The 204,996-nt window shown below is 47.3% G+C and overlaps 2 protein-coding genes and 1 non-coding gene across 4 annotated transcripts; 2 read left to right on the top strand and 1 right to left on the bottom strand.

The window, feature by feature from the left end:
• Positions 1 to 14,688: 14,688 nt before the first annotated feature.
• On the top strand, positions 14,689 to 179,516 carry HTT (huntingtin). 2 transcript variants are annotated; one of them, XM_073012553.1, is made up of 67 exons: positions 14,689 to 15,075; positions 28,696 to 28,779; positions 39,614 to 39,734; positions 43,683 to 43,742; positions 45,224 to 45,303; positions 47,546 to 47,684; positions 55,659 to 55,800; positions 56,445 to 56,623; positions 61,513 to 61,717; positions 63,183 to 63,230; positions 65,856 to 65,936; positions 67,622 to 67,962; positions 70,273 to 70,396; positions 70,655 to 70,773; positions 71,637 to 71,748; positions 71,988 to 72,125; positions 72,914 to 73,072; positions 73,165 to 73,262; positions 74,748 to 74,887; positions 76,275 to 76,338; positions 76,597 to 76,697; positions 80,849 to 80,995; positions 83,112 to 83,232; positions 84,097 to 84,173; positions 85,743 to 85,894; positions 86,968 to 87,170; positions 91,144 to 91,270; positions 93,918 to 94,045; positions 97,120 to 97,230; positions 106,253 to 106,330; positions 106,841 to 107,064; positions 108,334 to 108,412; positions 108,561 to 108,722; positions 111,828 to 111,883; positions 112,773 to 112,921; positions 115,768 to 115,904; positions 117,603 to 117,719; positions 121,910 to 122,032; positions 122,945 to 123,180; positions 124,249 to 124,391; positions 134,690 to 134,897; positions 138,907 to 139,048; positions 141,361 to 141,540; positions 141,672 to 141,848; positions 142,141 to 142,217; positions 143,583 to 143,721; positions 144,651 to 144,773; positions 147,155 to 147,368; positions 147,790 to 147,935; positions 149,185 to 149,362; positions 150,336 to 150,437; positions 152,930 to 153,117; positions 155,340 to 155,466; positions 157,874 to 157,974; positions 158,933 to 159,087; positions 159,830 to 159,969; positions 161,469 to 161,551; positions 163,772 to 163,902; positions 164,037 to 164,166; positions 165,358 to 165,513; positions 168,695 to 168,885; positions 170,813 to 170,927; positions 171,094 to 171,307; positions 171,708 to 171,813; positions 173,945 to 174,107; positions 174,319 to 174,479; positions 175,418 to 179,516. In XM_073012553.1, the coding sequence occupies exons 1-67, from the start codon at positions 14,843 to 14,845 to the stop codon at positions 175,629 to 175,631; spliced, it is 9,399 nt and encodes a 3,132-aa protein (XP_072868654.1). In that variant the 5' UTR covers positions 14,689 to 14,842; the 3' UTR covers positions 175,632 to 179,516. The 2 variants fall into 2 exon arrangements, with proteins under 2 accessions (XP_072868654.1, XP_072868655.1); XM_073012554.1 differs by lacking the exon at positions 14,689 to 15,075 and having other exon boundaries at positions 39,614 to 40,011.
• Positions 18,457 to 18,518, bottom strand: LOC119623527 (U7 small nuclear RNA). Its single transcript, XR_005239721.1, has one exon. It is a non-coding gene; the product is annotated as a U7 small nuclear RNA (small nuclear RNA).
• Positions 179,517 to 179,980: 464 nt separating the features above from the next.
• On the top strand, positions 179,981 to 196,462 carry MSANTD1 (Myb/SANT DNA binding domain containing 1). The gene is made up of 5 exons (XM_073012555.1): positions 179,981 to 180,230; positions 182,119 to 182,199; positions 184,779 to 185,043; positions 188,686 to 188,961; positions 191,222 to 196,462. Exons 3-5 carry the CDS (start codon positions 184,790 to 184,792, stop codon positions 191,460 to 191,462), a joined length of 771 nt encoding a protein of 256 aa, XP_072868656.1. The 5' UTR covers positions 179,981 to 180,230; positions 182,119 to 182,199; positions 184,779 to 184,789; the 3' UTR covers positions 191,463 to 196,462.
• Positions 196,463 to 204,996: the final 8,534 nt, after the last annotated feature.

Here is a 204,996-nt window from a genome sequence, read left to right as displayed (position 1 = left end):
ATTAGACACTGCCTCCTCAAGCCTGTCTGTAAAATCCTGTCCACTCTGCCTCCGCTGGCTGGAAGACCCACTGGGGCACCCCTCCCTCTCTGTAGGAGAGAGCTAGTCACTTTTCTCTTTCTTTCGCCTATTAAAGCGCCACTCTTTTTTTTTTTTTTTTTTTTTTTTTTTGAGACGGAGTCTCACTCTGGCCAGGCTGGAGTGCAGTGGTGCAATCTCGGCTCACTGCAAGCTCCGCCTCCTGGGTTCACGCCATTCTCCTGCCTCAGCCTCCCGGGTAGCTGGGACTACAGGTGCCCGCCACCACACCTGGCGAATTTTTGGTATTTTTTTAGTAGAGATGCGGTTTCACCGTGTTAGCCAGGATGGTCTCGACTTCCTGACCTTGTGATCTGCCCGCCTTGCTCTCCCAAAGTGCTGGGATTACAGGCGTGAGCCACCACACCCAGCCTAAAGTGCCAGTCTTTTTTTTTTTTTTTAATTTATTTTTTATTATTATACTTTAAGTTCTAGGGTACATGTGCATAACGTGCAGGTTTGTTACATATGTATACTTGTGCCATGTTGCTGTGCTGCACCCATCAACTCGTCAGCACCCATCAACTTGTCATTTACATCAGGTATAACTCCCAATGCAATCCCTCCCCCCTCCCCCCTAAAGTGCCAGTCTTAACCTCGCTCCATGTGTATCTGTGTTCTTGATTTCCTTGGCATGAGGTGGCAATGAACCTTGGGTATTACCCCAGAACCTTGGGTATAATGCCGCTTCAGTGACACAGCCTCAGGAAATCCTGATGACATGTTCCCAAGATGGTTGGGGCACAGCTTGGTTTTATACATTTTCGGGAGACATGAGACATCAATTCGTATATGTAAGAAGTACGTTGGTTCTGTCCAGAAAGGTGGGGACAACTTGAAGCACGGAGGGGGCTTCCAGGTCAGGCAGACAAATGGTTGCATTCTTTTGAATCTCCGATAAGCCTTTCCAAAGGAGGCAACCAGAATATGCAGCTATCGACTGGGTGCGGTGGCTCATGCCTGTAATCCCAGCACTTTGGGAGGCTGAGATAGGTGGATCACCTGAGGTCAGGAGTTCAAGAGCAGCCTGGCCAACATGGTGAAACACTGTCTCTACTACAAATACAAAAAATTAGCTGGGCGTGGTGGCGGGTGCCTGTAATCCTAGCTACTCAGGAGGCTGAGGCAGGAGAACTGCTTGAACCCGGGAGGAAGAGGTTGCAGTGAGCTGAGATGGTGCTACTGCACTCCAGCCTGGGCAACAAGAGTGAAATGCCATCTCAGAAAAAAAAAAAAAAGGCCAGGCACGGTGGCTCACGCCTGTAATCCCAGCACTCTGGGAGGCCCAGGCAGGCGGATCACGAAGCCAGGAGATCAAGACCATCCTGGCTAACAGGGTGAAACCCTGTCTCTACTAAAAAATACAAAAAATTAGCCAGACGTGGTGGCAGGCGCCTGTAGTCCCAGCTACTCGGGAGGCTGAGGCAGGAGAATGGTGTGAACCTGGGAGGCGGAGCTTGCAGTGAGCCGAGATCACGCCACTGCACTCCAGCCTGGGTGACAGAGCAAGACTCTGTCAAAAAAAAAAAAAAAAAAAGAGAGAGAGAGAGACTATGCATCTATCTCAGTGAGCAGAGGGATGACTTTGAATGGAATGGGAGGCAGATTTGCCCTGAGCAGTTCCCAGCTTGAATTTTCCCCTTAGCGTCAGTGATTTGGGGAGCTCAAGGTATTTTCCTTTCACAAACCTCAGCCTCCCAAGTAGCTGGGACCACAAGTGTGTGCCACCACACATGGCTAATGTTTAATTTTTTATTTTTTTGTAGGAATAGGGTCTGACTATGTTGTCCACCTGGTCTAAAACTCCCGAGCTCAAATGGTCCTCCCACGTCAGCCTCCCGAAATGCTGGGATTACAGGCATGAGCCAGCATGCCCAGCCTAGTCTTCTACTTTTATAAATTGCCAATTCAAGGTTCCCTCTCCAAAACCTCATGGTTTTGCCTGTTCTCATCCCCTGCGCCCTCCCTTCCCCTGGAGTACTCACCTGGCCTTGGAGGCCTGGTGTGAACTTGGACTTCGATTCTAGGCACAGCGTGTGATGAGCACCCCCAGGTCAAACACCTCCCCTCTGCAGCCTGTGCTTCCCCATCAGGGAAGGGAGACAGTGAGAAAGGTCTCCCTTCGGCTCATTCTTTGAAGTCTCAAACTTCATTTCTCCGATGCGCTGATTCTGAATCCAGCCCCCGTCCAATGTCCTGGCCCCTTTCTCTTCTGCTTGGCGTGTTGTTCATCATCACTGTGCCCTGCTGAGGATAAGCGCGGTTCTCTGGGCCTCTGCTTTATCATTAGAACAGACTCTTGAGGTTTCCCACGATGTTCCTTTCAGTTCTCACTTGGAAGATGAGCCGTGAGGAAATCCTGTATTGTGCGATATGTGGGCTGTGCTTCTGCTTGACTTGAGGGCCAAGCAGCATTGCAAGCCCTGATTTTAAATAAGAAAGAACATGTCTAACCTTCCTCTTCCAGTAAGGAAACAAGTGGGCTTTAGAGTTCTTGCTCAGGAAAGAACAGAGCTCTCCCACTGGGAGGAATGTCCCAGTCCAACCACACCTTTTACTAAGAGGTCTTCCTGACTCTCCGACCCAGGCCAGGGGAGGGCTCCTCCTTGGGGTTGGAGCCTTTAGTAGGGGATCCGAGACACGGCGTAGCCTTCGTGACATTCATAGTCTCATTATACAATCCCTGTAAGGGTCAGTTGAAGTAAGTGCTACAAAGGAAGGGAGGTGCTCAGTGGGAGGACTCTCTTTTATGTATTATATTTCTTTCAGGGGGAGAGGTATAGATCAGGGATCAGCAGAGGTGTTTCTGTCCTAAGGGAAAGAAAGTCAGCATGGCTTGGGAGTTGGGAGCAGCAAGACTGTGGCTCGAGATATCTTAAGACTAGTGGAGTACACCTTGCATGTTAAAACCCTTGCTCAGGGCTGCCTGGTTCTTGTAGGATGACAGAGATGGCCTAGCTCTGCATACTGCACCCCTAGGGGCTCAGAACAGTGCAAATGTCAGTCTATCTGTCAGTGGCAGAGCCAGCTTTGGAGCAGGGGTACAGGGAGATCTCTGCACTGGCCAGGCATGCAGAACATTCTGTTCGGTCCCACCGGACAGAGGCCCCATCTAGATGAGACCAGGCTGGTGGGGCAGGACAAGGACTCCTGGGAGCTGAAATGCTCTGGCAGATGCTTAGTGAGAGAGGGCTTCTTGAGACAGCACCATTTCTGGGGAGAGAGTCACCTGGGAGGGGTGAGGCCATGCTCTGGCTTGGAGGTGAAGGGAGGGGCCACTGCAAGAAAGAATTAGAGACATGCCAGGCCTTACTGTGTTGCCCAGGCTGGTCATGAACTCTTGGCCTCAAGCGATCCTCCCACCTCAGCCTCCCAAAGCTCTGGGATTATAGACATAAGCCCCCATGACGGCCAATAAAAGATGATTTTATGGAGGGGATGGTGGTGAAGGTAGGGTGGGTGGTATGAAATAATAAGAAATATATATTGGTGTGCACCCAGTTCCTGCCACAGAGCTCCTAAAATCCTGAGAATTTTCTGGGTGAGCATCTTTTGTTCTAATGAGGTGACTCTTGGTGGCTCCTGGATAGGAGCAAATCGCCAGAAAGATCAAGCCAGAATTAGAAGCAGAAAGTGCTGGCTATAACACAGGAAAACTGTAACACAAATAATAAAGATGTTTGTTCTTTTTTTTTTTTTTTTTTTTTTGAGATGGAGTCTTACTCTGTTGCTCAGACTGGAGTACAGTGATGCAATCTCAGCTCACTGCAACCTCCGCCTCCCAGGTTCAAGCGATTCTCCTGCCTCAGCCTCCCAAGTAGCTGGAACAACAGGTGCACGCCATGACATCTGGCTAATTTTTGTATTTTTAGCAGAGACGGGGTTTCACCATATTAGCCAGGCTGGCCTCGAACTCCTGACCTTGTGATCTGCCTGCCTCAAACTCCCAGAGTTCTGGGATTCAGGCATGAGCCACCACACCTGGCCAAAAGACATTGTTCTTAGCAGAATCAACTAACTAACCAAATAAATAAAAATCTAACCTAATTAAGAAAATAAAAATACACAAAAATTAATTTCAAGGGGAGAAAAATCATGTAAAGAGAGAAAGATAATGAATACTTTGCAGAAATTTATGAAAATAAACATAAAACTTGGATGAAATGCATTTCTAGGAAATGCATTTCTAGGAAAACATAATTTATCAAAACTAACCACAAGTAAAATAGAAGCCTAAATAGGCTATTTTCAAGAGAAGAAGTAAAGTTGTCAAAGTGCTACCCTTCCAAAAAACACCAGGCTCAAATGATTTTACATGGGAGTGTTAGCACACCTTAAAGAGCAAATAAAAGTTTGAATGAGCTTGAAATATTCCAGACTCTAGAAAAACAAAACTTCCCAATTCTTTTTATAAAGCAAGTATAAATTGATACCAAAATCTTAAAAAAGACCTTATACGAAACTTCATACCAATCTCTTTTATGAATATTAATTCATTAAAAAGCCTTAATAAAATATTACCAAACAGAACCCAACAACACATCAAAAATATCACATCGTAACATAGTGGGGTTTATTTCAGTAATGCATGGATGGTTCAATACAAGGAAATTCAGTAACACAATATAATAGGTCATGTGAATAGACCCAAAGAAAAAGTAGACCATTTTCATAGATGCTGTAAAGGCATTTGACCAAATTCAACACCCACTTTTTATGCAGTCAATAAAATAAATTAGTACTCCTTCTTTAGCATGATAAAATATATTTGTCAGCCCAGAAGGCATCATTTTACCTGATAAGGGCACACACTGGAGGGAATAATGTTAAAATTAGGAATAAGAGGATAACCTCTTTCTCTCCTTCCTTCCTTCCTTCCTTCCCTCCCCCCCTCCCTCCCTCCCTCCCTCCTTCCTTCCTTCTTTCCTTCCTTCCTTCTGAATTTCTTTTTTGAGACAGAGTCTTGCTCTGTTGCCAGGCTGGAGTGCAGTGGCACAATGTCAGCTCACTGCACCCTCTTCCTCCCAGGTTCAAGCGACTCTCCTGCCTCAGCCTCCTGAGTAGCTGGGACTACAGGCACACACCACCATGCCCAGCTAATTGTTTTGTATTTTGGTAGAGATGAGGTTTCACCATGTTGGTCAGGCTGGTCTCGAACTCCCAACCTCAGGTGATCTGCCTGCCTCAGACTCCCAAAGTGCTGGGATTACAGGCGTGAGCCACCATGCTGGCCCAGCTACTTTCAACATTATCCTTAGTAATGATGCTTCTTGACTTACTATGGGGTTACCTCTGGATAAATCCACAGTAAGTTGAAAATATAAGTAAAAAATGCATTTAATACACCTAACCGACCAAACATCACAGCTGAGCCTAGCCTACCTTAGCTATGCTCAGACACTGATGTCAGCCTACAATTGGCAAAATCATACAGCAGCACAGTCTACTGCAGAGCATCTGTTGTTTGCCCTTGTGACTGCGTGGCTGCCTGGGAGCTTCCCAGCTTCACAAGACAGTATTGTACAGCACGTCACTCGCCTGGGAAAAGATCAAAGTTGAAAATGTGAAGTATGGTTTCCATTGAATGTGTATTGCTTTTGCACCATCATCAAGTCAAAAAATTTTAGTCGAACCATCCTAAGTTGGGGACCATCTTTAGTTTTAGGAGGAACTTCTATGTACATTGATGAGGGACTATAGAATCTGTTTCTACCGTCCTGATGAACATAATGAATAAAGCCAGACAAACATAAACATTAACAGAGTAAGCAGCTTTTGGGGCTGAAAGCCAGAAGAGGGTGCGAACCCAGAGAGAGGGGCCAAACACCAGGGCTGCTTCTGCTTTGGGGGTATTTGCTGATCTGGACAAGATACCTGGAAGGCTGAGCTAAGCCTTCTCTTTTTTTGAGATGGTGTCTCACTCTGTTGCCAGGCTGGAGTGCAGTGGTGCGATCTTGGCTCACTGCAACCTCTGCTTCCTTGGTTCAAGCGATTCTCCTGCCTCAGCCTCCCAAGTAGCTGGGATTACAGGCTCCCACCACTATACCCGGCTAATTTTTGTATTTTTAGTAGGGACGGGGTTTCACCATATTGCCCAGGATGGTCTCCATCTCTTGATGTCATGATCCATCTGCCTCGGCATCCCAAAATGCTAGGATTATAGGCATGAGTCACCATGCCCTATCTGAGCTAAGCCTCCAGAGCATAGGGGATTAAAAATGAAATCTAGTGCATGGCAAGTTTGGGGTCACAGGCAATTCACTTTCCACTTTGGGGTCCACTTTGGGGTCCACCCCACCCAAGAAGAAGGATGACTTGAAAGTAAACTAGCTCTGAAATATGGCTGGTCCTCTGGGACCATACCAATCCCTTCATATCAACCACATCCAGTTCCTTGAAACTGGAGCTTGGATTAAGATGGCCTAGGACTTCTAGTGTCCCCAGGAGCCCGGCATTGCAAACACAAATCCTCTCTGGAAGAAGATAATACCTTAAGCTTCATATTACTCGCTAATAAATTTCAAGTACAATGTCCAGTACACAAGCACAAATTACCAGGAACGTGATATGAGGCCCAATGGATGGGAATTAGCAGAAACTTCAGGCATGAGAAGCAAACCCTCAGAGGCCTAGAATCTATCTAGTGTCTAGATAATGGAGATATGAGATACAGACACTTAAACAACTATGCTTCCCATGTTCAAAGAGGAAATCTGCAAAACTTGAAAGTGTTGGCAGGAAACCAGAAACTATAAAATGTGACAACAGCATACTTAAGAGTCAGTATAAATTACGGTCCTGAAAACTGCAGAATTCCAGAACTTAATGGTAAAGCAGCGGTTTAACAGCAGAATAGAAACAGCCAGAGAGAACTAGGAAGTAAGTCAGATGACACTATCCAGAATAAAGTATTGAGAGGCAAAAGAATGGAAAATTCAGAAGAAAGGATATGGTAAGAGGATCTAATATATATTTATTTGGAGTACTAGGGAGAGAGAGAAGGAGAACAGAAGCCATGTTTCAAGGACAGTGACTGACAGGCTTCGAAACTGATGAAAGCCATCAGGGCACAAATTCAAAGCCCAATGAATTCCAAGGAGACAAAAAGAAATCCATACTGTTAAAGCAAGTCCAGATAATGACAAACACCATCAACAATACACAGGACTGGCATAAGATGCATTCACTGGGGACACTCAGAGGCAGAGGGTTTTCAGAAGGAGGCACCTCTCTCCCAAGTTCTCATCATTCCCAGGGCCAGGGACAGCCGGTCACACCATAGGGAGTTCACTAGGAGAGGGATCTGGCTTCTTGTCATTCTGGGTATTTGTGGGGAAATTGGAAGGAAACCGGGAGCGCCTAGCCAATCGCGTAGCAGTGGGAGATTTCAGGCTGTGGGGAATGTCTTTGCTGGTGAAAAGAACATTCTGACCTTAGAAATCTTTCACCAAGGGGGATCTGTGTTCCAGAACTTCAGGAACTGGTATTGGTAAGGCTTTGAGCTTTCCTACTGAGCCAGCCTGTTGCTAGGTTACCAAAGGGGACCTCCAGGGCCATCCGGCCAGCAAGCAGATTTGTCTCTCCTTACACCCCCGGACATATCACTGCAAAACTACAGAAAACCAAAGACAGAGAAAATCTTAAAAGCAGCCAGATGAAAAAACAAGGCACATTAGTTTCAAAGCAGCAGCCATGAAATTGACAGCTGATATCTCAACAACAAGAATGAAAACTGGAAGACAGGCCTGGTGCGGTGGCTCACACCTGTAATCCCAGCACTTTGGGAGGCCAAGACGGGCGGATCACAAGGTCAGGAGATTGAGACCATTCTGGCTAACATGGTGAAACCCCATCTCTACTAAAAATCAAAAAATTAGCCGGGTGTGGCGGCGGGCATCTATAGTCCCAGCTACTCGGGAGGCTGAGGAGGGAGAATGGCGTGAACCCAGGAGCAGGAGGTTGCAGTGAGCCCAGATCGCACCACTGCACTCCAGGCTGGGCGACAGAGCGAGACTCTGTCTCAGGAAAAAAAAAAAAAAAAGAGTGGTAGACAGTGATGAAGTTTCAATCTCTTGAAAGAAAGCAACTGCTGCCTTTGATTTGATACCCACCAAAATCCATGAAGAAGGAAGGCAAAATAAAAATGCTTCCTGATTGAATTGGAAAGATTTCTGCAATAGAAGACCCACTATCAGAGGAATTCTAAAGGATGCTTTCCAGGCAGAAGATAATGACCCCAGAGTAAGGTCAGAGATTCAGGAAAGAAATGGAGAGTGATAAAAATGGAAAATACGGGGGCCAATTTAAATAAAAGCTGACTTCTCTACAACTGTTGTGTCTATATCTTTTGCGACATGTATGTGTGTGTGGGTTTTTTAGTTTTATATTTTTTTCCAGATGGACTCTCACTCTGTCGCCCAGACTAGAGTGAAGTGGCACAATCTCGGTTCACTGCAACCTCTGCCCCTTGGGATCAAACAATTCTCCTGCCTCAGCCTTCTGAGTAGTTGAGATTACAGGTGCCTGCCACAATGCCTGGTTAATTTTTGTATTTTTAGTAGAGATGGGATTTCTCCATGTTGGCCAGGCTGGTCTTGAACACCTGACCTCAGGTGATCCACCTGCCTGAGCCTCCCAAAGTGCTAGGATTACAGGCGTGAGCCACTGCGTCTGGCCTGTGTGTGTCTTTATATGGAATTAAAACACACGGCAATAATACCCTCCAAATTGGGAGAAACCAAAAATAGCATTTAAATGTTGTAAGCTCTCTGCATGATCAAGGAGAGAATAGATTTATATTAGATTTTGATACCTGGAGGATGAACGTTGTAATTTCTAGGGTGACCATGAAAAGAAGAGACAACAATGTATGACTTTTTATTTTTTTTGAGATGGAGTCTTACTCTGTCACCTAGGCTGGAGTGTTGTGGTGTGATCTTGGCTCACTGCAGCCTCCGCCTCCTGGGTTCAGGCCATCCTCCCACCTAGGCCTCCAGAGTAGGTGGGATCACAGGAACCTGCCACCACACCTGGCTAAATTTTTTTTTAATGTTTAGTAGACATGCGGTTTCAACGTGTTGGCCAGGCTGGTCTTGAACACCTGACCTCAGGTGATCTGCCTGCCTCTGCCTCTCAAAGTGCTGGGATTACAGGTGTGAGCCATCGCGCCTGGTCAACAGTGATCACTTTCAAACTAACAGAGGTTCAAAAATAAAATCAAACTTAAATCAACCAAAACCCAGGTAACGGAGTTGGTAGGATATACAGAAAGACTGACCTCATGTATATCAATGATTACAGTTAATATTAATGAAGAAAATGCTTCAGTGAAAAAACAAGGGTTGTCAGACAAAGACCCCACATAAGAAGCTCCTTACCAGCGGTGCACCTAGAACCTAAGGAAACAGGAAAGATGAAGGAGGACGCGCCCCCTCCGCTGTCCTGCGCTTCAGCCATCGTATGAGACCTGAAAGGTTTCTGTCTGCAGCTGGGCCGGTGCTCTTTACTAGCTCCTGGCTTCCTTCTCTGGAAGGTTCTTGCCTGCTTTGCCCTCACACCCGCTCCTCTCTCAGCCCTCTCAGGGGTGGGGCTGGGGGCCACCGAGGAGCCCCCTCTGCTCTCCAGTTGCCCGGCTGCTCCTCATTTACCCCCGGGGTCTGCGTCAGGGTTTCCTTCTTTTCCAGTCCCACCCCGCGTGCATCCCACCTGGTCTTGGGTTGGGGCTGTCCCCGCTTGCTGCCCCCTGTCCAGGCTGGCTGCTTTCAGTGCCTTCTCTCCTTGGCAGGACAGGCGCAGACATGTTACCAGGTGTTACCGGGTGTTATGCTTAGCTCCGCGCCCAGTGAGATTCTCTGTCACCCAGGCTAGAGTGCAGTGGCCCGATCTCAGCTCACTGCAAGCTCCGCCTCTTGGGTTCACGCCACTCTCCTGCCTCAGCCTCCTGAGTAGCTGGGACTACAGGCGCCTGCCACCACGCCCAGTTAATTTTTTTTTTTTTTTTTTGGTACTTTTAGTAGAGACGGGGTTTCACCATGTTAGCTGGGATGGTCTCGATCTCCTGACCTCATGATCCGCCCGCCTCGGCCTCCCAAAGTGCTGGGATTACAGGCTTGAGTCACCGCGCCCAGCCCTGAGATTCTTTTATTTCACAATCTTCCCCCTGAGTAGTTTGTGTTCATTGCTGAAAATTTGAAAAATATGGAAAAGCACAAAGATTAAGATATAAACTGCCCTCAATTCCCCTGCCCAGAGACAGTCACTGCTATGACTTGGTGAGTAGGAACCTTATTTCTCTCTCTCTCTCTTTTTTTTTTTTTTTTAAAGATAGAGTTTCTCGCTCTGTCACCAGGCTGGAGTGCAGTGGCTCAATCTCGGCTCACTGCAACCTCCACCTCCCGGGTTCAAGTGATTCTCCTGCCTCAGCCTCCTGAGTAGCTGGGATTACAGGCACCTGCCACCATGCCTGGCTAATTTTTGTATTTTTAGTAGAGACAGGGTTTCACCTTGTTGGTCAGGCGGACTCGAACTCCTGACCTCAGGTGATCAGCCCACCTCGGCCTCCCAAAGTGCTTGGATTACAGGCGTGAGCCACTGCGCCTGGCCTTCATCTCTTTTCTATGTATGTGTATGCTGTTTTTTCTTTAGAAAGGGGGAGGTTATCAGGCTGTACATGGTGTGTAATCGGCTAACATGTTGTAAGCCTTTCCCTGTGTCACAAGTGCTCATCTGGAACAGGATTCTAATGACTGCCTGTGGCTATGTCGGGATTCATTTAACTCAGCTCCTTCTGCCCAGCATCTATCTTTTTTCCATCTTTTGTCCTAAGTGTTGCTATAATAAATCATTGATCACATACGCCTGTTTGCATAGGATAAATTACGGGAAACGTTTTCACTGTTCAGGCACTGTGCCCATTTTTAGGCTTTGGAGACACCATGCCAGACTGCCCAGTATTGATCTTTAATCACTCTTTTTAGATGATGCCAAACTTTTCTGTGAACTTGAAAAACCTGTGTCTTGACCGTCCCTTTCTGTAAGTCTTTCACATTAGATTTCCTGTCAGGATGATAGTCAGTTCTAGGCAGGTGATGATTTTTCAGCCATGGCTGAAGGAGTTGTGATTTGTTGTGGTCATGTAAAGTCCTGATGGCCCATCACCTCCCTGGACGGGTTGAAATAATTTGGTTTAGGAGCATCACAGAATGACCTGGAGTCACAGCAGCTCAGACAGAACAGAAGTGTATTTCTCTCAGATGAAAGAATTCCCGGCCAGGTTGGAATGACAGCTGCACACAGTCATCTGGGCCCCCTCCTTCCAGCTCCCATCACCCCAGGATGTGGCTTTTATGCTCATGATCCAAATTGGCTGCTCATGTCCCAGCCAACACATCCCATTCCAGGGAGCAGGAAAAAGTTGGGTGCATCCCTTCATTTTATGTACTTCCTTTCTAGAAATACTACTCATGACTTCTGCTTGCATCTCCTTGGCTAGCACTTTAGTTATATGGCCATAGCTAGCTGAAGGAAAGACAGGGACTGTCGTACACTAGCTCAGAGGCAAACTGCTCAGATAAAAAGGTCTTTAGAGAAGGCCAGAGCAACTGTTAGGGTGCAACTCTATTACCTATTGTTACGGGATGAACTGTGTCCCTCATTCGAGTTGAAGTCCTAACCCCCACAACCTCAGAATGGGACTATATTTGGAGATAGTTTCTTTAAGGAGGTAAGGAGGCTAAAATGAGATCATTAGGGTGGGCCATAATCCAATCTGACTAATGTCTTACAAGAAGAGATTAGGACACGGACATGCATGGAGGGACGGCCACGTGAGGACACCGGGAGAAGGCAGCCGTCTGCAAGTCAAGGACAGGGCTCAGGAGAGCTCAGGAGAAACCGACCTTGCCGACACCTTCATCTTGGACTTCTAGCCTCCAGGACCATGAGAAGATACATTTCTGTTGTTTAAGCTGCCTGGTCCGTGGTACTTTGTTATGGTAGCCCAAGCAAATGAATACACTCATCTGCTGCTAGGACAAATTGCCCCAGCACGGTGGCTTGGCAGCACACATGTCTAGTCATATAGTATATGTAGTTACATGTAGAGCCATATGTATAGTCACAAAGTTCTGTGGGTCAGGAATCTTAACCAGCTCTGCTTCTCGCCAGGGTTCAGTCAAATACCAGCTGCTTCCCATGAGAGTTCAGCCAGGGAAGGGTCCACTTCCAATCTCACGTGGCATTGGCAGGATCAAGTTCCTCGTGGCCTGCTGCACTGAGAGCCTCAGTTCTCACTGCCTGTTGGCCAGAAGCCGCCTTTATGTCCTTGCCATGTGGGCCTCTCCAACATGGCAGCTGACTTCATCAGAGCGTCCATGCCAAGAAGGCAACAGATAGCACCAGGGAGACTGAAGTCATACCCTTTTGTGATCTAGTCATGGAGTGACATTTCATCACCTTTGCCCTGTTACATTGGTTAGAAGCAGGCCACTCGGTATAGCCCGCACTCACGGGGAGGGGTCATACAAGGGTGTCAATACCACGAGGCGAGCCCACTGAGGTAACTAACAGCCTTGAGGCCCCGTATAGTGGACAAAGGCCCTTATTAACAGCAGAGAACTGGGAACTTTATTTATTTATTTATTTATTTATTTAATTTATTTTTGAGACAGAGTCTCACACTTGTCACCCAGGCTGGAGTGCAATGGCATGATCTCTGCTCACTGCAACCTCCACCTCCTAGGTTCAAGTAATTCCCCTGCCTCAGCCTCCGGAATAGCTGGGACTACAGGCACGCACCACTATGCCGGGCTAATTTTTGTATTTTTAGTAGATACAAGGTTTCGCCATGTTGGCCAGGCTGGTCTCGAACTCCTTACCTCTGGTGATCTGCCTGCCTTGGCCTCCTAAAGTGCTGGGATTACAGGCGTGAGCCACCACACCCAGCTGGAACTTAATTTTTTTAAAGACAGTGTTGCTCTATCGCCCAAGCTGGAGTGCAGTGGTGCAACCATAGCTCACTTGCAGCCACAAATTCCTGGCTTCAGGTGATCCTCCTACATCAGCCTCCCAAGAACTGGGAACTAACGGCTGTTTCTCTGCTGTCCTTCTCAAGAGAAGGGAGGGAGACAATGCTGGGTTTCCCTTTGGGACAGGCTCTGAGACAAGGTGGAGGTGCTGCTTGTGGCCACAGAGCAGGGGACTCTGGGTTGCAGGTGTGGCCTGGCTTGAGTAGGCTTTAGTGGGCTTCTCTCTGCCTGCACCACCCCCGGGGCTGGGCGGTTGTCTCTGAGGCCAACCCTACTCCCTAATGGGCAGGCTGGACAGCTGCCCTCTCTGTTCGCCCCTCTACCACCCAAAAGGCGGGAGGCTCTGGAGACCACGACCCTGCCTGCACCGGCCTGTGCCCCAGGCGTGAGGGGGTGCCCCACAGACCTCTGCTGAGCTGCCGCTGAATGGCACCCCTTGGGGGTCCTGCCAGAAGGTCAGAGCAGGGTGCTTTCCCATACAGAAACGCCCCCAGGTCGGGACTCATTCCTGTGGGAGGCGTCTTGTGGCCATAGCTGCTTCTCGCTGCACTAATCACAGTGCCTCTGTGGGCAGCAGGCGCTGACCACCCGGGCCTGCCTCAGACCCTCTCCTCCCTTCCGGGGCGCTGCGCTGGGACCGATGGGGGGCCCCAGGCCTGTGGGCACCGCCCTGCAGGGGCCGCTCCAGCTCACGGGGGGGTGGGGAGGGTCACAGTTGGGGTCTTCAGGTCGCGCCGACCACGCGCAATCTCTGCGCTCTGCGCAGGGGCTCGCCCACCCTCTCCCCGTGCAGGGAGTCCCCAGCAGGCTCCCCGCAGGGCTGTCCAGGTGAGCCTGGCTCTGGCCGCGGGCCAGTGTGACTGGCGGGCAAGCCCCGAGGCCACCTCGGCTCAGAGCCCACGGCCGGCTCTCGCCCAGCTCCAGACTTCTGCGGGGGTTCCATTCCGCTTGGGCCGGCGCCCCGCACGCCGCGCCCTGGCCCCGCCCCTCCCTCACCCCGCCCCCTCTGCACCCCACCCCTCCCTGGCCCCGCCCTCCGCGCCCCACCTCTCACCTTCCCGCCCCGCCCCCCATCCACGCCCCTCACGGTCAGCCCCCTCCCCTATCCGCCCCGCCTCTCATCGTCTCGCCTCGCTCCGCCCCTCAGCCGTCCCGCCCCTCAGCCGCCCTGCCTAACGTCCCCGCCCCCAGCCTCGCCCCGCTCCGCCCCAGCCTCGCCTCGCCCCGCCCCGCCTCTCAGGCGCCCTGCTTGCTGTGCCCCGCCCCCGCCTCGCTACGCCCCTCGTTACCATGTAGCCCCGCCCCGTCCCCTCCGCTTCCCGCCTCGCCCTGCCCCTTCACAGCTTCGCCCCACCCCATTACAGTCTCGCCACGCCCCGTCCCCTCTCCGTTGAGCCCCGCTCCTTCGCCCAGGTGGGGCGCTGCGCTGTCAGAGGCCTTGGTGGCTCTGTGAGGGAGAACATGCGGGCGCGGGGACTGGCTGGCTCCCTGGCCAGTCATTGGCAGAGTCCGCAGGCTAGGGCTGTCAATCATGCTGGCCGGCGTGGCCCCGCCTCCGCCGGCGCAGCGTCTTGAGACGCAAGGCGCCGCGGGGGCTGCCGGGACGGGTCCAAGATGGACGGCCACCTCGGTTCCGCTTTTACCCGCGGCCCAGAGCCCCATTCATTGCCCCGGTGCTGAGCGGGGCTGCGAGTCGGCCCGAGGCCTCCGGGGACTGCCCAGCCGGGCGGGCGACCGCCATGGCGACCCTGGAAAAGCTGATGAAGGCCTTCGAGTCTCTCAAGTCCTTCCAGCAGCAGCAGCAGCAGCAGCAGCAACAGCCGCCGCCGCCGCCGCCGCCGCCGCCGCCGCCGCCTCCTCAGCTTCCTCAGCCGCCACAGGCACAGCCGATGCTGCCTCAGCCGCAGCCGCCCCCGCCGCCGCCCCCGCCGCCACCTGGCCCGGCTGTGGCTGAGGAGCCGCTGCACCGACCGTGAGTTTGGGCCCGCTGCAGCTCCCTGTCCCGGCGGGTCCCAGCCTACGGCGGGGATGGCGGAACCCTGCAGCCTGCGGGCCGGCGACACTAACCCCCGGCCCCGCAGCGACAGAGTGACCCAGCAACCCAGAGCCCATGAGGGACACCCGCCCCCTCCTGCGGCGAGACCTTCCCCCACTTCAGCCCCGGTCCCGCATTTGGGTCTTGTCCTCCCGCGAGGGGAGGCAGAGCCTCGTTGGGACCTGTCCTGAATTCACCGAGGGGAGTCACGGCCTCAGCCCTCTCGCCCTTCCCGGGATGCGAAGAGTTGGGGCGAAAACTTGTTTCTTTTTATTTGCGAGAAACTGGGGTGGGGGTTTAACTGTGTTGTGAAGAGAACTTGGAAGAGCCGAGATTTGCTCAGGGCCACTTCCCTCATCTAGTCTGAGAGGGAAGAGGGCTGGGGGCGCGGGACACCTCGAGAGGAGGCGGGGTTTGGAGCTGGAGAGATGTGGGGGCAGTGGATGACATAATGCTTTTGGGACGCCTCGGCGGGAGTGGCTGGGGTGGGGGGCGGGGAGTGAGGGCGCGTCCAATGGGAGATTTATTTTCCAAGTGGCACTTAAAACAGCCTGAGATTTGAGGCTCTTCCTACATTCTCAGGGCATTTCATTTAGTTCCTGATCGCGGTGGTAGTAACACGATTTTAAGCACCACCTAAGAGACCTGCTCATCTAAGCGCAAGTTGGTGTGCAGGCATTTGAATGAGTTGTGGTTGCCAAATAAGTGGTGAACTTACGTGGTATTAATAAAATTATCTTAAATATTAGGAAGAGTCGATTGAAGTTTATTGCCTATTTGTGTTGGGAATAAAACTAACACGTTGCTGAGGGGGAGGTTAATTGCCGAGGGATGAATGAGGTATATACATTTTACCAGTATTGCAGTCAGGCTTGCCAGAATATGGGAGGTCTGCAGACTCCGTGGACATCTCAGATGTGCCAGTGAAAGGGTTTCTGTTTGCCTCATTGCTGACAGCTTGTTACTTTTTGGAAGCTAGAGGTCTCTGTTGCTTGTTCTTGGGGAGAATTTTTGAAACAGAAAAAGAGACCATTAAACCATCTAGCGGAACCCCAGGACGTGGGAGTGTGTGCTGAGTGTTTAGCAGGAATTAGGAAGTACTCCGCTGCAGTTCAGGCCTTTCTCTTACCTCTCAGTGTTCCGTTTCCGATCTGGATGTGTATCAGATGGCATTTGATAAGAATATCTCTATTAAGACTGATTGATTTTTAGTAATATTTCTTGTTCTTTGTTTCTGTTATGATCCTATTAGAAGAGGAGGATTTGGAGAGCGGTGTTAGCTTATTTGTTAGAATAAAATTTAGGAATAAATTCTTCTAAAGGATGGAAAAACTTTTTGGATATTTAGAGAAATTTTTAAACAATTTGGCTTATCTCTTCAGTCAGTAATTTCTCATCTTTCCAGAAATTTACTGTAGTGCCTTTCTAGGAGGTAGGTGTCATAGAAGGTCACACATTGCATGTATCTTGTGTAAACACTAAACTGGGCTCCTGATGGAAAGGAAGACCTTTCTGCTGGGCTGCTTCAGACACTTGATCATTCTGAAAATATGCCATCTCTTTCCTATGCTGATTTGATAGAACCTGCGTTTGCTTATCTTCAAAATATGGGTATCAAGAAATTTCCTTTGCTGTCTTTACAAAGGAGATAGATTTAGTTTCATTACTTTATTTTAAGGTAATATATGATTACCTTATTTTAAAAATTTAATCAGGCCTGGCAAGGTGGGTCATGCCTTTAATCCGAGCACTTTGGGAGGCTTAGGCAGATGAATCATCTGAGGTCAGGAGTTTGAGACCAGTCTGGCTAACATGGTGAAACCCCATCTCTACTAAAAATGCAAAAATTAGTTGGTCATGGTGGCACATGCCTGTAATGCCAGCTGCCTGGGAGGCTGAGGCAGGAAAATCGCTGGAACCCGGGAGGCAGAGGCTGCAGTGAGCTGAGACTGCGCCACTGCACTCCAGCCTGGGTGACAGAGCGAGACTCTGTCTCAAAAAAAAAAAAAAAAAAAAAAAAAAAAATTATTATTTTTTATTTTTGCATAAGTAATACATTGACATGACACAAATCCCGTAATTACAAAAGGGCAATAATTAAAATATCTTCCTTCCACCCCTTTCATCTGAGTACCTAACTTTGTCCCCAAGAATAAGCACTATTACAGTTCCTCATGTATCCTGCCGGATATAATCTATGCATATTGTAAAATAGATTTAAAATACTGTAAAAACAAAAGTAGTTTACAGTAGTAATTTTTTTTCTTTATTTTTTTTGAGATGTAGTCTCACATTGTCACCCAGGCTGGAGTGCAGTGGTATGATCTTGGCTCACTGCAACCTCCACCTCCCAGGTTCAAACGATTCTCCTGCCTCAGCCTCCAGAGTAGCTGGGATTACAGGTGCCCACCACCATGTCCAGCTAATTTTTGTATTTTTAGTAGAGATGGGGTTTCACCATGTTGGCCAGGCTAGTCTTGAACTCCTGACCTTGTAATCCATCCACCTCGGCCTCCCAAAGTGCTGGGATTACAGGTGTGAGCCACTGCCCCTGGCTAGAATAATAACTTTTAAAGGTTCTTAGCATTCTCCGAAATCAACTGCATTAGGTTTATTTATACTTATTTTAAATAACATGCATATTTGTCATATTTGTATGTATTTTGCTGTTGAGAAAGGAGGTATTCACTAATTTTGAGTAACAAACACTGCTCACAAAGTTTGGATTTTGGCATTTCTGTTCATGTGCTTCAGCCAAAAAATCCTCTTCTCAAAGTAAGATTGACTAAAGCAATTTAGAAAGTATCTGTTCTGTTTTTATGGCTCTTGCTCCTTTGTGTGGAACTGTGGTGTTGCGCCGTGCATGGGCTTCAGTCTAAGTATGAGTGTGTGTGCTCTGCTCAGCATACAGGATGTGGGAGTTCCGTGTGGGGCTGGCCACAGTCTCAGCAAATCTAGCATGCGTGGGAGGGTCCTCACAGTAATTAGGAGGCAATTGATACTTGCTTCTGGCACTTTCTTGTTCTCCTTCAGATTCCTATCTGGTGTTTCCCTGACTTGATTCATTCATCAGTAAATATTTACTAAACATGTACTATGTACCTGGCACTGTTCTAGATGCAGGGCTCAGCAGTGAGCAGACAAAGCTGTGCCCTCATGAAGCTTTCATTCTAATGAAGGACATAGACAATAAGCAAGATAGATAAGTAAAATATACAGTATGTTAATAAGTGGAGGAACGTCAAAGCAGGGAAGGGGATAGGGAAATGTCAGGGTTAATCAAGTGTTAACTTATTTTTATTAAAAAAAAATTTTTTTAAGGGCTTTCCAGCAAAACCCAGAAAGCCTGCTGGACAACTTGCAAAAAAGCTGTAGCACTAAGTGTTGACATTTTTATTTTATTTTATTTTGTTTTGTTTTGTTTTGTTTTTTGAGGCAGTCTTGCTTTGTCAGCCAGGCTGCAGTGCACTGGTGTGATCTTGGCTCACTGCAACCTCTGCCTCTTGGGTTCAAGCGATTCTTATGCCTCAGCCTCCTGATTAGCTGGGATTATAGACATGCACCCTCATGCCTGGGTAATTTTTTTTTTTTCCCCCTGAGACAGAGTCTTGCTCTGTCACCCAGGCTAGAGTGCAGTGGCACAATCTTGGCTCACTGCAAGCTCCGCCTCCCAGGTTCATGCCATTCTCCTGCCTCAGCCTCCCAAGTAGCTGGGACTACAGGCGCCTGCCACCACGCCCAGCTAATTTTTTGTATTTTTAGTAGAGATGGGGTTTCACTGTGTCAACCAGGATGGTCTTGATCTCCTGACCTCGTGATCCGCCCACCTCGGCCTCCCAAAGTGCTGGGATTACAGGCGTGAGCTACCGCGCCTGGCCTGTAATTTTTTTTTTTTTTTTGAGACGGAGTCTTGCTTTGTTGCTAGGCTGGACTGCAGTGGTGCGATCTCGGCACACTGCAACCTCCGCCTCCCGGGTTCAAGCGATTCTTCTGCCTCAGCTTCCCAAGTAGCTGGGACTACAGGCACGTGCCACCACGCTTGGCTAATTTTTGTATATTTAGTGGAAACGGGGTTTCACCATGTTGGCCAAGATGGTCTTGATCTCTTGACCTCGTGATCCGCCTGCCTCGGCCTCCCAAAGTGCTGGGATTACAGGTGTGAGCCACTGCGCCTGGCCACGCCTGGGTAATTTTTGTATTTTTAGTAGAGACGGGATTTCACCATGATGGCCAGACTGGTCTCGAACTCCCAGCCTCATGTGATCTGCCTGCTTAGGCCTCCCAAAGTGCTAGGATTACAGGCATGAGCCACCATGCCTGGCCAGTATTGATATTTTATTTTATTTTATTTTATTTTATTTTTTGAGACAGAGTCTGGCTCTGTCGCCCAGGCTGGAGTGCAGTGGCCTGATCTCAGCTCACTGCAAGCTCCGCCTCCCGGGTTTATGCCATTCTTCTGCCTCAGCCTCCCAAGTAGCTGGGACTACAGGCGCCCGCCACCTCGCCCGGCTAGTTTTTTTGTATTTTTTAGTAGAGACGGGGTTTCACCGTGTTAGCCAGGATGGTCTCGATCTCCTGACCTCGTGATCCGCCCGTCTCGGCCTCCCAAAGTGCTGGGATTACAGGCTTGAGCCACCGAGCCCGGCCAATATTGATATTTTAAATAGGGTGTTCAGGGAAGGTCCACTGAGGTGACAGCTGTTTTTTTGGGGGGAGTGGTGGGACAGGGTCTTACTGTTTAACCCAGGCTGGAATGCAGCATCACAATCGTAGCTTACTGCAGCCTTGAACTCCTGGGCTCAAGTGATCCTCCCACCTTGACCTCACAACGTGTTGGGACTGTAGGTGTGAGTCACCATGCCTGGCCAGATGATGGCTTTGAGTAAAGACCTCAGGCGAGTTAAGAGTCTAGCGTAAAGGTGTATGGAGTAGGGGTATTCCAGATAGGGGGAACAGGTCCAAAGTCTTCCTGTTTGAGGAATAGCAAGGGTGCCATTTTAGTTGGGTGAATTGAGTGAGGGGGACATTTGTAGTAAGAGGTGAAGTCCAAGAGGTCAAGGGAGTGCCATATCAGACCAATACTACTTGCCTTGTAGATGGAATAAAGATATTGGCATTTTTGAGATGGGATGTCACTGGAGGATTAGAGCAGAGGAGTAGCATGATCTGAATTTCATTCTTAAGTGAACTCTAGCTGACAACAGAGTGAAGGAGAACATGGACAAAAGCAGAAACCAGTTAGGAAGCCACTGCAGTGCTCAGATAAGCGTGGTGGGTTCTGTCAGGGTACTGGCTGTGGGCAGTGTGAGGAATGACTGGATTTTGAATGCAGAAGCAACTGTACTTGTTGAACTCTGCTAAGAATAACAATTTAGCAGTAGCTGGCGTTATCAGTTAGGTTTGTATTCAGCTGCAAGTAACAGAAAATCCTGCTGCAATAGCTTAAACTGGTAACAAGCAAGAGCTTATCAGAAGACAAAAATAAGTCTGTTTGGGGAAATTCAACGATAAGTTGAGGAACCCAGGCTCTTTCTTTTTTTTTTGAAATGGAGTTTTGCTCTTGTCACCTGGGCCAGAGTGCAATGATGCGATCGATCTTGGCTCACTACAACCTCCGCCTCCTGGGTTCAAGTGATTCTTCTGCCTCAGCCTTCCAGGTATCTGGGATTACAGGCGCACACCACCATGCCCAGCTAATTTTTGTATTTTTGTAGGGACGGGGTTTCATCATGTTGGCTAGGCTGGTCTCGAACTCCTGACCTTAGGTGATCAACCCGCCTCAGCCTGCCAAAGTGCTGGGATTACAGGTGTGAGCCACTGCACCCGGTCAGAACCCAGGCTCTTTCTTACACTTAGCTTGCAAACCCTTGTTCTCATTCTTTTCCCTTTGTATTTTTATTTTCCAATTGTAACAGTTCTTTGTATATTCTGGATACTGGATTCTTATCAGATAGATGATTTGTGAAAACATTCTCCCTTCCTTTGGATTGTCTTTTTACTTTCTTGATCGTGTCTTTTGAAGTGTGAAAGTTTTTAATTTTGATGAAGTCGAGTTTATCTAGTTTGTCTTTGGTTGCTGTGCTTTAAGTGTCATATCTAAGAAATCATTGTCTAATCCAAAGTCAAAAAGGTTTACCCCTATGTTTTCTTCTAAGAATTTTTAGAGTTTTACATTTAGGTCTGATCCATTTTTAGTTCATTTTTATATATGGTTCAGGTAGAAGTCCAACTTCATTCTTTTGCATGTGGTTATTCAGTTGTCCCAGCACTGTTTGTTGAAGAGACTGTTCTTTCCCCATGGAATTGTCTTAGCATCCTTGTTGAAAATTCATTGTCCTTGATTGTATAGATTTATTTCTTGACTCTCAGTTCTACCTATTGGTCTTTATGTTGATCCTGTGCCAGTACCATACAGTCTTGATTACTGAAGTTTGTGTCACAATTTAAATTCATGAAATGTGAGTTCGCCAACTTTGTTCTTTCTCAAGATTGATTTGGCCATGCTGGGTCCCTTGCATTTCCATACGGATTGTAGGATCAGCTTGTCAGTTTCTACAAAGAAGCCAAGGAGGATTCTGAGAGGGATTGTGTTGAATCTGTAGATCAACTTGGGGAGTATTACCATCTTAACAGTATTGTCTTCCATCTATGAACATGGGCAAACTTTGTGTAAATGGTCAGATTTAGGTATTTCAGGCTGTGTGGGCACAATGTCTCTGTCACAGCTACTCAACTCTGCCATTGTAGCGTGAAATAGCCATAAGCAATATGTATGAGTGTCTGTGTTCCAATATAATTTTATTAATGACAAGGAAATTTGAATTTCGTGTACTTTTCACCTGTCATGAAATATTATTTGATTTTTTTGGTCAATCATTTAAAAATGTAAAAACTTTTCTTAGCTTTTGAACTGGCCAAACATATGCAGGTTATAATTTTTCCACTCCTAGGTTAAAATATGATAGGACCACCTTTGAAAAGCATTTTTTTTTTTTTTGAGATGGAGTTTCGCTCTTGTTGCCCAGGCTGGAGTGCAGTGGCGCGATCTCGGGTCACCACAACCTCTGCCTCCCAGGTTCAAGCGATTCTCCTGCCTCAGCCTCCCTTGTAGCTGGGATTACAGGCATGTGCCACCATGCCCGGCTAATTTTGTATTTTTAGTAGAGACGGGGTTTCTCCAGGTTGGTCAGGCTGGTCTCGAACTCCTGACCTCAGGTGATCTGCCCGCCTCGGCCTCCCAAAGTGCTGGGATTACAGGCGTGAGCCACTCTGCCCAGCCAGAAAGCATTTCTTTTTTGGCTGTTTTTTTGTTGTTTTTTTTAATTAACTAGTTTTGAAAATTATAGAAGTTACACATATACGTTATAAAAACATCTCCAAGCAGCACAGAAGATGAAAAACAAAGCCCTTCTTGCAAGTCTGTCATCTTTGTCTAACTTCCTAAGAACAAAAGTATTTCTTGTGTCTTCTTCCCAGATTTTAATATGCATATACAAGCATTTAAATATGTCATTTTTTGTTTGCTTGACTGAGATCACATTACATATGTATTTTTTTACTTAACAATGTATTATGGACATTGTTCCATAGCAGTATCTGTAATTCTTATTAATTGCTATGTAATATTGTAGAATTTCTTTTTAAAAGAGGACTTTTGGAGATGTAAAGGCAAAGGTCTCCCATTATTCTGGCTGTACAACGTTCGGGTGACATATTCTCTCTACCCTGAGAGGTCCCCATACCCATCACCTCTATTTCCTGTAAATAAGTCAGCCACTTGGTAAACTACCTTTGAATGGATCCACACTCAAAACATTTAGTCTTATTCAGACAACAAGGAGGAAAAATAAAATACCTTATAAAGCACTGTTTCATATGTATTAAATTGGATCAATTTGCGTGCTAGAATGTATGTTAGAGACATGATATGCCCATAGGTCCTTGCTATCACGGTGAGGTCTCAGGGACAGCAGTTTGGTATCATTTGGGATCTCATAAGCAGACTCTCTCTGCCTGACTTAACAAATCAGAGTCTGCGTTTTAACAGGTTCAGTGAGTGACTTACATGCACATTGGAGTTTGGGAAGCTCCACTGTAGGTGCTTAGACCTTACCTTTGTTGTTGCTAATAACAATGCAAGCATTTGGGAGGAAGACCTGTGTTGCTCGTATGTGTCCAGGTGTAGCTGAGGTGGCCTTGCTTGTCTGCTGTAGGGCCATTGAGCATTTGTGTAGCTGTGATGAATGAGCTGAGGTGAGCCTGCAGAGAGCTCCCAGCCATCGGTAGTGGGACTCGCTTAGATGAACTAGAAGGACCTGAGCATCCACTTTGGGGAAAAACAACCGAATGAAGGGAGAGGCAACATGCAGTTTTATTTAGGGTACGAAGGAGAGCTGTAGTTAGAAGGTGACATTTGAGTGGAAAGGGGGCAAGCCATGTGTGGAGCGGGAGAAGAGAGGTCCAGGCAGAGTTAACAGAAGGCAGAAATGCTTTCCATGTTTGAGGACTAGGAAGGATGCCAGTGGCTGAAGTAAGATGAAGGACAGAAATAGGGGATGAGGCTGCGAGAGATGAGAGGTTAGAGACGAGGGTCTTGTGCACCAAGATAAGTTTGTGTGGTCAAAACAAGTAGTTTAGTTTTTGTTTTTAAAAGATCAGTGCGGCTGGGTGCAATGGTTCATGCCTGTAATACCAGTACTTTGAGAGGCTGTGGTGGGAGGATTGCCTGAAGCCAGGGGACCAGCGTAGCCAACATAGCAGCACCTATAAGGTCTCTACAACAAACTTTTAAAAATTAGCTGGGTGTAGTGGTGTGTGCCTGTAGTCCCAGCTACCCAGGAGGCTGAGGAGGCTGGAGGATTGCTTGAGTCCAGCAGTTTGAGGCTGCAGCGAGCCATGATTGTGCCACTACACTACAGCCTGGACATGAGAGTGAGACCCTGTCTCTAAATATGTGTGTATATATAAAAGAAAAGATCACTTTGACAATACCACATGCTGGTGAGGATTTAGAAAAACTAGGTCACTTATTGCTGGTGGGAATATAATATAGTACGGCCACTCTGGAAAACAGTTTGGCAGTTTCTCATAAAACTGAACGTACAATTAGTATACAACCCAGCAACTCCTGCAATCCTGGGCATTAATCCTAGAGAAATGAAGCCTTCATGTTCACATAAAAACCTATACTCAAGTGTGCATAGCAGCTTTACCCATAATATCTAAGAACTGGAATCAGCTCAGATGTCCTTCTACAGGTGAATGGTTAAACTACTCAGTAATAAAAAGGAATGATCTACTGATAGCATGCAACAGTGTAGGTGAAGTTATGCTAATGAAAAAAGCCAATCCCAAAAGGTTACATATTGTATGATTCTATGTATATAATGTTTTTGCAATGACACAGTTTTAGGGATGGAGAATAGATTAGTGGTTGCCTGGGGTTAGAGATGGGGTTGTAGAGTAGGTTAGGGGTGGCAGAGGAGAGAAAAGAGAGAGAAGTGAGTGTGGTTATAAAAGGACAACTCAGGGGGGTATTTGTAACAGAAATGCTTTGTCTTTTTTTTTTTTTTTTTTTTTTGCAGACAGAGTCTTGCTCTGTTGCCCAGGCTGGAGTGCAGTGGCGTGATCTTGGCTCACTGCACTCTCTGCCTCCTGGGTTCAAGCTATTCTCCCATCTCAGCCTTCTGAGTAGCTGGGACTACAGGTGCACACCACCATGCTTGGCTAATTTTATTTTATTTTATTTTATTTTTTTTTGAGACAGAGTCTCACTCTGTATCCCAGACTGGAGTACAGTGGCGTGATCTTGGCTCACTGCAGCCTCTGCCTCTGGGGTTCAAGCGATTCTCCTGCCTCAGCCTCCTGAGTAGCTGGGATTACAGGTGCACGCCACCATGCCCGGCTAATTTTTGTATTTTTAGTAGAGACGGGGTTTCACCATGTTGGCCAGGGTGGTCTTGATCTCCTCACCTCATGATCCGCCCACCTCGGCCTCCCAGAGTGCTGGGATTACAGGCTTGAGCCACCGCGCCCGGCCTATTTTATTTTTTTTGAGACAGAGTCTCACTCTGTATCCCAGACTGGAGTACAGTGGTGCGATCTTGGCTCACTGCAGCCTCTGCCTCTGGGGTTCAAGCGATTCTCCTGCCTCAGCCTCCTGAGTAGCTGGGATTACAGGTGCACGCCACCATGCCCGGCTAATTTTTGTATTTTTAGTAGAGACGGGGTTTCACCATGTTGGCCAGGGTGGTCTTGATCTCCTCACCTCATGATCCGCCCACCTCGGCCTCCCAGAGTGCTGGGATTACAGGGATTTTTGTGTTTTTCGTAGAGACGGGGTTTCATTATGATGGCCAGGTTGTTTTTGAACTCCTGACCTCCTGTGATCTGCTGGCCTCAGCCTCCCAAAGTGTTGGGATTATAGACGTTGAGCCACTGCACTTGGCCAAGGAAAGAGATGCTTTGTCTTGACTGTGGTGGTGTATAGAAATTGTATAGAACTAAGGCTGGGCACGGTGGCTCACTCCTGTAATCCCAGCACTTTGGGAGGACGAGGCGGGCAGATCGTGAGTTCAGGAGATTGAGACCATCCTGGCTAACATGGTGAAACCCTGTCTCTGCTAAAAATACAAAAAATTGGCCGGGCGTGGTGGCTCACGCCTATAATCCCAGCACTTTGGGAGGCTGAGGCGGGCGGATCACGAGGTCGGGAGATCGAGACCATCCTGGCTAACACGGTGAAACCCTGTCTCTACTAAAAATACAAAAGCAAAATTAGCCGGGCGTGGTGGCGGGCGCCTGTAGTCCCAGCTACTTGGGAGGCTGAGGCAGGAGAATGGCATGAACCTGGGAGGCAGAGGTTGCAGTGAGCTGAGATCGCACTACTGCACTCCAGCCTGGGCAACAGTTTTTGAGACTCTGTCTCAAAAAAAAAAAAAAAAGAAATTGTATAGAACTAAATACACAAATGAACAACAATAAAACTTGAAAATCTAAGTAAGATCACTGGATTGTATCAGTGTCAATATTCTGGTTGTGATAATGTAGTATATTAAATAGTTTTGCAAAGTGTTACCATTGGGGAAAACTGGATAAAGGGCACACTGGATCTCTGTTATTTCTTACAACTGCACGTGAACCAATAATTATCTTTAAAAAACTTCAATTCAAAAAAGTCTGCCCTGATCCAGTTGGGAGGCTACTGAAGTAATCAAAGCTAGACATGCTGGTGTCTTGTGATTGGTAGCAGTGGTGATGGTAAGTGGTCAGATTCTGGATCTCTTGGAGAAAGATCTGACAAGATTTGTAGATTCTTTAAAAAAAATGAGATTAGGCTGGGCACGGTGGCTCACGCTTGGGAGGCTGAGGAGGGCGGATCACGAGGTCAGGAGTTCAAGACCAGCCTGACCAACACGGTGAAATGCCATCTCTACTAAAACTACAAAAATTAGCCAGCATGGTGGTGCGCACCTGTAATCCCAGCTACTCGGGAGGCTGAGGCAGGAGAATCGCTTGAACCCGGGAGGCGGAGGTTGCGCCACTGCACTTCAACCTGGGCGACAGAGCAAGACTCCATCTCAAAAAAAAAAAAAAGAATTATAATTCACATACCATAAAATTAACCATTTTTAGAATTAGTTCTTTGATAATTTATAAAATGTGATTATAGAATGCTGTAGTGTCCTTGAGTTTACATGCCCCTCCTTACACTTGTGTGCCTGTGCAGATGCCTTGATTACACAATTAGAGGAGGCTGACTGAGATTTGTTTTAATTTTTTTTTTTTTTGAGGCAGAGTCTTGTTCTGTCCCCCAGGCTAGAGTGCAGTGGCACAGTCTTGGTGCACTGCAACCTCCGCCTCCTGGGTTCAAGCAATTCTTCTGCCTCAGCCTCCCGAGTTTCTGGGATAACAGGCACCAGCTCCCATGCCCAGCTATTTTTTGTATTTTTAGTAGAGACGGGATTTCACTATGTTGACTGGGCTGGTCTCAAACTCCTGACCTCAAATATCTGCCACCCCAGCCTCCCAAAGTGCTGGGATTACAGGCGTGAGCCACACCTGGCCATTTGTTTTAATTTTTAAGGTGAAGTTAAAGTGACTGCATTTACCAAAAGTGGTTGAGAAGCCAGGACTGTTCTTATCCTGTTTTTCCAGTTCTTGCTCAGAGCAAGGTGGTTTATTTTTCACTTAATTACCATACTTACTTTTCATGTAGAACAAGTCAGTTTGAGTTATCAGTTCATCATCTAACTAAATTCCATGGGGGAAGGAATTAGTTTTAGTTTCTTAAACTTCCAAGGTTGCTTATTGGACAAAATGAGATAGCAAGGCAGTGTTTTTAAGTTAGATTTTTTATTTCTTTGGTAATATAATTTTCTCAAAAACTTAGTAGTCTTTTAGTTTAGTTGTTTTTAGTTGCTCCTATGTTTTGCATCACCCCTCTCCACTTTATTTTGATAGTGCCAATTGCAAAGACATCTGAAGCCATAGGTTTGGGTGGGAAGGAGGCACCTTTAGCCTGATCATCTTTGCCAGGCTGTTTATCTCCTTTTGCTTTGCTGAGAAGTCTTAATAGGAGGCTTATTCCCAGCTACTTGGGGACATAGAAGCGGTTAGCCATTGTTTATGTTTTACTGAGGTCTGTGTGGTATGTTGACTGCAGTCAGTTACTGATTTTGAGACTTGAAGGCAGCCTGGTATATAGAGTAGGTATTATATTGTGTTTCTTTGAATTGAATTTCCCATCTCTTGTAATCTTTGCCATCATCTTCTGTGAAAGAAAAAAAGTTTCTATCAAACTATACCATTGGTTGTAAGATGCAGTTCGGCTTTAGTGATGCTAGCACATGATCCAAACGCGAAATTGAGTATTGGTGAAATACGGAGGAGATTTAAATCCAGAAGACCTGGGTTTAAATGCTGGCTCTATGACTTCAAATCTGTGTGTTCTTGGGCACGTCATGGTTGGCACTTCAATTTCTTCTCTCTGTAATGGGGGAAATGAGGCCAGTCATGGTGGCTCATACCTATGATCCCAGCACTTTGGGGGCCAAGATGGGAAGATCGCTTGAGGCCAGGAGGTTGAGCAATTGGGCAACATAGTGAGGCCCCGTCTCTACAAAACATTTAAAAAAAATTAGCCAGGCCCAGTGGTACATGCCTGTGGTCCCCACCACTCAGGAGGCTGAAATGGGAGGATCCTTTCAGCCCAGGAGTTTAAGGCTAAAGTGAGCCATGATTGTGCTACTGTACTCTAGCCTGGGCAGTAGAGCAAGATCCTGACTCTAAAAAAAGTAAAATGAAATAAAATGGGGGAAATGAACTGCTTTAGTAACATCATCTGTTTTTTCTGTAAGCAGTGGAGCTTGAAAGCCATTGGTGAACTCATGTACTGTGCTTCCCTGTCTAGATCCCCATTCTGCCCCCAGCATGGAGTATAACAGTTTATTAGTAGTAGTCGAGAAACCCTCATTGAATGAATGAATGAGGTGTAGAAGTAAGTGGAGTGGGTAATTGAACACATATTCATTTCCTTTTCTTTTTTCTTATTTTTAGAAAGAAAGAACTTTCAGCTACCAAGAAAGACCGTGTGAATCATTGTCTGACAATATGTGAAAACATAGTGGCACAGTCTGTCAGGTAATTGCACTTTGAACTGTCTAGAGAAAATAAGAACTTTGTATATTTTCAGTCTTAATGGGCCAGAATATTCTGTGTCCCAGTTATTTTAAATGGATTAAAAAATCCATGAAGAAGGACCCTTTTCCCATATTTCTGGCTATATACAAGGATATCCAGACACTAAAATGAATAATGTTCCCTTTTTGTAATCTTTTATGCAAAAATTAAAACCATTATGGTAATTGAACAACATGTTTATGTTTAGTTAACACCCTTAGCAACTATAGTTATTTTAAAATCCTGTGTGGTTTGATATTTTTGCGTTTGTTGTAACAGTGGGAACAGCACAAGGCTATCTTTCTGACCATTGTTCCTAGCAGTTATAGATGGTAAATATGTTTAGGCCTGTTTCCAATGGCTGGGTAGGAGACATATGCACCTATGATATCTGAATTCTGTTACCCAGATGGGCATGTGTGAAATAGTTACCTTGCTTTACTTTCCCTTGGAATAAATAATTCATGTTATTCTCCTGGTAGAAGCTAGAAAAAGCTCTTTATAGTCAGTCAGAAAAAAATTTTTAGACAAATAATCTTGATTTTAGTACTGACAAAAATGTGTGGTGATTCTTTTTTTTAGTTTTTTTTGAGACGGAGTTTCACTCTTGTTGCCCAGGCTGGAGTGCAATGGTGCGATCTCGGCTCACTGCAACCTCCGCCTCCTGGGTTCAAGTGATTCTCCTGCCTTAGTCTCCTGAGTAGCTGGGGTTACAGGCATGTGCCACCACGCCCAGCTAATTTTGTATTTTTAGTAGAGACAGGGTTTCTCCATGTTGGTCAGGCTGATCTCAAACTCCCAACCTCAGGTGATCCGCTCGCCTCAGCCTCCCAAAGTGCTGGGATTACAGGCATGAGCCATGGCACCTGGTGATTCATTTGTTTTTTTAAAAAATTTCCTCTTGGACATTGCTTTTCACTATTTTCTTTTTATTGTGGTAAAACACATATAACATTTACTATCTTAACCATTTTTAGGTGCACAGTTCGGTATATATATTTGTAATGTTGTACAGCCGTCACTGCCATCTACTTCATAAGTTTTTCATCTCTCAAAACGGAACATCTGTCTTCATTAAACTCCCGATCATCCATCCTTTCCTGTAGCCCCTTTCTACTCTCTGTCTGTATAAGTGTAACTACTCTGGAGACCTCATATAAGTGGAATCCTACAGAATTTGTCTTTTTTTTTGGTGATCTGCTTATTTTTAATGCCTCTGTGCATTTATATTATATACTTTCAAAGTGATTTCAGAAAACCTTTTCATTTTAGGTTAACTCATTTCTATTGTTTGTGAAATACTGTGTATGATTCTGTTCTGTTTCTGTCTAATTTGTAGAAATATTGTGGGAAGAAAATGAAATAACAAATGAGCATGTGTCCTGAAAATAAAAATATAAAAATTCTAAGTTAGCATGCTATTGTAGAATACAACACTATGATAAAAGTAGGAAAAAAAAAGTTTGAATTCTATGTCTGCTGCCTGTGTAAGCTGGGTGACTTTAGATAAGCTTTAACGTGTTTGAGCCTTACTGGCTCATGTTTGAAGTGTAATCCCTCGTTACACAGTTCTTGTGGGATCAGACGATGCATTTGAAACACTGTGAAGAAGTAACTGCGATAGATGTGTTCATTAGCCACCTGAACGGGAAGCACATCCCATTGCGATACCCATCATCCAAAGCTATATGTTATCTTTACTTTTTTTGTTTTTTTGAGACAGAGTCTCACTCGTCGCCCAGGCTGGAGTGCAGTGGCGCCATCTCGGCTCACTGCAATTTCTGCCTCCTAGGTTCACGCCTTTCTCCTGCCTCATCCTCCCAAGTAGCTGGGACTACAGGTGCCTGCCACCACACCTGGCCAAATTTTTGTATTTTTAGTAGAGACAGGGTTTCACTGTGTTAGCCAGGATGGTCTTGGTCTCCTGACCTCGTGATCCGCCCACCTCAGTCTCCCAAAGTGCTGGGATTATAGGCGTGAGACACTGTGCCTGGCCATCTTCACTTTTTTTGTGAAATGATGACTCTAAATGCTTGGCAAACATTTGGTAATTGTTCATCTGATTTCCACTATCCAGGTCTCAGAGAATATAATTTCCCTCTGAAAGCTTATTGACCTGTGAAACAAGATCTCTTCCAATCTGAGTGCATCCGGCTTTATTCTTGTCATTTTGTCTTTTGAGAATTTTCAAATGGAATTCATGGAATGTTGGCTCATATTCACATATTAGTAAAGTACGTTGAGACATCTTAAGATTGATTTGTGGTTCTATTTGCCATATTAAATCAAAATAATAACTGTTAATGGTTTTCACATTAGTTTGTCTCTTGTTTTTATGGAGTAATGCTGAGAGTTCATTATGCTTCTTGTTCTACAGAAGAGCATGTTAAAAGGATTTTTTGGGATCAGAGAGGTTATCCATGGTTTCATAGGATACACTCTATACTTTGCAGGGATTTCAGGGTATATAGCCAAAGGTGATATTTTATATAAATATGTTTTATGGAAACTTACTGATCATCACTATTTCCTGTTAACTCCCCTAAAATATAATTAAACCTTTGGAACTTTTTTATAGCTTTTGTGCTAGACTGATTTTTGTCTCCAATGAGGTTATATAAATGGCAGCTTCTGAGGTTTTCAATGTAGGAAGTCATTTAAAACCCCATGTAGGCCGGGCGCAGTGGCTCACGCCTGTAATCCCAGCACTTTGGGAGGCCGAGGCGGGTGGATCACGAGGTTAGGAGATCGAGACCATCCTGGCTAACATGGTGAAACCCCGTCTCTACTAAAAATGCAAAAAATTAGCCAGGCGAGGTGGCAGGCACCTGTAGTCCCAGCTACTCGGAAGGCTGAGGCAGGAGAATAGCGTGAACTCGGGAGGCAGAGCTTGCAGTGAGCCGAGATCGCGCCACTGCACTCCAGCCTGGGCGACAGAGTGAGACTCCTTCTCAAAAACAAAAACAAAAACAAAACCTTAGGTATATTGTGAAAATGTAGTCTGCTTTAAGTTCTCTAAAGAGGTCTAAGTTACTGGTTCCTAAGTATGGATGAGCATCAAAATCATCTGGAAAATTTGTTAAAAATACAGTAATGAAGGTACCTCACTGTCCTTTTTCCCAAACACACTTCTGCATTCTGTTTGAGTAGGTAGGGCCTACACATTTTTCGCAAGTATTCTTTTGGGAATACCCGGGAATGCTCACTTGAGCAACCTCTTACTAATACCATATACCTTGATAAAGTGGCTAGGTAAAAATAAATATACAAAATCCATCGATCTCCCATATATTAGCATAAATCAGCTAGAAAACAGTAACGTTTAAAGATCTAGTTCACAGTAGCACTGAAGTATTGAATTCCAAGGAATTGATAAGAAATATGCAGAAACTTTATAAAAACTTCTGTTAATGTTCCTGAAAGATATATAGGTGACCACTTTCTAGACAGGAAGATTTTATATCATTAAGTTGACTTTTCTCTAAATTAACACAGAAATTTAAAATAATCTTGATCAAAATTCTAGTAGAGGTATTTTTGAACTTGTTCATTGTAAGAATAAATACATAACTGCAAAGAATATCTTAAAATCATCACTAGGCCCGGTGTGGTGGCCCACGCCTGTAATCCCAGCACTTTTGGAGGCCAAGGCAGGTGGATCATCTGAGGTCAGGAGTTTGAGCCCAGCCTGACCAATGTGGTGAAACCCTGTTTCTACTAAAAATACAAAAATTAGCTGAGTGTGGTGGCGCATGCCTGTAGTCCCAGCTACTTGGGAGGCTGAGGCAGGAGAATCGCTTGAACCCAGGAGGTGGAGGTTGTGGCAAGCCTAGATGGCACCACTGCACTCCAGCCTGGGTGACAAGAGCAAAATTCTGTCTCCAAAAAAAAAAAAAAAAAAAGAAAAAGAAAAAGAAATCAACGCTAATATGGTGAGACTTGATATATGTGACATTAAAATAGTGATTGGACATTAGAACAGGTATAGAACAGAAAGAAGAGTGTGTGTATGTGTGTGGATTTATGATGGGTGTAACATATTTGTATTAGTAGGGAAATGAGGGAAATGATGTATTTCTCTGACTTTGGGACAACATTATATCTCTACCTCATATTGCAAACAAGCATAAAATTCTGATTAATTACCTAAATGTGAAAAAGTGAAATACTTTCTTCAAAAAGTGTAATCTTAGTTTGAGGAAGGCTAACATTATGAAGGAAAAAACTGTTTTGACTAGAATATAGTTAAATATGTCAAAATCCACCTTCAACAAAATTGAAAGTAAATTGAACTTGGGGAAAGTATTGACAGCATGTAGATCAAAGGTTACTAGCCTGTGTAAAGAGCAATTATATTTGGGAGGCCGAGACGGGCGGATCACAAGGTCAGGAGATCGAGACCATCCTGGCTATCACGGTGAAACCCCGTCTCTACTAAAAATACAAAAAATTAGCCGGGCGCGGTGGTGGGCGCCTGTAGTCCCAGCTACTCGGGAGGCTGAGGCAGGAGAATGGCGTGAACCCGGGAGGCGGAGCTTGCAGTGAGCTGAGATCCGGCCACTGCACTCCAGCCTGGGCGGCAGAGCGAGACTCCTTCTCACAAAAAAAAAAAAAAAAAAAAAAAAAAAAAGAGCAATTATAAATCATTAAGAAAAGACTATCAACCCGTCGGCACCTTGTTCTCCGACTCCCAGCCTCCAGAACTGTGACGAGTAAGTGCCTGTTGTTTAAAACACCTAGTCTATATGTAGTATTTTGTTATAGCAACTCAAGCTGATTAGGACCCTAGTAATCAGCAGACTGAGACTAAAACAAAAATAAGAACCTTTTTTACCTGTCAAGTTGGCAAACATTAAGAATATGCAGATTTTTGTCAGAGGTGATACAACCTTCTAAGAAGGCAATTTGGGAAAGCATAAAGCTTTAGATTATTATGTGTCTGACCTAGGGCGCTTACCCTAGGAAAGTGTGTAATGATATTGGTGCAGTGCTGTTCATCCCATTAGAAAATTAAAAATAACCTTAATAGCTTACCACTAAAAGGGGGATTGAAAAATTAAGATACATTTATTTATTTATTTATTGAGACAGTCTTGCACTGTTGCCGGGGCCGGAGTGCGATGGTGCGATCTCAGCTCACTGCAACCTCCGCCTCCTGGGTTCACATGATTCTCCTGCCTCAGCCTCCCGAATAGCTGGGAATACAGGCTAACACCTCCACACCCAGCTAATTTTTTGTATTTTTAGTAGAGATAGGGTTTCACTGTGTTGACCAGATTGGTCTCGAACTCCTAACCTTGTGATCGATCCCCCTCGGCCTCCCAAAGTGTCAGGATTAGAGGCGTGAGCCACTGCACCTGGCCAGATACATTTATACAAGAGAGTGTTAGTTAACATTCATAGATTTTTTTTTCTTGTTTACTTTTTATTAAAAAAAATTTTTTTTTAGAGACAGGGTCTTACTCTGTCACCCAGGCTGAATGCAGTTGCACAGTCATAGCCCACTGCAGCCTGAACTCCTGGGCACAAGTGATCCTTCTGCCTCAGCCTTTTGAGTACCTGGGGGACTTTAGGCATTTTGCTATACCTGGCTAAGTTTTAAATGTTTTATAGATGGGATCTTGCTGTGTTGCCCAGGCTGGTCTAGAATTCCTGGGCCCAAGCGATCATCCCACCTTGGCCTCCCAAAGCACTGAGATTACAGGCATGAGCCACCACTTCTGATCAATAGATATTTATATTTGTGACTGGAAAATATATTAACAATGTGTTAAAAAATTCAGTTAAAAAATAAAGATTTTTGCTTCTAGCTAAGATAGAATAACAAGGACAGCATTTATCTTCTTGCCTTGAAATAGCTGAAAATGGATACAATATATGTAACAGTGGTTTTCAAGTTATTGGGCATTAGGCAAAGAAGAGTACTTATCACAGGAAAATTAATGTGGAGAGCCCTACAATTTCCTTACATTGCTGCCTGGCCATGGCAAGAGGAAAAACTGAAAGGAAACGGAGGCTGAGCCAGTGGTTTGCTGGGTTGAGGAGGCAGAGCTGGGAGTCCAGAGATGCAAGGTGGCTAGAGCCCGTACGGAAAAATACCAGGGAAGAGAGCTGCAGAGGGAGCTCCGGATAACTGCACAGTACCCTCTCATGTTACGTGTAGCTGAGTATTGATGAGCACATGCTCGTGAGGAAATGACCCAGGGCTGCAGGTAGGACCACTTAAAAGGATTAGAAGCAACAATTGCTGAAACTCACACAGGGCCAGGAAGAATTTCTAATCACACAAGTCGGAGTGGAAAACCTCGGCTCTCATAGAGCAGCAGGTAGAGTACTCAGAAGGGTTTGCCTGCCTAGCCCCAGACTGAGTTTCATTACTCTGACCCCGCCTAATATTAAAAAGAGATTAAATTAATTGTTTGCAACAAAAGTAATATATTTCAGTGTTTATAACATGTAGAAGTGAATTGTATGACAATAGCATAAAGGCTGGAAGAGCAGAAATTGACATGTATTTGTGCTGGACAGAATAATGTTTCCGTCTTTTCCCAAAAGATATCGAGTCCTAATCCCTGGAACCTGTAAATGTTACTTTATAAGGAAAATGGTTTCATGGTGTGATTAAATTCAGGATCTTGAGATGAGGGGCTGTCTTGCATGATTTGGGTAGGTACTAAATGCAATCATGTGTGTGCAAAGGAGGCAGAGGGAGATTTTACATACACAGAGAAGGCCATGTGAAGATAGGACAGACAGATTTGAAGGTGCTGGCCTTGAAAATTGGAGTGATGAAGCTATAAGCCAAGGAATGCAGTAGCCACCAAAGCTGGAAGAGGTAGGAGCAATTCTCCTTTAGAGCCTATTCCAGAGGGAATGTGGTGCTGCCAGTTCCTTAATTTCAGCTCAGTGATACTAATTTTGGACTCTGGTCTCTGAAACTGTGAAAGAATAAAATTTTTTTTGTTTGTTTTAAGCCACACAGTTTGTGGTAATTTGTTACAGCAGCTGCAGGAAACTAATTTATGCTGCATGTGAAATGGCATAATATCATTAAGATAGATTGTGATAAAGGTACATAGTATAAACAATTAAGCAACAACTAAAAGCACAACAAGGAGTTATAGCTAATGAACCAAAAAAGGAGATTAGAATCATAAAAATAGTGAATCCCAAAGAAGCCAGAAATAGGGGAAGAGGCAAATAAAGGAAAGAAAGAGCTTGATGGTAGATTTAAACCTAGTTATGTCAAAAAGGACATTAAATGTAAAAGATATTTTTCGGATTGAGTGGAAAAGTAAGACCCAGTATATGCTGCTGCCTGCAAGAAACATATTCTAAATGTAAAGGCAAAAATAGCCTACAAGTAACAGAACAGAAAGAAGTTCACTGTGCTTACAAGAATTAGATGCAAGCTAGACTGGTTCTGTTAATATCAGACAAAGTGGATTTCAGAGCAAAGGCTATTGCCTAGGATGAGATGGTTGTTTCGTAATAAGGAAGGGGATTCGTTCATCAGCCCTGCATATAACAAGCTGAAATGTTTATGCACCTGACTACGGAGCTAAAATACACGAAGCAAAGCCTAACAACTACGAGTAGACACAGACAAATCCACAGTGATAGAGATTTCAGTAGCTTCTCTCAATGATTTGTAGAACATGTAGCCATGATATCTGGATCTAGAACACTTGAACAACACCGTCCCTATGCAACCTGATTGGCATTTACAGGACACTCCCCCCGGCACCAGCAGAAGAGACACTCTCTCAAGTGCTCACAGAATGTCTGCCAAGATAGAGCAGATGCTGGGCCATAAAACAAGTCTCTAAATTAAATGCATTCAAATTATTCGAGTATGTTTTCCGACCTCAGTATCATTAAGTTGGAATATATTATAGGAAGATAACCTGGAAAAGCCTCAGATATGTGGAAAAACTCATTTCTAAGTGGCCCATGGGTCAGAAGTGAAGTCAAAAGGGAAAGCTGAAAGTCTTTTGGATTGACTGATATGAAAACAATAGATTTCTATACTTGTGGGGTGCTGTTATAGTATAGTAAAGGGAAATTTCTAGCGTTAAATGCCTGTTTTAGTAAAGAAAGATTTCAAATCAATGACCTCAGCTTCTGCCTTGGGAAACTTGAAAATGACAAGCAAATGGAATCCAGAGTTACCAGAAGGGCCAGGTACAGTGGCTCATGCCTGCAATTCTGCCACTTTGGGAGGCCAAGGCAGGCGGATTGTTTGAGACTGGCAGTTCAAGACCAGCCTGGGCAGCATAGGGAGACTCCATATCTACAAAAAACACAGAAAATTAGCCAGGTGTGGTGGCATGTGCCTGTAGTCCCAGCTAACCAGGAGTCTAAGGTGGGAGGATTGCTTGAGCCTGGGAGGTTGAGGCTGCAGTGAACTGTGATTGTGCCACTGCGCTCCACCCTGGGCAACAGAATGAGACCCTGTCTCAAAAACAAAAACAGTTACTAGAAGAATGGACATCATAGAGATAAGAGCAGAAGTCAGTAAAATAGGAAACAAAAATACATAGAAAATCAATAAAACCAAAAGCTAGTTCATCAAGAACATCAATAAATTGGTGAGACTAATAGGAAAAAAAGTGAAGTCACAAATTATCAATATCAGGAATGAGGGAGATGACAGTAGTATAGATTATATAGATATTAAAAGGACTATATGAGGCAGGTGCGGTGGCTCACGCCTGTAATCCCAGCACTTTGGGAGGCCGAGGTGGACAGATCACCTGAGGTCAGAAGTTTAAGACCAGCCTGCCCAATATGGTAAAACTCTGTCTCTACTAAGAATACAAAAATTAGCTGGTCGTGGTGCCGTGCGCCTGTAGTCCCAGCTACTCGGGAGGCTGAGGCAGGAGAATTGCTTGAACCTGAGAGGCAGAGGTTGCAGTGAGCTGAGATGGCACCATTGCGCTCCAGCCTGGGTGACAGAGTGAGACTCCGTCTCAAAAAATAATAATAATTAAAAGGACTATATGGGAATATTATGAACAACTTTATGCCAATAAATTTGATAACTTATAGATGAAATGGATAAGTTCCTTGAAAGACACACAAACTATTAAAGCTCTCTCAAGAAGAAATAGATAAACTGATTGGCCCTATATCTATTTTATTAAATTTAAATGTAAAAATCAATGTTTAGTTACTGGAAAACTTTTAAGTGTGGTTGGGAATAGTATATGAACTTTTTCTACTGAATTTTATGAAGGCTAATCACAGGTAAAGGTTTTCTGATGAAAATTTAGTGTCTGAATTGAGATGTGCTGTAAAAAATGTTGTTATGTATCTTAATCATTTCTTCACATTAATTACATGTTGAAATAATACTTTGGGTGTATTGGGTTAAACGAAATATTTTGAAAATCTTGCCTATTTTCTTTTTACTTTTGATATGTCAGCTGGGAAATGTAAAAGTGTGGCTTACATTCTGTTTCTGTTGACAGTACTGCTTTGGAGCTCAGTGTTGGAATGATCTATCATTTCAAAGACCTTTCCTCCGTTCATCATTCAAGGCTGTATTCCACATAGATATCTAAGTCTGAAATACTGCTAAATGGCACGTTTTGTTTTGTGCTTTTTTTTTTTTTTTTTTTTTTTTTTGAGACGGGCGGATCACGAGGTCAGGAGATCGAGACCATCCTGGCTAACACAGTGAAACCCCGTCTCTACTAAAAAATACAAAAAACTAGCCGGGTGAGGTGGCGGGCGCCTGTAGTCCCAGCTACTCGGGAGGCTGAGGCAGGAGAATGTTTTGTGCTTTTGTAAGTTTGTTGATTGTTACTGATGTGGACCTTTGTTGCCTCTTAGGCTCATGGCTATCTTCCAACCATTGTTTGCAATTTTTACCTAAAGAGAAAAAGAGATTTGGTTTCAGAGTAAGTTAGATTGAGATCATGAAAGAGCAATCTCATTTTGATGCTTCAAAAATAGCACATCCCCTGTATTACTGGGATTTGCTATTCTTGGACTTACTTCAAGTACATCCTTGTGTTACTGGTTTGGATGCTTCCGAATGCTGTGAAGTCAGTTTCATGGACGTGGCTCATCAGTTTAGCTCTCTTGGCTTTGTTTAGACAGTTGGAGCATGATGGCCTGAACAGCTTCTCTCAATTAAACATTTACAAATCGTTTACGAATAGTAAACAAACTCCAGGTTTTGTGACTCTTTGATAGTTCATCCAGCACAACAAAAACACAATGTGACCATGATCATCTGGCAACTTAGGGTGAAATACGGTTACACTTTGGCCCAGACCGAAAGCAAAATTAAAAAGGGGCAAGAGAGATATACTGCTGAACTGATTTTTCAAGGTTCCAAGAATATCGCAGGTTAAGAGTAAAAGTAAACTTTTGACAGAGAGCAGCGGGTTTTCTGGGATTGAAGTATCTGAAGTTTTCAAACGAAAATTTAAAAAGAAAAAACGAGAATTGCCTTACAAGTACAATATCTTCTTTTTTAAAAAGTAAACTTTACTTTGGAATAGTTTTAGATTTATAGAAAAAAATTAGGGTAGAGAGTTTTCATATACCCTACATCCAGTTACCCTAGTTATTATCTTAATTTAGTATGAGACATTTTCATGTTTAATGAATCAGTATCGATATGCTGTTAACTAAAGTGCAGACTTTATTCAGATTTTCTTAATTTCTATGTAATGTCCCTTTTCTGTTCCAGAATTCCGTGCAGGACACTGGATACCTCATTACATTTCATTGTCATGTCACCTTAGGCTCCTCTTGACGGTTTCTCTTCTTTTTCGCTTAGAAATTCTCCAGAATTTCAGAAACTTCTGGGCATCGCTATGGAACTTTTTCTGCTGTGCAGTGATGACGCAGAGTCGGATGTCAGAATGGTGGCTGATGAATGCCTCAACAAAGTTATCAAAGTAAGAACCGCGTGGATGGTGTTCCCAGAAATATCATTGTTGTAGGCTAAGAGAAGAAGCCATCGTTGAGTGTTCTTCTGTTTTGAGCCCCTGAGGATGTCTGCACTTTTTTCCTTTCTGGTGTGTGGTTTGGAGGTGCTCTGGTATCTGCCTGCATTGCTTGCCACACCTGCCTGGTCAGAAGGAACTGTGTTGACCCTTGTGCCTGCATGGTGCCTAGGTCAATGAAGGGAACCGATGGTGGCCACTGGATGCTCCTGGGAAAATGTCACTACAGGTACCAGAGAAGCCAGAGCTATGTCCACATTTCTATGAGTCTCAGTTTTCTTAACTATAAAATGGGATCAAAGTTTTTGTGGCATGTGTATGAGTGTGTGTCTGTGTGAGGATTAAATGCACTAATTGCCACTACCGGATCCTCAAAGTGGTAAGAAGTATTCTTATTAATCATGACATCCTTACACTCTTATGCAGCAAGATTGATGGGTGTGGCACTGCTTCTCTTTTTCCATTACATGGATTCCATGCTATCCTTTTGCTCAGGGAATCTTTCCTTTGTGGCTAGCACTTTGTTGTTTGGCTAATCACGCTTTCTGTGGTCAGGACGCTGGCTTCTCTGGAGTCTTGGGATTCTAGCTCCCTCTCTTGTCCCTAGAGTGGTCACTGTCTTCTCTCTCTGCTTGCAATTCCTGCTTTTCTTGCATCTCACTCATGCGGTGACCCGTATCAGTTTCACCTTGTTCTCCGTGCCTGCTGGTCGTTGGCACCACTTGCCTGTGGATGGCATCCCATAGCATATTTAGGGCCTGCTTCCAGTTAAGCTTGCTTTTCCACAGGCCTAAATATCCTTGCTTGCTTCTGTTACTCCCACTGGCAGGACCAGGGCGGTCTTTTTTGGATGAGACAGGGTCTTGCTCAGTCACCCAGGCTGGAGTGCAGTGGCTGATCATGGCTCACTGCAGCCTTGAGCTACTGGGCTCAAGCTATCATCCTGGCCTGGCTTCTTGAGTAGCTGGGACTACAGGCGTGCACCACCATGCCCAGCTAATTTTAAAAATTATTTGTAGACATGGGATCTCGCCAGGTTGCCCAGGCTGGTCTTGAACACCTGGGCTCAAGTAATCCTCCCTCCTTGGTTTCACAAAGTGCTGGGATCACAGGTGTGAGCCACTGTGCCTGGCCCTTGATGTTTCAGTTCTTGATATTTGATCCTCAGAGTCAGAAAATCTAAAAAGAGGACTATCCCAGGTTGCCTTGGTTCACGGCAAATGGGACGTTAAGAGGGCAGAGAAAACAATATGACCAGAAACTCTTCTAATATTGGTCATTTAACGTGTAAGTATTGTTCTTTTTTAAACCTCCTTCATCTTTTTCTAGGGATTGCTGGACACAGTGGCTTGGTGTATCTGTGGGCTGTAGGCCACGGCCCTGGGTTGTGGTTTTAGGTCGCAGGTGCTCTTCCCGGCTGTCTCCTTGCTTCTTTCCCATTTCCTCTTCTTTGTTTCCAGCCATTTCTCCCTTTTGCTTAAGTTTGGTGCAGCAGGGTTTGGCTACTCTCAGATTCCTGCTTCCTCAGATGATGCAGTTGCCAGGCCCAGTGGGCTGACAGTGGGATCAGGATCTGGCTAGGTTTACTCTCACTGTGGCAGAGGAGGGGCAGGTGTGGGAGAGCATGTGTGACCCCAGGCCAGGTGTAGGGAGCCCAGGCACAGTCACTTAGCCTTCAGGTCCTAGACTTTGTCTTCTCATGAGTGTGGCTGTGTGTGTATGGTGAGAACCAGGTTCTTCGTAGCCCAAGAAAATGTAGAGAAATGCACTGGGTATCTGACATAGCCTGGCAGCACGCCTCCCTCAAGTAGGTTAGTCTCAGGCGGTGAAGCATGTATGTCCAGCAAGAACTTCATATGTAGCATAAAGTCTCCGTTCTGTGAGGCACTGACAAATCACCACCGTCAGGAGGCTGAAGTAATTTCTGTCTAGGGAGGCAGGGAAGGCTTCCTGGAGACAGTAGCCAATAGGTGAAAGGGTAGATTGGAGACCTTCTTAATCATCACCGCCTCTTGGTTCGAGGGGTGCCAGGAAGCTGTGGAGGCTGAGAGGAGGGGGAACGCATCTTATGCTGCCAGAGAGTGGGACACCCTGAGGGTCAGGTCAAGGAGTTGTACCTTGTTGGGTGGAGAATTAGGGGCTCTTGAAGACTTTTGATGTGGTCAGGGGAGTGTATCATTTAGGAAGAGTGACCTAGTAAGGACGTGGGATAGAGGAGGACAGAGGTGGGAGGGAGTCCAGGTGGGAGTGAGTAGGCCCAGCAGGAGTGCGGGGCCTCGAGCCAGGATGGTGGCAGGGCTGTGAGGAGAGGCAGCCACCTGTGTGTCTGTAGAAGCAGGGGCAAGAGGGAAGAGGCCAGCGGCACGCTGCCATCACCCAGCGACTGGTGTAGATTGTGAGAGCCCATTCCCTGCTCTTAGGAGGGGCCGAGTTTTAGTTTTCTCTTATAAAATAAACTTGGTATTTGTTTACAAAACATTTGTAAAGCTAAATCAAGGTTTGATAAGGCTTCTAGTTTTATTTAAGAAGTAATGTTTAAATAAATGTCCAACTCGCTTTGCTCATTTAAGGACTTTCAGTACAAACTTCAACAACAGGATCAGGATTTAAACATTTCTGAGATGTTATTACCCCTCAGAATTTCCCAGAACGTGATCTGGTTTTGATTTTCAAGCTTGCTGACCTAGTAGGTTAACCCACAAGTTTTACTAAGGTACACCTCAGTCCATTTATATCGACTGCCCATGCCACGGTCAAAGAGATCATCGGCTGATGTTTGGCACAACTTCCTCCCTCTTGGGTGGGCAAGCATTTGGAAGAGAAGGCTCCCGTGGGTGAGAGTGGGGCACCAAAGTCTTCCCTGTCCTGTCCCCTAGCTTGAGAAACGCTTCTCTAATGTGGACTTTGTGCCCTTAGCATCGTTACTGGCTTGAAGTTGACCATGTGGACATAATTTCTGGTTTAGCCTCACAAGTGAGCAGGGAGGGTTGAGAGATGTGCTGTGAGGAACATGTGGCCCCGGCTGGCCGTGGGCTCTGGGTCAGGGGGGCAGGGGACCATGGGCATACCTGACAGTGAGGAGGGGCCACACCTGCAGAAAGCATGCGGGACTCGGCCTCGAGAGTGTTCTGGGCCAGAGTGCGGCTCTGGGGTTTTCTAAGTACACCCACAGTGCCTGGGACCCTGCAGATTCCAGGGCACCGTCTGAGCCTGTGCCATCCAACGGAATGTTCTGCTAGTGAAGATTGAAGATTTACTCCAGGGACTTTAGGATTTATATACAAAAATAAAAATTATATACATATAATTTTTTTTTTTTGAGATGGAGTTTTGCTCTTGTTGCCCAGGCTGGAGTGCAATGGTGTGATCTTGGCTCACCGCAACCTCCGCCTCCCGGGTTCAAGCAGTTCTCCTGTCTCAGCCTCTTGAGTAGCTGGGATTACAGGCACCCACCACCATGCCCGATTTTTGTATTTTTTAGTAGAGACGGCGTTTTTCCATGTTGGTCAGGCTGGTCTCAAACTCCTAACCTCAGGTGATCTTCCCGCCTCAGCCTTCCAAAGTGCTGGGATTACAGGCATGAGCCACCCCACCAGCCAGGATTTATTATATTTGAACCATCTCCCATTTTAATTTTGATGTTATGTAGCATTTGATGATAGTGAAAGTTAAATTGTTTTTCTTTCCATTTTTCTGTTTAAGTGAATGACCTGTATCTAGTTTATTCAGTAACTTCCTGCATATATATGCTTCTTTCTTTTGTAATGAATATGTTCTTAATTTAGTTGCTGTTATGTTTTGCTTTGCCCCAAAATTGAAATCTTAGTTTCCTTTTAGCTCGTTTTAGAATTGATGATGGGATGTGTCTTCCATAAATAAATCTCTTGTGTTTTGTTGTAGGCTTTGATGGATTCTAATCTTCCAAGGTTACAGCTCGAGCTCTATAAAGAAATTAAAAAGGTGGGCCCCGCTTTTCTTTTTTAAAAATGTCTTAAATTTTAAATTTTTATAGGTACACATATTTTGTAGGTACATGTGAGTGTGTATATTTATGAGGTATATGAGATATTTTGATACAGGTATATGATATATAATCACATCATGGAAAGTTGGCTATCCATCCCCTCAAGCATTTATCCTTTGTGTTACAAACAATCCAGTTGCACTCTTTTACTTATTTTATTTTATTTTATTTTATTTTATTTTATTTTAATTTTGAGACAGAGTCTTGTGTTTTCATCCAGGCTGGAGTGCAGTGGCACGATCTTGGCTTACTGCAGCCTCCGCCTTCCAGGTTCAAGCAAACTTTGGGCTGGTCTCAAACTCCTGACCTCAGGTGATCCGCCCGCCTCGGCCTCTCAAAGTGCTGGCATTACAGGTGTGAGCCACCGCACTGGGTCTGATTGTACATTTTAAAATAACTAAAATAGTCAGGGCCCGGTGGCTCATGCCTGTAATCCCAGCATTTTGGGAGGCTGAGGCTGGCGATCACCTGAGATAAGGAGCTCGAGACCAGCCTGGCCAACATGGAGAAACCCTATCTCTACTAAAAATACAAAGATTAGCCGGTCGTGGTGGCGGGCGCCTGTAATCCCAGCTACTCGGGAGGCTGAGGTGGGAGAATCACTTGAACCTGGGCGGTGGAGGTTGCATTGAGCCGTGATCACACCACTGCACTCCAGCCTGGGCAACAAAGTGAGACTTCGTCTCAAAAAATAAAAATAAAAATGAAATAAAATCAGTCCGGGTGTGGTGGCTCGTACCTGTAGTCCCAGCACTTCAGGAAGCTGAGGCAGGTGGATTGCTTGAGACCAGGAGTTTGAGACCAGCATGGGCACCATGGCAAAACGCTGTCTGTACAGAAATGAGCTAGGTGCGGTGGTGCACAACTATAGTCCCAGTTACTTGGGAGGTGGAGGTGGGAGGATAAATGGAGCCTGGAAGGTTGAATCTGCAGTGAGCTGAGATTGTGCCACTGCCCTTCAGCCTGGGCGAGCAAGTGAGACCCTGTCTCAAAAAAAAAAAAAATTATTGACTATATCTTATTGTCTATAATCCCTCCTCTGTGCTATCGAATACCAGGTTTTGGGCCCTTACTTCCATCACTGAACAAACTTTATTGAGCAGCATGTGTGGAATTTCATCTTTATTCAATAATTAACAGCTAGGAGGAAACGCTGTTTGCTAGACTATTGCTTTACTTTTCTTCAAAAGGTTACTCTTTATTAGATGAGATGGGAATTAAAAATGGTAACTTACTTTATGTCTTTATAATTGAAGCCCGCTAGATCTTAAAGTAGTTACCAGCTGTTTTATGCATTTAAATGGCTTTTTCTCTAAAAATAGAAAGTAACAATGAAAGAAAATGCTTCGTTTCTATGCAACCCTCTTGGTGACTAGTGTGTGTGACTCTTAATACGACACTCATTGCACCCCCTCAGAATGGTGCCCCTCGGAGTTTGCGTGCTGCCCTGTGGAGGTTTGCTGAGCTGGCTCACCTGGTTCGGCCTCAGAAATGCAGGTAAGTTGTACATTCTGGATGTTGATTTTTGTTGGGGGCCAGCTGCTACTGATCCTTTATGTCTCAGCTCAGATGTCATTTCAGAAATCTCTCTGCCCCCTCCAAATTGCGATTGACCTTGCCCTGTTTGTTTCCGTCATAGCACTAATCCATGTCAGAAAGTGTCACGTACAGTCTGTGTGCTTGTTCATTTTCTATCCCACCCTCCCCCAAGAGACTTACGGGATGTGTGCCCCAGGACAGCAGGGGTCTTACTGTCTTACGCTCTGTTGCAGCCTAAACATCAGTAACAGTGTCTGCACATAGTATTTGCTTAAATGATTCTTGCCAAATTGTTGAAGGTTGAGGTACCAGTTTCATTATTGCTGACTGTAGGAGTTATAGCAAAATATCCATTTGTCTATTACATGAGTTAAAAATATGGTTGTTTCACTATGAATAGTTTTGTCTAGTCAAAACAGTTGTGTCTTAACGGTTTGAGAAACAAAAGCAGGACCACTTTTCATCAGCTCCTTCCTCCTTAACCTGCAATATATGTTGATGCTGATGTCCCATAGACCCTCAGCTCCATCCTGAGTCACTGGGAACGTGGTCTAAACCCTCACTATTAGTATGAACTGAGTTTCAATAAGAATCTTATATGGATCGGGTGTAGTGGCTCATACCTGTAACCCCAGCACTTCAGGAGGCCAAGGCAGGTGAATGGCTTGATCCAGACTAGGCAATATGGTGAAACCCCGCCTCTACAAAAAATACAAAAATTAGCCGGGCATGGTGGTGCGTGCCTGTAGTCACAGCTACTGGAGAGGCTGAAGTGGGAGGATCACTTGAGCCTGGGAGGTGGAGGTCGTGTTGAGCCAAGATCGCATCACTGCACTCCAGCTTGGGCAACAGAGTGAGACCTGTCTCAAAAAAACAAACAAACAAACAAACAAAAAAGCTTATATGGGTGCAGAGGTATAATCACTAAGGAAATTTCTTTTTGTGTAGTCTTTTTTCTTTTACTGTCATTTCAAAAAATGTCTTATATTTCTGAAGTAACACATCCAGGTTCTCCACATAGCAGCCAAAGTGACCTTAAAGAACATAATTGGGTCTTGTCATTCCCTTATTTAAACTCTTGTGCCCGTTTCCCAGTGCTGTTTAGATTGATTCCAGACTGGTAACTGACTCTGTCACCTCAGACACTCTGCATTGACTCATTAGCCTGATCAGTTCTTCAGACAAGTCAGGTTTTTCTTCCTCCTGATGGTTTGTTTGTTTTGTTTATTCCCCTCAGTTCTCAGCAAAACAGTCATTTCCTTAGGGAGGTTTCCCTAGCCTCCCTGTCTTTCCCTGTCCCAGGAGCCTGGTGGTGTGGTCACTGCCCTCTGAGGCCCTGCTTGTTGCCAGGCTCTGCCACTAGAGGGCAGGGCTGCACCACTCCTGGCACCTCACACCTGGCCTGCCCTGTCACTGTGTGTGTTGGGTGAATTCCTGTGATCTGTGACTCACTGCTCTGTGTTCTACACATTCTGCTTTTCTTCTCCCCTCACAATACCATTTATAATTCTCCCTTTTCAGGAAAGCTTTATTTCCATTAAAAATTTTTTGTTTTTAAAATGGTATTTTCTTACACTATTATTTTCTAATTAAAAATGAGTATTTTGGCAGGGCACGGTGGCTCACGCCTGTAATCCCAGCACTTTGGGAGGCCGAGACAGGCGGATCACGAGGTCAGGAGATAGAGACCATCCTGGCTAACATGGTGAAACCCCGTCTCTACCAAAAAGACAAAAAAAAATTAGGCAAGTGTGGTGGCGGGCGCCTGTAGTCCCAGCTACACGGGAGGCTGAAGCAGGAGAATGGTGTGAACCCGGGAGGCGGAGCTTGCAGTGAGCCGAGATCGCGCCACTGCACTCCAGCCTGGGTGACAGAGCGAGACTCCGTCTCAAAAAATAAATAAATAAATAAATAAAAAGTAAAAAAAGAAGAGTATTTTAAGAAGTATTACGATTTACTGCAAATAATTTTTAAACCCAGCCTTTTAGATCCTCTGTGATCATAAGAGAAATGAAGGATGTCTCCCGACACTTGAGCTTCATCCACATTTCATTCTCCCGTTCTTTCAGCTGAGCTTTGCCCATCCCCATTAGGGACCGTTTGGCATATGAAACTGGCTTTTCCCTAACAGGGAATGAATTGCTTCTATTTCTTCTGAAGGAGAGCTGGAGGAATGACTTGCGTTCTTTTGCATACACAGGCCTTACCTGGTGAACCTTCTACCGTGCCTAAGTCGAACAAGCAAGAGACCCGAGGAATCAGTCCAGGAGACCTTGGCTGCAGCTGTTCCCAAAATTATGGCTTCTTTCGGCAATTTTGCAAATGACAATGAAATTAAGGTACGATTATTGCCTCAGATCACAAACATGTGAGTGACGCGGTGAGTGAGTCTGTGGAGGGTTACAGCTTCTGAGCAGGGAGTCGTGTGGGAGTGCTTCTTAGAGTATGTTGTATGTCGTAATTTAGACTACCGTCATTTGTGTTATTTTTGAGGCACCTAAAGACTTCTTTCCACTTCTGATTTCTTACTGTGGGGTGAAGAGTTGAATTGGGAGATGGTTTATAGATGCAAATTCAGAAGGCATATTTCCAGAGCCAGATTGGTTTTCAGTGTACTAGAGTGACTGTTTAACCTAGCTGTGGAAAGATGGCTGTGCCAGGACTGCAGGTAGGAGAAAGCTCACCGATGAGGCCTTGTGGGTCTGAACATCCTGCAGCTCTCAGGGCCTGTTGGCTCCCTGTTGTGTATTCCAACAAACCACCTTCAAACCCACTTTAGTGTTTGTTTATAATGTCCAGAAATAGTGACCCTGTCACATGCTCTACAGATTACAGGATTCCTAGCCTCTTCCTTTGTGGTGGGGCAGTCCTGGGTTTGAGCCCAAGTGGCCCTCTTGAAAGGTGATGATACACAGTGGGTAGAGTGGAATCAGATGGACTCGGATTAGAATTCTGTCCACTTTACTGGTTCTTTTCCTCTAGGCAAACTATGCAACAGCTCTAAGCTATTTCCTTCGTATTCTGAAAAATAAGCCTTAATGGGACCCATATTGGGCAATTCTGAGAGTGAAATAAATGAATATGTGTTAGAGTGTAGCATAGTCGCCCACAGGAAGGGCTTAGATGTTAGCTGCTACTGCTCTTATTAGCTGAATGACTTGGAATAAACTGTTAGCCTCTGTCATGTTTTTTTCTCTGAACTTTGAAGTTTTCTTGTTAATACTAAGGAGATATTCAAACTAGTCATGGGGTTTTGGAATGACGAAGGGAGATCATAAATCTAAAGAATTTACTGTGGTAATTCATCATGCTCAGTAAATGGTAGCTGCTGCTTGCCGTTATTTTTATTACCATCTCTTTGGAGTGGGAGTAGGTCTCCTTTGTGGTCAGAGGCTGTGAGAGCTCCGCAGCGCCAGTCTGCCCGTCCGTACACTGGGCTCTGATGAAGGCAGTTCCCTCTGTGATATCTCTGGCTGTCAGAGCTCAGATGATAGATGGTGTTTTTGTACTCTCAGTTCTCATCATTTTCGTGATTTCGATCACCATTTGAGTATGATGATGCTAACACTTTGTTGAACATAGAGTCCATTAATTACTTCCTTCCTGAACCTTAGGTATTTAAAAAAATCTATTCTGCTACCTCTCTGCTCATTTATGATTATTCAGATTTATTATCAAGAGCCTGGTACAGTGGCTTGTGCCTATAATTGTAGCTACATGGGAAGCTGAGGTAGGAGGATTGCTGGAGGCCAGGAGTTTGAGACCAGCCTGGGTAACATGGTGAGACCCTATCGCTAAAAAATGAAAAAAGTTAGCTGGGCATGATGGCACGTGCCTGTGGTCCTAGCTACTCAGGAGACTGAGGCAGGAGGATTGCTTGAGCCCAGGAGTTGGAGTTCGAGGCTATACTGAGCTGTGATTGTGCCACCACACTCTGGGATGGGTGGCAAAAGAAGATGCCATTTCTTAAAAACAAAACAAAACAAAAAAAGGTATTATCAGTGAAATTCAATAGTACCAACAGGATTATAAACAAAGATAGTTCCCTTCCTACTTTTTCTCTTAATCCTTGTGTCTCAGAGGCAAACATAACTCTTAGTGTTTCTTCCAATATTTACTTCCACATTTCTTTCTTTCTCTTTCTCTCTCTCTCTCTCTCTTTCTTTCTTTCTTTCTTTCTTTCTTTCTTTCTTCCTTTCTTCCTTTCTTCCTTTCTTCCTTTCTCCCCTTTCTCCCCTTTCTCCCCTTTCTCCCCTTTCTCCCCTTTCTCCCCTTTCCTTCCCTTTCCTTCCCTTCCTTCCCTTCCTTCCCTTCCTTCCCTTCCTTCCCTTCTTTCCTTCTTTCCTTTCAATGGAGTTTTGCTCTTCTTGCCCAGGCTGGAGTGCAATGACGTGATCTTGGCTCACCACAACCTCCGCCTCCCGGGTTCAAGCGATTCTCCTGCCTCAACCTCCTGAGTAGCTGGGATTACAGACACGCACCACCACGCTCGGCTAATTTTGTATTTTTAGTAGAGACGGGGTTTCTCCAGATTGGTGAGGCTGGTCTCGAACTCCTGACCTCAGGTTATCCACCCACGTCAGCCTCCCAAAGTGCTGGGATTACAGGCATAAGCCACTGCACCCAGCAACTTCCACATTTCTAAGTAACATGCTTCTACTGCCTTTTTTTTTTTTTTTTCAATTTTAGACATTTTTTACTTTCACACTATAATTCTATCAGAATTCAGTGTGTACATTATTATACCTAAGTAAATAGTCATGGTTGGTTGTGTATTATATTTCTTTGTATTTCTTATTTGATGACAGCTGTGTTTTTTTGCTCTGGGTTGAAACTGTGGAGAGAGGACATGGGGAGGGGAAGGAAGACAGACGAAGTTGGTGACTGTACCTTCCTGGCCATAGCTGGATTCTCAGCACCCTGGGATCTGCTGATCACCTGCTCATAGGCCAAGCCCCTAGTGAAGTTCTAGGTGACCCAGTGCTGGGGATTGGGGGGGTCACCTGCAAGGTCTAGTCATGGAGGTGGGGGCTACAGTGTTGGCTTGTGCTGGGGCCAGCATCCTTAGGAATGCATCTTGGAGGAGGAGGAGACAGCCACCCACTTCTTGACTGGGGCCTTCAGCAGTGCCACCTTCTTGGGCAGACTGGTGCTGGCTTTCATCACCACATTGTGTTCAATCTTCTTCCAGATCCTGACTTCTAGGTTCACCTTTCCTTAGACCCTGGTTCCTTTCAGAGGCTGTCGCTGCTGCCTTGCCCTTTGCTGGCTTGTGCCTTGATTATATGTCTTTTTGTTTTCCTGGAGTTAATCCTCACATCTGTTTTCCTGGAGTGAATCGTTACCTTTGTATCACTTGCTTATTATTCTTTGACCTTTTTGTCTTCTCACACCTTCCAACTTCTTTGTAAAATATGTTTAGTACAATTTTTCATGACAGATAATTTACCAAATCAGTTTTTCCCCAGTACAGTCATCCATCTTGAGTTATCCAGCTCTCTGCCCCAGTCTGGTCAGATTGCTCTTCAGGTCTGTTGTACACTTGTATCCTAGGACTTCTCTTTGCCATCAGCCTGGAATTTCCTTTGCAGTTCTCCTGTTGGATGCCCAGTTCCTAGATGCCATATGTTTATCTTTCTATCCTCTAGTAGCTTTCTGAGAGAAGATGAATGGGAGGTAAATTGTATGAAGTTTTGCATTCATAAAAATGCCATTTTTTCTCACGTACACTTGGCTGGGTATAGTGTTCTGGGGTAGAAATCATTTTCCCTCAGAAATGTGAAGTCTTTGCCCCGTTGTCTTAAAGTCTCCAACATAACCCAATTCCTTAACCCATGAATGTGCTTTTCTCTGGAAGCTTTCCATTTTTGGGGAGGTGAAGTGCTAGGTACTTAGTAGGCCTTTTATTTTTTATTTTTATTTTTTTTTTGAGACGGAGTCTCACTTTGTCACCCAGGCTGGAGTGCAGTGGCGCGATCTCGGCTCACTACAAGCTCTGCCTCCCAGGTTCACGCCATTCTCCTGCCTCAGCCTCCGAGTAGCTGGGACTACAGGCGCACACCACCATGCCCGGCTAATTTTTTTTTTTGTATTTTTAGTAGAGACGGGGTTTCACCGTGTTAGCCAGGATGGTCTCGATCTCCTGACCTTGTAATCCGCCCGCCTCGGCCTCCCAAAGTGCTGGGATTACAGGCGTGAGCCACCGCGCCCGACCAGTAGGCCTTTTAATTTGGAAACTTATATCACTTCAGTTCTGGGAAAATTTTCTTACATTTCTCTGATAAATTCTTGCCTTTTATTTTCTGTGTTCTCTCCTTCTGAAATTAGTTAGTTGGATGTTGGTCCTCCTGGGTTGACTCACATCTTACCTTTTTCTTTTTCTGGTACTTTTTAGATATCCATCTCAAACTCTTCTATTCAGTGTTATGTTTTTAACTTCTTTCTTTTCTTTGTCTCTTGATGGGGTCTTGCTTTGTTGCCCAGGTTGAGGTGCAGTGGTGCAATCATAGCTCACTGCAGCCTCCAACTCCTGGACTCAAGCAGCCGTTCTGCCTCAGCCTCCCAAGTAGTTGGGACTACAGGTATGCACCACCACGTCCAGCTATTTTCTTTACTTTCTTTCTTTTTTTTTTTTTTTTGAGATGGAGTGCCGCTCTGTTGCCCAGGCTGGAGTGCAGTGATACGATTTTGGCTCACTTAAGCCTCTGCCTCCCAGGTTCAAGCAATTCTCCTGCCTCAGCCTCCCAAGTAGCTGGGATTACAGGTGTGCACCACCACGCCCGGCTAATTTTTGTATTTTTAGTAGAGACGGGGTTTCGCCATGTTGGCCAGGCTGTTCTCAAACACCTGACCTCAGGCGATCCACCTGCCTCAGCCTCCCACAGTTCTGGGATTACAGGCGTGAGCCCATCATTAGATCTTTAAATACCAGTATCTGTAAGTCTTTTCCTCTTGAGTCAGCCAGTATCCCTGGAAGGAAATTCCTCATTTTCCTGCTTGGAGACTATAAGCTTGGCTGTGTTTATCCTGCAACCGGGGACTGGAAGGGGACTGACACTGTTGCTGGTCAGGGCGCCCTCTTTTTGTTTTCTGTATGCATCTCACATCTGTCCTCAGTTATGTAAACACCTCTTGAGATTATCCCTCTCAGTCTTTGCTGGAGGTGGGGAAGGGGCTGCTTCCTGGGCTGCCTTGGATTGGAGGGGAGACCTCAGGCGAGTGGGTGGGAATTTGCCCAAGGAGCCATGAGACAAGCCACTGTTTCACCCTGTCCGTCCCTCCACTTTCAGATGTATGTAGTGCCTCCAAAGCCTGAGCGCTTCTTGGAGTTCTGTGGCTTGAATAAGCTTGCTTTTCACTGGTATCCCTCATACCTTCTCCCCCATCCCCAGCAAAGCTTGCATTTGAACTTCTTCCCATGGGCTAACAAATCAGTCAGTTATGTAGCCCTTGTTACTTTTTAGCTTCCGAAGTTTTGTTGACACCCGTAGTCTGCTAGTGTCCCTGTTCTGTTCTTTCTGTCCGTGTACATTTATGCTTTATACAACTTCTTTACATGATTTTTGTGGGGTTTCTGGGTAGCAGAGCTTCACATGTTCAATCCAGCATGTTGGATTAGAAGTCTCCCACCCTCTGGTGTATTCTCATTCTCAGAATTACCTGCCAAACACCGATACTCCCTTGTTTTTCCTTTTCTTGACAGGAAATGTACATACCAGACAGGACAGAAATCATTAGTGTATCCCTTGGTGAATAACCACAAAGTGAACTTACCCTCGTAACCACCACCCAGGTCAAGACAGAGTATTACCAGCGCTCAGAAGCCTCACCCCCATCCCCCTATCACTGCTTCTTCCTTCCTCCCCCAAGGTCATGACTGTCCTGGCTTCTAATGCCAGAGTCTGTTTTTAAATTCTGTGTACATAGACCATATGGTATGTATTCTTTTTGTCTGGTTTCTTTTGCTCGACAGTAATTTCTTAAGAGTCTTCTATATTATCGTGTGTATTAGTAGTTCCTGTAGTTTTAGGAGCTTCATAGCATTCCATTGTAGGTGTATACCGCAGTTTATTCATTGTATTATCACTGGGTTGTTTCTAGTTCTTGGCTATTGCGAGCAATGCTGCTGTGACCACTCTTAGGTGTTTTTTTTGGAGCACATGTGCAGGTTTCCATCATGCACAGCTAGAGGTGGAGTTGTTGGGTGATAGGGTGTGTGCACGTCAGCTGCAGCAGAAACTGCCAAATAACTTTCCTGAGTGCTTGTACCAGCTCACCCGTTGGTTGCTGTGTGTGGGGACTCCAGGAGCTCTGGTCCTCGCTAGCACTTGGAATTGCTGATGCTTTTACTTTTAGCCTTCCTGATGGGTATTTTCTGGAATCACATTATGATTTTAATTTCCGTTCCTTAAAGTACTCTTGGCTCTGAAGTTTAATGATTAATGCATCTCTTCCTTTTTGAAGTACTCTGAAAGGTATGTTGTGCATGTGTTGAAAACTGGAGCTATCTAGTCTAAAATACAGTGTACCTCCTCCCTGTTTGAAGAGTTGTAGCATGGCCTCGGGGCCTCCTGTTAGGTGCCTTGGAGAAGGGATTCTTGGGATTGTAGAGATTAGACCTGAGGAGGCCCCTTGGAGCTCTCAGACTAAATTTTATTCTGTATTATTCCAAACTATTTAAGCTCACCGTGTGCTGACTCATCATAATAATGAGTAGCTCTCATTGTGCTTGTATATTTGGACCAATAGAATGAATTTTTTTTTTTTTTTTGAGACACAGTCTTGCTCTGTCACCTAGGCTGGAGTGCAATGGCACAATCTTGGCTCACTGCAGCCTCTGCCTCCCAGGTTCAAGCGATTCTTGTGCCTCAGCTTCTTGAGTAGCTGGGACTGCAGGTGTGTACCACCATGCCTGGCTAATGTTTGTATTTTTAGTAGAAACGGAGTTTCACCATGTTGGCCAGGTTGGTCTCAAACTCCTGACCTCAAGTGATCTACCCGCTTAAGCCTCCCAAAGTGCTGGGATTACAGGCGTGAGCCGCTGCCCCTGGCCAAAGTAGTTTTTTAAGATGTGAATATCTTTTCTTGAAGCTAAAAAAGTTTGTCAGAGATAATTCTACTTTATTCTCCAGGTGGTTTTTCAGGGAGAAATTGGAGGCAGTAAGCCACGGGGGGAGTCCTGTGGCTTGGTGGGTGGGTGGGGGAGGTGTGGCTGGGGTGGGGAGAAATCCTGTGGTTTGGTGAGTTTGGGGGGAGCTGTGGCTGGGGTGGGGAGAAGTCCTGTGGTTTGGTGGGTTGGGGGGGAGCTGTGGCTGGGGTGGGGAGAAGTCCTATGGCTGGGGTGAGGGGAAGTCCTGTGGCTGGGGTGGGGGGCAGTCCTGTGGCTGGTGTCTCATCATGTGCCTAACAGTGTCCAGAGGTCTCGTGTAAATTCCCTTGGAGTCGATAAGCCTCTGAGAAACAGATGATGCTAACCATGCTGTGGAAGAGAAACTTGTTTATAAATCAGATGTCCGTTACTAGTTTACTGCTTGTTTGCCCAGGCATAGCTCCGACAGAGTCCCTGACTCATAGTGATTGCTCAGTGCGTGCTGAACAATGATTGGAATCAAGTCATGGCTCAGAGCATAGTTTTGAATAATGGGAAATGGATGTTCTTAAGTAACATAGTCACCAAGATAATGTGACTAGATGGGTCACCCCTTTTCAATTTTAGGATATTTTTATCAAGATTTAAATGGTCATCATTAGAATTATAGCAGTTTCTCCTTTGGATTGTTCTAGAGGCCCAGTGAGAAAATATTCCCTAATTGCTCACGAGAACAGTTGTGGGTAGTGTGCTGTCACGTCCAGTTACATTGCAGATGTTTCCAGTTGAAGATGTTCCAGTCCTGAGAACTTTGTGACATTAGCAGGATTTTTACAAGCCATCTCTTAGGGTGGGGCATTACTGTAGTTGGCTGGTACTTTTTTCTCCTTAACTTTGTCATTTGTTGATTTTTTTTTTTTAACTGTCCCCAAATACTGTGGGCAGAGTGTATCTAGAATTGAGGCCTCCACCCCTGCAGAGAGGACATGGATGCTGAGCAGTCCCCTGAGTGAAGATTATAAAGAAGCAAATAGAGTACACGTGTCTGTGAACTGCTCTTGAGTGTCCCAAATTTGGGGTACTTCTGTTCAGCTATAGGAAAAGCCTCAAACTGTTTATACTTTGCAAGAATTGGAAACTTCTAATTCAAGTTAAGTTTTATGGAATGCATGGTAAGCTTCATAGGAGCTTCATCTTTTATCTGCTTGGACTTTTGCTTCTATAGGTTTTGTTAAAGGCCTTCATAGCGAACCTGAAGTCAAGCTCCCCCACCATTCGGCGGACAGCTGCTGGATCAGCAGTGAGCATCTGCCAGCACTCAAGAAGGACACAGTATTTCTATAGCTGGCTACTAAATGTGCTCTTAGGTAAGGTACAGGCGTACAGGTGGAAGGGTCTCCAGCATGTACTCATGATAGACCTTTGAAATAATTAAAATCAGATGATCCCTCAGCTTCCAGACCAGGCTGTTTGGCACTGGTTGACTGAATGTGAACGCGTTGGGGCTACTGTGAGCACACATGGGTCTCTGTGACCCTGCAGATGCAGCCATGCCCAGGGACACCTAGCTGGGCAGTGGGTGTGGGCTGGTGTGAGCCCTGCCTGCCACCCAGGGCCTGGTCCTCCATCTGTGCCGGCCCTGACTACGGTGAGTCTGTGAGGCTTGAGACTGTGCCTCAGGTCCCTGTGGGTTCTCTGTGGGTCAGTTGACAGTTTCTCCTGTTGTTTGGGTAACTGTGGAAATGAACACTGGCAGGTGCTGAAGTGAGCACTGGATGTGTGATATGAAATAACGACCTGACTTTCAAAGGCAGTGAGGCTCACTGGAAAGGACCCTGCCAAGCCAGGGATATGGGTGTGTAGCCACTCCCAGTGGGCCTCATGGTGTACTCGTTCACGGTCATGTTTGTGCCATATTGATCTCTCAGGATCTCTTCTTTTTTAACAAATTAAGCGGGGAATCTCCAAACAGTGAGTTGGATGTTAAGATATCTTGCTGCCGCCCCCACAGGCTTACTGGTACCTGTCGAGGAGGAACACTCCACCCTGCTGATTCTTGGCGTGCTGCTCACCCTGAGGTATTTGGTGCCTTTGCTGCAGCAGCAGGTCAAGGATACAAGCCTGAAAGGCAGCTTCGGAGTGACACGGAAAGAAATGGAGGTCTCTCCTTCTGCAGAGCAGCTTGTCCAGGTAGGAGCACAGGGTTTACTCTAGGCCTGGCATGTGAACAGCTGACTTTCGAAGAACTGATTACTTTGGAAGAGAAGCGGCAGAACCGAGGGTTAGAGGTGTGGACCCTGGAGCTGTGCTGCTCGGTTCCAACCCTAGGTGCTGACCTCTAGCTGCCTTCCCTCTGTATGTCATTGTCACCGTGAGTCAGATGCAGGTGATGCCTCTTCAGGTGCCACTCTGTTTCTAAAACCAGAGGTCACGATATGCGTTCATCCACCCAGTAAATACTGATTGAGCACCCACTGTGTGCTCGGCTCTGGGGTAGGTGCTGGGGGTCCCGTGGTGAGTATTTCCGCTGCAGCCTCTGCCCCGTGGAGCCTGTGGCCTGGTGCACTGGTCGAGGCAGGGTGGTATGCCCCCTCAGGGAGCTGGGGATGTGGTCCTTTGGGGTGTCAGAACAAAATGTTGGAACTTCTCTTTCCAATGCAGAGAAACCCTGCAGTAATTCTGATGTACTGTGATTGGCAGTTGACTTCAGTTCTTTGTAGCATGCTTACTCAGGTTATTTTCACTAACTGTGTAACAATGCAGCCTCATTTTAAGCAATTGGATTTTTTGAACTTTACTTAAAATGTTAGGTTTTTATGGTGCTTAATATGTGCCATTTAGCTAAATTTTGTAGGATACAAAATTGTAAGTGACTTAAAACGATTCTTGCATAGAATCATGAATTGAAGATAATGCTAATAATTTAAGCACTGAGTTAGGTAGTGTTTGTGAAGTGCTTAGAATGCTTCCTGGCACATGTGAAGGCCGTGTAAGTGCTGCTTATTGATAAACAGCTGAGCAAGAGTGAACTCTAAGAAAGTGTTGGGGCTGAGAGTTCTATTCCAACCAGCTGCCCTTTGGTTATTTTACAGAATAAAAGCAGTGTCTCATGGGAGATGACATTTAATTATATTTCCTTCACAAAAACCACTGCTGAATATTTTGTTGAGTAAAAAGGGTGTAGCCATGGTAATAATACATTTAAAATATAGTTTATTTCATCTTTACCTTACCGGGTTTTTTTTTTTTTTTTTTTTTTTTTTTAGCTAGCTTTATATTGAGAATTCCATACATGCAAAAGTATCAAGTCATGACCAGTTATATTTCATTTATGATCCTACTTCTCCCTTTTTTTTTTATTATTTGGAAGCAAACCGCAATCATCCTCTTACTTAATCTGTAAGTATTTCAGTATCTCTATAGATGAGGACTCTTTTTTATTTTAAAACTTAATGATGGTCAGGCCCAGTGGCTCATGCCTGTAGTCCCAGAACTTTGGGAGGCCAAGGCGGGCAGATCGCTTGAGCTTAGGAGTTTGAGACCAGCCTGGGAAACATGGTGAAACCCCATGTCTTTAAAAAAAAAAAATCAGCCAAGTGTGGTGATGCATGCCTGTAGTCCCAGCTACTTGGGAGGCTGAGATGGGAGGATCACATGAGCCTGGAAGGTCGAGGCTGCAGTAAACCATGATTGTACCACTGCACTCCAGCCTGGTTGATGGAGCAAGATTCTGTCTCAAAAAAACAAAACGAAACTCCAAAACAATGTCACGAAACAGTGCCATTGTTAGACCTGAAAATATTAAACATTTCCTACATCAAATACCCATTAACTCATTGTCAATTTTTCTCTCTACTCTTTTGGAATCAGCATATAAATAAAATTGGTTGATAAGGATTGTAAATCTCTTTGATCAACTGGTTCCCCTCCATCCGAATTTTTTTTTCCCCTTAGAGTTCATTTATTGAGAAACCAGATTATTTGTCTTCTAAGTTTTCCTGTGGTCTGATACACTGCTTACATCTCCATTGTGTAAATTAACACCTTTTTCTGTTCTCTGTATTTCCTGTACATCAATAATTGGAGGAAAAACCTTGTCAGATTTAGTGTATATTTTATATCTGAGTTCAGTATTTCTTATATAATATTTTAAGGTGAGTGTACTCTTTTAAAAAGTGTTGAGACTATATGCTCAATTTTTTTTAACAGATGCTTTTGAAAAGGCTGCTTGATCATAAAAGTTTAGAGACCATTGGTCTGTTGGGAGAAGCAAATAATTACAAAACAGTTTAGCAAGGTTAAGGTGCACATGGTAGGGCCTGGAGAGGTTCAGTTATGAGCCGTCACTTATGGGCACGTGGAATCTGACCCGGCACAGAGAGCTGGGAGAAGACAGGAGCTTTATAGCCAGAAAATGTGGTCTTTGCCAAGTCCCGGGAGTGAAAGAGTGAGAGAATGCTCACAGCACATGAGTGTGGGTGCGTAGACAGAGCAACGGTGGGTCCTGAAAAGGCCTCCAGGCTTTCTCATAGATTAGCAAGAGTGTTGGTTATGGAGGTTAGAAGGAGGTCGAAACTGTGTTAAATTGGGATTGCAGTAATCCTGGAAGGACAGGGATAGAGGGTGAAGGGGTAAAAAGGGTATGGATGTGAGACTTAATTGCTGATTTTCTTAATACCTTTCTCCAAAGTAAATAAATGATATGGCACATTTTTGAACTAGCAAACTCTAGATATGATTATCTGTGTAACATATCCTACTCCATCTTCTTTTAACTAATAACTGTTCTTAATTAAATTACCGTGAGATGTTCAATTCAGCAAATGTAGTTTGGCTAACCATATTTAATTAGAATTTAACATAATCCTAGGCCTGGCCAAACTATTAAGCAAGTGTGGGCAAAATATTGATAATTTTAGATATGCAGGAGCTCAGTTTGCTTTCCATGTGTGCTTTTTGAAAAAGAAATAAATTGAAAAATAGAGGAAGCCCTTAAATCCAAGAAACAAAGTCTCTCACGTAGGCATGCAATAAAAGCAATTCTAGGATGATTGTTGTTTGGCGTGTAGTTCGTTAGAAACCATTCTTCTTGAATAAATAGTGTGCTTAAGCAAGTGGGCAGAGGGAAGGCATATGCATATATTATTAACAAGGAGGGAGAAAAAGGCAATTAGTAACCATCCATAGGAGAGCCAGCAAGATTATAGAGGAAATTCGTGATCCAAATATGAAGCAAAATAAGATGCATAATAAATTTTAAGCAAGTAATAGATTACAGTAAGAGAACCCATTTGACCATTAATCTTGGGGCATTCTCTTTCAAATGACACGGAGTAGTAATGAAATATTTCTTTCTTTCTGAGTCTAGGTTATTGTGACTGGACTCAGAAAGAAAGATTTCATTATTGCAGTGAATAACATTTTTGAACATTATTCATAAATTATGCAGTGAATAACATTTGTGAACACATGATACATAAGATACATACTGTTTATTTTTAATTAAGTTTTTCAACTCAACTTCTAGGCAGGGAACATTAAATGTAAATAGTGTTACCTAGTAGCATGTAAATGGAAATCTCCATAGTATGAAAGCAGTGCTGTTGCTAACAGAATTTAGGAGGCGACAGATGAGGTGAAGGAAATGTGGCTGCTGATTTCCTTATTACATTGAGAGGAGCCAGGAGATTCTTTGTTCAAAATAGATGGCTTAAGAAGTCAAGGTATAAGCTGATTACCTAGAGCAGATACCCACAAATGTTTTGTGTAAGGGGCCAGATAGTAAATATTTTCAGTCTTGCAGGCCGTTCCAAGTCTGTGGCAACTAGGCCCCACTACCTTCGTAGCACGAAAGCAGCCACAGGCAGCCCATAAACGTGGCTGTGTTCCAGTGAAACTTTATGTACAAAAGCAGGTGCGGGCCAGACCTGACCTGTGCACCGTGGTTTGATGACCTGGGATTCAGGGGTATAGGAGTTACCATCAGAGGAGCTGAAAGTGAGACTTTTTACTTTATACTCTTCTACACTGTCTGATTTTTTAAAAAATAAACATATGTATTTTATAATATTGAAGATGGGGTTGGCAAATAGCAAATAAAAATACAGGATGCCAGTGAAATTTGAACTTCAGATAAATTATGAGTAATTTTATGATGTAAGTATATTCCAAATCCTGTGGGACATACACTACAAAATTATTTGTTGTTTCTTTACAATTTAAATTTAACTGGGTGCCCTTGTATTTTATCTGGCAATTCTAATTAAAGGGAAAAAGAATAAATTCATTATGTTCATATAGTGTGATACAGCAGGGGTCCCCAGCCCCCACGCTGCAGAGCAGTACTGGTCCATGGCCTGTTAGGAACTAGGCTGCCCAGCAGGAGGTGAGCAGCAGGTGAGCTGGCATTCCCACCTGAGCTCCGCCTCCTGTCAGATCAGTGGCAGCATTTGATTCTCATAGTGCAAACCCTATTGTGAACAGCACATATAAGGGATCTAGACTGTGTGCTCCTTATGAGAGTCTACTGCCTGATGATCTGAGGTAGAACAGTCTCATCTTGAAACCATCCCCTGGCCCCGTGGAAAAACTGTCTCCCATGAAACCAGTCTCTGGTGCCAGAAAGGTTGGGGAGCACTGTGATATAGTATTGAAAGTGCTGATAAATGTGGCTACTGCCTTTAAAATGTCTGGTAGCTCTTTCTCAGTGGCACTCGTAATAGTGTTTTTTGATTTTTAAATGTGTGTCAAGCTAACTCTCCCCTCAGTGTATGCTGGACTTTATTTTCCCTTTCCTAGTCACCAGTTTTGGGAAATAGAGATCTTCATTCTCATGCTGCTTCTCTAGTGGAAGTGCTCCATTTATTTTTAAGGAATGAATATAACAATGAAAAAATCATAGGAATTTAGAAAACAACATGGAAGGTAACGATCACATTGGTAGAAGTGATAGGGAAATATTTAGGGGGAGAAATTAAGGTGTAAACTTTGCCAACAAAGTCCTGTTAAAAAAAAAAAAGTGAAGCTTAGGATGCATTTTATAAACTCTGACCAGAACACCTGTGTTTCTCTGTTTCTAGGTTTATGAACTGACGTTACATCATACACAGCACCAAGACCACAATGTTGTGACCGGAGCCCTGGAGCTGTTGCAGCAGCTCTTCAGAACGCCTCCCCCCGAGCTTCTGCAAGCCCTGACCACAGTGGGGGGCATTGGGCAGCTCACCGCCGCTAAGGAGGAGTCTGGTGGCCGAAGCCGTAGTGGGAGTATTGTGGAACTTATAGGCAAGTTATTAGTAAGGTCTACTCTTACAGTTAACTTTTCAGTGATACTAGTTACCCTCTATTGATGATGGGCCTGCCCTGTGCTAAGCAGTCTGCATTGCATCTTCCTTGCCAAAACTTATAATACAGATTTCATCTTTATTTTATAAATAGGGGAGTTGGGCTGGGTATGGTGGCTCAGGCCTGAAATTTCAGCACTTTGGAAGGATCACTTCAGCCCAGGAGTTTGAGACAGCCTGGCCAAGTGAGACCGCGTCTCTCCAAAAAAAAAAAAAAAAAACTGGGCATGGCGGCACGTGCCTGTAGTCCCAGCTGCTTTGGAGGCTGAGGTGGTAGGATTGCTTAAGCCCAAAAGGTTGAGGCTGCAGTGAGTTGTGATGGCAGCTGCACTGCAGCCTGGTGACCGAGCAAGATGCTGTCTCAACAAAATTTAAAAATCAAATAAGAGAATTAAAGTTTAGAAGGTTAGGTGGCAAAATGAGGCCACACATTTAAAGCCCCTCCTCCTGATTCTTTCTCTACCTTGACTGCCTCCTGTGGTGTTTCAGTTGCTGAGAAATGAAAACAGTAGGGAAAATAGTTCTAGGATCCTTGTGTTAGTTTGCCAGAAATGGCAACTGTAAGTCGTCAGAGGGATGTGAGAGTTCCTTCCTGGCCTGACTTTAGAAAATCCCTCTGTCCCCAGCTCTGCGTCTGCCTCCACTGCCCAGTCTGCACCTCTCCATGCGCTTGGGGCTGGGCCCTATCCCACCATGCAGTGCTGCCCTGGAGCAGTGAGCTTAGTGGCTCCTTTCTGGCATGAGAGCTGCCTTTGGGAGCTGGAGTGGGTGGGAATCTCTGAATCCCAGCCTCTACCGCTGGGTCTGGTGCCTGGCAGGCTATGGATAAGCTTTTGCTGACTCTGGCCTCTCCTAGGCCACTGCAGCGTGGTCGGTGTAGTGCACTGCGTGTGCAGTGTGGCCTTTACTCACAGCCTCCACATTAGAGAGAATCTGACTGAAGTCTCGTTGCTGCCTCGTGTGAGCATAAATGTTTGCCGGAACCATGAGCAGGAAATATTAATCTGCCTTGTTTCCTGTCCTTTACACTGAAGAATCCTTTTCTGTATGGATTGTATGCCTTACAAATAATGAGTGGAAATACTCATCGCTAATGAAAAGTTATACTTGATTGTTAGTCTACCAAATAATCTGAGATTTCTAATACTTTTAATTTGGCTTTTAAAATGCAATTTATCTTAGCTTTTTTGACTTCTTAGGTTGTATCTTTAGAACTATATATTTGAATGTTAATGTAATTTTCATATTGAAATTAAAATGTTAAACTGTGATGTTAAGTGATTCCTGTGGAAATATGTTCACATTTTCTCTAGTTTTAAAGTTGAATCAAGCTGTTTGAAGATTTTCACATTTCTTCTAGATTTTGTCAGCTTGTTACTTTATCTGTCACTTTCTGTGATTTACAGCTGGAGGGGGTTCCTCATGCAGCCCTGTCCTTTCAAGAAAACAAAAAGGTGATTATTTCAGAAATCAGAGTCTTGTGTTGAATCTTACTGATTTCCTTGTATTTCTGTAATGTAATGTATCTTGTATTTCTTGTAATACTGTATTGGACTCTGTGTATGTATGTATCTTCTCAGTGGAGTGATTGTATGTGTGAATGTTGCTGGAATCTGATAACAAGGCCTGAATAGTTTTATAGGGTGGCTTTTAACAATTACTTTCATATCAGAATTGCTTTGTCATACATTTTGAATGCATCATAAATTTCTAATGTTCGGGGTCAGCAGACTTTTTCTGTAAAGGGACAGAGTGTAAACATCTTAGCTTTATGGGCCAAATGGTCTCTTTTGCAACCATTCAGCTCTGCCCTGTGGCAGGAATGCAGTTGTAGACAATACACGAGCTACTGGCCAGCTATGTTCCAGTAGAACTTTACTTACAGGAACAGGCAGGCTGTAGTTTGCCCATACCTGCCTTAGGGAATGTGTTGTTATATTTTATGAAGTTAACTTACCTTCCCAGTGAATTTTGTTTAGCATTAGTCAGGAATATTATTAAGTAGCTTCTTTTCCAACCTGGGCAATGTCATGAGACCCGGTCTCTACCGAAACAAGACCAAACAAAAAAACAGCCAGGCATGGTGGCATGTGCCTGTAGCCTCAGCTGCTGTTCTGGAGGCTGAGGCAAGAGGATTGTTTGAGCCCAGGAGTTTGAGGTCACAGTGAGCTGTGATCATGCCACTGCACTCCAGCCTGGGCAACAGAATGAGACCTCGTGTTGTTAAAAAAAACAACAAAAAAAGTTTCCTTTGTTGGACTATTTTAATTTGGACCTGGTTATCATTTTTCAGCCATATCTAACTTTGTACATATCGGAATGTTCTGATAAAGCTTAACTTTTATTAAAGTGTTTCTGATAGTTTTGGTACACATTATCTTTTGCAATGCCAGTTATTTTCTTTTCCAGTGGGGATTTGCATAGGAAAAAAATTGCTGTCACTTTCTATTTTGAAATCTTAAAAGACTGATCCTTTTTTGTGTCATGATTTGAATGTTTAATTGACAGCCTAATGCCTAATATTATTTGCAGTATTGAATGGGATCTTAACAGGAATAACATTCTAGCCTTCATTGAATTAAGTAAACATTTCTTGAAAGAACTTGGAATCTATAATATTTGGGTCATCACAGTATGAGATGCTTAATAAAATTTGAGATTTTAGTGAAACATTGTTGAAAAGCCAAAAAGATTCTAGGAAAAATTCATCTCTATATTCTTGAATTAGGAGAGATTTTCGGACCTGTGACTAAGTTACTCTGACACTTGTTTGTTTCTTAGTCACTCTTTCCAGTGGCAGTGAAAAAGAAGATGACTGGTTCACATTGTTGAGATTAGTTTATCCTCTTCTGGCTAGGACATGGGATATATCTTGTCTCTTTTAAGCCCTTTTGGTACTTTTTTCCCCATTTAGAGCTGTGTCTTCAAACTGTTTTGTTATAGCTGGAAAATCCTTTTTTTAAGTGAAATCTGCCCAAATTATAAGACAGATGAAAGTAGAGTTGTGTTGGATATAGGATTAGGGTGCAAGTGGCGGTGGTGTCCTGGAGCCTCTCTTCTGAGGGCAGCCCAGCGCTTGTGCCTTTGAGGAAATTACCCTGGGGATGGCTCTATGGAACATATTTGCAAACCACTGATTTGAAAGATAGAGATGACTTTTGTTAAGATCTGAATTCACTTTTTTGGCATTTTATTTGATTTCTCAAGGGAAAGAACTTATTTTGTAATAAAGTTTCCTATTATTTAGTAGATAGGCCAAGTTGCTGTGTTAATTTAACCTAGATTTTGGGTTTCCTTTGCTAATTTTTTTCACCTTTAATGTCACATCATTGTAAATTTGTGGAAGTTATACTTCTGACTTATTCTTTGAAGAGCAGAAATTAGAAATTTCCAATAATTATTTTGATGGTGTCATTTAATGACATTAATATGTAATGTAGCCACAAAGATTTAATGAGTTCAGTTAAGTCATATTAAGACTGTTGGTTTCATTTGTTCTCATTAATGTAATTCTGAAGATGAACAATAAAATGTATTTTTAGAACTTTCAAGTGAAATATTATTTCATCCTTCCAGATCATATAATGCTTGAGTTCTGATTGTTAATCATAAAGTCAAGAAAATTAAAAGATAATAAAATGAAAGTGACTTTTAGGTATTAGAGTTTTATGTACAAATTCTGGTGTGTCATTGGAGCTATGACATGAATATTTCAAAGGCCAATAGCATTGGGTCTTTACAGTTAAAACTTACTATTTTTAAGTTTAAGTAGTACTATAGATTATTTAATAATTGAAATCAATAAATATTAATTATTAAAATGTTTTGTGGTATACTTTGAGAATCATTGCTTTTAACTTTTTCCATATAGGTTTATTAGCTTTAATAGCATTCTAAACATAACATCTCTACATTCTTTGTGTTTAATACTGTAGAGGTATAAAAATACTTACATATGATGATAAACCATATTGGAGTAAATTAAATATTCTTATGAGTTTCATTTTAGAGTGCATTTACTTAATTTTGAAATCCTTATTTTTAGCAAACTAAAGGAATGTTGGTACATTATTTACTAGGCAAAGTGCTCGTAGGAGAAGAAGAAGCCTTGGAGGATGACTCTGAATCGAGATCGGATGTCAGCAGCTCTGCCTTTGCAGGTACTTCTCACTAGTTAGCCACTGGTGTGGACCTTCACTCTCTGCCGTCCACCCCATGCCCTTCCTGCCCGTCCCCCTGCACCTGGTGAACAGCACAACTGGGGGCAGCAGTGGACCCAGGTTGCTTAAATGGGGGATATTCGGGCTTCTTTCATAATGCTTACTCTGAAGCTTGTGTGTCTGTGGTGTTTGCATCATATATTTGCTGTTTTCTGTGGTTTAGACTGTTTTAAAATTAGGTTTATGCTCCTTGAGCATAGGGCTTTGTGAGTAGGGGATGGCAAGTCGAAATGTCTCATGAGTTGGATGGGTTATGCTGGGGGTTGGAAATGGGATGAAAAATTGTGGGATGAAAAATTGCCTATGGATAGTTTAACTTGAAAGAATCTGCCTTTGTTTACAGATAGTTATCTTTTTTTTTTTTTTTTTTTTGAGATAAAGAGTCTCACTCTGTCACCCAGTGCAGATACCCAATGTCACTGGCGTGGAGTGGTGTGCTCTTGGCGCACTGCAGCCTCCGCCTTCTGGGTTCCAGCCGTTCTCCTACCTCAGCCTCCCAAGTAGCTGGGACTACAGGTGCCCGTCACCACGCCTAGCTAATTTTTGTATTTTTTGTAGAGACGAGGTTTTACCATGTTGACCAGGCTGGTCTTGAACTCCTGACTTCAAGTGATCCGCCTGCCTCAGCCTCCCACAGTGCTGGGATTACAGGCGTGAGCCACTTTGCCTGGCCAGTTACAGATAGTTATCTAATGAAATTCTCTGTGTACTTTATAAAAGATGAGGATTAACTTACGGTACTAATAACTGGATTATATGAGGGTGGTTTTGGTTGTATAATCCTATCTAAAAGAATATTTTAGCTGTAACTGAAAGTAAGAAATATTTAGGGAGGAAAATCTGAATAATTCTAGTAGTAATTATTTATTTACAAAATAAAAATAGATTTTATTTTTGATTACACAAATTAAACAACAATAAAACATCACAGCGATCTAGACTAGTATAAAGCTCACACGCTTACCAACCCAACTGCCCCAGGAGTGACCACTGCCAACAGCTTCGTGTTGACCTTTTTGCCATGATTTCTATATAGTCTTTTTTGTTTTTAAATGGTAATTTAAAAAGTCAACTAGGAAAATGTGTTAGAAGTTTATCTTCCAGGAGAATAATAGGACTGGAGTCGAGATCTTGAACGTGGCTTGGAAGAAGGCAAGCCTGCCCCAGAGAGATGAGTTTACAGTTGTTTCTGACCACTGCTTGCTTAGAGGACCTGCATGTCTGGGACCGCCTAGCTTTGTGCCCCTGACTAGGCTGCCCCTTAATTACGAACGTCTTTATAAATTGCCCTAGCCGGGGCTTGGAGTAGTTGGTTAAGAACTTGAACTTCAGTTTTTGCAGTGAAACACCGTTTGAGAATATTACCTTCTGATAAGCCTTATTTTATTAAGATGGGTACTGTAGCGAGAGGCAGTGTGAGTGGTACTTGAAGGATGCACTGCTGTCCTGCATTTCACTGTCTTCAGGATGCTATGCAGTGATGACGTTTGGAAACATTTCATCAAACATTCCATCAAATGGAAACAGTTGATGACAGTGGATCTTTTTGTTATTTTGCAAGCCTTTGATTCCATATTGAATGTTTTCTCTCGCCATTTGACAAATGAGTGTTTCTCTGTCTTCAGCCTCAGTGAAGGATGATATCAGTGGAGAGCTGGCTACTTCTTCAGGGGTTTCCACTCCAGGGTCAGCAGGTCACGACATCATCACAGAGCAGCCACGGTCACAGCACACGCTGCAGGCAGACTCAGTGGATCTGGCCAGCTGTGACTTGACAAGCTCTGCCACTGATGGGGATGAGGAGGATATCTTGAGCCACAGCTCCAGCCAGGTCAGCGCCGTCCCATCTGACCCTGCCATGGACCTGAATGATGGGACCCAGGCCTCCTCGCCCATCAGCGACAGCTCCCAGACCACCACTGAAGGGCCTGATTCAGCTGTCACCCCTTCAGACAGTTCTGAAATTGTAAGTGTGCAGAGGGGCCTGACATCTTTTATTTTTTATTTGAGACAGAGTCTCACTCTATAGTGCAGTGGAGGCCGGGCACAGTGGCTCATGCCTGTAATCCCAGCACTTTGGGAGGCCGAGGTGGGCGGATCACTTGAGGTCAGGAGTTCGAGATCAGCCTGGACAGCATGGTGAAACCCCGTCTACTAAAAATACAAAAATTAGCTGGTTGTGGTGGCACATGCCTGTAATCCTAGCCCTTAGGGAGGCTGAGGCAGGAGAATTGCTTGAGCCCAGGAGGCGGAGGTTGCAGTGAGCCGAGATGGTGACACTGCACTCCAGCCTGGGTGACAGAGTGAGACTCCGTTTCAAAAAAATAAAAAAAAAAAATAAAGTACAGTAGCACGTTCCCAGCTCACTGCAACTTCTGACTCCCAGGCTCGAGCGATTCTCCTGCCTTAGCCTCCTGAGTAGCTGGGATTACAGGCAGGCACCATCACACACAGCTAATTTTTGTATTTTTAGTAGAGACGGGGTTTCACCATGTTGGCCAGGCTGGTCTCAAACTCCTGACCTCAAGTGATCCACCCATCTCGGCCTCCTAAAGTATTGGGATTATATTTGTGAGCTACCATGCCCGACCCTACTGTCTGCCATCTTTTGAGCTCTTCCCTGGAGACCCAGACCTGAACCCTCCTGCTTGTTCTCTTCTTGTCTAATACCCCTAATGACAGCGCAGCTTATATCACTAGTGGAGAGCTTGACCTCATCTGATACCTTCAATGAAGGGAACAGCTTAGTGTCTTTTCCGTTGAACATTGAGGTAAAAAATTGGAATAGTTAATTATATGAACTCTGCTAAAATTGAGTGCATTTTACATTTTTTAAGGCCTTTTTGGGCCCTGGTTAAATAATTATTTTTAAAAATCCTTAAGGAGCCTATTATAAACAGATCTGCGGTCTTAATGAAATGTGATTAATACTGTGCATTATTTTAAGAACTTTTGACTTTTCAAAAAACTTTTACAACATTTCCCATTTTGTAGCAGCATAGGTGTAAGTACCTCTCATCTCTGAGTTAGTGGACAAGAAACCCTCATGGATAGTCTAATAACGTTTGGTACAAGTCTATGTTGTTTTATACTCCATTTTATTTTCAGTTTTAAAAACCATGGTTAAATATGTGTAACATAAAATCTACCTTCTTAACCATTTTTTACGTATACAGCTTGCTGGAATAAATAATTAAATAATGTCATGGAATCATCGTACCACCCATCTGTGTAGCCTTTTGATCATGTGACACTGAAGCTCTGTTCCCATTGAACTCTCTATTCCTCCTTCCCCGCCAAGTCCCTGGCAACCACCATTCTTCTTTCTGTCTTCTGAATTTGACTACTTTAGGTTCTCGTATACTTTAGGAGTCACACCGTATTTGTTTTAGTTAGCATAATGTCCGCAAAGCTCATGCATGTTGTAGCCTGTGTTAGAACTTCCTAATGTTTCAGGCCAAATGCTATTGCATTGTATGGATAGGCCACATTTTGCTTTTCCATTTCTCTGTCCGTGGACACTTGTATTGCTTTCATGCTTTAGCTATTGTGAATCGTGCTGTTATGAACATGTGTGTACAGATATCTCCTGGAGACTCTGCTTTCCATTTTTTTGGCTAAATACCCAGAATTGGAGTTGCTTTTACATTCTGATTTTAATTTAAAACATTTATATCATTGGGTGTTTTACTTAATAGTATAGTAGTTAGCAAACTAATATTTTGGTAATAATTTGCTGGTAGTTTTAGTCCATTGCTCAGTTTTTTTAGGTAAATTACGCAGGATATTTCAAGTGGACATGGAACAACTTGTGATGTGGAATCATGACCCAAGCTGATGGCTAAACATATGAAATACCATGCCCTAAATTTAGTAGATTTAGTCTTTGCAATTTAGGAGATAACCTGTTATATTGTTAGGTTTTTGTCTAAAAGCTTTGTCCTCGTATTTCCAACTTGCTGTAAAATTTGTTTGTGAAGACAAATATTTTTGTATGGGTTTTTTCTTTTTTATATTAAAAAGAAATGTCCACATTGGAATATTTTTGGAGTTTTTAGAGCTAATAGAGCTTTTCATAATGTAGTGGGAATGAGTGATCAGTAAGCTCTTAGCAGTTTCCATGCACACATTTCTGTGCATTGAAATAAATGACAGATGAGTACATTTGTGTTCTGTGTGTAAAATGTGCTCTTTCTTCGTTGCATTTCCATGTTGGAGGGCTTGTCTCTTGGTGATCACACTTCAAAATTCTCACAGCCTCCCTTGAACCGTTTAGGTGTTAGACGGTACCGACAACCAGTATTTGGGCCTGCAGATTGGACAGCCCCAGGATGAAGATGAGGAAGCCACAGGTGTTCTTCCTGATGAAGCCTCGGAGGCCTTCAGGAACTCTTCCATGGGTATGTGAACCACAGGTGACGCGCTACAAAGTGGTCTTGTATTCAGCCCTGGACATCTTAATTATATCTTTGCTATCAAGAAGAAATCCTTTGATATTGTTTTCTGAGTTCTGAATAGTTGATGAAAATCACCAATTGAGGAATAATCATACTTTTTCTTCATCTAAATCTTATGCTTTTGAGTTATCTTAGCATAAATGTGTAATTGTATTTTAAGTGGAAATTTGTCACTTAATCTTGATTTCTCTGTTTTTAAAGCCCTTCAACAAGCACATTTATTGAAAAACATGAGTCACAGCAGGCAGCCTTCTGACAGCAGTGTTGATAAATTTGTGTTGAGAGATGAAGCTACTGAACCAGGTGATCAAGAAAACAAGGTGAGGGACATAGGCTTGAGACAACTTGGTGTTTCTGAGCTTGTGTGAGGATTTAAAATCGCCCTGGCTACTATCTACTTTATTGCTTTCCCATCCCTGGGCCTTTAAATTTCCCCTTTAAATACCAGCTCTTCCCAGGCCTGTTGTTTTCCGCCTTTCCAGGTGCTACCCACAGCGTTAAGAGTTGCCTGAGTTCTGCCTCCTTTGAGAGTGTGCCCCAGAGAAATCTATTCTGTACTGAGTGTTTCCTTGTGTGATTTCTTGGACTATTCATTTGATGGCTGCCTATGGCCTTTCACCGTTTCATGTTTTGGTTCTATTGAACTGTTTTAAAAGTCTCTGTTTATATTATCTTTTTACATGTAAATGTAACTGTCTTCACTTTTAATTCCTCAAGGGCAAGGAATAGCGTTTCACAGTTTCTCCCAGCAATCAGAATTACAGCCTTTGGCATCTCCCTGTCTACCAGGCCCACTTTGTCTTAGCTTTGGGCTTCCCCAGGCTGTTACCTTTCCCTGAGTAGCTTCTGCTTGTCCTGTAGAAGACCACTCATGTTTGCTTCCAGAGCAGCCTTTTCTGAATGCCTAGTGTCAGGTGCCTTCTTACTGTGCCCACCCTCCCTGCATGCTGCATTTATCCCCTGCCACAGCCCTGGGACCCTGTGTCCTGCTGCCTCTGACTTGTCTGTTTCTGCTTGGCCATGGTCTCTGTGAGGTCAGGTGTGCATATGAGCACAGACCAGGGCATCTCTTTATCCCCAGCACCCAGTGTAAGTGCTGCTCTAGGACTATTTGTTGAATGAACTAATGCATGAATGTATTGGTTGAGATTGAGACAAACAAGTGTCACTGTCTCCTTTCTAGCCTTGCCGCATCAAAGGTGACATCGGACAGTCCACTGATGATGATTCTGCACCTCTTGTCCATTGTGTCCGCCTTTTATCTGCTTCGTTTTTGCTAACAGGGGGAAAAAATGGTGAGTACAAAAGGGGACGTGCAGAGTGAAGGAAATAACTAGGTTTCAGAGGTCAACTTGGTGCCCGTTTATGTACTGTGTGTAGCAGAGACAGTAGAATCTGAGGATGAGTTTGGTTTTCACTAGCCAAGGGGAAGGGAGGAAATGATGGGAGCAGGTAGGTTACTGGGTCTGGTTTTGTTCATTTGAAAACAATCTGTTGTTTGAGGCTGAAGGTGGCTTGGATGATTTCTTTGCAGTGCTGGTTCCGGACAGGGATGTGAGGGTCAGCGTGAAGGCCCTGGCCCTCAGCTGTGTGGGAGCAGCTGTGGCCCTCCACCCGGAATCTTTCTTCAGCAAACTCTATAAAGTTCCTCTTGACACCACGGAATACCCTGGTATGTTAAAAGTTCACATCTTATTTTCTCAGATTTAATCATTATTGTAAAAACAATTTCAGTATTGACTATTTTAGTTTTAGAGCGGTGTTTTGAGTTTATTTGGGATATTTGACCCGCGTTGTAGCTCTTCAGAAAACACATGAATAGTGAAGTTCTTTGTTTCATGGTTTCTCTTTAGATGAAACCTGTAGAGGAAAAAAAATAGAAACCTCAGCACGTAAGAGCCAACTTATATACGCATCGGATTTAAACCTAAAGCACAAATTGTGCATGGTCACGGTGGCGCTGAGTCACACTCAGCCAGGCCAGGCATTCACACTCAGGGTGAGTGGGCATCAGGACTGGCTGAGGCAGCAGTGGACCCGTGTCTGCACCCTGCCCGTGCTTATTGTGGAGCCTTCTCGCTCGCTCTCTTTCTTTGGGTGACAGGGTACACTTGTGTTTTTGAATTTATATGAGGTAAGGGTTTATATATAGGGTTTTTTCTAATCTTTTTTTAAGTGGAATCTGGAATTTTAATCAGATTTACTATCTGACAGCCTAGAATTATAATCCAGAAATCTGTGGTATTGAGGACATATTGGCAATATGATGAATCTGTAATCCTTAAATCCTGAAACTTTTTTTTTTTTTTAATCACTTAGGGTTATTATAGTGAAGTCATTTCTGAATTTGGATCTTCTCTTCATACCTCTTTTTCTCTTTCCTGAGAATTAAGCTTTTGTTTTGAGTTAGAAAGTTGATAGTAGGAAATTGTTCCATAGCTGGGCAATTTATCTCCACAGAGGAACAATATGTCTCAGATATCTTGAACTACATCGATCATGGAGACCCACAGGTTCGAGGAGCCACTGCCATTCTCTGTGGGACCCTCATCTGCTCCATCCTCAGCAGGTCCCGCTTCCACGTGGGAGATTGGATGGGCGCCATTAGAACCCTGACAGGTAATAGCCAGTTTTCAGCTGTGTTTTTTCTAGATATCCTTACTAAGGTTTAAGTTTACATGATGATGTTTGTTTCTTGTTCTTCTGGTTAGGAAATACATTTTCTTTGGCGGATTGCATTCCTTTGCTGCGGAAAACACTGAAGGATGAGTCTTCTGTTACTTGCAAGCTGGCTTGTACAGCTGTGAGGGTGAGCATAATCTTCTGTGGAACCATTTCTTCACTTAGTGGACATTTTATCATTGCTACAATTAAAATGGGAGCTTAATAGGAAATATTTCCATACACTCTAAAGCTGTAACCAGTAATATCCACCACGTATCCATCTCTCAGCTTTAGAAAGAAAACATTGCCAGTAAAGTTAATGCTTCATAAACTTCAGTTTAAGTTTTAATTCTCAGAATATTTGTTTGAAATAGACCTCTTCCTAAAGGATATATTTAGAAATAACCTATCATTACATGTAAAGTCTGTTGAATATGCTGGGCACGGTGACTCACTCCTGTAAACTGAGCACTTTGGGAGGCCAAGGTGGAAGGATTGCTTGAGCCCAGGAGTTCAAGACTATGGACAACGTGGTTGATCCTGTCTCTACAGAAAATTAAAAAGAAAAAAAAAAATTAATTGGGCGTGGTGGTGCATACCTGTAGTCTCAGCTACTTGGGAGGCTGAGGTGGGGGGATTTCTTGAGCCCTGGAGATCAAGGCTGCAGTGAGGCGTGGCTGCATCACTGCCCTCTAGCCTGGGCAACAGAGTGAGACTGTCTCAAAAATAATAGTAATAAAAATCAGTTGAATTAAAAAAAAAAACAAAAACCACTGTGTTAGGCCCATAGTGTAGTAAGAGTTAAAGTGAGCCTTAGGGATTATTTACTCAACCTCTGTGTTTGTATGAAGTGGAATAGCCCCAATTCTTTAAGTGATATCATGTTGAACCTTTCCATACCAGCTGGCTCGTAAGTCACAACTGGCCAGTCAACAAGAGTCAAAATTAACTAGTAAAAATCAAAGCAAAAAACTTAGAATTGTCAAATTTGTGCGATACCTCCCCCTTTTAAAATGTCATGCCTGACAGTAATTTTTCCCTAGTTTCCAGGTTTTGTTTCAGTCAGTTGTGTCTGTCTTGAGCAGAAGGAAGCGTGCTAACAGCTCAGTCTCGTGGTTAGCTGGGGGTCTTTGTGTCAGCCATGCATGTGATGGTGCCCCTGGGTGCCTGAGGCTGCAGGGGAGGGGTACAGCAGTAGGGGCCTGTTCTGTTCTCCTGTGCCTTGGAGTACATAGTGATATAGTGGGGTGGTCCTTGGTGTAGGTCCCTTGTTCCTACCCTGGGTCTGCGATTTATTTAGAAGTGTTGTTGGGGCTGTGCGGCAGGCCGCTTTGTAACTGATCAGTGTTTGTGAAGTTGCCGTTTGAGAGTTGAAACCATGACATAAGCAGAAATGGAAGAAAAAAAGAACCAGTTATGTGAAAGGGACACATTCACTTTTAAGCTTGTATTTACTGAGATAAAATATATACCATCAATGTTCTTGAGAGGTGTGGGAAAAGTGCAACATCCTGGTTACAGTTAAACCCAGAACATTGTGTGTTGAAGACTGACAGTTCTCAAACCGTCAAGACGCGGGTACTGAGTGGGACTAACCTGCTGCCCTCTTGCCTTGGACCTTGTGTTCCAGCATTGTGTCATGAGTCTCTGCAGCAGCAGCTACAGTGAGTTAGGACTGCAGCTGATCATCGATGTGCTGACTCTGAGGAACAGTTCCTATTGGCTGGTGAGGACAGAGCTTCTGGAAACCCTTGCAGAAATCGACTTCAGGTAAGTGAGTCATGTCCATTAGATTTCATGAACTAAGCTCAACTGAAAGTCCTGGGGTCACTTGGTATAAGGAATGGTGTTATCAAGTACCCTGTCCATCAGAAATCTGAGTGGTTTAGGTAGATGACAGTGATTTTCTCCTCCCAGTGGCTTTTTGCTGAACCTCGCCCTATGCGTGGATTTTATTTTATTTTATTATTTATTTAGAGACATGATCTTGCTCTGTTGCCCAGGCTTGGATGCAGTAGCACAGTCATAGCTCACTGTAGCTTTGAACTCCAGGACTCGAGTGGTCCTCCTGCCTTAGCCTCCCGGTTAGCTAGGACAATAGGTGTGTGCCATCACACTGGCTAATATTTTATTTTTTGTAGAAATGGAGTCTTGCTATGTATGCCAGGCTGGTCTCATCTCCTGAGCTCAATTGATCCTCCAATCTTGGCCTCCCAAAGTGCTGGGATTACAGGCATGAGCCACTGTGCCTGGCCTAGAATTTTAAAAGATAAATAGAAGAGTAGTTTTTTTTTTTTTTTTTGGATAGTCCTAGTCATTTAAGTGTTCTGGGTAGTAGGAATAAAAGAGCTTAGAATTTTTCATCTTTGTCTTAAACTTTTTAAAAAATGTAGCTTATGTTAATTCTGCTTGTTTAAAAAGAATATACTCATCATTATACTGAACCTAGGTAAGACAGCTGGTTTATATTTTGTTGCAATTAAAAAATGTGAGCTGTGGTTGCAGTGAGCCAAGATCGTGGCCATTGCACTTCAGCCTGGCGACAGAGCGAGACTCCATCTCAAAAAAAACACCAAAAAAAAAAAAAAAATGTGAGCTGTGTTGGAACTTTCATTTTCTAAGAGTAAAGTTTTGGCAGGAGAAGTTTTCTGTCAGTACTTTATTTTAGAAGGGAAATTTTTATAATTCAGGTGTTTTTTTTTGTTTTTTGTTTTTTTTTTTCCCCCAAGCCACCTTTTATAGAGCCCTTGTGGGTTTATTTAATCCTTAGAATGTTTATAAATCTGGGACTGTTCCCGGCTCCACCCACATATAGGGGCGCTGAGCATGCGTGAGTGGGCAGCAAGATAGCAGGTTATGGAGGGCCCAGCTCGCCCCTTCTGTGGTTTGAGCCAGTTCTGTATGGGACTTACAGAGTCTTTTGAAGTAGTATTTATTTTGAAGAAAAAGAAAAACAGTTTACCGAGTGCTGTCTTATTGAGTCTGGAGTTGTGAGAGGAATGCCACCTCTATTTGTTTAAAGCCATCGGCCTTTTCTGTTGTCTTGAATAAGTGCTGCCCAAGGGCCTTCCAGGGCGCCTGACTGAGCCTGCTCTGAAGCAAGCTGGCGGTAAGTGTTTACTGAGTAACTAAATTGTTAAATGTGCTCTTTTGTTAGGCTGGTGAGCTTTTTGGAGGCAAAAGCAGAAAACTTACACAGAGGGGCTCATCATTATACAGGGGTAAGCGGCTTATTTTTGTGAGATGCTGTTTTACCTTCAAGGAGGTGAAAGTGAGGCTTTCCTTGTAGAATTTCTCTAAATGCATTCATCATGTTTTAGATCTGTTTATTTCACAGTTTATATCATGAAAGTTATAATTGTGTCATATGGATTTAAGTCTAGCAATGTTGAGTTCTTTCTCACTAGCTTTCCAAAATATCTTACCTAAAATTTAGTCAAATACAAGATTGTTTATTTTTATTATCCTTCTCTCTAAAGCTTTTAAAGCTGCAAGAACGAGTGCTCAATAATGTTGTCATCCATTTGCTTGGGGATGAAGACCCCAGGGTGCGACATGTTGCTGCAGCATCATTAATTAGGTATTTACCAGTATTTTATCTCTTTTACTTTTTTGGTTGAAGTACTAAAAGGTATGAGAATGGAAAGAGAGGGAAGAATTCAAAGGATGTAGAGCAGTATTCCTGAATCTGAGCTCATTTCAGCTATTCTGTTCTTAAACTATCAAGAAAAAAAAAATCCAAAAAAGTCTAAAATTATAATTAAAAAAACAAAATACTAACCATCCATTGTAAAAAGTAATGCATTTTCATTGTAAAAATTTTGGACTATAGAGAATAGCACTAAGAAGAAAAAAAATCACCTTCAATTCTGCTACCACCTGGAAGTAATCACTGTTAATATTTTGCTGTATACTTTTTATGAGTTTCTTATTCAAAATGGGGTCAAAATTACACGCAATTGTGTAACCTGACAATTTTCACTTAATATTTTATTAGCATTTTTCTGTTATCTTATGAAACAGTAATTTTAGTTATGGGTCATTATTTTACTATGTGATTGTGATAAAATTTTACATAAAATTTTTTTGGCAATTAACTATTGTACATAAATGTTTGTGTATAATTTTCTTTTTCTGAGAATTCCTGGAAGTTGAGTTAGCAGCCCAGGCTTTGAATTTTGTTTCTTTTTTTTTTTTTTTTTTTTTGAGACAGTCTTGCTCGTTTGCCCAAGCGCTATCTCAGCTCACTGCAACCTCTGCCTCCCAGGTTCAAGCTATTCTCCTGCCTCAGCCTCCCGAGTAGCTGGGATTACAGGTGCACGCCACCACACCCAGCTAATTTTTGTATTTTTAGTAGAGACAGGGTTTCACCATATTGGCCAGGCTGGTCTCAAGCTCCTGACCCCATGATCCACCTGCCTCGGCCTCCCAAAGTGCTGGGATTACAGGTGTGAACCACTGTGCCTGGCCAGGCTTTGAATTTAAAACAAATTTTCTAATAGCTTTATGGCGGTATAATTTACATTCTTGAAACCTACTCATTTTGAGTGTATAGTAAACTTCAATTTTATCACATTTCTATCACCCCAAAGGTCCTTGGGCCCATTGCAGTAACCTCCGGTTCCTGCCCCCACTCCTAGGCAGCCACTCATCTATTTTCTGTCCCTTAAGATTTGTGTTTTCGTCAGGCACGGTGGCTCACGCCTGTACTCCCAGCACTTTGGGAGGCCAAGGTGGGTGGATCTCTTGAGGTCAGGAGTTCAAGACCAGCCTGGTCAACATGGTGAAACCCTGTCTGTACTAAAAATACAAAAATTAGTCGAGTGTGGTGGCGTGCACCTGTAATCCCAGCTACTTGGGAGGCTGAGGCAGGAGAATCACTTGAACCCAGGAGGCGAAGTTTGCAGTGAGCAGAGATCGTGCCACTGCATTCCAGCCTGGGCAGCAGAGAGAGACTCTGTCTGAAAACAAAGATTTGTATTTTCTGGACATTTTATAGAACTGGGGTCAGAGTATAAATGGACTTTTGCATTTGGCTTCTTTTACTTAATTTTGAGATTGGTTCTTGTTGTAGCATGTATCAGTAGTTTGTTCATTTTTATTGGTGAGAGTATTATATGAATAATACCATATTTTATCTATCCATCAGATGGATATTATTGAGTTCATGTTTTGGCCAATTTATGAATTATGGTACTGTGAACGTTTGTCTACAAGATTTTGTATAGGCATGTTTTCATTTCTCTCGAGTAGATAACCTAGAAGTGGATTTTTAAATAATTTTTGGTACTTACTGTGAAACTGCTCTTCAGAAACATACCATTGTTTGTCCTTTCTTTCTTGTCTGTCTTGCCTGCCTGCCTTCCTTCCTTCCTTCCTTCCTTCCTTCCTTCCTTCCTTCCTTCCTTCCTTCCTTCTTTCTTTCTTTCTTTCTTTTCTTTCTTTCTTTCTACATATACACATTTTTAAAAAAATTTCAATAGTTTTTGGGGTACAAGTGGTTTTTGGTTACATGGCTGAATTTTGGTTGCATGGTAAAGTCTGAGATTTTAGTACACTTGTCACCCGAGTAGTGTATCTTGTACCCAATATGTAGTTTTCTGTCCCTCACCTTCCTCCCAGCCTCCCGCCTTGTGAGTCTCCAGTGTCCATTATACCACTCTGTATGCCCTTGCGTACTCACAGCTCAGCTCCCACTTCTGAGAACATACAGCAGAAACATACCAAAGTTTACTCCCACTGCCAGAATGTGATTGTGCCTGATTCTTCTCACCAATACAAATATTTCAAAAAAAGTTAAATATATATCAGTTTTTTGGGCAGAAGTTGATACTTTTCTTTCTTTCTTTCTTTATTTTTGAGATAGGGTCTCACTCTATGATGCCCAGGCTGGAGTGTGGTGGTGCCATCTCAGCTTACTGCAATCTCTGCCTCCCAGGTTCAAGTGATTCTCCCACCTCAGCCTCCCAAGAAGCTGGAATTACAGGGGAGAGCCACCACTGCTAGCTAATTTTTGTATTTTTTGGTGGAGATGGGGTTTCACCATGTTGGCCAGACTGGTCTCAAACTCCTGACCTCAAGTGATTCACCTGCCTTGGACTTCCAAAGTGCTGGGATTACAGACGTGAGCTACCACACCCAGCTGATATTTCTTTTTAAGATAACTTACCTTCTTTTGAAAGTAATACATGTTAAATGAACAAAATTTAAGGAAAATATAAAAAAAGGAAATAATCTTTGTAATCAAACTAGTGAAAGAAAACCAAAATTACATTTTGGTGCATATTCTTTTTCGTTTTCATCATTGTAATTTGAATTTCTTTGATTACTTGTGAGACATACTTTTCATTTACTTAAAGGTTTGTATGACTTGCCTATTCAGAAATTTTGCAGCTTTACCATTTTCTGCAAATGATAGCAACTTCTTTTTATTTGTTTGTTTGTGGTGACAGAGTCTCGCTCTGTCACCCAGGCTGGAGTGCAGTGGTGGAATCTTGGCTCATTGCAACTATTGCCTCCTGGGTTCAAGCGATTTTCCTGCCTCAGCCCCCCAAGTAGCTGGGATTACAGGAATGTGCCACCATGCCTGGCCAATTTTTGTATCTTTAGTAGAGATGGGGTTTTGCCATGTTGGCCAGGCTGGTCTTGAACTCCTGGTCTCAAGCGGTTCCCCTGTCTCGGCCTCCCAAAGTGCTGGGATTACAGGCGTGGGCCACCCTACCCAGCCAATAGTTACTTCTTATATTCTAGAAAAAATTGTACTCATGATCAAGACTCCATGAGGAAAAAGACTTTAATTAAAGATATTGGGGTTTGCAGACCAATATGATAAAATAGTTGATTGTTTCTAAAAGTATTATTAAGTAATGATGGCAGATATAAGCCCTTTCGTTTTTGTGGGAAAATGTTACCCATGTTCTGCATTTGCATTCAGTTTAGATTTGTTAGGAATCTCAGCTTAAGCTTTGCCATCTGGGAGTGTTCAGGACAATTTTGCAGACAGAATTGCAAAAGTGCCTAAGGGATGCAACTGGCACTCAGACCTGCTCCGTGCCCAGTACTCTGTGGACAGATGTTCAGCACTTGTTGATGTTGATTAAAAGGTTTAGAAAGAGAACTTTCAAAGTTGGTTTTTAATTAAAGCATTTAATAGTGTGAATAAAAAGGGACTTAATTTTATGACAGACAAAAGAAAGTACAGCACCCGGCGGGGCGTGGGGGCTCATGCCTGTAATCCCAGCACTTTGGGAGGCCGAGGCGGGTGGATCACGAAGTCAGGAGTTCAAGAGTTCAAGACCAGCATGGCCAAGGTGGTAAAACCCCGTCTCTACAAAAACTACAAAAATTAGCCAGGCGCGTTGGCAGGCACCTGCAATCCCGCTACTCAGGAGGCTGAGACAGGAGAATCACTTGAACCTGGATGGCAGAGGTTGCAGTGAGCCAAGATTGTGCCACTGCACTCCAGCCTGGGCAACAGAGTGAGAGTCTGTCTCAAAAAAAGAAAAAAGAAAGTACAGCACCCAGTTATGTCAGAGTGGGTGCATCAGAGAGTGACCCTGAGATTGGAGACGATGCTGTCACGTGCTTGAAGAATGCTACCTGAGAAAGGGGGCGAGAAGTGGTGTCTGCTGGTAACCAGAGGTGTTGGCTTAGCCACCTGCAGGGAGGGTGGTCTATCACAGGTGAGTTTCATCTACTTTCTTAAGCAAATTAACCTTACTTTTGTGTTAGGCTTGTCCCAAAGCTGTTTTATAAATGTGACCAAGGACAAGCTGATCCAGTAGTGGCCGTGGCAAGAGATCAAAGCAGTGTTTACCTGAAACTTCTCATGCATGAGACGCAGCCTCCATCTCATTTCTCCGTCAGCACAATAACCAGGTATGCTGACCCGGCGGCGTCCTCACATTGTTGGGAAAACGCCCTTTCCTGATGCCTTTCTTTAGGCTTTAATTGAAAACATTTTATTTTCTAGAAAAAAGCTTTAGCTCAGGATGTTTGAGTGCAGGTCAGTCCTTTGACAGGATATTGTCATTCTGAGGATTGACCACACCACCTCTGTATTTAAGCCCTGCCACAATCACACAGCTATGACACTGCAAATCTTTTAATCGCTGATTGCATTTCATGTGCTGACAGTTGTATTTTTGTGTGTGACACTTACGTATTATCTGTTAAAAAATTTTCACTTTAGTTGTGTTACCTTTAAAGAGGATTGTATTCTATCATGCCTGTTGATTTGTAGGTGAGCGGGCTATTAAAGTCAGTGTTATTTAGGGCTATCCACTAGTTCCGTGATTTGCAATGACTCTCCTTCACATTTGTTGTGGAGCTTTTGAATATAGAGTCAAATGGCCACATATATCCCATGCTTACCTGATTCTTAGGTGAGTAGGACAGAGTGCTTTAATGAAGCTATAATCTTCAGAATTCTAGCTTGCAAAGGAGATTGCAGAAGGATAAGACTTGTGCTTTTCAATTTTGTCTTGTGAATGTTATTTTAAAAATTGGCTTTATATGATACTCTTTTTCTGCTGAGTAACAGTGTTTTTTTACACAACTTGGACTAGATGACTTCTAAGCTTAAATGATCACTTGATGCTTTTTTTCTGAATTAGGAACTCAGCTTATCACATTTCAAAGTCATAATTCCTGAATAAATAACATCTTTTTTTCATGTAAAGACTGCTTTAAAAAACACGTGGAAGGTCGGACGCGGTGGCTCACACCTGTAATCCTAGCACTTTGGGAGGCCCAGGCGGGCAAGTCGCCTGAGTTGATGAGTTCAAGACCACCCTGGGCAACATGGCAAAACCTGCCTCTACTAAAATACAAAAAATTAGCCGGGCGTGGTGGTGGGCACCTGTAATTCCAGCTACTTGGGAAGCTGAGGGATGAGAATCACTTGAGCCCTGGAGGCAGAGGTTGCAGTGAGCCGAGATGGTGCCATTGTACTCCAGCTTGGGCTACAGAGTGAGACTGTGTCTCAAAAAAAAAAAAAAAAAAAAAAGCCACAAAACAACAACAACAAAAACACATGGAAACGTTTTCTTTGGCCACCTTAATATTTCCCCTTCAGATAATTCCTTTGTTTAAACTCAGAACTGGCATTTTCTGTCTTTGAAAAGATTCAGGACAAATACTCCTTTAAGATAAGTAGAAACAGTGAAAGAGTATTTGATTATCAGATATTTGATAGGCTTAGAATAAATTGTTGCTTCTTAATGTCATTTCAGAAGATGAATATTTATTAATAGATGCCAACTGAGATATCATTAAAATTGGTTACTACTACTTTGAAAAGTTTCCCAGTTCCAAACTTCAGCAGGCCTCTTCACAGTTCAACAGTGCTTAACTGGGACTTGCGTGATAGATACGATTCCCAATTGTGTAGCAGAGTGTGCTGCTTAGCTACCTATTCTGTTAGCATTCGTGTGTTAACTTAAAATCATAATCTCCTTAGTTTTGTTGAGCGTCTCTGTGGAGGAGACACTGTGAGGGATACAAAATCAGATTGGCTTTATTCAAACCGTTGGGGTATTAAAATTTAGTTTATTTTTTGCCTTTTTTCCATGTGTTCTAAAGGAATTAGAGTTTGAATATAACTATAATGGGGGATAGAAATTTACATGTGCCGTGAAGGGAATGCAGAAAAGTGCCATGGGAGCTCAGAAGTGGAGAAAGGAATTTCTTTTTTCTTGGAAGCAGGAGTAACTTCATGAAGCATTTATTTCAACTTGAAGAGATAGTAGGCAATGCTGTAAGGAGAGTGTGGCTGCAGCGAAAGTGTTTGGGGCAGACTGGGAGGAAGGGAGGGAATAAATTCAGCCATTGTTATGGCATAATGATCAAACTTTATTTTCAGCCCCTCTTTCACTTAAAAGTTGAGACTGCTTAACTTCTTTTAATCTTTAATCTTGAACTTTTAAATGCCATTTGATCTTTAAAAATACATGTTTTAATAGTATATTTTAAGTCTCTGTATTTTTCTTATTAGAATATATAGAGGCTATAACCTACTACCAAGCATAACAGATGTCACTATGGAAAATAACCTTTCGAGAGTTATTGCAGCAGTTTCTCATGAACTGATCACATCAACCACGAGAGCACTCACTGTAAGTTTCTTGATTGGTCTTAATGAAATTATAATAATTTTTTGTAACTTGTATGGCCAGTTAGTTGTATGGTCATCTTATGGTGAGGTGCTTGTATTAGAGCTCTTACTTACCTGTGGGGCTTGCTAAGAAATTGTGTTTCTGTGAAAAGAATCTTAGCTTACTCCAGGAATGTAAATAACTATTTTTTTTCTGATTATTAAAGTAGTACATGCCAAAAGTAAAAAAATTCAGCCAATTTAGGAAGACATAAAAGTGAAAATAAGCCAGGCGTGGTGGCCCACGCCTGTAATCCCAGCACTTTGGGAAGCCGAGGTGGGGGGTTCACTTGACGTCAGGAGTTCGAGATCAGCTTGGCCAACATGGTGAAATCCCATCTCTACTAAAAATACAAAAATTAGCTGGGCGTGGTGGCAGGCGCCTGTAATCCCAGCTACTTGGGAGGCTGAGGCAGGAGAATCGCTTGAACCTGGGAGGTGGAGGTTGCAGTGAGCCGAGATTGAGCCACTGCACTCTAGCCTGTGCAACAGAGTGAGACTTTGTCTCCAAAAAAAAAGAAAACTACTGTCACCTGCATTGGTAATGTATCAGAAGTTTAAAATGTCTCAATTATAATTAAGTCAGTGACCTGATAATATATACTAAGGGAAAAATATTTATAATTTACATTTTTTATTTATTTTTATTTTTTGAGACAGAGTTTTGCTTTTGTTGCCTTTTTGTTGCTGGGACAGATATCCCGTGGTTATCATACACAGATCTCAGTTCTCACTGTTTGTACTTTTTATAAAGGGTAAAAGGAGATATAATTCAATAAACCTTTGTGGTGTTTGGGTGTGATTTTATTGTTTCTTTGTTCTGTAGTTTGGATGCTGTGAAGCTTTGTGTCTTCTTTCCACTGCCTTCCCAGTTTGCATTTGGAGTTTAGGTTGGCACTGTGGGTATGTATTTTCCTCAGTATGTATTAATAGTTGTCTACAACAGTATAATATAAATGTAGTTATTAGGATGCCCTTTTTCTTTCTTTTTAAGTCTTTTATCAGTTTGACTTTTGGAAAAATATCTGATGGAATACTTGTTTCTGCTGTATTAGTTGTGTGACACTAGTGACAGGAGCTGTGGGAATTGAATACCAAATGTTCTTAGGCATTTTTGAGAATTTGAGGGTGTGATCTTCAAGTTCATTTAGGGGAATTTTCATATGTTGGCAAAAGACTTTTCTCATTAGCTTGATTCTTTCCAGAATTATTTGCTGCGTATTAGAAGTTTAGGAACCTTTTTTCACTTAAATGTGACCTAACATATGAAATGGTGATGATTTAGGAACTACTGTGCTTACATTAACAGCTTTTACTTAAAAATGATTTTCCCCCAGTAGGTGACCCTACTCACATCTGGGAAATAATTTCAAGTCTTCTCCAGCATTCAGGAATAAGCTTTCATTCTGTGTATCAATTACTGAGAATGATTTTGGTGACTCACATCACATTTGAGAAGTGAACCTGTAGATTTCTTGTGTATGTCAGCGAATGACCAGCTGACATTTGCTTGAAGTGGATTACATTCTCTGCTCTAGAATGATTGCTTTCCCGCCTTCCTCACATACAGACTGAGCAACTATGGTTTCTAGTCATAGGTCCCGCACTAGACTTGACTTCTGAGCAACTGTGGCATTGGAGTAAAATGTATTGATTTAAAGAAAGCTAAAAATTCATTCAAGTAAACATACAGTTCTAATACTTTTTAAAATTTAAAATATAGATAGATTTAAGTGATGAAAAAGAAAATATGGGTAGACACCATAATCCTCATTTCTGTATCTGTTCACAAGGGGTTAATATTTATGAGCTATATTCTCCATACCCATTCTGTGTTCTGTTAATCCTCAGTCAGCACCTCAGGTGGTTGGGATTCAGTTCTTGGTAGTTTGACTTATACTGTCTTTTCTAGGGGATTGAGCCCTGGGTAGTCCTCCTTATATGAGATTGCAATTTGTCTTCCAATAACTTTTACTACAAGATATGGGGTGTTAAAGGATACCATTGGGGAACCAAGATAATATTAATATCAGGAAAACTAACCACGTCAGACCTGCCCCATTGGGTATCAAGTACACTATTTTTCCATAGTAATAAAGAGCTCACTCCAGCCAATTCTCTTTTATTTTGGGCCTGTTTATTCGGTGGCATTAAGATGCCCAAATGTCTGGGTAGCTATCTCATCTCCAGTTCAGCAGAACCATTGTCATATGCCCTAGTGCAAGCATTCCTTCCTTGGACACTTAGGCCCCAGTACTTTCATTCAGATCTACTACCTGATTTCATTTCACAAATGATTTTTATGGAGCTTTAATTTATAGGAAAGTTGTTAATTGATTAACAGTAAAACAATTTCTGAGCTGGTATAAAACATATTCTGACACGCTTTTCTCCTGGAATTGCAAAAGAAAGGAAGACTGTTGTTTGCTCAAAAGTTTTCTATAATTTGACCTTGCAAATGTCTGCTTCCAGAGTGCCTCCACTGAGCGCCTCCGATGAGTCTAGGAAGAGCTGTACCGTTGGGATGGCCACAATGATTCTGACCCTGCTCTCGTCAGCCTGGTTCCCATTGGATCTCTCAGCCCATCAAGATGCTTTGATTTTGGCCGGAAACTTGCTTGCAGGTACTGAGTTGAAGGAGGGACTCTGAGGCTTGGATTTTGATTTCTTTAGGGGGATGAGGGTGGTGAGCATATGAGGGGAAAATACTAAAAGGTCATCGCCAGTGATGGCTTGTCCCTTTAGTCAAATTTCAGATGTTACCTATGTGCACAAACACATGCAGCTGGCAGCTGTTCTGTGCTGAGTATTTTAAAGTGGCCTTTTCCCAGTATAGCCCCTCAGTTAACTACAAGTAAACTCATTTTGAATTTCATCTTAGTGGGCACCATAGGCCAGTACTGCTTCAGGCACTGGGATGGTAAGAAAGTATAAAGTATGGACTCCATTCTCAAGTTGGTTTTAGATTAGAGGGGATACATGTAAACAAAAGTGCAGTGGTCACACAGAGTGGCCATGATCACTCTCCTTGGGCAGATTTATGAGCTGATAGGAAAGGGCACAACAGGGAGAGGGTGCAGCACCGTGGCGATGATAACGGAGGATGTGGCCAGCAAGGAAGACGAAGTCCATTGAAATTGATTTTGGGAGAAGTTGCCAATCTCCATGAAAGAATCAGGACCTGTGTTCTTTGCTTTAGGAGGCTATAGGAGAGTTTCGTGAAAGGGACTAAAAGATGAGTGTTTTAATAAGATCATTCAGCCAACTTGAATGTGGGCTGGAGGAGAAGGTAGAGAGACTCAGGAGATTAATGTTGATGCTAAGGTAAGAGATGGGGAGTCTAAACCAAGATAATGGCTTTGGGATCGTAGGGAAGACACTGATCGTAAGAGAATGAAGGAGGCAGAATTGCCAGGCCTGGGTCACCAACTGAACTTCGGTTGTGAAGACCAAGAAACCTGGGATGACTTCACATCCTGGGCAGGTGTGTGGTGGTGACAGTCATGGAAATGGGAACACAGATTTGTGGGGAAGACATCAGTTTCAGTTTGAGTTTGGCTTATCAGTTGAATATCAGGCACAGATGTCTGGCCAACTCTCAACATAGATTAGGGTCTTAAATGACTTCAGTTCCCCAAGCAATTTGTCCTTCCCATGCTATTGGGCTAGAGAGGTAATGTCTATGCCCATATCACAGCCAGTGCTCCTAAATCTCTGAGAAGTTCATGGGCCTCTGAAGAAGAAGCCAACCCAGCAGCCACCAAGCAAGAGGAGGTCTGGCCAGCCCTGGGGGACCGGGCCTTGGTGCCCATGGTGGAGCAGCTCTTCTCCCACTTGCTGAAGGTGATCAACATTTGTGCACATGTCCTGGACGACGTGGCTCCTGGACCTGCAATAAAGGTAATGTCCTACTTAGGTGCTGGATTAATATAGCCTTAATGACTGTGGGTTTCCAGACTATCTTTATTTAGTAATCTGTCCCTTCTTTATTCTCTTTCGCTCTAAATGAACAAAATTGCTCAGATTGTGACACTAAATTTAACATCAAAATGTGACCATGTGGCCGGGTGCAGTGGCTCATGCCTGTTATTCCAGTACTTTGAGAGACTGAGGTGGCAGATCACTTGAGGCCAAGAGTTGAAGACCAGCCTGGCCAACATCACAAAACCCCATCTCTACTAAAAATACAAAAAAATTAGTTGGGCTTGGTAGCACATGCCTGTAGTCCCAGCTACTTGGGAGGCTGAGGCAAGAGAATTGCTTGAACCTGAGAGGTGGAGTTTGCAGTGAACCTTGATTGTGCCACTGCATTCCAGCCTGGATGACAGAGTCAGGCTCTGTCTCAAAAGAAAAAAAAAATGTGACCATGTGTTTTACAGCTCCTTTGGTATCATCAGTCACTGTTACCCCTAAGAGGGAAATACCTAGCTTTAGTTTTAGGTTTCCATCATTAGCCAAGAAAGCTCACAATTGGTTTTCCTGGCTAAGTACCTCATTGCTGTCTCCTTAAATCTTAGTTAATGGCTACTGTCCTGGCTAGCATAGTTATAGAGCATTTCCATGGTTGTAGAATGTTCTGCCAATCTCAGGGACAGTTTTGCTTTTCTGTGAAGCAATAAAATCAACCTCAAAACAAATGTTAACTGTTTGCACAATGGATTTAAGATAGACCAGTTCACACACTTTTTTTTTTTTTTGATATGGAGTTTCACTCTTATTGCCTAGGCTGGAGTGTAATGGTGCGATCTCAGGTCACTGCAACTTCTGCCTCCTGGGTTCAAACGATTCTCCTGCCTCAGCCTCTAGAATAGCTGGGATTACAGGCATGCACCACCACACCCAGCTAATTTTTTTGTATTTTTAGTAGAGACGGGGTTTCACCATGTTGGTCAGGCTGGTCTCAAACTCCTGACCTCAAGTGACCTACCCGCCTCGGCCTCCCAAAGCGTTGGGATTACGGGCGTGAGCCACCACGCCCAGCCTAAGATAGACCAGTTCACTTACTGTTATATCCGTTTACTCTCTCTTTGCTGTGTCTTCTACCTTTAAAAATCTCCCCACTAACTTCCCATTCTCCTTTAGCTGCCATCAGTCACTTCCCTTCTCTGCAAACATCTCTAGAAAGTCTCAGCCTCAGCCCACAGAGCTTCCCACTGCTCTGAGGTGGACCTTGTTTGCAAGACTTCTTGGCCCTCTTGGCCTGGACCCTGTCTACTACTTCAGCCATCCTTCCTTATCCATTGCTAGTGGTTTTTGTTGCCACCCTCCATAGCAGCGTTTCCCTTCCAGATCATGTCTTTACACCTCTGGGCACTGCTCTGGTCCTGCCTGCCTTTCCCTCTCTGTACCCTGCAGGCCGCTGCCGCCATCTTGAGTGTCCTCTTCACTTGGCTCTCAGAGGGCCCACAGAGTGTCCCACTGCTCTGAGGTGGACCTTGTTTGCAAGACTTCTTGGCCCTCTTGGATTACTGCACTAGCCTTTTGTTTTGGAAACAGCATTTTTTTTAAAATTTAATTTTATTTTTTTGAGATAGGATGTCACTCTGTTGCCCAGGCTGGAGTGCAGTGTCATGATCGTAGCTCGCTGTGGCCTTGATCTCCCAGGCTCAAGTGATCCTTCTGCCTCAGCCTCCTCAGTAGTTGGGACTACAGGTGTGCACCACCATGCCCAGCTAGTTTTTTGATTTTTTTTTCTTTTTTCTTTTTTTTTGAGACAAAGTCTCACACTGTTGCCCGGACTGGCACGATCTGGGCTCACTGCAACAACCTCCACCTCCCAGGTTCAGGTGATTCTCCTGCCTCAGCCTCCTGAGTAGTTGGGATTACAGGCGCCTGCCACCACACCCAGCTAACTTTTTGTATTTTTAGGAGAGACGGGGTTTCGCCATGTTGGCCAGTCTGGTCTCGAACTCCTGACCTCGTGATTCACCTACCTCAGCCTCCCAAAGTGCTGGGATTACAGGCATGAGCCACTGCTCCCAGCCAGGAAACAGCATTCTTGAGATAATTCATATAATTCACCCATTTAAAGTATATAATTCATTCTCTTTAGTATGCCCACAGAGTTGTGCAGCCATCACCAGAATCAGTTTTAGAACCCACAAAGGAACTCTGTACCCTTCACCCAAAACCTCGCATGTGGCAGGCAGCCACTGACCTACCTTCTGTCTCTGTGACTCTGCATCTTCTGGACATTACTGTGGATGGGCTCATACAGTCAGTGAGCTTGTGACTGGTGCCTTCTACCAAGCAGGGTTTTCAGTGCAGTAGCCTTTCTTTCTTTCTTTTTTTTTTTTAAATTAAGACGGAGCTTCTGCCTCCCAGGTTCAAGCAATTCTCCTGCCTCAGCCTCCCAAGTAGCTGGGACTACAGGCCCATGCCACCATGCCTGGCTAATTTTTTTTTTTTTTTTGTATTTTTAGTAGAGATGGGGTTTCACCATGTTAGCCAGAATGGTCTTGATCTCCTGACCTCATGATCCGCCCACCTCGGCCTGCCAAAATGCTGGAATTACAGGCGTGAACCACCACACCTGGCTAACCTCTCATGTACTGTCTGCAGTTCTTCCCTGATGCCTTCCAGTCCATGCACCCGATTGTAGCTCCTCATCCTATTATGGTTTAAGGTGACTGTCTTTGTCAGCGTGGGTTGCCATAACAAAATACCATAGCCTGGGTGGCTTCAACAACAGAATTTACTTCTCACAGTTCTGGAGGTTAGGAAGTTCAAGATCTAGGACTTTCACCTTGCCCTCACGTGGTGAGGGGGTGAGGGAGCTCTCTGGTGCCTCTTATATGTGGACGCTAATCTCATTCATGAGGGTCTGCCCTCATGCCCCAGTCACCTCTCAAAGGCCCCACCTCCTAATACCATCACCCTGGTAATTAAGTTTCAGTGTATGAATTTGGGGGACTATAGACATTGAAACCATAACAAGCACTTTTCTAAAAGATCAGGGAGTGAGGAAGTACCAGAGCTAGGACCTCAATTCCACCTCTCGGTCATCTTGCCTTCACTCTGCTCTATGATGGCTGCCTCCTACAGTGATGGGAGCCTCGATGTTTTATATTCTCTCATGTGTTGTGTATTGGAGAGAGTTCAGACTTTATGAATACATCTGGATTTGTTGACTTCTAGCTTTGCTGGTAACCAGCTGTGACCTTGAGTAAGTTACTTCATCTCTGAGCCTGTTTCCTCTTTTTGAAAAGGGAGTTTAAAATGCTGTTTTGGGTTGGGCATGGTGGCTCATGCCTGTAATTCCAGCACTTTGGGAGGCTGAGATGGGAGGATAACCTGAGCTTGGAGTTCAAGACCAGCCTGTGCATCATAGTGTGAGATCCTGTCTCCTCAAGAAATTAAAAAATTAACTGGATGAGGTGACGTGTGCCTGTGGGCCCATCTACTCTGGAGGCTGAGGTGGGAGGATTGCTTGAGCCTGGGAGGTTGAGGCTGCAGTGAACTATGATTGCGCCCCATCCCGGGTGGCGAGTGAGACCCTATCTCAAAAAAAAGAAAAAAAATGCTGCTTTGCACCCCTTTCATGTCATGGTGTCATGGCTAACATCGAATGCCCTGGTTGTTTGCTGTTGGAGGGCGTGGGCCTAGGGGCTCCCTGAGGACTCCTTCCATCTTCAACTCATTCTCTGTGTACCTGTTAGCAAGTTGTGGGCCAGTCCCTGCCATGTACCATTGTGTGGGTAAAAGTAAATAAAATGTGTACAGTGTCTGAACTGTACATATAGGGGTCCAAGAACAAAATGAATGACATAGGTTAGCTCTTTCTAATAAATGGTAAAACCAAATATTCTAATTTTCAGTTTTGTTATACTTCCATCACATGTTTTTGTTTTTTGTTTTTGTTTTTCTATTTTAGGCAGCCTTGCCTTCTCTAACAAACCCCCCTTCTCTAAGTCCCATCCGACGAAAGGGGAAGGAGAAAGAACCAGGAGAACAAGCATCTGTACCGTTGAGTCCCAAGAAAGGCAGTGAGGCCAGTGCAGGTAGGAAACAGTGTGGGGAAGGGAGGGACAGGAGTGCAGCATCTGTCATGTAGCAACATAGGATTTAAGTAACTTGGTGTTTTAGAGAAATATAATACACATCATTAAAGTGAGAGAAGGTTTCTCCAGGTGCGGTTCAAGATATTAGAAACTAATGACTAATATACACAGACCACCTTTTGGTCTGAAGCATCTCTAAGTGCCACCTGCTGACATGCAGCCCCTGCAGCCTCCAGGCTTCCAGCCCCAGCACGGAGCCTCACTCTCCTGTGCTTCCCTGGTTGCAGGTGAGGGCTGGAGAGGCCCCCTGATTTTCAGTAAGGGAAGTGGTGTAGATGCTTAGGAATAGATATAGTGGGTGAAAAAATTGATTCTGATATGTCAAAAATTCTGATTGGAAATGGAATATTTACATTTGGAAGAACTAAAGGAGAGATAAAGTGGGGATAAAGTCATCTGAGTTGGAGGAGCTTAAACCATGCACAAGTTTGGAGGACCTTTTTTACCCATGAAAAGGTCAGAACAGAAGGGGCTAGGATTTAGTTGTGACTGCGGTTTTTCGAATTCCCATCCAAACTGCTCTTGGAGGGCAGTGGCAGGGGCAGGAGAGGAGCCTGGCAAAGCATGAAGTGACTGCTGCTGCCTCTGCTATCTGGGTTGCCCGGCTGCCTGTCTGTACAGTCTCCCTCCAAACCCATTCTCACGCTGTCTCTTGGTGCCCAGGGGCCTGTGATGGTTCTCCCGTTTGTTTTGTGTATATGCATTTATATCAAGGCTATTTATTTATTTAGAGACAGAGTCTTGCTCTGTCGCCCAGGCTGGAGTGTAGTGGCGCAATCTCGGCTCATTGCAAGCTCTGCCTCCCAGGTTCAAGCAATTCTCTTGCCTCAGCCTCCCAAGTAGCTGGGACTACAGGTGTGCACCACTACACCTGGCTAATTTTTTGTATTTTTTTTAGTAGAGACAGGGTTTCACCATGTTGGCCAGGATGGTCTTGATCTCTTGACCTTGTGATCCACCAACCTCAGCCTCTCAAAGTGCTGGAATTACAGGCATGAGCCACTGCACCTGGCCTATTTATTTATTTTTAATTGACAAAATTGTATATATCTATAGTATACAACATGATGTTTGAAATATGTATACATTGGCCAGGCGCAGTGGCTCACACCTGTAATCCCGGCACTTTGGGAGGCCGAGGTGGGCAGATCACGAGGTCAGGAGTTTGAGACCAATCTGGCCAGCATTGTGAAACCGTCTCTACTAAAAATACCAAAAAAAAAACAGTGAGCTGGGCCATGGTGGCGTGCGCCGGTAGTTCCAGCTACTTGGGAGGCTGAACCAAGAGAATTGCTTGAACCCAGCAGGTGGAGGTTTCAGTGAGCTAAGTTCATGCCATTGCACTGCAGCCTGGGTGACACAGGGACACTGTCTCAAAAAAAAAAAAAAAAAAATACATATGCATTGTGGAATGGCTAATTAACCTATGCATCACCTCACATACCATTGTTTTGTGGTGAGAACACTTAAAATCTACTCTTTTCAGTGATTTTTCTGCATATGGTACATTGGTAGTAACTGCAGTCACCATGCTGTACAGTAGATCTCTTGAACTCATTCCTCCTGTCTATAAATGAAATTTTGTATCCTTGACCAACACATTAAAGGTTTTTTTTCTTGAGACAGAGTCTTGCTTCTTCACCCAGCCTGGAGTGCAGTGGCACGATCTCATCTCACTGCAACCTTCGCCTCCCAGGTTCAAGCGATTCCCCTGCCTCAGCCTCCCAGGTTCAAGCGATTCCCCTGCCTCAGCCTCCCAAGTAGCTGGGATTACAGGCACGTGCTACCACACCCGGCTAATTTTTGTATTTTTAGTAGAGATGGAGTTTCACTGTATTGGCCAGGCTGGTCTTGAACTCCTGACCTCAAGTGATCCACCTGCCTTGGCCTCCCAAAGTGCTGGGATTACAGGCGTGAGTCACTGCACCTGGCCTAAAGCGTTTTAAAAGATGCTCTTTTCTAAGGTTTGACTGTAGTACAGGAGGAAGATTTACCTGTTGAAAAACCTCAGCCTTTACAAGTGTAAAATTATCAGTATATGACTGTCATCTTTCTGATGAATTAAATAAACTAAGGACTCCAAGTCAAAAGTCTTCAAACTGGAGTAGAATAGTTGTATCTAGTGCTTGGCACTTTAATATTTAGTATCGGTTTAATGATAATGTTTGTGTCCTTACTGTCTTTAAAACATTTTTACGTCATCCCTGTTTGATTACTTGGTGTGCTTATGAAGTTGTTGGCCACTAGGGAATCTTAGGCTCAGAGAGGTTCTGGAATTGGTCAGTGGTCCTTGAATTAGCCACTCCTATAATTCTCTAACTGATTTCTCAAAACGCAAACAAGCAACCACAGCAAAACAGCTGTGCACACTGCTCTTCTTATTTTGTTATTGTTTTAGTACTTAGGCTGTACTTACGTTTGTTAGTCAGTTTCTCATTACTTCTAGTTGATCAAAAGATCAGAGGTAATATTTGAGTATTTTCATACTAGAATGCTTTAAAAAAAGTCATTATTTCCAGTAATCTCTTTAAAACTTGGCAAGTTATTTTGATCTAAAAGTTTATCTTTTGTGTGCACATTTTTAAAGCTTCTAGACAATCTGATACCTCGGGTCCTGTTACAACAAGTAAATCCTCATCACTGGGGAGTTTCTATCATCTTCCTTCATATCTCAAACTGCATGATGTCCTGAAAGCTACGCACGCTAACTACAAGGTATGGGCCTCTGCATCTTTTGAAAATATATATGCCCGCATACTTATGTCTAATGGATTGTCGATGTTTTTCTTATGATTTGTAGGACATATAAACCCTTTGAGATATGAGTTACAATTCGTGTTTTCAAGTTTGTCTGTCTTTCAGCTTTGTTTATGATAGCTTCTATCATACAGGTGTTTTGGATTTTCATATTGTGTGTAGTCACAGCTAAGATTGAGTACAGTGAGAGAGCTAGGATGTGCAGCCAGGTTATTGGGGGACGTGGCCTCGGTGGAGTCTGGAGGGATCCGTGTACAGGCTTCCTTCCCTCCCGTGAGGCTCACACAAAAATACAGCAACCTGCTGGTCCTGCAGGTCCCCTCTGCCTAACATGAGCCACAATTCCAGACTCACAGAAGAAAAGCGGGCGTTCAGCATAAACCATGTGTTTCAAATAGTCTGGGCGTGGTGAGCCACTTGTTATCAGCTAGGGAAAGTTTTTATGTCAGTGTAAGGAACTGTTGACCAGATAACCCCAAGAGCCAGCCTTTCTGTCTAGGGATGTTTTAGTTTTCTAGTTCATTTTTTTTTTTTTTACTTTAAAATTTTCTATTCATCTGCAATTTGTTAGATATGAAGTATGCATCTAATTTAATTTTTGTTTTTGGTTGTCCCCAATGCTGTTTACAGAAGAATTTTTTTGCACTAATTGGCTTGCGTTACTTACATTCTCATAGTTCTCTAGTTCCATTTATCATTTTGTTATATCAATCTATCTGTCTGCTCATCTATTAGAAGCATCTTTTTTTTCCCTTTTTTAGACAGTCTCACTCTGTCCCCAGGCTGGAGTGCAGTGGTGCAACCATGCCTCACTGCAGTCTCAACCTCCAGGGCTCAAGTGATCCTCCCACCTCAGCTCCTGGGTACCTGGGACTACAGGCATGTGCCACCATAGCCAGCTACTTTTTACATTTTTTGTAGAGACAGGGTCTCCCTAAGTTGCCTGGGCTGGTCTCAAGTTCCTGGCTTAAGTAATCCTTCCTCCTTGGCCTCCCAAAGTGCTGGGATTACAGGCGTGAGCAACTGCACCCGGCTAGAAGTATACTTCTTAATTATTATAGTTTCATGGTATTTATGAGGGGATCAGTTCTCCTGTTCTTTAGAATTTTCTGGATATTCTTCTTTGTTGATTTTGGGATGTGAACAATAGAATCAACTTCTACTTGTAGATTAATTTAGGGAGAACTTATACCTCAGATGTTAAGTCACCCTGTCCAGAATGTGGGATGCTTTCCAATTTGTTCAAAACTTTTAAAATTACCTCAGAAGCACATGAAATTTAAAGGATTTTAAAAAAAACTTTAAAAATTATTTCACATAGCTCTTGCACATTTCTTGGTAAATGAATCCTCAGGTATTCCTGTTTTTGTTACTAATAGATACTCTCATGGTTTTTTTTTTTTCCCCTGAAAATCATTTGTCAAACTTATGTGGCTTCTTTTCTGCAGGATGTTTGATAATTTTGGAAGATATAAAAGTCTTCATATTTTACAAGGTTTGGAGTCTCTTTAAGCTGCGTGGTTCTCATGTCAGCTCCCAGAGCAGAAGACGGCATGTTGAAAAATGCCATAGAGAAGCTACTTCTTTTCCACCTGTTTTCAGCTCATATCATCTTGAATTTCGGGGCACCTTTCTATGCTCCTAGTGCTTGCTGTCTATTTATTATTTTCCTTCCTGAATACCCTGAACTCCAGCATGTTCTGCTGTAATTCTGGCCTCCCTGGCATCTTGGTCTCCTGTTTCCTTTGCTCTGTCATCCCCGCGGTCAGCTCCTGCTGCGCAGCTTCTCAGCTGAACTGTTTGGAGTGGCTGGCGGGTCTTGCTGGATCTTTGAGTATTGCCTCTGGTTTCCTTGGTTCCTTCTGCTGAGTTGCTCAGCGTCTCCACTCCCCATTTCTCGTGTGGCCCTTCCTGCTCTCCTCTGATTCCTTTTGTCTTCCCTGGTTTCTTGCTTTGGTTTTCAGTCTCTGCAGAACTTTTGCCACTCTTCTGAAAACCCGGAGGCTTTTTCATCTTAATTCTCATTTCATGACCTCTTTCCCCTTATTTGAGAGCTAGACCTTCCCATGGTGAGCTTCTCTTTCCAGAATTCCATGCCTTCTTTTCCCTCCCACTTACCTGTTGTCCAGGAGAGGTCAGATTGCTGTGCACATTGGAGGAGAACCCTTTCTTCCCTGGGCTCTTCATTTCACATGACATCACCACATCACCTCATCCCTTGGACCCTCAGTGGTGGCACTGCTGGATTTTTCTTTCCTTTGGCTGGCCTTAGGGCACACCCAGGTTGACCCTAGCTTAGTCATGGTATTTAGATCCACTCACATTTTCAGTTTCTGTGTCTGTCTCTTGCCTGCTTCTGACTTTGCCCAGAGAAAGCTTCTCTTTCACAAGGGTTCTTAGATTTACGAGCACCTTCTTTCCTGAGGCAGTGTTTTTGCTAATATTTATTTTCCTAGTCAGTCTCGCCTTACCTTTCTTGTTATACATGGTGTCTTTGGTCCTGACCCATTCTCTGAGTGTGTAAAATAGAATTGCTGTATAATTTAATTACATGAAATCCTTTAGAATCTTAATACATCTTACACCAGGTGTAATATTTTATTATATCCAAATTGAACAACCTTATGTGAATTTGACAGTGATTTCTCCCAGGGATCCTAATGTATAAGGAATAGGACTTTGTATTTTCTATTTTTTGATATACCACATACCAGATACTGATCATGGTGGACATTTAACCCTTTTTTCCTCATTATGAAAGAAAGTTAGGAATTACATCTTTCAGTAGTGCCAGTGTAACCTGAAAGATGCCTTTGAAAGAGTAGTTTTTGTATAGCTATCTGAAAGGAATTTCTTTCCAAGATATTTTCCCAGTGCTGACAGCAAACACACAGACACACCCTACAAGGTCAATGTACAGTGCCGCACAGTGGAGGCATCTGCCGCAGCCGTTAATGTTTGTATCTTTGGTTGTACTTTATGAGATCTTGACAGGGCCAGTAACCGTGTGTTCTCTCCTTCACCTTCTCAAGGTCACCTTGGATCTTCAGAACAGCACGGAAAAATTTGGAGGGTTTCTTCGCTCAGCCTTGGACGTTCTCTCTCAGATTCTAGAGCTGGCCACACTGCAGGACATTGGGAAGGTTTGTGTCTTGTTTTGACGTGCGTCCTCTGGGCTGAGTTCATCTAGGATGGAGTCCGGTTCTCCAGGGTGCCTCCGGGAGACTCCTCCCTGCGCCACGGACTTGCATCACAGGACCCGAGTCTGACTCTGCCTTAGCCATGAAGTTTGGGGGGAAGGTTCTATTTGTATTCTATTTTTGTCTGTTATCACGTATTAGCTTAGACCCAGTTTAGTTTAGAAAATTAGTGGGTTTAAAAATGTATTTATAGAGTCCTTTATTTCTTAATTTGACCTTTTCAAGTGGAAAGGGGCAAAACAGACAGATGAGGGGGCGGGGCGGGAGGTGTGACTTGCTCTTCTGTGCCTGAGGAAGTAACAGAGCTGGGGTTGACAGTTGTATTCTCTGGTTTTACGTCCAGGAATTTCCCCTGCTGCACCCCTAGTTGATAGCGAAAATGTTCAAAACTATGGGAAAGTTAGAATGCTGTGGTAAACACTCTATTATGTACACACAACCCAGCTTCTGCAGTTGTTTGCGTTTGGCTAGGTTTCCTTTCTACGTATATAGCCATCTCTCCATTTACCAGTACATCTTACTTTATAATGCATATTAAAAGGAGTGACAGATGCCTCCCCCCACCAAATGTGTGTCTTCACATGAAATACAGTATGTCTAATGCAGTTCATTTGTTCTTATGTCTTTGAATCTTTTTTTTTTTTTTTTTTTGAGACGGAGTCTGGCCCTGTCACGCAGGCTGGAGCGCAGTGGCCGGATCTCAGCTCACTGCAAGCTGTGTCTCCCGGGTTCACACCATTCTCCTGCCTCAGCCTCCCGAGTAGCTGGGACTACAGGCGCCCGCCACCGCGCCCGGCTAGTTTTTTGTATTTTTTAGTAGAGATGGGGTTTCACCGTGTTAGCCAGGATGGTCTCGTTCTTCTGACCTCGTGATCCGCCCGCCTCGGCCTCCCAAAGTGCTGGGATTACAGGCGTGAGCCACCGCACCTGGCCCGTCTTTGAATCTTTTTATCTGGACATGCACACAAGGTTACCTGGTTTTAATTGTTACATATGTTAGTGCGTCTTCTCTGTTATTCCTCATGTTTTTCCCGTATATCTATTTAGTGTGCGCAGTTGTCATTTTTAATGGCTATCTAGTGTCCTGCTGTGTTGATACTCCATTGTTCCCTCAGAATAAAACTTGTTGAGACTTCAGTAATGTCACCTGCTCGGTGAGACTTTCCTGGCCATCCTTTCAAAACTTGCTTCTCTCTGTACTCTCTTTTCCTGTTCATTTTTCTCTTTGACCCATAGCATCATCTAACAGTCAACCTTTAAAAAAATAAATAAATAAATAAATAAAGACTTTAGAGAAATGTCCAGATACATGGAGTCAGTTTGGGAATGAGAAATGAGGATTATAATCTGGGATGCATGGCATGTCTGGCTGCCAGTGCCTCTGGTGAAGGAAGGGTAAGGGGAAGCTCTTATTGTCAGAAAGGGAGAGAATCACATAGGCTCCCTGGAAGCAGAGTTCATTGGCTCCAGAGGCTGAAAGCCAGAGTTGTCATCATAGGCCGGGCGCGGTGGCTCAAGCCTGTAATCCCAGCACTTTGGGAGGCCGAGACGGGCGGATCACGAGGTCAGGGGATTGAGACCATCCTGGCTAACACGGTGAAACCCCGTCTCTACTAAGAAAATACAAAAAAACTAGCCGGGCGCGGTGGCGGGCGCCTGTAGTCCCAGCTACTCGGGAGGCTGAGGCAGGAGAATGGCGTGAACCCGGGAGACGGAGCTTGCAGTGAGCTGAGATCCGGCCACTGCACTCCAGGCTGGGCGACAGAGCCAGACTCCATCTCAAAACAAAAACAAACAAACAAAAAAAAACCAGAGTTGTCGTCATTCACTGGTGGAATTGTAGGCACTGGGCAGGTGTTCAGTTGAGAGTATTTTAACTGAATTGCTGTAGTCCTCCAAAATGGCTAGTGATAAATCTGGTCATAGAAACATGTATTCACGTGGAACATGCAAGCCATGCACAGCAGATGTGTAAAGGATGTACGGGAAGGGTTTCTTCTAGGGTTGTTGGAAAGTCTTTGGAAACAGCTCTAACCTGGGGCACATAAGCATGAACCCCATCTCCCTTTGTGCTTTCCTAGTGCAATTTTGTCTGGGTCTGACAAAGTGATTTGATCCCTGTATCTGCAACTTTCACAAAACATACTATTTATTTATTTTACTTCCTTGTCTTTTCAGTGCCTATAGCAGTGCCTGGAAGATTGTGGAATTTAGTGAACATTTGTTGAATGAATAGATATTCTTGTTAAAAATGAGTTTTAGTGTCTCATTTATCTTACATCCACACTGTGGTGGAGCCATATTAGCCCATTTGACACCATAACTCGAAGCTGAAAGATGTGACATTCTTGGGGCCAGATGTGACATTCTTGGGGTCAGTGGCAGAGCCTGAGTTAAGTCTCATAGATTTTCTTTTTTCTTTTTCTTTTTTGGTGGCTAGCTTTGGTTTTATTTTTATTTATTTATTTATTTTTATTATACTTTAAGTTCTGGGTTACATGTGCAGAACGTGCAGTTTTGTTATATAGGTATACATGTGCCATGATGGTTTGCTGCACCCATCAACCTGTCACCTACATTAGGTATTTCTCCTAATGTTATCCTTTCCCTAGTCCCCTCACCCCGATGGGCCCTGGTATGTGATGTTCCCCTCCCTGTGTCCATGTGCTCTCATTGTTCAACTCCCACTTGTGAGTGACAACATGCAGTGTTTGGTTTTATGATCTTGTGATAGTTTGCTGAGAATGATGGTTTCTGGCTTCATCCATGTCCCTGCAAAGGACATGAACTCATCCTTTTTTATGGCTGCATAGTATTCCATGGTGTGTATGTGCCACATTTTCTTAATCCAGTCTATCACTGATGGACATTTGGGTTGGTTCCAAGTGTTTGCTGTTAGGACTAGTGCCACAATAAACATACGCGTGCATTTGTCTTTATTGTAGAATGATTTATAATCCTTTGGGTATATGCCCAGTAATGGGATTGCTGGGTCAAATGGTATTTCTAGTTCTTGAGGAATTGCCACACTATCTTCCACAATAGTTGAACTAATTTACACTCCTACCAACAGTGTAAAAGTGTTCCTATTTTCCCACAACCTCTCCAGCATCTGTTGTTTCATTAATTTTTAATGATCGCCATTCTAGCTGGTGTGTGATGGTATCTCATTGTGATTTTGATTTGCATTTCTGTAATGAACAGTGATGATGAGCATTTATTCATATGTCTGTTGACTGTGTAAGTGTCTTCTTTTGAGAAGTGTCTGTTCATATCCTTTGTCCATTTTTAGATGGGGTTGTTTGCTTTTTTTTTTTTGTAAATTTGTTTAAGTTCTTTGTAGATTCTGGATATTAGCCCTTTGTCAGATGGTTAGATTGCAAAAATTTTCTCCCATTCTGTAAGTTGCCTGTTTACTCTGATGATAGTTTCTTTTGCTGTGCAGAAGCTCTTTAGTTTAATTAGATCCCATTTGTCAATTTTGGCTTTTGTTGCCATTGCTTTTGGTGTTTTAGACATTAAGTCTTTGCTCATGCCTATGGCCTGAATGTTATTGCCCAGGTTTTCTTCTAGGATTTTTATAGTCCTAGGTCTTATGTTTAAGTCTTTGATCCATCTTGAGTTGATTTTTGTATAAGGTGTAAGGAAGGGATCCAGTTTCAGTTTTCAGCATGTGGCTAGCCAGTTTTCCCAACACTATTTATTAAATACGGAATCTTTTCCCCATTGCTTATGTGTGTCATGTTTGTCAAAGATCAGATGCTGGTAGATGTGTGGTGTTATTTCTGAGGCCTCTGTTCTGTTCCATTGGTCTATATATCTGTTTTGGTACCATGCTGTTTTGGTTACTGTAGCCTTGTAGTATAGTTTGAAGTCAGGTAGCGTGATGCCTCCAGCTTTTTTCTTCTTGCCCAGGATTGTCTTGGCTATGCAGGCTCTTTTTTGGTTCCATATGAAGTTTAAAGTAGTTTTTTCCAATTCTGTGAAGAAAGTCAGTGGTAGCTTGATGGGGATAGCATTGAATCTATAAATTACTTTGGGTAGTAAGGCCATTTTCACAATATTGATTCTTCCTATCCATGGACATGGAATTTTTTCCATTTGTTTGTGTCCTCTCTTATTTCCTTGAGCAGTGGTTTGTAGTTCTCCTTGAAGAGGTTCTTCACATCTCTTATAAGTTGTATTCCCAGGTATTTTATTCTCTTAGTAGCAATTGTGAATGGGAGTTCACTCATGATTTGGCACAATCTCAGCCCACTGCAACCTTTGCCTCCTGGGTTCAAGGGATTCTCCTGCCTCAGCCTCCAGAGCAGCTGGGATTACAGGCACCTGCCACCACACCTGGCTAATTTTTTGTATTTTTAGTGGAAACGGGGTTTTACCACATTGGCCGGGCTAGTCTCGAACTCCTGACCTCGTGATCCACCCACCTCAGCCTCCCAGAGTGCTGGGATTACAGGGTTCAGCAACTGCGCCCAGCCAGATTTTCAGATCTCCCTCTCTTTGCCCTAAACCACTGTGCTTAATAAGAAGTCTTTAGTGGCCAGCAGTCTCCTTGTGTAACACATTGTAGCAAAATGGAAAATATTACATGTTTTAAATTTGAGTGTGAGATATACTGAAATAAAAATCATCTAAATGAGATTCTTTAAATAATAAGATTTTCTTTTTTGTATGTGGGTTTTTTTTAACATTATTATTATGACTGTCATATATAGAAATGGCTCTTTTCCAGCTACAGTCAGTGAATGTATCAAATGCTGCCTTATCCAAATAATAAAAGTAAATGATTAACAAGCCACAATTTAGTGAAGATTGATGTTAGTTGATCTTTATATTCCTGAATTAGCCACATGGTTGTGTGTGTGTATATATGTTTAAAGGTACATATAGATAATAAGCTCATCTCTGAAAATTTTTACATTTGGCATAAGAATAACTGGATAATTAAGCATCTTATTCTCTGGCCTGTGTCTTTACAGTTAAAGGTAGATTTACTCACCTCTCCTTTTTTGTTTTTCTCAGTTCATCTTTTTTGCTATTTCATGACGGAGGCCCATTTTACCTTTCTCGTATATCCTTTTGTTTGTACTTTGGAAACCACCTGCTTAATTGTTCAGTTTTTAATCTGTGGTCTTTTAGAGGAGGATGTGTAGGGTAGAAGCTTTCACAGGTTCTTCTTTGCACTTGGCCCTTGACTGTTTTGAGGAATCTCCCTCACTAACTCACAGCATAGCAAGGTTTGAGATCTCTTCTGCCACACAGCAGTTCTGAGGCAGCTGGAAAGATATGCAGATGCTCAGATTGTCAGGCCAGCCTTGAGATATACAAACTACTGAGCCTTATCTGTGACCTTGCTTAGGTGAAGGCATCAGAGCCCCTGCACCGACATGTGTAGGCCTCTGGATGTGTGCGGGGCTGGGTGTTGGGGTCTGAGCACAAGTGTAGCTGGAGAGGTGAGCTTGATGTGGTGACGGGTATGAGCAAGTTTTCTTCAGACTTCTGTGAGTTACCTCGTTCCAGGATTTAAAGGCACAGAGACCTTATAATTAAAATAGAATCATTTTCTTTTTCTAAATAGCAACACTAGGAATAAAAAATAATAATTCCACATTCTTTACAGGTAATGTTTTGTTTTTCTTATCTTCTAATCCTTATTTATTCCATACTTATTTTTATACGTATTTGAAATGTATTATGTGTTGGAGTTTTCTTTTTGCATTATATTATACACAGTTTTTCATGTAACTCCTTACTGTTCCATTTTATAGGTTTTGTCTGGTTTATTTTAAGACTTTATCAGCAAATCGGGAAACTGTCTCTACAAAAACAAAAACAAAAGCAAAAATAGTTGGCCACAGTGGCATGCGTCTGTGGTCCCAGCTACTCGGGGCTGAGGTGGGAGGATTGCCTGAGCCCGGGAGGTTGAGGCTGCAGACAACCATGGTCGTGTCACTGCACTCCAGCGTGGGTGACAGACTTTATACTATCTATTTGGGGTGATTTGGTAATGATATGCCCTGATGTAGTTTTTTTATGTCTTGTGTTTCTTGTGCCTGGGTTTATTGAATTTGGATCTGTGGCTTCATAGTATTTTTAAAGTTTGGAAAATTTTAGGGCATTATTTCCCCCAAAGATTTTTTTCTGCCCTGTTCCCCTCCTTTTTTTCCTCTCTTAAAGGGGCTGTGATTTCCTGAATGATTGCTTAGTGTTGTCCCATAGCTTACTGATGCTCTTTTCAGTGTTTTATGTGTTTTCTGTTTTCTATAGTTTCTATTATTGTGTTTGCAAGTTCTCTAATCTTTTCTTCTACGGTGTCTAATGTGGTGTTTATCTGTTAATCTATTGTTAATCCTGTCCCGTGTTTTTTTTTTTTTTTTTGAAACAGTCTCACTCTGTTGCCCATGCTGGAGTTTAGTGGTACGATCTCGGCTCACTGCAACCTCCACCTCCCAGGCTCAAGCGATTGTTCTGCCTCAGCCTCCCAAGTAGCTGGGACTACAGGCACGTGCCACCACACCTAGCTAATTTTTGTATTTTTATTAGAGATGGGGTTTCCCCATGTTGGCCAGACTGGCCTTGAACTCTGATCTCAGGTGATTCATCCGCCTCAGCCTCCCAAAGTGCTGGGATTATAGGCATGAGCTACCTTGTCTGGCCCCTGTTCAGTGTATATCACTAATTGTGTTTTTATCTATGTAAGTTTGATTTAGGTCTTTTAAAAATTTCTCCCTGTGTCTCTACTTAGCTTTGTGAACACAGTTGTAATAATTGTTTTAATGTCTTTCTCTGCTAGTTCTAAGATCTTCTAATAACTTCCCAGTTCTCGGTGTTTTTGATTGGTCGATTGATGCTCCTTGTGGATTGTGCTTTCCTGCCTCTTTGCATGGCTCCCAATTTTTGGTTGGATGCCCAACATTGTGAATTTTACTTTGCTGGATGCTAGACATTTTTGTGTTCACAGAGATCTTCTTGAGTTTTGCTCTGAGGTTAGTTGAGTTACATGTAGATGGTTTACTCTTTTGGGTCTTGCTTTATAATGAGTACTCTACCTAATGAACCAGAAAGTTCGGGTTTTCCAGTCTGCCTGCTGAGAACGGTGACTGTTTCTAGCCCTGTGTGAGCGCCGAGAGCCGCTCCCTCTGATCCTTTCCGATGCTTCCCTCTGTGGCCTCAGGGAGTTTTCTCACACACACAGTTCTGCTGAGTACTCGAGGGGGACCTTCCCCGGATCTCCAAGGCTCTCTCTGTCTTGTTCTCTCTTCTCTGGTGCTCTGTCCTATAAACTGTGGCTGTCTTGGTCTCCTTAGATTCTCAGCACCTCTTCAATTCAGAGGGTTGCCTGTCCCTCCTCCTTGTGCCACAGCCTAGGAACTCTCTCAAAGAAGTGAGGTGGGGCAGCTGTGGGGCTCACTTTGTCTCTCGTCTCCCAGGGATCACTGTCCTTCATGGCTGATGTCCAGTGTCTTGAGGACTCTGGATTTTGTCTGTTTTGTTTTTTGGTTGACTTTGTTTGTTTCAAACAGGAGGGTAAACCCAGTTCCTCACTCTCATTGTGCTCAGTACTGGAAGTCTCGCTCTGTTATATTGGATATTAGTATTTGTAGCAGAGCCCTGGTTCCCTGGTACTTGGGGAGCTCTTGAAAGGCCAGAAACAGCATGCTTTCTCACCTTTTCCAGGGTTTCAGTTTCTGGTGCACACAAAGCATTCCATATACATTTGTTAAAGTTCTTTGCTAGACAAATAGTGATTCACAGGCTCTATTTGTAATTTTTTCAGTAAGCATGTATTAGATATCTGCTGGGAGCTAGTAGAAACAAAAAGTGGCATGTGACAAATTCAATTCTGACAAGAACAACCTTAAACATTTAGAATATAATTTGAGTAAATCAGAATTTTAAAAATGTGTAGCCCTTGAATATTTGAAACCAACAAGAATCTATCGCTTATTAGTAGAGGATATTTTGTTGAACAAGTGGAGAGAGAGGCATTTTCAGTCTAACTGGTGTTGGCTTTTAGCAGCTGTTGGAAACCGGTTCATGATTAGCCAGGCAGTGGTGAAACAGGCTGTGTATTCTGAATGTCTAGATTGGTGGCACTCTTCGAGTTAGCATCTTCTTCTTTCTTCTTTTTTTTGAGATGGACTTTCACTCTTGTTGCCCAGGTAACAACTCCAGTGCAATGGTGCCATCTCGGCTCACTGCAACATCTGCCTCCCTGGTTCAAGCGATTCTCCTGCCTCAGCCTCCCAAGTAGCTGGGATTACAGGTGTGCGCCACCATGCCTGACTAATTTTGTGTTTTTAGTAGAGATGGGGTTTCACTATATTGGTCAGACTGGTCTTGAACTCCTGACCTCAAGTGATCCACCTGCCTCGACCTCCCAAAATGCTGGGATTACAGGTGTGAACCACTGCTCCCAGCCCCTTCTTGATTCTTGTAAAGGACATTGGGTGCTGTACATCTTGTTATAGATGTTGATAAAAATTCTTGTGAGAATAGTAACGTTAAGGTAGTTGTTTGCTCATTGTTGCCTATCGCTATAAGATAATTCTAGGACTGATTTGTGGTAAATCACACATTGCTGTGTCATAGTTGTGTTCACTGAACATATTCAGGGGTCTACAGATGCAGGGCTCTTGGCTGCTTTGCACACTTCTGAATTCCTGCCCTGAGAACAGGACTGGATACCTAGTAGATGATAGGTATTTGATAACAGTTTAATGAATTAATGAGTGAATGAACAGATATGTAGATATGTGAAAGAATGGTTGTAATGTATGTAACTTGGATTTCAAGACTTACTGACTCTGTTCAAATAAGAAATGGAAAACTTTCCTCTGATTTTCCTCTACTATTTACACTATTTAAATGGAAGTTATCTTGTACCTTTGATTTCTGTCTAGGATTCGTACAATAATGGGTCATCTCTGAGTCACTTACCGTCTCACTGTTCTTTCCACAGTGTGTTGAGGAGATCCTGGGATACCTGAAATCCTGCTTTAGTCGAGAACCAATGATGGCAACTGTTTGTGTTCAACAAGTAAGAGCTTCATTCTTTTCCTATTCTGTTAAGACTTTCAGGTATGATGACAAAATGCTGCTACTCCTTAAGAAGCAGGTGCTGGTGGCGTAATCAGCTGGGAGGATTGTGAGGTCCAGCATAGCACTTTTCGGCTCTTTCCATGATTGAGCCAAGAGGCCGACCTTCCCGTCATTCCCTAGGAGGACGAGGTCTGTCACTGTGGAGAGCAAAGGATATCAGAAGCTCCCCTGCAGCCTCACTGGTTAACTTCCAGTCCCTCAGGGTTTTTGTTTAGCATGCTCAGTCTCATTTAGAATCGCAAGGAAACCCAAAACTCTTATTTAAGGTACAAACAGCACTTCATACAATATCTCGCCGAGGTAATAATAGTGATTCACAGGAAGAATTTCACATTGTGAATCTTTGCTAATGTATCCAGTTATTTACAGATGGATTTGATATTTGTGTGGGAGATTCTTAAAGTGTTGTTCATGCCATGTTGTTTGTGCTTCAATTTTTTCACTATAGTTGTTGAAGACTCTCTTTGGGACAAACTTGGCCTCCCAGTTTGACGGCTTATCATCCAACCCCAGCAAGTCACAAGGCCGAGCACAGCGCCTTGGCTCCTCCAGTGTGAGGCCAGGCTTGTACCACTACTGCTTCATGGCCCCGTACACCCACTTCACCCAGGCCCTCGCTGACGCCAGCCTGAGGAACATGGTGCAGGCGGAGCAGGAGCACGACACCTCGGGGTAACAGTTGTGGCAAGAATGCTGTCGTTGGTGGAAGCACAAAAGAGCAAGCAGGAAATACTTTGTAAAAGAATAAAAACGAAAAATGTTAGCCAACATCTTCTAATAGTCTGCTGTATTCAAAGAACTCTAGGAAATATGGTTGATGCAAAGATGATTTAAGGCATAGCCCGGCCTTTCAAGAAGTGTGTGGCCAGTGAGTGAGATGGGCTTGGGACTTACACATCTCAGAGGTGGGGGTAGAGGAGGAGGAACACTGAGTGGGCTGAGAAGCAGCCAGCTTTCATTGCCAAAGTGTGTCAGCAAACCAGAAGGCAGTTCATAATGTCCCCACCTGTTCAAAGCACAGGCCCTGTAGAGTGGTGTGGCATGTGTTGGTGGCAGTTTTCAGGCCTGTAACAAGGATGAAAGAACAGCTTCATTGCAGCACAGTAGTGCTGGTATTCAGAGGTGTATGAAGGTCATAGAAGCATCTTGGATATATTACCTTGTGTTTTGTCAACTTTATGACTAGAAATCTCTTTTTACTTAAATTTATGTTTGTGTCTTTAATGCCTGGAATACAGGACTTCTTAAATTGCCATAAGTATCAACAGGTATTTGAGTTACTAATCTGTATAGTAGCAATAATAGAATCCCTTGTTTTTCCTTTTATAAATGTAATGATTAAATAGCTACAATTGAAACACTAGAGTCAGGAGTCAAGGAAAATACCCCTGTTCCAGGCTGTATGTTAGTGATGTACTTACTTCAGAAATAAGCTTCAGAAATAAGTCTGTTTCAATGCTTTCTGTAACCATTTGGGATATTAATAAGCATGTGAGTGTATGCATGTTTGGGTTAATTTCATATATGTTTCTTAGAAAGGATATCATTGATGTAAATATTTTCAAGGCTTGTCCTCCAAAAAAATCCTGTGATTTCTTCTAAATTACTGATCTTTTAAATGACCTTCACCTTTCTCTCAAGTCTCGCTTGGAGACTGGGCTGAGTAGTCAGTTTCCTGTAGCAGTAAAAAGCTCAGACTTGAGTAGCCTTCCACAGGTGACGAGACTTGATGGCTGTCAGGCAGCTGTAAACTGTAAATAGAGTGTCATTATCTCGAGAGGGTGATGCTGCCACACTGAGTGGCCTTTCAAGTTGTTTCTCAGTCTGACATGTTCTGATCGTGTGAATGTGAAATTGGTTTGAACAGGAGTGTATCTGAGTGCAGAGGAGATTATTTAAAGATATTCTCATGTCTGCTTCCCTTCTATTCCCATTTGGCAGATGGTTTGATGTCCTCCAGAAAGTGTCTACCCAGTTGAAGACAAACCTCACAAGTGTCACAAAGAACCGTGCAGATAAGGTAAATGGTGCCGTTTGTGGCATGTGAACTCAGGCGTGTCAGTGCTAGAGATGAAACTGGAGCTGAGACTTCCCAGGTATTTTGCTTGAAGCTTTTGGTTGAAGGCTCACTTATGGATTCTTTCTTTCTTTTTTCTTTTTTTTTATAGAATGCTATTCATAATCACATTCGTTTGTTTGAACCTCTTGTTATAAAAGCTTTAAAACAGTACACGACAACAACATCTGTGCAGTTACAGAAGCAGGTTTTAGATTTGCTGGCGCAGCTGGTTCAGTTACGGGTTAATTACTGTCTTCTGGATTCAGATCAGGTTTGTCGCTTTTAATCTTACATCCATCATACCTGTTCCTAATTTAGTACAAATTACCCTAAAAGACACTGAAATCTACTTTAAAGAAATGTGAACTGTGTTTCCCCACCCCCCATCAATTGCTGCTGCTTATGTTTTTCATGCACTTAGCTAGTACAAGGCCCGGGGCATAGCCAGCCTCAGCAAGTCGGCATCCTTGCCCCAGCTCCCTGGACTCAAGGCTAACCTGGGGTTGGCTGTTAGGGATTTCCGAAGGTTTGTCCCATCCACTCGCCTCCCCTCCAAAATAAGTTTGAATTTAAATTGTGAGATATAATTAAGATTTATTGTTTGGGGAACATTTTTGCAAAATCTGGAGAGTTAGTTTAAATGGATTATCAATTATGACTATAATTGATCATCTGCAGTTTCAGGCTATCTAACAGGTTAGCTTACCTCTTTAAAAAGGAATGGAATTTAGGCAGACAGTAACTGAGACCCACGCTCCTGGAGTCCCCGTGGGAGCTGTGTGGCTCTGCACAAGCATTTGCACTCTTCCCCTCTTGGCTGTATTGCCTTCCTCCTGCAGTTGCTGTGGGCACTAGATTCTGGCTAGTCATGTCCCTTCATGATGCACAGTTTCCTCAAGATTTGTGCCAGTTAAATCACTGCCTTTTCATAGTCAAAATTTAACTGTCATTTTTGACCCATGATCTTGGGCTACTTCGTTATGTGGGGTAGGAATATTTTTGAGATAGAAATATTACACTTCTCTGTTTCCTTCTAGACATAAATCTGTTAATCCTGTCAGTACTGTTACTCATCTGAAAGGGTCTGTTTCCCTAGGAGAACTGAGGGCTCGCGGTCAACACTGATTTCCCACCATGGGTATTGAGGTGGGGTCTGCTTTTTTTTGTTTTGTCTTTTTTTTTTTTTTTGAGACGGAGTCTTGCTCTGTCACCCAGGCTGGAGTGCAGTAGTGCCATCTCAGCTCACTGCAACCTCCACCTCCCAGGTTCACGCCATTCTCCTGCCTCAGCCTCCCAAGTGGCTGGGACTACAGGCACCCACGACTTCGCCTGGCTTATTTTTTGTAGAGACCGGGTTTCACCATGTTAGCCAGGATGGTCTCTATCTCCTGACCTCATGATCCACCTGCCTCGGCCTCCCAAAGTGCTAGGATTACAGGCATGAGCCACCGTGCCCGGCCTGGGGTCTGCTTTTAATGAAAGAGGCATCAACGGGTGGGCTTTGCCTTGGCCTGATGCTTTGAACCTTTGTTCACAGAACCTATCTGAAGAAAATCTGTCTCAATGGGCCACTGCTCTCCTTGGGAAACATACATTGGGAACTTCTTTTAGTTTCCTTTGACACTAGGAGGCTGCCTGGGGAGAAGCCCTGGTCTATGGCTATGGGCAAGCAGGGGCTGAGAGGAGCGGGCTCTCAGTGGGGCGGGGTACCCTAAGGGAAGCCAGAACCCTGATTTGTTCCATTCTAGTGAGAACAAAGACTGCAGTCTACCTTTTCTTCAGAATTTCCCAGTTCTAACTGGGCATGGTGGCACACCTCTGTAGTTCCAGTTACTGAGGAGGCTGAGGCGGGAGGATCACTTGAGTCCAGGAGTTTGAGTCCAGCCTGCGCAACATGGCAAGGCCTGTCTCTAAAATAATAGTAATAATCATAGTTTCTAGTTCTGGCTGGGCACAGTGGCTCATGCCTGTAATCCCAGCACTTTGAGAGGCCGAGGCAGGTAAATCATTTGAGCTCAGGAGTTTGAGAACAGCCTGGCCAACATGATGAAACCCCATCTTTACTAAAAGTACGAAAATATTAGCTGGGTGTGGTGGCAGGTGCCTGTAATCCCAGTTACTTGGGAGGCCGAGGCAGGAGAATCACTTGAACCCGGGGGACGGAGGTTGCAATCAGCTGAGATTGTGCCACTGTCCTCCAGCCTGGGCGAGACAGAGCGAGACTGTGTCTCAAAATAATAATAACCTGTGATACTGACTCATCATGGATAGGAACTGATTTCCTCATGTGGTAGTTACAGACTATGGTCTCCTTGGGCCTGTCTTTAGTAGGGAAAAAAGGCAGCTCCCCACTGTAACATAAAATAGGTGGACTTGAATTTTATCAAATTTGATAAAAAGAGTTTTATCAAATTCTTTCTTTAGTCGTTCTACTGGAGCTTTTTCTTCAATGTAGAATACTCTTTGTTGCTTTATTATATTTGTCTGCAATCTCCATGTGATACTTCCATTTTTGAGGGAGGACAGACTCGAGGCTCCCCCGTGCTGCCCGCGGCCCTGCAGGCACGTGGAATTCATCTTTGGCCTGTGCTTTCTTCTGAGTCCCGGTGCCCCTGCCTGCGAGGCTCATGTCCAGCTGCCCCTTTGTGGTGGTGTGAGGTCATTCCTGCTGTGAGCGCTCTGGTTTCATGTTTGTTCCGATTGCCTTTCATCAACCGATCCCCTTTCTCCCAGTTCTTAAGGTTCAATACAGTAACAGTTTGATGAACAAGAATAGAACTAGAACAGACAAGCCATTGAACTCTATGCTGATAATGATTTACCGAGCACCTGCTGTATGTTTGCATTCCGCGCAGAGGCTCTGAGAAAGCCGGGCCATGTGCTCCATGCTTTATCAGTGGAAGCTCTTCATCAGGTTGGGAAAGCTGACAGCTGCGTGGAATACCAGTGTGACACAAAGCTGGCTCCCGTGCAGCCCTTGCGTGTTGCCTCTCAGATGGTGGGAGGAAGAAAGTCGACTCCTTTGGGTATCTTATTACCAAACCAGTTTCAGGGAATCTGCTACCCTGTCTGCCATTAATGGGAACAGATGAGTCCCCAAGGTGTACTTTTGGGTATTGTCTGATGTCGCTTGGAATTTATTATTTGTTTTTCCAATGAGGTTTCACCTCAGTGTGTAGTAAAGTTGTTGAGGGGATTCCTGGATGTGTTCTACAGTTATCTAGGCTGATTTCAGAATAGAGTTATGCTTATAGTCAAATTTATCAGCTGTCAAGAAATTAATTTAAAATTTATGCAGATAAGCAGGAGGAAAAGAAACCTGGTTTTTACATTTTAATCCTATTATTGTTGTAAAATTTTACTTTCCTTCCCGTAGGTGTTTATTGGCTTTGTATTGAAACAGTTCGAATACATTGAAGTGGGCCAGTTCAGGTAATAGCATTTTGTTATTTTAGAGTTTTTTCTCCTTCTTGTGTACTTACATGTAATTTAGGTTATTAAGATGAATGTTTAAACTACTGTTAGGCATTTTTGCTGTTTTCTTTAAATGAAAATCTGATTAACATGCTGTGCATTTTTGCTTCTCTTAAAAATTAATGTATATCTCAAGACTTGTTTGGAAGTAGTTATATATCTGAAAATTCCATATGTTGTCAGTTTTCATTGCACATTTCAAAGCATTTAATTATGTTGACAGATGGCGGAATGAAATCTCGTGGTGGAGCACTAGTTTTTAAATCTTAGAGAAAGCAGTTTTTATATAAGGTTGTCTTTAGTAATTATTATGCACTTGTATTCTCTGCAGCTTTTTCTTGCTAGATGTTGAGGTTTTAATACTTCTTGCTAGTCCATTACAGGTTTATAATTATTGAAAGTTAAAATTCTTTAGTACCTGAAATACTTAATAAATACTGTAGTTAGGAAAACTTAGTGCAGAAGGAAAGTGTCCCCAGATTCCCTGGAGTCTGGAAACAGTGTTTGTTCTAATCACGTGACACCTCCACTGTGTTTTGGGGCAAGTTACTTTTTCTCTTTTGAGTTTCAATTTCTACAAGAGCAAAGGGGCAGAGGAGAGCTACGAAGATTGTAGCTGCTGTGCCTCTGTGCCGTCAGATGCCTTCTACCTGCTCCCTCCGAACCTTTACACCTGTCCCGGCTCTGCACAAGGGCACAGATGGGATGCACTATGGCAGGGATGGGGTTAGAGCAGATCACTGACACCTGTTAGCTTAATGTGCCCTCATGAATTATTTTATGTTGCTTATATTGATATGTATCTTAATTTTAAAAGAAAGGTCTAAATGGATGTTTTTGTTTCTAGGGAATCAGAGGCAATCATTCCAAACATCTTTTTCTTCTTGGTATTACTATCTTATGAACGCTATCATTCAAAACAGATCATTGGAATTCCTAAAATCATTCAGCTCTGTGATGGCATCATGGCCAGTGGAAGGAAGGCTGTGACACACGGTAATGGGACACTTCTTTCACTGTCGTCTTCAGTGTCACGATGTGCTTGGCAGTGTTCGTTTTCATACACCCACTTTCAACTTTGTCAGTGGCGGCCGTGTACTTCTCAGGCTCTGCATATGTGTCTGTGTGTCTGTGTATGTGAATGTACTGGTTAGAGACGTTTCAAAAGAGAAGAGAGCATATTCTTTACTCTCAGCAATTTGTAATCTTCTCAGGGAAAGAAAATTCAAGAAACAGTAAGATAGCCTAAGGTACAGATAGATTCTGAATATAAAGTTCCTGTTCATTCACACGAAACACTGAAAGTTCTTCACCTGATCTTAGCCAAAAGGCCGAGAAGTGATGAAACACTAAAAATTCTTCAGTCGAACTTGCCGTGAATTAAATTTTGATCTCTGATCCAGGTGGTATTGGAGATACAGTTTGACTTGGGTTCAGGGCTTTCTGTTTTGCCTGATGATTTTGCTGGAGCTTAAAGACAGGGCTTCAGGAGACGGCCAGCTGTGCAAGCCCCCAGCCTGTGGAAGGAGCTAGCCTGGTTTTATGAACGAGCTGTAAATCTTTCTTTGAGCTTTTTGAACTGGTCTTCCAGCATTGCCCTATTGACCCCTCCCTGACTCCTTTGCTGGAATCCGTAGGCTTTTGAACTTTGACAGGGACACATCCTAAGACCCTTGCAAACCCCTAGATGTGAGAATGGCACTACTACATAGAGTCTTTTCCACTCAGCATGTGTGCAGAAGAGCGCCAACCATACTGTGTGGCGAGGCAGAGCCTTGGCTGACCTCTCAGTCAAGGCCTTAGCTTTACAGAGCTAAGCCAGTTAGTCTTTGCCGTGGCTTCACAAAGGCTTCAGCTTCACACTGCCAAAGTATAGATTAGTAAAGGTATAGGTGTTTGGTTTCCTGGAATTGGAGGGTCTTTGGACAGAAAATCAGTGGCAGCCAAAGCCAGTACTTTGTGCTGGGAAGCTTGGTCGTCTGTGAGAGGGTCAGAGAGGATACCCATGCGTGCGCCACTGAAGGGTCAGTGAGTCTCAGGGCTCTGCGTGCGTGTCTCAGGGCTGGAGAGTGTGTCACTGAGAGGTCAGAGTGTTTGTGTGTGTGTGTCAAAGAGGGTTGCAGTGTGCCCTTCACTGAGAGGTCAGAGGGTGCCTCGCGCGCGCGTGTGTGTGTGTGTCACTGGGGGTCAGTGAGTTTTCTTGTTTGTGCATGACACTGAGGGGCAGAGTGTGCCTCTGTGTGTGTGTGTGCGTGCTCCTGTGTGTGTGTGTACGTGTCACTGAGGGGTCAGTGTTCCTGTGTGCGCGTGACACTGAGGGGCAGAGTGTGCCTGTGTGTGTGTGTGTGCTCCTGTGTGTGTGTGTACGTGTCACTGAGGGGTTAGTGTTCCTGTGTGCGCGTGACACTGAGGGGCAGGGTGTGCCTCTGTGTGTGTGTGTGTGTGCTCCTGTGTGTGTGTACATGTCACTGAGGGGTCAGTGTTCCTGTGTGCGCGTGACACTGAGGGACAGAGTGTGCCTCTGTGTGTGTGTGTGTGTGTGCTCCTGTGTGTGTGTACATGTCACTGAGGGGTCAGTGTTCCTGTGTGCGTGTGACACTGAGGGGCAGAGTGTGCCTCTGTGTGTGTGTGTGCTCCTGTGTGTGTGTGTACATGTCACTGAGGGGTCAGTGTTCCTGTGTGTGCGTGACACTGAGGAGCAGAGTGTGCCTCTGTTTGTGTGTGTGTGTGTGTGTGTGCTCCTGTGTGTGTGTGTACGTGTCACTGAGGGGTCAGTGTTCCTGTGTGCGTGTGACACTGAGGGGCAGAGTATGCCTCTGTGTATGTGTGTGCGCTCGTGTGTGCATACGTGTCACTGAGGGGTCAGTGTTCCTGTGTACGCGTGACACTGAGGGACAGAGTGTGCCTGTGTGTGTGTGTGTGTGTGTGTGTGTACGTGTCACTGAGGGGTCAGTGTTCCTGTGTGCGTGTGACACTGAGGGGCAGAGTATGCCTCTGTGTGTGTGTGTGCGCTCGTGTGTGCATACGTGTCACTGAGGGGTCAGTGTTCCTGTGTACGTGTGACACTGAGGGACAGAGTGTGCCTGTGTGTGTGTGTGTGTGTGTGTGTGTGTGTGTACGTGTCACTGAGGGGTCAGTGTTCCTGTGTGCGTGTGACACTGAGGGGCAGAGTATGCCTCTGTGTGTGTGTGTGCGCTCGTGTGTGCATACGTGTCACTGAGGGGTCAGTGTTCCTGTGTGCGCGTGACACTGAGGGGCAGAGTGTACCTGTGTGCCAATGAAAGGCATTTCTTGTTTTTTTTTATATGTGGTCATAGTAGACCAATTAATTTATTTTGACTCCTGTTTTAGACCAAAATAAGACCTGGGGTAAAGTCCCTTATCTATCTAATGAGAGAGTGAGTTTACTTTAAAAAGCATAATAATCCAGTGGCTTTGACTAAATGTATTATGTGGAAGTTTTTATTGTCTTTTCAGATGAATCAAATAGATTATTCTCGAGACCAGGAATGGTGCTGTTTTGGTTATTTGGAAAGTTTTATCATTTTCAAATTGACTTTTGAATTTGAGTCACCTTTTTTCAGAAGTGGTGTTAAATTACAGGAGCCCTAGGTTTTTTTTCTTTTTTTAGAAGCCATCACAAAATGATCAGTGTTCAGAGGAAAAGCTTTGATCTTTCACAATGGCATAATGATTGATAACCTTAATTCATCTCTTACCATAAGCCAAGTATGTGTAAGGGTTTTCTTTATTTCTTGATATCATTTTGTAGATGTTGAGAGCAGTTTTCCAAATGTAATCTCCATGAAATACCTGATGAGGGTACCCTTTTGTCCCCACAGCCATACCGGCTCTGCAGCCCATAGTCCATGATCTCTTTGTATTAAGAGGAACAAATAAAGCTGATGCAGGAAAAGAGCTTGAAACCCAAAAAGAAGTGGTGGTATCAATGTTACTGAGACTCATCCAGTACCATCAGGTAAGAGGAATGTGTGTTGGAACTGTTGTGGATACTTTATTGACCCGTACAGATGGAAGGAAGTGCCATGTGGTAACACTCACTGTTAACCGTGCTACTTTGTACCAGGTTTAAGCTTTCTGAGGCCTGGGGAGATGCTGGGGCAGCGGCGGGTGCAGGGGGAGGTGGGGGCGGGGGACAGGCGCGGTGGCAGGAGGTGTCATTGGTGTTTATCCTTCTTTTTTTTTTTTTTGAGATGGAGTCTCACTCCGTCGCCCAGGCTGGAGTGCGGTAGCATGATCTTGGCTCACTGTAAGCTCCACCTCCCGGGTTTAAGCGATTCTCCTGCCTCCACCTCCCGAGTAGCTGGGATTACAGACATGCACCACCATGCCCAGCTAATCTTTTTTTTTTTTTTTTGGTATTTTTAGTAGAGATGGGGTTTCACCATGATGGCCAAGCTGGTTTCAAACTCCTGACCTCAAGTGATCCGCCTGCCTCGGCCTCCCAAAGTGCTGGGATTACAGGCGTGAGCCGCCGCGCCCGGCCTGGTGTTTGTCTTTAAAGTGGGCACAGCCACAGGGGTTCACCTGACTCCTGGTCTGAGAGCCAGAAGATCACTCAAGATAGTGAGGCCCTCTTTCCAAAACGAGGACCAAAAATCAGTTGACAGTGTTGGTCAAGATGGTAGAAACCTAAAATGATAGAAATCTCAACTCTGAAATAAAAACTTTATTTGCATATTTATTTTCCACTATTTTGACATAGGGCTAAGGTCTTTTTCTTTGAGCTAGTTTCTGGTTTTGTTTTCTTAAGGTGGCGTAAGAATTCAAAGACATTTTGAGGAAAACTGAGTGCAGAAATCTCTCTTTTTTAATGACTTCTCTTTTCTTTCAGCTTGTACTGTTGTGTAGCCCTCGCTTATTTTGTCAATTCTTTTTAGCTGTTTGTCTTTGAATCTTTATGAAGCCATAGCTTTTCTCATAAGAAGCAGCACTTTCTTTGTTCATTCGTATTTTAATTAACTCCTGTAGTATTTAATTAAATACTTAATGCCTAATTAAATCACATAATTGCAATGCAAAAGTACATGTATCATAAAGAGGTCTGAAAATGAGCAACTGGCAAGCAGGTGGCGGCAGGCAGAGCTGGCTGGGTGGGTGGGTGTCCTGGAGAAGAGCTCATCAGCCGCATGTTCAGTGAGCTCTGGATATCTCTGTGTAAAAATGATCACGAATAAACTTGTGCTCAACCGTGCATACTTCCGGAAAGTAGATGCTGTTCAGTAGATTGCCTCTGCAGAGAACACAGAATTGAAGTGAATTTCCACAAAGGCGGTGAGCCACCTGCAGAATAGTTTAGTCAAGGCTGTGTTTGAATTTTGCCAAAGATTAATATACATTTGATTTTTATGTTGTGTCTTTTCTCTGATTGTGAAATATTATAAATTCTATCCAAATAACAATGATGGCAAGTCCTCCTGAGCAAAGTGTGCAGCTTGCATGTGTCCTAGAGGAACTTGTGTTTCGTTCTGATTCCCCTGCATTTCTCATGTCATAGAGTGGGGATTGCATCCGTGTCCCCCTGTCCTCTTTGGGATCACATTTGTTTGGATCCTAGAGTCTTCCAGCTGAGCTGGGACAAGCGTAGCAGATGGACACATGGGGGTGGAAAGGCGCCTCTTGGCAGCAGACTTTCTAATTGTGCACACTCTTATAGGTGTTGGAGATGTTCATTCTTGTCCTGCAGCAGTGCCACAAGGAGAATGAAGACAAGTGGAAGCGACTGTCTCGACAGATAGCTGACATCATCCTCCCAATGTTAGCCAAACAGCAGGTTTGTCCCCGCAGCCTTGGCTCGTTGTTGCATAGTGATGGTAGCTTAAGGTCCTTGTGAAAGGGGGGTAGCTGGAATCAGCTCTTCCTTCAATCCTAATCTGTGCTTTGATAGCAGTTCTCCATGCTAGTCATGGGGCAACTAACTTCATTTCTCCTCAATGCCATCTCAGGTTGGTATTGCCCACCTACTTTACAGGGGAACTCATGACTCAGAGAGGTTGTGGAGATGATCAGGCAGCACACAGCTTTAGAGTGCTGGGGTGAGGGCGGGCCAAGTCTGACTCTAAAGCCCGAACCCTTACCTCCTATACTGCCTCCTGCATTCTGGTCAACGCAGTGTTTTATTTGGTGGTTACATTTTTGTTTTTGTTACCTTACTACTTGTAATTTAGCAGTTTTTCTTTCCTTTCCTTTCCTTTCCCTTCCTTTCCTTTCCTTTTTCCTTTCCTTTCCTTTTTCCTTCTTTTCCTTTCTGACAGGGTCTCGCTCTGTCACTCAGGCTAGAGTGCAGTTGTGTAATCTCACTGCAACTTCCACCTCCCAGGTTCAAGCAATTCTCCCACCTCAGTCTCCCGAGTAGCAAGGACCACAGGTGTGCACCACTATGCCTGGCTAGTTTTTTGTATTTTTAGTAGAGGTGAGGTCTTGCTCTGTTGCCCAGGCTGGTTTTAGACTCCTGGGTACAAGTGATCCACCAACCTTGGCCTCCCAAAGTGCTGGCATTACAGGTGTGAGCCACCCCGCCTGGCCTATTCATCACTAATCAGAATTTCTATGATCAAATGACATGAATCATTGTTTCCATAAATGCAGTGGAAGGAAATGGCCTGGCAGTACCAATTTTGGAAGCAACATGCCCCCAGTCAGGCACAGGACACTGTGCCCCCAGTGTAGCAACATCTCTGTATCTTACAGAGAAGGGTGATGGGTCCTCCTCAAGGCAGCTCTGCCAGAAAATCTCATGAGCTGCCTGGCACGGCTTGAGGTTGCCTTTTAAATGGACTCAGCAAATACATGTTTGTTCATCTTGATTATACACAATAAACAACTACTCTGTATAGTACAAGTAGTCCATGTTTTTTTGCATTTGATTTAAACCAGAGGCATGTGATATTGATGGTTACTGCCTTCATGACTGCACCCCCATCCTGATTTCATAATGGAATGTTATCCTGAGACCAGTTAGACAATGGAACAGGGATCTTGGCTTCTGGTGAGACTGACAGCAGTTTTAGTGTGGTCAGGGTCTCCCTGCCTACAGATGGTGTTAGAACGGTGCTCTGGAAGCTTTATTCCATTATCTTCTGTGCATAATCTGAGTAGAGTAGAGATTGAAGGCCTGAATGCATAGTAAATATCTGACTTAATTTCTGCCGCAATGGAAATTGTGCGATAAAACATTTATGAAATGTGTAGCACAGCCCCGGCCAGGTAGCTCAGCACAGGTGCATGTTGCATTCAGAAGTAGTGCTAGATACTATCCTGTTACTGGCAGTACATACATCAGTGATCAGAGCAGATTCAAGAAAGACCCCCTGCCTTCTTGGAGTGAAGATTTTGTTGGGATGGGGGTGAGGGGACAGACAATAGAAAAACCAGTGAGTGAAGTCTCTACCGTGGCGGCTGATCAGGAACGCTGTACAGAAGAATCCAGGAGGGAAGAGAGTTAGGTGGTTTCGGTGGTGGAGTGGCATTGTTCAGTTGGTGATGAGAAAAGTTGTGGTGATCTGGTGACATTTGAGTGAATTTGCAGAAAGGAAAGATACAAGCCTAGGAGATACCTGGGGGAGGAGCATTCCAAGCAGAGCAAACAGCTGCAAAGGCCCTGGGGGGAACATGCTGTTAGGGTACAAGCAATGGGGGTGGAGGAGTGGGGCAGCCATGGGGAGGGAAAGGAGCGAGGCCTGGTGGGGTGAGGCCAGCATGGAGGAGCCTTGAGAGGGTTTGCCCTGACGTGGTGTTTAGCAGGATCATTTTTACTCCTGAGTTGAGAATAGTCTTGACGGGGAGGTAAGGGCAGAGCAGGGCCACCCGAATGAGGCCCAGCGGTGAAGTGGAATGGCCCAAGTGGGCATCCCTTGGCAGCGTGAAAACAGAAGCAAGGTTTGCTGTTGACTTTGATGTGGGATGTGAGAGAGAGCAGGGCATTGGGGGTGATTTCAGGGTGAGGACAGGGTGGCTGTGACGAGGGTAGGGCAGACATTGGGGGCAGCAGGAAGTCAGAGATTGTCTGGATGTAGCAATTGAGACCCCATAGGTGCCTAATGAGGCGAGGCCAGCATCAGGTGTATGAGCCCAGAGTTGTCGAGAGACTGTGGGGCAGGGGGTCAGCATCTGAGATGTCCACTCACAGTGGACGCAGCCTGGCTGGAGAGGAGGAGGAACTTGAATACCGAGCCTGCTGAGTCCCAGCTCCAAGGTCAGGGAGGTGAGGGGAGCCAGTGCTGGGGCAGGGGGAGTAGGCAGGTGTGGGGTTCCTAAAGTCAAGATTTTTTTTTAAGGCATTTTGTGCAGGAGGGTGACATCTGCTGTGAGTACCCTGGGAACTTGGCACAGGTTTGGCAGCACCGAGAGCACTGATGAGTGCTTTTGGAGGAGCAAAGGGAGCCAAACCCTAATGGGAGTGTGTTCCTGAAAGGACAGGAGAGAGAATTGGAAAAAGGTTTTACTTGAAGAAGGAACAGAGAAATAAGGCGGTAGCCAGAGGAGGAGAGGAGTCAGCAGGGGATTAAGTTGGCAGAAATGAGGGCCTGTTTACACCCTGAGAACAGAAGCAAACAGGGAGGATCGGTTCCTGTCACAGGAGAAACAAATCTCTGTCATGGTGTTCGCAGACACAGGTTAGGATTGGCTGCATGGATGACAGAGCACTATGGGTTCTCCCAGAGTTGCTGCGGGGAGGCAGAGTTGGTGGGCACAGGTGAGGGTCCAGGATACAGGAATCCTGGAACTCAGAAGGTCCATTGTTCCCTTCTTGTAAGATGTGGCCAGTGTTGTGAGCTTCACACCTGTGCCTTGAAAAACACCACATCTCTTTGCAGAATTGTTTGCTATGTGTATACATGCTCAGTAGAAACAAATATTGGAAACAGTCAATGCCCACCATCAATCAGGAATGGTTGAACACACTGTGGTATAAGCTTAGACTATTTTAGCTTGAGTTATTTTGCATGATTAAAAGTGTTCTGGCCAGGTGCGGTGACTCATGCCTGTAATCACAGCACTTTGAGAGGCCAAGACAGGCAGATTGCTTGAGCTCGGGAGTTTGAGACCAGCCTGGGCAACATGGTGAAACCCTGTCTCTACTAGAAATACAAAAACTAGCTGGGTGTGGTGGTGTGCGCCTGTAGTCCCAGCTAACTCAGGAGGCTGAAGTAGGAGGATCACTTGAGCCCATGAGTGTGTCCTTGCACTCCTGGGGGACAGAGCGAGACTGTTAGAAAGAGAGAGAGAGAGAGAGGAGAAAGAGGGAGAGGGAGAGGGGAAGGAGGGAGGGAGGGAGGGAGGAAGGAAGGAAGGAAGCAAGGAAAGAAGGAAGGAAATGAAAGCAATGGAAGGAAGGAAGGGGAGGGAGGAAGGAAGTTCAGCCAGTTGCCTTGGGAGTTCTCCATTGCACTGTTAAGTGAGAAAAGCAAAGATGTTTATGGTTTTTCAAAAACAACTAAAACAAAACCTGTGTGTGTGAGGGGGTAAGGATATGGCTATAGGAACATGGGGGTGATTAAGAAAGGGATATACACGACTTAGCATTTGTTACAACTGTTGGGGGAGGGATGGAGTGCGGAAAAAGAAAAAAAGGAAGAGTGTGCATACCATCCCGTGTATGTGTTTACAAAGGGACGCTTGGAAGACTGGTCCCCAAAATGTTGGTAATGATTTATCAGGGTGCTGCAGTTCTAGTTGATTTTTTTCACACTTTTGTATATTTGAGTCTTTTACAGAAAGCATTTATTATTTATGTAATAAAAATCTAAATGAAAAGATTTCCGTTATGGGAAAAATATAGCTGATACAGTGTTGTTCTAAAAATGTTTGCTTGGTTCACCACTGAACTTAAAATGCTTTTAAATGAGGGAACGTGATGATGAGATGACTGACAATTTGCCCTGGAGTTACATAGCTGATGTATAGGAAGCTGACGTTTCTTTTGGCTTATGTAGAAATGTTTGTGGTGTCTTAATTTCACAGATGCACATTGACTCTCATGAAGCCCTTGGAGTGTTAAATACATTATTTGAGATTTTGGCCCCTTCCTCCCTTCGTCCGGTGGACATGCTTTTACGGAGTATGTTCGTCACTCCAAACACAATGGTGAGTCTCTCGCCTGACTCAGCAGATGAATCTAGAGGGCTTGTTCAAGCACTGATTGTTGGTACCACCCCCAGAATGTCTGAGTCAGTCAGTTTGGGCGGAGCTTAAGAGTTTGCTTTTTTTTTTTTTTTCCAGGGCAGGGGATGGAGTCTCACTGTGTTGCTCAGGCTGGAGTGCAGTGGTCTCGGCTCACTGCAGGCTCCACCTCCAGGGTTCACACCATTCTCCTGCCTCAGCCTCCCAAGTAGCTGGGAGTACAGGTGCCTGCCACCAGGCCCAGCTAATTTTTTGTATTTTTAGTAGAGACGGGGTTTCACCATGTTAACCAGGATGGTCTTGATCTCCTGATCTCGTGATCCACCCACCTTGGCCTCCCAAAGTGCTGGGATTACATGTGTGAGCCACTGCACCCGGCCGGTTTTTTTTTTTTTTTTTTTTGGAGATGGAGTCTTGCTCTGTCGGCCAGGCTGGAGTATAGTGGTGCGATCTCGGCTCACTGCAACCTCCGCCTCCCGGGTTCAAGAGATTCTCCTGCCTCAGCCTCCTGAGTAGCTGGGACTACAGGTGCGTGCCACTATGCCTGGCTAATTTTTTGTAGAGACGGAGTTTCACCATGTTAGCCAGGATGGTCTCAATCTCCTGACCTTGTGATCCGCCCGCCTCAGCCTCCCAAAGTTTATAGGTGGATTACAGGTGGCTCCCACACCAAGCCAAGAGTTTGCATTTTTAACAAATTCCCAGGTGATACTAATGCTGCTTTTCTGGGACCACACTTTGAGACTCAGTGATAGAAAGATTTATTGGTAGGATAGTAAAATAGGAGTAATTTTTTTTTTCACAAAATTGGCAATTGGGGGAAATTTAATCTTCCTTTTTTCTTTAGCTATGACTTATGTATTCTGTTTATTTTAGGCATCTGTGAGCACTGTTCAACTGTGGATATCAGGAATTCTGGCCATTTTGAGGGTTCTGATTTCCCAGTCAACTGAAGATATTGTTCTTTCTCGTATTCAGGAGCTCTCTTTCTCTCCATATTTAATCTCCTGTCCAGTAATTAATAGGCTAAGAGATGGGGACAGTAATTCAGCACTAGAAGAACACAGTGAAGGGAAACAAATAAAGAATTTGCCAGAAGAAACATTTTCAAGGTATGCTTTCTATCTGAGCCTATAACTAACCCATGCCTTTTGGAAAGTCACTTGGTGTTTCATGATCAGTTAAGTCTGGAATAACACCTGGTCTTGCTTCAGTTCTGAGCTGGGTAAAGAAGTCTGTATCAGTGTAATTTTCTAATCCGTCCTGGCTTATCTGTGGCTCTTGTTTCATACCTCTCTTGAGGTTCTGTCATGTTCTGTCTCTTGTCCTCAGTAGAGATGCTACAGCAGTGGCTTGCTCAGGTAGGGCAGGGCAGTGGGGTGGCTGTCCTGGGGGCAGGCAGTAGGCGTGCATTGCCTTCAGGGAAGTTAAAACCCAAGAGAAGCCACAGAAAGTGAATCTTATATTCTCACCATGTGCCGGCAGTTTTACACGCTGTCAGTAATAAAATACTTCTCCCTGCAAGGCAGACTGCCTCCAGTAAAATACCTGTAGTATCAAATCCTGTCTTCCCTAATAAATTGTTGGAAAGCTCCCTCAGGACAGTGATCAGGCACTCGTAAATGCTTGCTGCCTAGATGGGGTCCCTCTCTACCTCTGCTGGATTCTGAGTGTTCACTGAGTTAGAGCTGCTGCTGCAAATGTGCTACTTCTGGCTGAGTGGCTGTGACTTCACGCAGCCGTCATTTGGTTTGTCGTCAGTGAAGATGCCCTGTGTTGTCGATGGAGATAAGCCCAGTAAGCCTGCTGGGCAAGTTTTTGTTCGCAGGTTCAGCAGGCAGCCCGTGGCTTTCCCTCTGTTGCATTGAGGCAGCTGGCTAAAACTGATGGTACATTAAATTCCTATGACAGATGATCAGCTTGTATTTGTGTAATGGTGTACAGTTTACAAAGCTTAAAAAAATACTACCTGCCATTTCATCCTCAGCGAGGAAGGTGATACACAGAGAGAAAAAGTGACTGTATCCAAGGCGATGGTGTTACGCGTTTGACTTTAACGGTTTAATGTACTTTACTTCTATTTTTACTTTATATTTACCACATATATTTTCATATATACTTGGCATAAGTGCTTTATAGTAGTCACCTAATTCACTGTCACCCTTTTTGTTTCTTGGAAGGTTTCTATTACAACTGGTGGGTATTCTTTTAGAAGACATTGTTACAAAACAGCTGAAGGTGGAAATGAGTGAGCAGCAACATACTTTCTATTGCCAAGAACTAGGCACTCTGCTAATGTGTCTGATCCACATCTTCAAGTCTGGTAGGTGAATCACATTAGTCTTCCTCGAGTATCTCAATTCCCCATTCTGCACTGTATACTCTTAGAGTGTAGGAGCTATGCTGCCCGGTAGAAACTCTGCCTTGCCCAGCGTGCCAGTTGAAAATGTTTGTTGCTATAAGAGTCAGCCTGATCCATATGACCCAGCAGTTCTACTCTTGGGTGTATACCCAAAAGAATGGAATGCAGGGTGGTGAAAAGATGTTTGCATGCCAGCGTTCATAGCAGCGTTATTCACAGCAGCTAAAATGTGGAAGCAACTGAAGTGTGCATCGATGGATGAATGGATAAGCAAAATCTGGTGCATACTTAGAGTGGAATATTATTGAGCCTTAATGTTCAATAAGCTTAAAGGACATTCTGACACATGCAGCAACATGGGTGACCCCTAAGGACATTATGCTAAATGAAATAAGCCAGTCACAGAAGGACAAATACGATGTGATTCCCCTTATATGAGGGACCTGGAGCACTTAATTCATAGATACAGAAGGCAAAGTGGTGGTCGCCAGGGGCTGCAGGGGAGGGGAGTTGTTTTTACAAGATGAAAAGAGTTATTCTAGAAATGAATGGTGGGGATGGTTGTATAACAGTGTGAATGTATTTAATGCTACTGAACTGTACAGTTAAAAATAGTTAAGATGAGCCAGGTGTAATGGCTCATGCCTGTAATCCAAGCACTTTGAGAAGCCAAGGCAAGAGGATTGCTTGAGCCAAGGAGTTTGAGACCAGCCTCAGCAACATGGCAAGACCCCATTTGTACAAACAGACTAGCCAGGGATAGTGGTGTGCCTGTGGTCCCAGCTACTGAGGAGACTGAGGCTGGTGGACCGCTTGAGCTCAGGAGGTCAAGGCTCTAGTGAGGTATGTTCATGCCTCTGCACTCCAGCCTCTACTACAGAGTAAGACCCTGCCTCAAAAAAAACAAAGCAAGACAAGACCCAAAAATGGTTAAGATGGGCCAATCACAACGGCTTACGCCTGTAATCCCAACACTTCGGGGGGTCAAGGTGGAAGGATCCTTTGAAGCCAGGAGCTTGAAACCAGCCTGAGCAACATAGCGAGACCCCTATCTCTACAAAGAAAATAAAAAACTAGCTAGGTATGGTAGGCACATGCCTGTAGTCCCAGCTACTTGGGAGGCCGAGGCAGGATGATCGCTTGAGCTTGAGACCAGCCTGGAAAACATAGCAAGAGACCCCATCTCCACAAAAATAAAAAAAGTAAAAAAATTAGCCAGGGGTAGTGACATGAGCCTGAGCCCAGGAGGTCAAGCTGTAGTGAGCCACGATCGTGCCACTGCACTCCAACCTGGGCGAGAGATCGAGACCATGTCTCTAAAGAAAGAAAATTACAAGGACAGTGAACCCAAGAAAGTCAGCTGTGCAGCAAGCATAGAAAGCAACCAGTCCAAATTAGGACAGTGTGTTTTCCAAGAAGAACGATCATTTGTCATGAGAATGCTTTGCTTTAAATAAATGAGTAAATAGCTAGAAGACTAGTTCTAGGGGATAGGCACGTCTTTCTTCTCTCAACAAGAAAAAAGAAAGGCAATTCTAATCTCTAGGAAAAGCAAATAGCATTAAGTCATGGTCCAAATATGAGGCAAACCAAAATATGGCTTGATTTTTCAGCAGTTGATCTGTTGGAAGCCCTTGATATTAAAAAGGTTCTCCTTTACGCAGCTTAGGGGTCATGATCAAAGACCCATAGAAAGAGATGCCATCCTTTTAGGATCCTTGGCTCTCTTGGGAACTGTATTCACGTAGTCATAATGTAAGTATTGCTTGAGCTTTCATTTTTGGAATCAATATGTGACTGAAACACTGAAGACTTACTGACTTAATTATGGTTTCAGAACAGAATGAAAATGTCTTCAGTTCTGATGAATATAAAAGGAAAACTAACCAAGTTAATTTGGCAAGTAGATGGTAGAGATAGGGGTGGGAATGGAAGGGGCACTAAAATCCTTACCTAGCATTGTTGGAGTTACATGATTACATCATCTGAAGTTGACAGACCAAAATATAGAGGCTTCAAAGGTATCCAGATAGAGCTAAACATGTAACTCAGATTGTTCGGAGGTAGTATAAATGAGCCAAATCTCCTCTTTATTACCGTAGAGTTAATGGGTAATGTCTAAAGTTGTCTGAAGGCTGTAAATCATGACAAATTATGATGTGGTGATTGTATTCAACAGTCTTTCAGTTGCAGGGATAAAACCCCAATTTAAACTAGAGTAAGAGAAAGAATTTGTTGGTTTGAGCTCTTGGAAAGTGCAGGCAAGGGTAGTTGGTAGGACTGCATCTAGTGTTATAATTCTGTGGTCTGCATTGTGTATTTATGCATCTCAGTTCTGCTTTCTTCTCTTAATTTGTATAATTTTTAAATTTTATTTTAAAGATAGGGTCTCACTTTGTCGCCTACGCTGAAGTGCAGTGGTGTGAAGTGCAGTGCGAGGCTCACTCTAGCCTCGAACTCCTGGGCTCTAGAGTTCTTCCTGCCTCAGCCTTCTAAGTAGCTGAGACAATAGGCATGCACCACCATGGCTGGATAGGTTTTAAAATTCTTTTGTAGAAATGGAGGCCTTGTTATGTTGCCCAGCCTGGTCTTTAACTCCTAGCTTCAGGCGATCCTCCTGCCTCTGCTTCCCAAAATGCTGAGGTTATAGGTGTGAGCCACCGCGCCCAGTCTCATCTCTGCTTCCTGTCTTAGCCCCTCAAGTAGGCATGTGATTGGCCTTGCATGAGTCATATGGGTGACCATAAACCCCTGAATGCTCTGGTCCACCTGGGCCAAATGGGAGACTGGAGAGCATTCCATTGATGAAGAGGTGGGGCTTGTCTCCGGGAGTAAGGGAGAGGAGCACATGCAGTAACTGATGGTCTGCTGCACGGGATAGCGGCGCATCAGTTAGAATTTTGAAGGTAACTACCAGAACTGAAAACAGATAACAAGTAGTTGCCTTAAAAAGGGATGGGGCAGGGTGCTTTTGTGATCAGAAACTCCTTTCTCTTACTGGATTTTTGTACACATTTTGCGGACATACCCTTAGAGTAAAGATAATTAGCATTTTCAGCCTTGGTCCATTTGAGGAGTGGCCTGCCTCCGTGCTAGCAGGCTCTGAGTCTGCTAGGTTCATTCAGTTGAGCATCCTGGCTCTTGCCTGCATGGAACTTAGAGTCAGTGAGTCAGTATCACAAGTCTTAATATTTCCTATGAAGGAAAACAATAGTGCAGTGACAGACAAAATGGGTGGGCAGGCAGAGGCAGGATTTCCGAGGGGGAGAAGTAGCTAGCTTTTTGCAGAGAAATGTTCCGGCACCCGAGAGAGCAGCTGAGAGTGCAGGCAGGCAGGAGGCGAGTGGGGCCTGGCCGCACAGCGCCACAGAGTCCCAGAGAAAGGGGCCTCTTCATGGCCACTGCATTCAGCTGCTGTCACCCTCCACACAGGCCATGGCCAAAATTTAATTTTGATAATGGACTCTAGTTTTTGAGCCTTACTTGCTATTATTGAAAGAATTTTCTTGTTTCTTTTTAAAGATCTTCAGATTATGCTTCATTGACCACTGTAATAAGTTTAAAGTTGAGAAAATATGCCTTGTTAATGAATGATAGGTCAATTTTAGTATATTGGTCATTTTAATATTTTGCTACCAGTTGGTTTGAATCTGATGCCTGGAGGAGACAGCCTCATTTCTTTTTTTTTTTTTTTTTTTTTTTTTTGAGACGGAGTCTCGCTCTGTCGCCCAGGCTGGAGTGCAGGGGCCAGATCTCCGCTCACTGCAAGCTCCGCCTCCCGGGTTTACGCCGTTCTCCTGCCTCAGCCTCCCGAGTAGATGGGACTACAGGCGCCCGCCACCTTGCCCAGCTAGTTTTTTGTTTTTTTTTAGTAGAGACAGGGTTTCACCGTGTTCGCCAGGATGGTCTCAATCTCCTGACCTCGTGATCCGCCCGTCTCGGCCTCCCAAAGTGCTGGGATTACAGGTTTGAGCCACACCGTGCCCAGCCGAGATAGCCTCATTTCTAAGGACTAGTCTTGCCTTCGTGGGATAAGGGTGGTGTGTTCTGTGTCCTTCTACATGTCCGAGCGATCTCTGCAGCTCAAAGGTGTTCACTGTCTTATCGTGCTGATTTCCTCTTCTTCTATCTCAAAATTGAGACAAAATACTTTTACTATTGAAGTGTTATCCAGTAGAACTTCCAGCAGAGACGGGATGTCTGCACTGTCTAATTTAGTTGCCTTTAGCCACGTGTGGTGTTCCATACCTGAAATGTGGCTGGTCTGATTGGGTAGCTTAATTTATAATTTTATTTAATTTTAATTAAGTTTAAACAGCTCTGTGTGGATAGTGGCTCCTGTATGAAACTGCAGGTCTGTTGAGAAGCATCTTTACCGGAGAGAGTGGAGGGCTTGGAGGGGGCACGTGGGTTTCCTGCTGCTATCTTTGACCTTATTTAATTGGCCCAACATTTGCAAGTAAGTTGCCTGTGCGTGTATATATAAATGTCTGTTTCTGTCTTCTTGTTTCATTTGACTGCATTTATTTGAAAGACACTAGGTGGCAGAATTACTATATTTGGTTGGTTTCAAGATAAGAGTTGAAGTAATCCATCTTGTGTTTTTATATCAGTAAGGTGTGTTTAGCATATAAAATTGGTAATTTGTATTCACGTACTGCTTAAACAAAGGCTATGAATTCTACCCATACACTGAAAATGGAGACCTTTGAATTTGTCCATTTCAGGCATTACTTCTTAAACAATACGTGGTTCAGGAACTAGTCAGAATGGCACCCTTGACTTTTAGTTTCCTGCTTTTCCTTTTGTTGGGGGAGGAGGGTATTTAGCTCAAAGGTGTGTGCCTATTTCAGATTCCATCTAGGAGAAGCAGAATAGCCAAGAAAGATACCTGTCCTCCTGTTTGCAACATTTGGGGTAACCAGCATCCCTCTCTTTTGGTCCAAGATAGACGGGTTTAGAAACAGATGATGGTACCAGAGGCCCAGGGGGTGGAAGCATCAGCTTTGTTTGTTGTCAATGTGGCTGGATTAGAGCTGTCTGGCTTTGTAGCCTCAACACGGCTGTCCAGCTTTGCTCACTATGATTTTCAAGGACACATCTTGTGCCCTTCCCTGCCTGCCATCCAGACCATACCCAGGCAGGGTGGCAGGAACTGCTGCCCCTTCCTCCCTGAGTCCTGGTCGTGGGTGGTGGAGAGGTACCATGACCCTCACGGAGGCCTGCTCACCCTTCCTCTGTGGCAGAGGGGATGGCTGCACGACAGCTCTTTCCCTGTCCTTTCCAAAGCGTCCATGGTTCCACTTTATGGGGCAAAGCAGGAATACTGGAAGAGAAAGTGGTCCTTTCTATAGTAATAAAGTTGACATTGATTCAAGTTCACCCTTGGGGAAAGGATAGGGCCACTAACAATTATAATGCTGGAAGCAGTAGAATTTTCTCATGGGTATGTGGTGGGTTTAATTTTAATTATCCCAGTTAATTCTTAGAACAGCTCTGTGAAGTATTTCCCCCTTTCTGCTTGAGTTCTAAAAGATCCTATGCCAAAACCAAGAATGAAAACCCAAGCATTCTTTCTTGCCCATCGATCTTTCTCTCATCGGGCCACTTCTTGGGTTGTTAGTGGTGAATGTAGCCGCTGGCAATTGCAGAATACCCACCATGGGCCCCAGTCACTGTGTGGCGTGGATTAGAGGTGGTTCTCTCCATGTCATAGCCGAACAAGCCCAGCCCAGAGAGGTTTCTGCCCTAGGAGCTCTTGATGGTGGAATTGGGATGCAATCCCACATCCTGCCTGTTTTGGAAGCAGCATTCTTCATTTCCAGTTCCTGCTTCCATTGTTCCTTTTAGTATTTCTTTGTTTAACTCACGAAATCAGGACTTGGGGAGCTGCTGTGTGCAACTGTAGCTGTTTCTCTGGGTGCAGCCTGCATCCACCTTCCTGCCCCCCTCCTTTCTTGCACTGCCATCGTGGTCTCTGGGCACTTGGTCCCTTTCTCTTCCCCCGAGTCCCTTTGGCTCCCCTGTGCCACCCTTGTGATCCACAGGCTCTGCCTTCTTTCTGTCTGAGACTGCTGCTCATCACTACCCGGGACCCTAGGAAGGGAGGTTCCTCCGAGAAGCATCTTCTAATCTCAGCCACGTTCTCAATGCCGCCGTTGGCTTTGTTAAATAATGGTAGCTACTGTAACAAATAAACCAACATTTCCGTGGCTTCACACCAGAGAAGGTTGTTTCTTGGTTTTATGACAATGTGTTGAGGGTGTTTCTGGTTCATGGATGGTTTTCCTCCATGTGGGAATTCCGGGACCCAGGCTCCTTTCCTCCTTTTGGTTCTCTTCTCTGGGCCTCCACATCCTCTGTGTAGTTGGGGACAAGGAGAGGGAAGGTAGAGAAGAAGGCTCTGTGGCCTTGGACAAGTGACATGCATGCCTTTGCTGGTGTTCTCTGCTGGTGATGGGTCACAGCCCCACCCCGTACGAGGGGACTGGGAGACGACATCCTGCTGCCTCCCAGCAGCAAGCAGCACTGTGGTCTCTGATGTGTTTTCTATGAGGATAAAAACAGGCGATTCCAGGATGAGTAAAGTCAGGGAAACCCTTGGAAGGAGGGGACCAGGCGGGTGTCACCATGGGATTAGTGGTGGCTTCAGAATGAGCCGCCAAGAGTGCAGTGCCTTCTAAAGCTTTTGCTATTCTGATATGCCCATACCATGCCCAGCAGGTGTCTGCCTTGCTCTCCGCAGAGAGAGTGATGAATCTTTCTCATGAACCTCTGTCCAGTTCTTCCTCCCTCCATCTGGAAGGGACCCTGGGTTCCTTGTAACATCCCAGCGGAACAGGGGACCTTCTGTCCTGTTCCCAAGCTCAACCTCATCCTCCTGCCAGCTTCCCAACCCCTCTTATGTCTGCTTTCTCACGCTACATCCTTCTGGATTCTCTGGAATTGAATTTTGCCTTTGATGCTTATTTAAAAATATCCATTGCAGACCAGGTATGGTGGCTCACACCTGTAATCCTGTGCACTTTGGGAAGCCAAGGCAGGCAGATTGCTTGAGCCCAGGAGTTTGAGATTAGCCTGAGCAACATGGTGAAATCCTGTTTATAGAGAATACAAACAGGGCATGGTGGCGCACACCTATACTCCCAGCTAGACAGGAGGATCGACTGAGCCCTGGAGGCCAAAGCTGCAGTGGGCTGTGATCGTGCCACTGTACTCCAGTCTGGGCAACTGAGTGAGACCCTGTCTTAAAAAAAAAAAAAAAAAAAATCTATTGCGTACTTCACCACAGTGAAACGTGTGTCTTATCTTTCCTTTCCGGCCTGTAGCTGCTCTTTTGCACTTATAGCCGCACTAAGTCAACCTTAAATTAAAAGCAAACCAGCACTTCCTGTGCTCTCCTGCTTCCTTCATGAGGGTCCCTCCCTCTGTGTACACTCCATTCTCATTGCCCCTGGTGGTTTGTTTCCCACTTGGTTCTCAAGCCGTGGCAGCCTGCCTCTTATCATCTTTACTAAAAAGTCCTTTGCAGAGGCTGCCTGTGTTCTTTCTTTCTCGGCCCCTCTCATCCTGGGCCCCCCAACTTGATTCTGTGGGGCTGCCCTCTCCTCACTCAGTAGCTTGCAGGGTCTTCTCTGTCTAGCCACTTAATTGGTTGTGTTCCCCGAGTTGCTGTCCGTGGTCTCTCGTCACTGTTTTCTCCGTGTCTCTGCCTCTCTCCTCGGCCTTGGTAGGTCTCTCCCCTTTGTGACCCTGGCTGTTGCTCTCGTGGACAACTTTCTCTTGCTGGTCCGCGTAGTCCTGGCATCCAGCTTCTCAACATGGGGCTTGTCCTGCCAGTACCTCAGACTTACGCTGAAAATTGAACTAGCACCACTGTCACTCTCCAGGACCTCTTCTTGTTAATTAGGTCATTAGGGATGTTCAAAATCCCAGCATCATTGTCCATTCGTCCTCCCGCCAGCCCAGGGACCCTGACCTTACCTCCTCCTCTCCATCTACCGGGAGGTGGCTCTCAGAGTCTGTCTCATCTTCCACCCGAACTTCCCTACAGACTCCCCGCTGCCGCCCCAGGGGCTGAGCACTTCCTCTGTGCCTCGTGCAGCGCTGAGCCCTTTACCTGGGTTCTCCTGTTTGCTCCTTATTGCAACCCTGCGGACAGATACTGCTCTTAATTCCATCTTAAACCTGAGGAAGCTGAGGCCCCAGGTAAGGTGCATCCAAGGTCACTCAGGTAGTAAACTGTAGAGCCATGATCCGAACCAGGCAGTCTGATTCGGAGCCTGTGTTGACACTCAGCCACCTAGAACACAGCTCAGATTGTGGGTTTCTATTATGTGTTCAAAACCGCCACATCCCAGGTCTGTCCCTGCACGTGCCCTGTGGCCTGGCTGTATCTTCTTGAAGGCAGCGCATGCGTCTTCACTCAAGGGGCCCATGCAGGAAAGAGGGCCCCACAGAAGGACGAGGCCAGTGCACAATGGGCTGGAGGGGACGATGCTGACTGTGAAGCAAGTGTAGAGAAATCCCAGGAAACCTGGAGGAACCAGAGACAGGGCATTAGAACTCATCGTTGTGACCTGGTCTGTATTCTCTGAGTGTGCTGCTGCTTTTAGCTCGCTTCCTTAGTCTCAGGTTGTAGTTTAAGGCATTGTGGAGCCCTAAAAAGCCTCTACTCTGTTTTTGCCTGTTTCGGGACCCTTTCACTTCGGGGATGTGTTGAATTTTTTTTTTTTTTTTTTTAATTTTTTGAGATAGAGTCTTGCTCCATTGCCTAGGCTGGAGTGCAATGGCACAATCTTGGCCCACTGCAGCCCCTGCCTCCTGGGTTCAAGCAATTCTTATGCCTCTGCCTCCCAAGTACCTGGGATTACAGGCACCCGCCACCACGCCTGACCAATTTTTATATTTTTAGTGGAGACAGGGTTTTGCCATGTTGGCCAAGCTGGTCTCAAACTCCTGACCTCAAGTGATCCACCCACCTCGGCCTCCCAAAGTGCTGGGATTATAGGCATGAGCCACCATGCCTGGCCTGAAATTTAATCAGAAGTAAAATTTTGATCCCAACAATGATGCTAGGAGGCCCAGATCTGGGGGAGAGGGCGACCTTGGCCAGATGGGCCTTTCTCTGTTTCCCAAGTCTTGCTGCCTCTCCCTGCTGTGCTTTGCAGCCTGTGCATGTCTCTGTGCCTCTGATCTTGTTTATCCAAAGGAGAGGATAGAATCACGTCATGGCTCCTGGAGCCCTGAGAAGGATGCTGTGGAGAAACTTGCAGGTAGAATCTAACTGAGTGTGTGGCTGAGGTGCCAGCATTGTGTGTGGGGAGGCTGACCGCTTGGCCTGCCCAGGCCCAGGATGCTCCATGGCCAGGCACAGAGGCAACTTGGCTGTCAGGTGTCAGGAACCTGCAAAGAGCACACAGCCTGGACTGCAGGGCACTGCCCATGTTCTTCCAGCACCTGTCCTGCTTGCTCACCTGGCCTCTTACAGCATTTCTGTCCCTCAGTTCTTAGCAAGCCCAGGAGCTGTTCAGGTTGGCAGGTGCCGAGTGCTGTTCCTGCCTGTGTAGCTATGGCTCAGTCCTGTGGGGGGCCCCGCTGTGGCCTGAGTGCAGTGATTCGAGGTGCCAAGTGTTCCCTGACTCCTTCTGCAGGAGCTGTGTTCAGACTTTCACAGCTCTTGGCTTGGAGCTTCTGGAGGGCTTGGCATTGCTAGCCAGTGCAGGGGTGGACAGTGGGAGAGGAGGAATGCTAGCTTTCTTGACCTGTCCATTAAATAAATGGGATATTGGCCGGACACGGTGGCTCACGCCTGAATCCCAGCACTTTGGGAGGCTGAGGCGGGTGGATCATGAAGTCAGGAGTTCGAGACCAGCCTGGCCAACATGGGGAAACCCCCTCTATTCTAAAAATACAAAAATCAGCTGGGCGTGGTGGCAGACACCTGTAATCCTAGCTACTCGGGAGACTGAAGCAGGAGAATAGGTTGAAACCAGAAGGCGGAGGTTGCAGTGAGCCAAGATCACGCCACTGTACTCCCACCTGGGCAACAAGAGTGAAACGCCATCTCAAAAAAAAAAAAGCAGAATGTCTGTTTCTGCTTAGAAAAGTCAGAATTTTCTAAATGCCAGGTGCTTTGAATGTATAAGTATGGGAAACGACTCAGCCTGTTTCATTTTTATGTAAAATCTCCACGTAGCCATGTGGCACTGGACCGAGATGAAAGCAAAGACATTTCTCCTTCTTAACTTTGTTTCTAGGAATGTTCCGGAGAATCACAGCAGCTGCCACTAGACTGTTCCGCAGTGATGGCTGTGGCGGCAGTTTCTACACCCTGGACAGCTTGAATTTGCGGGCTCGTTCCATGATCACCACCCACCCGGCCCTGGTGCTGCTCTGGTGTCAGATCCTGCTGCTTGTCAACCACACCGACTACCGCTGGTGGGCAGAAGTGCAGCAGACCCCAAAGTAGGTTCATAATGCCCACAGCCCAGGGCGCTGGCCCAGCACTCTGTCCTGAGACTCCCAGTAACCTGAGATTGGGCCACCGTTAAAGCATTTTCATTTTCCATTTTTTGTGAGGGCTTGTAAAATTTCTGCTGCATATTAATATTCCTTTCATGGACAGCATATTGTAGAGACAAACATGCGGTCCAGCTAAAGGCATTCAGAATAGCAATTGCTTTCTAAATGTGATTTTCTTTGGCAAGTTCTTTGACACCATTCCATCTTGTGGGATATGCTTGTCATGCTTTGTGGCTCCTACTAAGTTCTAGTCCTTCAACTGGTTCCATAGCCAGACATGTTGCAATGTCTTAACTTCATTATAAATTAAATGTGGTTCTGGTTATTCTTAGATAATGGAGTAACGATTTAGCAAATTTCAAAACCTCTTGGAAATATTATTTGACCATTCAAAAAGACTTACTAAGTCTCTCATTATGGGTGGCCCTCTTTTTGTAAAAGGTTTTCAGGCTTAAGCTCCATTTCTAGGTGCTCCAACACTCTGTTATTTGTATACATGTGGAAATAAACGCTGTGACATCCCCGCCCTAGCTGAATCCTCAGCACAGTGTTTCTGGAAGGCTCAAGATCCCACAATGGGGAAAAGAAGTTCCAGAGAGAAAAGAGGGCAGGTGCTGCCGTGCCTCTCTGCTCAGTATGGATACTGGGCCATGTGTGGCCAGGGCTCGCAGTAGGGCCAGTTCATGGCACTCAGCTGGAAAGTCCACTGTTGGCGGGCATTCTTAACCATCCACTCTGTGCCTTATGTAGTGGGGTGTGGCATCCAAGTATTTGAAATACTTGGAGGATGTCTTAGGCCTGTTAGGATGACTGAGCACTGTGGGAGCAGGAGACAGAAAGTCAGTGTCTCCTAGTTCTGTGCTGCTTTAACGTGCAGAGAAATCAGCCGCGGATGCAGCAGATCACTCCTTTTCTGACAGGCCTGCTCACTCTGATGTTATATCAGAAAGCTCTGAATCTGGGAATTGTGTTCCCTGAATTGGAATAACAGAAATGCTTAGATGATCAGTGTTTAAAAGAAATAAACCAAAGGTAAATTTAGTTTGGAATTCAGCAAGCGTCTTCATTCAGCCCTCTGAGGGCAAACTACAGCTTTTCATAAATGTAGGTAAATTCTCTGTTTCTTGACCCCCTCTGACCCAGTTTTCCTTTATAACCTTCTGTATTGTTCCATTATCCTGAAATAACACTAATAGATTAGGCTGGGTGTGGTGGCTCATGCCTATAATCCCAGCACTTTGGGAGGCCAAGGCAGGAGGATCACCTGAGGCCAGGACTTCGAGACCAGCCCAGCCTGGCCAACATGGTGAAACCTTGTCTCTACTGAAAATAACAAAAATTAGCCAAGCATGGTGACAGGTGCCTGTAGTCCCAGCTACTCAGAAGGCTGAGGCAGGAGAATCGCTTGAACCCAGGAGCAAAGGTTGCAGTGAGCTGAGATCGCGCCACTGCACTCTAGGCTGGGTGACAGAGTGAGACTCCATCTCAAAAAAAAAAAAAAAAATTAATGGATCAATGGATTTTTAACCTAATAGTTAAATTCAAAAAATATCATTCTTTAATGGTAAAGGTAAAATTAAGAGAAGATAATATGTAACAAGCATTTTAGTATGTGAGTATCTAAGGTCTCCCTGTGGTGGAAGGAAAAAATAAATCCCCATAAGTGTCCACGATGCCCATAGAGAGCAGAGCTGTTCTGGTTTAAACCCCCGCTCTTAGGACTGTGTTTTTCCAGCTGTGGGTGGTGGGAGATGAGTATCTTTTTATTTCCATGAGATGAGAAAAATGAATTACTAGAAGTATGAAACACAAAACACAGCTGCTCTTTTTTTATCTGGACTCAGCAGCTATAAAATTGCTCTATCCAGTTGCAGAAGTTCCTGCTGCTTACCCTTGACGCCCCCTCGGTTAGTGTGCATCTCCTTTCAGGCTGGCTCCCAGGTGGGAGCTGGCTCCAGGCGACACTGGGTGCTCTGCTCCAGGAGGTCCTTGTGTGGGCCCTGCCCAGGCCTAACCCCTCTCTTATGGACTCTGTCACCGTGGGTTTGATTCACTCAATCTGTCTTACCTTTTGGTGAGCTGTTAGAGTCCTGCCTATACTTCAGCACTTGTGGGTGTGTTGTGGTACACATGACATGTTGGTCACTTCCCAGCTCATCTTGTTCTGAGTCACCCTGGATTTGGTACGTTCATTCGCCACTAGTAGCTGGCGGTATATGGCCTGCGATTTGGGGGACTTGTGCTGCTACAAATTGGGGCTGAATTTGAGTTGACACTGGCCCTTCTTTATGTCTACTGCTAATATTTGAATTGCAAATGCTGCCTCTTCTCTTTCAGAGGCTCATTACCCTATAGCTGTATTATTGCAAAGTACATAATTACAGCTTGAGTGTAAGTCACGCTGGGCTGGCAGGACAGCCGACTGAGAAAGGGCAAGTTTCCTGTTAGTTTTCACATTGACACATAATTTACAATACAGTAAAATGTACTTTTGTATCAACTGTAGTCAGTAACAGCCCCCTCCCCCAACCATATCAAGATATAGAGCAGTGCTGTCGCTTCAGATAGTTCTCTCTTCCTCTGCCATGTCCTGCCCTCCCCAGGTCTAACCACCAATCCGTGCTCTATTCAGCCCATTGCAGAAGGGCATAGAAATAGAATCTACAAGCTGGGTGTGGTGGCTCATGCCTGTAATCTCAGTGCTTTGAGAGGCTGAAGTGGGAGGATCACTTGAGGCCAGGAGTTCGAGACTAGCCTGGGCTGCCTAGCAAGACCCCATCCCCAGAAAAAAAAAGTTTGAAAATTACAAGCACGTCCCTGTAGTTCCAGCTGCTTGGGAAACTGAGGCGGGAGGATCACTTGAGCTCAGGAGTTTGAGGTTACAGTGAGCTATGATTGTGCCACTGTGCTCCAGCCTGGGTGACACAGCAAGACCTTGTCTTTGGGAAAAAAATTAAGAAAGAGATGGAACCATGCAGTGTGCAGCCTTTTGAGTCTGGCCCCTTTCAGTGAGCGGTGTCCAAAGTTCCGTCACACGTTGCACACACGTTGGTGGCTGGCTTCTTGTGACTGCTGAGCATTATATGGCTGGGCTGTAGTTTGCTTTCACTTCACCAGTTGGGAAACAGAGAAAAGGTAGTTTTTTAAAAGTTTAAATCTGTAGAATTTTGGTTTTTACCGATTCTCTTCTAAATCCTGAGGGATTACAGGAAAAGTTGTTGTATTTCAGAATATTCTTAGCTTGATGTGACCTCTCACCCCGTTAAGGCCCTTTGCTGCAATGGGAAGGACGTCGTCCTCGGTCAGACCCTGAAGGTCAGAGGGGCACTTTGGGAGTGTGTCAACATTTTAACTGTATGGACGAGAGCCAAGAGTCTCAAGGTTTAGAATTCCCACCTATTCAAAAAGAAAAAATAATAATAATAAAGTGAGAAGAAGTCAATGTAAAGTGAAATAACCTGTTAGTGGGGAAGAAGTGTTTTTAAACAATTTCCATAACATACCCTGAACGTGTTTAGAGTGGTGATGTTTCACTGGGAAACGAACAGTAAAACATGAAAGCAGGGAGATTTTCTTTCTGGCAGTTGGCAAGTTTCATGGCAGATGGGGAATTTGAAAAGCAATTGCTCAATTATCAAACATAGCCAGTGTGAGTTCTGAAATAAAGGTGCTGATTGAATGTGCAGCTTTATGGTGGATTTTGTCATTCAGGCAAGCATTTTAATTTTCTGCCTGTTAAATTCTGTTTTCTTTAGTTTTTCATATGTGGTTTATTGTAGCTTGGGAATAGATAACGGAGAGTATATATTACATATACAACATTCTGATATGGCAATATTTAAACCAACTTGTCTGTTTTAGAACTAGAATTAAACATAATCATCTTCAGTATTTTGCAAATAAGCTCACTGCCATCCAGAAACATTGTCAATGCATCTGTTGCTCCTTCTAGAAGACACAGTCTGTCCAGCACAAAGTTACTTAGTCCCCAGATGTCTGGAGAAGAGGAGGATTCTGACTTGGCAGCCAAACTTGGAATGTGCAATAGAGAAATAGTACGAAGAGGGGCTCTCATTCTCTTCTGTGATTATGTCGTAAGTTTGAAATGCCTGTAAACGGGATTGAGGGAGGTGGGGACCGGGAGAACATCCTGAGTAGATGACACTTGCCTGGACCCTCTGGAACCCAGACTGCCCGGTGTCCTGCCAGCTCCATCAACACTAAATCTGGAATGAATGTTTACTTCTGCTCTGACATATAATTGGAGACCGGGCCTGGCCTTCCAGTCACTGGATTCTAAGCTGGACTGTGAGAGTTGATGCAGCTGACTCATTTATCAAATGCCCAGCTATTGGCCTCACGCCTACATGATGCTGGGCATATTTGTTAATTCAAGGGAAGCAATGGAATAATAATAACTAATGATTTGAAAAACAAGATAAGTGCATTGACTGTAGTGGGGTTCTGATTTTAAATTTTTAAAAAAAGTAATACCAGGGGCAGTGGCTTATGCCTAAATTCCAGCAACTCAAGAGGCTGAGGTGGAAAGATCACTTGAGCCCAGGAGTTTGAGACAAGCCTGGGCTACGGTGTGAGACCCGCATCTCTAAAAAAATAAAAAATGAAAAATTATCCAAGTGTGGTGGCTCGTGCCTGCAATCACAGCTTCTTGAGAAGCTGAGGCCGGAGGATGGCTAGAGCGTGGGAGACCAACCTGGCAACACAGAGAAACCCTGCCCCTACCGAAAGAAAGAAAAATTAGCCTGGCATGGTGGTGCGTGCCTGTGGTCCCAGCTACCTGAGAGACTGAGAAGGGAGGATTGCTTGAGCCCAGAAGTTTGAGGCTGTGGTGAGCTGTGACTGTGTCACTGCACTCTAGCCTGGGTGACAAGGCGAGACCCCTGCTCTAAAAAAAATTTTTTAATTTGTAGAAAAGGTGTTAGATGTTCATTGACATATTTTATGATGGATTCCTGTTTAAATGCCATTCTCTTAAAAAAAAAAATAACTTGTAGGAGTTTTTAACCATAAAATTAGCATCACATGTTTACCATGGAGAATTTACAAAAAACAAACAGAGGAAAATAAAACCTCTGTAATCATACTACTCAGAGATAACTTGCTGTTAGATTTCGGTGTAGATCTAATACTTTTTCTGTATTTATATTAAAAATACTTAAAATATATACATTTCTTTGTTACAAACATGGTATCTTATAGATAGTGCTGTCACATAGCAAAGCAGTGTTAAATATTCTGAATCAGAAAAGGAAGCCCACTCTCCCACTGAAAGAGGTGTTATCCTAGAAACTTTTTCTGGTGATGGCAATTTGTTAATATTCACTTTTTGCTTTACATTCTGTATTGAAATAGTTTTTCTGTTTTGTTCTACTTTTAAGGATAATATAATTGTATCATGCTGTTTTTCACAGAAATGTAAGAAAAAAAGATATTAATTTTGTAAGTTAATAGAGGTTGAGCATCCCAAATCCAAAAATCTGAAATCCCAGATGCTCCAAATTCTGAAGCTTTTTGAGTGCTGACATTATGTTCAAAGGAAATGTTCATTGGAAGATTTCAGATTTTTGGATTTAGGGAGCTCAACAAGTAAGTATAATGCACATATTCCAAAACCTGAAAAAAATCCTACATTCAGAATACTTCTGATCCCAAACATTTCAGATAAGGGTTATTCAACCTGTACTGTCAGATGATCCCAAATGAGAAATATTAATCGTTAACCAAATGTCAAGGAATTGATCACATTTTACAGTTTCTGCCTAGGATTATGAATCAAGATGAAAAGGCTCTGCATGTTTAAAAATATGTATTTTTTTTTTCTTATAAATCTTAAATGTATTGACACTTAAGATTTATTTGATATGTGGGATCATTCATATTTTGGATTAAACAATTCTGTCAAGACTGTGGCAGTGATAGAGGATTTTTTTTCCTACTGAACTATCACAAAATTGGAAAAAGAGTAATTGGAGAACCCCACTGGCTTGGCCAGCTCGAAGCCCAGGAGGGGGCAGGCAGTGCTGTGGATGGGAGCGTCGCAGCACCACGCTGCCCCTCCTACCCACGGATCTCTGAGGCCTGCCTTTGTCCTTTGACCCTTGGCCATTTGTTAGTGTCTCTGAGAGCTGGACTGCTGTACCCTACCTCCCCAGGGGGGCCTGACTTCACACAGCCTCTGCTGCAGTGCATGGTTGGAGGTGACGGCCTTGGTAAATCCAGTTTCCTGCCTCCTCAATTATTTGTGCTCATACACTGTATATTTTTTAGTGAGGTTTATATTTGAGATGTGTTTTCTCCTTCTTACCCTTTCTGGCCTTTCTATGGATTAATACCTGGTTTCTTCTTGTGTACTTGAAAGTGAATCTCTCATCATATTTTTCCTTAGTGTCAGAACCTCCATGACTCCGAGCACTTAACGTGGCTCATTGTAAATCACATTCAAGATCTGATCAGCCTTTCCCACGAGCCTCCAGTACAGGACTTCATCAGTGCTGTTCATCGGAACTCCGCTGCCAGCGGCCTCTTCATCCAGGCAATTCAGTCTCGTTGTGAAAACCTTTCAACTGTACGTCTTCATCCTGCCAACTATTGCCAGTTGCAGTTTTCTCTGCCTTAAAAATGGAGTATTGAAATTTTTAACTTTAATTTCTGATTGGCAAAATAGTCATCTTTTGTTCTTTTCCTTCTCGCTGTTAGCCAACCACTCTGAAGAAAACTCTTCAGTGCTTGGAGGGGATCCATCTCAGCCAGTCGGGAGCTGTGCTCACGTTGTATGTGGACAGGCTGCTGTGCACCCCTTTCCGTGTGCTGGCTCGCATGGTCGACATCCTTGCTTGTCGCCGGGTAGAAATGCTTCTGGCTGCAAATTTACAGGTATTGGGAAAAGAAACCCTGATATTGATTTATATTGAAAATTTAGCAGGCCAAGCAAAACAGGTGGCTGCCTTTTTCCTCCATAGGTGTGGTCTTGACACGGTCACCGATAGAAACATGGAAATATCTGCAAACTTGCCATTCCTCGTGTGTCTGATCTGTTTCTTGAATTTTTTTCTAGTCTGTCCTTACTAGGATGAACTGTACACATCAGTTTATCCTTTTTAAATGAGCATGAGGTTATTTGGGTTGTTCAGTGTCACAAACACACTAATGTGTTTTTGTCTATTAGAGCAGCATGGCCCAGTTGCCAATGGAAGAACTCAACAGAATCCAGGAATACCTTCAGAGCAGCGGGCTCGCTCAGAGGTAATGCTGGAAACACAGGTCATCCTTGTGTTAGGATAACCCAGGATATAAAAGATAGAGATCTGTGCGGGAATAAATTCACAGGACAAGAAATTGATGTGCGTTATAGGTGGGTTTACTGCAGAAGTGCCATAATAGAAAGCTTCCTACTTTTAAAACAACCAGATCTCACTTTATATGGAGTAAAGGACAACCAGCAGAATCACGTCTACGACATGAGTGGAGGCAGTTTGCACTCCTGTTGGCTGTTTGAGAGGTAGTATTTAGAATGCCTGTATTCACTGTCCTGTGATGAGTGGGAAAATAGGTTATCAGCTTTATCTTAGCAAAATCAAAGCATATCATGTAATTGCTAAACAAGAGTTGGCAAATCTGAAAGACATTACTGAATCCTTGGCATGCAGGACTTACATCTGCATCCTGTTGCCATTTTATCTCTTCAAAGTATTTAATCACTTAGTTGTGTTTGCAAAGTCTTTTAGAAGCCTTTATCAGAAATCCTTACATCTCCTATGTGAGTGTATTTCCATGACTGCAAAATAAGTTAAACTTTTACCTTTTTTCTTCCCTTGGTGGGGGCGGAAATTGTGTGTGTGAAAGGGAAAGAGAGACAGCAGAGAAGGAGAATATAATTATGCTGTGTCCTTTGAGCTGAAATTGCAAAAAAGAAAAAAAACACACACAAAAATTATTATGCTTTGATTTCAGTCTTAAGAGTACCTTGTTGATGGTGTTTTTAAATGGGATTGGGCACAATTAGGTGGACAGTTTGGGACGATTTTTCGGTCTGTAGGGCCAAGCTGTTTTGTAATTTGCATTATAAAGTTGTCACTCTCATAGCAGATGGTGGCAGATAAACTATTATTACTTTTTGACCCTAGACTTAGTCTTCAGTCCAGATAAGGGAGATTAAAAGATTATAAATATCTTGTGCCAGATGAGGTGATTTTATTTTGAAATGACCATAAATTCCTATCAGTTGTCTTACTGGGATATTTGATAGTGGAGTTTGTGCATTTGAGTCTTAGATGATCTGTTTTACGTTTATTAACAAAGCCTTTATTAGCTTTTATACCATGTATGGACTGTTGCAATGTTTGAGTATAAATGAAATTTCTGGACAATATTAATGGAGTACAAACTGTGATACCTTAGAAGTAAACTAGGGCCTGTGTTTATATCATGACCTGTTTGAGTGTTGATGAGAAAATAGCTGTGAAGAAAAAGTTTTAAACAAGTTTCATTTTCCTTTAAGAAGCCACTAATAGTGCACCCTTAGGGTGTATATTTCTAGAATCCTAGTGTGCAGAGTTTAGACTAAGACTAAAAAATTGCACTGTAATTTCATTTTTGTTTGTATTTTAGACACCAGAGGCTCTATTCCCTGCTGGACAGGTTTCGTCTCTCCACCATGCAAGACTCACTTAGTCCCTCTCCCCCAGTCTCTTCCCACCCACTGGACGGGGATGGGCACGTGTCACTGGAAACAGTGAGTCCGGACAAAGTAAGTGTCCAGCGTGTCTGCATGCGAGGCACAGGGCACTGAGTGCCTCTGTCACCTGTGGCAGATACAGAGAGTGCAGAGGAGGTGCGGTGGACCCAAGGAGTGCTGGCGCTCTGCTCGGCTCAATGAAGCCGTGGTTAGAGACCTGGGGGGACCATCAATGTCCGAGGGAGCAAAGCAGTGCTGATGTGGGATCCTTTCGGTAGGAGTGCGGGGTGAGTCGTTAGTGGGTGAATCAAGGGAAAGTCAGTTGTGGCCTGCAGGCCCCTGACTGCACAGGCCTTCAAGCACGTGTCAGTGCATTTAGCCTCCCTCCATCACCTCATACCTTCTGGCCACCTGTGAGTTGCACCGCCACTGCCAGCCATTCTGGTATGTTGTCAGCACCTCCACTGCTCATACCTCACAGTTAGGGACCACTTGGGGCCTTGGTAGAGCCTTGGTACTCTACTTTCCTGGAGAGAGTTCAGCTTATGAATATGAATTTAGATTTCAAAAACCAGCAGCCCAAGTATATAATAAGAAAGCGAAGGTTCAGTCCTGCCTTCTTAGGCTCTATTTGCTAAGCATCTGCCCTGCCCTGCCCTGCCCTGCCCTGGTTGCTGGGAGGAGATGAGCAAAGCAGACAGCCCAGGAGAGGATGGCAAAGGGGCCGCTAACCCTTAGTAGTTTAGCTATATTTGGAAGGACTATTAGAAGTTCACCAGGTGAAGGGGGAGGCCGTGAGAGTACCCAGGTAGGTAACAGAAGTCTAAAGGGGAAGACCTGTGGTGTGGTGAGCTGTATAGCCACAACATGCCGGCTGGCGGCCCTCTCAGTTAGCCTAGTGCAGTGTTCCCAAGCACTGGTCTAGACCTGTAGCTCCAGGGATGTGAAGTCCCCTTGAACGCCACCCATCATGTTCCCCTTATTCATCTTTTTCTTCCCAGGACTGGTACATTCATCTTGTCAAATCCCAGTGTTGGACCAGGTCAGATTCTGCACTGCTGGAAGGTGCAGAGCTGGTGAATCGGATTCCTGCTGAAGATATGAGTGCCTTCATGATGAACTCGGTACGGGGGGAGCAGTGGAGGCAAGGAATCCTCAGCTTTTCTTGTGACTTCCAAGTGGGATTTGTCTCCTCATGTGAGCCACTTGTTGACAACACATGTTGGGGATTCCACTCTGGATGGGGATGGGATGACGGGGAGACTCCACTCTGAGTGGGGCTGGGAAGTGGGGAGGACTCCATTTCAGAGGGCCGGGACGTGGGGGATATGCTGATCGAGATTGTTTCAGCCACATTAGAATCCAAGGAGGCAAGTCGATTTCATTCAGCCTTTCATGCATTTAAAGAAAATGGAGGTGGTCTTAAATTACAGTCATTTCACTCGTTTGTTCTCGTGGCAGTGAGGAAGGGTATTGGATTGGTGTCTGTCTTAATTCAGGATCTTTGAGAAGATGGAGAGCACTCCCTCAGGGATTAGGAGAGACTCGAGATGGAAATGAAGATTTTACTACTAACAGGTCCTGGCGGGTACATGGCATATGCCTAGAGGCCCCTCACACACGGAAGTTGGGGGCATGTGAGGGAATGAAGTGTGGCCCTGGGCACTTTTATTGGCATCTAGGGTGGGGGACCTGAGTGACAGGGAGCAGGGTAGAAACTGGATGGCAGTGAAGTTGGAAGCAGGCAGCTGTGAAATTTGAAGCAAGTTGATGGGAGCCCTCTCTCATGAGGAGGTATTGTTTTGAAATCCAGCTGGCCCCAAGGCTGGGTGTGTGGTTTGCCATGAGAACTATCTGACCTCCACGGGAGGAACAAACACGGGATGTCATCATCTAAGCTCCATGGCCAAGACAGAATGGAAGTCAGGGTTGCATATTTGCCGTAGACTTCGACACCGTGTCGTAGTGTGTGACTTCAGTAACTTGTTTCTGGTGTTCTGGAGGTTGATCTTTAGTCGCAAAAGAGACCTTTGAATGTAGTGAGATTTCCTCTACCCACACCTCTGTTAGATGTAGTGAGGTTCTTCACCCCCCAACCCCAGATGTCAGAGGGCAGCCTGCGCAGAGCTATCCCAGGAGACCGTGCAAAGCCTTGGTGTCCCTGTCCTTCACCCGTGGGCAGATCCTGTGAGCAGTCGGGGGGCCACCTCTTTGGTGTGGTACAGCCATGGCCCGAGCAGGGCTTCCTCTCAGACCTACTAGGATGGGAGAAACCTCCTGGTGCTTTAGCCCTGTGTTGATACGCAGCAGATGGGAGGGAAGTGGGCACCCGGGAGGACAAACGCATGTAGAGGCTGGGGGTGGAGGCAGGTGTTCATGAAGAGACCTTGCAGGGAGGGCAACACCACAGTGTGTTCTGATGTACTGAAGAGCTCGACTGAAAAGAACAGGAGAATTCACCCAAAATCCATTTGCTAAAATTGTTTATCTTTTTTTTTTTTTTGAGACGAAGTCTCGCTCTTGTCCCCCAGGCTGGAGTGCGATGGTAGATCTTGGCTCACTGCAACCTCTGCCTCCTGGATTTAAACAATTCTCCTGCCTCAGCCTCCCGAGTACAGGCATGCGCCCACCACGCCCGGCTAATTTTTATATTTTTAGTAGAGACAGGGTTTCACCGTGTTGGCCAGGCTTGTCTCAAACTGCTGACCTCAGGTGATCTCCCTGCCTCAGCCTCCCAAAGTGCTGGGATTACAGGCCTGAGCCACTGCGCCCGACCTAAAATTGTTTATCTTAAGATTCATGCAGTGAAAACTAACTTACTGCGTGATAAATTTGCTTAGTGATCCGTTTATTAGGTTTTCCAAATTTGCTAATTGGGCTTTGAACAGCTGTAAAAGTTCTGACTGTAAAAGAAAGCTGCAACTTTTGGCATTCATGATGTTTTTCTGAATATTAAACTAAGATAGATGTTTTACCTGAAGAATTGGCCCCCAATCTTATAAATGGCTAAACAAAAAAGGTTGCTAAAACAATCCAAATTGTCATAGGAAATACCATTTTTCCAACCAAAATTTTGTCATTCATATGGCTACTTTTACTTATTTCAGCTGCATTTGACCATCTTTTTCAAACTTCAGGGATGATTGGTATATCACCGAGGTCTTGGATGACACTTTAGCTTTGATTTTCTGTTTTTATGAATTAAAATTGTCATACCAAAATTTTTACTTCATGCAAATCCAAGAGCATAAAAAATGAAAATATTACTTAAAGTACCAAGAGAGAACAGAAATATATTTTACTAAGCATATGTTGAATGAAATTGTTCAAATATTTGTAACAGGCATAGAGTAGAATTTTCTTAAAAACATTTTTGATGGTATACCAATCTGTGTTTTCTCAGAAACATTTGCCTTATTCTTTTTTCTGTTGTGTTTTTCTTACCTGATTGAAAGCTCATAATCTGTTGTTACTGTTTGTTTAACCTTTAATGCTCTGATTTCAGGAGTTCAACCTAAGCCTGCTAGCTCCATGCTTAAGCCTAGGGATGAGTGAAATTTCTGGTGGCCAGAAGAGTCCGCTTTTTGAAGCAGCCCGTGAGGTGACTCTGGCCCGCGTGAGCAGCACCGTGCAGCAGCTCCCTGCTGTCCATCACGTCTTCCAGTCCGACCTGCCTGCAGAGCCGGCGGCCTACTGGAGCAAGTTGAATGATCTATTTGGTAATTAAAATGAAAATTTATCTTATTTTTAGAAAGCGTTCCAGGGCCAGTATAGTACTTTGCACCAAGTAAATATACAATAAAGGCAGTGGATCTAATACACCGAAAGCATTTACAGAGATAGCTAAAGAGCAGCACTGGTGTCCTCAGCTCAGAATTTCTTCCTGTGTGTTTGCCACTTTGCCATTCATTGACGTGGTCATGGACATAGGGCTCTAAGCCCTTGAGGAAGGCTGGGCCAGACCTCAGGGGAGATGCAGCCCCAAACTACATGCAGTCATGTGGACGGATGCGTAGATGTGCCCTTGAGGAGCAATGTCTTGTGCTTTCATCAGATTCTCAAAGAATTGCTTGACTGCCTTTCGAAGGTGTTGCATCTGTGCTCATGTTTGCACCCACCCACGAGGGCCTTCTGTTTCAGGGGATGCTGCACTGTATCAGTCCCTGACCACTCTGGCCCGGGCCCTGGCACAGTACCTGGTGGTGGTCTCCAAACTGCCCAGTCACTTGCACCTTCCTCCTGAGAAAGAGAAGGACACCATGAAATTTGTGGTGGCAACCCTTGAGGTAAGAGGCAGCTCAGGAGCTCAGTGTTGCTGTGGGAGGGGACACGGGGCTGACACTGGAGAGGGTAAAGCAGTTTTATTTGAAGAGCAAGAGCTCTGACCAATCCAGTCACTCTTCCGTCTCAGCCTGGCAGTAAGTCTTGTGACCGTCAAGTTATTGTAGCCATCCTTCACCCTTGCCTTGCCACTCCTCACGGTGGCCTGTGAGGTCAGCCAGGTCCCCTTCTCATCTGCACCTCCAATGTCATGTGGATCGTAATTTTAGAGATTTGAAAAATAACCATCTGGAGTTACTTTGTGTCTTAAGTTGGCCTGGACATATCAGCCAAGGAATACTTGGTTTGTGTTAGTGCTTGTAATTAGCCCCCAAAACGTGTACACATTCTGGATGCATTAAAGTCAGGCCTGTATCCTTAAAGGGTCATCGCTGTGCTGCCTGCCCTCAGCAGGGACACACTTTGCAGACCCACAGAGGCTCCACCTCCACCTCACACCAAAGAAAGGGAGGAGTCCAAAGGGCATCAGTGCCATTACTCACAAAATGATAAATACACCCTTATTCTGAACCACGTGGAGTCAGATGGTTTGTGATCCCTGTCCTTTAGGTTTCAGCTTAGTGGGGAAGTGGGAAAGCCAGCGTGTGATCACAGCACAAGGTGATTGCTGACAATTATATTATGTGCCTGCTGTGTGCAGGACAACATACTTTACACGATCATCTTAGTTGACTCTCACAACTCCCTTTGAGATAGGCTATGTTACTCCCATTTGACAGGTGAGGAAAGCAAGGCTTAGAGAATTTCAGTGACTTGCCCAGGTCCACTGAGCTAGGAAGTAGCCATTCTGGCATTTGAACTCAAGGCCTGCTATCCCTAGAACCCACGCTCTCAAATTCAACCTCTGAGGCTATGACAGAGGCAAGCCCCAGTGCTGTGGGAGCCCCAGGGAAGAACCTCTGGCCTGGTGGCCACGTAGCCCAGGAGAGATGTCTACAGGAGCCCACAGCGCTGAAGGAGAGAGAGGCAGCAGAGTTAAGGGGGCATTCTGGCAGAGAGGGGACTGACACCTTGGGGAATAGCTAGGTCAAGACTGAATGTAATGGAGTCAGGTCAGAACTGTCCTGGAAGGGCAAGGGCATCTGGACCCGCTTCCCCTCAATGCTTTGGACGGTTCCACCACAACTGATTCACACGGCCTCCCCAAATGAAGGTACACGAGTGGGCATTCTGTGACTTGGTACTTCCCTTTAGGCCCTGTCCTGGCATTTGATCCATGAGCAGATTCCGCTGAGTCTGGATCTCCAGGCAGGGCTGGACTGCTGCTGCCTGGCCCTGCAGCTGCCTGGCCTCTGGAGCGTGGTCTCCTCCGCAGAGTTTGTGACCCACGCCTGCTCCCTCATCCACTGTGTGCACTTCATCCTGGAGGCCGGTGAGTCCCCGTCCATGAACAATGGGTTCCTATCCTAGTTCCTGTCTAGTTCACCATGTTTATATTTTGTGCTGCCTGTTTGCCAGGTACTAAGCTAGGAATTGGGGATGGAGAGGTAGATAAAATACACATTAGGAAGGGCTGGGCTCCATCTCTTACTCTCCAATATATTGGAGTCTACACTAGAATTTAACTTGAATTTGCTTTTTTAGTCATTTTATTTAGATTTTGGAATTTCAGCTTTCATCAAAATTACTTCTAAATTTTATGTCTCTGTGATCTTTGGTCTTAGCTGACTGTTTTATGCATTTAGTCTTATATGATTATAAGATTAGTAAGATTACATTCAGAAGATTGTTTTCTGTTCAAATGCTTGTTTCTATACTGCACTGTAATATTAACGTACTGTAAAATAAAAGTGGCTTATTCTTTTCAAGGAACAGCGTCCTCAACAAGGGTTATTAGCCACAATTTTTAAAAAATTGGACATCATGGTTTACATGTTGGAGGGCGTTTTGAAGCTTTGTATTTTCAAATTAAACATTATAGAGTGATGTTTTGATGTTTCATAATTGTTTTCATCTGTACATTTGTAGCCAGCTTGAAAACAAAGATCCAGGGATTAATACTTAAAAGCCAGACTTCTTGGGGGTTATAGAGATGATTTTGGTAGTAATGAATCTTGAGCCGTCTGATAATAACCTCGGGGTGAGAGATGGCCAACAGGAGACAGTTGAGGGACTTAGAAATCTGAATGAAATCTGAAGTACAAATCTTCAGACATATACCACTAACCAAGAGATTGGTACCTCAGTCTAATATTGTCTGTTTGTCTAAAATTGGTTCTAAGAAATCTAGGCTCGTCTATCTATCCCTTTGAACTTTTGTGAGGCTGCACAAATGTAAAATTTTGAATGAAAAGCACTGATGGAAGTCTGTGGAAATTCTTCTGTTTGTTCTGTTGTAATTTTAGTTGCAGTGCAGCCTGGAGAGCAGCTTCTTAGTCCAGAAAGAAGGACAAATACCCCAAAAGCCATCAGAGAGGAGGAGGAGGAGGTAGATCCAAACACACAGAGTAAGTCTCAGGACCCATTCTTTCTTACATGTGGTTCCTCCAAGACTTAAAAGTCATTCACAGAGACGTGCACCATGGTGAGTGTGCACTCCTGGAAGCGCACCGTAGCCCGGCTGTGTCCTGCTGCTCCTCCCTCGCTGTTGGGAGGCTTTAGTCCATTGCTTTGCCACACTCTCTTGTTTCACCTTATCCCTATGCATGCGGCTGTCGCTGACCCTACAGACCAGCTGGGATGCCTCTGGGGGAGCCCTCCCCTCCCTCCAGCACTTTCCACATGCAGTTACTCTGAGCTCCTTGAGGGCAGGGAACAGGTTTGTCTTCTTTGTGTTCTCAGAAATTAATGCTTGGCCCCTGCTCAGCAAGCAACAACCTTTTGTTGAGTGATAATGAATAAATAAATGTTTCCCACGTGAGTATTCAGTAACCTCAGTGTCAGGTTCAGCCATCTGTTTTGGTGGATATTTAAAAGAAAATTCCACTTTTCCTACAGAAAAAAATAAATAAATAAATCTAAATCCCAGTGATTTAAGCCAGTTATAGACTTAGACATATACTACGGCTTTTCACGCCCTTTCCTCCCAATTCTAGAGTAGTATTTTACTAGGAAAATGGTGTCAATGCCTGTTGAGAGGAAAAGTTTTTGGCCAAGTGTCTTTCGTTCTTGCCAGGGGCCCTAGGCTGCTGGGGCTACTTCAGTTTCTTTAGCCCAGTGTCTGGCAGGGAATGCTCCCTGTAGCCTGTCCCAGAGAGGCGGGGGTGCCTCACCTGGGGCCTGTCCACGCATTTTACACAGCACCCTTACTTGGAGCGTCAGGCATCTTTTCCGCGTTCCGTGGCTCAGGAAACACGCCTTTTCAATCATGAGTGCGCCAGTGCTTTTGGGCTTTTTCTCCCAGCTTTTGTGCAATCCTAGTTATGGACGGAGTTTTCCTGCCTTTAGTCTTCTGCATAGTACTTTTTTCTTCTGGTTCCCGGTTCGAGGTTTTGTAATTAAAGAATGACCCAGAAGCAGTGGCATTTTCTTTTCTTTTCTTTTTTTTTTTTTTTTTTTTGAGACAGAGTCTGGCTCTGTCGTCCAGGCTGGAGTGCAGTGGCCAGATCTCAGCTCACTGCAAGCTCCGCCTCCCGGGTTTACGCCATTCTCCTGCCTCAGCCTCCCAAGTAGCTGGGACTACAGGTGCCCGCCACCTCGCCTGGCTAGTTTTTTGTATTTTTTAGTAGAGACGGGGTTTCACCATGTTAACCAGGATGGTCTCAATCTCCTGACCTCGTGATTCGCCCGTCTCAGCCTCCCAAAGTGCTGGGATTACAGGCTTGAGCCACCGCGCCTGGCCAGCAGTGGCATTTTCATACACAGCCAAAGTCTTCTCTGAATTTTTATCTCAAACTTCTGTGGGTCCTTCAGGCTTCAGTTTGTGATTTCATGATTTCTTGTTGCTACCTAAGGAATATGAAAACACCCACCTCCCTACTCTGCGTCTTCCAGCCGAGTGGCACCTCAGGCTGTTGGTCCTGTGCTTCTGTGGCGAGGATAAGAATAGTGCCAACCATGTGGATTGAGATAGATCAGTTAGTCCATCCATGTCAAGCACCTGGAATGGATGACAGTCTTGTTGTGAATACTCAACAGATGCTACCATGACTTTAGTTAGATTTCCATTGCTTTGAAACAGTTGAGACATCTCGGGGCTTTGAGCCAGAGCAGTGGGCCCTGATGCAGGTTCTGTTTGGTTGAAGATGATTATGCTTATTCCCTGTGGCCCTTGTAGACCGGAGTGGGAAGCTTGCTTGATTTTAATCACCTCGATAGGATCTTACTTCTTAAAGGTCATCCAATAAATAATGAGCCAACTCATTAGCCTGGGGCTTAATTGCTTAAGTCCAATGAGAAGTCATTCTCTATCCTAGGAAGTTGCCCAAACTGTAGAATCTCGTGGCCTGTGGGTAGTAGCCACTTACTACACATTCACTGACTCAACAAATCATATTTTAGTAGATACAGTATTCTAGACTCAAGACACCATGCTGTGGATCTTCCCAGGGGTGTGACGTGTTCCTTGGCGTCTGCCTTGGGAGTTTCCATTTCCATGAGAACCATGCCCCAGGCCCCTCAAACACTCTGAGCTAGGAGAGCCAGCGAAGCAAGGATGACACCGTGGCCCTTTGATACCAGCTGAGGGACAGACACAGGTCCTGGGAGACCAGAGAAAGACAAGGGGCAGAGGAAGTGTCCTAGAGGGTGGGCCAGAGGGCTGGGAACCAAGGCCAGAGCTCAGGTTCAGGACCATTCCAGCAATCCCAGCAGAAAATGGGGAGGATTGTATGGTATAGGCGGATATGAAGGAGGTAGACTCTGCAGGCTTTCAGTGGCCAACTCATTCTAGGTGATTCCACAATTACAGCGTGAGCAGCTGGTTGTCGGTCATGCTTCTTACACTGGGCCTGTAGAATGTGTTTTTTAAAAAGTCCTCTCTTAACCATTGCTTGTTTAGATCCGAAGTATATCACCGCAGCCTGTGAGATGGTGGCAGAAATGGTGGAGTCTCTGCAGTCGGTGTTGGCTTTGGGTCATAAAAGGAATAGTGGCGTGCCGGCGTTTCTCACGTCAGTGCTCAGGAACATCGTCGTCAGCCTGGCCCGCCTGCCCCTTGTCAACAGCTACACACGTGTGCCCCCACTGGTGAGTCTGGTCGTTCCGTGTAGAAGACCAAGTACGGTGAAACGCATGGGTAAGCCCTGGGCTGGGCACACCGGAGAGGGCAGGACAGAGTCCCCGCGGCCCAGAGGCTGCCAGCTGTGGTTCTGGTGCCGGCCGTGGTTCTGGTGCCAGGCTGCTTTCCTCAGGCACCGTGTGTGGAGGTCGCTAGTAGAAATACTGGGTTTTCTAAAATGAACTGAGGCCCCACATCCCTAAGAGATTAGTGTTAGACTTGATTCTAAAGCAACTAGACCACTTTGCTTACTGGTAGACCAGAAACCACACTCCCTCGAGTGAGTGAGATTTTCCTTTGGAAATAATTCATGTTTTTCTACACAATTTTGCTGTTGTCTTCAGAATCAGTTTAAAGTAGGTGTTATTGCTGGGCGCAGTAAATCATGCCTGTAATCCCAGCACTTTGGTAAGCCAAGGCGGGCAGATCACTTGAGGTCAGGAGTTTGAGACCAGCCTGGCCAACATGGTGAAACGCCGTCTCTACTAAAAATACAAGAATTAGCCAGGTGTGGTGGTGTGCACCTGTAATCCCAGCTACTCAGGAGACTGAGACAGGAGAATGGCTTGAACCCAGGAGGCGGAGGTTGCAGTGAGCCAAGATCACGCTTCTGCACTCCAGCCTGGGCAACAGAGCAATACTCTGTCTCAAAAAAAAAAAAAAAAAGTAGGTGTTATTGATCAGGATGCTTGTTTCAGATAATGAAGAGCTTAGCTTGAGGAGAGTGAGGGTTGATGGAAGGGGACTAGCTTCTGCTCAGTGAAATGGCATCATCCCCCACCAGCCTGCTGAAGTAAGATGATGGGACCTGTTCCTTAGGGACTGCAGCATCCTCAGGCAAGAAAGAAAGGCCGACCCGGCAGGGTGTGAGCCAGCAGGTATAGGTCAGTGACAATGGAGCTGGGTCCCAGGGAAGAGGCTTGTGGCTGCCTGAGAAGGGTGCGTGCCTGTCTGTGTGTGCGTGCACGTGTGTGTATGTACGCTGGAGAGTCTGGGAGGCTTGCTCCAAGGACACAGTATTTGATCCTGAGAGATGAGGAGGGTTCTGCCGCAGGGGATGAAGGTATTCAGATGGAGAGCTCATTCCGAAGAAGAGGCCAGGGCCTGGTGGTGCCGGAAGCAGTTGCAGAACAGGGAGTTGTAAGCTTTCCTGGGAAGAGCAGCAGGAGTGCTGGAGAAGCAGGCCACCCTTGCTGCATGGGGGTTGCTCTTGGCCCCACTCTTGGTGCACAGCGAGTCACTGTGGGTTCGTTAGCGTCTGGTTCTGAAACAGTAACTGCTCCTTTGGAGGGGCTTGGGGAGACCGTGTTGGAGGGCACAGTCTAGAGGTCATGCTCTCTGGAACACACTTGAGGATATGCCAGGACGGACTGCATGCTGTAGATAAAATTCCTCTAGCAAGCTCTTAACCGGCATTGAGGAGTTCCCTGAGTGTGGTCATCTGGAAGGCAGCTGTGAAAGGCACTGCAGTCTCCCCCTGGGCGGGTACCAGAGAGGAGCATAGGGGAGCATAACTGATTTAAAGAGAGGGCTTTCCTGTGGTGAGGTGAGAGATTAGCTGGTCATTATCATAGAACCCCTCTGCCTGTGTGCAGATGGGCTATGGGAATCCTGGGGTTCTGTTGGGTCCTCTGTCACCTCACTGAAGGCGTGTCAGCTGAGCTGGCCAGACCTTCAGCTGATCCTGCCACTTGAACAGCATCAAGCCTGCCTCTGTATTCTTCTGTGCACGGTGCTTGTCTAATCACCTCATGCACAGACAACTGTACTTCAGAGTTTACAGAAATAAGCTGTATGGTTCATTTTCGTGCCTGCTTGCCAACAAACATATCTGAGCTGAACTTCATTGAACGCCTGCCTTTATTCTAACACACCATCTGCTGTTTGTGGGCGAGGGGTGCTGTCTCTAACTCCTGCCTGCCTCTCCCAGCACTCCCTGAGTGGGGTGTGCCAGCAGCCTCAGGGTGAGGACAGGAAGTGGGAGGGCAGAGCAGATTTGGAAGGGCCACTTGATGGGAAAGGAAGTCCCAGGAAGCAGTTGGAGCTGTTTTCTGGGGGAGAAGGTGCCAGCTCGGGGACAGTGTTGTAGTGAGGAGGAAGCCTGGTGGAGAGAAGTGGGGCTTCCTGCTTCCTCACAGTGTGTCTGTCCTGACTCAGCTCGGATGATGTCACTTCCTTTTCATCTTCTCAGGTGTGGAAGCTTGGATGGTCACCCAAACCGGGAGGGGATTTTGGCACAGCATTCCCTGAGATCCCCGTGGAGTTCCTCCAGGAAAAGGAAGTCTTTAAGGAGTTCATCTACCGCATCAACACACTAGGTACTCTTGGGGCCTCTCCTTCAGGTCACCATCGTCGGGCATGTACCGGGAGGAAATCCAGAGCCCCAGTACTGGGATCTTCTCATTTGACTCCAGGAAAGATTTAAGCATGATAATAATACAAACCTGTGTGAATACATTTTGCAGTGTCGGCAAAACTCCTTTTACTGAGAAAATAGATCCCAGTTCCTGTGTTTTGTGGCTTGAATCCCAGCTTTTTATATTCTGGGCTTGTTTGAAGTCAGGAAAGATTCATGTGTAACGGACAACGTGAGGCCAAATTCTGCCTTCGATTTTGCATTTAGGCTCAACAGTGGCAGCGCTTGTCTTGGAGTGTGTTCTCGTGTTCACCAGTCTGATCCTGTTGTGTCTCACTGGTGCGTTTTCTCACATGGGAACAAGCAGACGGGAGCAGATGGAGTCAAGTCTCTTAGCACTCGCCTTCCTCAGAGCCTAGAGGCAGCATGGGGAGAAAGCGGGCTTGGGGCTCAGATGGTCCTGGTCTGCTTCCAGCCCTCCGTAGCTGAGCAGAGCGGAACAAGTCCTTCTAACCTCTAGAGACCCTCAGTTTTGTCAAATGTAAAATGGGGGTCATGTCTATTTCATAGAATTGTTGCAGATTTAGAAATTACATTTCTTTTTTTTTTTTTTTTTTTTTGAGACGGAGTCTCGGCTCTGTCACCCAGGCTGGAGTGCAGTGGCGCGATCTCGGCTCACTCCAAACTCCGCCTCCTGGGTTCACGCCATTCTCCTGCCTCAGCCTCCCGAGTAGCTGGGACCACAGGTGCCCGCTGCCACGCCTGGCTAAGTTTTTGTATTTTTAGTAGAGACGGGGTTTCATTGTATTAACCAGGATGGTCTCGATCTCCTGACCTCGTGATCCACCCACCTCGGCCTCCCAAAGTGCTGGGATTACAGGAGTGAGCCACCGTGCCTGGCCTAGAAATTACATTTCTAAACAAGTGTTACCCCTTATTTCTAAATAAGTGTCGAAATGAGTAAGTCACCACTTTTGCCCCTATTTGATGGCAAGAGGTGTGATCTTGTGGTGGAATTGTAATCAGTCAGTCCTCAGTGACTGTGCCCTGCTGTGGTGTTTCCTGGAAAGTTCTTGTCTTGTCCTAGAAAGTCTGGCAGGGGCACCCTGTCTCCACTGTCCAGTCTTCTCCCCAGGCCCTTCGGGCTTCTGCAAATTTGAGGCTTGTTTTCATCCCAGAAGGTTCTGGCAGCAGACGCCTTGCGTCTACTGTCCCCTTTAGTTAATTAGATAATTCAATGTCCAAAGGGAACCCTGAGCAGGAACCTCAAGCCAGCTGCCTCACGGAGCTCCTTCTCTTCCTCACTATGAAGATTGGTGTCAGTGGCCTCCTGGTCTCCCCCTTGCCTAACACGAGCTCCTTTGCTTACTTGGGTGCCCTTGCCCTTGAACTCCCCGGCAGACGTACGTGACCCAAGGCTGTGCTGCAGTCCTTGCTTTTGTTCATGCTCATCTTCTTCTTGGTTCATTGTTTTCCCTGTAGTATAAATTGTTTTATTTGTCTGTATCTGTGTCTGAATCAGTCCTGCATGCTCTCCTTCTCTCTGTGTTTTGTTCTTTCTTTACCCAGTTTATCACAGGGACCCCGATGTCCATTTCTCTAGTTCTCCTGTCCTAAGCACCCCATCCTGTCTTTCTGGCCTTATCACAAGTGGCGTGTCTGCCTCAGACATCATGATGGGGGCCTGAAGCACAGCTGTCAGAAACAACTGTTCGTTAGGTACACTCGAATACAGCTCATCAATAGGAATGGAGGGTCTATCAGATGTGTTTTCACTGAATCCCTGTTCCTACCTCAATACACTCTTTTTTATCTATTCTTCTAGACAGGTCAGAGGAACCATTGCTTTGACTTTTAAATTTTTAGCAGCTTTATTGAGGTAGAATTCACATACTACAGATTTCACCCACTCTAATCGGACAGCTTGGTGGCCTTCAGTTTTATCCACAGAGTTGTGCAGCTAGCTACACAGTTTCAGGGCTGGACTCCAGGGAAGATTTTAGCCCATCTCGTGAGTGGGGCAGAAGTGGCCCTGGCCTTGCGCGAGGTCACCTGCATGGGCGTCCCCGCCCTGTCCCTGTGTCTGCACCACTGGGGGTTGAGCAGGCTGCCAGGGCCAACCTGGGCCTGTGCCACCTGCCTCTCACGTGCCTCCGACAGTGCAACTGGTGTCTGTACTTTGGTTTCCTTGGTGATGACATGGAGGGGATAGTGTTCCCCATGTCATAGACCTGTGTGAGGTTTAAGGGACTTACTGCCCTTGGCGTGGGGCCTGCTCCAGGGGCCGTGCTGTGTCGGCATAGCTGTCAGCTTTCCGTTACAGGCTTGAGAAGGCTTGACACTGTCTCATGTAACATTTATATTTCTAGGCTGGACCAGTCGTACTCAGTTTGAAGAAACTTGGGCCACTCTCCTTGGTGTCCTGGTGACGCAGCCCCTCGTGATGGAGCAGGAAGAGAGCCCACCAGAAGTAAGGCCACACCCCATGCTGGTTGGCACAGGGATGGTTATGGCCACTTGCAGGCCTTTGGTGGTGAACAAAATAAGGCAGCAGACTGGTGTTTTCTTTTTTTTTTTTTTTTTTTCTCCTACCTTATTTTTGAGAGAGTAGCCAGATGGTGCCTTGACTGATATTCCAGAGCAGGGACAAAGCCCACTGAGGTTTGGGGGCTGCAATTACCAATGGCTGGAATGCATTTGATTACGGTGCGTTCCATGTTAAGGATCAATAAGATTGTGCCCTTTCTGGAAAGTATCTTTTAGTTTTATTTATCGGTATTCAGAGGAGTGTAGGTTGAATTAAAATGAAAAGGCACTTTATAAAGGCCGTGAGTAGTACATGGTTTCATTTTTCTAATGTCTTGCAGAGATTTTATTAGGCTTCTCGAAGTGTTCACGTACATTACGTTAATGTGATACTAAGAGTAACTGTGCTGTGGCACAGCGAAGCCAGCAGAATGGGAAGTTGTGGAATGCAGGCCCTTGATTCTGATAGAAGGTGTGGTATGAACTTGCAGAAGTGACAGTTTGGAGGGTAGACATATGTCACAAGTCATCAAGATTGTCTTTAAATTCATCCATAGAAGCTAACAGGTTGTCATAAGCAAAACCTCTAAAATGTATGAGGGAATTCAAGGATAATTTATCAAAAAGTAATTCATGTTTGGAGTTTTGTGCCCAAAGGAGTCCTTGATTTGAAAAATGGGTGTTTGCCCATCAGATTGTTTCAGGGTCCGTACGTGCAGAGGCCGTGCCTCGTGCCCCGTGCCCCGTGCCTTGTGCCCCGTGAGCTCAGCCTGACAGAAGTCCCTTGGTAGCACTTAGGGCTCCTCTTCCTCCCTTTGAGGCAAGGTGGACTCTGGGTTCTGCATTCAGAGCTGGTTGTGGGTGTCTTGCTGTTCTTGTTGACCTGTGGGCTATCCTTCCAGGAAGACACAGAGAGGACACAGATCAACGTCCTGGCCGTGCAGGCCATCACCTCACTGGTGCTCAGTGCAATGACCGTGCCTGTGGCCGGCAACCCAGCTGTGAGCTGCTTGGAGCAGCAGCCCCGGAACAAGCCTCTGAAAGCTCTGGACACCAGGTTTGCTTGAATTTCCACGTGTCTCCAGGACATAATGGGTGCTGCGGACAGTGGGGTCCCCGCTGAAGCATCCAGCAGCTTCACCCAGGCTGTTTTCCTTTGTTGCTAGAATTGAAAACACTGTCCATGTGGCCTGTGCGGAGGTGCAGACCCAAAGGTGGCCTCTTGGCCATTGACGAGCTGGAAACGCGACGGGAACTGACATGGGGTTATTGGGCATTTAGGGGTAAACATTAGCAGAGCAGGCCGGGCGCGGTGGCTCAAGCCTGTAATCCCAGCACTTTGGGAGGCCGAGACGGGCGGATCACGAGGTCAGGAGATCGAGACCATCCTGGCTAACACGGTGAAACCCAGTCTCTACTAAAAAAATACAAAAAACTAGCCGGGCGTGGTGGCGGCGCCTGTAGTCCCAGCTACTCGGGAGGCTGAGGCAGGAGAATGGCGTAAACCCGGGAGGCGGAGCTTCCAGTGAGCTGAGATCCGGCAACTGCACTCCAGCCTGGGTGACAGAGCCAGACTCCATCTCAAAAAAAAAAAAAAAAACATTAGCAGAGCAAGAATGAGCGGGCAAGTGGTAGAACACCCACCTAAGGGCTCATGGACAGATGCTCACTTAGGAAGTGAGTTTCGTTTGGCATTACACCAGGTTCCTTTCGGCAAAGCGGAGGGAAAGTTCTGGCGTTTTTCACTTGTAAGATTTTGAAGGAAACAAAACACTCTTTACCTTTTTTCTGAAATGTAGGTTTGGGAGGAAGCTGAGCATTATCAGAGGGATTGTAGAGCAAGAGATTCAAGCAATGGTTTCAAAGAGAGAGAACATCGCCACCCATCATTTATACCAGGCGTGGGATCCTGTCCCTTCTCTGTCCCCGGCTACTACAGGTACCTGAGGGAAAGGGTCGGGGGTGACTGTACTTGGGCTGGGATGAGAAAAGACTGGCGTGCTCACCACACCAGTTATGCAGGAAGACCTGAGTGTGGTTTGAGTTGGAGGCTGTGGTGCTAAATAGCTGCCCCATTCATAAGCAGGAGTCTTATTCAGGCCCAGGGAGGAAATAAAATCTGGAAACGAATTAGGAGCATTATCTCCTGCCAGTCAGTTCTCACAGGCCGTAAGAACAGCAGGATTTAAAGGTTGAATGAGTTCCTTATGTTAAGAACTCAGCCGCGTTCATCTACACAAGCTGAATCTCCAGCCTTTCCTAAGAAACCAGGTGTGGCAGTGGCTGCAGGGCAGGGCACAGCTGGGCCTGAGCACCCCGCTCCCTGTACCTCTCCCCTCCCTGGGCCCTGTCGGTGCCCACTCTCCCACCAAGCCTTCCAGTTGTGCGCCTGCCCTATCACAGGCGTCAGAGTTTGTCACCTGTTTAAAAGAAGGGAGTTGTGTAGGGATCTGGAGATGCACGTTTTTCACTGGACAGTATTTTAGCATAGAGGTTTGTGATTCGCTGGTTATTTAGGAGTTTAAGCACCTTGAAGGCTTTAATTGCAGAAAGTTCTATGTGGACATGTAATGTGTTGTACGCAGTGTCTATGACTCTCAAATGTTTATTAGGGCATTGAAATACACTGAGCACTTGGAGGGCCATGGATCCAGCCTTCAAGGAGCTCATAGGTCAGGAGGACCCAGGAGCAATGACCTGTCGTAGACGGCAGAAAAGAGGGGCACAGAGGTGGGTTGGGGGCATACACAGGCAGCTCCTGGAGCTCCAAGGAAAGCAAGTGCTTCCAGGGAAGGGGGTGTGGAGGCTCCTTGGGAGGAGGCGAGTTGATGCTGGGGTCTGGCAGAGGGTTAGCTGGGGACATTTGGCTGGGCTGTTGTCTGGGAATTGGGGGGATGCCCAGCAGAAAGACATGAGGAGGTTGTTTGGCCTGGGGCGTGGGGGGTGTGAGAGGTCGAGTGGGGGCATTATCCTGCTCCCACTCCTGCTGGTTGTAACTGGTCAGTCTGGGCACTGAGGTGGGGTTCTGGAAAGCACTGTTCACAGATGCTTATCTGGGTCCTCTAGAGAGCTTGCCTGCCTGGACTGTCGGCTCGCCTGCCACTGCTGACTCCTAAGCGTTTGCAGCTCAGCCCACAGCCAGTTCCCACTCACAGAGATGGGAGCTGAGGGGGGACAGGCGAATGCTGCAGGCTTATTTGTCATAGAGAAAAAGCGACAGAGTCCCGCTTGCCCACTGGTCCTGCCGGCTTAACGGGTTATAAAGTGACAATCCCCCGAGACCCACAGGGCTCTGCACAACCTGGGCCCTCCTGCCAGTGGCGAGGGCAGGTGGCTCAGGCCTGTGTGCCTGTCTGGGCAGGAGCTGGGCTGGCACGAGGTGGGCCTGCGGCCCCGTGCCCCTGTGCAGATGAGGACTCAGGGTGCTGGTGTTCGCAGGTGCCCTCATCAGCCACGAGAAGCTGCTGCTGCAGATCAACCCCGAGCGGGAGCTGGGGAGCGTGAGCTACAAACTCGGCCAGGTCAGTCTCGCACCCAACCAGGCCCCTGCCCGTTTCTGTCCTCAGACTTCGGTGCTTAACACACCCAGGAGAAAAGCTCAGTGCACTTTTTAAATGAAGGGAAGTTTTACTTTTTTTAAAAAAAATCTTTAATGTTCATTGTTTTTGTCCTTTTTATTCCTAGGTCCCACAAGCAGAGGAAATATTACTTTTGTTTTTATTTATGTTCTTTATTCTAGAAGGTAGTTAAGAGACCTCACATGTAGCGATAGAGATGTATATAAGAGACAGTGAGAGGGCCTGAGTTGGACTTAAGCAAGGACCGTGAGACACCAAAAGGGGTGAAGACAGAGTGGAGTTAGCTGAGATGCTCAGGAGGAAGTAGATACCATGAAGGGCTCTGTTGTGGGGGGCTGCAGGCTTGGACAGACTTGGCCCTGAGTGTCCCTGTGGCCAGTTGTTGCGGGGGGCCCAGTGTGTAGGCAGACAGCGCAGCCACTTCCTGGCAGGTCACGTTGGTCTGTGCTTCTGTTTCCTCCTCAGGTAAGTGAAGGGATTTAAGGGTCCGGGCGTGGTGGCTCACACCTGTAATCTATAACATTTTAGGAGGCTGAGGCCGGAGGCTCACCTGAGCTCAGGCGGTTGAGGCTGCAGTGAGCTGTGATTGCACCACTGCACTCCAGCCTGGGCAACAGACCAATACTCTGTCACTTAAAAAAAGTGTAAACAGAAACACAGGGCCATTTACATATGATGGCACATGGCAGGAGCCCCACAGGTGTATGCTCAGGGGAGGGCCCAGCTTTGCTGGCTGACTTGCGCCTATCCCTCCACCCTGTGCTGTCTTTCGCTCACTGGGTTCCTGGTTTAGTGAAACCAGTTGTGCAGGACAGTTCTCTTGGTAGCTTTTGTTTCAGTGGAAATGGGTCAGGATATGGTGTGTAGAAGCACTTATGTGCTCTGAGAGTTTCCTCTTACGAGTTCCTGGCCTGCAGCCTTCACAGCAGAAACCCCATGATGTCACATGCCTGTTTCTGTTCCCTGCTCTGTGCCCTGTACTGTCCTGTTCCGTGCCTGCTGGTTTCAGTGACAGGAGGCAGGGAGCTGCTGGACCAGCCTGTATTTTTCTAGACATGGTTGGAAAAAGAAGTCACACTCTTCTGTCCTCTCACCTTTGACAGATGTTTCCACCTCAAGATAAGTGGACATGGCCAATAGGACGCACTGTACTTTTCCTGGAAGTGTTTCTGAAGGGCAGGCTGAGAGTGAGGCCTGGAGCTCACTGGGTGCCTGTGGCTTTGTCCTGGGCCCGGGGACACTGGTCTGTGCCCGAGATATTCCCTATTCCCCCCGCCCCACTGCATTTGCCCACATCCTTCGATGTTGGCCCTGTGTCCAACGTCCGCAAACCGACTGTCATGGGATTATACTGGGGCTGAAGTGTAGTGCCACCCCTGCCCTGTCTGGGACGTTCAGCCCCAGATGCCACTGGACTGAGCCACTGCTTGCTTTTAGGAAAGAGGGGTGGGGGTTATGGGTCTGGGCGTGGGGAGCACAGGGGCTGCTCCTTGGCCTGAGAGTTGTTTATACAGACTCCCCGCCCACTCCCTGCAGGGGTACAGGGTCCCAGGGGGGAAATGGCCCTTGGTGCCAAGAACGTGAGTTGGGCCTAGTGCCTGTGATGATGGAGAACAGCTTTTTATGGGCACACAGCCCACAGCACTGTGCCAAGTGCTCGAGGCTTCCAGAGAACCAGGCAGAAAGGAGGACAGTCGAGGTGTGCTGACCACGTGGTGGCTGTGTGATCTGGAGCGCGGGTCACAGAGGTGCGGGGACGCTCTGGCCTGGGCTTTACCACAATGACTGCCAGTGAGGGAGATTGGAAGAGAAATCTTGTGTTGGTTCCGTGTTTTGGGGACTGCATTGAGATCTCACTTAGGAGTGAAAGCATCCCTTCGTAGAGCCTCTTTCTGTGTCACCCTCCTCAGCTGCTCCTGGGGTTGACTGACTCCTGATTCAGGCCTTTAGCGTGTGCTGGAGCTTCCCAGCAGCAGTCCAGCCCCTACCCCACCCTCTCTGTGGACTCCCTTGCCTGTAAGCTGGGGTGTCTGAATGACCCTCGCAAAGGGGCAGACTGTTCAACGGTTGGCATGTGCTGAGTCCCGGGGGCCGCAGCCGCCCACCGGGAGCCTGGCAGGCACTGTGGCTGCAGCGCTGAGCAGCACCCTGTTTCTGTGGCAGGTGTCCATACACTCCGTGTGGCTGGGGAACAGCATCACACCCCTAAGGGAGGAGGAATGGGACGAGGAGGAGGAGGAGGAGGCCGACGCCCCTGCACCTTCATCACCACCCACGTCTCCAGTCAACTCCAGGTTTTCCAATGGCCTTTTCATTTTCTACAGAAATTTGAAATTTCTTATCAGTCATTTGATTTGTTTGAGGTGCTTCTTGAAATGAGCCTCTCATCTTCTGTACCCAGAAAACACCCATCTTGCATATTCTACAGGAAACACCGGGCTGGAGTTGACATCCATTCCTGTTCGCAGTTTTTACTCGAGTTGTACAGCCGCTGGATCCTGCCATCCAACTCAGCCAGGAGGACCCCGGCCATCCTCATCAGTGAGGTGGTTCGATCTGTAAGTGAGCCTTCCCGTTCCCCTCCCACCGGCACATGCCACACGCACCACGCACACCACACACACGCTGCACACACACACGCCACACCACACGTACCACATGCACCACACACACCTCACATCACACATACCCCACATGCACGCAACACACACACACGCCACATGCACACGTACCCCAAATGCATGCACCACACGCTCCACATGCACACACACACACCACATGCATACGTAGCCCACATGCACACAACACACACACACCACATGCACACGTACCCCACATGCGCACACACACTCCACATGCACACGTACCCCACATGCGCACACACACACCACATGCACACGTACCCCACATGCGCACACACACACCACATGCACACGTACCCCACATGCGCACACACACACCACATGCACACGTACCCCACATGCACGCACCACACACACACCACATGCACACGTACCCCACATGCACGCACCACACACACTCCACATGCACACGTACCCCACATGCACGCACCACACACACACCACATGCACACGTACCCCACATGCACGCACCACACACACTCCACATGCACACGTACCCCACATGCACGCACCACACACACACCACATGCACACGTACCCCACATGCACGCACCACACACACTCCACATGCACACGTACCCCACATGCACACAACACACACACACCACATGCACACGTACCCCACATGTGCACACACACACCACATGCACACGTACCCTACATGCACACAACACACACACAGCACATGCACCCCACACAGCCTATACACCACATTCATGCAACACACACACCACATACACCACATACACCGCAAACATGGCACACACATGCCACACCACACACACCACACACATGCCACACACACCACATGCATCACATACGTGCCACATGCACACACCCCACACCACACACACACCACACGCAGACACACCACACGCACACATACACCACATGTACACACCATACCCAGACCATACATGCACCATGTGTACTACGCACACAGACACACCACACGCGTACACCACACACAGACGCACACATGCGTCCCGCACAGTAATGTCTCTTAGGTGTAAGAACACGACTTGCCAGTAGCGGCGTTCTGGATGCGTTGCCTGGATTCTAACAGCGCTACTCTCCCCTTGCTTTCCTGGTGTTCCACATCTCCAGCTTCTGGTGGTCTCAGACTTGTTCACTGAGCGCAACCAGTTTGAGCTGATGTATGTGACGCTGACAGAACTGCGAAGGGTGCACCCTTCAGAAGACGAGATCCTCGCTCAGTACCTGGTGCCTGCCACCTGCAAGGCAGCTGCCGTCCTTGGGATGGTAAGTGACAGGTGGCACAGAGGTTCCTGTGCTGAAGCCACGTGGGCCCATCTGCCTTGGGACCTGGTGTTGGCCAGAGGTGCCGGCTGCGGCTGCCTCCTTCCAAGAGCTGACCCGACCCGGACTCCACAGCCCACGTGAGCTGCAGTGCTTCTCAGCTGGAGGGGGTTCAGCGACGGTCAGTGCCATCCACAGGCCACCGTGATGTGGGTCGTGGCAGCCAAGCCATGGTTTGGGGTCCCGTGTCCCAGGGCTTGTGACATCATTGTAGTAGCCCATCCCCACAGAACCATGGTGTGTGGTGGCACTGAAGCAGCGTAGATGGTGGAAACGCGACTGGCTTCCCCATGCTCTGCCCTGAGGCCTGACTGCTTCACTCCCCCTCAGTTATGTTCCAGGCCCCCTGGACTTCCTGGCTGGACAACTTCTCTCCTGGGGGCCATTTTGTCACAGTGACCCTGCGTTTCCAGTCCCAAGTCTGGGTGCTATAGTGTCTTCTTAGCATGGTGGTTGTCTTAGTCTATTTCAGCTGCTACCACAAGGTGCCTTAGACTGGGTAATTTATAAACAGTGGAAATTCACTTCTCACAGTTCTGGGAGATGGAAGTTCATGGTCAAGGTGCCAACAGATTTGGTGTTTGGTGAGGGCCGCTCTCTGCTTCATAGATGGCATCTTCTTGCTGGGTCCTCACAGTGGAAGGAGTGAACAAGCTCCCTTAGGCCTTTTAGAAGGGCCCCAATCCACAAGGTCTCACCCCTCATGACTTCATCACCTCCCAAGGCCCCACCTTCTAGTACTGTGGCATTGCAAATTAGTTGTCAGTGTAGGAGTTTCGGGGAGGATACAGACATTCAGACCATCCTAAGGGTCAAGTGTTCATCCTCTTGAGCTTCTCCTTATTCTGCTTCTGGTTATCAGGATTCAGCTAGTGCAGCATGGTACCTGTATTCTGTGGGCACATCACCACATGGTATTTGCCAAGCATCCATCAACTGTACACATGAAATCGTTACCTGTGGGCCCTGACATCTGGTGAAGCCTATTCAAGGATGTCAGAACTGTCAGAGCTGGCGCCTCTGGGTCTTTGTCATGTGGCATTACCTAGTAATCCATTTTATGATAGCAATAGAAACTCGTGTCTTCAACAAACACCTGAGTGGCTGCCGTGTGCCAGCCGTCTGGAGCCCTTGGTGAGAATGGCATGGCAGTGCCCATCAGGGCTTGCTTTACCCCGTGCTCTGGATGGGCTCCTGTCAGTAACAACGCTGTCGTGACAGTGATGATGTTTTTTTGCCGTCACTCCAGCCGCTAACATTTGCGGATCTCTTCCTCCTGCACCCCCACCTGACAAAGGCACCCTAGGCGGCCAACGTCAGAGGTTAGCTGGCTTGTCTGGGTTACACAAAATGCGACAGAGGTGGGACTGAGCCCATGTCTGTGACCTGGAGCCTGACTCCCTGCGAGTCTTGACTACTCTTGCCTGGACTCTGTCCTCCTCGAGCCCAAATGCCAGTCATCTTCCCTTGTGGGTGGCCTTCAGCCTGGTGCCATGCTGGTGACTTGGCAGCCATCCAGGGAGTGGAAACAATGAACGCGTGGGCTCCCTGTGTGGGCGTCTCTCTTCACTGCGAACACCCCCTGGGTGTTGCCCACATGATGTCAAAGCGGCTCTCGGAAGGGGTCCTTCTCCTTTGTGGGGAGTTTCAGCTGCTGGGCTAACTTGAATTGTAATGTGGTTTTGTGCTCAGGCCCAGAGCTCCTTAGGCAAGTGTTGTGCCATCAGTAATCAAATGAGAAATAATCATTTTGAAAAGCAGATCCTAAGGCAGGATGGTCATGGGCACTAATTCCCAGCTCTGTGCATCTTTCTTAAAGATGGTGATCCTCTGTGAAGGTTTTCAGCATGTCATGCTTGGTACCAACGTATCCAGAGCATGTCGTTTTGAGGTATTTGCCTCCTGTTGTGAAATCCGTGCCACCTGAGAGCAGGTCCTGATGTGGGACTTTCAGAGGTGGGACCAGGGGCCGTGGGAGTGCAGTCCTTAGGGAGGTGTCGCGTGGCGTTGTGTGTATGAGGGGATAGCACAGGGTGAGGTGGGGGCCCAAGAAGGAAGTGATCCACAAAGAACAGCCTCTTTCGGTTCTCATTCCTGGGATGGGTGGGAGCGGCTTCTGTGTCTTCCGGTCATTTCCCCTGCGGAGAAGCTCCTGCCATCGCCGAGAACCTCATCTTGTTCCACAACAAGAAGGGGCTGCCTGGCCATCCAGCACTCCATGGGAATTCTGTGTCCCCATAGTCTTGGGCTGAAGGAGGGCGACATTCCTTGGTGACTTCTGCAGGGGTCTCCTCACTGTTAAAGAGCAGATTGAAAGTGAAGAATGTGGGCTAAGTGTTTAGGTCGATATTTAACCCCATTAGGTTTTGGATACTAAGTGAAATTGAGGCCATTTTGGTTGAAGGTTGGCATAAACTACTATCAGGGATCCCCAAGACTACCCCCAGGCTTTTCTAGAAGGACTCTCAGCTAAGATGTAATACAGTAAAAGCACACAAAACACAATCAGCAAACCAAATCAGCAAGGGCAGAGGCCCATGGGGCGGTGTCCCGAGGAAACCAGGCCCAAGCTTCCAGAATCCTCTCCCAGTGGGGTCGTGCAGGACGCACTGAGCTCCCCCAGAGTGAGCCGTGACAGCGTGTGCAGTGTCGTCACCAGGCTCAAGCTTCCAGAATCCTCTCCCAGTGGGGTCGTGCAGGACTCACTGAGCTCCCCCAGAGTGAGCCGTGACAATGTGTGCAGTGTCGTCACCAGGGAAGCCCACTAGAGACTTGGTGCCAGGGTTTTGACTGTGGGCTGGGCACGTGGGCACCTTCTGCCTGCTTCGTGCCCATACTCTGGACTCCCAGAGGGAAGGCAGATTCTCAGCACAAACACTTGCCCACACAAGCAGCTGAGCACAGGGAGCCTCTCCTCAGTGAGGACGGTGGGCACCGTCCCGACACCAGCCAGGGGCCAGCCTTGCACACAGACCTCTCAGGATGGTCTCGGGCCTGCTGTGTGGTCTTTTCTGCACACAAGCATGAGGGCAGCGCACCGCCCCCGCCCCTCCTTGGCTGTGGGGAGGAGCCACTGGGGCGTGAGCTCTGGTGGCATCAGCAGCTTTTGTCTGTGTGTGTCTAGGACAAGGTCGTGGCGGAGCCTGTCAGCCGCCTGCTGGAGAGCACGCTCAGGAGCAGCCACCTGCCCAGCAGGGTCGGAGCCCTGCATGGCATCCTCTATGTGCTGGAGTGCGACCTGCTGGACGACACTGCCAAGCAGCTTATCCCAGTCATCAGCGACTATCTCCTCTCCAACCTGAAAGGGATCGCCCAGTGAGTGGGAGCCTGGCTGGGGCTAGGACGGGGGTCTCGGAGTGAGTGGTGAAGGAAGCAGCATCACCCTCTCCAAGTGCCCAGGTCCCTGGCCAGATGGCAGCCAGGTGTCAGTGGGAACCCAGGTGGGCGCCATGGCTGAGGTCGGTGAGACGCAAGGGCACAGGTGCGTCCTAGAGGCTTCCTCGGGCACCCCCAGTGAGCTGGAGCTCCTGCCTCTGCTGCTGTCTCATGTGGCGCTGAGCACATTTCCCCATGTGCCCGTTCCTGACTCTGCTCGTGAGGCCAGCAGTTCTCATTCTCTGCTCCCAGAACCCTCTTCTCATTACCCAGACCAGCCTCCTCTCTGCACCTTCCCCGCCCTGGCCCAGCACCTCCGTCTTGTTTCCACTGTGATTCTGACCTCACTTTATCTTAAAGCTGCTGGGCGGCAGGTTCTGCACAGATGTGTCCTTGACAAAGCATGGCTGGTGCCACAACCCCTTAATGAGCAAGCCAAGCTCTTCACAACGATGTCTTGGAAGCGCGGAGGGCTCTGTGACACCCTGGTCTCACCTCCACTCTCCCGAAGTCGCAGAGGCTTTAGCAGAGATGAGCCCAGCCTCTCTGAGTCACAGGCTTTAGAGCTGTCTGCAGACGGAGGGTAGAATTTCATCAGCCACCCACATGGGGGAGTTGAGGGCAAGAATTTGGAGCAAAGATGGGAAGGGGGCTGGGAAGAATGGCCAGTGATCCCCTTTGACAAGTGGGCAGGAGATGGGGGCCGGGTCAAAGTTGAGTGGAAGACTTGGAGGGAGATGGGAAGATCTCTGTAGGCACAGTTCAGACAGGAGGGAGGTGTGAGCCAGGGCACGGGCCAGTGGCTGTCTGGCAGGATTTGGGACATGCTGGAGCAGGGACAGCGGCTCATCAGGGGCCGTTGCCCTCATTCAGGCCAGAGTGGCACAAGCCTGTGGGGAGGCCCTTCTCGTCTGTCATCCTTGCTGGGCAGTGGGTGCTGTGCTAGCAGGACACAGGACAGGCGGACAGCTGGCAACTGTCTTTGCATCCCTGGAGCCTGGCATAGGGCAAGTCACACAGGGGGCATAGGCCTGCAAATCAGGCACATGTGTTGGTGCAGCGAGGTGATTTTGGGGGGCAGCCCCACAGCAGGTCCCAGGCACAGGCCGAAGCCCTGGCTGTGCTGGCATGTTGGGCTGTCTGTGGCTCTTGCTGTGGGCATGGAGGACTCAGGGAAGGAGAGTTGAGGTGGCCCAGGAGTTGCGTTTGGGATGCAGAGAGCTTGTGGCATCCAGGTAGAAATGGTGCGTGGGGCTGGCCTCAGTGTCATGGGCACGGGCTGTGTCACATGCCTCCGAGGTGGAGGTCGGACCACGTGGTGATGGATGTAAGCATCACTGGGCACGTTTCTGTGGGTGGAGGGGGCATCGTATTGGCTCCTCTGTTCACAGTGGCCACTCATTCAGTCCCTGGCTACCGGGTCCTCATTGTGCCATGGGGAAGGCAGGTGCTGTTGGGGGATCACACAAGGCAGCACGTCATGGTGGAATGTGCCACGAAGAAAAAGCACAGGGTACTCAGGAAATAGAGGGGACTGGCCTGGGGTGTGGGAATCCAGGGCCTCTTTGAGGGACAGAGAGAGGAAGTCTGTGGTGGCCAGTGTGGAGGTGGCCACAGGGGAGGCTGGGCCACGCCGAGAGGGCAGGGCATGGAGGAGGTAGACGGGCTCAGCTACCCAGGGAGGGGTTGAGCAGAGGCTGAAGGGTCAGGCCAGGTTATAGGGGCCTGGGGAGCCACACAGGGTAGGTGCTCCCGGGAGCCAGCCTGGCCCGCAGCTCTTCACTCCCGCGTGGGGCCAGGCATGCTGTGAAGCCCTCTCTACGTTGGATGGGGGCGGCTGAGCCTGGCTGATGTCTCCCGTTTTCAGCTGCGTGAACATTCACAGCCAGCAGCACGTACTGGTCATGTGTGCCACTGCGTTTTACCTGATTGAGAACTATCCTCTGGACGTAGGGCCAGAATTTTCAGCATCAATAATACAGGTGAGTGGGCCCTGGCTGTCTTCCTCTGCACACGGGGAGTGGGCTTCCCTTCTCTTTGCCTTGCGGGATCATACCAGTGGGCCAGTTTTGACTTGGTGGGGAGGAGGCATGAGCACCTGAGACCATGCAGCGATTCTTTGACACAGAAACCTTTCTCCCTGTGCAGATGTGTGGGGTGATGCTGTCCGGAAGTGAGGAGTCCACCCCCTCTATCATTTACCACTGTGCCCTCAGAGGCCTGGAGCGCCTCTTGCTCTCTGAGCAGCTCTCCCGCCTGGATGCAGAATCCCTGGTCAAGCTGAGTGTGGACAGAGTGAACGTGCACAGCCCGCACCGGGCCATGGCGGCTCTGGGCTTGATGCTCACCTGCATGTACACAGGTGAGCATGTACATCGTGCCCGCAAGGCCAGCCCAAGTCCTGTCCAAGGGAGACAGGAGCATGCTCACTCAAAGAACCTAGACTAGGTGTCCTCTGATTTGACGCTTTTGGTGTTGCCCCAAGCTGGCCCCATCACCTCGCAAGAGAGGCTCTGGAGCCCCCAGGGCTGGAGTCAGGGTTGACCACCCCTCTGGTCACTCCTCTGGTCAGGGTTGACCACCCCTCTGGTCACTCATCCCATGTGGCTGAGCTGTGCTGGGTCCTGGGCTAGCGAGGGGCTCACATCACCTGCTGTCAGATCTTCTCCAGGGATTCACTGGACTCCTGTGTACAAAGCACTATCTACAGAGCCTGTTGGGTTGTATAGATGTAACCTTCGTACTGAACACTTTTATTATAGGAAAGGAGAAAGTCAGTCCGGGTAGAACTTCAGACCCTAATCCTGCAGCCCCAGACAGCGAGTCGGTGATTGTGGCTATGGAGCGGGTGTCTGTTCTTTTTGATAGGTAAGAAACGAAGCCCCACCCGTCAGCCGTTAGCTTCCCTAGAACTTTGGCCTGAAGCTGAGTGTTTGTGTGTGTTGGCTGATCCCCTGGCGCTGTTGCTGGAGTCCCACCAGTGATTCCCGACCACAGCCTGACCGTGGGCTGCCTTGGCTCAGGGTTCCACTGGCGAGCTGGTGGTCCTTGGACCCCAGCGCTCAGGTTTAGTGTTGACCAGTTCCAAGGTTGTCCCAGCACCTGCCCATCTCTCCTGAGGGCTGAGGCACCGCACCTGGCCGTGTGGAGTGTGGCAGGGGGCAGGAATGACCAGTCTCTGGGAGGGTGTGGCAGAAGCCTGCACAGTGATGAGGAGTTGGCTCAGCCTGGCTGCCTGTTGTGAGAGGGGAGCCCACGGGGGTCTGTGGGAGGGGGTCCGTGGTGCCTGTGAGCAGGGTGAGGGGCAGCAGCAGGATGAAGGTGAAACCCACACATGCATCTTTGAGACCCGTGTGGTCAGTGGCTTCTCCTTCCTACCCCTCCACCCCACTGCTGTGCGTGAATTTGTGTTGAGAATTGGCTTCGCTCACCTGCTCTGGAAGTGGGTTAGGAGCTTCGTAGGGCTTTTTCTCAAGGACAAGGCTCCCTGATTTGCTCTCCGGCCTCAGTCCTGGCGACATGGCGGATCTGGGGTGTTGTTGTACTGCCTTGCCTGTGCTCTCCAATCAGGGTGTCCAGTGGGGAGCCATTTGGCTTTTCTCAAGAGCATACTCAGGTGTACTTTGCTCTACTCTTTGACCAGATGAGGTGTTCTGAACAGCTGAGCCTGTGCTCGTCTGTTTCAATGTTTTTGTTTTTGTTTTTTTTGAGATGGAGTTTTGCCCTTGTCACCCAGGCTGGAGTGCAATGGCACGATCTCGGCTCACTGCAACCTCCACCTCCTGGGTTCAAGCGATTCTCCTGCCTCAGCCTCCCGAGTAGCTGGGATTACAGGCATGTGCCACCACGCCCAGCTAATTTTTGTGTTTTTAGTAGAGACAGTGCTTCACTGTGTTGGCCGAACTGGTCTCGAACTCCTGAACTCAAGTGATCCACCCTCCTCGGCCTCCCAAAGTGCTGGGATTGCAGGCGTGAGCCACCGTGCCTGGCCCCCATGTCGATTTTAAAATGCACCTCTGCATCATTCTTCAGTTCCCACATGCTCACTGAGCACCTCCACAGCTGGCAGACGGACACAGGGAGGCGCCACGACCAGTCCTGGCCTTCAAGGAGCTTGTGGTCTAGTGGACCCAGTGCTAGGTGGCGAGTGCTCCAGAGAGCGTGGTGCACGCCTTCCGCTCTACCGCCCTCCAGACGCCGCAGGGAGGCACCTTGGAGCTGACCACAGATCTCCCTCCGTGGAGCACTGTCTTCAGCGCAGCCACCACACCACTGCTGGGCGAGGGTCTGCGGGCGGGTAGAGCCGGGAGCACCTGTGAGAAAGTGCACTGCCGTTTCTTGGCTGCTTCCCATGCATCTCAGTTACACACAGCTGGCATGTGTGCACTGATGAGACAGGAACATGATGGTTGCTTTTCAGCACTAAAAAGGATACTGCTCAGGGGGTGTGTTTCAGGATCTGGTTAGGGAAGAAGCAGCGAGAGCACAGATGGGGCCCTGTTTGGTAACAAGAAAAAAGTCCCGGTTGACAACAGTGCCACAAAGTGTTAGAACACATAGAAATGTTTATGGAGCATTTGGATGTGGAAAGCAGCAAAAACATAATGAGAACGGGTTCTTTTGTTAGGATTTTAAAAAATCTCTTTTATAACGTCCTTCCGGCTGCACCATTTCTGCATATTCTTTTATGTAGCTTTCAGACTCTTCTTAGGATTTCTGTTCCCTGCAGGGTGTGGGAGCCCAGACAGAGCCTATGCCTAGCAGCCCGTCTTCACGAGCTGGACAGAGGAAGAGCTGGGGTTTTGCCTTTTTAGCCTCAAATTTCATACTCCAGTTGCTTAGGCTCTGACTTTCCCCACTTGGAAAATCCCTCACGGCCAAGGGTACCTCCCAGCCCTGATTTCACATCAGCATTTTCCCCAGAGCCAAGGCCCTCCGCGGGCAGGTGGGGCAGCTGTGGGAGCTGGTGCCAGGCTCTGACCTGTGTCCCTCCTCCCAGGATCAGGAAAGGCTTTCCTTGTGAAGCCAGAGTGGTGGCGAGGATCCTGCCCCAGTTTCTAGACGACTTCTTCCCACCCCAGGACATCATGAACAAAGTCATCGGAGAGTTTCTGTCCAACCAGCAGCCATACCCCCAGTTCATGGCCACCGTGGTGTATAAGGTGAGGTTGCATGTGGGATGGGGATGGAGTGGGGAAGCCTGGAGGTGGAATTGCCCCTGACCTCCCAGCAGATTCGCCAGAAGAACCCAGCTCCTCCCCTTTAAATAAAGCAGCAATGCCTCTGGCCCCCACCCCACCCCCACCACTCGGGCACAGCAGGTGCTTCCCGCCCCCCAGCCCTGACACTCAGGCGCCCGCTTGCTCCTGGCAGGTGTTTCAGACTCTGCACAGCACCGGGCAGTCATCCATGGTCCGGGACTGGGTCATGCTGTCCCTCTCCAACTTCACACAGAGGACCCCAGTCGCCATGGCCACATGGAGCCTCTCCTGCTTCTTCGTCAGCGCGTCCACCAGCCCATGGGTTGCGGCGATGTATCCTCTCTGGGTCCCTGGTGCTGGCCCCGTTTCCCTCGTCGACACCGAGGCTCACGTTTCATGATAAAGTTTTGAAAGCTAACCTTTGCAAAAACCCCACAGACGCCAAGGTGACAGGCCCTCAGCCCCAGGGAGGTACAATGCTGACAGGGATACAGAAAGGAGCACATCCAGACATTTGCTGACCAGGGCCTCTCAGAGGGGCCCGTGTATGGCAGAAGGGTTGAAGCTGCTAAGGGGCCCTTCTGTGGAGGGCCTGGGTGAGGGGAGCGAGGGTGGGCGGCGGTCTCTGCAGACCTCCCGCCCACTCGCGGGCTCTGTGTGGCTGGGCTTCTCCTGACACTGCTTCTCATTAGCTTTGGTCATTGTGCCTCGATCACCCTCTCGGGGAAAGGCTTAAGTAAAGATCCAGTTCCCACCCCCAGATGCTGGCTGCCAGGAGTTTTCCTTTCCACAGCCCTCCCCCAAGACAGACCACAAGAGCCTCCAAGCAGCACGGTTGTCCTGGTGCTGACAGCACAGCCTCGCCCAGTGTGCCTGGCATGGCTCTGCCCGCACTGTACTGGAGCAGGGCTTGTGGGGGCCAGCAGGACAGCAGGAGCATCAGCCATCAGCGCTGCACAGGAGCCAGGCCAGGTGAGTGCTGCCGAGTGGGTGCCTGCCTGCAGGCCTCCTGCTTCCTTGGCCAGCTCTGCCCAGCTCACTTCTGCCCTGCTGGCCTTCCAGCAGGGTGTCCAGCCAGCCAAGGGTTGCAGGAATGAAGGTGGAGGCGCTGCTGCAGCTGGAGCCATCCAGGTAACCCTTCCGGGGCTCTACTGGCTCTCCAGGCTCCCTGGGCCCCTTCGTAGGCTGTTTCAGGAGAGGAGCTCCCAGGTGAGGACAGGGGGGCAGCATTCCCCTCATTTGCCGGCCTTTTTCCTTAACTCCTGGACCAGCCTCCCACATGTCATCAGCAGGATGGGAAAGCTGGAGCAGGTGGACGTCAACCTTTTCTGCCTGGTTGCCACAGACTTTTACAGACACCAGATAGAGGAGGAGCTCGACCGCAGGGCCTTCCAGTCTGTGTTTGAGGTGGTTGCAGCTCCAGGAAGCCCATATCACCGGCTGCTGACCTGTTTACGAAATGTCCACAAGGTCACCACCTGCTGAGCGCCATGGTGGGAGAGACTGTGAGGCGGCAGCTGGGGCTGGAGCCTCCAGAAATCTGCGCCCTGTGCCCTGCCTCCACCGAGCCAGCTTGGTCCCTGTGGGCTTCCGCACATGCCGCGGGCGGCCAGGCAACGTGCGTGTCTCTGCCATATGGCAGAAGTGCTCTTTGTGGTACAGTGGCCAGGCAAGGAGTATCTGCAGTCCCGGTGGGGCTGAGCCTGAGGCCTTCCAGAGAGCAGGAGCAGCTGTGCTGCACGCCATGTGGGTGACCAGGTCCTTTCTCCTGATACTCACCTGTTGGGTGTTGCCAGGCTGCAGCTGCTCTTGCATCTGGGCCGGAAGTCCTCCCTCCTGCAGGCTGGCTGTTGGCCCCTCTGCTGTCCTGCAGTAGAAGGTGCCGTGAGCAGGCTTTGGGAACACTGGCCTGTGTCTTCCTGGTGGGGTGTGCATGCCACGCCCTGTGTCTGTATGCACAGATGCCATGGCATGTGCTGGGCCAGTGGCTGGGGGTGCTAGACACCCAGCACCATTCTCCCTTCTCTCTTTTCTTCTCAGGATTTAAAATTTAATTATATCAGTAAAGAGATTAATTTTAATGTAACTCTTTCTATGCCCGTGTAAAGTATGTGAATTGCAAGGCCTGTGCTGCATGCGACAGTGTTCGGGGAGGTGGGCAGGGCCCCTGGCCACGCTCCCTCTCCTGTAGCCACTGGCATAGCCTTCCTGAGCACCCGCTGACATTTCCGTTGTACATGTTCCTGTTTATGCATTCACAAGGTGACTGGGATGTAGAGAGGCGTTAGTGTGCAGGTGGCCACAGCAGGACTAAGGACAGGCCCCCACTGTCCTAGGGGCGTGCTCGCCTGCAGCCCCTCCTTCTCGGGCACAGACAACTGTTGTTCTCCACCCACTTAGGGACAGCAGCCTCCCTGTCAGCTGAGAAGGCCAGCCTCCCTGGCTGTGAGCAGCCTCCGCTGTGTCCAGAGACATGGACCTCCCACTCCTGTTCCTTGCTAGCCCTGGGGTGGTGTCTGCCCAGGAGCTGGCTGGCCGGTGTTGGGATCTGCCATTCCATGGATGCATGCCCCAAAGGTGTCACTGAGCTGTGTTTTGTCTGAGCCTCTCTTGGTCAACAGCAAAGCTTGGCGTCTTGGCACTGTTAGTGACAGAGCCTGGCATCCCTTCTGCCCCCGTTCCAGCTGACATCTTGCACGGGGACCCCTTTTAGTCAGGAGAGTGCAGATCTGTGCTCATTGGAGACTGCCCCACTGCCCTGTCAGAGCCGCCACTCCTAACCCCAGGCCAGGTCCCTGGACCAGCCTCCTGTTTGCAGGCCCAGAGGAGCCAAGTCATTAAAATGGAAGTGGATTCTGGATGGCCGGCTGCTGCTGACATAGGAGCTGGATTTGGGAGCTCTGAGATGGGGCAGGAGCTCTGCTTCCTCAGCCCTTGAGGCGAGCCAGGCGAGGTTGGCGACTGTCATGTGGCTTGGTTTGGTCATTGCCCGTTGATGTTTTGGGTATTGAATATGGTAAGTGGAGGAAATGCTTTTCTGGAGTCTGTGCAGGTGCTGCCTTGAGACCCTCAAGCTTCCACCTGTCCCTCTCCTATGTGGCAGCTGAGGAGCAGCTGACATGTGGACTTGTGTGCTGCCCACATACATGAGGGGGCGCTGAAAGGGAGCCCCTGCTCAAAGGGAGCCCCTCCTCTGAGCAGCCTTTGACAGGCCTGTATGAGGCTTTTCCCACCAGCTCCCAACAGAGGCCTCCCCCAGCCAGGACCACCTCGTCCTCGTGGCAGGGCAGCAGGAGCGGTAGAAAGGGGTCTGATGTTTGAGGAGGCCCTTAAGGGAAGCTACTGAATTTTAACAAGAAAACCACCATTCTTCCGTTTTGGTTGGGGGCTCCTGTTTCTCATCCTAGCTTTTTTCTGGAAAGCCTGCTAGAAGGTTTGGGAATGAGGGGAAAGTTCTCAGAACCGTTGCTGCTCCCCACCCACCTACCCTGCAGGTTATGTCAACAGCTCGGAGACAGAAGTATGGCAGGCCAGATGTTGTTCCTGCTAGATGTTTACATTTGTAAGAAATAACACTGTGAATGTAAAACGGAGCCATTCCCCTTGGAATGCATATCGCTGGGCTCAACACAGAGTTTGTCTTCCTTTTGTTTACCACGTGAGCTAAAACAGTCCTTAGCAAGGGGCTCAGAATACCCCGCTCTGGCAGTGGGTGTCCCCCACTCCCAAAGGCCTGCCTGTGTGCTCCAGAGATGAATATGAGCTCATCAGTAAAACGACTTCACCCATGCGTAAGTCAAGCATACGTGCTCGTGCGTATGGACACACCTGCCATTTTACATACGCACATCTCAAGACAGAGACGCATGGCCTCTAAGAGCGCCCGTGTCGGTTCTTCCTGGAAGTTGACTTTCCTCCGACCTGCCAGGTAAAGTTAGCTGTGTGACAGGCGTCCAGGCGCAGGGCTGGGTCAGAGCAGGGCTCATTCATGGCTCACTAGGATCCCACCGGAGAAAACGGTCTCCGTATCAACTCTGCTGAAGGGAGGAAGACTTCGCCACGTTCCTAAAAACCTATGGCAAGCACCAATCATATTATCCGAATTCTGTTGAAAATGTGATTAATTTGGTTGTCAAGTTTTGGGGGTGGGCTGTGGGGAGACTGCTTTTGTTTTGCTGCTGGTAATATCAGGAAAGACTTTAATGAAACCAGGGTAGAATTGTTTGGCAATGCACTGAAGCGCGTTTCTTTCCCAAAACGTGCCTCCCTTCTGCTGCGGGCCCAGCTGAGTCTGTGTAGGTGACGTTTCCAGCTGCCAAGTGCTCTTTGTTACTGTCCACCCCCATTTCTGCCAGCACATGTGTCCTTTCAGGAGGAAACGTGAAGCTGAAACCCCTCCAGACACCCAGAATGTAGCATCTGAGAAGGCCCTGTGCCCTAAAGGACACCCCTCGCCCCCACCTTCATGGAGGGGTCATTCCACAGCCCTCGGAGCCGATGAACAGCTCGTCCTCTTGGAGCTGAGCTGAGCCCCCCACGGAGCTCGGGACGGATAGTAAACAGCAATAACTCGGTCTGTGGCTGCCTGGTGGGTGGAAGTTCCTCCCCGCGAGGGGCGCAGTGAGGTTGGTTCTGTGTGTCTGGGGTGGAGTCAGCCCACTCTTGCTACCTGTGAGCATCCTGCCCAGCAGACATCCTCACCCGGCTTTGTCCCTCCCCGCTTCTTCCCTCTGCGGGGAGGACCCAGGACCACAGCTGCTGGCCAGGGTAGGCTTGGAGCTGTGCTCCGGAGGGGCCACCTGTGGGAGTGAGAAGAAGGAAGATCTTGAGAGCTGCCGAGGCACCCTGGAGAGCTCAGGATGGTCCAGGCGAGAAGAGGACACTCGCTCGCCAGGCCTGGGCCTCCTGGGAAGGAGGGAGCCGCTCAGAGTGCCGCATGACAACTGAAGGCAACCTGGAAGGTTCAGGGGCCACTCTTCCCCCGTGTGCCTGTCATGCTCTGGTGCAGTCAAAGGAACGCCTTCCCCTCAGTTGTTTCCAAGAGCAGAGTCTCCCGCTGCAATCTGGGCGGTGATTGCCAGCCTTGGAGGATCGTGGCCAATGTGGACCTGCCTACGGAGGGTGGACTCTGACCCAAGTGGGGCCTCCTTGTCCAGGTCTCATTGCTTTGCGCTGTGGTCAGAGGGACTGTCAGCTGAGCCTGAGCTCCCCTGGAGCCAGCAGGGCTGTGATGGGCGAGTCCCGGAGCCCCACCCAGACCTGACTGCTTCTGAGAGCAAAGGGAAGGACTGACGAGAGATGTATATTTAATTTTTTTAACTGCTGCAAACATTGTACATCCAAATTAAAGGAAAAACATTGAAACCATCAGTTGTTGCTGTGTGAGGCTTGCTTTGCTTCGTGAGAACCTAGACCTTGCTGAGCTGGAGTCTTAGGAAACAGTCTCCTAAGTGCTTCTCCAGCAGGGGCAGAAACTGTCCCACCAGCTAACATCTGACATTACGGAGGGTCCCGCAGGCAGCTGCCAGCAAGGACAAGCCCCGTGTTTTCTGTAGCCAGGGATGAGGAAGTGGCCCCAGGGGCCTGGCTGGGTGCTGCTTCAAGGGCCTTCGCAAACCACAGTACAGGTGGTCTTCCTGCACTGCAGATGGGAGCTGTGGGAGCTGCTGGATCCTTCATGGTCAAGTGACATCATAAGCTTATATGACACACACAAGCCTCAGGACTTGGCCCATGGCACTGGAGCAGGTCATCAGGCCCAGCAGACTAGAGCTGTGTTCTCACAGGGCCCACCACCCTTCCACTTCCTTGGCCATTGACACCTGTGTCCCTGACCCAGCTGCTCCCAGGTACCCCCCAAAGCAGCTGGCACATCCCACCTCCGGTGTGGCCTGGGCTGCTATGTGTCCGCAGGGCCTGCCCCATCTGTTCTAGCTTGTTTCTCCTGTCTGAACCAGCGCCTACTCCAAGAAGCCTCTGCTCAGCCCAGCCTCTGGGAAGCCTTGGTGGTCGGTGGTGTAGTCATCGTGGGATGCAGAACAAAAACCTGCAAGAACAAAACTCTGTGGCTTCGTCTGGTGCAGGGTATTTAGTTAATGTTTGCTGAGGTCCTGTCTGGTTCTGGCGAATGGACAGGGGTCGTCCACCCATTCTTTCCCTGCTCTGCTGTCCGTACCAGGGGAGACGGGGGCCTGCTGGCCGAGGAGGCAGCTCCTGCTGCCTGCTGTCCTTAGGTCCGTGCAGGGACCCCCTTTCTCTGAGCAGGATGGGGATCAGTCTGCCAGAGGGATGTGGTGGACAGGCCCAGCCAGGTAAAAATTTCCCCCAGTTGCTGAAAGCATTTGGGGCGGGGCATGCCACTTGAGCTCCCTAAATGTGTCTCATAGGTGACACTGCTCCAGGGCCCCCCAGGGGCCTCTCCCTTCAGAGCTGCCTAAGTTCTGGTCACTTCAGAGAAATGGAGCACTCCCTTCTCCCTGGTCCAGGTGTGGACAGCCAGACCCTTGGCACACCTAGCACACCTGGCATGGCTGGTAATTTCAGAAAGAAAAGGGGCCGGGGTCCAGTGGGAAGCAGTGGCGAACTCCTCATGCGTGGGCTTTGCGATCCCTCCCCCTGCCACGGCAGAGCTGCCCTCAGCACAGCCTTCCTCCCCTTGCCCCTAGCCCCGAAGGCTGTGCTCTGTGCCTTCAGTGGTATTTGGTTTTGGCTGCTACTGGCTTTGTTCCAAAGAGGATCTGGAAGTCGCTTCGCCTGTGTGGAGCGTGGAGCACTGTGAGTCAGATGAGGGAAGTAGCCAGGGGGAGGTGAGTACCAGGCAGAGCCGCCACAGAAGGCACTGGGTAGGGGCCTTGCCTCCACGTGATGTGACACGGCCAGCCGAGGACAGAGGAAGCCCCGTTCCTGGGGGTGTGGGGTGCACCCCTCAGGGAAGCCTGCAGTGGGGCCCGAGGAAAGGCGTTCTCCGCGAGCCCACGAGTCTGCTCTGTGAGCACCGTGACAGTGCCCGTGGGCAGAGGTGGGCCCGGCCTCGTGTCGTCACCAGGACCTCTTTTGGGAAACCACGTGGTCATCCCTTGTGGGTCCCCCGGCTTCTGCAGTCCCAGTGGCCTGGCTGCCTGTTGGGCAAGTGGCTTGAGCCGCCCAGAGGGCCCAGCCCTGTTGGCAGCCACGTCCTCTGGAGGCCCTGCCGGTGGGGCTGGCTTTCTCTACCCCACACCAGGCCTCCAAGTATACTGGTCGGGGGTGTCTGGGCCCTGGGTGGGCCCCATGGACCTGTGAGGTCAGGGTCGGGGCATCCCTGGAGGCAGAGGGCTTAAAATTGTGGGTTTGGGTTCCCCTTGTGTGCACAGGCCCCCGCCCTCTGCACTTCATCAGGCAGCTGGCCCCAAAACTGCTCGGACAGGCTGGTCCTGAGGTGGATCCTGGCCCCTGTACCCTCCGGAGAGCCCACCTGCCCAACCTCCCACCCTGCCCCAGTGGCAGCAGTGTCGGCCACATCCTTCCCTTCCTGGCCTCAATTGCTCTGGGGAAGTCCAGGCTCCTGAGCCTGCCCAGGGGCCCCCATGATTTGGGCCCAGGACTCCACGTGGTTCTCTGCCTTCACCCAAGCCCTGAACTCCTCGGCTGCCAAATCCCCCGCCATCTGCACAGGCTGTGCTCACCACGGCTGCTCCTGAAAGGTGCCCCTCGGTGGGACGCCCACCTCCTCTCTGGGCTTCTGTGTTTAGGAGCCCTGCTGCCCCCTCCCTTGGTCAGTCCCCGTGTCCTCCTGGCCTGTCAGGCAGGGCAGAAAAGCCACCCAGAAATGCTGAGTGGGATGAGAGTCTGGCGGGGCCCAGCCTCATTATTTAGAAGGGATAGAGGCCTAGGCGGCATGCTCCTAGCCTGAGCACAGCAGGGCCCTGCCTGCATGCCAGGTCTCCACCAGGGACAGCTGCTGCCGAGGCCTGACCTGCCCCTTCTCCCTCAGGTGCCGCTGGTTGCCCAGCCCCTGGCCCTAGGAGACCCCGAAGCGACCAAGGGTCCCAGCAGGCCACGCAGCTGTGCCAAGGTATGAGCCTTTCCCCAGCAGGGGACAGATGCAGGGACCCTCCCAGGCAGGGGCAGCTGGGTGCCTGGTACTGCCATCTGCTGCCTGCCCAGTTCTTATCCTCATATTGGAGGTCAATGTGAGGGCTCTGCCTCAGGAAAGGCCACAGAGCTTGCCCTGTCCAGGGTCTCCCATGTGCACTGAGCCCAGGAAGAGAGGGTTGGAATTGAGCCTTTTACCCTGGAAATGCTGCCTGGAGGATGGTGCGAGTATGGGGTGGCACCCTGCCAGGCAGGGCTCTGTCTCCCTGTGCCCACTGGAACTCGGGCAGGCAGGGGTATAGGTGCTTCTTCTAGAGCCGTCAGGTGAGGCCCCCAGCAGTGGTGGTGGTGCCCACTGGCCAGCAGCTCCCCCTTCAGCCAGGACAGTAGGCCTGATGCTGTCTCCAGCAGCTCCAAGTGGATTTGTGGAAGAGGGTAGGGGGCAGGGTTCTGGGAGGGCTGTGCCCCCTTAGCCAGCACCATGCTGGATGAGATAGTCAGATCCTGTTACCCCTGTTGTAGAGGTGAGGAAATAGGCTAGTGGGGAGGACATGACTAAGGTCCATGCTGAGTCACTAGAGCTGCACCCAGAACCCACTGCTGGGACCCCATGACTTTCTGCATACCCCTTGTGCTGGGAGATGCCAAGAGATGCTGGGAGCCAGCCCCACCTCTGCCCTTGGAGTCATGGCTACGGAAAGGACATTCGGACAGGTCTCTGACCTCACTGGAAAGGGCCGAACACTGTTCCTGAGCAGCTGGGGCTTCCTAGAGGAGGTGGGCCTTCTAGTCACTCCTTCATCTGCAGGCACTCCACAGAGCTCTCTGCGCCAGCCCCCAGCACCAAGGGCTGAACTTAGCAGAGGGGGGCCTTGTGGGCCCCTCCCATGCCCCGTGCCAGGCAGTAGGGATGATGTCTCCAGAGGCCCAAATGGAAGGGGCTGGACTAGTCTCACAGGGCTGATAGTAGGGCCAGGCCTGGACCAGGAACCCGGTGTAGGGGTGCAGAGACCCCTCTGAGTCCCTCACACATCCCTGGGGCCCTCCGCATACACTTTCCTATCCTGACTGTGGGCAAAAGGGAGCCCCAGGTCACCCTCCCCATGCTGGGCACCCACAGTGGGGCCAGGTACCCCCGCCACGCCCCTGCCCTGTCCTTCCCCTGAGAACCTTAGTTCCACCTCCAAGATGCCTCAGAGGACAGCAGGGGCGGCAGCAGAGGCTGAGATGCCTCCCCACTCCAGGCTCAGCTGCCCTTCCTGCGGCAGCCCACACCTGAGAGTCTCCTGCAGTTGGTCAGGCCTGAGGAGGGCAGGGGGATACCCGCTGTCCCTCTGCTGACCACAGTGGCGTTTAGCCTGGGTACCGCGTCCAGCACGGCGCATCCTGCACAGGTGCTGTGGGCTCCACAGAGCCCTGCCTGACTTGCATGTGTTATGTTTTGGGTGCTGATGCCTTTGGGTGGGCACTTCTCTGAGCAGAACCCCCAGGCCACACGCTCCTATTCCGCTGCACCTGGGGCTCTCGGCAGGCTGTGGTCCCCTAGAAGCCTGGGGGCATCTCAGTCCTCAGGGCCCGCTCCGCAGCCTGGGCCTCGAGCCCCATCTCCACATGCCGTGCTGAATCTGGCTGCCCATTTGCTTCCTGCGTACCCAGGCTGTGCCCTGCCATGCCCATGGCTCTTCCCAGGAGTGCCCTGTGGCCTCCTCCTGGCTTGCTGGGCTGATTCCCTCCTGTGTCTCAAACAGAGCGCACTTTGCCGTCCCTGCTATCCTCGCCAGCCGGTGCCAGAGGCCTGTGTCTGTGTACCCTGTGACTGCACCTCTGGGCAGGGCCTGGCTCTGACCAATCTGGGCTTCCAGTGTCCACGGACCTGAGGCCCAGGGCGCCTGGGTGCTGGAGCAAGAGAAGCAAAAGGAGCAAAGGGTGGGGATGTGGGGTTCTTGTGAGGACCCAGTCCTAGGACCCCAGGACCAGGAGACCCAGGGGTCCCGGGGCCCAGCCCCATTTCAGCCTGGCAGAGGCCTTCTGAGGGAGCTTAAGGTCCCACAGCCCAGGACTCCCACCAGGGCCAGTGGCCAGCATTGGGGGACTCAGCCTCCTCATCTCCTGTCCTTTCTGTTTCTCCCACCTTTTGCCCCTTTTCTCCTTGCCTGGTCCCACCCGAGTCCCCCTCTTGGCCTGCATGAGCCGGTACGGCACTGAACTGGGGGCCCATCGCCTGGACGGCGGTGGGAGGCAGGGCTGGGAGCTGGGCCGCTGGGTTTGGGCCTGGCCCGCTCGCTGCAATATTGATGGCCCGTCAGTGCGGCCCTGATTCCTGCGCTTTCAGTTAAAAGGTTTCTGTTGTTGTAGCTTATGCAGTTGCTCTGTTGCTATGGAAACGTGACATCAAAATGACGTTTCCCGTTTAAAAGCTTTTAACTAAATTCCTGCCTGTCAGATGTAGGCCCCATTTTGAGCGTGGAGCTGCCTTCGAGCGAGCGTGAGCGGCGCCTCCCGCCCATGGTGCGTGGGGCCGGGCCGGGGGCCTCGCTGAGCCGCTCTCTCACCCCCCAGGCGCCTGGAGCATGGCGGCGGCCGAGGGGCCCGGCTACCTGGTGTCTCCCCAGGCGGAGAAACACCGGCGGGCCCGCAACTGGACCGACGCCGAGATGCGCGGCCTCATGCTGGTCTGGGAGGAGTTCTTCGACGAGCTCAAGCAGACCAAGCGCAACGCCAAGGTGTACGAGAAGATGGCCAGCAAGCTCTTCGAGATGACCGGCGAGCGCAGGCTGGGCGAGGAGATCAAGATCAAGATCACCAACATGACCTTCCAGTACAGGTGGGCGCGCGCGCAGTGTGGGCCCCCCAGGACAGGCGGCACCGGGCGTGGCGGCCGCTCCCGGCTCTCTCGGAGCTCTGACTCTGGAGGGTGTGTGGGTCCTGGCCTGCCTGTCGGTCTCCTCTGGCCGGGTTTGGGCAGAATCCCACGGGGTGAGATGGGGCCCACGGAAACCGTGTGTGCAGCCTTCCATTGGGGAAGTGGGGAAACTGAGGCCCAGCAAGGGCAGGAAACTGCTCTAAGAACTGAGGGGTAGCAGGGGTGGGGCTGGTACTGGGCAGAGGCCAGGATGGCTCCCAGGACGTATGGGTGGTCTGGGCCCTGTCCCTCGGAGGCAGCATCACTCATGGTGGTGTTCACTGACCTCACACCCTCCTCTCCCATAGGGAGGTGGCCGCTGCCAGTGCCCTCCCCGCCACCAGGCTCCCAAGCTCAGCAGGGGTTTCAGGGGCCTACTGTGCCACTGGGGAATTGAGACTGCAAGTGAGAAGGAGGCTCCGTGCTCTGCGACGTGGAACATCCACGGAGCCTCTGCCATGAGCCCGTGAGCCCCACTGGGGCTGGCCCTAGGGTTGGGGAGGGTGTTCCTAGAAATCACCAGGTGAGGCGCAGGACCGGCCAGCGCGTGGGCAGGGCTTACTGTGCCAAGAAGAAAGAGATGGAGCCGTGCCCTGGCCCAGGACTCCCAGCGTGGGGGCTCCCGGCCTGGCCCCAGCTCTGCTCCCGCCACACAGCAGGTGGGCCCTTTCCTGCCCGGGCAACCTGCAGGGAAGGCCGGAGGGGACCACCCAGCCAAGGAGGCACTGGCACCTAGGAGGGGACAGCTGTGGTCCCACACACCCAGCATCTTAAAGTGTGTGGGTCCCCAGCCCATTAGGATGGGGTCACGGGTGGGCAGGGGTCATGGTGGGGTGAAAGTGTCAGGCACAGGTGGGGTCACGGGTACGGTGAGGGTCTTGCAGGGTGTGAAGGTCATGGGTGTGCGGTGAAGGTCACAGGTGTGGGGTGATGATTTTGGGTGTGGGGAGGGTCTCGCACAGAGCAAGAGTGGCAGCAAGAGCTAGAAGCCGCAGGGGGAGAATGGCGGCCGAGAGCACCCGGCCCTGTGGGTGGCCTGGACGGGGCTGGGCCTGGGGCTACGGGAGAGCCTGCCAGCTTCCAGGATGGGAGGGGCTGCCCCGGGGGCGCCTCACGCAGCTGCTCCACCTCCAGGTCAGGCAGGTGAGCCCGGGGCAGAGAGGCTGGCAGCACCTGAGCCACTTGTGGGAGAGGCAACCCCCACTGCCCCCGCAGGCGAGGAGCCAGCCTCCAGCACAGCAGAAGGGGAGCCCCAGTCCCCGGCCCTGGTAGGAGCAGGGAAGAGGCCCAGCAAGGCCCCGGACAGACCGCCAGGCTGTGGGGTCTCCGCTTTCAGTTGTGTTGATTTGATTTTTTCTGAGCCTTGAAGGAGGGGTCCAGGGCCTGGCCCTGCCCAAAGGCCCCTAGCCAGGCCACAAAGCCGGGACCTAGGGTGCTGAGCGTGACGGATGTTGGGTTTGAGCGGCTGGCTTGCGACGTGAGGGCTGAGGTGTGAGCCTGGGTAGAGGCTCAGTGGACGCAGGCAGCTGCCCACGGTCCCACTGTTCCCGCGGCCTCACCGTTCCTGTGGCCTCCTAGCCCTGCTCAGGCACCTGGTGAGGAAGGGACACAGAGGGCGGTGGGAGGTGGCCGCGACTGGTCCAGCAGGCTCCCCTCTGACTCAGGAATTCACGGGCACCGCCTCCCCGGCTGGCTCTGCTTGGTGTCTGGCCAGGTTATTCATTATTTATGCTGAAAGCCTCTTCAGAGTCCCAGGGGAGGGTTTCTGTCTCCATTCCTGGAGGCCGGGAGATGAGGGTGCAGCAGAGTGGGGGCCTCCACTCCAGACCCTGCAGTCTGGCGGGCCAAAGGCTGCACCGGTGCACAGCACATCACGGTTGGTGAAGCACACGGCAGCCCCTCAGAGCTGCCACAGTCAGCCTTCGTTCACCGAGGGGGAAAGCTGAGGCCCAGAGCATGAGAGAACTTGCCCAAGGCCACACAATCCTTAGCAGAGGGAGCTGTGGCTGGGTGACTCGATCTTTGTCCTTTTTCTTTATACCCCCAGCCTCCCCATAGCAGAGGCTTTTGTCATTTTTTGTTTGTTTTACAAGAGCTCTTTATATATTAAGGCTGTTGGGCTGAAGAAGCCTGAGAGGGTGGCTGGTTCTGTGGAGTGTAGTTTGTTGGAGTACAGTTGGGGGCCTCCTACGCTGAGAATAGGCCTTTTCTTGTTTCTCCAAAGAGTGGGCTGGCTCAAGTAGGGCAGAGAGAGAAACCTGGGGCAGAGGTTAGGGATGGGCACCCAGTGCCCCACACGCTCTGTGCTGGTGTCTTCGCAGCCACGTGCCACCTTGGGCAGCAGCCCCTGCTCACCATCTGGCTGTGTCTGTTTGCTGGGGGCACCTCATTCAGAAGCCAGCTTATTATTTCCAGGGACCAGTAGCTACATCCTGGCAGGTAACAAGAGTAGGAGAGAGGAGATGCCCACTCCGAGCACAGGGTGGGTTTGGAGCCCGGCCTCAGGGCACTCTGTCCAAAGGCAGAGTAGGGGGTGGGCTCTGGGCCTTAGGAGGTACTGAGTCTGATGAGGCAGAGACCCCTGCCTCCCCCCCACCTTGTGGCTTCTTTCCTGGCCTGGCCAGAGCTGTTTGGCCGCCCTGGGGCCCTGTCTCCTCTGCCTTGACCTCCCAGAGGCCCAGGGGAGGCCTGGGGACTTAGCATCTCAGAAGGCAGGACCTGTCTGTGGGAGTAGGTGGGCGCAGGGGGTCCCAGTGGTAATGAGGCGTCAGGCAGTGTGGGAAAGGGCCCATCCGGCCCACCCCAGGGCCTCTGGGCAGGTCACAGGTTGTAGCGCTGGATCTAGGCTCCTGCCCAGACTGTAGGTTCAACCAAGAATGGCACGGGAGCCCAGCCTGCTGTTTGGTTTATTAAATCTGCCCTGCATCTGGGGGAGGGGCTTACTTCGATCATCCCCATGTCATTGATCTAAAAATAGAGGCTCAGAGAAGTGAATGAACCTGCCCAAGGTCACACAGCAAAGTGTGGAGATGAGATACTGACTCAGGGCTGTGGGCACTGAAGCCTGTGCTCTAACGCCAGTGGCTGTCGCGCCCTGAGGCATTCTCTCCCGAACAGCACAGTTGTTCTATTACAAAATATTATCACTATACTTATATATCTTATAATAATTATTACAATAATACCTTATTACTCTACCTTTCAAAATGACTTATTTAAAAAGCAGTATTTGCTCGTTGCGGAGAGTCTAGAAACTACAGAAAAGTAAGGGAAAAGCAATAGGACCAGCCCCAAGGTCCCAGCATGCACAGGTAACCTTAGTAATACTGGGACGTGTGCTTCCTTTTTAACATCTGAGCCCGTCTAGGTCCTGAAGCCTGGCTTCTTTCTAAGTCCAATGTCATCTTGACCCTGGAGCCTGGCCGATTTTGCTGGGGAGGCCCTTGCTGGCTGAGAGCGGCTCCGGCCTGTGCCGGCGCGGTGCGCCCCTCTGCTGAGGCTGGGCAGGCCAGGGGCTGGGCCAGCTCTGTTTCTCACCCTTGGCTCTTGTGTCTCTCGTTTCAGGAAATTAAAATGCATGACAGATAGCGAGTCCGCCCTGCCCGACTGGCCCTATTACCTAGCCATTGATGGGATTCTGGCCAAGGTCCCCGAGTCCTGTGATGGCAAACTGCCGGACAGCCAGCCGCCGGGGCCCTCCACATCCCAGACCGAGGCGTCCCTGTCGCCGCCCGCTAAGTCCACCCCTCTGTACTTCCCGTATAACCAGTGCTCCTATGAAGGCCGCTTCGAGGACGATCGCTCCGACAGCTCCTCCAGCTTACTGTCCCTTAAGTTCAGGTAGTGTGTCTGCTTGTCCTTCCCCTGCCCTGGAGTGTCTCAGCCCCCACCATTTAGAGAAAGGGACTGGGAGTGTCGAGGGCGGCGGCGGTCGCAATGGTTGCAGAGGCCGTGGCTGTGGGCAGCGCCTCCAGGGACAGCCAGCCTCAAACCAGGGCGGGCTTTAGTGTCCACAGGCAGACCGAGTTCGTCTCCCAGCTCCATCACTTTTGAGCTGCATGGAAAGTTCCTTGACTTCTCTGGCCTCAGTCTCCCTCCTATAAAATGGGGATAAATCAGTACCTTTCTCAGAGGGTGGCTGGGAGCATCGTGGGAGGGAAGACACAGCACGGGCCCGGCACACGGAGGGAGACCAAGCCCCAGACCCAAGAATGCGCCCCCTGGCCTCCCTCACCTCACACGGACCCCGCCCTCACAGGCCGGTGGCCCCTCAGCGCTGGGGAGGGTGTCAGGCTGCGCCTCATCACGTGTTGCCGTGGGGATGGCCCATCCCCTCTGCCGTCCATCCCACACTTCAGACCAGGCCTGTGCCGGCCGCGTGACTGTGCCTGCGAGATGCTCACAGGGCAGCCGGGAGCCAGGCAGCATGCGGGACAGACACCTGCGGGGTGGGCCCGGGGAGCCCAGAGAAGGTGCTTTGGAGGAGGGGACATTTGGGGTGGGCTTTCAAGGTAAAATAGAAGTTGGCCATTTGGAGGGAAGAATAGGAAGATTGTGGATTTGAGTCTCAGCTTCTCCCCTGCCCTGGTCTTCAAGTCTTTCCGTCAGGAGGTGGGGTGAGGAAGGCGTCTCCGAGGAGGGTTCCCCCAAGCTGGCACCTCCCATGCCAGGGGCTGCTGCTTGACTCAGGATTTCTCATTGAAGACCCGAGACAAAAACGCTTTTGCTGGCAGCTAGAAGGAACCAGCAGGAGGCCTGAGATTTATGGCTGTTGTTCCTGTGGACTGAGCCCAGTTCCCGGACTCAGCTGCCTGGGGCCTTGCACAGGGCTGGGGCATGGGGACTGCCCTCCCTGATCAGGACCAAAGCGCTGCGCTCCTGCCCCTGGGATTGGCTGCACCCTCCCAGCTCAGAGCAGAGTGTGGGCCAGGGGTGAGCAGGCACTGGAGCAAGGCCTTGGAGTTTGTGGGTTTTGGCAGCTCCCTGCCCTTCAGGGAGGTCTGCTGAGACCACGGGTGGCCCCTACCCCAGCAGCAGAGCGCTCAGGAGGTGCCCACAGGGCTGGACTGCCTTTACCTGCCACCTCTACCAGAGCTCCAAGGGTCTGGGGAGAGAGCCCAGGCCTCTTGTGGGCCCCACACCCTCTAGGTGCCTGTCCTCCTGCCTCTCTACCAAGGTGTGCTGGCCCCATTTCTAGGCCGCCCAGAGATTAAAGGGGCTCACATCTCAGGCCCTTCCTTCTGGGACCTCAGTTTCCCCATCTGCCTAAGGCCGGGTGGGGCTGTTGGTCTCTGGCTTCCCTACAGGTGTCCTGAGTACTCCGCACTACCCAGCACCCCTCACCCCTGCCTTCTTCTCTCCCTGGGTGTGGCCTCTCCACCCCTGGGCGTCAACTGGGGCTGAGCCCCCACCTACCCAGCTCAGTGGGTGAGGGATGCTCCCTGGCAGGATGTGCCCCTCTGCAGCCCAGAACATCCTGCCCTTTCCAGACTGAAGGGGTGTGGATTGTCCTGGGACCCTGGTCCTTGGGGTCGTCTGCTAGTTGCAAAGGATGGCAATGCCTGTGGCGTCTCTTTCTTTCTCTTCATTTTCTTTTTCTTTTTCTTTTTTTTTTTTTTTTGAGATGGAGTCTCGCTCTTGTGCAGAGTGCAGTGGCATGATCTTGACTCACTGCAACCTCCACCTCCCGGGTTCAAGCGATTCTCCTGCCTCAGCCTCCCGAGTAGCTGGGATTACAGGCACCTGCCACCATGCCTGGCTAATTTTTGTATTTTTAGCAGAGATGGGGTTTCACCATGTTGGCCAGGCTGGTCTTGAACTCCTGACCTCAGGTGATCCACCTGCCTCAGACTCCCAAAGTGCTGGGATTACAGGTGTGAGCTGCCGTGCCTGGCCACCCCTGTTACTTTCTTACTGTCAAAGGGGGTGGGTTTTGGCCCCTCCTTTGCACATGGAATATGAGACCCCGAGTAAGTGACCTGACTCCCTGGGGCCTCAGTTTCCCCATTTGCCTAGTAGGATAATTGGGAGGGTCCAGTGAGGCCCCTGGTGTGCCCAGGCTCTGTGGTCAGCATGTCCACAGCTGGCGCTGTCCTTCCAGGTCGGAGGAGCGACCGGTGAAGAAGCGCAAGGTGCAGAGCTGCCACCTGCAGAAGAAGCAGCTGCGGCTGCTGGAGGCCATGGTGGAGGAGCAGCGCCGGCTGAGCCGCGCCGTGGAGGAGACCTGCCGCGAGGTGCGCCGTGTGCTGGACCAGCAGCACATCCTGCAGGTGCAGAGCCTGCAGCTGCAGGAACGCATGATGAGTCTGCTGGAGAGGATCATCACCAAGTCCAGCGTCTAGGCCAGCAGGTGGCGGCGGCGGGGCCGGGCCACCCAGGGCAGGCCACTCAGGCCAGGCGGGCAAGGGGGCCGCCCCGTGAGAGGAGACCGCCTTCCACCTGGCCTCTGGTGGGATGTCCCTTCCGAGGTGTGTTTTGAGGAACCCCCAGGCCCTGGGGACCGTGAGGCTCCAGTCTCCAGCATGAACGCCCTTCCTCAGACACAGGCCAGGGCCTCTGGGGGTCACTCTGAGTAAGAACATCCTAGAGCCACTCTCCAGTGTCGTTACTATCAATAATACTTGACATGGCTTTGATATTAAATGTATACTTTTTCATTCTTGCCTGGACCGCACGGTTTGCTGTTGCTGACTTGGTGAGGATGCCCTGATGGATGGATCCCAAAAATGAAAGCAGGTGCAAATGGGGCGGGGCAGGCTGGAGCTGGGGGGAAAGCTCTCTCCTGAAGGGAACCTGTGTCCTTCCTCACCAGGACCTCTGCGTCTGTCCTTACATGGCCTCCCACACCTGGTGAAAACCCCGGGGAGCCTTCCGGGAGGCTTTTATTCAGCTCTGTTTGGAGCATCAGGTGTTTCTACTGCCTCCTTAGCAATGACACCAATAAAAGCCGTAACACCTGCTCGCATGCACGGCCCTGCTGGATGTTTTGGGTTCTGGAGATGTCGTGGTAGATGACACAAAGGCCCTGGCCTCTTGGAGTTTATGCTACCATGCGGGGAAGACCAATGGGTCAGTAGAGAAATGCTTGCAGGTTGTGATAAGTGCTGGAAGGGCGGGGTTGGCATGAGGACACGGAACCAGCCTTACATGGAGCTGGGAACAGTGGCCACACAGGGAATCGCTGGTGTGAAGGCCCAGAGGCAGAGGACACTGGAGCAAGCCCCAGGAGCAGCCAGGAGGCTGGTCACCAGCAGCCAGGCCACGGAGGCCGGTGCAGCTCGTGGGGAGGCATGTTCGTGTTTTTCAAGCTTAGTGGGAGGGTTTTGGCTAGTGCAGCTCTGGGTCTGACATCCGCGGGGGACAGGGGGGCGGTGGAGCAGCCACAGCTGCAAGCTCACCTCACTGCCAGCCCTTCCACCAGTTGCAAACTCTTTCCAGAAGCTCCAGCTTTCCAAAAGTCGAATTCTTTATAAGCCTCCTTGGCCAGGACTTGGGCATTTCTTGCCCTGGCTGCCAAGGAGCCTGGGGCCAGGTGTGTTTGAATCACCTCCTGGAATTAGGCAAGTGGCCGCCCAAATAGAAGGTTCTTGGCAGGTGGGTCGGCAGGTGGACAGCATGGTTTGACTCAGGGTTCAGAAAATCTCCCTCCGGCTGCCAGGTGAGCAGGCCATGGAGACAGCTGCGGAGACAGGTGCGGAGGCAGGCGTGGAGGCGGGCATCCTGCCAGGCAGTGCTGTGGTCATCCTGTGACAGGCAGCAGCAGATCATCCAACCCTCTAGGGGGTCTGGAGGTCAGCCAGGCAAGGGAGTAGCTTGGGCTCCACTGGGCGTGGCAGCAGCCTGTGGACCATGGTGGTGTGGAGGATGATGCCCTAGGCCTGCTTGTGTGAAGGAGAGGCCGGTGTGCTCTGTGGTGCCCAGAGGGGAGCTGGGCAAGAAGGATTCACTTTGCTCTGAGGGTCCTGGAGCTCCCACCCTCCTCAGCGATCTCCCCAGAGCCTGTGTGACGAGGACTCGGCCCACGTTGCTGTGGGATGAGAGGCAGAGTGTTGTGAGGGTTTAATGAGCGGCAGCAGTGGTGGGAGGAGGGAACAGCAGCCAGCACTGCGGTGCCAGTTTCCAGATGCCAGATGACGCCGCTGACCCTGTGGTTGGGAAGAGATGCACAGAGCCGGCCTTTGCAAGCCAGTGTGGCTGCCACAGCGCCTGCTGAGAAGCAGAAGGAAGGGTGGCCCCAGGAGGACGGAGGATGCGGGCACATCTAGTGATGCGGGCCTGAGTTTTAGGAGCTTTTGCTCTGGCCAGTTTCCAGCTCAGGGACCCACCCACCTCATCGTCAAGACACTGCCCAAGAAATCATTTGCTTAACAAACACACTGGGCTCCCACTGGGCACCTGTGCCACCCTAGATGCTGGGAACCCAGCCATGACACAGGCACCTGCCCCCGGCTGCTGACCGCTGAGGCTGGCTAGCAGCTCCCACGGGGCCAGTGCGGGGTTCCCGAGCCTCTTAACAGGGAGCCAGCCCCAAGCCCTCGAGAGGGAAGGGTGCCCGTGGCCCTGGCAGGAAGGTTAGGCTGGACGCTCCCGCAAGACGTAGCAGATGGAGGTTTCAAATGATGTAGCGACTTCTTTGCCTTGAAACCGCTCTAGAGTCAGCCATGACGCACTGGGACTGCAGTAGCTGCCAGGCATCCGGGAAGGCACAGCGCGACGCGCTGCTGTGCTTGGGTTAGAAGTGGTTTTGGTCTGTTTTCTTCTCGCCCTCTCTAATCAGAGTCGGTGATTCATGCCCCTTTCCACCACCTTAGAGAAGGGGCAGGCACTGCCTGTGTTCCTCCAGGCTGCAGCATCTGAGGTCGGCACAACTCAGCTGTGGAATCTCCTGGGGTTGGTGCCGTTCATCAGCAGCGTGTCCTTAACAACCTTCTGATTTCTTCCTTAGTTGCTGGTTCATTAAGGAGGAAAAAAATGATGATGTTAGCCATTGCTAAAATATTTGATAAGATCCAGCAAAGCAGCGGGTTAACACCGAAAACCAAAACCAAGAGCCAGGCAGGCGTGCCTGCTTTTCACCTGTAGTATTTCATGTTGTTTTGACGTTTTTAGCTGATGCATTAAGATACATAAACAAAAGAAGCAGGATGAGAGATGAAGAAAGTGGAGGTACCTTTGTTTTCAGATCTCATTTTTGTATACCCGGAAAGCCAAATGTACAAAAGACTGGGAGCTCTTTAAACCAGCTGAAGCTTGTTGAAAATAACAATGAAGAAATGTCCCATTCAGAGTTGGAGTGAATTTAACCAGAAGGAACAGGACCCATACTGAAGAGAACTATGCAGTCTTATTGAGCTGGAGAAACTTAGCACACTCCCGAAAGCTCCAAAGTCAATGTCATCATTTTATTACTGTCATTCCAGCCATACTCTCAATAATGCCGCTTTTTGGTTTTGAAGTGGACACGATGATGTTTACATTCATATGAAGAAAGAACAGGGCCAAAAGTCCAAGGCCAGTCAGCGTGAGAAGACCGCTCGGCCTCCCTTGGAGTCGCGGAGTTGGAACCGCAGACTGAGATCATGTGGCTGCTGGAGGCCAGGACGAACATCGGGAAATGGAGACTCCTGCGATGCTGGTGGGACGTGGCATAGCCACTTCCAGGGACAATTTGTGTCCCCTCCTAAAGCTGAAGAAACATGTTTCCTCCCCTGGGCAGTGCCACTCCTAGACAGGTCACCCTGCAGCAGCTGTCCTCAAACTGAGGACCCCTCAACACTCCTAAAAATCATTAAAAGTGGGCCAGGCACGGTGGCTCACGCCTGTAATCCCAGCACTTTGGGAGGCCGAGACAGGTGGATCACGAGGTCAGGAGATGGGGACCGTGCTGGCTAACACGGTGAAACCCCGTCTCTACTAAAAATACAAAACTTAGCCGGGCATGGTGGTGGGCGCCTGTAGTCCCAGCTACTTGGGAAGCTGAGGCAGGAGAATGGCGTGAACCCGGGAGGCAGAGCTTGCAGTGAGCCGAGATTACACCACTGCACTCCAGCCTGGGCGACAGAGCAAGACTCTGTCTCAAAAAAAAAAAAAAAAAAAATCATTAAAAGTACCACACAACTTTTGCCTATGTGAGTTCTAATGATCAATATTGATACACATTAGAATACCTTATTAGAAATTAAACCTGAGACCTTTGGAAAACATGTATTCATTTCAAAATAGCAATAAACCCACAACATATTAACATAAATAACAATTGTATGAAAAACGTATTTTCCAAAACAAAAAGTTTTTGGGAGAAGCGTGGCATAGTTTTACATTGTTGTAAATCTCTGGCTTAAGAGAAGCCCACTGGCCTCTCATCAGGCTCCAGTCTGTCCACTGTGGGGGTGTTTTGGTTGTGAAGTATAGGGGTGAATGGAGAATCTAAGCCTTACCCAGATGTGTATTTGAAAAGAAAAGGAACATTTTAATAACCTTTGCAAATAATTGGGATATTCTTCCTTGATCCTCTTCTAACACTGGACAGGTGGGTTTTTTTTTGTTTTTTTTTTTTTGTTTTTTTGAGACGGAGTCTTGTTCTGTGGCCCAGGCTGGAGTGCAGTGGCGTGATCTCGGCTCACTGCAAGCTCCACCTACCGGGTTCCCGCCATTCTCCCTCCTCAGCCTCCCGAGTAGCTGGGACTACAGGCACCCGCCACCACGCTCGGCTAATTTTTTGCATTTTTATTAGAGATGGGATTTCACCGTGTTAGCCACGATGGTCTCGATCTCCTGACCTTGTGATCCGCCTGCCTTGGCCTCCCAACGTGCTGGGATTATAGGCGTGAGCCACCGCGCCCGGCCCATAGGTGGTGGTTTTTTACTGGCTGGTTGTGTGTGGAATCTGAAACCCTATCAGTGAACTTCCACTTCATTTCAGGAGAATCTGTTGGTCTGTCTTGTGCTTCATGGACTCTGTCCATCATGCTTCTGTGACCTCACACACTGGGCCTTTGGTTCACTAAGTTATGCGGAGATTCCAAATGCTGACACAGTTCCTCAATCAGTATTTTAAAATCACTTTTGGTGATATCACCAATCTTAGAAAAGTCTTTAAGCTGGAAAGGTGATGAGCTCATGGTGGTGGATACAGAATTTCAGAATTCTGATTTTTGCATGAAAGCTTGAATTTTATCATTGGTAACAAATGCTGTCAGCTATTTTCTTTGAATCACACAGGCTCACAGGCTCACTTTGTTCATTTTCAAAAAAAAAAACAGTCTGTCAGGACACCCAAGGCCGAACAACCAGAGTTTTTGCACATCCTTTTCTCGAGTAAAAAGTGTGCTCCATACGTGTGTTCCAGATCCAGATGGCAGCGCAGCTGCATTTCCCCAGCGTGGGCGTGGGGCAGGCGCGCCTTCCAATTGCTCAGGCAGAACATTGAAAAGACGTGGACTCCGGGGTCAAGACCTCACACATGCGACCATTTTCACTCCATCAAGGACATTTGGAAGTGACCGGCGTTTTGCACTGCAGCTGTGCGGTGTGAAAACCCCTCAGGGCTGCACCAGGGCTCGGGGCCTGCCTGCGTTCCTGCTGGGGTCTCACCACATCAGTGCACACGTCAGCTCGGTGAAGACCCTGTGAAGACCCCGTGATCATCAGACTATGATGAAAGCAGCTACAGCCTCAGGGACCCTTGGAGACCCACAGGCTGAGACCTGACAGCCACTGCCTGAGTGCTGGAGCGTGCGCACAGGTGACCCGAGCGAGCCTCGTCTGTCCTTGCCCGGTACCCGGAGCTGGCTCCCTGGCGATCGGTGGACACACGGGCTCCATCACACAGAGGGACCCTCCATGCCACTGGGTGGTGTCATCACAGCACGTGGGAACCGTGCCCCCAAGAGGGCCCGGAGGGACTCCCTGCTGCCTTGTAGGCACTGGGGATAGAGTCAGGTGGAAAGCAGATACACATCTGTGTCTTTACAGGGTTTCGAGTTGAGGGTGGGGCTAGGTCAACAGTAAACACATGAGTATCCAGTAAAAGAGACGTGCTTTCCAGGGAAAGACGGCTGTAGGGGGATCGGAGCTGTGGGGAGAGACAGAAGGCCTCCCCACAGTGTCATGTGAGCAGGTGGAGTGGGAGGGGCGCCCCTCACCTGGGCACTGGGAGCTGCACTGTCTAGGTGGGAGCCGGCTCTGAGGGCGAGGTGGGCCTGGACAGGAACACCAGGCTTTCCGCTGGCACAAGAGAGTCCCGGAGAAAGGAGGGTCAGGCGTAGTGTGGAGCCTGGGAGGTGAGTGAGAGGTGCTCAGGAGGCATCCTGGCCTGGGGGAGGATACAGTGGTCGGAGTGGCACAGGCCTTGGCTGTTGCCTGGGCGTGGGGAAACACCGGAACCTGTGTGTGCTGGGTCTGCGCTCACCATCATCTCCAGGACTCAGAACACGCGAGAGGCGCATGAGGTGGAGCGTGTGGGGGAAGGTGCTGCCTGCAGTTTCAGCCCAAGTTCATCTCAGCTGGGCCTGGTGGGAGAAGGCACCGTACCCCTAAAACACAAGCATCTTACACTAGAAAAAGCCAGGTGGAAGCCCCTGGGACCGCCCTGCCTTCCAAAATAGAAGCCGAGAGCTGACACATCTGTGGGGGACGCGGCCAGCCAAGCTGTGAACACTGTGCACGTGTGGATTCCTGGCACCTCTGTGGCTTGTGCAGGGACCACCATAGGCTCCCCTCCGCTCAGGGAAGTGGGACCCCTGCACAGCCCCTGCCCAGCACACAGCGGTCCGCCTGGCGCCTTTCGCTGCCCTCTGTTTCTCTCTGCCTTGCCAGGCACGAGCTCAGCTTCACTGCTTTCCGTCAAGGCTAATCCGCTCTCTCCTGCTCTGCACTACCACGTCCAGACCTCAAACGCCTTGTCCCCCACGAATGTCATATTTACCCCCAGAGGACCTAGGGGGTAAAATGACCCCCTAGAAGACTTAGAGGACAGGAGGGAGCAGGTACACTGGGTAGCGTGGTAAAACCCACACGTGCCTCAGGTCTGCCCTCCCCAGTGGGGCCAAGTGCCCACACCTTGCACTCCCTCAGAAAGGCTGCGGCATTTGGGGAACGCCTTCGGGTCTGGAGCCACACGTAGGCCGCATTTGGATGTTTTCCCTGGTCCTTTTTCCAGGCAGCCCACAGGCTACAGCTGCGGGTGCGCCCGGGGTGAGAGAAGAATCTGCGGGGCTCTGGGCTGCCCTTGCGGCGTGAGCCGTGCGCTCCTGCTGCCGGGCGTGCTGGGCGGAGGCATGTCTGGGGTCTTGGGCAGTTCTTCCCAGGAGGTCACGGAGGAGGCCCTGTGGCCGTGGAACTAAGCCACACCAGCATTGGGAAGTTCTCCTTTGTAAACAGTTTTTAGGGTGTGCCCCTCTCAGCCTGAGTCCGACCTCACAGAGACTCCGCCAGCTGCTGCTCACTCTCATGACCCCCTTCAGCTCATGCCAGCCCGCCCGGTCGGCTGCTAAGAACCAGCGCTGGCACAGTGCGCATCTCTCCCTGCCCAGCCTTTTCTCGCACAAGCACGTGCTGCTGTGAACCTTGCCATTTTCGCCAATATACCTGCATTTAAAAGGTTTGCTTCTTGTTAATGCTGGCAGAATGCCCTCCTCCTCTTGAACGTGAGAATCGGATTCCAGTGTGCGGAGGCTTGGCCGTCTCATGGGCCCCTTACTGATGGGGGATTGTTCCAGGCTTTCTCTGCAATAAACCGTGGTGCAGCGGATGTCTCGATGTGTACTTGTGTACACCAGCAAGTTTTGAAGAATGAGACAAAACACTTATTAACTCTAGGGGAAACGAAAGGCCGTAAGGAAAGGGAAAGTCATGCTACAAATGGCTCACACGTGAGATCGAGTTGAGATTTGCTTTTTTCCACACAGATATCCTGTTGTTACAGCACCGTTTGTAGAAGAGGGTGTCCTGTCGCTATGGAATGGCCTTGGACTCTTTCTTGAAGATGAATGGGCTGTGGATGTGTCGGGCCCGCTCTGGAGTCTGCGTTCTGTCCGTTGATAATGATGTCTGTCCTCACGCCAGTACACACTGTCCTCATTACTGTACGTCTTGAAACCTGGTCTAATAAATCTTTCAACTGTATTATTATTCTTAGAAAGTGGATATTTTTTAAGTCTTTAGCATGTCCTCATATTCTTTTTTGTTGTGGTAAAATACACTCAATATACAATTTACCATTTTAATTATTTTATGTATTTATTTTATTTTGTTTTATTTTTGAGATGGAGTTTCACTCTTGTTGCCCAGGCTGGAGTGCAAAGGCAAGATCTCGGCTCACTGCAACCTCCGCCCCCCGGGTTCAAGTGATTCCCCTGCCTCAGCCTCCTGAGTAGCTGGGATTACAGGTGTGCGCCACCACACCTGGATAATTTCTGTATTTTTAGTAGAGACGGGGTTTCACCGTGTTAGCCAGGCTGGTCTTGAACTCCTGACCTCAAGTGATCTGTCCGCCTTGGCCTCCCAAAGTGCTGGGATTACAGGTGTGAGCCACTGCGCCCGGCCCGTTTTAATGATTTAGAAGAGAACAGTTCAGTGGCATCCAGTACGTTCACATCACTTGCATCCATCACCACCATCCCACCACAGAATTCTCCTCATTTTGTCAAATGGAAACTCTGTCCCTCTTAAACACACAGTCCCATTATCTCCCCACCTCCCCAGCCCCGGGCACCCATCGTTCTTTCTGTCTCTGTGCATTTGACTACTCTAGGGACCTCATATAAGTGGAATCACACAACATTTGTCCTTTTGTGCTGCTTATTTCACTCAGCATAATGTCCCACCCATGATGTCACGTGTCAGACTTTCCTTCCTTCTCAAGGCTGAGTAATATTCCACTGTCTTCCACCACGTTTTGTTTATCCGTTCTTTTTTTCTTTTCTTTTCTTTTCTTTTTTTTTTTTTTGAGACAAGGTTTCACTCTGTCACCCAGACTGGAGTGCAGTGGCACGATCACAGCTCACTGCAGCCTCGACCTCCCAGCTTAGGTGGTCCTCCCACCTCGGCCTCCTCAGTGGCTGAGACTACAGGGGCTCGCCACTGCATTCGGTTAATTTTTGTATTTTTTGTAAAGAAGGAGTTTTGCCATGTTGCCCAGGCTTGTCTGGAACTCTTGGGATCAAGTGATCGGCCCACTTTAGCCTCCCGAAGTACTGGGATCACAGGTGTGAGCCACTGTGCCTGGCCTTGATTCATGTTTTGAAGCACACTCGGGTTGCCGCGCCTTTGAGCTAATGTACATAGTGCTGTTGTGAACATGGGCTGTGTGCGAATGTCTCTTAGAGACCCTCCGTCCAGTGCTTGTGGGAATACCCGGAAGTGGAATTACTGGGTCGTATGGTAAATCTACATTTAACTTCTTGACGAATCAGCAGCAAATATTTTTGTACTATTCCTACATACAGAATTTCTGGATCAAAGGAGGATGCATTTAGATTTTTAATAGATGTTGTCAAAATGCCTCCTCAAGATGCTATTTAAATAATTTAAGATCCTAAAAAAGACAAAAATGTCCCCATTCATGTTATGAAGCAACCAAAGCCTTACTACCAAAACCCGATTTTTTAAACATACAAAACAGCCCAGACATGGTGGCTCACATGTGAAATCCGAGCACTTTGGGAGACCGAGGTAGTGAATCGCTTGAGCCCAGGAGTTCGAGACCAGCCTGGGCAACATAGCAAGACCCGTTTCTACAAAACATGCAAAAAAATTAGCCAGGCGTGGTGGCACATGCCTGTAGTCCCAGCTACTCTGGAGGCTGAGGTGGGAGGATCACCAGAGCTTGGGATGTCAGGGCTGTGGTGAGCTGAGATTGTGTCCCTGCACTCCAGCCTAGGTGACAGAGCAAGACATTTTCTCAACAAAACAAAACAAAAACAAAAACAGAAAAGGAGATTTGCCATGTTCTTGTGTGGGAGGATAAGAAGGAAATGCCAAGCTCCCGAGGCAGGATGTAAACGTAACTCCAAGTAGAGCCTGGCACATCTGAACAATCGACGTTTAATGATGGGAGCTGAGTGATGAAATGCAGGGACACAGAGGAGAGCAACACACACCAGGGCTGTTGGAGGAGAGGCTGGGAGGGGAGAGGATCAGAAAAACAAGTAGTGGGTCCTTGGCTTGACTTAAAAGGCTGAACCTAAAAAGAAAAGTAGGATAAAATGACGTGAAGCTTCTTGTGGAAGAAAATAAAGGAAAAGAGGGACAGCAGCCCCAGGGCTGGTTCACTAGGGAGAGAAACTCATGTCCGCTCCCAGCACTCTAAGCCACGTGGCGCTGCCACAGAACAAACAGTGTGGGGCATGCACGGCCACACAGGGACAGCCCAGCTCGCCACGAGGGTCACCCTCATGTCTAGCAGTGCGTAGGTGTGCTGGTGCAAAAAAGAAGGACCTGTATAACCTTGTACATGGCTTTCCATATGGGCTCTTTATTCGAAGTTGGTGTCAGGTGGATTAAAGACTCATGTAAAAAATGGAGATCTTGGCCAGGCACGGTGGCTCATGCCTGTAATCCCAGCACTTCGGGAGGCTGAGGTGGACAGATCACCTGAGGTCAGGAGTTCGAGACCAGCCTGGCCAACATGGTGAAGCCCCACTCTACTAAAAATACAAAAATTAGCTGGGTGTGGTGGTGCACACCTGTAATCCCAGCTACTCGGGAGACTGAGACAGGAGAATCACTTGAACCCAGGAGGCGGAGGTTGCAGTGAGCTGAGATCCCGCCGCTGCACTCCAACCTGGGTGACAAGAGTGAGACTCCATCTCAGGGAGAAAAAAAAAAAAGGTGAGTCAGCTGCCATAGGTGGTAACAACACTCGAGCAGCACGCAGGCTGGACAATGGTTGTCTGTGGGCCAGCGTTTGAATGGGGCTGGAGGTGTGCAACTCCAGTGTCCTGGGAGGAGGGGCCTCCATCCCCACTGGAGAGCCAGGCAGCGCCTCACCTTCCAGGGCACCCCTTCCTCACCACCCCTTGCCCAGCCCTCCTTCCAGGGCCCTCTGCTCTTCCTTCTCGAAGCAGTTGCTGCCTCTGAGTGTCCAAGGCCAATTTCTGACACTACATTCTGGAGTGTTCCACTGACACCGTCTGCCAGGATCCACACTTCCCAGAATCCCCACCTTGTGTGCTTCTAGGGCAGACAGATGAGGTGGGAGGTGATCTGGCAGCAGGGATCTGGGAGGCAGGAGGTCAGGACCATGGTTGGCGAGAGGCCACTGATGGTCAGGAGCAGCAGGATGGGGACACAGGCATCCGGCAGGTGCGGGTTGGTGGCTCCTCCTGCAGTGTGCAGCCTCCTTCCCACCGGGCCCTGCCGACCAGCCCTGACCTCAGGCCGCCCCGTCAGTGCACAGTGCACAGAGCCGGCAGCCAGGGCAGCCAGCCGCAGGGGTCCCGCAATCTTATCTAGGAGCCTGCGGGGTCCCATGAGACAAGTGAGATACCTGAGGAAGTTCCTGCCACATCTGGCAAACTGCCTTAAAGGGGCAGGCAGGTAAGCTTTTCCCTTCCATATTGCGTCTTGCACAAACGGGTGAGGTGGAGGAGATGTCTGGCTCTCCAGCGGCCTTCCAGGGCCCTGAGGCAGTCCTGAGGGTGAGGGCCACCTCCAGAGGTGGCCGACCCGGGCCTGAGGGCACTGTGGGCTGTCACCTGGGCCTGGCTGCTTCTGTGGGAGAGACAAATAAAATTCCCAACCGTGCCAGTGTTATTTCCACATTTGCAGCCAAATGCAATTTTTAAGAGGGAATTTAGTGCCCAAAAGGGGAGGGAGTGTGGAAAATGACAGGTTCAACGCCCGCAGCATGGCGCTGGCTCCATGAGGCTGCTGAGCGGGGTGTGGAGAGAGGTAAGGTTCCACCCGCTGCAGGCTGGAAAGCTGATGTGGTGGGAAACGTGTGGTCACTCTGTCACCTGGGCCTCCTGGGCCAGCAGACCACCCACCGGCCGGGAGGGCAGCTTGAGGAGAAAGGCTGGAAAAACCTTCAGAACGTGGTGCCACTGTCAGCGAAGTTCCACAAGAAGGAGATGGCCTCAGGGCAGAGCCAACAGGCTGGGGCGGCAGGAGCTGCTGCTGGGCTGGGGAGCGCTCTCTGCCTGTGGCCTGCCATGGAAGCTGGTGTGATTTCGAGCTCTGCAGGGCTGTCCCCAGGCTGCAGGCATTGCAGCAGGGTCCAGTCCTAGGCACACACCATTGTCACTTCACCAGGCTCCGTGCGGCCCCAGCTCTGGGGACTGTCCAGTCCCCGGACTCTGTAGACACAGAGTCAAATCTGACCCTATCCTGCCTTCAAGCCAGTGTAGATCAGGCCTGGGTGCACTGGGCCTGTGGGGGAGGGGCCGTGGGTTGGCCCTCAAGGAGGGGAAGATGGGGGCGACGGGCAGGGGTGGCGTTGTGGAGATCCATGAGGAGGGCAGGGCAGCCTGGGAGCGTTGGTTGTAGATCCTGGCTGCAGGGGCGAGTAAGAGGAGGGTCCCGAGGAGGGGAGGGTGGGGCTCACGTGCTAGTCAGACCTAGACTGGCTCTGCAAGGTGGTGGGGTGGGGTCAGGATCCCCCGCGGCAGGGCCGCCCAGGGGGCCGCAGGGTCCCAGGCCGTGGCCCACGTACCCCGTACCCCATGCCTGCACAGGGTCTCCAAGTCAGGAGGAAGGAGGCCAGCAGTGGAGCCAGACACTGGGCCGTGCTGGCTCCGCCCTGCCACGCAGGGTTGTTAGGGACTGGCTCCGTCCTACTGCTCAGGGCCCAGGGTCTAGGGCTCTGTCCTCTGCAAGCACAGAGGACCCTAACCCTAACCCTAAGGGACGTGGTGGAGGGGAAGCGCAGGGGCAGCGGGTTCCTCCTGCTCCTCCTCCTGCAGGCGCCTCCCCTCCACCCCACAGAGGGCTTCTGCCAGCTTCTAGAACTTTCCCCACAGTACTGCACTGACCACGTGTTCCTTAGTCCCCAGCAGGGTTAGATTCCTGACTTATTCCCTTGTTTAATCCTCAGTTTAGGGTGGGGTGGGGGGCTCTGGAGCGTGGCCTCCCCTGACAGCCCACCTGCTCCCTGCCGGCCCCCTGGCGCAGGGGCCCTAGTCACGCTTGGATTCAACCACGGGCCTGACCCCCCACCTCCCTCATTTTCCAAAACGCCTTTGTCTTTTCCTGTTCAAAGAACTTTCAAGAGACTTTCCAAGTTTTGTTCGGGAACAGTGTGGCTCCCCAGGGTGCCAGCTGGCACTTGTGCAATTATCATTAAATTACAGGGACAATTTTAATTTCACAATAATTAGAAATATCAACTGCCGCTCAGCCTTTGAAACTAATGGAATTTTAATGGGCAGCTGCTTAGGTTACAGCTAAGAATAGCAACGTTCCACCGAGCGGCTGCAGCCAGGGCCCTGAGTGGGCGCCAGCCTCCGTGTGGGAGCCGTGCCCAGGGAGCAGGGGCACCTGGTGGGGGCCGTGAAAGGCAGGCCCTGCGTGAACCCTCCATAGCTGCCCTGTAAGGGAGAAAATGGGACTGTCTTGGTCAGGTGGAGGAGACCTGCGTCCTGGACTTTGGACCCCAAGGTCAGCGCATTCCCCATGCAATGCAGCCCCAGGTCCTCCTGTCCCACAGCCACAGCCTCAGGGCTTGGAGCTGAGCCTGCGACCTCAGATGGTGCCCTCTGGGGAGCCCACCCACTCTGGGCCTTGGCAGCCTGGACTGACCAAGACCTTCCACTCTGAGCAAATCTGCAAGCCTGGGGAGCTCCAGGCCCTCAGAAGGAAGGCGCCCTCACTCCTTTCTCTTGTTCTTAAAATTACAAGGCCCAGAAACAGTCCAAGGCCTGGAAACAGTCATTCCCC

Source organism: Chlorocebus sabaeus, chromosome 27 (assembly GCF_047675955.1).
Source record: "Chlorocebus sabaeus isolate Y175 chromosome 27, mChlSab1.0.hap1, whole genome shotgun sequence".
In the NCBI taxonomy this organism is placed as follows: Eukaryota; Metazoa; Chordata; class Mammalia; order Primates; family Cercopithecidae; genus Chlorocebus; species Chlorocebus sabaeus.
This window is presented reverse-complemented; position numbering and strand designations above follow the sequence as displayed.

Coding starts and splice junctions, on each gene's coding strand:
- MSANTD1 (XM_073012555.1), top strand. CDS start 184,790: ATGGCGGCGGCCGAGGGGCCCGGCTACCTGGTGTCTCCCCAGGCGGAG. Junction 185,044..188,685: donor AACATGACCTTCCAGTACAG/GTGGGCGCGCGC, acceptor CTCTCGTTTCAG/GAAATTAAAATGCATGACAG. Junction 188,962..191,221: donor TTACTGTCCCTTAAGTTCAG/GTAGTGTGTCTG, acceptor CTGTCCTTCCAG/GTCGGAGGAGCGACCGGTGA.
- HTT (XM_073012553.1), top strand. CDS start 14,843: ATGGCGACCCTGGAAAAGCTGATGAAGGCCTTCGAGTCTCTCAAGTCC. Junction 67,963..70,272: donor CTTCAGACAGTTCTGAAATT/GTAAGTGTGCAG, acceptor TGAACCGTTTAG/GTGTTAGACGGTACCGACAA. Junction 111,884..112,772: donor ATTGAAGTGGGCCAGTTCAG/GTAATAGCATTT, acceptor TTTTGTTTCTAG/GGAATCAGAGGCAATCATTC.